The following is a 288,358-nucleotide window of genomic DNA, read 5'->3' as shown; positions in this document are numbered from 1 at the left end:
ACCCAGCTATAGGCCAGTCAGCTCTTTATTAACCAATGAGAATAATGCATATTTATAGTATACAAAGATTGTTCCACAGCATTTCCCCCTTCTTGTCTAATTAAAAGGGAAGACTTTAACTTGAACATAGTAAAATTATAAACAACAAAAACAGTTATCAAGTAAGAATTACAGTTACAATATCCATTCTATTTGTATTTGGCAAATTTAGAGAAAATATTTTATTATATCTATCTTTGTGAGTCTAAAGTCTTATACCTAATTTACCTTTTATCATAACTAATGAAAACTTTAATTATTTAGTCTTTAACTCCATCAAACATCCCAGAAGGGTGTAATGTTACCTAATGACAGGAATATTTGGCTGCTGCCTAGACAGTCTCCCAAAGTTCTGTAACATCGGGGCATTTGTCCTACAGGCCTAGTATATCTGACAGACATTTTTGAGAAGCAGGGAATTTTGAAGAACCATCCTACTTTGTCTTGGCAAAGTTTGGCAGTCACTTTCTTTTGTGTCCTGTTGGTCCAGTTTGGACAGTATACTGCCAGCAACTGAAGTAAGGGCAGTTTCTTTGCCCAAATGGCTAACTTTTGCCATAAAGGAAGCAAACTCCATACAGAGGTTCTTCGATGCCCACCATCCTTTTTTGAAGTAGATTGGTGCTGTCATGAGTAGATGTGTCTCACTGTCATGAAAAGCCTTAGGTTATTACACACCTTAAATGCCATATTCTATAGGTGTTTGAAGATCATCTATCTGTCTAAATATATCTGTTTAACCTTGAAAACATACCTAATATAACTATAAGTTTGATTATTATAGATGACTACAAACCTGTATTTTTAATTATATATTACATTTTTAATGAATTGCATAAGCACAATACCCCAAACAAGAGTAGAAACATATAGCATAGCAAAAATAACTTTAAATTTGTATCAATAAATCAAAATCCATACCAATGTAAAATATTTTGAGATTAGTAGTTGTTTTAGATTAAAGTAGATTTGATATTTTACCCTTTTCCCCTATCATTCCTATATCATATCCCCATTTTTCCTTTAGAAAGTGATCTTTGAATTTAACTCTTTTGTTTAGCTTTTAACTGTTCATTTGAAAATAATCCTTTGTAGTTACTGGTGAGTTTCAAAGTCATCACTGCTGGGGCAGCACTTTCCATGATAATAGTCTCCTTATCTTTGCTAACATAGGCTTTATAGAATTTTGGAAATACAACTATTTTGCAACTATAAGATTTGGAGTTAGAAAATGCTATACATGCCCGAAAAATTTAGATACGTAGTTTAAAAATCCATGGCCTTGGTTTATTGTAAGAGTCAACAAGTTGCACAAGCACTCCAGATCCATTTCTTCCACACACAAAATGAATCAAAGTATTCCTGAATTTCTTCCACCCGGGGCGGCAGTGTCACTGTGTATCTGAACACTTTCCTGCTGCCTATGCAGACATCTTGGCAACTTTGAACCCACACTGCTCCTGCCCTAGGCCTGAACTGGGTTGTAAGTGAGCACCTTGTTTTTGCAGCTTTGCTAAAAATATGTCCAGATCTGCTGCTGTTTAAAACAGCCCTGGTTGCTGATACACTGACCTTTGCTAAGTCATTTAGCCCTGAGATAAATGGGCTTGGAGTCAGTGCTACTCATCTTTATTCTGTTTCTGGTGAGATTAAGGTATGGGTTCACACTGCTCAGGACATTACATTTCCTCAGCCCTTCTCCTCAGCCCACAAGATTTTTGTCTTTCTCATCTGGCACATACGTCCTCTCAAGTTGGCAGGGTACAGTGGGTATGGTGCTGATCCACTCTGGAGTCTCTCTTTGCCTTGTGAGGATGCCTGTTGGGATCTGTGGGCGCTTCTTGTGTGACTTCAGCCTGTCCACCCAGTCAGCATATGCTCACATAGGACCTGAGGACTTGCATCATTTGAAAACAGGAACATCTCAGTTCTGCTGTGTGTGTTACAGCCTCTGCCACTTGTAACCTGGTCTTGTCAGCACAGGCTCCTTCACGTTCAGGATAGGAAGGACACACTGATTTGTATATGGAGGAAATGCTACATCAATAGAGTGACAGAAAGTGAGGATTCCGGTTAGGTTTGAATGACCCTGGTTTATATGTCCTTATGCCTCTCTTGCCCTCTGAACTGAATCTTCTCATCTGTAAAACTGTCAGGCCACTCGACTATGCAGGCCTTTTGAGGCAGGCTTTTATAAAGAATGGAGGAAACTTGTTGATTTTGCTACAAGTGTCATGAGATGTTGACAGGGACTTCAAGGGGCCATGAGGGGAGGGGATTCTATTGCCATGTGGCTGTGAGGCTCCTGAGAGGTAACACCATCATAGTGATCCTCACAGCCATCTGCAGAGGCCATGCAATCTCTCTTGCAAAAAAATGGATGTCAGCTCAAAGCTTTTCAATCACCCACCTCACACAGAGTAAGTGGAGAAGTTCAGCCCCAAACTAGCACCTCTAGTGCCAACCCTATTACCCTCTCTTTCCCCTTACTATTGAATTTTCTTTGTGTCTAGACAAGAAAATTCAATATTGTCTGGAAAGTATTTCACTCTCAGAGAGCAAAGACAGTTCTTGTTAGTCATGTAGTGGGAGAGTGTAATTCTGCTTTCTATATTTATCCAATGACTTAAAAAAAAACAAATGAACAAAGGGAGAAAATAAACTATAAATACTCTCTTAAAATGATATGAAGGTGGTAGTGTCCAGCAGGGATCTATATTCTGGCCCAAAATAACAAATTGCCATGGAACTCTCACCTCTGCCTAAGAGAAGGGAGAGATAGAGAGGGAGAAGTCTGTTCAAAACCTCACCATTTGTTTAAGAAATTATCAGTGGGTTCTTATGACTGATGCAGTCCATAATGGCTAAAACAGGAAGTAAAATAGCATGAAAACTAATTAAAAGTTGACAAGCTTTAAATATTACAGACACCTTGAAAGTTACATTCAAAACAGGACTTGAGCTGGGGCATGGGAGTGGTACCCCTGTGATCTTAGTACCCAGCGGCTGGGGCAGAGAACCTTGAGTTCATGAGCAGTATGAGATACACAGTGAGACCTTGCCTCAAAACAAACTGGCAGACAGACAGACAGAGTTTGTAGCCAGGCAAGTGGGCTTGAGTTTTAACTTGATCATGTAAAGCTACTGACCTTGGGAGAGTGAATGAATCAAACCCCGAGTTAGAGACAGATCCTGAAATGGAAGTTTCCAGTAACAATCTCCTAGAAAAGTGATAACTAGTGAGAGTGGCCATGAAACATTTGTTCAAGGTGATTTAAAATGCTGAGTCACATGGTTTTAGAGTCCCTGTTCTCAAGGAATGTAGAACAGATTGGATTTCATTCATTTAATAGTGGAAGGAAGGAAGGAAGGAAGGAAGGAAGGGAGGGAGGGAGGGAGGGAGGGAGAGAGAGAGAGAAAGAGAGAGAGAGAGAGAGAGAGAGAGAGAGAGAGAGAGAGAGAGAGAGAGAAAGAGAGAAAGGGAAATGGAAAAGAAAGGAAAAAGGAATAAAGGGAGATGGAGAAGAAAGGCAGAGGAGATGTGAGGGAAAGAGGGAGGGGGCCTTTTCCAACACCTCCTGGGAAGGGTATTAAGTAGGTGTTTGCTGTTTTTGACATCTAAAAGAGGGATTTCCATGACACTGAGTGTGTAGCCTCCCCCACACTTTGCAGAAGGCCTTTCTGAAGAATTGATTTGTTCATCTTTTGCTTTGTAATATGTGGTGCTGGAAATTGAACCCAGGGCCTTCCACATGCTAGGCAAATGCTCTACCACTGAGTGGCAGCTACAGCCCCAACTATTTGCTCAGCCTGGAATCAGATTATTGCCGGCTGGTACTGGGCAAACACGGTGGTGACTGGGAACACAGAGGACATGCAGATATAGAAAGAACTTTACAAATGTGCTTTACGTGTCATTGTTTTCCATAAACACTTGCATCCATTCTTAGAACACAGTACATGCCTTTCCCGCCTCTATTTTTCTTTTGAAAGTGGGGAGTGGAGTCTGTAAATACTGTGCTGAAATGGAGAACAACAGAAAGCTTTACAGCCACAAACTATGAGTCAAGTGAGATTAGCAGTGTGTGCATTAGACACTGAGAGCTGCTTTCTGTGTGGCTGTCAATGGTTCTCAGAGGCTGCCACAGCCCCAGGAGGAACTGTTGTTGGGAGGCCAGAGGGGCAGAGAGAGGGACTGATCAAACTCAACAAGAGACATGGACCTGTGAATGCAGTTCAGGTGTGAAGAGGTGCAGAAGTGTAAATTATAACCCTAACAAGCTAGAGAAAAAGCTATAACAGGTCTGTACAGCCTCTACACCCACACACCAGAGCCTTGTGTAAAAGGTTGATAGAAACCTTTAGTTGTCCTCTTTGAAGTATATGACATCAGTTTCCCTTTCAACTTCAGCCCCTATGTGAGTATATGGCTCTGACTTGGAACCTATCAGGCAGAAATCTGACATTTCAAGTTGTGAGATCAACTTGAGTTGAAAACTTAACTCTAAGAATTTCTAGAGCTTCCCATCTTCCCTGGCATGGAACACTCAGTTTAATTCTGTCATTTAAAATCTGGCACAAACAACATAAACATCTTTCTATCACATGTTTATGAAATGTGTATTACTTATTTTTTTAAAGAGTAATATTCCGAGTATTTTGGATTCAGATGTCTGATTACTTTTGAATTGTCTGTCTAAATTGCAACCAGGGATGATATAGATTGCTGGTTTTTATTCCACTCCTGCAATCATTATATTATGCATCCAATCTTGATGGCAAGGGCTATGAAACACAGTTGGCCCTTCAGTGATGAGCTTCATTCTCCTTTCTTGAGGCCTGATGAAGTTGTAAGTGCATATACAAGGATGAGGAAGGGAAGGCCTTGACCCAGTCTTGCTGAGGCTATGTAACAAGGGGACCTTTGAGCAGGGACACTGTGCGATGTGATACGTAAAGGCAGAGTGTGATGTACTTGTAAGCTAAGAACTTCACAGCACGTTTCCCAGGCTGGAACAGGCCACAGAACATATTCTTTCTCATGGCCCAGGGTAGGAGTCAACTATGCCAGAACCTTGGTCTTGGACTTTTGGTGTCCAATACTGTGATGCTATGTTGTCTTTGTCTAAACTATTCTGCCATCCTTTGTCCCAGCAGACACGAGAAGACTAAATATCTTTTCCTCTGAGGCTGGCAGAGACTTCTGCTTCATTGTGGGTCCCTTTCTATTCTGCTGTACTCTAAACCGGAATGTTTGCTGTGGGTGGCCTCAAGAGTCATCCTGAAAACTGAGGGCCATTTTACAACAGGACATTGTTTCTCCTGGCCTGGACCTTCCTAAGGTGAAGGAAGGAGGACAAGATAGCTTCTCCTCCCCGGAAACCCCTCAGAAGGATATTGTCACTCTGCCATGTATGTAATCCAACACTGAGACCCATGTGATGGAGGTGAGAGCCCGTGCCTTGAGCGACCAGAGCCAGTAGGTGCTCCAGTGCCATCACAGGATGTCAGCTGGAGAATTTGGGTAGGGAAGAAAGAGGTCTCTTTGATATGGAGGTGAGAGAGGCTGTTACAAGTGAATTAAAAGAGACACGCAGAAGTCAAGCCACTCCTTAGAAAACAGAAAGGCAGGCATTGAGGCCAGAGGCACCGTGCAGTACCTTGCCATGAGGCCTTTTCTGGGGGATCTGTGGCTGCTCTTAGCTGTTGTAGAATATTAGTTAAAGATGTGTTACATTTGTGTATGCTCTCATTTGTTTAATGATGCAAAGATGTGTTGAATTTTTTTATGTTGCATTTGTTTCACTCTGTGAAGCTGTGTTACTTTGCCTGCCCAAAGCACCTGGTGGTCTAATAAAGAGCTGAATGGCCAATAGCAAGGCAAGAGAAAGGATAGGTGGGGCTGGCAGGCACAGAGAGTAAATAGAAGGAGAAATCTGAGAGAAAAGGATCAAGGAACGAGGAAAGGAGGAGAGGAGATACAAGGGGCCAGCCACACAGTCAGACACAGAATGAGAAAGAAAAGATAGGCAGAAATGAGAAAGGTAAAAGCCCAGAGGCAAAAGATAGATGGGATAATTTAAGAAAAACTGGCTAGAAACAAGCCAAGCAAAGGCTGGGCATTTATAAGTAATACTAAGTCTCCATGTGTATTTATTTGGGAGCTGGGTGGTGGAACCTCCCAAAAGAGCAAAGAGCTAAAGAGTCAAAAAGCAACCAACAACACCTAGCTTTCTGCTCTCTGGGTTATATATGACAATGGAGTGGATTTGAGGAGGCTACCCCACCACCCTGATGGTCACCCAGAGCTTCTCACACACAGGTTGCTGACGACCACTGTGAGAGGCTCTTACTCAGTAGCTCTGAAGTGCGACCTTCCTGCCAGCACTGAGGTGCTGGCTAAATGATGATGATGAAGAACCTACTGTAGGCCAGGTGGTGGTTATGCATGCCTTTAATCCCAGCATTCCGGAGGCAGAGGCTGGTGGTTCTCTGTGTTTGAGGCCAGCCTGGTCAACAAGGCAAGTTCCAGGACAATTAGGGCTGTTACTCAGAGAAACCCTGTCTCGAAAAACAAAAACAAAAACCTACTGTAATTATTATGTCAAATCTGCCCAGTGGGAAAAACCACCTGGTGAAAATTCATTTGATAAAACATAAAATCTCAGATACCATACCAAACTGACTCACAACATCAAGAGAAGAAGCCAGGATACTCTTGTCTAACTAGCCCTGGGTGACTTGTGTGAGTGGTAGACATTTGGTGGTACCACACCTGATCCCTATGAGCTCCCTCTAACATCTATCTTTTGTTTTCTTGGTACCATTGTGGCTTGTGGTATGGTGGTGGTGTGGTCCAGAAACTGTGAGTGATCCTCTGTTGTACATGAATGGCAGAAGAATGGTTTGGTCCTCAAGACAGCTGGGATTATTATTTCTGTTCACATTTTCATATTTAATTGCTATACAACATTCTGCTCTTTTGTTTACTAGCAAGGGTTTGTGGAGTGATAGCTCTTTGTTATACACTGTGACAGACACATCTGACAGCTGGAAGAAGGTGATCTTCACTTTGGAGTGTAAAAATGATGGGCAGATCAATCAACAAATCAGAATACAGAGATATTTTCAAGGAAAGAAGCTGAGTAAGAGTATGCAGTGGTAGAGTGTTTGCCTAATTAGCAATCGGGAGGCCCTGGGTTCGATTTCAGTAAGTGGAAAAAAAAAAAAGAAAGAAAAAGGTGGACTGGAGAGATGGCTCAGCCATTAAAGGCTAGGCTCACAACAAAAAAAGAAAACGTTTCCTTGAGGGAGTGGTTCCTTAGCTGAAATGTGAGTTAGGGTTTTCACACAGAGATGAGGAGGGAGCTCCCAGTGTGTAGGGATAGTGGGTACAGGTTACCCTCACTAGAAAACAAGATGGAGATGGAAGACATAAGATGGTAGAAACCACCATGGACTACATTCCTGCTTTGAATTTTATCCTGAATCTCATGGGAGGACAATGCAAGCGTTAAAAAAGGAAATAACAAGCAGGTTTTCAATTTATGGGCAAATGTGACTCTGGTAGCAGACATATAAGATGATCTGAGGGTCCTCGATCAAAAGCTGGCCCTTGAAATTCAGGTGGGGAATGAACAAAGCTTAGATTGGATCCTGTGGTGAAGACAGAATTGAGATAAATGTGTAAAACAGAGTATTCGGCAAGCTTGAGAAAACACAAATGAGTTTGATCTTTTCTTCCTTTTTCTAAGACCTTCTACCTTTCCCCCCACATTTCCTTAGTATGACATTTATTAATATTGCTTAAAAATCTGTTTCACATCCTTCACTGACAGAGCCCCAGCACCCTCCCACCCACCTGAGATCACGGAGCGAGTTATTTATGGAGACATAGTGTCAGGCCACTTGTAAGTCTTCCACTTTTTATCATCCTCCTCGATTTAATCTTCACTGTTATTGGGAGCCTGTGCTTGGCTTCATGCTGAGATTTCAGTGATGTGGGTTTTAGGGCACATTTCATTTCCTCTCCCTGGGCTGCAGCAGTTCAGTGCTTGATTCTCAGCTCTTGCTTTTAATGTGTAGGTAGAATTTTATTTGTCTTCCCGAAGTATTGCTTCACACATATTTCATGGGTAACTCAAAGGCATTGAAATGGATTTGACATTTCAGCCCAAAGTTAAATCGATAAGCAGTCTGAGACCATTATTGTCAAAGAAATAAACCAAACAGTGACACTCATTGATGTGCTTATTTCTGAGAATAAACCACTACACGTTAGCCTAAACCCTTTTCAAATGTGCATTTTCTCTCATTAGATGCACATTATGCTCTGTTTATCCGCTACACCTTGTGTCCTCTGCCTTTTGTGGCCTGTAGATGTGGCTAAAATTCACCCATGCCAAGGGAAGACATAAACCTGGGTAAACATTCTCCTACATGTAGGCTTACTTTATTTCACTTTCTATTAGACTAGTCACCCTTTATTAAAACATATTTATAATTGCTTTCTATGAGAAGTCTAATGATAATGTCATCAGTTTGCTCAAACCTAAATAAAGCCTGCCCAAATGGCCCAAGGTCAAAGAGGGCATATGTAATGCACGCTATGTTGGTAAGTTGTCATGTGCTACATAGTCACTCCGAAGCAGGCTGCACAGCTGCTTGTTCTCTCCATGCAGACCCAAGCTTGTTTATGTCAAGGATCCTCCAACACTCCCTGTCCTGTGTCAAGCTGGTCCCTGGCTCTATGATAGGGAGAGGGAAAACCAGCCAGTGTTTTCAAGTATTAAAAACACTGTGCCCTTAAAAACTTCATTTCCAGCCAAGGTTAGTGTTGTCTATCCCATAATATAAAATTGTCTAGAGTGAGAATGGGAAGCTCATCCATGGAGGGAAAGCTCAATTAGGAACTCCAGCTGACTGCCTCAGTTTCCCAGTCGGTGCTTGATAACCATCCAGTTTAGTCACAGTATCTTTCTGCTGATGTTTGCTGTTCCACTTGAAGTCTCACCCGAGGGGACACTCTGCTCCTCCTAGAACTCACTTGGGAATTCCATCTGGCTGCCTCAGCAGGGCTTCCTCAGCTCCTTCTGCTGGGTGTTCTCAGCCCCAGTTTGAGGATGTCGCCTCCTGTTCTTGCTGTCTCAACTGTGATCCTCCAGTAATTTCTGCTGGGCGCTGTGAGCAGGGCATCTGATGTTCTTAGTCTGCTGCTTCTCTCTACATGCTACTCACTAGTTACTCTGTTACTTTTTCTTGCTATATGCTGAATAGGCTCATTCATTCAAAACCTCAAGCACAGGTCTTGTAGATCATTCTCTGAGCTGGGTAGACAGGAAGCACGTAGAACTTAGTGCCAATTACATGACACATGGTGACAGCCTAGGCGCTTCAGCCCCACTCACATGTGCCAAGTTGGATCCGAAGACACGGATGACTGTGTCTTCATCGGTTACTTCTGTGTCTTGGCCCCAGCAGTGCTGGTTCCACAGGATCACAAGTTTCATGAAGTGCAGGTCCTGGAAACTCACAGTGCAGCCAGTATTCAAAAGCAGCTATAAAGGATATTAGAATGAGTTTCACACTGATTACTTTGATATAAAGAATACTTCATATAATGAAAACCAAGCCTTAGGACATGGATGAAACAAGAACCACTTTCATTTACAGTCTGTGTGTAGACATTAAAAATCAACAAAATGTTTAGTAAACCCAAGATTTCTGAAACATAAGCACAAATCAAAACAAAAAGGAGATAGTTGCATCATTATAGTGAGTAAAGTATAGTGAACAGAGCCTTAAGATGCCCACACTGTGACAGCCACCTTAGCGTGCCTCAAATGTATTCCTAACTATTGAGGGTGTGGGAAGGCTGTGTTATTTTAAATATATTCTATAGCTTTTTGTAACTTTCATTTCATTTTTTTAAAAAATTTTAGGCTTTTCTTATAAATAATAAAATAGCAGGCCAATTAAAGTCTGAATTTTCTACATCTTATAGACTACTCTAAATAATTACAAGACACATAACTACATGTTCCTGTACAAGGCAATGGATCTACCTTTCTCTTCCCTCCTGGGGAGAGTGGAACAAACACAGCCTCCAAACACCAGCACAGCTGCTTTCTCAGGGCCTGGCTCTCACAGCAGTTTTGGTGGCCTTTCCCATCATCCTGGCCTCACATCCAAGAAGCAGCCTAGTGGACCTTTCTTCACCCGTTTTCATTCACACCGATTGGTGCTGCTGCCAGAGGACAGCCCTGGAGACTGGCCTTTGCAGGAGCTCATTTCCTCAAGTGCAAATGTCAGAGGACTCAAAGGACATGGACCATATTACATGCAATATACTACACAGGACATGTTAGATGTGACATGTGATATGTCACACAGAGTAGCTTATATATTTGTCATATATTATAAAGAACACACACAATACATGTAATATCTTACACAAACATCTTACATATAGCTAATATGTACTGTATTACAAAGACTCTATTGCATATATGTGAAAAAGAGCAAGAACTCATGCCTACACATCCATTTAGCACATTAATGATACACAGTTTTATGTGCTTAACCCATAAGCTTTATGGTTGGTCTTATAATTGGTTTAAAACTACTGATCAACTCCACTTATCTACATGCTGTGTGTTTGGGTAGCAACTCCATGGAACTTGTTTTATTTGGAGGATTAGCCTTTGTTTCAGCCTCATTATCTAATAACAAGAGTGTTTACTGATGATACTGATGATGGGAACCTCAAAAGTTAATTCACGTGTCAGAATCACAACACAAGTACACCTTGCAGCAGAAATTGGCATTTTGGATGAATTTGGTTGCTGTGGGATGTCTTTCTGTGTGCTGTGAATATGTGTTACTCCCATTGGCTAATAAATAAAGCTGCACTGGCCAGTGGCAGGGCAGGATGGAGCCAGGTGGGAAAATCCAAGAGAGACAGCGAAAGGAGAAAGAAGAGTAAGGGGAGACCCCAAACTACCATCCATGGAGCAACATGTAATGGGACACAGGTAAAGCTACGGAACACGTGGTGATACATAGATTAATAGTTATGGGTTGAGTTAAGTTATAAGAGCTAGGTAGCAAGAAGCCTGCCATAGGCCATATAGTTGTTAATTAATATAAGCCTCTGAATGATTATTTTATAAGCAGCTGAGGGACCTCAGGGCTGGGCAGGACACAAGAAAACTTCTAGCTACATCTGATCTTCAGTAGATGATTTCTCTGAACTAAAAGGCAAAGCAGTCTTTGAATTCCACTCAGTTTTGTTGAGAACCTAAAGCTAGCCTAAAAACTAAAGCCTGATTTTAAAAACAACACCAGAAGTATTTTACAGAAACACACACTTTCTCTATCAGAGTTTGGATGGATCACAAAAGGTCTGATCTGGTGTCTGGAAATCACCTTTGTCAAGCTTCTCCAGTTGCATTATTATTATTATTATTACAAAGGAGCCTTACACTCTTGTGTTGAACTGAGTATGATTAGATTCCTTGGAGACAGACACAAAAATCAAGAAGTTAACATGAAATTTCCTCAGCTGAATGGTAATGGTATGGGAGCAGCTTTCCACTGAATTCCTTCCAATTAAAGGCTGGTAGTCCTCTATATAGATGTCACCCCTGTTGATAATTTACTAAATCAGTGGCAACTTTCTAGGTGTCAGACAGGATAACACACTGTTGAGATAGATAAGAAAATATAACAAAAAGGGATCTAGCCATTGTTTTTCAAGGGAAAAAAGGACACAGAGTGTAAGTGTCCAAGGAACAGTATGGTATGATACTGTGGGGTCCATGTAATGTCAGAGTGAGAATACAGATGAGGACACACATAGGTATGAATTGTCCAAGGCCTAAGACAAGGAGAGAACACATAGGAAGTGGGAAGTTCTGCAATGGTTACATGGTACAGACACTAACACATGGGTTTGAAGTGGATTCTGCCCATGACATTCAACCCCCTGCAGTAAGGAAGTCAGTTTGTAGTTGAAACTGAGAGCTCATATCAAGTACTTGGAAATAATTCTGAACAAGGAGTTAAACACCATCAATGTTTACTGGTCTAGCACATTGCACACACTTCACAGAGATCCTCACAATAACTCTATGGGAAGTACTGTTTTCATCTTATAGGTAGGTAATTTGAGACCCAGTGGCATGTACTGAAGCTTTCTCAAGGGCATAGGGCCTGTGTGTGATGTATTGAGAGTCAAATCCAACTTTTCTTCAAAACCCATGCTCATGCTACATCACCTGGTCCTTTAAGTGGGTGTCACTGCAGCAAATCTTAAGTGATGGTACTAACGGAGAACCCTGTACAGAGCTCTGTCTTGTGAAAATAAATAGTAGATGACCACTCAATAGCCATGAAGGTGAGCGATGGACATTGCTCTGATGGTGATCTTTACCTGTACTCAGTAACGGTCACTGAACTTAAATCTGAGAACTGGGTAGTATGAGTGATCAGCTAAGGACTTGTTCAGGCCATTGTAAAAACAGTCAAAATAAAGCAATGGGATTTGACAGCTGATTCACGGACCACATCATTTAGTTATAGGTGGACAGAGTGACAATGGACTCCTGATACAGGCTCCCAGGGTGAAACAACAGATCCCAGATTCTCATCTCTTCTCAAGACACCCACAGAGGTGACAGTGTGAGATAGTGACTGCCTAGGCAGACACTGAACATCTGCTGAACTAGGTGAACTGGGGGGTGGGGAGAGGAAAGCAAAGGGCAGGCTGAAGAAGGAAAACAGGTTGTTGGATTTACAAGCATGCAAATATGTACCAGATGGAAGCTATTAAAGAACTCAAATATTTTTTAAACTTCACTATTTCAGCACAGACAAAATCATTTTATTTCATAAAAAGTCACAGACTTGATATCGAATGATTGTCACTTATTAATTTTGCCCTTTTTTGTGTGAGTGCTGCCTGAGCACAAATTATGAGAAGTCTTAAGTTGATAGTGATTCAGAAATAAGATTGAACTGGAACCATAATTAGCTGGCTGTATCTGGTTTTCCTTTTTATGGTTTTAACTGAACATTTAGTCATCTAGCCTTGGAATTGTTAGTGATTTGTGTGGGAGCTCAAATTACTCAGGGTCAGAGAATCTGAGCTTGCTTTACCCCACAGGGCTGTATAAGGAGATGATTTGACCACCAGCATGTTTACCAGGTGTTTGGAAAGGTCTATACTTAGTTGTATGGTGTGCTTTGATCTAGCAAGGGGGAGCTCTTTTGCCTCTCCCCTTGACTTGTTATAAAAAGTATTTTTCAATAAACCTTTGAGGCTGTTGCGTATTGATCCAGGCCCTCCTGAAGCTATCTGTGTTTCTGTCTTCTCGTCGGCTAGATCTCTCTTTTTATCTGATATTTTCTTATCCCTCTATCCTCTTCCTAAGAACCCTAGAAAAGGTGGGGGAGGTCTCACAGCCTCCCACACACTTGGAAGGCCCCCTTAGCTCAACTGCTCCCTTTAACAGCAGAGAAACAATAGGTGATTCCTGAATTACTGAGGGGCCTACTACACCAGAATTAAGTTAGAAACTTTATTTCCCAGCCTCGTTGAAAAGGACACAACTCTGTGGTATCTCATGCCTGCTTGGCACAAATACCCTTTCCTCAATGTCCTCTGCTTCCCACGCAGCTTTTTGTCTTGTTAAGCTCATACTCAACATATTGATGTTTCACTGTTTAAAAGCTTTGCTGCTTTTTCAAATCTATGTAGAAGAATCAAACTAAGAAAACATGTAAAGATGTTCTGTCAAGGCTGGCGCTGGAGACGGTGCTGTAACAAGTTAGTCTGCGCTTCTTACAAGCCTTGTCTATGCAGTTCTGCCCTACTTCCCAAGTGCAAAGTCCCAGTCCTTCACAGAAGTCAATCAGCATCCAGAAGTTCCGGTTATCATAAGAAAGCTTGTCTCAGTTGTTTAATGGCAAGAAAAAATTAAAACATGGAGCCAAAAGAAGATACAACCCAAAATATTCAGGTATCTTTCTCGGGGGCGGGGTGGGGGGGGGATTCACAGACCCAGGGAAGCAGGAACTGTAATGAAAATCCACTTCAGGGTGTTTGTCATCTGTTAAAATACAGAGAGAAAGACCTGTAAGTATAGTAGGAATAATTTTTACATGTTTGTGTTTAGAATAAAAGTAGCATGTAAATAAGAAATACACATGCCATCTATAGCCAAAGCACATGTGTGTAGAAATTAGGTGTGCTTTATAAATGAAGTCACTTACAGGTACATCAAAAACAGATTGTCTTGCATACAATAATTCCCAATAAGTATATAATTGTAATTTTAAAATAAGGAAGAGAGCCATTGAGCACCCTGTGAAATGCAGCCTTTCTCACATCAAACCAACTCACTCTTCTGCCAGATTTTAAGGTAATATGCCATGTTGGTTATAGTGAAGCAAGTCAGTTTCTCACTGACAGAATTTCAAATCTCTAATTCTTTTAGAAAGCATTTTGACTGCACAAAGTTTTCAAGAGCATTATAGAACACACATCACAAGCTCATTTAAAGTCTTCTTAAGCTAAAATAAAATACAAGTATAAGGAAAAGCAATCTTGTAGCTGGGTGTGATGACTCATGCCTGTAATTCCAGCACTCAGGAGTCTGAGAAAAGAGAATCCAGAGTTCAAAGCAACCCTTGGTTCCATAAGAGTTTGAGGCTATCCAGGAGTGCAAAAAAAAAAAAAAAAAAACCCTGTCAAACAAATAACAACAGCAACGACAAAACCCAACCCACCTGAACAAATAGTGACAACAACAGCAACAACAAATCCCCCCACGTTTGGTCTTCCAACTACAGTGCCAGTGCTTGCCATAGCACCCAGCGTGACTGCAAATCCTGGGTTGAGGGACCTGCAGTTTGCTCCTTCATAAACTCTTGAGTATGCAATATATTGATTTTCTAAAGTATTTGCAAACAGTCTAAGAAGTGCATATTCTACATTAAAGAAATAAGAACAAGATAAAAAAAAAAGGCACATGTAACAAACGCCTAAAAATCCATGCAATAAATGTACCAGACAATTTTTTAAGGTACAGAGAGAGACTAGAGAGTTGGCTCAGCCATTAAGAACATTTTCTGCTGTAGCAGAAGACCTGAATTCAGTTCCCAGCACTGATATTCGGTGGCTCACCACTGCCTGTCACTCCAGCTCCAGGGGATCTTATGCACTCTACTGGCCTTTGCAGGAATCTGTGCTCACATGCATGCACACACAGAGACACAGAGACACAGAGGAGACACAACACACACACGGTTTGAAAAATGCTTAAAGGGGAAAAGTAGAGTGGAAAGAATGAAAAGGTATTGTAAGTCAGTGATGGCTTTTTGGAGTTGAGGGAGGGACTAGATAGCAATAAGCACCCTCTCCTGGTCTATTGGCTTGTTTGTTGCTGCTGGAGAGGGATCCCACCCTTGAGCATGCTAGGCCAGCACTCCACCATTGTGGCACATCCCCAGAGCTTCTCACTTTCCCCCCACTTTTCAAAGTCTCTATGCAGAGCCTGTCTTAATTTTTTTCTATTTAATGAGGCAAAACTATAGTCAAATTTATTTTAAAAATGAAAGACAAGGTGCTGGAGAACTTATCTGGGGTTAAGATTTCTTGCTGTGCAAGCACATGACTGGAGTTTAGAACTCAGCATACACACAGAACAAGCCAGGCATACTATGCATACCTGTGTCCTTGCTAGGCTTTGCTGATTTCAGCCTAGCCAAGAGGACAAGAGCTGTAAGTTCAGGGAGAAATCCTGCCTCAAAGGAATAAATGGAGTGATAGAGAAGGACACTCAATACCTTTTTTGGTTTCCACATGCATATACAGACAGACAGGCACACAGACAGACAAACAGACACACATATATGCACACACAGACCCCTGTACTTATATTCACAGAGACACATGCACAGACATATAAACACGTTTATAAAATAAATGATGATTTTTTAAAAAGCCATAGGGTGAAACCAACAAAAAAGAGGTAGAAGTAAGTTACCCTCTGTCTTCCCTTCATGCTCTGTAACAAGGGAGAGCAGAGCCACAGTATGCCTAAGGTATACACATTTAATCTTACAGATGCTAAATGAGGGACATACATGCATAAGTGTGGTGCCCTTAGAGTCCAGAAGAGGGAGTCAGATCCCTGGAGGTGGAATTACAGGTAGTTGTGAGTTGCCTAACATGGGTGCTGAGAACTGAACCCAGGTCCACTGCCAGTGCTCTTCACCAAGCCTTCTCCCCAGCTCCAGCCTTATGATTTTTAAGCTTTTCCAGAGTCCACCAGCATATTCTTGATGGTCTAGTTTCCAACTTCATAGAAAAACATATTCACTTTCTTTGAAAGTCTGAATTGATTCTCCCTCAGTCACCACAACCAGGAGATGATAAATGGCAAAGATATTAAGCTCTTGAACATCCACATTCATAGGAATACTGTGTCCTGAGAAGAGGTACTTTTCACACCTGGAAAACTAGAGAATGAAATAAACCGAGCACACTGGCTTTCCACTTACTTGAGAAGCTGAGTGTGCTGTCTTAAAAACAGTGAAACCCTTTTCTTCACATCCTCCCTTTTGGATATAGGTTACAGAACACAAGCTGGCAGACTTCACTCAGTCCACCCATGGCTCTGGAGTCCCTAGCAGACACATTGAAGACAGTGTTAAGGATAAGAACTGGTGTTCTAAATTTAACAGAGTCAACCATGCATCTCACTCTTCATTGTGCTCTGTTTTCCAGAGTGTTTATTCACCAAAGGACACATTTCATACAAATTAAATCAAATCCAAAGGGGAACTGAGAGTGTGCCGGCCATGTGGCAAAGACATTGGGCTCTGGTGTCTGATTAAAATACTGACTCAGTTGTAAAACACTTATTATGCATCTTATTATAAGCACTCAGTGACATGGTTGAGGAGCTAATTTGTCACAAAATCAAGCTAGAATCAGTCTCTGTGGGAGAAAATGTCTGAAGGGTTTTACAAAAGAAAGCTACCCTGTCCTGTCCAGTTTGGCTTTCCTGGATTAAAATGAGTGTGGTGACTTACGTGTGTGTGTGTGTGTGTGTGTGTGTGTGTGTGTGTGTGTGTGTGTGTGTGTGTAGGTTAGTGGACAATCTTGAGTGCTGGTCCTCAAGTGACTTTCCCCTTTTTGATTGAGACAATGCCTCTCATTGGCTAACTGGCCAGTGAACTCCAGGGATTCTCCTGTCTCTTTCTCCTATCCCTTCATGACTGAGATTACAGGTGCCATCACACCTGGCCTTTGGTTCTGGGTGTTGAATGAAGGTCCTCATGCTTGAGGCAAGCACTTACTGACTGAGCCATCTCCTCAGCTCTTACATTTTGAGTCTCAGAAATATTTTTGCCTTGGTAGCAGTAGACAGACCTAAGCCAAGGACAAAGGCTTCTCTGTCAAGCAGGCAGACTTTCATCTCACCTTTCCAGCTGGTCATTCCACATCAGAGCTGAGGAGCCTGGGCAGGGCAGGGAGGTGGAGCTGGAAGCGTAGTTGGAGTGGGGCCTGATCTGTGAACAGACAGACAGCTATGTCAGAGGACAGAGCTACCGACTTTGGTTCTTTTCATCAGATGACGTTCCCTCAAACATGTTGAAAGAAACCAATGTCCACACATTGACTCACACTGGTCATGGCAAAAGAAGAAATGTACTTTAGATTATCTTCCCAAGACCAGCATACTCCTACTATCATGCTAAGAACTAGAGACCCACACTCTGCTCCCTTGGTGTCCACATTTGAAATGACTGTTTCTAGAGTGGTTACCTCACCACTTGTTCAACCCTGAATAAAAATGCAATACAATGTTCTAAGGCCTGTCTGCTCTTTCCACTCTACAATTTTCATGACTTCTCATCACGCTTAGGAAAAGGCCAGAATTCTTAACTAGACGTCAAAAACCCTGTTTGGCTTGGCCTCTAGCTGGAAGACTATTCTCACTTTAAACCTCCTCCTGTTCCTGCACCCTCAGTCCCCACTGGCCATCCTTGAGTGGGGTCATCCTTTCTCCTCCCTCAGCTTCCCTGCCCAGTTGGTTCGTCCACGCCCCCTTTACCTGGCCAACTCCTGCTCATCCTACATATCTCAACTTGAAGATTCCTTCCTCATGGCACCCTGCAGGACTTTTCTCATTATTTAATGCTTGCTTATTGTCTCTTTAGGAATTCGTTGTTGGACACCAATGGGCTTTATGAGTATGTGTTCAGTACTGTCTAAGGGAGAAGGTTCACACAGAAGGGACCTGTCTGCTTTTATTTGCTGCTGTGTCTCTGACCTGCAGGCCATGACAGTATGGGTTTGTGGCTCAAATGATGCTGCCAAATTGGTCACAAGTGCATTCCCTCAGTAGCAGTGCCCAAGTGCACCCTGATTCATTGGACACTGCTGGGGAACTAAGAAAAGACTCCTCACTCTGAAAACATATTTCTCCTTAATATATTTATCAGTAATTTTCTTACAAGGAAAAGCAGAATGAAATAAAATTGCTGCAAGAAAAAGTCCATATAGAAATGAAGTTGTTTTGCTGCCCAGAGCACTGGTTTAGTCTCAATAAAGTCAAGACCAGCTAGGGCAACACACGTGCAAAACACGTAACATCGCTTAGCTTGTCAGGTGAACTCTGAGCCTTTCCACTCTGGCTATGTTAAGGACATGGATGAGTTCATCAGGAAAGTGAGTCTGGATACCATGGCATAACATCTTTCTTACAATTCCAGAGAAAACAGAAGATTAGTGGCACTTTTCATTCAAACACAACCCTGGGTCAGGGGTCAGACTAGGGAACAAGCAGCATGTTTCCCCATTTCTTCTGCAAGGTCCTCAGATCCTCTTTTATTCTTGTAGCCAAAGAAAGCCCTTCTGGCTGGGGTAGGTTCTGGTCTTAGTTGACCTTGATCCTCCTGTTGCCAGTAGAATAATGGGAGCTTGATTAGAGACCTGTTTCATGGTGAACACATTGAGCCTACCACATTTGTTGACTACCATCCTAACAGTGGACAAAGTTTCAGAATTTGGTATCTAACAGCAGAATGGGAACACTGCTGTGTGAGGCTGTGAAGTATGTACCAGTCCCTGCCCATCCACCCCGCTCACAGCTCATGCACCAAGCATGAACCTAACACAAGCCACAGACTTGGAACAGTGAGGTATCAATGTGAACACATCAATTGTAACGTGCATCTCCTTGGTTAGGACAGCAATCATGGATACAATCATGAGTGAGGGAGGATGGCTAAAAAATTCCACTTCTTCTCAATTCTGCTATAAACTCCCACAAAAATAAGTCTGGCTTTCAAATGGTTCTATATTTGAATGATAGATGGTTTAACCTAATAAATGGTTTTTCTGGTAATGGTTTATTACCCACATTTTTCTCCTCTCAAACATATCCTCTATACCATTTCTAAGACAAATATCAGTAAGTCATAAAGATCTGTCAGCTTTTGTTGTAACCAGATAGGCTCTGGCTATCCCTGCTCCACTCCCCAACCTGTCATAAGATTGTGTATGAGCTAAGGATGAAGGATGTATCTTGGGAGAAACCAGGAAGGGAACAGCATGACAAAGACACCAGCAGGGTTTGAAACTCAGCTGAGTCTCCTCTCTGACCTTTAGGACAGCTCTGGACTGTGAATGATCCTCAAAGCTTGTCCCACATTGAGACAAAGGTTCTGGGCCTTTTTGCTCCCACACCCATCAGTATTTATGGTTTCCCTAGCTGTACCTGGCATTAAGCCTCTGAAAGTCCAACTGTAAGCAGTTAGCGGCGACACATGGGGAGGCTCTGCAGCAACAGGAAGAGCTCCAGAAAGGAAGTAAGCCATCAGCCAGCACCAGATGCACCCTGTGGCAAGTTATGCTTCACTGCCAGTGGGAAGGCTGCCTGTTTTATGGATGGGCACTCTGGGAAGGGTGTCTCGTGAAAAACAGCCTTCTTGGACCACTGTGATCCATTCCCCTTAGCTAGGAGTTAGGCTTTTAGATCATGTTGAGAAACAGTATTCAAAAGTTCATTAGCACTTGGCAGGCAGAGGCTGGAGATCAGAAGTGCATGGCCAGTCTGGGATTTACTTAGGGTAGGGGAGAATTATTGGTGGAAACATTTGCTTGAAGCATACCTTACCTCAGTGGTGCCAGACTCTTGCTTTTAATATGATTCCATGTTTAACTCCTCAAATGCACTGCCCCCGACAGCACCTCCAAAATGCTACAGTCCACTTCTAGTAGACTTCTTAGAGACCTCAACTCTCCACCATGGACCTCAGCCTTTGTGCTGACAGAGGACTTCTCAGAACTAAGTCCCTCACCCTGGCTTCCGGTAAGCTCATAGGATGACAAAGTGTTTCCCACATCATTAAATGTAATCTACCCATTTCTCTCTGAGTATGAGAGTGCAAAGGTTTCAGTAAAGTGCAACTCGCGAAGATATATCAAGGACATTTTTAGGAATCCAGGTGAGACACTGAATACTATCTACCCATGTGCATACAAGCAAGTGGCAGGGGTGTGGGGTGGGGGTGGGGTGGGGGTGGGGTGGGGGTGGGTTGGCTTCCCAGTGCAACTGTGGCAAGTTCGTCGACCACCAGTCCCTTGCAGACCCCTTGACACAGCTAGTGGACCCTGTGGCTGCTGGAGGTTTGGCTGGGGGTGATTGACACCTCTGTGGGCTGACCCCTGTGCTGGTCTGTCTGTGAGGTGCTGTATAGTTAGAGGTCCCTGTCTGCGCACACTCATCAGCTAACTGACTTATTCCATCCACTGCCTGGTCCGCAGCTCCGGCCCAGGCAGTCTACACCAAGGGCTCAGGACTCAGTCAGTATAAACGTTAACTTCATGTTTTGAAGAGCACTGAGAGGAAACTTGCAGAATTCTCTCCCATCCTCTCTAGTCACCTGTGTTCTTATTACAGACGTGCTTCTCCCATAGCTGTCTATCCCTCTTCTGCCTCCTATTCGCTGTTCCCTTTCAACCTGTTCTGAATATGAATTATGCTCTTTGATTCCTTCCCTAAAAAACAACCACAATTATAATGTACTTTTCCTCTGGCAAGTGTTGTTCTAAACATTTTACCAATCTTAATTCATTTAATTATCACCTTCTTCCCTTGAGATCGGAGGAAACCGAAACACAGATAAGTAGCCCAGTGTCAGCTACAGGATGTGATAGAGTTTGATTCAAACTGCACATGTGTACATTACCAGTGTATAGCTAATAAATCACGGCTACATTGCTTCCACTAACTCCCGTCACTGAATTTCACCCAATGTTAATAAAAAATCACTGTTAGTAACTTTAAGTATTTATTGCCATTTCTGGTACTGCAGTTGTCAAGCTAAGTATAACTGTTTTGTGGATTAAGCTCTAACATTTATAAACTTGGCTCTTCCTTTCTATATAGAAATAACAAAACTTTATTATCTGGAACTAACACATTGTTCCGATAAGGGAATAGGGTAAATTTTATTTAACATGACACTGAAAAGAGAAATTAACCATTTGATCAATTAATAATTAATAACTAAACATACATGATAGAGATGGAATTGAAAAGAAATGTAGATATTTTAGGATGTTGAAATGGGAATCCAAAACCCCCATGGCCAGTGGCTTTTCATAATGCAGACAATAATATGCAGACTATACTGCCTGATTGCTGCCTTGAAGAAAGTTGGGATAACAAGAAACAGTAGAAAGGGGATCTGATTGCAAGAGAAGACAGCACAATGGAGTCTGTAGTCACCCAGTGTTGGCACTCACAGCTCATCCTGAGGGTGGGTCCGCTCTTAGGCACAGGACCGTCTACTCGAAACAGGGTGGTGATCTTGTGAGTAAACAAACTTGTACATTTTAAAGCCAGAAGGAGCCTTGGGGATCATGGGACCCAACTCATTTACACATGGGGATGTGAAGCCAAGTTGTTTTTATGGTAACAAAGCTGGATTTTGGTAAAGTTTTGTCTGGAATCCAGTTTCCTCATTTTTGTCCCACATGAGGCCCAAGAATAGATTAGCAGATTTCATCTACTTATAAACAGCCCAGAGCATAAATTGTCCAGCAAAAAAGAGAAAGGAGAGAGCAGGGGAGGGGAGGGGAGAGAGGGGAGGAGAAGAAATGGGAGGGGAGGTAAGGGAGAAAGAATGTGAATTCATGACCAGAATGAAAGCTGACAGGGGACCTGGCCAATCTGCTTGTCATAAGCCCCAGATGTTCATCAGTTTTCGTTTGTTGATGCCCTCTGGCACAGTACAACCTAATTACTCCAGGGTCTTGTGTTTATACCTAGTATCTGTAAGTAGAGACTAGCTCCATCACAGACTAATGTTGATCACGATGCTTCACTGAAGTAAGTGACTTGCTCAAATCTAGATCAGAACCACAACCAGAAACCAGACTGGGCCCTCGTGTGCTATGTTGCTCTCTGAAGAGTTTAAGGCAATGGATTATTCCATAGTGAGAAGAAGGACAGCAAGTCACCCCAGCAAAGGAGCAGGCTCGTGGCAGGTTTGTTGACTCAGTCCTGGTCTTTCTGGATTGAGGTATCACTCTGGCCCACCCTTCAGTGAAACCACTTCCAACCCTAAGCTTCCCTGCTCCTTCCGGTTCTTCTCAGAACCCAAGTCACCCTGACAGGGAGGAAGAGGGCCTCCCAGGAAAGGGCCCTGGCTACCGTAAGCCTGAGTCCAGACAGATCAACATTTCTCTCCATCACACAGTGTCTGAGAGGTCGTAGCCTCTTCTCACTGTCTAAAACGCTTCCCTTGTGACTCCAATACTTCTGCTTGAATCTCGGTGTATTCAATGGTATTCTGGGCTTTTCCAAAGCACTAACGTGTATTCTAAACAGAATAAATCACCACTACACTGCTCATCTTGCATTAACATGGTTTCATGATGCTCTGAGAACTGAAGGGGATGTATAAAAGTGATTTAAGAGATCTGGGGTTTCCTGGGGTATGGAAAGAAGCATTGGGAGGAGGACTGCATAAGGAGGACTAAGTTCTTAAAGGCACAGTAACTAAGTTCTTAAAGGCCAACACTGCCTGCCACAGGAGGCATTTCATAGTGTGCTAAGACTGGGTGATGCGGATGGTGTCTGGTGAAGCACAACACCTCCCCTCTGTGTGTGCCCAAGACTTTCATGCACATTTTGAGGGTCACATGTAATAATTAGCTGTCAAAGCCTGAGAAGGAAGAAAGTCCAGGGTGAAGTCAATTCTCTTGTAGGAGGAGCCCCCTGCGAGAGGGAGGAAAGGCTGAGAAACAGGGTCCTCACCTCTCAGCCTCTGTGCCCACACCTGGACCATCTGCTTTCACACCAGGCTCCACAGAACCTGAGTGCTGAGCATGGCCTCATCCCAGAGTGGTCTTTACTCACATTATGAGTAAGAGACTCCTGTTTTCCTTTCAAACCACAGCACCATTGCAGAAAGCAAAGGAAGCTGCTTGTAAACGCCCTAAAGTGTAAGCAGCCCCGTGTGGGACTGCCCAGAGGTAGGGGGTTCTCTTTGAAGGAGTAAATAGTTCTTCCCAGAGAGCTGGATAAAAATCTTTAGACACCATACTTCCACATTGCCAGTCACCTCTGTAGGGTGATGAGTTTCATTTCCTCTTCAAGTGGTTATTTTCCAGGAGAATATGCATGCATTACTTGAACATTAAATAATTTAAAAATTCGTATTCCAAAATAGTGTAAGAAAAAAGTAAGAACAATAAAAATCCTTATTCAAAGTAGTTAGCTTGAAATTATATACATACAAGTGACTCTAAACAGACTGAACAGGTTGTATTTATATATTCAGGTGTATATATTCATACACATATATATTTAATAATAATAATTAAAGAAAAAGAGGTCATGATTTAAGAGCATGCAAGGAGGGGGAAATAGTTAAGGCTTAGAGGGAGAAAAAGAAAAATTATACTTTAATTTCAAAACCAATAACAAAAATTTAAGACAGAATCTAGAGCAAACTTGCTATAATGTAATAATGTAAATTTTAAAAAAATGAAGAAATCAATGTTCAAACATTATCCTAATTTTTAAAATGTCAACAGGTAAAATATAAAACAGAAAAAAATCTGTATTACAACTGACAAGTTGAAATGATTCTTATTTTTAAAGTATTTATTTGTGTATATGTGTATGAGAGAGAAAGAGAGAGAGAGAGAGAGAGAGGTCTGTGCATCCCATATTCACATATGTGCCTGGTGCCCATGGAGGCCAGAGAGGGTGTCAGATCCCCTAGAACTGGAGTTACAGTTGTGAGCCTCCATATGGGTCCTGAGAACAGAACTCGGGTCCTCTGCAAGAGCAGCCAGTGTTCTTAGATGACGAATTCTCTCTCCAGTATCAATTCTTTAAAACAAACAAACAAAAAAGCTGCTGGGGAATCTCTTCCTCCATAAACCATGGCACTTTTTCAGTTCCTCCTTTATCATTCCTGTGCCATCATGTGGACACAGGTTCCTTTAGAAAGTGGCTTTCTTGCCTCTGGTCTTTGTTATAACTGCCCACATCTGGCTCCTGTATAAAAAAGCCAGCAAGCAGTGTTTCCTCTGTGGATCCCACCTTGATTCCTCTCAGTGCTGGAGTGTGACCTGGAAGTGTGAGCCAAATAAACCTTCTCCTCCCGGAATTGCTGTTTGTCAGAGCGTTTCCTCACAATAGCAGGTGAGAATCTAAACCACCCTATATGACTGTGGGTAAGACTGGAAGGGTTAGTATGTCTGAACTGCTTGAACAAAACTGACAGTGTGGCCCAATGTAAGTGCTCAGGAGTGTTAGCAGATCCCTTTCAGTTGGATTGGATATGGTTTTTATTACCCTGTCCACAATTCTAGGATCCTGTCAGGGAATGTCCACAGCTATCACCTCAGCTGAAGGAATAACCATGGGCCTGTTTACATATATTTTGTATAAGGATTCTGTCCACTGCAGTCAAATCTGACTATACAGGTATGCACATCCAAGTCATAGGTTAGCCAGTGACCTATGACCTTGTCAATCAAGCAGCAAATTGTTGATTTGATGGTTCATATTGATTGTCAACTTGAACAAAGAAATAAAACTCTGGCAGGTCTATGGGGGAGTTTCTAGATCAGGTAAATTAAGGTGGGGGGACCCATTTTGGCTGTGAGTGGTGCCATCCATGGGCTGGGGTAAAGGAATGAATGACAAGAAAAAAGCAAGCTGACTGTGGATGCAATGTGACCTCAGATCCCCGCCACTGTGACTTTTTTGCCATAGTGGATTATACCCTTGGACTGTGAGCCAAAATCAACCCTGCATTGCTAACACTGTCCATGTCAGGCACTCTGACACAGCCAGGAGGCAAGAGACTAACACAGCTGACAAGGCCAAGATTTCCTGTCTTGAAGATCTGAGCCTGGAAGGGTACTGTCATGGTTTGGATGTGAAATGTCTACCTGGGGCTCAGATGTTAGAATCTTTGGTCCCAGCATCGGTTTGGGAGCCTGAGGAACCTTTGGGAGGAAGGCATGGCTGGCACGGGCAGGTCATGGAGGTAGGTGTCGAGTCCTCTCAAACCATGAACCCAAACTACTCCTTCCCATGAGCTGCTTCTATTAGGTTTTGGTCCTGGGATTCACAGCCTGGCTATCAACTTTATGAGTTACTTTTCTTGGCAAAAAAGGAAGTAAAGGGCTCAGGCTGGAAATGGGGATATGCCTTGTTGGCCCAACGCCCCAATCTGCAAGTAAGTACCTGGCCCAAAAGGTTATATAGCCTTCTATAACAGTGCCACAAACCAGGGACCACTTTTTCAAATACAGGAGCTGTTTGGGATACTTCCCATTCAATAACGTTCACTTAAATGGAAAACTATTTTTAAAAGGAAGTATTTTTTTTTTTGTAAAAGATAGCTAAAAAAAAAAAAGAAGTTGTACAGATTAAAAAAGTTGGAAAGGTTTTGTTGACAACACAAATACTCCCATATCTTTAAATAAATCTACAAATACATGAAATATATTAGGAAAAATTGCTTTCTGGGATCGGCAAAAAATACTGTCCCCCTAACACGGAATTCTCTTTTTCTGCTAAAGGGACAGGATAAGATGACTCCTAAGGACATTGTGCTATACTTATAGATCAGTGTCTTACTTAGACATCATCAGTCTCCTACAGCAGTTGGCAATTAATACAGAGACCCACAAAAGTGTGCAGAGAGGGAGAGACTTTGGAGCACCTGGCCTAAATGGGATGTCTTCAGCAAACTTCTCCCCTTACAGAAGAGGAGGGAGAAAGACTGTAAGAGCCAGCGACGATGGGTGACGCCAAGGACACAACAGGACGGACACATATGTGAACTGACAGAGAGACTGGCAGCACACACAGGGCCAGACGGGGTGCCAGTGCTGGAGGAGGAAGTGGACCTGACTGCTCGTGCTTAACCAAGAACCTATCTCTAACGGACAACGGCTTGCAAAGGAGAAAAATTAACTTTCTCCAATGGAGTCAAACGGGGTACATAAACCACACTTAAGAGTAGACCTCATGCCAGCAGTAGACGCCAACACAAAACAAACTGCATTTTTTTTTTGTAATTTTGTCTTATGGTGCTTTGTTTGGACATTTTTTTTTTCTTTTTGGTCTTACTGGTCTTTTGCTTTTATGTTTTCCAATTTTGTGTTTCTATGGGTTTTGTTTTTTTGTATGTTTCTTGTTTTTGCTTTTTAAATTCTGTTCTGTTTGTCTGCTTATTTGTTTTCTAAAGAGAGAGAAAGAAAAGACATGGAGTTGGGTGGGTGGGTAGCATCTGGGAGGAGCTGTGTGAGGAGAAATCATGATCAGAATATACTGTATGGAAAACTTTTTCAATAAAAAAAGAAGAAAATTACTGTTCCCTGCTCTCCCACATGTAAACACTTTTGGATTATAACCAGTGGGAAATGAGAAAGTGAGTGCAGTTGGTGTGGGAAGGGAGAGATTGCAGAAGACCTGCTCATGATTCAAGGAGATCATGCTGAGTGAGAAGCAGGGCAATGATGTCCTCCATTCAGTACGGGTGCCTCAACATCAACTACATGAGTGTGGCGGGGGAGGCAAGAACAGTGACCCCAAAGAAGAGGAAGGAAGGGGCTAAGCCACTGAGGACACACAGCAAGGTGTCTTGGTGCATGTGTGTGATGTAAAGGGGAAGCTGGTGAGGACGTTCTTATTTCTTCTGGCTTCCTTGGACTCCTTTGGGATTAAGGGGAGGGACAGAAAGCTGGTTGATAGAGAGACCAGCATAGAGATGCTGCAGTTAGGGTCAAGGTCTTGTCCCAGCAGAGGCTGTGGTTACTACAGGTGAAGAACCCAAAGCAGTATCTAGATTCTAGAAGGAAATGACCATGCCTGTATTGTCTTCTATGCTAAAAGGAAGATAGTAGTCAGGGCTGAATCCTCAGGACCACGGACTCCCGATGTGTGAGGAAGTGTCCCTCAGTTTACCAGCAACTCCCTTGTTTTCACAAACAGGAATCACCTGTGGGTAGGTTGTGCTGGTCTGACTAGCTGCACCCAGTCTTATACCAGGTAGTGTAGAGCATGTAATAGCCTGCTCCTTCACACTGGTACCATCTAGTAAGGGAAGGGAAGAATGGGAGAAACAAGGAGGAGAGAGGGAGACAGAACCTTCAGCTGTAAGTTTGGGGACCCACTGTGCTGCTTTCCTGCCTGCTACCACATCAACAGAGAACAAGGATTAGTGGTGATTAATGGTGGTGCTGTGTTCTACACAACAAACATTAAAACAGACATTTAAAAGGTCCTAAAATCACACAAATTTTATAATTAGTGTTGTTACAGTCCTAGTAAACTCTAAGTTGTGGAAGATTCACGCATCACCTTGCCTCCCTCAGTTAGCAAAAAGGGAGAAACAGATGCCATCAACTCTGAATAAATAAAGCAGCTGCCCTTACAAATATGTGAACATTGGCCTTTCCGCCCCAACCTAATACATCACAAAAATGATCAGAAAGAAATCCAAAACATAATGGAAATTTTCTGCTCTAAATGAAAAATAAAAAAAGGCCATCCTATTTCCAAATAAGCTAGGAATGTAGATATAAAAACAAATTAAGTCTGACAGAAGGTATACATTCTGCTTTTTTGAATCAATTGTCATCCAAGTATTGATTGAGGATCTCGTTGCAATTTCCTATGGCAAACAGATCACAGGAAATTCAGCTCAGACAAAAAGTAAACAGCAAGTAAGAGTTGAAGGCTCTTAGTTATCACCAAGTCAGTAACTGAGAGGCTCCAGGAAGATTAAAGGCTGTTGTGAATGTGGTAATGTGTGAGATCCATCGATTTCATGATAAATCAATCCTTATCTTTAGGTTGGAAAAGGTTTGATTAATACCTAGGCACTTCGGTATGCTGAAGGGTTTCCTAGTCCCTGATGTAGGCACTGCTGTCTACAAAATAATTCCACTGAAGAAGTGACTCCCTGTGCATCACAATTACCCACAGCCATTCAACAACCAGATTAAGTTGACACACTGGGACAATGTGTGGATCCCAGCAGATGCTCTCTTTTATGCACAAGATGAATTACTTCAGCCTCATGATGAACGTCAACTCAATCAGCTCTTGCTGATAATGTACTTTATTCAAAAGATGTTGTTCAAGCTGTAAAAACATCTTGACCCAATAACAAGAAAGTTGCTATAAACTGTACATGATTTAAAGTGATCATTATGCAATATACATCCTATGGGTTGAATGGTTATGATGAGTCTAAACTTGGTGCACCCCATTTCTCCAGGGTGACAGAGTCAGCCAAAGAATGACCAACACAGCATCAGCTCCAGCATGGATGTCTGGAATCTAGCCCAGAAGAGTAATTAATCAGATTTAAATACAAAACAATGCAGTAAATCATCATTGCCTGGCATATCTTAGTCTGAATGTCACAATAACTATAACCCTCAGGCAGAGTCTGAGCAGATTCCTTGACATTATATAACTCACACAGAGAACAGACATCACAAGGCCACTCCCAATCCCACACAGTATGTAGGGATTGTGGCTCCTGTAACTGCCCATTACTAGCTGGACACCAGTTGACACATTGCATTCCCAGATCTCGCTGTGTTAGGTGTGGCCATGTGAGGAAATTCTGGCCAATTATATGTAAGCAGAAGTGGTGAGACTTCTGTGAAATCCTAAAGAGAAGAGGCATGCTTTCCTTCACTTCCTCCTCCCCACAAGGAAGTAGATTGATGGCTGGCACTCAAGCAGCTGTTTAGACCTCGAGGCAGTGACTGAGAATGGTGCAGAAATCGCTGTCATCCTCGATGACCAGGGGAGGGCCAGATCAGTCCTGGGCTACGTATAGCCAGCATTAATCTGTGCATCAGGGAAACATAGTTCAGTCCTTTTTTTCCTTCCTCTCTCACTTTTATGAATTTGTAGAGAAGTTTCGTTTGAGGGATGTGTTTTTAAGAGTAGTGTGTGTGTGTGGAACTATCTAAACTGAGATATTATGGTTGGCAACAACTACTTGTCTCACACAATCATTTATTTAGACAAATGAAAAATTACTTAATTGAAATATGTGACTTAGTGATTGAAATCTAAATGCCAGACATAAAAAATTCCTTTCAACTCAGAATCAAACATCCAGGCATTTCAGAAAGAGAACAGAATTCATTTTGTAGCATTGAATAATTATCAACTGTTATTAAAAAGATCTAGACCTACGAAATATTGACGGACCTTCTGTTGCCAGTGAATGGATCTGAATTACTGAAACCATTGATAGGTACCACCCACAGTCAGTCAATAGGGAGCTGATGAGGACACACAGTCCTTTGTCCCTGAAGAGTTTGCCTCTTCAAGTCATGATGCAATTCCCCTCCACAGACAGTGAAGGTAAGAAGAAAATCTGACTCAATAGGAAGTAGAATATTGAAGTCTATGTTGGAGACCTCTGATTGATTTCAGGGGCTCCCTTCCATCAGGCACCTAGGTGGCCCAACTGCCTTGGAATTGACCTTAATTATGAAAGTCACCTAACTTAAACTCTACTTAATCCCTTCTATCTACTCACTCATACCCACTCAGACACACACACAGGCACACACACAGGCACACACACACACAGATATACACATGCACATACATAGGCACACACACACACATATATACAAAGACATAAAGATACATACACAAACACACACCGAGGCACATACACATAGATACACACAGACAAGTGCACACACACAGAGATACATAGAAACACATACATACATACACAGACACAGACACACACACACACACACACACACACACACACACACACACACACACACATACTCCCCTCTCCAATATGACTTAGGAAAACTCAACTCTAAAGAGCATGAACTTGCCGCAATCCTATAGATGGTCTGAGCACAGCATCCTTCACCTGGGAATTTTCAGTGCCCCATGCAGCTGCAGAAGTCTGTGTTTAACCCTGTGGACACATCCCACAGCAAGATCCCAAGGTCTGCCCTCCTCTCCACACTACACTGAAGTGAAAAGATCTCGAGTCCTCAGAAAAGAGACAACCTTTCAGTGAGTAAGGAAACTTGCTTCATTTTTTCACCAGTTTCCACCCTGCATGGTGGATCAGCCTTGTCTGTCTTTACTTAACTAAGGACACCAGAGGCCCCCAAATTGAATACTTTCCTCTTCTAACATTGAATGTGGATCTTAGCTCTAGATATACTTTTTCTTCCCCAAACCAAATATTCTTTAAGATCCCCACCCTTCCTTTCTCCATCGTGGCACACATCTTGAATTTACTTGGCTTCTGATATCTTTACTGTATCTTCGCCTTGCTTGTGTCAAGCTCACCTGTGTGTCGCTGACAGTCCTTCTTAAAGGGAAGCTCCAAGGGGCACGAGGGAAGTCTGTTGTATGAAGTGATACGTGGGCAGGAGACCCCTGTGCTACACCTCTTCTCTGAGGGATCTAATATGTGCTGGAGAGTGAACTGGTAACGTTTTGTGCAGCTAGGCTATGACATCAGCCATGTCTGACTCTTCATGGCTACAGCCCCTGTATAAGGTCAAGGCTGAGGAGTACAGGAAAGCCTGTGGCTGAGGACTGGGTGGGGGGGCTGTTCAGGTGGCTTCCAGGCTTTGCGATCTGGTGCATGTTACCTGTATGCTTTGTAGAGCAGTAAGTGATAGGCAGTGTGACGCCCAGTGTGAACTGGATCTGTGAATGAAGGACTAAGATCTGGGAACTGATGGGAGCCATTATCAACAGAATCAGGAAAACCCTCAGTGTCTGCCTATCACAGCCTCACCACATGGGTATTTTTATAAAGGGCTCTTGGTTCCTGGAAGGGAAATGACTTCTCAACCCTTATCAGACCCGTCTTCACACCTGAGCCACTGTGTGGGTGAGAAGCAAGGATACTGAGTTCAGAGCTCAGTGGGCAGAGACAGTGTAGCCAAGGTTCTGGCTCACCACCAGCATCCTTCTCTGCCTGCCTGGTCACTCTCCTGCTAGGTATCTACTTCCCATCTGAGGCTCTTTTATGGACACTGAGTCAGTCCTGACAGCATTCTCCCCTAACCCTACCTCAGAAATGTGATTTGAAGGTTTGAGCATAGCTGTGCTCAGTGAGCTGTGCTCATTCAATTTAAACTTCTGTCAATGGCAGTGCTTTGAGCAGGACTGGAAGATGTCCTGGGTGGCAGCCATACCATTGGGGGTCTGTTGTTACGACTCATAGCTGTTCTTCTTAGCAGTTACTTGTTGAATAGGCTAGGATTCTTCCCAGCACTAGTAACTGCTGAGAACTCTAATTTTTTCTGCTAAGCATCTCAAATATTCTTGTACTTATTGATGGGTAACACTATTGTGATCCTTCGATTCAGTGAAATTTTCTATATCTGCAACGGATTTCTACTTCAAAGTCATCACTGACATAGAGGCTGGGAGTGTGGGGAGGAGAGGAAGGAGGACAGGCCTGAACAGCAAACTTAAAGATGTGGTTTGTCATTTGAGAGGCTAGAGAGAGGTGGGTGAGAGGCAGGTACAGCTGTGGTATGCATGTGAGGGTAATAAGAAACCATCACAGACACAACTAAGGGACTGAGCACAGAGGGGAGAGCCATTGACTCTGAATCAGTCAGAAGGAAGAGAACTCTTAGCCTAAGCATTGATGACCTGCGTCTTCATGAAAAAGGAAAAAGTCTCCAGTCAAGGGGAACATGTAAATGAAGGAACATTGAGTTTGCCAAGATTCTAGAGAGGTTGGGACTCCTATTTCTGGACACCCCAGGAGTGGGAGGTTGAACCCAAGTCCTGGTAGCTTTGGATAAAATACAACATTCCAGTTTGGGGCATAGTGGAAACAACAAAGGCTTTTGAGGGAACTACTATCTCTTCTCTCCAGATGAGAAAAGAGGCTGAGAGGGGAAAGACACTCACTCCAGCAAATGGGGAGAGGGATTTGAGGAAAGTCTGACTCAAACACTTCACCCTCTGTTGGTGGGATTCTCCTTTATAACTGATTTATTTTAATGGTCAAGTAATAATGTTACATATGTATGGTATATTCAGTGGATTGATATATTAGTCTTTCTCTTAATTTATTTATCTCTAAAATTCAGAATAATTTTTTCTATTTACCTAAAACATCTGATGAAATGAAATTATAGATGTTTAAATGTCTTAAAACTATGAGTTCTATGACCAAAAATGATTAGTACCTTGTTATTTCACTATTATCATAGTTCATAATTCACTAACATTACTCCTGAAATTATCATGAGGGCATTTCAGCAAAGGTATTGGTGTTATTTAGTGTGAACGCTGGTCATAAGGAATTGGGGTCTTACCATGCTTCCCACATGTATTAGCTCATTCCTTTGACAACCTTGGGAAATAGATTATTATCTCTAACATATAGACACAAGCGGAGGCTGACACTTGCCCAGTCACACTGTATACATACATACATACATACATACATACACACACACACACACATATATATATATATATATGTATATCTTTCATAACCAATGGTACTATGAAGACTGCTAAGTGGAAAGTCATCAGCAGTCTTACCTGGATGTAGACCCTGTAGCTAAAACAATGACTGGTGTGGCAAGATGTGCCCATAGACACACAAATATCATGGGAGTAAACAAATACATCCTGATTAGATTTAAGGTCCTCTCAGTGGGTACTGCAAATCTGGTCAAGAACCCATGGCTCAGGGGCTCACAGGCTCCAGGGTTGAATCTACTATGATTATTCTGGTAAACAGGCGCAACATCAAACTGCCCTCTAAATTCTCACCTCTCTGCCCACAGATTAGTGCAGCCCACAGACATCATCAGTGACATCTCTGTGTAGTAGATGGTGGTTTGTGGAGGTCCATAAAGGTTTCCTAGTGAGATCTGAGCTTGCCTCATCCAGCAGGACTGCATTAGAGGATTGGTTGACCACATGTGTGGTTACCAGGTGACTGGAAAGGGTCTGCACTTGGCTGTACTAGGGGGAGGAGGTCTTTTGTTCCACCCCTGGGCATTGCTATAAATAGCCCTTTAGAAGAAACAGAGGGGCTGGTAGGTAAGGATCCAGGCCCTCTTGAGGCTATCCTGTGTTTCTATCTGTTTCTCTCCTCTCTATCCTCCTATTTAAATCTCTTATCCCTCTCTCCTCAAGAGTACCCTGGGGTAAAATGTGGAAGCTGGTCTCCCAGCTGGCCTCCCACAGTGGTTAACACAGAAACTCACAAATCAAAGTACAGAGAATCAGTGTCTATTGGATGCTTAGCCACAAATGGAACATCTATACACATACTCCTCTCAGGCTCAGGGGACCATCTGGGAAAAGAGGGCAGAAAGACTGAATCAGAACCATTGTTCTCATGAGCTCCCAGCAGCTGGGGTTGCCTGAACAAGATCTAAACAAGATTTACCCAGCTAATATTATAGCATGGACTGAGAAGTGGTTCATGAGTCCACACCCATGTTGGATAGTGTGTGTGTGTGTGTGTGTGTGTGTGTGTGTGTGTGTGTGTGTATGATGAAGTTTGGAAGGAATGAGAGTGTGAGTGCTTGATCTTGGAGGAGTTAGAGGGAATAGGGTGATTATAATGACAATATATTGTGTACATGAATGAAATACTGAAAGAATTAATAACAAATAGTACATTTATTTAAAAAAAATCCTTCATATGCATGTGCCAATATATATTGTATTGTGTTTGGAAGGGAAGTGTCTTGACCAGAGAGCCTTCATGGCTATGAGAACATGTGTTTAGGAGTAACCTAGGATCCAGCTTTGAGTTGATAACAGTGGGATTTGAAAGAAACTGTAAATGCTCATAAGATTTTTGTATGAAAAAGTGAGATACTTATGTTTACCTTATAGGACAACCATGATGGTTAAAGAAGGCATTATAAGTCTTTCAAAAGAGTGACGGGGCTCCTTTGCTTTCTTTGCTGATGTTAGGACCTCACAGAGTGCATGGCACACTGCATGGAGATGCTGTCTTCAGGGAATGCTTAGTGACACTACAGACATCAACACTTAATGTGGCCATCAGCACCAGATTCTGTGGTGTAATGAGATGTTGAATAGTGAAGTAGAATTGCTTCTGAGGCTTGACTAATCTGAAAATAAAGGCTTATTTCACCTCTCTAAGTATGAGGATCTCTGTTCGATCTCAGGGCTCCCATGAAAGAGCTGATGGCACCTTTAACCCCAGCACTTGGGGAGGTAGGCAGATCCTTGCCAAATCAGCAAGATCCATGCCAAGTGAAAGACCTTCTATCAAAACCAAAGTGGACAGCATCTGAAGACAACAGCTGAGGTTGCACGTGCAGATGTATGTGAATGCATGCCCCACACAGATGCAACAGGATATATGCACATGCACACCCACATATGCACAGAAAGAGAACAATCCTATTGCTGATTTGAAAAACAAAGACAAAAACCCACTCTGATTATGTAATGGTATCGGTTCCTTATATTATTTCAAACTTCCAGTGCTTCCCCAAAGATTTAAATCTAATGATTCATATCTTTCTATATTTAAAACCTATTTCTCTTTTTTCTTATTTTTCAAACTTAAAAACGCTTCACAGACTTGGTAACACTGTACAAAAATTTGGTGAGAAATGTTCCCAATGGGTTTATTCTATTAACTATATGAATAACATGTATAATAAAAATGATCAGAATAGATAATTAACTGGGTAGGACCAAGTCCATATTGTTATGGGCATTTTTTAGGGAAGAGAATTTATTCCTGAAATTGATGATCACTAGATGCTCTCATTAACTGCTGGAAAATAATCATGTGGCTCTTTAAAATTTTTTCTCTCCTGTTTGTATGAATAAAGTTTTCAAACAAAACTACAAACTGAAGAAACAATCATAGCCATGTGGCTAGACTAGCTTTAAGATTTGGCCCCAATACAATGAGTTTAGCATTACACAGAGCAGAAGTTGTGCCTTGGGTGAAGAAGTCTGGTGAAAAGCACTGCTAAGTTCAACAGTTAAACTCTGATAAATCTTTTTCATTCATACCAATTCAGATTTGGCAGCCACTCTATAACCGGTTTGTTTCCTAGGATCCCAGAGTTCTGAGTTGGAAGAAACCTTAGAGAAGTGCTTACATCCCATCCTGGATCCCCTCTATTTGCCCAGTGTTTGCAGGACACAGATGGGGCAGAGGCTCACTGTGTCTTCAGGTGTGTCCTCGGGCCCCATTGGTATGGCTTTTTCTTTTTCTTTTTTTTCTTTTAGCATCAAGTCAAACTCTCTGTAGCTTCTTTCCACCTTGGTGTTGAAATACACCTGATTCCATGTGACACTCCTCAAATACACAGAGACTCCATCCTGGCTCTTGGATACAGCCAGGCTTGAGGAGAGACTTTCAAAGACCAGCATTTCAAAGGGGTGATGGTGATGGCTTGCTCTGAATGGCGTCATTTAATTTCCCTCTGCTCTGTGCTTTTCTCCAGTGTTGGATTTTCACACATGAAAATATATTGTAAATGTAATTTTAAAAGTATATATAAAACTATTTATATGTTGGGAAAATATTTAAGCTCTAAGTATAATGAATACAAACTGAAACTGTTTTTGAAGAATCAGCCAATCTTAAATCTGGAATGTGTGATGGCAAAGTTGGTTCCCGGGGATGTAGTCCCACATTAACAATGTTCATTAAAGATATATGGAGAGTAAAGAAACCACACAATCATTTATTAAATTGGTAATCCAAACCTACACAAACCAGATATCCCCACATATTTCCCTTCCTTGTACAGAATCAAAACCAGGGCAGAAATGGGGTCTTCAAGACCAAAGGACTGTTTAGAATCCAAATACTAAGAGCAATGTGATTGTTTCTGTCCTAATCAAACCCATTTAATAACCTCTTACATTTTTTTCAAATGCAATATGGTCCAAAATTCTTTGATAGATCTATTTGTTAATTACTCCATACCTAGACACACACACACACACACACACACACACACACACACACACACACACACACTGATCTTTTGTGCATGTAAATATTACTTTGCCTTCATCTTGATAGGTCTGTTGGTGATTTTATACATGAAATAATGGTGACAATTAGAATGGATAAATACTTTATGAAGAAGCCAACATGTGTGCCAACAGATTTGCCTCTCCAAAATATTTACAGTCCTATAAACTAGAATTCATGAACCTAGTGGCCCTTGGCAGGAGAGGAGGTTGAAGTGTGTGTAGGGGGTGTCATGCCAGTCTACCCAGCTATTATTGAGAAAAAGTGAACCAACCGGACAGGAGAGATCAGTGTGTCTCAGACAGGAAAGGCCAACCTGAGTTCTGCAAAGGGAAGCTGATACAGGGACTTCTTAAATGACCACTTTTGAATTGCTACATAGTTTCTTATCTCACAAAGACAGATTGAAATTAATTATAGACCAAGCATGGTGGTTCATGTTCAGCACTTAGGAGGCTGAGTGGGAGGGTGACCAGTACCAGTCAGCCTGGTCTAGATAGCAATGGACTGTTAAGTAAAATAAAATAAAGATATCAGATATGCATGTTTTGCTGTTTTCTATAATTTCTCCTACTTCCTATAGAGCTGGCCTACATCCTTCCTCTCCTCTCTTATCCTGAGGTGGACTGTTAGGACAGATTTTATATAGTGGTGAACATACTTAGCTTCATCTGAAGACTGAACCACTTGTCTTCTAAGCTTTGCTTCAATATCAATAATTTACAAAAATGAAACAACTCTACTATGCATTTATGTTGTCATTATTTCATGAAATTCTTACAATAAATGTGTTCTTATATAAAATTGTTACATCCACTTATAGCCAAATTCAAGATTAGAAAAGATGATGTTCGATTAAGATCACTCAATGAGTAATCAATGAGTAAACTAACAGCGAATTTTATGCTCCAGGGTCTCAAATACATTACATGTTTAGGTGTTTGAAAACAATAGCAAGACATTAGCCCTGGAGTTAGGACATCGTTCTCCACACAGCTGTCTCCTCCCACTGCTGGTAACGCAGCAGCACTCCTTCCACGCTGGAGCCCCTCACTCTTTGGAAAGGTTTATAATGTTTTCTTTAACCATCATGGGTGTCCTATAAGGTAAATGTAAGTATCTCACTTTTTCATACAAAAATCTTATGAGCATTTACAGTTTCTTTTAAATCCCACTGTTATCAACTCAAAGTTGGATCCTAGGTTACTCCTAAACACATGTTCTCATAGCCATGAAGGTTCTCTGGTCAAGACACTTCCCTTCCAAACACAGTCCCTACCAATCAAGTTGGTATCCTGCTTGCCTCTTAGCTCTAGGATATTCTTCTCTTTCCAATGGTTGTGATGGGAAAATGTGAACAATGTCAACTCTGGGCCTTTCTTTAGTCGGAGAGATGGAAGACTGTACTTTCTGCAACGAAACCTTGAGATTCAGTCTTTCCTTGCCTCTTCAACCTTTTAACCATTGTCTTATTAAACCCTGCTCCCATAAGATGAAGTCCATCAATTATTATATAATTTTAAAATTATATAATTACTGATAACTATTATGAAGACTTCTAGACGCCATATCCAATGCAAACTGCATAGAAGCTGGCCAGCAGAGGGAAATCATCACTCATTTCCCCCTAAGCAATTCATTTAATTTGGTTTAATTAACTCTAGGCTAGTAAAAACAAACTTTTAAATAAAAATAAGAAATGTGTTCAAGCCATTCTGAATAAACTTCACTGGATTTCCAAGATGTCTGAGAACTACATTTATGTTGAAATAGCCAAAAGATATCACAAAAATTAGATCAAATATAGATTCCAATATGTACCAATTTTCAACTCCCTACACTCTGGATGGATTGCCTTCCGAATTCGATTAGCAATAACAGCAGAATTTGAGTTTGGAGATGTTAAAATTTTATTCCCTTGAGAAGAAAAAATGTTCGCCACTGGTCTAGTCAGTCTGACCAGGGACCAGAGAGCAGTGCTGGAGAATAAAAAGCTAAATGTACCAAGTAAATTTTCCCTGTTAAGCAACAGGAGAAGAAAACCCCAAAAAGAGAGTCAGGGGTTACTTTTCTTTCTCAAAGACTAAGTACAGTCTGCATCCAAAAGTGCATCTTGCAGGAAGAAGCTAGAGCAAGTTTCAAAATTAGGCAGAAGAGACAATTTTACTGCTTACAGGGACCTGCTCACCCATCTTCAGTCCTAAATGCTACAAGTTTTCCCCAGAGTCACCCTGCAAATGGGAGCCAAAGCCCTTTGCTTTTCAGCTCCTCAGCAAGCCTGCCCCCATGCTAAAAACTGGAGAAGCAAAGAACAAAGGGGTGATGTGATCCTGAATAAACCAATTGTGACAAACTTTTGCTTCCGCAAAACCCACAGGCCTAGGCAGGAAATGCCTGCCACTTCTGCCAACCACCCGACACCTCGGAGCAGGGCTCCCCTCCACTGCTCACTCGTCTAGCAAGAAAGGATCTGGCAGTTTGCAGCGCTATGCACAAGAACAGATTAGACATATTGGCATACCAATTTTTTATGAGAATCTTGTTAGTCTAATCAATCCTGTTGGAAAAGCTGGCTCCTTGTGGCTGCAGAAGATGGGTCTGACTTTTCAAAATGTCTCAGCCTCAAAAGAGCCAAAGCCTTCCTTCAGCAGAGCTTCTGAGGTGAATTCAGAGCTTCAGAAAATGCCTACACCTGCATTTTTTTGGTGAGGGATTATGTGATATTTAAGCTGAGAATAGATGTGGACCCCAGCATTGCTTACATTCTATCTGTGGTCATGGTTGGAGATTTACCTGTAGTGATCCTCAGACTCCCCATCAACAAATCCTGATAATAGACTTACCTTGTAGTATAGGCACAGGGTATGTAGGCCCATGAATAACAGGATCATGAAATGAAGTCTACACTACCATTATCACTGGTGATTGATTTGCTCACATTCATTTAAAGATTCCCAGGAGTCCTAAATTTTGCTCACTCATGTTTAGCTTTGTGACAGAAGCTCACAGTCCAGGCTGGTTTTAACTTCAAATCCACATACCTTAGCCTTCCAAATGCTGGGATGACATTCATATGCCACAACACCCAGCTGAGAGTTTGGCTCTTGACACATTTTCCTAATGAGAAGCCCATTTTGAAAGCAAATGTGATTAAAATAGCGAATAATTAAAAAATTAAGACATGTGGTCTAGAGAACAGGAAATTCAATAAAGGGAGATGAGAGGATGGATTAAAATTGTATTCTTAAAAAGAAAGATAAAAGGATGGATTAGGAGAGAGCCTAGGTCAGCATGTGGCACTCGATAATGTCAGAACAAGGCAAGCAACATACACATCAGTTAGAAATATGCCAGCACAGAGTTCAAAAAGGAAGCTGAGGGCAGCGGCCCCCAAGCGGTGTAGAGTAACATGGTTAGAGTGAGGACCTCGGGTCTTGTGGTGAGCCTTTGGCATTATTTGACTTTTGGAAACAATATTTTATTGACACATTTGTTGCACACAGTGAAGAGCTTTAGCAACATAATTTCAGGTACATCATGTACTTTGATCATATTTATCTCACAACATCCTCCTTTTTCTCTTTGTTTTTTTAAAGAATTTATACATTTACTAAAAACTTGTTTAAGAAAAATTTATCTAGAAAAGGTACTCAATTGAGTTATGATTGACAGATCCCAGAGAGAGAGATACACACAGACAAATGTGGTGCATGAAAATCTCCATGACCTAGTCTTTGAGACAGCATTTCTTCAGGCATAAACACACACACACACACACACACACACACACACACTAAGAGATTCCTAATTTTTTAGTGTGAATATGGTTCATACATGTATCAAGCCCCAATTTTACAGATAAATCCAAAAGAAATGAAGCATCTTTCCTAAACCGTGTGATTCATCTGGGTCAGGGCCAGCCACCGAAGAGCACTTGAGTGTTCAGATGACACTGTGAGTGCATAACACTGATAGGAGAAGCTGTCTGGCTAGCTTGAGATGGGAACAGCTGCAGTTAGTTCTCTGATGGTGCTCTACAGTGAGATGAGGATGACCCAGTAGCAGCAGCCACCAGAGTACCACTCTCACTGGTATCTGAGACTTCAGCATTTCACTTACCCTAATAATGCTGGGGTGGCTGGAAAACTCGGGTTCAGAAAGATTTGTTATCAATAAGTAAATAACGAGTCCAGTGATTAGACTTGACTCTAACTCCTGCCCAGTGTGGAAGACTTCCTCTTTTACTACTGTTCACAAAAACTTAGAAAGCATTTTTGTGAAATGGCTTTATTTGAAGAATAGTTTAGAGTACTTTAAATTATTAATCTTCTAAACAGATTGTATTAGGAATACCAAAACGGCCATGGTACAGGGAAACCTGCTGATGAACAAGCCCTAATTGAGGACGTACAGCACTTAAGTTAGTAATCACTCTTGGCCACATATTAACATTTCCACAATGATTTTCAGTAAGGATTACTTTTGTTACCATGTCGCTATAATTTGGAAAATTATCATGTTAGGGAATATTTTTAAATGGCCATGAAATGGAAAAAATGGGTCACAACAGGCAATCATTTTTCTCCAAAAATTACCTTTGGTGAATCTTTTGGAAACCACTGACCCTTGAGAATTCCCATGTGATGATGTACACATACTTCTACAGCTGTGCAAGTCTGCACACACATCCTGAATGCAGCCCACTTCCATATTAGAGAGCAATTTCTAATTGATGGATTTTTTAAAGTTCTAAGATTTCATTTCCATCTTCATTTATGAAACAAGAGCAATGCAGAGATAAATTTCACAAAGCACTCCATGCTTTTCCCCAGAGAAACTCAGACCATGAACTATGGTGCAACACTCTACTGAAGGAAACAGCTCAGTGTGAAAAGTCGGCTCAGAGCATGATCCATTTTACATTTGCAAGGAAATCTGTGGGTATGTGCCTATGCAAAGATTCAAGCAGCTAGGTCATCCCTGCTACCGGCATTTTAAACAGCAATGTACAGCCAGGGTTCACACAGAGCTATAAATAGCTTTGTGTCTACTTCTACATCTTAGTAACGTGAAGTTGCATTCTAATCATTAGCTTGTATGTAGACTGTACTCAGGATTAGAACTGGGCTTCTTGTTGAATTCTGAATATTGTTTTAAGTCATTCTTGCTGGATCAACACAAGGTGAAGCAAAATAATTATCTTTGTGTTAAGGCAAATTAGTCACTGGATAATTTTTATTTAAAAAAAATTGTTTCAAGGAATTACCAATTTAGTGCAATGCTTGCCAGGCAAGCCCAGGGCCCTGTGTTTGGTTCCCAGCACCAGAAACAAGAAAGAAAGGAAACGTGGTCCTGTTCATAGTGAGAAATGCATGTTACCACTCCCTTGGTTGGGTCACATTCTGTCTTGTCCTCACACAGTGGCAGTTTTTAAAGTGACAGTAGTGTGGTGAAGTCACTTTACCCCGTGTGCTCCTATCTGCTCCCATGGATATGGATGGAGATGTCAGGGTGTCTGTGTTAACCGGGAAGTAAACATGTTGACTTGATTACAGCTTTAGCTTTCATTTTCTTTATGAAACAGGGATGCTCACTCAGCCACTGATTCATGAAGTAACTCAGGGATACTCCTTAACCTGTACCCACTAACTCCCAAAGAAGTCCATGAGCAGACTTGGTTGTGGTGGTAGGGTGAGGGCTGCATTTTATATGACACATCTCAGAAATCCTCTTACTGTGCACAAGGAGGGCATCAAACTTGCAATCAAAGCATTTGGTAATAATTCTGTGTCTGAGGGACCCAGACTGGTTAACTCACTTACAGACATTTCCTCAATATCCACTGCCTGTGATGAAATCATCTTCTGAGGAAATGCATGTTCTGTAGTTCTGTCATGTGCACCAGCAGATGAAAGACCCCTTAAAGAATGGCTCTACAAGGACCTGTCAGGAAATGTGTCCTTAATTACAGAGACTCACATTAGCAATCCCTTGTAAGATGTCAGAATAGATGTTGGGGCGTCAACAGAAAGACAATACTCCTGAGAACGTGCACCTCTTCTTCTGTGAGCAGGCTTGAGAGCTTACGGAAGCCGGTCAGACCACTATGACCCAGGCATTGTTGCCATGGTGGTGCTGCATTTTTGTGCAGTCACACGCACATATTCCAGTGCTGCCTGGCTTCAGAAAACACTACCACCAGGGACACAGACCCACCTGCATCCACGGCCCCTTCCTCAAGGCACAGGTTTCTACTGAGGACCAACATGTCCTCATGGTCTAACTGGCATAGTCTGGGAATAATTTTTCTTGTCTTGTTAGGGACATTTTGCTGACATGGAGTGAGTAAAGGCCAGGGATGCTGTGTAATAATCTGCCCCAGTGTCTGCGGTGCCCAGGCTGGGTGGCCTGGTCACTTCTGTGTGAGAGTTGGAGAGAAGTGGGTGGGACTAGTTAAGAGCTGTAAGGTTCTGGGGAAAGTGAGGTGAAAAGTTCTCTAAATCTTCTCTCCAGGTTAGCAGTCTCCTTCTACAAACACAATGAAACATTGCCCATTGGTTCGCAGTGCTCACATGTCACTGATTTTTGTCGCTCTGGTCAAATTCACTCCCTTCCTCCCACCAGATTATAAGTGCAAAGTCTGAACTACATATTATTTGTTTAGTATATGTGTGTATGTGTGTGTGTGTGTCTGTCTGTCTCTCTGTGTGTATGTGTATGTGCATCTCTGTGTGTGAGTCTCCGTGTGTGTCTATGCATGAGTGTCTGTGTATGGGTGTCTGTGTCTTTGTATGTGTGCTTCTATGTGTGTGTGTGTCTGTGTGTGTGTGTGTATGTATGTCTCTGTGTATGTATAAACATGTCTCTGTGTCTATGCATGAGTGTCTGTGTGTGGATGTCTGTGTAGGTGTCTCTGTGTGTTTCTATGTATATGTGTCTGTGAGTCTATGTGTGTGTATCTGTGTATGTTCTTCTCTGTGTCTATGTCTGTGTGTGTGTGTGTGAGTCTATGTGTGTGTATCTGTGTATGTTCTCTGTGTCTATGTCTGTGTGTGTGAGTCTATGTGTGTGTATCTGTGTATGTTCTCTGTGTCTATGTCTGTGTGTGTGTGTCTGTGTGTGAGTCTATGTGTGTGTGTCTGTGTGTGAGTCTATGTGTGTGTATCTGTGTATGTTCTCTGTGTCTATGTCTGTGTGTGTGTGTGTGTGTGTGTGTGTGTGTGTGTGTGTGTGTGCCAGGGCTGCATGTGGAGATCTGAGGACAACCTCCTGGAGTTGGTTCCTCTATCTATCATGTGGATCTCCAGGACCCAACTCAGGTTATTAAGCTTAGCAGCAGGTGCCCCCACCTGCTCAGCCATCCCACTGCCCACCCCCAACTTGAGTTTTTAAAAAATTAATCCTGGTATTTTATTACCAACAGGCTTAATGTGAGACAGGTACACAAAGTTGCAGAGAGAAGAATGGACCTGAGGAACTGGCTCAGACCCTTTAAACTCTGTGCCAGCCACATTCACAAAAAGCATGAAATGGCTGACAGTTATTAACAAGCACCAGAGGACTAAGAACACGTGGTCCCTGCATGCCCAGGACACAAACACAGGGGCATCACATCCCATAGCCAGCATGTTCCCCATCACTGTGCCAGGGATTTCTAGCCAACCATACCCACTGTGGCCATATAGATGTTCCCTGAGGCTGTGCATAGTGAAGAGTAAGGGACCTGGCCCTACAACCTCTGTGTGGGAGAAACAGGGGACAGAGCATCTTAGAAGCCTCTTCTTAGGAGGAAGGCAGAGAATTCAGGGCACTAGTTGTAATATGTCTGAATTTCCAGAGCAGGGGAAAGGTGGGGCCTGGTCACGGTACCCTTGAGGAATCCAGTTCTGACCAACACTGGGTACTGTTGGTAAAAAGGCTGTGATATGCACAAGGACCATTCTCATGTCAGGGGCCAGTGTTTACACTGCAATCTACAAGATCAAGGAAGGACTTTAATTTATGAATGAGGTTTTGTGTTAAAAACAGCAATCTTGGGATTATAACAGGGAGAAGCAGCATGCTGAAAATGTGGACAGAGTACCTCTCCAACATGGAAAGAATTGGTGACATTCTGCACAGGGTTATGGAATCAGAACCCAAATAGTCCAGTTGTTCCATCAGGACATGGCTGTTTCAGGACACTGGGCTTTTATTTGATCAAGCAGAGCAAGTAGGAAATCAGCAAGATGCTACAGTCAAGAAGATATCCCTGACAAGAAAACATTGCTGAGATTAGGAAATAAAGACAGGGACATTTCAGATCATTTGCTTTATTTTCCATTGACAGACTACATAAATAACAGACATTTATTAAATACACAGACAAGCTATCCTTGAACGCAGTCAGAATTCTGATGTACATCTCATACATTCGTTTTCTATCTACACAGTCTCAAGTATCAGCTATAAAACACACGGTATGTAGATTTAAATACAATGCAGAGAAATACCCAAAAAGTTTTACATAAGGTGGTAGAACACATTTTCTTGCCTTGCCAAGCATGTGGGGAGGAGGCAGTGAGGAGAGGTGGGGAACCCCCTGTCTGAGCTCTTCAGTGGGGCTCAAAGTGCAATGTAGCCAGTACGCCATGCCAGATAGTGGGCATTGTGTCTGTTGGCTGTGAGCAGACCACAGTAATTATGTGGCAATAGGTTAAGTTCCCCCTCCTCTCATTTACTGATTATCTGAGTGAATGAGTTTATCATTTTCTTTTAAAAAAGCAAGCCCAGGCCACACCTCTCTGTCTTCAGAATGAGCAACGTGTAAAGTTAAATGAAGTCCCTCCCTGTCTCTGCTTCTGAATTCTGCCTTAAAAGACCAAGGATTTCAATGGGTTGCAGTGGACAAGTCTCCCTGCTGTTCCCAGTTCTCCAGCTCCCTCCCACTGACTATTCTTTCTAAAGCACCAAGAATCTTGAAGAGTATGTAAACTGCATACATCTCCCCTCCATTCTCAATAAATCTTGATTTTTTCCCCCAGAATCTGAAAACTATACAAGGAAACTATTTTTAAATGATTGCTCAATTCTTGTGACTGGCTACACGCTGTCCCAAGTCCTGATTACTTTAAAAGAGCAATATACTTTAAATCTAAAGCATTTCATACCAGAATCTAAAGCTTCACATTTAAAAAGGACATTAGATATGGAATTATCTCCAAGATACTAAAAAAAAAAAAAAAAAAAAAAAAAAAAAAAAAAAAAAACCACACACACACACACAAAGGCTAATTTTGTTCTGGGAGATTTTTTTCTTTCCTCTCTCTCTTTACTTCCATAGTAAAATTGATCCGTTGAAGCTGACTAGAAACAACCAAAGCCTCACTGACAGCAAATGTTTCTGTCCCTGCTCTATCGGAGAGGACAGACAAGCAGGATGAGGCAGGCGGTATTGGTAAATTAGTTCCAAAGATAGAGGAGCAGCCAGTGCACTTGCTGTTTATTTAATGTTTAGAACACATACCTGGCCAGTGAGAAACCCCTGAAAATAATGGTCTTTGACTCAGTGGAACTCAGACATGTAGGTGATTATGAGGTATGTGGCAGAGTTGTCTTTGCAGAGAATGTTCTCTGCTTATGGTGTCACAGTGTAATGGTGGGAGTTAAATGTTCATGGGTAGTCACATGATCTTTACCTTAGGGACCAAAAACACGATACATAAAGTAAAAAGTTTCCTTAATTCCCTGGTTCATGCTTCTTTTGCCATTGCCAACTGTTTCCTTACGTTGGCTTTTAAATTTTTAAATACTTTCATATACAATACTGTGAAAATGTCAGCTGAAACTTAACTCTTCATTGCAACAACAACAACAAAAATCTCTGGGTTTAACCAAAGATGCACATTTTTTTTACATTTATTTAGATTTTAATTTTGACATATTAGAACCAAAATAAAAATCAGAAAACAAATATTAAACAAGGACCTGTGAAAATCTGTCACAGCCTGTGACTGGGTAGATAAAACACTAACATTTTAATTACTCTAGTTAAGTTTTTTCCTATATTTACACAACAAATACTTTGCAAGGAGTCTTGACATATTTCCCTACAATGTGTGCAGCTTGAGGTACTTTTGGAGTAACTGGCAACAACACACCAACAAACAGAAGAGCAAAGTTTTTCTATTTCCAGCTCTGATATGTTCTCAACCCCAAAGAACTATTGAATAATTGGATAATTTTTATGCTGGGGAGCCTGAAAGGTAGTCACTAATTTTGGGCCCCAACCAATAACACTGTGAAAACCATTGATAAAATAAAGGATCAAATCCATCTAAAGTTCAAGCATCAGGATATAGCCAAGGTGCCACCACTTTGGGTCCTGCCTGTGAGATTTCAGTCTGGTGATGGGGGATATCTTTCTGTTCGCTGCAAATATGTGTTGTTCTGATTGGTTGATAAATAAAGCCGTTTGGCCTATGCCAAGCCAGCTTAGAGGCAGGCAGCAAACAAAGAGAGAGACAGGAAGAAGGCAGGGAGAGACGCCAGTGAGCAACATTTAATGGGAGGCAGGTAAAGTCACGGAACATGTGGTGATACATTGATTAATAGTTATGGGCTAATTTAAGATAGAAGAGCTAGCTAACAGAAAGCCTGCCAAGGCCACAGTTTAAAAATAATATAGGCCTCTGTGTATTTACTTGGGAGATTTGTCCTGACTGCGGGCCAGGCAGGACACAGGAAAACTTTCAGCTACAGTCTGGCCCTTCACATATGGGACATTTTATAATATTTTTCTGTAACTCTGTCAAGAGATCCTTTATAAGATAAAGACGAATTAAGCAGAAATATATGTATACCTTTCATTTCAGAATAGTTTAAACTGTTGTGATTAAACGTATTTATTTAAAATATCTTGGTATACAACATTAGGCAAATTTGATAAAGCTTACTGTTCTGTTGTTGTTACTGTTCTGTGTTACCTGGCTGTCGGAAAAACACTCTGTAAGTCGGAGTGGCCTCTACTTTGTAGTCTGGGAGCTACCGTGCCTGGCTCTGAAGTAAAAGTGACACATTTTGTTTCTCCAAATGAAAAATATTTTTAAGATATTCACTAAGTCTATTTTATTTGAAACATCAACTCTTTGTACTTGACAACTTATTATCTCTTCCATCTATGGCATAACATGAAGCCTAAATTCATTTGAAAACCATAGACACTTACTAATTTTACATGTATTTCTACATCTTTTTTACTTGTTCTTTCCATGTTACTTTCAAGTTCAGGAAAGGGCTATAATCTATGCATGCATTCTGCTTCTTGTCCATGTGTATGCATGGATAAATCAGCTGTCTGGGAGTGAAATTCAAGGCCAGTGAATCAAACTCAGAAATGGAGATGCCCCCTTCTGTCTGTGGTAGTCCACTTTCTCCACAGCACACAACTGAACTCCCACCATTCCCAAGCTGAGACTGTGGGGAACTTTTACTTCCTACCATGTTTTGCCTGACTAACCAATGGCTTCTGAGGTAACAAACTCACAGTTTCTTCCCTTTCTGGCTCCTTTTCAAGCTTGTTCAAAAACAGCCATTCATTCACTCCTACTACAGAACCCCTGGGCAGGAACTGGTTTTGTGGTCAAGGATACGTTTTAGCCTGTTCTGTTTTTGCATCTTGATGAAAAGTGATATCCTTTTGATAGTAACCTCTCTTACCAGCTGAAGATACATCCTCTAGACTATTAATACAGATTACACCATAATGTACAACAACATGGCAAACTTCTCTAAAGGCAGAGCTCTGTTTAATCAACTAAGTAAGAAGTCATTTGCCTTATGGGCTAGACAAACTGTAACAGATTTGTCAACTGCCCCAGGAGAGAACAGAAGTTTGGGCTGAATCTCATTTACTTGTCCAGGGTACAATGTTTATTGGAAAGTCCTATATTCCAGATGCTACAGTAAGTGTGGGAAGAAGTAACAAAATTATCCTTCGCCACTCAAATCCAGCAGTGTGTGTCTACCTGATCACAGAAGGGCTCAGGGAGCACCCCAAACTCAAAGCCTCTTTTTGATAACTTGTTTAAGTATGGGGGAGGACAATGTTGTCTTATACTCTATGAAACATATCAGTAGGAAATTTTTGTAACAGGGCTAGTATAATATAGCCCTATATTATTGTCTTTATTTTAACATCTGGATTATGAAGCCATCCTGGATGGTGTCAGCACCTGCACTAGACCTTATATTCTGACTCACTTTGATGTGATCATTTAAACTGATTATCCTAACTCACTTAGGCCAGTGAGCATAATTAACCTAACAGATACAGTGTAACAGTTACAATCAACTCTCACCCAAACTGATACTAAATCACAAAGAAAATGTCATTATGTAAGAAGCAGAAAGAAATCTCAAGCTTTGACGGAACTAGGGAGCCATAAAGTACAAATCAAAATCTTCACATTAAATATTAATGAACTGACAAAATGGGGTGCCAAAGAATAAGGGCATTATTTGGGATGGTCCTGAAGGAGCACAGTTTTTGTGGGGTAACTTTTAACCCCTCAAATCCCAAAGCTTCTGGTTGTAATTTATCTGTGCCACAAGAAGACATTAAACCAAAGCCTCAAGCCTTGTGCCCTTATAGGCTGTGAAAAGCCAATCAAGCAGCAGAGCTGTGTAAAAGTGCTCACCCAAAGGCAGGGCAAAGGCTGAAGAGAAGTCATCATTACTCTTCCTATCTTATAAGAAAGCCAAACATGGAAAATCTTTATTCAATTTCTAAATTTCTGTTTGTTCTAGAGTCAGAATTGGCATTTAAAGACCAGAGAACACTGGTGGGAACAGGACTGCCCCGCAGTTCTCAATCCAGTCTTTAGGTAGCATTCGGAAACACTGCTTCATGACTCCCATAGCTCAGTTATGCTTCTCCCCAAGGCTTCTAAGAAGGAAAAATGTATTCTAAGGAAAGAACATTTAGCAGCAGTGGGTAGACATAAACTGTCGTATTTGAAAAAAGTGGAATTGGATCTTATTTAGTTAAGGAGTAAACTTCCTTACCAACCCAACCAAAAGTTAAGTTTATGAGGTTATGAGTTAGCAATCTATTGAGCAATATTTAATATTTAAATAGCATCAAGACAACAAATATGTGGATAGCTTATACATTTTTAAAAACTCAAGTAGATTCTTTAAATATTGAGTGGAAAAAAAGGAGGAAGCAAAAGTAACAGAAACGATGAAAGAAAACACAACCAATGTCCTTGGACAAAACAAATCTCCATGGCCTGGTCCCTTGCCCGAGGGTTTAAACTCCAAACACCTCCCCCACACAGTGTGCTGGGACATCAACCATCCATACTCCAAGTGGCTCAAGGTCATTTATCATAAGTGTTTCATCACATAAATAACTCCATATACAGCTACAAATGGCAGAGACTCAAACTGCTAGACTGTTAGTAACTGATTTTCCTCTGTTTGTATTTCAGGATTTTGGCACAGAAGGGATTATCTATGCTTCTCAGACCCTCTAGCTTTATATCACAAAATTCCATTCCAATGCATAAACAGCAGCATTCCAGAGATGCCTCAGTCCGTAAGGGATATTGGCTGCAAAAGCTTGAGTATGCTCATTGGTTATGTTCACTTTCATGGCCCTGGCTGTACTATTTCGTTAGATAATGAGATGGGCTGCCCTTTCTGTCCACTACTAGAGCAGCTGGAGACAGCGTTTGCTACCTGACAGAACTTCCGAAGAAGGATCTTTCTTAGCAGCAGATAAACCCAGGGGTCCAAGATCTGGTTCAGCGAAGCCAGGCGAACTGCAATCAGGAAGGAGTTGCACTCCTTCTCCTTTCCCGTCTGTGTTTTGCATTGCTCAACAGATGTCTGATTGAAGATCATTTTCAACATCATTATCTAAGAAAGAAGGACAAATAGTTGTTGCAAAGCTTGACAAAGTCACAGGCATTTTTGCTGAGGACCAGGCTTAGACTGTCTTCATAACCACACTGCTAAACTGAGTGTCAATCCAGACACAGTAACATAACACTGAGTTCAGACTGTTCTGTGGATTCTCCCACATTTTGGGCAATTTGTCACAATGTAGTTTTGTAAAACATGTGGGATCTTGGGCTCTTGGCTTTTGAAATTTAAAAAATCTGGATATAACACATCTCAAAATCAGCCAAAATCACAGTAGGCTGGCAGCCAAATGAGACCGAATACTTCAGCAATAATGAAGACACATTAAGTATAAATTCCAATAATTCTAACTAAAATCTATCATTGAAAAAAAAGCAGAAGAAAGGGAAAAATGCAACCACATTATTGTGATTTCCATCATTGTTTTTGTTTCTCTAATATAGATACTGTGTGAAGTTATTCATATGCACTTAGTAAACTTATAAAGCTGTGATTATTACCACTTCCCTTTTACAATTACAAAAAACATGATTTAATGATGTGAAGTGGCTGAACCAAACTCAAATTTAAGTTCCAGAAAACTACTCGCTATGGGGTTGCAGAGATGGCTCAGAGGTTAAGAATGCTGGCTGCTCTTCCAGAAGACTTGGGTTTGATTCCCAGCACCCACATAGCAGCTCATAACCATCTGTAACTCCAGTTCTAGAGAATTCAATGTTCTTTTTTCTGGTCTCTGCAGGCACTACACACATGTGGAGACCCGTTCACATAAAGTAGATATAAAAAACTTCATGATACATGGTATCTGTTTTTTTTTTCTTTGCGGGGGGGGGGGGGGGGGGGGGGGATATGGGGAGTGGAGGTGGGGGATGGTCAGTCTACATGTTAAAACAAACTCCAGGATAGTGGGCATTTGGGGCTATTTCTTGACTAGTATAGTCCCAGTGACTAGAGTCTAGACAAATATTTAGCACATAGCAGACAGACATCTAGCAAATGTTTATATTTGAAGGGCTATATTATATGATACGTACATGAATACAACACTATGTGGCATATGCAAATATATTTATATTTGAATTAGGTATACATGGGTGAGTGTTATTTTCATATGAAGAAAAATATAAGGGTTCTTAGGCACATGAAAAGATGTTCAAAATCATTGATTATCAGAAAAAACACAAACAGAGGGGGAAAAACATTTCATATCCACAAGATGTAAATGAGGAACTGTGGCCACCAGAAGTGTTACTGAGAGGTGGGGCAAAGGGGAGCCCCACACAGGGGTATCAGGAATGAACTTTGGAGCAAGCACAGAGAATGCAATTTGCTTCATTTCTACATCCCAGCAATGCTAACCTCACCATTGGGTCTTTCTGAGCACAAGTGGTGTGTGTCACCATCCCTGACAGTGCTGTTTACATTCAAATGATAATGAGAGGCAGGAATGACCCAGACTCCAGTTTATTAACATAGGCAAAGACAAGGGCTGACTTCACCTACCTAGGCCTATATAACTACTGATCATGTCCTCACAAGGTGTCTTAGTTAGGGTTTCTATTGCTTTGATAAAACACCATGACCAAAAGCTGGAGAGGAAAGGGCTAATTTGGCCTACACTTCCACCTCATAGTACATCACTGAAGGAACTCAAACAGGGCAAGAACCTGGAGGCTGGAGCTGATGCAGAGGCCTCTGACATCCACATTTGAGTGGTAGCACACATAAGCCAACATTCATTGTTTTACAACACACACACACACACACACACACACACACACACACAGCCATGCTGCTTATCAGCTTTTTCCCCCATGGCTTGCTCAGCCTTCTTTCTTATAGAACTCAGAACCACCAGCCCAGGGATGACCCCACTAACAGTGGTCTGGGCCCTCCCACATCAATCACTAATGAAGAAAATGCTTTACAAGCTTGCTTGAGTACAGCTCAATCTTATGGAGGCATTTTCTCAATTGGGGTTCCCTCCTCCCAGATGACTCTAGTCTGTGTCAAGTTGACATAATATTAGCCAGCACACAAGGCATGCACCTGAAGAGGTTAGACTGAGCTATGCTGACTCTTTGATAGAGGATAGAACCATGGATAAACTGTGTTACATAAAACATTATTAAAATTGTCATTGTTCCCCATACTGGGTTGCCTTGCCCAGCCTTAATCCAAAGGGAGGAGCTTAGTCCTACCTCAACTTGATATGCCATGCTTTGTTGACACCCATGGGAGGCCTGCCCCTTTCTGGATAGAAACAGAGGAGGAGTGGATGGGGGCAGAAGAGAGGTGGGGGAAGGAGGGGAAACTATGGTCTGGATGTAAAATAAATGAAAAAAATAATAATTAATAAAATAAAGAAAAAATTGCCACTTTTTTTCTTATATTCTTTTAAGGAATTTTTATTAATTTTGTGGGTGAGGGATATGCTACAGCATATGTGCAGTGGTCAGAGGACCACATGGGTCCCAGGAATCAAACTCAGGTCATCAGGTTTCATGGCAAGCATCTTTACCCACTGAGCCATCTAGCTGGCCCTTCTTTTGGCATCATAAAATGTGGATGTAGACATATGGCAGCATGGGCGGGGGACCAACACCTAAGGCAGATTGGAGAGCTGGCCCTGCCCCCATCAGCTGCAGTACCCATGCCTGCACAACACAGTAGAGCTGATCGTGAAGGTATATGTGTGGGGGATCTGACCCTAAGGACACGAAAGAAGAACTGGACCCGCCCCTTGCTCATTGCTGCAAGGGGTGAACTAGCCAGGACAATGCGGGAGAGCCCACCCTGGTAGTGAGGACAAGGGAGCTGGTGAGCTGACTAACCCTGCAACTACCCAGGCCCAGAACCAGGCTGTGTGTTGGCCCACCCCAACATCCACCCCATCTGTGATCTGCTGGAGCATGTGAAGGGACCAGTCCTGTAGACCCAAAGCCACAGGATTTCTATAACACAGGGTAACATCAGGGTATCCAAGAGGAGTTCCAGTGAGGGACCAGCATCAACAGTGTAGCAGAAACTAGAGGCCTCGAACTAGACCAATGACTCTGCAATGAACACTTGCAAGTAAAGATGTGTGGACAGAACAGTTTATTGCATGACTTACTGTGTCACACTACAGCTTCTATGATGAGATTGATTTTTTTTTCCTTTTCTTTTTTTTTTTCTTTTTTCTCTTAAATTTCATTTTATTTGGCGGTGGGGAGAGAGGTTACAAGGAAAGAGGGTTATACAAAGGGATGAGGAAATGAATGGGATAGAAATGCATGATGTGAAAAATACAAAGAATAAAAAAATTTAAAATGTGGCTGTGGAAATCATAAACATGTGGCTTGTGTTTTCTGCTAACAGGACAATTCTGTGGAAACGACCTCTCTTGAGGTTCATCTTCCTGTGGGTGTTCTGCTGAAACATCCCAGATTTAATTCAACATTCCTTAAAAATCAAAAGACTCCTAACCATACATTCTCTTTCACAACACTTCAGAGTCACCATAAACTGTTGCCTCACCCTGTGCCGTGCCCTTCACTCTGGCCACAGTCTCACCCTAGTCCAGACCCTCCCACACTTTTGAGTCGGAGCAGTAACAGTCACCAAGTCTGGTCCCGCCATGCAGTGAATGTTTATGTTTTCTAGAGCTCATGTCTGAAGCCCTAACACCTGCTGTTATGGTGCTGGACCTGAGAGGTAACTCAGTTCTTAGATGAGATCAGAGGGTGGAGCCCCTGGGATGGGATTAGGGTCTTTATAAGGAGAGTGAGAGATACCAGGTCCTGTCCTAGCTGTGAGGATGCAGCCTGAAGACAGCCATCTGTAAGACAGAAAACTGGCTTTCATGAGGAACTAAGCCAGGCCGCCCCTGGACCTTGGAGTCCCCAGTCTCCAGAACTGTGGAAATACATGCCTGACATTTAAGGGGCAGCATCTTAAACTGTGGGGTTGTGACCCCATATGAGGTCGTGTCACTGAATGTGGAAATTGTAAAAAAAAAAAAAAAAAAAAGTATTAAAATAAAAATATGGCAATAGTAAAAGGCTGTTGCATGTGCAATGACCAAAAATGAGTGAGTTCCAGGTATTTCCAGATGTGCTGGCCCAGGCTGTTTCTAGTCCTGGGCTGCAGCCTCGGCTTGGAACGTGTAACACATGTGCTCTAGACTATGTACACTGTCACACTACGTGAGGCCTACACACAGTGTCTTAAAACACCTCAGCTCAGACTTGGAACTACTGTGTTAGGAACTACAGGGTTATGGTGATATTTTATTTGTACTGAAATGTGATTTTAATTTTATGTTAATAAATAAAGTTGCCCTGGGGTCAGAGCTGTTAGAGCCATAGCAAGAGCGTGGTGGTTAGAAGAGCAAGGTAGATTTCTGTGTGTTCAGTGATACAGCCAGTATTGGAGACATACGCCTTTAAGACCTGGAGGGCGGTACTTACAGGCAGTGATGAGGCAGTCATGTGGTTGGGTTTACTACCAATGAGAAGGCAGAATAGAAAGACTATTTAAACACAGACAAACAGGAAGTAGCTCTCTCTCTGGCGGGGAAGTTAGGAGCACTGCAGGAGGTAAGATTTTATCTCTGAGCTCTGACCTCTCGGCTTTCTCTTTTACATTGGCTCTGTGTTTCTTATTCTAATAAGACGATTGGTTACATCTACACAGGGTTTTTCCTGCACATACAGTTTTCTTACAGAAACAGACTTTTACTGTTTTCTGACTGCCTCCCCTGGCAGGTAGCTAATCAGTATATCTTTGGTTCTGAACTGTGTTATAATGTTTGGGATTAAAAATAAATCTCTGATTGAACCTAAAAGTATCCATATTGTGGAAGAAAGAGTCAAAGGAATGAGAGGAGATCTTTAGCAGCTATAGCTCCATGGCAGATCCCACAGCAGATCCCATGGTAGATCCCATGGCAGATTAATATCTAGAAAACACAGAGAACTCAAAAACCAAAGCATCAAGAAAACAAACAACTCAACAAAAATGTGGGCTTGGGAGTTAAACAGAGTTTACAAATAGGCCAAGAAAATGTTTTTTAAAGTGTTCTACATCCTATTAACCAGAGAAATGCAAATCAAAACTTTGAAATTTCATCTTAATGTAGTCAGCGTCAGTAAGAGTAAGAAAACAAATGGTAACAAATGCTAGTTCGGATACCAGAAAAGGGGACCCTCATTCTTCACTATTGGTGGGAATGAAAACTGGTGCAGACATTAGAAATTGTTGTGGGAATTCGATCCTGTGGATTTCTTGAATTAGGAAATAAGTGTGGAGATTCTTCAATAAGCCATTAATACATTTGCCTTATGGCCCAGCTGTACCAAGCCTAGGCATGCACCCAAAGGACTCAGTATCCTGCTATATAGACACCTGCAGACACCTACTTATTCATTACTGTCCTACTCACAATAGCAAGGGAATAAAAACAGCCTATGTGTCCATCAACTGACGAACATACAGTGAAAACGTGTTAAATACACATGATGGAATTTTATTTAGCTATAATGAGTAAGTTATTAAATTTGCAGGTAAATGGATTGAAATGGAAAACATATCAAGTGAGGTCACCCAGGCCCAGAAAGGCAAATGATGCATCTTCTATCTTACATGAGGGTCCCAGGTTCGAATCTTTATGTTTATGTGTTTAACATGGAGTGTCGGTAAGTACCAGTAACTGGAAAGGAGCCACGGAGGGAGCAGGGACTAAAACACAAGGGATATGAACAGGGAAAGGGAATAATGTGGAGGGAAGGCTTGCGGAGGGGATGGGAAGGCAGGGCACAGGAAGGGGAGGTACACAAACGAAGAATGTTTGGAAAAAACTGTAAGTTTTGTTGTTCAATTTCTGCTCTTTTGGGGGACCCACCACCCAGCTCCCAAATAAATCACACACAGAGGCTTATTCCTAATTATGATTGACCGGCCTTAGCTTTGTTTAGTTTCTTGCCAGCTTTCCTTAACTTTAATTACCCCGTCTACCTTTTGCCTCTGGGCTTTTCCCATTTTTTTACTTCTGTACAACTTACTCGTACTCCATGGCTTGCTGCGTGGCTGGCTGGCCCCTGGTTCCTCCTCCTCCTTTCACTTCTAGATCTCCTTTCTCCTTCTCCCAGATTTCTTCTTCTATTATATTTCTATGCCTGACAGTCCTGTCTGTCCTTTCTCCTGCCTTGCTATATTGGCTGTTCAGTTCTTTATTAGATGATCAGGTGTTTTAAATAAGCACAGTAACAGCTTCACAGAGTTTAACAAATGCAACATAAACAAAAGCAACACACCTTAAAATAATATTCTACAACAAAGTTTCCTAAAATATGTATGTATATAGGAAAGGGTGTAATCGGAGCTACCTACACGAGGGGCCAGGGTACAATACTGGTCCCAGAAGCCACAGTTATCAAACAAAGAGCCCTTCACCAAGTGCAGGATACTTCCCTTTGAGTTGCTGCTGGGGAAGGGGTGTCCCAGAAACCCCCCAAACAATCGCTATCCCCTGGTTATCCAGAAAAGCTTGAGGATAAGAGCTTATTGATGAGGACACCACTTGCTTTGGTCTCTGCACATGGAAAAATCAGGCAACAATGTGGCCTCCCGGACACACTGGCTGCAGTCCTGGGATGCCCATGTCAGATTAACCTGCAGAGCTCTGAGACAAAGTTCTGTGGCTTTTGAGCTACCGAGTGTCTAATAATTTGTTATAGTCACAGTAGAAAATTAATACCTCCACCAGACTGAGCTCCAATAACAGATAAGGAAACTGGTGAGTGAAAATGCCGTTCTCACTCAGGGATAAAGCTTGTTTACAGTCTTCACTTTCTTGGGACCATTTTTAAGAACTACAAAGGTAAAACATCACCAGCAACACCTGCCTGAGTGACCTCGGTTTCTGTGTTGACAACAGACATAGATGAATGTGTGCTATTCAATGGTGTGTGGGTACTCACTGTATTTGATTATGAGCTTTAAAACTGTTCTTTTAAGCTCAGGGTTTTTTGTGACAAACATGCTAATCAATCCTCTTTCCCTTTATTTTAAGCACTTGCAAAACTTTTACCTACTTCTTAAAGAATCTTCTAAAGTATAATCATCTAAAATCCAAATGTAGCCGGGCGGTGGTGGCGCACGCCTTTAATCCCAGCACTCGGGAGGCAGAGGCAGGCGGATCTCTGTGAGTTTGAGGCCAGCCTGGGCTACCAAGTGAGTTCCAGGAAAGGCGCAAAGCTACACAAGAGAAACCCTGTCTCGAAAAACCAAAAAAAAAAAAAATAAAATAAATAAAAAATAAAAAATAAAATCCAAATGTATTTGGCCACTATCTGTCTTTCAGGAATTGTTCTGGCCATGTTACTTAAAATTGCTAGCAATTATATTTTCATTTTCATTTATAAAATGAATATTGCATTTTTTTAATTCTTCATAGTCATGAATATTCAGAAGAAGACTTCTTAAAATGAGATTTTAGTCATTTTTGCAAAGTCCTTGATTATTTTTAAATTAATTTTATGAGACTAATAATTTTAAATTATTTTCATAAAGCTAACATAGGTTCCATGTGCCTTAAACTGGTTAGTGGTTGGTAATTTCCCACTGGCAGTGCAGTGATTATAAAATTATGAATAAGCTCTCTAAGTAATAGCTGGCACCCAGGCTGCCACACCAGCTCTTCCCAGAAATCATGAGCTGGAACACACACAGATAATTGGAGTTGGAGGCAGCACCCATAATGCTCCATTTCCACTGACTGCAGACAAGGAAGCAGGGCCTCAGCCTGCCATCTCATCTTGAGTAAGAATGCAAGTTGGCATCTGCCTGTGGATCTCAGATTGCCATCTTGTCCTGAATAAGAATGCAAGTTGGCATCTGCCTGTGGATTTCCTTATACTCAAGAAGCTAATCTGTGATGGTGATTTTTGTGTGAGTCTGCAAATATTTTTCTCAAGCTGTTCAGACTTTGAGAGAAAACTTTGAGCATGAATCTACAACTTCTGGTAGAATGAATTGATGCAGTTCTGCACTTTGTACAGGGGAGAAGGAACACAGAAAGCATATCCAGCTTGTATAGAAGGGATTTTCTCTTTGTTTTTAACCAAATGTGTATATATACCACGATTATTGATTATTGTTCCTTCTGAGCAGCTACATAAAACACGGGATCTAGTCAAGAGACTCATGAGACAGCATCCCGAGTGTTTTGCGTCTCCCAAATGTCAGCCGGAAGGAGAAATCACTACACTACAGGTAAGCAGGAACAGAATGGAATGAACCAGTGGCTTTTATGTTCTCCCTGTCCACAGCCAGGTGAGAGCCTTACAGCATTCTCAAGGGAAAGCAAATCCTCTTACCCCATGGCCCTGCTTTTCTATGTATGTGAACACAAGCCGGCAAGAGCAGTTTTCATATTCTGCACTTGGGTTTTCCTCTGTGGCAGCAAACTTGGACTTCACACACTTAGAAAATTTCAGAACTAACCTTTGTGGTTCAATAGTGCCTTGCCTTGAGTTGTTGGCCGATTGTACCACTGAAGATGACAGATGAGTATAGCCAGACAAACTAATATGTGTAGCAGAGATTAAAACTGACAAGCTGCTCTCAGGCGCCATGATGAGACATTTACACATCCTTACTTCATTCCTAATGTAATTCTTAAAGAGAAATTTCTTCATAAGCCAATTTTTATCTATGATGTTTTGCTCTGGATTCCGTTGGGCTGCAGCAGAGCAACCTGCTCCACTGGAAGTCCCTGTCCTTTGATGAACACATTGCACTATAATACACTGAAACCAGTTTGGGCCCTTTTGAGCACATAATTGCATGATGTGAGGGATTGCTAGAGGATTAGGGAAGGATGGCTGCCTCTCCAAACTGCTGCTCTGTTCTGTAGTTAGTTATCAGGTCACTGCTGGGTCCCACTCTGCTGTTTCTGAGGCTCCCCTTGCTTATCTGATATACACACAAGGTGACACACAGCTGACAAACACTGAAAACAAGGCTGGCCATGGCCCTCTCCTCCTGCCAGCTTTGGCATCACTCATGGCTTCAGGGGCATCCTCTATTCTCTGGGTTTTGCCAACCACTAGCTGGATTAGAGGCCCTGTGTACAGCCATATGGTTGAGCTTTCTCTGGTTAATTCTGGAATAAAGTTGGAAGACAGAGGAAAATAAAATAAGCACAAAGGAAGAAGCTATGAAGTGAAAGTCAATTCCTCACAAGGGAAACTTCATATCTTTGGTGTAAATAAAGAAAAAATACGAAGTTCGGAGATTCATGCATGAGGATTCATGAAGCTCGGGGAAAGGAGGTCTCATGAGCAAAAATGTAGGCTGTAGGCTGCCCAAGAGTTAAAGTCCTTTTATAAGTTGGACTCAGTTCTGATAGCAGTTCGAGACAGGCAATTAATTTGAATCTCACAATTCCCTTCTCTGAAGCAGGGCTGACATTGTCTCCTGGTAGTAAACTTGCAAAGGTGACAGCAGGGACGTGTACTGACCTTCAGTCTGCACAAGGCACCTGCTTCCAGCCCTGGATCTGTCCCTCAACAGCACAGGCTTCCACAGCAGAATCCTTGACATTCCCAGACAGGACAGTGCAGGAATGTGGAGGCCAACAAAGGTTTCCTAGTGGGATCTGAGCTGCATTAGAGGATTGCTTGCCCATGTGCATGGTTACTAGGTGATTGGAAGGGTCTACACCTGGCTGAGCTAGGGGGAGGTCTTTGCTCCACCCCTTGGCATTCCTATAAATAGCCCTATAGAAGAGATGAGAGGACCAGTGGATAAGGATCCAGGCCCTCCCGAGCTATCATGTTTCTGTCTTTCTCCCCTCTATATTTCTATCTAAAAGTTTCTCCCTCCTCCCTCCCCAAGAGTACCCTGGGGTAAAAGTGGGAGTGGGTCTTCCACACAGGAACAAACATGTTCTCATGTCCTAGTTCCTTTTTTATTGCTGTGACAAAACACTGACCAAAACTGGCTTGGGGAGGAAAGGGTTTATCTGGCTTACAGGTCCCAGCCCATCATCAAGGGAAACCAGAAGAGGAACTCAAGGCAGAAATCCATGCAATGCTCTTCTGTGGCCACCACTTCAGGTCCTGCCTCCAGGTTCTTGCTTTTTTATTTTTTTAAATATAATTTAAATAAAACCAAAAATTGTTCAACTCTACCACTGCCCACTGGAAGAACCTTAAGTTGAGCTTAAAGGAAAGAATTGAAATATGGGTTAATTTAATATTTGAAGTGTTCGTATCAATATGCAAATACATAATTTTAAAAGCCTAACTTTGTAAAAATGGACGTGTGTGTGTGTGTGTGTGTGTGTGTGTGTGTGTGTGTGTGTGTGTATGTGTGTGTGTGTGTAGGTTCAGATATGTCATGGTGTGCATGTGGAGGTCAGAGGACAACTCTGGGCATTGGTCCTTTCCTCCTATCTTTGTTGATAAACATGTAGCCCAGGCCAGCTTCTTGTGAGCTTCCAGAAATTCTCCATTCTCTGCCTCCCATCTCACCATGGGAGTGCTGGGGTTGAGCACACAGGCTACAGTGCTTGCCTTTACATGGATTCTGGGAAACTGAACTCAAGTCCCCATGCTTAGAAGGCCCATGAGCCATCTCTCCAGTCCTAAAAATGGCTTTCATTGACTACATAATGTATATGTATTCCAACACTGCCATTTAAAATCATACTTTTGAAGAACAAATAACATGAAGAAATATCCAGGGTGTGGAAACAAAAGAAATACTGCAACTGTAATTAATTAAAAATAATTTCTGTGGGCCTCTCTAGCACTTTGCTTCTTCCTATTCTCATGTGGTCTTCATTTACCATGGTTTCCTATTCCTTGTTCTCCCTCTCTGTTCTTGATCCAGCTGGGATCTCCCGCTCTCTTTCCCTCGACCCTCGCCCTTCATTATTCCCACTCATGTCCAGGCTGTTCATGTAGATCTCAGCCATTTCTCCGTCATTGGGCAATCCCTGTGTCTTTCTTGGAGTCCTGTTTTCCAGGTAGCCTCCCTGGTGATGTGAGTAGCAGCAGTCCAGTCATCCTTGTTCCACATCTAGTATCCTCCTATGAGTGAGTACATACCATATTTGTCTTTCTGAGTCTGGGTTACCTCACTCAGGATGATTTTTTCTAGATCCATCCATTTGCCTGCAAACCTCATGATGTCATTGTTTTTCTCTGCTGAGTAGTATTCCATTGTGTATATGTGCCACATTTTATTTATCCATTCTTCAGTTGAAGGGCATCTAGGTTGTTTCCAGGTTTTGGCTATTACAAACAATGCTGATATGAACATAGCTGAGCAAGTGCTCTTGTGGTATGATTGAGCATTCCTTGGGTATATGCCCAAGAGTGGTATAGCTGGATCTTGGGGGAGATTGATTCCCAATTTTCTAAGAAAGCGCCATATTGAGGCCCACAGAAATCCACAAAGATACCCCAACAAAAGACTGCTGGCAATGGTCGAGAGACAGCCGGGACTGACCTACTCTGGTGATGTGATGGCCAAACACCCTAATAGTTGGGCCAGAAACCCCATCCAAGGATTGAGGAATCTGGATGCAGACATCCATGGCTAGGCCCCGGGTGGAGCGCTGGGAGTCTAATTAGTGAGAAAGAGGAGGGTTTATATGAGCAAGAATTGTTGAAACCAAGGTTGGATAAAGCACAGGGACAAATAGCCAAACGAATGGAAACACATGAACTATGAACCAAAGGCTGGATCAGGCCCTCTGAACAGGTGAGACAGTTGATTGGCTTGATCTGTTTGGGAGGCATCTAGGCAGTGGTACTGGGTCCTGTGCTCAGTGCATGAGTTAGCTGTTTGAAACCTGGGGCTTATGCAGGGACGCTTGGCTCAGTCTGGAAGGAGGGGACTGGACCTGCCTGGACTGAGTCTATCAGGTTGATCTCAGTCCTGGGGAAGGCTTTGCCCTGGAGGAGGTGAAAATGGGGGGTGGACTGGGGGGAAGGGGAGGAGGGCAGGAGGGGGGGAGAACAAGGGAATCCGTGGCTGATATGTAGAACTGAATGGTATTATAAAATAAAAGGAAAACAAAATAAATAAAAATAAATTTCTGTGTATATATGCAGAATATTAGCAGCAGTTACCAGTGAGCAAGAATAAAGACAATTTCTATTATCTTTTCTGTGTTTCCCAAATTCTCCACCACAAACATATTAGTTTTATATTTAGAATAGAAGCACTCAATTTAGAATATTGTTGGATTACTTAGCTCTTCAAAACAGTCTAGTAACCTGGTGAAATATTAATGCTCGATCCAGCATAAAACCCTCATGTGATCATTAGGGTTTGAATTCTATTCAGCCAATGTCTGTATAATTTAACAATTAACAGGAAAACCGTTTTTATTTTATCAAAAAAAAACTGGCTTAACCAACATATTCATTAGGGTTCACTAAAGGCAAAGGACTTTTGTGGTAAATGTTGGCTTCTGTTACTGTCACAGCATACTAATACATCTTTTCCTGTACTGTAGTCAGCACACGGTATAGATTAATGATCAGATTTCTTTTACTTTATAAATTGTTTAGGCTAGGCTGGCTGGCCAGCAAGTTCCAGAGATCCTCCTGTCTCTCCCTCCTCAGCACTGGAGCTACATACAGGCCCAGGCTGCTGTGCCCAGCTGTTATGTAAGTGTTGGAGATCTGAACTCAGGTCCTCTTGCTGGGACAGCAAGCGTTTTACCAATTTGAGCTGTCTTCTCAGCCTTGGGTACTGCTTTTTAATTGACTTTTTTAAGTTAGCATACAAAACAATAAGTTTCCTTATGGCATTTTCCAAAACTGTTTTTTCTAACCTGATTCGACAATATCATTATTTAACTTTGCAGTGTGTCAAAAAGACAGCTCTGGGTCTGCACTGTGGAACACCTTCATCTTATAGGACGATGTAGACAGACACGGAGTCACCTCTATGTTCACAGTCCCACCTACACCCCATTCAGCTTCAGCTTCTCCATGCCCATTCTCCAGAGAATTTCATGTGCTGTTCACAGCATTAAATCCCCTCTCAGAAGACACAGCATCTGTGACCCTGTTTCCCCTGCAGGGCCAGTTTCCTGTCTTTGCCTCTGGAACAACTCCATCTGGAATTTCAGAACATTTCATCCAACTTTCTAAGTCTCTCAGTTACAAACAATCTCACTCTATTTTGGGGTTTTAGCTACCATTTCAACATGTCTAAATTTCTGCTGGCTTTTCTTTGTCTTTGGACCTTTACAAGCATGGGTCCCTAATTCTGGGAAGTCCATCCTCCTGATTTGCGTGACTAATTTTGCTTCATTTTTGTAAGGATGTGAAACACCAATTTATCTGGTAGGTCAAAAGCCAGCCTTGCTATGACCCAGGCATAGTCTGATATGAAGCCCTTTAACTCTATTTCCCTTTCCACTTTTAATATTTTCTGATGTTGCATGCTTTTTTTTTAAACTTGTCTATTTTAATTTTAAAAACATTTGTTCATCAACAATGTTTACAGATTCCTGGCATGTGAGTCTTTGAGATTCAGGAACAATGATTCAGTATTTTCAAGCGTTCTCAGAGTTTTCAAAATTATGGCACTTTACATATTCTCCTGACAGTCTTCACTCTCTATAATTTGAATAGCTAAATCCCTGCTTAAGGAATGAAATACACTATTTAGAAGCCTTAGCCAAGTGGTAGTGGTTCACGATGTTAATCCCAGGGAGGCAGAAGCAGTTGGATTTCTGTGAGTTTGAGGCCAACCTGATCTACAAAGCAAGTTCCAGGATAGCCTGTGCTACACAGAAAAACCCTGTCTTGAAAAACAAACAAACAAAAATCGAAAAGGAGGAGGGGGAAGGAGGAGGGGGAGAGGGGAGGAGGAGAGGTGGGAAGAGGAGGGAGGAGGAGGAAGAGGAAGAGGAGGAGAAGGAGGAGAAGAAGGAGAAGGAGAAACCGCCACCTTGTACATGTATCATGGCAAGGACCCACACAACAGCATACTATGTAAACAATAAATACCTTTAAATTTACAAATGAATGATAACCAAGGGCACAGTGTGTGTTCTCCATTTTGTGGTAAAGAGCCTGGAGTCTTTAGTCTAAGAACCAATCTCAAATTTAGCTTCCCTCTCTCTCTTTCCCTTCCTCCTTTCTTTCTGAGTGGCATTTAATCAAGATTCAGATGGACTATAAGCACCTCTTCCTATCACTCATAATTTTAAATAGAATTTTCTGAAATTCAAATCACAGCAACTGTGATTTGACTTGAACCTGATGGGTTCAGCTTGAAGAATAAGAAAAAAGTATATGCTTAAAATAAAATATCTTGAATCATTAGAAAAATTTCTATATTCTGCTTATTTATTAGCATTTTCTCCAAAAAACACCCCCCCAGGAAAAAGCAGAAGACACAGTGAGTATGATACTGTCCTTGCTATGGATACTTGCTGTCAAATCTTAGTACTCCATGTCAGCATCCTACTGCCACGAGCGTGCCACGCATGAGTCCAACACTCCCCACTTCAAACAAGACCAGTATTACAACAGAATCTGAGAAGTGCCACATTGCCTCTGTCTGTTTTCTGTTATTAAACAGAATTTCACAGCTTGGGTCATTGGGGTGGTCTGAATGTCAATGGACCCCAAAGGCTCATATGTTTGAATGTTCGGGTCTCAGTTGGTGGAATTGTTAAGGGAAGATTAGGAACTATGGCTGTGGAGGTGTTTCACTGGGGGTAGGCCTTAAGGTTTAAAACCCCACATCAAGAGTCCCAGTCTCTCTCTCAATCTCCACCCACCCCTGCCCCCTTGCTTGTGGATCAGATGTGAGCTCTCAGCTGCTGCTCCAGCATCATGCCTGCTTGTATGCTGCTATGCTCCTCACCATGATGACCATGGACTAGAACACTGAAACTGTAAGCAAGTCCCCAGTTAAATTCTTCCTTTTATAACTTGCCTTGCTCATGGTGTTTCATCACAGCAAAAGAAAAGTAACCAAAACGGCCACTCATAAGCACTAGCCTGCTGGCCTGTGGTTTGGGGCTAGGAAGTTCAAGAGCACTGGGCGAAAATCTAGGGAGGATGGCAGAAAGGCAAATGAAGTCATTACAGTCAGAGAGTCAGGAACCTGCTAATGACATGAGATCTTTAATCCATAGGAGGGTGGTCCCCTCAGACCTCATCCCCTGTAATCCCACCTGAATGCTGTTACAGTGGCAACACAGACTTTAGAGGGGCATTCATACCACAATATCCACCCTCACAATGCAACTGGCTTGCAAATCTTCCTGCCAGAGTTAGGCTTATAGTCATCAAAGGTATCAGAACTTCTAGACTCCATGTTAATTAATTTTCTTTTTCCCAACACCAAAAACCCTTGTGGAGTTCACCACTTTGCTCATATTAACCTCAGTCCTGTTGACTGTAAGCAAGGGCTGAGTTATCCTTCAAGGTCAAATCCACAGCTTAAGGGGCTGAAAGTGTCTCAGTGGCTGGATGACACGAGGGGACACTCACTTTCTAGTGCTGCCCTCACTCTGTTAATTGAATGGAGTTCTTACCCATACCATAGCTGCTGACAAATGTTTCTAGTGCCCTGTCTCCTTTTGGGGACATCAGAAATGAAGACAGTCCTTTGGGGATACAAGCCTCAAAGATGCCAATTCTTCAACCTGCTTTACTTATAGGTTGGAAGTATTTGGTAAATTGAGTCTCAGTCATAGACTTTGGGTAAGACCCACGTGCTGGTTGCTGTTTCATTGTGCTTGTATATTATGAGAAATGCACAAACATCTCTTCATTGTCATCATTTAGGTGTACAAACCCAAGTGAGGAGGAAGAGGGTCATGACACACAATGGATGAACATTGCTGTGTTCCTCATGGGTGCCCATGCTTTTCCAGTCATCCTCCTCTAAGTGGCCTTACGATCACTCTTTCCTTCTGTTCACTACACAGGTGGCAGGTGGAAGCCAAGTGTCATTTGGCACTTAAATTGTGGTCAGCACTTAGTGATTTTATACCAGTCTTGAGATACTCAAGAAAGATTAAAACATTAGAATATGGACATTTTCAATGATTCTTCATCTAAGTTTGCTGTCTTGGTGAGTCTCTCTCTGGTCCATTGGTTTTCAGGAATTAATATAATTTGTTCAGCAGCAACATAGCCACAGAAGGAGGCACAAGAGGGAGAAACCTATTCTCCCAAACTCTGACTTCCTAAGGTTTCCATGAAAGCAAAGATTCATCACTCGGATGCATTATCTCTGTCTCTCCTTAAAGGTGAACTGTGCAACCAATTCTCACCACAGCACTTAGCCTCCCAGGATAGAGCTTAAGTATGCAATTACAAAGTTATTCTCACTATTATCTCAAGGAAAAAGCTTTTGGTGAATTTGTTTTAAGTTGTAATGTCAGTATTTTCAGGAATTTGCAGGACTAGAAGATAAAGACTCGGACATATCTGAGCCTATTCAAGCAGAATTTTGTTTCTCTAAAGAGACTTATTAAAGAAGTTTTCTCTGTTAAAATAAAGTAAGTACAAAACCATCAGCCTAATGCAGTACTATGGAAATAGGAATAGAATTCAAGCAACAAATGTGAGCCATATTATGCATTTCAGCCTTCTAGTAGACTCATTTTCAAATGATAAAAAGAAACTCATAGATTTGATCTTGAAAAATATGTAATTTTATTCAATGTACCTAAATGTTGATTTTAAAATGTACCGAGATGTTTTACATTCTGCTTTTTTGTATCCTGGTCATGGGAATGTATTTAGGTCAGGAATGAACATTAACAACAAAATCCTCTTAAGTGGTGAGCTGTCATGGTTCATGCCTTGAATTGCAGCACTTGGCAGGCAGAGGCAGGAAGACTCCTGTGGATTAGAGGCCACTCTGATCTAATATGTAGCAAGCTCTAGGAAAGTCAGAATAGACCCTGTCTAAAAAGGGAGAGGAAAATGAAAGAAAGAACCCCTCACCTTTCAAAACTTTAAAAAAATAGTTTAATTCATTTTTGACAATTCATATATGTACTTAATGCATTTTTATTGTATTCACCCCATTGTCCTCTCTCACCTACAAACTCATTCCGAGCCTTCATTCCAACAAGTCTCTGTCCTGATTTCATGTCTTGTTATTTTATTTTAGTTTTTGATTTTTTGAGACAGAGTTTCTCTGTAGCCCTGGCTGCCCCAGAACTTGCTCTGTAGACCAAGCTGGCCTTGAACTCACAGAGATCTGCCTGCCTCTGCCTCCCAAGTGCTGAGATTAACAGTGTGTGCCACCACCACCTGGCTTCATGTCGTTTTTTAAATGGCCCTCCGAGTTTTATTAGGGCTGCTTGCATGATCATGGGTGTGTCTCCACCTTATCCATGGAGATAATGTCCTTCACCAAACCTGAAGTTTGCTAATTTCTGCTGGGCTGGTGTCCGGAGAGCCTCAGCCATCCTCCTGTCTCCCAACCCCTCCCCTAGCGTCACAGATACAGTCACATTGGGCCTTTCACAGAGTTCTGAGGAGCTGACAGCAGATCCCCAAGCTTGCACAGCAATGTTCTTGTGCCATGAACCATCTTTCCAGCACAGATTATTCAGTCGGGGAGGTTAACTGAGAAGCCTGTGCTAGCAACCTTCTGCCCACGGAAGGCCACGGATGAAACAGATTGTGAAGGGAGCAGCATACAGTGAATCTCGGCAGTGTCCTCGCAGCACTGTTCTCCATTTGCTATCTTCATTGTTTCTCTGTTACTGAGTCTCCCATTATTTGGTTATCCCCAGAGCACCTTCCCAGACCTCCTCTTCATTTTTCATTCTGTGGATTCCAGGCATTGGAACAGCTGCTTTCTATTGTTCTCACAGCTGCTTCTAATTAAGTGCTCTCTATTACAAAAGCAACGTTGTTTCTACCCTTCTTATCTATCCTAAAGGTATTTTTGTCTTTCTAAGAGTTTTTATTACATGCAACAAATTGGAAACACTATTAACCACTACAAAAAAGGTATAATATTGTTAAAGAGCTCATGAGCCTTGCTGTGGCAATTGGACAGTCATTCATTCATTAGTACAAGTCCAGTTATTGCTTTGGAATAAAAATTTTGGTTTGGTTCACTAAATACCATTTATTGGGTGTAGGCCTTAAGGCATGTTGTTTAGTCAGAAAATTAAAAAAAAAATCAAAGTATTGCTACCAATCATGTTTCAGGATTAATACCAATATTAAAAACCACCTAGTACATGTAAAACTTTGAATGGGGATTTGTGAATAATCTCTGATTCAAAACCCTTGCCTCCTTTCAATATGTTACAACCCCCTTCTTCATTTATTCCATGGTTGTTTATGGAGTGGCTGCTATGGCCACACAGATACATTATCAATTATGCATGATCTTCACTCTTAAGCAATTTATACTTTATAATGAGCCAGATAAACACAAGAATATTGACAAGAGGGAGACTATGTAGGTTGCTTGTTAATTGCACAGGCAATAAAGCCAGACAGATTTGGTATAGAGGCTGGATTTGCATTTTTTTTTTTAGCTTTGTAACATAAAAAAGTGACTTAGTATCAAAAAGCTGTATCTTCATCTGTATACAAGGTGTGGTTGGCAAGACAAGTGAAACAGTGCCCAACATGCATAGTTCTGGCCCTCTAAAGTGAGTGCTTTAGAGTCAGTGCAAGGCACTCTCCTCATTGTCAAAGTAAGTAAACCTGCATCTAAGGAGTAGAGGGGGAGGGCACGCCAATCATTCCCCAGGTTTAGGGAAGTGCCCTGCTTACCGAAGGGGGAAAACAGCTGATGGTTTGGAAAATTTTGGAAGAGGAAGAGTCCATATGTCTGTGTGTGAAGATGTGTGAGTCATTCTTGGAACTCCAAGTCTTATGAATGTAGTGGGTGTGCAAGAGAAGCAGTGGCCAAGGCTCTGGGATTAAAGAATCCAGAAGCTTCTTACTGTGGCTAAGAGGGTGCGAAAAACAACATGCCCAGATCCTCAGCTGCAGTCACTGGGATCACCCTAGGGTTCTCTGACAGTTTCTCTTCTCCACAACAAAAGAAAACAATGGAATGCCAGCTGCGCTGCATCATGCTCAAAGATCATACATATCAAAAAGCCATCCTAATTTTGACTATAGTCAAATATCTTCCCACTAACCAAAGGGTCCCCCCAGTAACCAGCTTTATACATATTTTAGTGAGAAGAATACTGGAGACTCCACCAGCTGAAAAGTACTGGCCTAGCAAGACTTTGTCACTCTGTGACTGTCCCAAGCCTAAAGCACACATGGAGAAGTCTCTCTACATTGTGAGGTATTATGGGGAAATGGAACCTTTTAACAGACTACTGGTAGATAGATAAAACTTCTATCACCCTCTACAGGGATTTTCAAAATATGTTCCTGAGAAACCTGTGTTGCTAAGAATACCAGTTGATTAATAAATTGCTGCATATCCCATGAGGTCTTTAATCACGGTGGTTTGCTGGGCTGCACAGAATTTGTGATTTTATTTCACTTTATTCTTCTTGATGAAGTGATTTGAAAGGGTTTAAGCAAGCTAATCAAAAATGGACTGATGAGACAGAGTGTGTAGAAGGGTCTGGTCTACTAACTATTAGAAGTTTGATCCAGAAAGGTTTGTAATCTGAAAGTTCATGAAGTCAGCTGAAAACCATGGGAATGGAAACTCTGAACTTGTCTTTGTGAAGGTTAAATCAGATACCATGAAGGGAAACTCTCTTAAGACTGACAGAGTCACTCAGCACACAGGAGTCTGTTTTTCCTGGCTGTGTGTCTTCACTGTCCTCTGCTACTTAATGTCCCCAGCAACACACAGCTAAAAGACAGCCATAGTACGTGCTAACGTTTCTGAACACAGATTTGATGGAAGAAATGAACTCTGTCTTTTATTTTAATAAACAACCTCTAGGAGATTTCCTTTTTCTCCATTCCAAAAACAGAGGCAGGGTGCCTGGTGCTTCTCCTGACCCTTTAACACAGGCATGTCTACCCCAAATCTTTAGGAACGCTTGTTCATCAGCAGTGTGCAGAAAACGTTTTCTGCCAAGGGAGCCTACATGGCCGACAGCAGTCAAGCCTCCAGCTTCTCACTGAGCCCCGAGTTCCACATTGTCCCAAGATTCTGCTGTTTGTTAGCTAAAGCCAAATCTAGGAAGGAGACTAGAGCTCTGAAGTCAGAACATTCTTCTGTTTCCTGACATTGATCAATAGCTTAATTTAATTAGAAGTGGATGCCAGAGGAAAGGGATTCAGAATTTCCCTCATGTCTTTTGTAAAACAAAAGCTAATGTTAAGAAATTTACTTTTGGATCCGGGTTAATCTTAGAGGAGGCCACTATCCTTAAATAATTTTAAATTATTGAATGTAGGCCTCAGCACAACCGCTAACTTAATAAGAGAATAAAGACTACAGGTTTCCTTTTGTGGAAAAATCAAGACCTTCTCTCTTTTAATGACCTCCTCCCTATGGCACTTAAGGATCAGTTTTGAGCATTTAGAGTCTTGCTGCAGACCTCTCGATATACTCTCCACTCACTTCTGGAAGATTCTCAAGCTGAACTCCTTCATCACAGCTTTGCAAAAACTCACATAAGTCTTTGAAGATGACGCAGGGTAGTGAGACTTTTTGTCATCTCTAGCTGTTCCTTGTAAAAGAGCAAAACAGAAGAGAGAGATCTATGGTGTTTAAATGGTGCCTAAAGATGACATCGTTACTGAAATATTGTATTGCTGTGAAAAAAAAGCCCCACTTGCAGACTGTAAATATAAACCTAGCGACTTGAAGCTGTAAGCAAAGCTGAGGTTGGCTCCTGAGAAGCAGGGCCTGAACTGGGGATTTGGACACTTGGCAGGACACCAAAGTCAGAGATACAAGAGGAAGGCTGTCTCCAGCCACTTCAGCAACTGACAACCCTGGCTGTTACCGGAGCCAAGCATGTGCCCTGGCCCCTAAGTTTGTCATTTTTGCCTAGCGTGGATTTAAATAAGCTTCTGTTGTGTGACAATCCTGATTTGAATGTATGGAATATGAACTTGTGAATTGCTTGCCATTTGGAAGAAACTGGATGATCCTGAGAGCTAGTTTAATCACAAACGCAATGAGCAGCTTCCACTGAGGTCTGGCTTGCAGATGAGCTCAGTCTGGACCTTATGTGGAGGAACAAGTGTCATAGGACAGGGTATGTTTTATAAGTAAACTTTGCTAGCCTGTGTGTCTCTGTGGGAGTGCTCTGAGTCAGGTCTCCGAAGGGGAACATCATCCCCCCACCAAATACCCAAAGACTTCGCACCCATGAGCTAGAACTGAGAGCAGCCACTTCCCTTTCAGGGAGTGGGGAAAGCCTTGTGGATAGCTTCCCCAGGAGGAATGGGAATTCTTATTCCTAACTCTACAGCCACCTGCCAAGGCACCTGCCTCTTTAGTCCAGTTTGACCACATTTCATAACTTGGTTTCCCCACTGCCAGCCTCCCTGTCATCAATATTGTGCTAACTGACTTGCTTCTCATCTTTTACAGAAACTCTTAAGGGGAGAGGGATTCCTCTAATTGGTGTGTCTACATCTCTCTGTCATCAGACTCAAGGGCTCTGATGTCAGCCTCTAATCCACCAGGGTCTTCTCAGTCCAGATCACATCACTGCCTACAAAGCTGGGTATGCAAGGTATGGGAATAAGTATACTGTCTACCAAAAGCTTCATGAAGGAAGATGATGTGCCTACTTAGCTTTACCATCATGGCTACGAAGAAGCTGGGCAGGTTGCACTTAAACACCATAGTGTCTTGGTGTGGAATACAAGATAATAATGTCCCCTAGAGCTGTGTGGCTGCCTCACCATTGCCTATATGAGGAGGCCTCCTGGCTGTGTATCACCAGAACCATCAGTGTGGGGGGATGGTAGTAAGTATTCATGAATACTTACAGAGAGACTAGATAAAAGAATGTGCACAGAGACACACAGGCTAGCAAAGTTTACTTATAAACATGTCCATTACATGTAGGCTTCAGTGCTTCTCCCTCAGAAATTTGCCAGATGCCTTCTCCTTTGTGCCCAACACTGTGTCCAAAGCAGGGACACATTTGTCTGTTTTATGCCACAGGAAGTCAGAACTGAAAAGGTTAGCATGGGCATCGATTTTGTCTTACTGAGAAGAGGGAAGAGCAGCAAGATAAATGACTTCCGACACATGACAAAGGAATCAGATGAGTGGCCCTGCATTGGACACTGGCCTGGGGGCCTGCAGGGGAAATGGGAACTCTGTGATCTGCCAGGAACCTAGCTCAGATAAAGTAGTAGGCAACAAGAGCTACCAGGGGATTCCATAGTCCAAGATAGTCTTTATTGTGATAATTCCCATCAAGGCATCTTGCCTTTCAAATCTCTCATTCTCAACTTGAACAATGTGCCTCTCCCGCCTGCCCCCGACAAAAAAAATAAAATAAAATAAAATAAAATAAAAATAAAAAAATAAAAAAAACACCTTTCTACTTGTTTCTATTTATTGATTTTGAGAGTTTTCTTGTCTTTGTTTTTTCTCCTTAGCTCAGGCTGGTTTGGAATTCACAGTACCATTCTTGCCTTCACCTCCCAAGAGTGAGCCAAGATATCTGCTTCAAGTTTTGATGCCTCACGCCAGTAACAGCAATATATCCTTAACTGTGAAATTTATTTAGTGTTCAGGAAGACACATAAAACATGACAATCATATGAAATCTACTTTTAAGAAACATTACAAAATAACAGAGGGTGTATTTTTAAAACTATACTTGTTTTTTTTTTTCATTAATAATTATTGAACACAATGGGCTTCCAACTCAAACATAACCTGTGTTTTATGACACGGCTTTTGCCTAAATTAATAACCACCTTTCTTTTTTTCTTGCAGAATTGGGTAGTGAACGGTCAAGTTTCCCTTTCTATGTCTGCTTCTATCTTTCATTCTTAGTCCTTCAGTTAACGGCCATGAAGTCTGCATTGCTGAAGCAATGTGTGAACTTTGAGTAAGTGCAGGGACCCATCCCTAAGAATCTCTCCTCCAGGCCATCATTCAGGGACTATCTGGGCACACCACAGAACATGCTATCTCCACTCTGCAAATAATACCCTGTGCTTCAAGAGCCTGGTCAGCACAAGAAACTGTAAAACTTGAGCTCCCCACACTTGGTTAGATTTAAGGCTCATGCAAACTCAGTTCTGGTTTGCGTCAGTGGTGGAGGCTCAGTGTGGCCCTGCTGTCTGTGACTACCTGTAGAGATAATTCTACAGGACCCACCTTGTGAAGTCTGCAGAAGAACCTGGCCTAGACAACAACTGCAAAAAGTGAAGTCCGCTCTGTGTGTGTAAAGAATCCCGGACTAGAAAAGAGCCCTACAAGGTGTGGGAGCAGAGGACACGGAAGCTCACCTCCAGCCCAGAGACGGACTGCTGAAGCAGGGGGCTGGCTGCAGATGATGAGTCCTCCTGCTGTCACAGGCGCTGGGCAGGTTCCAGAGCACAATGGTGTGGCTACCCCTGTCCCACAAGAGAGGGGAGTGGAATCTAGCAAGCTTTAAAGAAAGGCAGCCCCTGACAGCTGTCCAGGGATGAGAGAATTAAAGTGGCTAGCAGCCCTGGATGTGGTGAGAGGAAAGGGACGATGAATTATAAATGCAACGTGTGTACATATAATCTGGTGCTTTTCTTACTTTTGTCTCTTTTTGGAAATGGTAGGTTTTTCATTTTTTTCTGTTTTGTTTTGAGCTGTAAAACATTACTTCCATCTTTTCAGTTTTGTAATGATGATGATGATGATGTCCTAGAAGGCAGATTAAAGTGAATACTGCCATTCACAAGGCATTGTGGTGATATTCCTTTATGGAGGAAAGCCACCAGCTTGCCAAGCTCAGAAGTAAAGCATCAAGCACTGTATGCCTGTTACTTTCACATGCACCTGCCTAGCTTTTCATTATGACCCTGTGAGATGGGCTGGCATTTTTTAATCACTGTTTCATGGTAAAAAAAGAAAATAGTCTCACAGGCAGGTGTCAATCACTTGCCTGAAGGGGGCAGAGAATGGAGCATGAAACCAAGATAAGGGAGAGCTCTTTTGACAGTGGCCTCTCACTGGCAGGCTTAGCAGCCCAAGAGGGGCTGGGGAGTTGAGGGGTGAGTGACAAGTGCAAGAACAGAGAGGACAGGGTTCTGTGGGAAGACAACAGCAGGTCTGGGTCACAGTAAGTTTTCAAGCTGTCCCGCTACCCCTAGGTTCTCCTCACCAAAGAAGCCGCCGCATGCTGTCCATCTGCCACATCTTCAAAGAATGAATGACTGTATTTATCTGCATTATTGTGGTACACCTAGGCAGAGAACTCAGGAAAACCACTTCCCATCTTTATCTGTGGAAGTTGTCATCTCTGGGAGAAAGTGAGAGTTTAAGAGTTGTGGCTGGTGGGAGGTAAGTCTAATCTGCCCTCTTACCTCCATGATGAGGGAGGAGGAAGCTTCCAACACACTGCAGCTATCAGTGCCAAGGGCCTCAGGGCCAAGATGGAGACATAGCAGAACCCTACATAGTTAAAGGCACTGTATCTGCTGAGAGTCTGGGTGGCTTCCTACTGCCCTGGAGGACAGTGTAAGGGCAGAGAAGGGAAGCGCTGCCCTGGATGATTCCACAACACCCTGCAGTACTGAAGGGCAGCTACAGGCTGTTATAAATGTTTGTGATGCATGTTCCCAAGTATTAGTCTGGTGTGGGTGACTTTTGCTGCTTTTCAAAATGAGAAAGGCCAGTGGCTCACAGTTCTGTTATTCTGTAGACCAGCTGACTCCCCTCAAATGCTCAAGAAGTGCTGAATTATTTGCATTCTCACAGACCCCAAATTTAAATGTCTACATCTTTTAGTTATGATTTATCTCATTAATCTTTAGGTTATATTGGCTTTCAGCTGTATCAGTCAGCAACTCCACTCCCACCTACATACTCAGCTTCATCAGTACACAGCATGGACCAAACTGTCCCTTGTCCAAATTGCAGGCTTGGATGCACTGAATGGTGATGTCAGGTGATATCCAGTGACACTATCCCAGTAGAAGGACCACCTCTGTGCACTGCAGATCAGAAGGTACAAGGCTTCCCATGCTGTGATTAAGGCTAGAATTCCCAGCCTTTAGGCAAAGTAAGTAGCAAGCAAACCACAACCAAAACTGAAAGTAAAGTCAGACGTGGGTGTCCTGGGTCACAACTCTGGTTCTAATTCCATGGAAGATCGAGATTGAATTTTGGTGTTGTGGGTGCTGGTGACAGTCTTAGAGGACTCAGTTAAATGAGAGGCTGCTCGTAAAGCGCTGCAACAACACAGGATTCCACCCAGATAGCATACTCTTCCTTCCTTTTCGATAACCAGCATCCCTAACAACAAACTGACCTCAAAATAAAGTAGCAGCCAGCCTCACCATTTTCCAGACCGCATACACCAGAGTCCTCCTAATGATTGTTTTCTCAATCTCTATACAAAGGGTTCTGCTGCCTGCCACCCAAAGAGAAGTCTTCATTCTGCCATTTGGGGACAAATTAGTACGTTTGGCTCTATGGAGATTTCACATGCATCTCTGTGATTCACTGTGCACACTGTCCTCACTGGCTGTGCTTCTGGACACACTAAAGTCAGTCTCGAGGTTAAGCCATGCCATGGGACCTCTTTCAGGAGGGAATTCCTCTGAGAGTCAAAGGCATGAATTCCAGCCTATCTTGCATTGTGTGTGTGTTTTTTTTTAATTGTTTCACACATAAGTGTGGAAGTTCTACTGTTGTGGAAAAAAAACAAAAACCAAAAAAACAACTTCTTATGTGTATGGGTATTCTGTCTGCAAACACACACACACACACACACACACACACACACACACACACACACACACACACATGTCTGTGTAGCAGGTGCATGCCTGCTGTCCATGGATATCAGAAGAAGGGGGTGTTGGATCCCCTGGAACTTGAGTCACAGACAGCTGAACTGCCATGTGGGTACTAGGAACTAAACCCAGGTCCTCTGCAGGAGCAGCGAGTGCTCTTACCTGCTGATCCACCTCCCCAGCTCCTCTTTGACTCATTTTCTATAAGTCTATTTAGAGTTGAAATTATAGTGCATGGCCCTCAGTTCTACCACCAGTGCTCAGAATAAGAAAGAGGACGGAGGGAAAGGGAGAACCAATATATTATATTGAAGTAAACTCTAAAATATAATGAATTCTGAATACTCTCACTTCATAAAACAAGTTATAGCCAAATCTTCCTAAGGTGCATATCTGAATTTTAATTTCTCCTTGAGCACCATCCAAACATGGCAGGAGCTACAGTTAGAGATAATTAGGGGTTGGGGCAAAATAGTTTTACATGCTGTAGAATCACATTGCCCCCTAAAATAATCTACCAAGCCTATCTATCTCATGTGTCTTATTAAAGCAAATGCCACTTAAAATATATCTCCACTGAAGTATCCCTATGAGGATGTGTGGGCACCGAGCAGGGATGTGGCTATCTCAGGAATGAGGACAAATTCTTCCAGGCTCTTGTGTCGAGTCCCAAGACTGAGGATGAGCAGTGGCTTGCCCATCAGACCTCACCCTTCATAGTATCCATAGCTTCAGATTTATTGTTCTTTAGTGGCTATAGTATCAGTCACATCTCTTTGGGGGTACCAGGCTACACAAATACAAAGTGTCTTCCTGGCCTTGTCTGAACAGCATCCTAAGGGTTCCTGTGTCTAGGAATCTGATGATTATGTCAAATCACCGGACTATTTGGTGGGCCTAGAGAGATTTTTAAAAAAAATCATAATAAGTCAGTAGGTTGTGGAGTCAACTGGCTGATGTTAATGAAATGGCAATTTGATATCTAATAACACAGACTAAACACAGACCAGTTACCCAGCAGGCCACTTCTTACTGATCTCATCATCTTGACAGCTTCACATCTTGTAATCTGAAAAGCTTCTAGGAGAGAGAAGCTCTGTAACACACACACACACACACACACACACACACACACACACTACATGTGTGATGGTAAGGGACAGAAGCTGTAATTTATTTTATGGGGAGAAACAGGGTGTTCATTCTTTTTTTTTTTCACAGATGTTGGTTCTACTACATTTTGTCACAGTAATAATTATTATAAGAGAAACTTTGAAACAAGGTAAATTTACAGCCAAGCAGAATATGGGTAACTAGGTCAGTATCCTATGCCCAACTTCTCCAAAGACAGTAGGAAATCTCCACTGTACTCCTAGTTAGAAAATATGCAGACAATTTCTCATGTTGACATTTACAGGTGAAAACATAATTCATGGGGTTCTTGTAACCTTCTAACCTGCCCCCCCCCAAAAAAAATTCTGTTTGCACCATAGCTCTTTCTGACAATGGGCTGATATGTATTTTGATGGTACACCAAAGAAATTGAAACCATTTTTTAATGTGCCTATTCTGGGGCTGGGTAAAGTACTAGTCACAGTATGGGGACCAGAGTTTGGATCACCAGCATCCAGACAATGTGTTGGGCAGGTGTGGTGGCTGGCCATGGTAACCCAAGTGCATGGGAAGCAGAGAAGGGGATCCCTGGAGCAAGCCAGCAAGCTTAACTAATGGAATAAGAGAGCTCTGAGTTCCAGTAGGAGACCTTGCCTCATACATAAGGTGAAACAAGACCAAAGAAGACATCAGTCTCTAGTCTCCACATGCAAAGGCACCCAACTGTGCATGTGCACACCACCACATGTGTGCTCTCACTCACATACACGTGAATACATAGCACACATACACATGCAGAAATAAACAAAATTACGTATTTTGAAACTGAATTTCCCCTCTGGTATGATCTCATGTTGAATTCATTCTAATCATGTTGAGAAATGAACTTATAAAGTTTTAGTTAAATGCAGCAAATTAGAATCATCCAATGGTCAGTCATCCCATTCTTGTGTTTTAAGGGCATCTCTCTATGCTCTGGACCATAGGGCAGCGGGATTCCTGATTCCTGACCATTGTGATAGGTTGGGAAACTGTTTGCCTTTAAAGCCATGCTAGTTCAGTGAAGTGTTTATTCTGGGAGCTTCATTTCCCTCTTCTTGGCCACCTACACCTCATTCCTCAACCAAGGCAGTAAATGTCTAAAATTGGTGCTGGTTCTGGTAAACATAATGATGACATCAGCCTGTGTTCCAGCTCCTAGAGAACACTGACCACTCCGTCACTTGTGGCCAGTTAGGTCCCAGCAGCACTGCCTTGTCTGCACAGCCCCAGGACAGTCACCATGGGGTTCTCAAAGGCTTGCTTTGTCATGATCACGGATGAGGAGAGGGTGGAGGAAAAGAAGAACCACACAACTGTTTCAAGGGAAAGCTAACCTCAGGTCACACAGCAATATGATGTTCCTGACTTCACTGAACTGTACATATGAAATGGTTGAAATGCTAAATTTTGTTAAAAGCTGTGCGTATGTGTGTATAATGGGCGGCAACTGCCCACACCATAGGGCTGCTGCTCTGAACATCTATTAAGCCAAGCTGCCTGCATCCTAAGTAAGCATCCATTCTTTGCAAATTAGCAAACCGCATTTAACCACAGAAGTTTCTAGCTACAAGTGCCACAGAAGAAAACCTCAAAAACACCATGTGAGAGTAGGGGATAGGGATCATGCGGAAGCTCTGCTTCCTCTGGGTAGTTCTTTGATGGATGGTGTGGGGAGCCAGGGACTGGGGTAGCCTTACATCCTGCCTCTGGAATCGCATGGACTTGCCCTTATGGAGGGCAACAAGACCCCAATGATCGCTCGCCAAAGGGTGATGCTGTTACTGTGGAGGGTGTCACTGGGCTGAGACTTCCACTGCAGTGTGCACATTATCTACTAGCTTTCCAGGGGCTGAGGCAACTGTGCCTTCCTGCTCTTCCCTCAGACGGTAGCTAGCTGAGAACCTTTAGCCTCTGAGCAGGGCAACAAGGTGTCAAGGTTAGCTGTGGAGTGAAGCCGCTGCGGGGTGGCTGAAGCCTTAAGAGCTGGGATCTGTCAGGCTCTTGGGTACCGAACTTTCGAACTTTCGCAGACCTCTACCCTCAGGCTGTCCACACTTTCACCTGCACCTGGCAGGCCCTGTCGGGCTGGTACTTGCAAGATCCACAAGCGGCTGAGAGGTTCAGCTGGAGACTGCAACCCGAAGCTGCAGGAGCAGCGGCCTGCTGAGCACTCGGGTGCCAGGCACTTCCAGAAAGTTTCCATTTATCGCTAGCTACAAATGCCCCACGCTCACAATTACTTACCAATAGCGGAGACCAGCAGACAGACAGCACACACATGATCCCCATGAGTTGGATGGCTGTCTCGGTGGTGATCCGACCCCACTGGGCGCTAGACTGAGAGGCGGCGGCCTTGGCCCGGCAGCGGGACACTAGGGCTTTGATGGTAGCCAGGTTGCAGGCAAAGGTGACCACCAGAGCCAGCAGCCCCAGGCAGGCGAAGGCGGAGGCAAAAGCCACGCTGCCCGGCTCTCGCGCAGGGTCGGTCTCGTTGCCTGCGGGCCCGGTGCTGATGAAGCACCACGTGCCGGGCCACTGCACGCTGTAGCGGCCCACCCCCAGCACCGGCAGCAGTGCGAAGGCAAGCACTGCCAGCCACACGCCTAGCAGCACAGCGCGCGTGGCGCGAGTCTTCATGTGGCTAGCGTACCAGTGCGGCGCGCGAATGGCCAGCGCGCGCTCCACGGCCATGGCACTGGCCACCAGGAGCGAGGACAACCCGAACACCGTCATGGCCAGTCCGAAGAAGGTGCATAGGCGTCCCGATGGGTCGAGCTGCTCCCAGCGCCGCTGAGACAGGTACACGAGGATGACCACCGGGCTGGTCAAGAGCTGCCCCACCAAGTCAGTAAGGGCCAGCCAGCCAATGCACAGCAAGAAAGACTTCTTGCGCTTGCTCTCACGGCGCCGGTAGCTGCGCGATACAAGCAGCATGGCCAGCGCGTTGCCCACGAAGCCGGTAACCATCATGGTGATGGGGAAGGCCACGGACACCGAGCCACAGTCCTCCGCTGCGCTCGACAGGTTGCTGCGCGCTTCAGCGGAGCGCCCCGGCGCCCACATGCCGGCCAGAGTGGCAGTGCCGCGGAAAGGCGCGCGGGGCGGAGGCCTTCCGACTCAGGTGTTGGGCAGCTTCGTGCGCGGAAGGATGGCGCGGGCCTGGGTTCTGCTCTCCATCGCCCGCCGCCGCTGCCCGCGCCAGGCTGCGGGGTCCCGGCAGGCGCCGCCCGACGCCGCGCGAGGCTCCTCCCGCAGCTGGGAGCCTGAGGGGCGGTGCCGGGCGTGGGCAGGCTAAGGGCGGGGTCGGCTGGGATCACCTGGTGCAGCGCCCCCCTCGGCCCACACTCACTAACTCCGGGGCACTTCCCGCGTCGGACTCTGTAAAGTGCTCGACGGATTCCATGTGTGACAACTAGGAAAAGTAAAGGCGAAATTGCACATATTATTATCTGCGTGAATCACAATGCTGATTTCTGATCATGTTTGGCTGCCATTGAATTTTTTTGTATTTGTTTTATTTAGGAAAAAGATATAATACTTACAATGAGACCCACAGCTGGGAAAGAATAAGGATGAGCTTGTGTTTTAAATCTTCTTCAAATTATTGCCTTCTTTACTTTGAACTAATTCCAAATTCATATTGGGAAAGTGTATTTCTAGGATAATGTTAGTTTAAAAGTTTAACAACAGTTGACATTCATTCTTGGATGTAAAAGCAAGCAAGCACATGGATGAGAGTACATACTAAATCCACATTTTAGCAATGAGAGAAATTCTAGTATAAAAATTTTAAGAGCATTTCAGAATTCATTCATCAAAGAAAATAATGCCACCCTATAGTTGTATCAAAATTTTCTATTTATGGATAATTGATATATTATAAATTAAATTCTATTATTAATTTATATAATATTTATATCAACATCTCCCTCTCTATACCCCACCCCACTGTGTGTGTGTGTGTGTGTGTGTGTGTGTGCGCGCGCGCGCGCGCGCACGCGCGTGCGCCTGGAGGTCAGACGTCAGCATCAGGAGCCTTCCACTGACTCTCTGCTTGGTGACTCTCCACCCACACCCCAGCACTGGATTATAGCAAAACAGCTAGGCTTTTACTCAGATGTTGCGAATCCCAACTCAGGTCTTCATGTTTGCATGGTAGCCCTCAATTCACTGATCCATTTTCCCAGACCCTAAAGCTTACAGTGAGAATATGTGTTGGCCAAGGTGATTAGTCTCTTCCTCACCTTAACTGAGTTTCAGTAACCCTTTCCTGTTACAGCATTTTCCCATCCCTAGTTATCTACTTTTTAGCTGTTCACCTTGCAGATAAAGAAACTTTGAGGCTGGAATGGTTGGTTTCCTCTTGGCAGTTTTTGCTAGCTCCAAGAGTTGGTCTGAAACAACACTCCCCTCTAGTGACTAAAAGGCTAACATGCACTATCCTGTACTAAAGAGAATTTCTCTTTTAAAATTTTTAACCTTGTGTGGGTATGTGTGTGAATGTGTTCAAGTGTGTGTGGATGCCCATGATTGTGGAGGCTTAGGGACAAGCTGGGGTATCATCCCTAGGAATGCTTTTCACTTCCTTTGAAACTGGGTCTCCCATTGCCTGGAGCTCACCAATTGGGCTAGAATGACTAGTCAGTGAGGCTCAGGGATTCTTGTCTCCCATCCCGCAATGCTGGGATTATAACCCCATACCACTAGACAGAGCATTTCCACATGGGCTTTGGGGATTGAGTGCAGCCCTGTACTTGAAAGAAAACCATCCCCCTTCCTCATTAAAGACAGTTTCCCAATGGTCACTCTCTGCTTTGCTTAGGGAATCTGATTTCTTAGAAATATAGTTATTAGTAACAATAATCACTGCCCCCTACTTGAGTTCACAAACTTGCATCTCTGATTGGCTAATAAACCAGTAGAAACTGAAATTAAAGGGCCATGTCAAGTTTCAAAAAATTTAAAGCTTATATTCACCTACCTTCATATTTTAAATTCTGCTCTAAAATATTTTAATATACAACTAATTTATCTCACTTGTAACGTGGTTTTCAATTCACCACATTTCTTTCTTTTCTTTTTCTTTTTTTTTCTTTCTTTTTTTTCTTTTTTTCTTTTTTCTTTTTTTTTTTTTTTTTTTTTTTTTTTTTTTTGGTTTTTCGAGACAGGGTTTCTCTGTGTAGCTTTGGAGCCTGTCCTGGAACTCACTCTGTAGCCCAGGCTGGCTTTGAACTCACAGAGATCCACCTGCCTGCTTCTGCCTCCTGAGTGCTGGGATTAAAGGCATGCGCCACCGCTGCCCGGCTCAGTTCACCACATTTCAGTATTTAGCTAATGCATAGGAATTTATTTCGCTGTGTTGAACTTCCGTAGGGACTCTAGCCTCAGAACTAGACCCACTGTTGCCTTGTGAAGAGCCTGCAATTAGTTGTGAAGTGTATTTTTCATTCTTCACTCATTTGCTGAGCACTCACTGGGTACCTTGTATGTTAGACATTGTCTTAGCCTTGGAGACACCAATTAACACATTGAAGTCTCTACAGTTATCGAATTTAATATTAAACCTTTGATTTTCAAAAGCCCCACAGAGGGAAGGATACAGATCCCAGAGGCTTTGTCTTTGTAGAATGATTTGCTTTGGAGGTGGCATCCTATAACTTAGTGAAAATTATACACTGTAGTGACTCTGGATTGTACTCCCCCCCACCCGACACTTGACTGTCCCACTAGACAATTCCTGTCCCGAGGGTCACACCTGTTGCTATTTCTTTCCCTCTCTCAGGTCTGCTTTTATGGCTGTGTTCACTGTACATGGACTTCCTCTGTGCTTCTGTAATTTGCTGGTCAGTGATGGGGATCACACTCCCTGGTTCTGATTCTAAGGGTACTTCTTTCAAGCTCCTGCTGTGTCCTGAATTGCCCATGGTGGGTACTCCTTTAGAAGCGTTTATGCTATAGACATATTCAACAATTTAACCATTTTGGAACTGACTTCTGTCTGCCCAGTACTTGTGTTTCTTCTTCACGGGGTCTCTGCTCCTTGGGCAAAGTTCAGCTGTGAAACATGGATCAGGGTTGGTTCTTTTGCACCTCTACTGTGGGCCCAGTTGTGAGAGTCTCTTGTTGACCTGTGACTTTCCACACTTGACTTCAATCACTGGCACTTTTCACCTGTAACTCTATGCCTTCCTCATCCCTGCTTTCTAGTGTTTTTCTGAAGGTTGAATAGTAGCCTCATTCCAATAACAGCTCTCAGTTCCAGGTTTCCCTTTTTCTTTTAAAATTATCCCCTTTGGTTTCTTCATGCTTTTTAATGTTTTCTACTGAGATTAATACTTTAACAAAATTTAAATGTTTTTAGTATTTAAAGACTAACATTTATTGGCAGTGTGATATCAGCATACAGAGACATTGCTGTTTTTAAAGTGTCCTTTCAAAAATTCAAGCATCAAAACTTCTTGTGATGGTTTTAGAAGTAGAGCTTGTATGTATATCCTTCAACCTCTTCTATTCTATCACAGGTACATGGAAAGAACTAAGATTAATACAAAAGTCAATGAAAGAGAATGTTCTAGAATTATACATATGAAGTAGATATGTATGAACTATTTATTACATATACACACACCACAGTACAGATTTGCAAATTCAATTGTTTTTGTCACAGATGTTAAAAAGAAGAGTCTCCAACAAATGCTGTTATGAAGCTGATTATGGTGCTACATAATTGTAATCTTAGCACTTGTGAGGCTGAGATAGGAAAATTTCCTTGAGTTTGAGGACCCTTGTGAAGGCCACATGACAGATAATGTCTGAAATAACAACAACCCCCTGAATCAAAACAGGGTTATCTATCTGTATGGAAATAAAAAATAAACATGACCCTCACCACACATAGAATGAATAAAGATTTAAATGTATGTTTGAACTATAAATCTAGACTAAAATAGAACATTCTTCTCTGACTCTACTAGGAATATCACTGCAGCATATTTTGTTTAGTAACATGATCACCACTTTTGGTCAACACACATGGAAATCTTTCATCCTTCTTGAATGCTAGTAATCTAATCAATTATTTCTGAATGTTTGGATTGTTTGGTAGTTTATCTTTACTGCCAATTGACTGTATTTAGTTGCCTAGGAGATATACCTTTGGTCTGTAGGGTGTTTCCAGAGAATTAACTAGGGAAGGAACACAGACTCTGAGTGTGGGCAGCTCCACCTACTGGGCTTAGGACCCTGACAGAAAAGGGAAAGGAGGGAGCCAGGAGATCACCAGCATAGTCTGTTTCCTGACTGTGGATCCAAAGTGAACAACTGCCTTGCACATCTGCCATGATGACTGCATTGCACAATGGGCTGTTTCCTCACCCCACCCCAAACTGTAAAACAAAGTAAACACTTGAGTTGCTTTTGTCAAGTAATTTGTTATAACAATGAAAAGTAACTGATACAGAAAATTGGTACTGAGAAGTAGGGACATTACCATGACTATCTACAGGCCCAAAACTGTTGTGTGCTGGAGTGGCAGAACTGGAGAGTGGGTCTGCCCAATCCTGTTGGAGGCCAGATAAGACAAATCCCTCAGATTCTAGATGCTAAGATTTGCTGTTTGTCCTGCTGGGTTTTGGTCCCACTTTTTCCCAGTTTTCCCATGATATGTCCCATTCCTCCCCTTTAGAATATGAATGTTTATTCTGTGCTGAATATTGGAAATATTACACTTACATTTTGATTTTTGTAGGGTATGGTGATTTGAATAGGAATGGCTCTAATAGACTCATGTTTGAATGTTTGGCCCATAGGAAGTAGCCCTATTAGGAGGTGTGGCCTTGTTGGAGGAAATGTGTTACTGTGGGGCCAAGCTTTGAGGTCCGAGATACTCAAGCTAGGCCTAGTGTCACTTTCACCTCTGCTGCCTGTGGATCAAGATGTAAAACTCATAGTTCCTTCTCCAGAACCATGTCTGCCTACATGCTGTCATGATGATAATGGACTAGACCTCCGAAACTGTAGGCAAGCCCCAATTAAATGTTTTCCTTTATAAGTGTTGTAGACGAATTTCCAAAATGTCTTATTAAATAAATAAATAAATGAATAAATGAATAAATAAATAAAAACATGGAGCCAGAAATAGGGGTGAAAACCTGAGAGATCAGGGAATTAGGAATAGCCACAGCTAACCTCACCTCACCAACTCCACAGCTTTCAAAAGCAATCTACTTCCTGTCTACCCATGCCTATATGCCTTGTTGTTCTGCCATCTGATTTGCTCTCTCTGTCCAGCTACATCACTTCCTCTTGCTGCCCTGCTCTGCTGTGGGATGTTCTGTATGTCCTGTGGGAGCCCTTCTTGGGTTCTTTGTGACGTTACCCAGCAGGTCCGCATAGAGGATGATTAGGACCATGGGCCTGAGTGCAGGTGTCTGAGATGGTCTGCACTTGGCTGTGCTGGGGGAAGGTCTGTATGTCAAGTTGTTCTGATTGATCAATAAATAAAACCTGATCGGCTGTGGCTAGGCAGGAAGGATAGGCGGGACTAACAAAGAGGAGAAATAAAAGGACAGGAAGGCAGAAGGACTGCTGCAGCCGCCGCCATGACCAGCAGCATGTGAAGATGCCGGTAAGCCACCAGCCAGGTGGCAAGGTATAGATTTATGGAAATGGACTAATTTAAGCTAGAAGCACAGTTAGCAAGAAGCCTGCCACGGCCATACAGTTTGTAAGCAATATAAGTCTCTGTGTTTACTTGGTTGGGTCTGAGCGGCTGTGGGACTGGCGGGTGACAAAGATTTGTCCTGACTGTGGGCAAGGCGGAAAACTCTAGCCACACTGCTCTGTCACTTCTTGTCTGTACCGACCTACAGACCTCCATGGTTAACTAGTGTTGGAATTTAAGGTGTGTGCCACCACACCTGGCTCTGTTCCCAGTGTGGCCTTGAACTCACAGAGATCCAGGAAGATCCCTGCCTGCCAAGTGATAGGATTAAAGGTGTATGCTAACATTGCTTGACTTCTATATATTGGGTGGCTTTTTTCTCTGATCTCCAGGCAAGTTTTATTGGGAGACACACTATATAGGGGGACACAATACATCACCACAAAGAGTTGCTGTAGTCATGGTGTCTCTTTGCAGCAACAGAAATTCTAAGACATAGCAGCTCACAGTCAAGACATTGTATTGAATCTCAGAGTAGACAGAAAGAACATCGGAACAACCCAACAACAGTTGAGACTGGAGACTTTTAAAAACTAAATGCACTTTACATTATGAGATGAACATGAGGAGACAGGGGGGGTTATGTATTTGGATGTCAAGATGACAAGGGGTGGACTCGTTATGGTTAATCATGTCAACTTGACTTCATGTAGAATCACCTAGGAAAAGTACCTCTGGGTGTGTCTATGGGGGTGCTTCCAGAGAAATATGGGCAAAGAAACCCCATGATGAGTGTTGGCAGTATTGTTTCATGGGCCAGGGGTCTGGAGTAAGAGAAAAGAAAGCCAGCTGAGCATCAGCATTCATCTCTCTGGCTGCAATGTGACCAGATACCTCAAGCTCTCTGTTGCCTTAACTTCCATGATACTGCATCCCCTCAAACTGTCAGCTAAAACAAACCCTTCCTTACTTAAGTTCCTTTTGTTAATTATTTTGTAACAGCAATGAGAAAAACAATAAAGGTTATTTCTGCATTTTGCTAAGGGAAACAATGTTTCAGCAATACACACTGGTGTATTTGTGGGATTCTCTCATGTGGTCAACTTCCACTAGTGAGTAGGCTGCTCTGGGCTGATGTCTCCTAGATTAGTCTTTACAGCATCTGCTTTGCCTTTAACACTGACAGTGCTCAAATAGACCTTTAAGATTATTTTGCAGTCCTGTGTTTGAGATGTCCCTGTTTCAGTGAATGTTAATAACCATATATCCAGTGGTCATTCTTTACTCTTCCATCATCCAGTAATATTAATTCTAAGTTCAAAACAGATCTCACACACATTCACGTGTCTCAATCTCTTTAGCCACCACACTGGTTTAAATAATTTCAGAATCTTATTGTTTTAAAAATTGTCTTGATTTTATAAAACCATTTAAACAAATTAAGCAAACCTAAAGGGAATTTAAATTTTTCAACCTGTAGTTCACTTCCAAATTAACATGAAGAGATTGGGTCATTTCCTTTTCATTATGAAGATATTTCTCCTTTAAAAATTTATGCTTCTGCTTTTCTAGTGTTGAAAACACTGTTTAATCTGTGAAATATACTTTATGGTGACTTTGAGCTAAAAGAGGTTTTCCTCTGTTCCCTGAGGAATTCCTCATGGGACTGTCACTGTCCTTATCTGTAGAAACTCTGCAATAGAGAAATGCCTGTTTCTCATCTACCTTCCCTGCTCTTCACCTTTTCCTTTGTGATTTTGAGGATTCCTGTGTAAGGTGATGCCTGAATTCTTTTTTTTTTTTTTTAAAGATTTATTTATTTATTATGTATACAGTGTTCTGTCTGCATGTATCCCTGCAGGCCAGAAGAGGGCACCAGATCTCATTACAGATGGCTGTGAGCCACCATGTGGTTGCTGGGAATTGAACTCAGGACCTGTGGAAGAGCAAGCAGTGCTCTTAACCTCTGAGCCATCTCTCCAGCCCCCGCCTGAATTCTTATATGAAACTTACTTTTGATTTTCCCCCCAATATTCACGTCTTAATCCCCAAGTATTAGGAATGAACTTGGGGCCTCAAATCTCGAACATCAGGCAAGTGATCTGTTGCTGAGCTATCTGTATCCCTAAGCTCTTCAGGCAGGCTTTGAATTTCCAAGTGTCTTGCCTTAGTATCCTGTAGTGGTATTTGCTCTGCCTATGACTTTAGGCTATACGACCTAAAGGAGGCTGTGCTTCCTGCCGTTGCATGTGACCTCTTATAAGGATTGGAGAATGGTCACATGACACTTCTTCATGCTTCTTCCTGCTTCTTCCTACAAGGTGGATTCACTCACAGTCAGATCAGAGGTCTGTTGTCTACTGTGTTCTGTAATTGTGAGTGTATTTTTTCAATTTATATCTTAATGAATTCTGTCACCCATTTAATAGATTCATGTGGATTGATCAGAATAAGTAGTGCCCACATGACAAAAAGACCCCACACTCCCTGTAGCTCCTGCCCGCAGCCTCAGCAGCAGTGGCAGCAGGTTGGCTCAGAGGCTTGTGTGCTTGCTGCAGGTCAGCATTGCTAGGACCCCCAGCCACTCAGTCCCAACCACATGAATCTGAGCCCCACATACCCACTACTTTCGCGACCAAACCCTAACACACGCAAGAGGCTGCTGGTGAGTTTATCCATGCTGCAGAGCCCGGACAGCCCAAACCCCCCAGGAAGGGCCTGACCCTTGCACAGGTGACCAGCTGCATATAGCAGCCCAGTGGGGAGCCAGTAGATGAGGCAGCTCATGCAGCACAGGGGTTGATCATTCTGGCCATGTGAATTGTAAGGCAGCACTAGGTACCTTTTAGTTCCATGCTATTAGCAACAGGATCTAGTCACAGCTTTCCACCCGTTTAGAGATCACCAGCATACTGTTCCTTTACCTTTAAAATTGTTCAGTGTAACAGCTGCCAATTCCAGGAAAGACACCCTGGGATGCCATGCCATGCCTTTGAGAGTGCACCTGCCCACCCAACTGCCCACCAGCTTCCACCACTCCAGTTGAGGTCAGCACCATGCCCTTACCGGTCATCACCAACCCTATAGCACCAACCAGACAGGCAGCTTCTGCCAGGTGCATGCCTGAGCACTTCCAGCCTGTTGCTTTATTGCCTCATTGTTGTATACAATGTGCTGTGGTCCCAGCAACCCTACCTAGTGCCTGGGTAAGTGTCTAATTCATAGGAGCCATTCAGGAATCTCAGTCATCTTGCATCAGACCTGCTTGAGAGCTACACCAGGGACACCTACTGGCTAACAGCACTACTACACCCCCCCCCCAAAAAAAAATCACAAGGACTGAAACACAAGCAAGCAAGAATTTCATCCCAGGTAAGAGTACTTAATAATTTTACACCTTAATATTGATTAATAAATAAACAAATTAATAAAATTTTCCTGATAAATTTTGAATATTTCTCAAAACATGGTGGAAAATATTACTTCACATGGATTAAAAAACTTTTTGCTTTTACAGGACATATATGACCTTCCTGGGATGTATATATACACCATTTTGGCATTTGCCATAATAATTCACATAGCATTGAAAAACTAGTTTGATAGTAATAACAAAGATGAGTCATTATTGGGACTGATACAGGCTTTACAAGGTAGCAATGAAGACTTACATAAAGAGATTCTTTCTCTGGAATCTGCTAACCAGGATTTATAAGGTAGGAATAAAGACTTACATAACAGGCTCCTTAGTTTGGAATCTGCTAACTTACTATAAGAACTTCAGTCCAATAATAATAAATGTACAAACAGATTTGATTTTATTGATAATAAATATGAATACTTAATGAATAGAACAATAGCTCTCTCCAGGGTGAAGTTGTCGCTATTCAGACACTTTATAAGGAAGAAAGATTATCATTAACTAAAAAAAAAGTCTATGGAATCATGTGTTTCATAAGAACATAAAAGGTTGCATGATTCCATGAAATCTCTTACAAGTCCTGCAAGCCCTAGAAAAAACTCAGTAAAGATGACAAGGGACTTATAGGCAGAAGGTAAAGGCTATACAAGTCATAGCATCTCCAGATGGCTCTCATACAATGGCTTGTGGTGGTATTCTAATTGTACTGAAATGTGATTTTGATTGTATGTTAATAAATAAAGTTGCCTGGGGGTCAAGGCTATTAGAGCCATAGACAGAGTGTGGCGGTGGTGGCACACGCCTTTAATCCCATAGATCTCTGTGTGTTCAGGGATACAGCCAGCATTGGAGACATATGCCTTTAAGACCTAGGGGGCTGTACATTCAGACAGTGACGAGGCAGTCATGTGTTTGGGTTTACAACCAATGAGAAGGCAGAACAACATACTATAAAAAAAAAAAAACGAACAGACAGGAAGTAGCCCTCTTTCGGGAAGCTGAGACACCGCAGGCAGAAGGGTGAGAATTTAGCTCTGAGCTCTGACCTCTCGGCTTTCTCTTTTACATTGTTTCTGTGTTTCTTATTTAATAAGACGGTTGGATATATCAACATCTGGCGCCCAACGTGACAAGAATCCATTAAAAGCCGCTTGGCTTGGCGGCAGGTCCGCTTTCCCGCAAGGGCGGCAGGCACCGGTCGGCTTCTTAGTCCGAGCGGCGGCTTCTTAGCCTGGGTCTAGGTCTGCTTGACCTCAGGCTGGACTATCGGTGAGCTGCTTGCTTAAATCCTGCTTGCTTAAAGCCAGTGTTACAGGTGTTACAAACAACTCAGACCTGCCCTGCTGAACAGGGCCCTGCCTGTAACGTGGTCGGAGCTTAAGGAAGCCAGACCAAGCCTTGACTCGGCACAAGAGGCAACACGTGGCTGGATTTAAGCTTTAGCCGGCTACGCTTTCTTGTGCTTTCTCTCTCTCTCTCTCTCTCTCTCTCTCTCTCTCTCTCTCTCTCTCTCTCTCTGGATTTACACCTGGGACACTAGGTGGCTGTTTTGAAAATCCCCTCGGATTTCTACTGTTCTACGCAGATTTGGTAAGTCATAACATATCAGATATTTTAAAGGAAACTATCTAAAAGAGAATTTTTTTCCACATTAAAAAACAAATGGGTTTTATGTGTACATTGGAAGAAAATTGGTTTTTGTTCGAAATTTTAGGCAGTCTGGCAATGGAACAACTATATAATATTAGTATTGGTGGAATTATGCAGCTTATCACTATACTAATCCACATTTTAATATTTAAAAAGATAGTCAATTTAAGTGCCAGGATAACAGCTTTAGAAGAACTTGTTAAACCTGTAAAAATTCAGACAGAAGAAATTAACAGTGAAATTGTTTCAAGTCTGGATCATAAGGTTGCAGAAAGAAAGCCTGTTTTCACACAGTCACCCTTAATTTATCCTGTAACCATACAGCAGATGCCTGATCAAATGGCTACACAAAATATTTGGGCTCCAATTGAAATGTTGGATTTAAAAAGGTTTAAGGAGGCAATAGTATCTTATGGCATGCATTCCCCATATGTAAAGCAAATGTTAAACTCTTGGTCAACATATAATAGGATAGTACCACAGGACTGGTGGGAACTTGCACAAGGTATTCTGGAACCCAGCCAGAGACTTCAATTTCTAACGTGGTTTAAGGAGGAGGCTAAAAACATAGAAAAACAATGGAGGGATAAAGGAATACAAGTTTGCCAGGATCAGCTTATTGGAGAAGGCCAATATGCTTCAGTACAAACACAATGTTTATATGATGTCCAAACCCTAATTTTATGTCGAATGGCAGCCTTGAATGCATGGGACAGAGTTGAGGAACCAGGAAAAAAATCTGAGTCATTTACAAAGGTGATGCAAGGCCCAAAAGAGTCTTTTACAGATTTTTTACAAAGACTGGCTTCAGCAGTAAAGAGAATGGTCTCGGATTCAGAAGCTGGTAAGGCAATAATTGAATCTTTGGCCTTTGAGAATGTGAATGCAGCATGCAAAAGAATAATCAGGCCATTAAGGGCAAGATCTTCACCTATGGAAGATTGGATTAGAGAAACAATGTTGAGGCTGATGAGCATGATGACACGTGGGTAGGAAAAGTAATTTCAAAAGGTTTGAGGAGTGTTAGATGTTTTGGATGTGGAAAGCAAGGACATTTGAAAAGGGACTATAGACAGGTCATTCCTAGAAAAAATGTTTCTTCAAGGAACAATGGCAACAGAATGCCCCTTCCTTCTGGAGTATGCAGAAGGTGTGGTAAGGGAAAACACTGGACCAACGAATGTAGATCAACAAAGGACAGACAGGGTAATCCTTTGCCTCAGTCTTCAGGAAACTCCCACAGGGGCCTCACGCAGGCCCCGGTTGCAAATCCAGTTCAAACCTTTCCTGCAGCCATAGAGGAAATCCCTGCTCTGAGCGATTAAATAACCAAATGCCTATTGGAATAAATCATGCTGGTCAGGATGATGAGACAGAGAGAATAGCAAATTCAGGAGAAAACATAAAGAAAATTTTTGGCAAACTTCTATTAATGAACAAAGACCAAAATTAACGATAAAAATAAATGGTGTTTTGTTGTCTGGTCTGGTAGACACAGGTGCGGACGTTACCATAATTGCACCAGAATTTTGGCATCCAACTTGGCCTCTTCAGGAGGTAAATGTTCAACTGTTAGGAATTGGGACATTATCTCAGGTGAAACAGAGTGCAAGATGGCTCGAATGTATAGGTCCAGAAGGACAGAGAGGAAAATTAAAACCATATGTGGCTAACATAACTATGAACCTGTGGGGTCGAGACTTGTTGCAACAATGGAATACTCAGATTAACATCCCTCCAATCTCAGAAACCAATCATAAACTAGCACATGTTACTGAGAGAAATATTAGAAGATATTGTTCTAATGAGTGGTCACCAGCCATCCATATTATACAACAACAGGGCACAATAACTCATGATCTTCCAAAGACACCAACAGCTCTACCTTTAAAATGGTTAACAAACAAGCCTGTATGGGTCCAACAATGGCCTTTAACAACAGAGAAACTCCAGGCTTTAGAAGAGCTGGTAGAAGAACAGTTAAATGCTCAGCATATTGAAGAATCAACCAGCCCTTGGAATTCTCCTGTATTTGTTATTAAAAAGAAATCTGGTAGCCGGGCGTGGTGGCGCACGCCTTTAATCCCAGCACTCGGGAGGCAGAGGCAGGCGGATCTTTGTGAGTTCGAGGCCAGCCTGGGCTACCAAGTGAGCTCCAGGAAAGGCGCAAAGCTACACAGAGAAACCCTGTCTCGAAAAAACCAAAAAAAAAAAAAAAAAAAAAAAAAAAAAAAAAAAAAAAATCTGGTAAATGGAGAATGGTAACAGACCTTAGAGCAATTAACAAAGTAATTCAGCCAATGGGCTCTCTACAATCTGGAATTCCTTTAACTACTCTGTTACCAAAAGGATGGCCTCTCATAGTTATTGATTTAAAAGACTGTTTCTTTTCAATACCCTTACAAGAAAAAGACAAAGAAAGATTTGCTTTTACAATACCTACTTATAATAATTCTCAATCAGTTAAAAGATTTCAATGGAGGGTCCTCCCACAGGGAATGTTGAATAGCCCAACTCTGTGCCAATATTTTGTACAACAGCCATTGGAAGTGATACGTAAAAAATTTCCTAAATCTATAATTTATCATTATATGGATGATATCTTACTAGCTGACTCAAATGCAGATACTTTAGAAATAATGTTTGAAGAAGTAAAGAAAATTTTGCCTTGCTGGGGATTACAAATTGCTCCTGAAAAGATACAAAGAGGAGATTCTATTAATTATTTAGGATATAAAATAGAGCTACAAAAAATTAGACCCCAAAAGGTGCAAATTAGGAGATATAGACTACAGACTCTTAATGACTTTCAAAGATTATTATAGATATTTCTCATCTACGAACTATTGTTGGGGTAAAAAATGATGAACTGACTAATTTGTTCAAAACCTTAGAAGGTGACAAGGACTTAAATAGTCCAAGAGAATTAACACCTGAAGCTGAGAAAGAACTGGCCTTGGTAGAAAAGAAAGTGCATGAAGGACACGTGGATCGTATTGATCCAAAGCTGGATTGCATTTTGGTTATTTTACCTTCTAGGTGTTCTCCTACTGGAATATTAATGCAGAGGGAGGATATTATATTGGAATGGATATTTTTACCAAATAAACCAAATAAAAAATTAAAAACTTATGAGGAAAAAATCTCTGACTTGATTTGCAAAGGAAAATTGAGACTTCGTCAATTAGCAGGAATAGACCCAGCAGAAATTTTCGTACCATTAACTAAGGAGGACATTGAAAAATTATGGACAGAAAGTGAACCTTGGCAAAGAGCTTGCAGTAATTTTTTGGGAGAAATTAACAGCAAATATCCCAAAAGCCATAGAATTGATCTTATAAAGAGAATGATTGGATCTTGCCTCGAATTGTACGGCAAAAACCCATATCTGGAGTTCGTACATTTTATACAGATGCCAACAAACAAGGAAAGGCAGGTTATAAATCAGAAAATTTAAGTAAAGTGGTTCAAAGTCCGTATAATTCAGTTCAAAAATCAGAATTGTATGCTATTTTGTTGGTATTAATGGATTTTTCAGAACCTCTCAACATAGTAACTGACTCTCAATATGCTGAAAGAGTGGTGTTACATATTGAGACTGCAGAATTTATCCCTGATGCTTCAGAATTAACTTCACTATTTATTCAATTACAAGATACAATCAGGAAAAGGAATCATCCTTTATATATAACTCACATTCGATCCCATACTGGTCTGCCAGGCCCTCTAGCACAAGGCAATGATGAGATTGATAAGTTATTGATAGGAAATGTTCTGGAGGCCTCAGAATTTCATAAAAAAAAAAAACATCATGTCAATAGTAAAGGTTTAAAAAAGGATTTTTCCATAACCTGGCAACAAGCCAAAGAAATAGTAAAGAAATGTCCTACTTGTTCCTTCTACAATCAAACGCCATTACCAGCAGGATGTAACCCAAAGGGTACTCAGAGAAATGAAATCTGGCAGATGGACGTGTTTCACTTTGCAGAATTTGGAAAATTGAAATATGTACACCACACTATCGATACTTATTCAGGATTTCAATGGACAACTGCTTTGAGTTCTGAAAAAGCTGATTCTGTAATCACTCATTTGCTAGAAGTTATGGCCATCATGGGTATACCTGCACAAATCAAAACTGACAATGCTCCATCATATGTCTCTGTTAAAATGAAACAGTTTTTTGCTCATTACAATATAAAGCATATTACAGGCATACCACATAATCCTACAGGTCAAGCAGTTATATAAAGATCAAACAGAACTCTAAGGGATATGCTAAATAAACAGAAATGGGTAACAAAAACTCCCAGAAATAGACTGCATAATGCTCTTCTAACTTTGAATTTTCTGAATGCCAATGAGAAAGGAACAACAGATGCAGAGAGACATTGGATAATAGAAAAAACTACAGAATTAAATCAGCCTATATACTTTAAGGATGTGCTGACCTCAGAATGGAAACCAGGGTATGTATTACATTGGGGACGAGGTTTTGCTTTTGTTTCTACAGGAGAAGATAAGCTGTGGGTACCATCAAAATTGATAAAGGTTCGATTTGAACAAGAGAGACCTCTTAATTAGAGGAGGTGATAGTTCATCAACCAGCATGAACATCCAATTTAAACTAACTTGTATCAATAACATGCCTTTTCATTTAATCAGATAATAACTTGTCAAAAGGAAACATCCCCAAAATTAGTCTTGGGGAAAGGTTTTTGTTTTTGTCTTTTAGGAGAATGAAGGTTAAGGAATTTGAAGAACACTGGACAAATGAGACAACTGAAGAAAAGGGACAAATCATCTATCCCAAGAAACAGAATGAAACGATGTATGGGAATATATTATCTAAAAAATTTTATATCTTCCTAAATGTTTGTTTCTGCTTTTCTCTAAAGATAAAACACTATTGGTCTTCTAATAGTCCCAGTTCAATTAAAATTTAAAGCTGACTTTGGAGTTGGAGAATGGCTCTCTCCTTCTTTAAACTCAAGCATGTTGTTAAAAGGAAAATGCAAACTCCCTGTATCATGCCAGAATAAAAGAGCCATCTTCTGCTATGGTACAGGACAAAGGCAAAATTAATTAAGGGACTATTCTATTACTAATCTCAACTCTTTTGATTCTATTCTGATTCTTTAAACTTTTCTTAAAGTATAAATTTTATATCAAAATTTACAAAATTAATATACATATATACATTTTAAAATTTGTTAAGATATGGATGGTCATATAGAGTACTAACTAATTCTAGAAAAAAGGCTAGCTGCATATATATGTTTTTGTGTTCGAGTCTCTTATCAGTTTTCTGCAGGAAATCATGGCCAGACCTAACATCAACTGAAGTCTCCAGAAAGAAGATGGGGCCCCACAACAACAACAATTCCACGTGGACAATAATAATATCATTAAGCTGACAAACATCCACAGATCAGCTTTGAACTACAAGGTGCTCAGAGCAATTTTGAGATGACTAGCTGAGATGATCCAGTCTCAAAGACTACTTAAATAAGGACTTGAGATAAACCCTGAACTTTGGCATTATACACAGGCTGGATAATGAAAGATACAGTTACCTTTCCTAGAATTTGACAATTAACCTAAAATTTTTCTTTCAGGATAAAGAAAACTTCGCCCATACCCAGCAGGAAGCAATTTTAAGAATACGACACCCACATTCCCAAAGAGGTGGTGTGGGGCAGGTGGTTTTTTGGTCTTTTTAATGGGTTTTGGGTCTGGGATAATTTTCAGTATTTAGGGGGGTTGGTTACAAGTTATTGTCAAGGGTTAAGAATAAGGCTAAGCAAAGGAGATTAGATTTAAGGTTCTTGTTAAAAGAAAGAAAGAAAGAAAGAAAGAAAGAAAGAAAGAAAGAAAGAAAGAAAGAAAGAAAGAAAGAAAGAAAGAAAGAAAGAAAGGAAGAAAGGAAGAAAGAAAAGAAAAGAAAAAGACAATTACTAATTTTAAATACTTTACATTGGATTGAATTGTTTTATATTGTATACAAATTTGAAACTGATATTGTTAGAAAATATATATATATTTCTAATTGTATTTATACCATTCATTTAACAATGTAATGCAAATTTCTGATCCGTGAATGTTATTATTACCAACTATTAGGATATAAAGAAATGAAAGTTAGTAGTTAGACATTACAATAGAACTTGTAGTCATATTAGATATGTTTTAAAAATTGAGCAGAGATGTTTTAGACAGGTCATCTTCAAACCCTTCAGAGATCTACAGAATATGGCATTTAAAATGTTTTAATAACTTAGAAAATTTTTCTTTTTTGAGACATGTCGGCTCCTGGCAGTACCAATCTACTTCAGAGAAAATATGGGCATTGAAGAAACTGCATATGGAGTCAACTTTCATTGTGGCAAAAGTTAACCACTGGACAACAAAGTATCCTCGTATCAACAAAATGGACAGACAGAACACGAAACAAAGGACTACTGATTCTTGCCAAAACAAGTGTGGCTATGGCTTTATCAAAAGGCATCTTCTGAGGCCAGGACAATATGGCCCCATCCCTGAAGTGGCCTTCGCAATCCGGAAAAGGTACAGTGCCCTTTTCTTTGAAGGCAGCTTAACAGGCAGAGGGCCGATGGCTTCTGTTGTGCAATGGAACAGCAGCTGAAAGCTCATGCCTCTCGAAAGTAGACTGGCATTTAATAGAGGGATGTGGAGAAGAAGGGGATGCTGAGATGAAGCCATATATACACAGCCAAGAAGAATGAACAGCTGAATTAAAAAACTGTCAACAATTTCCAGAATTTAAAATCCTGAATCATGACAGGACACTAGTGGAATTCAGGTGTTTCTGGTACATGGACTGCTCTCACCCAATGTGAGGTTGAACTGTTGACCTTGTGTACATCCTACATCACAAATCAGTCTGTCAGATACACTAAGCCTATAGGCTGAAGATGATGCCCCAACACTGCGGAGAAATCTCAGGTGACTGCCCAGGCAGCTGGCTGTTTCTGTCAACTCACAAAATTTTTGGAAGTTGCTTTTGTGCACTTCCTGTTTTTATTTTTGTTAGCTAATATTATTCCCTTCTTGGGTCTCTGAGGGAGTTGAAGATTAGTTAGTTATGGTTGAAGATTAGTTAGTTATAGTTGAAAATTAATTAGGATAGAAAGTACATTAGATACATCTTGGATTTACGAAAATAGGATAGATAATGGAATTATTTTCTCTGATTTGTCAAATACCTGTTTAGGTATTTATTATTTGTATATATTGTATATAGTTATTGTACTTTTGTATATAGTTTTTCTTTTGTTAGTTATAACCCTTTGCTTTCTTTTTCTTTTTATTAAAATAGAAAAGGGGAAATGTGGTGGTATTCTAATTGTACTGAAATGTAATTTTGATTGTATGTTAATAAATAAAGTTGCCCAGGGGTCAGAGCTATTAGAGCCATAGCAAGAGTGTGGCGGTGGTGGCACACGCCTTTAATCCCATAGATCTCTGTGTGTTCAGGGATACAGCCAGCATTGGAGACATATGCCTTTAAGACCTAGGGGGCTGTACATTCAGACAGTGACGAGGCAGTCATGTGTTTGGGTTTACAACCAATGAGAAGGCAGAACAACATACTATAAAAAAAAACGAACAGACAGGATGTAGCCCTCTTTCGGGAAGCTGGGACACCGCAGGCGGAAGGGTGAGAATTTAGCTCTGAGCTCTGACCTCTTGGCTTTCTCTTTTACATTGTTTCTGTGTTTCTTATTTAATAAGATGGTTGGTTATATCAACAATGGCTTATCCTGTCATCATCTGTGAGAGGCCAGCAGATGATAGGCATCCTGAGCCCTATGTGGAATATATGTTGCAACCAATTCCTATGAGAGATTTTAAGAAAAATAAGGAATGGGTGGTCACCTGCGGTATACATTCAACATATGTAAAACAGATGTTAAATATGTGGTCTACTACAAATAGAATCATACCAGATCATTGAAATCAGTTAGTCTCAGCTGTTCTAGAATATAGCCAGCAGTTACAATGGAAAAGCTGGTTGAGATTCCGTAAGGGTCCTAGAACAACAGGGTAACACCAGAGGTTTTGAGATCTCCCAAGACCAGATTCTTGGTGAGGGATGTTTTGCTGATAGAAATATACAAGCCACTTATGATATACATACAGTATCCCTATGCCATATAGGAGCTCTAAATGCTTGGGAAAAATTCCAGAACCAGGAAAACCAACTGAGTTATACACAAAGATATTCCAAGGACCATAAGAACCTTTTACTGATTTTTTTTTACAAAGGCTGACCACAGCTACAAAAAAGCTGTGTCAGATAACAAATAAGTCAAGTATTAACTGAGTCCCTGGCGTCTAACAATACTAATACAGAATGCAAAAGAATACTTATGCCATTAAAAGTCAGATCAACTCCTTTGGAAGAATGAATTCAGTATACTAATGGTATTGAGTCTCTTAACTATAGTAATGAGGCTTGCATAGGAGAGATAATTTTCAGAGGTAGAAGAAGGTTTCAGGGTACCAAATGTTTTAACTGTGGTACACCAAGCCATATAAGTAGAAACTGTACATGGGTACTCCTAGAAGCAATATTCATTCTAGAAATAACCCAAACAGGAAACCCCAACCTTCTGGATTATGTAGAAGATTTGGCTAAGGCCGACATTGGACCAATGAGTGCAGATCAACAATTGATATATAAGGCAACCCTTTACCAGTGGGAAACACCTTAAGGGGCCTCTTGTAGGCCCCCAAATCAAACACGGTACAAACATTTCCAGCCACTGTGGAAGAAATTCCTCTCCAGGACAATTAGATAGCCTAGTGACTAATGTAAAGAATGATACTGCACTGGATGATAGAACAGCCCTGATAGATGAATCAAAAGTTTCAAAGAACACAATAAAACAAATAGTTTGGCAGACTTCCATAAATGAACAAAGACCAAAGCTCAGACTTCAAATTAATGGCATTGTTCTAGAGGGCCTGGTAGACACAGGTGTGGATGTGACTATAATTACACCAAAATCATGGCATTCAAATTGGCCTCTTCAAGAGGTAGATGTCCAGTTTCTAGGGATTGGAACCCTATCTCAGGTAAAACAGAGTTTGAAATGGATTGAATGCATAGGGCCAGGACAGAGAGGAAGGCTGAAGCCACATGTAGCAAAGGTAGCAAAGAATCTTTGGGGCTGTTACAGCAGTGGAATGCCCAGATCAAAATTCCCAAAATCTCAAAAAGAGAATGCAGACTAATGCATGATTCTAGGAATAATATCATAACACATAAAAAAAAACAGCCACTAACCATTCAAGCTGTAATGAACAAAGCACAACTGAGGTTGAGCTCTCAGAAGTACCAACAGCCTCACCTTTAAAATGGCTAACTGATAACCCTGTCTGGGTTGGACAATGGCCTTTGACAACAGGAAAGCTACAAGCTTTAGAAGAGCTGGTTCAAGAGTAGTTAAATGCTCAACATATTGAAGAATCTATCAGCCCTTGGAATTCTCATGTATTTGTTACTAGAAAAAAGTCCAGTAATTAGAGAATACTGACAGATCTGAGAGCTATTAATAAAGTAATTTGACCCATGGACTCCCTACAGAATGGGATGCCCTTGTCCTCTCTGTTACCCAAAGAATGGCCTATAATAGTTATTGACTTAAAAGATTGTTTCTTTACCATACCTTTACAAGAAAAGGATAGAAAAAAATTTGCCTTCACAGTACCTAATTATATCAATTCCCAGACAGTCAAGAGATATCAATGGAAGGTCCTCCCATAGGGAATGTTAAACAGCTCTACCCTGTGCCAATATTTTGTGCAAAAACCATTGGAGATAATTTGTGCAAAATTTCTACAATCCATAATTTATCATTATGTGGATGATATTTTATTAGCTGATCCAAATTTAGGTACCTTAGAAAACATGTTTGAAGAAGTTAAAAAAAAGTTTTGCCTCACTGGGGACTACAAACTGCTCCTGAAAAAATACAAAAAGGAGATTCTATTAATTACTTAGGATATAAGATAGAGATACAAAAAATTAGACTCCAAAAGGTACAATTCATGAGAGATCAATTGCAGACTCTTAATGATTTTCAAAAATTATTAGGAACCATTTCCAACTTACAGAGTATCATTGGAATACCTAAAGATGGACTAAAAATGGCTAGTACCCTAAAAGGGGACAGGGACTGAAATAGTCCAAGAGAATTATCAGTCAAAGATGAGAAGGAATTGGTTCGAGTAGAAAAGACAATACAAGAAGCACACATGGATCATGTAAATCCAGAACTTAACTGCATTCTGGTCATACTCATCTCCAGACACTTCCCCACAGGGATTTTGATGCAGAGGGAAGATATTATATTAGAATGGATATTTCTACCATGTAAAACAAGTAAGAAGTTAAAGAATTATGTAGAAAAGATCTCTGATTTGATTCAAAAAGGAAAATTAAGACTTCACAAGTTGACAGGAATGTGCCCAGTAGAAATTGTAGTAACTAATGAGGAAATTTCCACACTATGAAAAGATAATGAATACTGGCAGAGAGCCTGCAATGACTTTTTGGGAGAGATTAACAACTATTATCCCAAAAGCAAGAGAATAGCATTCTTAAAGAGGGGTGAATGGGTCCTTCTTCATATTGTATGACAAAAGCCAATTTCTGAAGTTCCCACATTTTGTACTGATGCAAATAAATCAGGGAAAGCAGGATAGAAATCCGGAGACTTAAGTAAAGTGGTTCAAAGTCCATACAGTTCTGCACAAAAAGCAGAACTGTATGCCATGCTTATGGTACTGATGCACTTCACAGAACCCCTCAATATAGTCACTCACTCTCAATATGCAGAGTTGTTTTGCATATTTAAAGTGCTGAATTAATTCCTGATAATACATAATTCACTTCATTGTTTATACAATTACAAGAAATCATCAGAAATAGGGAACATCCTATATATTTAACACACATTAGATCTCATATGGGTCTGCCAGGAAACATGCTACAAGCCTCAGAATTTCATTAGAAACATCATGTAAATAGCAGGGGTTTGAAGAAGGATTTCTCCATCACTTGGCAACAAGACAAGGAAATTGCAAGAAAATGTCCTACTTGTTCCTTCTAAAACCAAACTCCACTACCCACAGGAAGCAATCCAAAAAATATACAAAGAAATGAAATTAGGCAGATGGATGTATTTCATTTCACAGAATTTGAAAGATTAAAGTATGTATACCCTAACATTAACACCTATTCAGGATTTCAGTGGGCAATTCCTATGAGATCTGAAAAGGCTGATTCTGTGATAACACACCTATTAGAAGTTATGACCACAATGGGAATACCTGTACAAATTAAGACTGATAATGCCCCAACATATGTCTCAAATAAAATGAGACAATTTTTTGCTTATTACAATATAAAGCATGTTACAGGTATACCACACAATCCCACAGGCCAAGCAGTCATAGAAAGATCCAATTGAACTTTAAAGGATATGCTAAATAAATAGCAACAGGTAACAATGACTCCTAGAAATAGATTGTATAATGCTTTATTAACCTTGAAATTTCTCAATGCTGATTAGAAAAGAACAACAGCTGTGGAGAGACACTGGACAATAGAAAAAGTTCTGAGCTAAACCAATTGGTTTATTTTAAAGATGTGTTGACCTCAGAATGGAAACCAGGATACGCCCTATATTGGGGAATGTAGCATGAATCTTAAAACTTCTTATTAATAAAAACAAACCTGAGGCCAATTATTGGGGTGAATTCTGGAAGATCAGAGAAGCAGAACAAGCCACAGCTACCTCACCTCAACAATTCCTCAGCTGATCCTGTTTCCTCAGACAGGAAGCTTCTGAGTCCTCATCCAGAATAAATCTCAGCTGAACTGTGCTGCTTAAAACCTAAAAGCTTAACCATCCAAATGCTTCTAGTTTCTGGTACTCACGCCTTATATACCTTTCTGCTTTCTACCATCACTCCCTGGGATTAAAGGTGTGTGTCACCATGCTTGGCTGTATCCTTGAACACATGGATTTCTGCCTCTGGAATGCTAGGATTAAAGGCATGTGCTACCACTGCCTATCCTCTATGTTTAATATGGTTGCTGTTCTGTCTCTGACCCCAGATAAGTTTATTAGCATGCACAATATTTTGGGGAACATAATACCACCACAGGGGAAGGGGTTTTGTTTTGTTTCTGCAGGAGAAGAAAAGCTATGGATACCAATAAAATTAATAAAAATTCTATTTGAACAAGAGAAAACCCTTGATGAAGAGAAAAGCTCACCCACTGATGTAACATCTCTACAAGTTGTTAAGAAATATTTAACAAGCAAGGGTTGGGGCAGGGTTCTGCTTTCTTGTTTGTTTGTTTTTTGTTTTTTGTCTTTTCAGGATAATAGGAATACCCATCTTCAAGAAATCATAAGGCCTTGGACACCCATAAGTCTACAGCAGAAGAAAACTTATTGGTACCAATATACTCTACAAGGTAATATCTCACTGCCTAATATCAGTATCTATTTAACTCTAGAATAGTTGTGGTCTAAATTCAATTATAAATCAAGCTGGCTTTGGAGTTGAAATTTGGCTCCCTCCTTCTCTAAACCCAAGCATATTGCTAAAAGAAAAAGTTAAGAGATTCTGTCTCATATCAGAAGTGCTGCCTGGTGTGGTACAGAAGAAAACCAATAAAAAGAGATCATTGTCATCAAGATTCTATTTCTTTCCATGCTTGTCTTTGCTTTCAGAGGATCCTTTCTCTTTCCAGAATAAATCCAAACCTTCCATTTTGATATTAAAAATGTTTGAGTTTCCACAATAAAAAATAAGTTTTTCCAATAGCAATCTCTGAAGTCTCCAAAAGGAAGATGGGACCCCACAACAATTACTCTACTCAGTCTAGGAAGATGCCATGGTACCTAAGAACACTACTCAATGATCAGTTTTGGACTGAAAACACTTCCGAACAGTTCTAAGGTGAGATGGTTCATTATACTACACTTCTAGCCAGCATCTCAGACAATCTATCCATTTCTGAGACTTGCTGCAGATTCTATGGCTAGCCCTATTGAGACTAACAATCTAAGCTTTCTTACAAGACCCCACAGAGATACTGTTGTCCCTTAAACAGCAGGAAGTAATTATAAGAAAACAACACCCCTTTCCCAAATGTTTCATTTTTCTCAGGGTTATGGATGGATGGTTGTAGGGTTGGGGATAGAACAATAAAATTTGAACTCAGTATTCTTTTTTAGAAAAGAAAAAGAGGAATGGATAGGTATAGGATATTAAGGTAGATTATTGTATTTACTAGTAAACTTATTCAGTAAAATATCAGCCTTAGATAATTTGCACTGATATGGATTCTTGTATATTGATACAAATGTAAACTATTCTTATATTCCTATTCAAAATACAAAATACAAAATTCAAAACTATATTTGTTATATTGTACACACATTCCTACTCATTTGAAATATTTTGTATATTGATACAAATGTAATATTATATTTTTCATACTGTATGTATGTTCTACCTCTGTTTAGGATATTCTGTATATTGATACATATTTAGGATTATTGTCATATTGCATATTGCACTATACATGCCTACCTGTTTAAGCTATTTTGTATATTGTCACAATTTTGAGGCCATTGTCCTTATACAGTATATCTACTTACAAACTGTTTATCTTGTTATTATGAAGCCTTAGTCCTTAAGTTATTTTAGTAGAGAAGACTTACTGAGATATAGTCACTCATGCTTGTCATTTCTATAGTTATGTTAGTTAGGTTGTCTAGATTTACAGAAACATATGTTAGATGGATAGGTAATCTTCAAATATTTCATAGACCCAGTGAATATGGCATTTAAATGTTTTGATAACTTAGAATTCTGTTGATCTGCGACATGATTGCTCCTGACAGCACCAATCTTATCCTGAGAGAATGTTGGACTTCTGAGACATTTCTGTTTGGAAGTTTGTGTTCTTGGCACAAAATGGCCTACTGGGCAAAGAACTTCCCTTGCCTCAACTGCTGACAGTATGAATACTGCCCCTTCTGAATGAACAGGACACAAGGAAAAGTGACTACTTAACTCTGCCAAGATGGGGTAAGATAGTCTTTCAAAATACCTGCTTCTAAAAATGATCTGTCAGATACTCTAGGCCTGTAGCCAATTTGAATGCACCAATGATGCTGAGAAATTTTAGGTGACTGTCCAGGCTGCCAGCTGTCTCTGTCTACTCTTGCAAGACTCCCAAACGTTGCTTGTATCCTTCTCCTGTTTATCGGGTATTATTATATTTCTTCTCAGGTATTTTATGGGATTGAAGACTAACAGTTATAGTTACAATCTTCTTGTATCTCAGCTAGAACATATTAAGTATTAGATCCAGGTTCTTTAGGATAGAACACCTTTTTGAATGATCTCTGTAATGTGCCATTTACCTATGCTCCAGATTTCTCTGGATTTTAGTATGTGTGTTTTGTTTGATATTATTCTTAGTTGTAGTTCCATTTTGTTTATATTATTACCCTTTGTTTTTCCTGAACAATACTTGATAATCACTCTTATTGTACATAGTTTGAATTAAGATTAGAACCTTCTGGACTGGAGAGATGGCTCAGCAGTTAAGAGCACTGGCTGCTCTTCCAGGGAACTGGGTTCAATTCCCAGCACCCACATGGCAGTTCACAATGTCTGTTAACTCCAGGTCCAGAGGACCTGACACCCTCATGCAGATGATACACCCAGGCAGAACACCAATGCACATAAAATAAAGGTTTATAATCCCAGGCATCAGATTTGGGGAGAAAAAAAAGATTAGAACCTTCTAATTTGGGCAAAAAGGGGAAATGTAGTAGTATCTGCTCCACCCATGACCTTGGGCTATATGGCCCAAAGGAGGTGGTGCTTCTTGCCCTTGCACATGACCTCTTATAAGGATTGGAGAAGGGTCACATGACCCTTCTCCCTGCTCCCGGTCAGATCAGAGGACAACTTCTGCTGTGTATTCTGTTCTGTAATCATGAGTGTATTTCCTCAATTTATATCTCAATAAATTCTGTTACCCATTTAACAGACTCACATGGGTTGATCATAATAGTATCCCACATGGCTATAACCAAGGATTGGGCCACTAGGCCCAGCTCAAAATTGAAATAAAATTTTTTATTTCTTAGCAAATTGTAGTGATGTATTATTATTTCATTCTAATAGGCACAACTAGCATCATTACTAGTAAAACACAGTTCTTCTCTACACTGAAATCCACTAAATACATAAATACTGCCAAAGCTTGGTTGCAAGTAAATACTCTTCAATCAGAGCACTGGGGATCTTAGAGATGGATACACTATGGCTGTGGCAGAGGTGCACCAGTGTACAAGGATAGGATTGGGCATGTTGAAGGGACACAATAACCAACTTTAAGTGTCAATTGCCAATGCTCAGCAATTTTAATGAGAAAATATATGGTGCTATATATAACCCATTTATAAGGTAAATAGATATAAATTCATGTATTCCTAAATGATAAAATACACAAAAGATCACATATGAAGATACTGCCATCAGAAAAGTACCACTGTTCATCAGTGCATGCTATAAACCATTAATTCCAAATATAGTGAAAAATGACTTAATAGTAGAGAAAGCTAACATGATCACTCATGCAATGGCTAATTGGGCTGTCAGGTGAATATATTATGTACTTCATGAGATGAGAAAAAGCATATTCTTGTAGCAATTTTTCTTAAAACCTATAATTCTAGTCTAATCAGATAAGGGAAATGACAAACCCAGACCAGACTGAAGATTAATTTACAGATACTTGACAAGTATTCTACAAGATTAAGGTCCTGAAAAACAAGAAACTGTCTCAAACTAGAAGAGAACAAAATATTTAGTATGATATTCTTGGTTCAGTCCTAGAATAGAAAATGGACATAAATTAGTGAAACTCAAATAAAACTTGAAGTTTAATAATACTGGTTTCTTAGACATTACATATGTACTTATAAATGTAAAAAAACTGTATGAGGTCATAGGGAAATCTACGGTTGTGGGATATTTTTGTACACTGTCAAGATGTGTCTCTGCCAAGGTGCCTTCTGATTGGTTTAATAAAAAGCTGAATAGCCAATAGCTAGGTAGGAGAGAATAGGCAGGACTTCCGGGGAGAGAGTAGAACTCTGGGAAGAAGAGTGGTGGGAGACACCAGTGAGACACTTAGGAAGTCAGACATACAGAATGGAGAGGTAAAAAGCCACGTGGCAGAATTTAGATGAACAGAAACAGGATAATTTAAGTTATAAGAGCTAGTTAGGTATAAGCCTAAGCTGAAGGCCAAATTTTCACAATTAATACTATGTCTCTATGTCATTATTTAGGGGCTGGCGTGCAAGAAAGAAAAAAAAAATGACCTACAATTGGTGCCCAAAGCACAACATATAAATCCACATAGGGCCTTAGAAAGCTGCAAAAAGTTCTGAACAATGGAGCTGGACACGGTTTCCCAGTAACCATAGTTCCTCATGCAGTCTCACTGCTTGAGTCATACAGAGGCACTGCACAGCATTTTAAGAGGCCCTGCTCTTCAGCTGAGCATTTGGGCAGTCAGCTTTCTACTTGCTACTTGGATAGGTAGCACAGGCTCAGTAAATTCCCAGAGCTGGGACAGTTTGGCATGGCTGGGATGGTTAGGTCAAGTAGTGCAGAGCCAGCCACCAGCACCACATGCTAAGTGGAGCCACAAAGTGGGTGGTCTGGGTGTTTAAGATTTGTCTACCATGGTCAGAGAATGCTGTAGGTGTAAGGCTGCAGGAATGCAAAAAGTCAGGTCCAGACCAAAAAAAAAAAAAAAACCAAACCTCTGAAACGGTACAATATGTTTAAAAATGTGCTTAGGTACTGAAGCACATTTTTAAACATATTTGAAAAAATAGTTGGAAACATGTTTGAAAATATGTTTGAAAATAATAAAGTCTTTAAAGAGATTAAAGTAATATAAAAAGAATAAGCTCTGTAAGGATGGGAAATACACAGGGCTGGATTCTGTATGGTGCTTTGTTGACTTTGAATTTTTAAAATGCTAAGGAACAAAAAAAGCAGCTGCTGAGAGATACTGGAGTATGGGAAAAACTACTGAATTAAACCAGCCTATATATTTTAAGGATGACTTAACTTTAGAATGGAAGTCAGAAAATATGTTGCATTATGTTTTTGTTTCTACAGGAAACAAAAGCTATAGATTCCTTGACTGGGGAAGACCTCATGAAAGTCTTGGTTACAGACATGAAGAAGCCAAGAAAAACAACAAGACAAGTGACATATAAGCTGATCCCTCAACATGGGAACAGCTTACAGACTGGATGAAACAGGACATGATAAATCTTGTTGACTACAAAGTCCTCATGACTTATTATTATATGCCATCCTTTCGTATGGCATGGGTGGAGATTTACATTAGTTTGGTTATGCAGTCCAACTAGACTTATAAAGTTGACAGATGCCTTTTATCTGCTCATAGAGCAGAGAATCATCTTCAGCTGATTTGTGTACACTACAATTCCATACTTGTGTAAATACAGATATGTGTGTTGCTTTTAAAAGTTTTATTTCATTAAAAACAAAAAAACCAAAAAACCAGTCAGCAATGAGGACAAGTAGCCCAGGTGATCCAGCCTCTCAGAATGTCTCTGTTGCAGATTCCTCAAAAACCTGCATCCAGAACAACTTCAAAGCTGCTAGCTGATATGGTTCAGCCTCAGAGACTACTCCAGCCAGGACATAAGGTAAGCTCTACAGTTTCTCATTACACAGGCTGGACAACAAATGATACAGCTAGCTCTCTCAGGACTTGACCATTATCTCAATTTTCTCAGGGTCCTCTAAAGATGCCATCACCCTCAGACAGCAAGAAATAATTTTAAGAATGCAACACCCTCACTCCCAAAAAGTGGGATGAGTGGTTTTGGTTATTCAATGGGTTATGGATGTTTATCTTCATTTAGGGAGTTGGTTGCAAATTGTTCCTGGCCTTGGCAAGGGAGGAGACTAAACAAGGGAGGCTGAATTCAAGGATCTCTTTCTGAAGAGGGGGATATAGAAATTATAGGATAAAGGGTAGATTATTGAATGTATTTTTAAACTAAAAAGCAGCTAATTAATCTCAAATATTTTATACTGGTATGGATTTTTGTATATTAATACAAATTTAAAGTTATTTTTGTATTAAAATACTGTATGTTTCTACTCTTAAGGTATTGTACATGTGCAGCTCATTAAAAATGTAATGTATAATTAAGAAATGCAGGTTAGTAGTTAGCCATCTATAACAATCAAACTTGTAGTCAGGTTTGTTTTCATGGTTAAACAGATGTTTTAGATAGACAGGTGGCCTTCATATACTTGAAGGATCTGCAGAATACAGCATTTAAGATATTTTAATGACAAGGCTTTTCATGACAGTAAGATATGTCTGCTCCTGACAGTGCCAATTTACTTCAAAATAGGATGGTGGGCATTGAAGAACCTCTATATGGAGTTTGCTTTCATTGTGGCAAAGTTAGCCACAGGGCAAGAAACTGTCCTTTCCGCAACTGCTGACAGTATGCTGTCCAAACTGGACAAGCAGGACACAAAAGGGGTGATTGCCAAACTTTGCTGAGATAATTCTTCAAAATTCCTGGTTCACAGCAGTCTGTCAGATAGTCTAGGCATGTAGGTCAGAGTTGGATGCCCCAATGTTGCAGAGGAAACTTTGGTGATTGTCCAGTCAGTCAGATATCTGCTATTTCTATAGTTTGACAGTTGTTTGCTCTGCACTTCTTGTTTATTCAGGTAATATATCCATAAGTCTTTAATGGGGTTGAAGACTAGTTATAGTTTTTCAGTTTTCTTTGTTACCAACTCAGAAAACTCACAAAAGAGATGTAAAATATATAAAGCTGAGAAACTTAAAAGCTTATGTTAAGAAAATGTTTTAATGTTCAAAAAGATATTTCTAGGATAGTAATACAAGTTATGATAAAAAGTGGTTTAGGTATAAAACTTTGGACTCATCAAGATAGAACAGATAATTTCTCTAAATTTGCCAAATACAAATGGACTAAACATTGTAAATGTAACATTTTCCTGATATTTGTTCTTATTGTATACAGTTTTACTGTGTTAAGTGTTAAAAGCCTTTTTGTTTAGACAAAAGGAGGGAAATATTTTGGGATAATCCTTTTGTACAGTGTAACTATGTCTCTGACTAAGGTGCCTTCTGATTGGTTTATTAAAGAGCTGAATGGACAATAGCTATGGAGAGAATAGGAGGGATTTCCAGGGAGAGAACTCTGGGAAGAGAGGTGGGAGGTGCCATTGAGAAACTGAGGAAGTCAGATATACAGAATGGAAAAGCAAAAAGCCATATGGCAGAATTTAAGTTAATAGAAACAGGATAATTTAAGTCCTAACAGCTAGTTAGGAAAATCTAAAAGCCAAGCTTTAATAATTAATAATAAGTCTCTGTGTCATTATTCAGGAGCTGGCAGTCCCAGAAATTCTGACACAAAAAGACCTGCTACAGTCTATTGTCTTTACCACCTTTGTGTTGTATGCATTTGGAGTCTTTCTCACTATCATATATATTCAGTTCCAATGTTTGTATTTTTAAGATGGGTACGAACATTCAATACACAAGTCCAGAAATGTTAATTATATAGTTATTTTCACAAAAGCATGCACAATTGTCAATGATCTAGATTTGAAACATACAGTTCTGATAAACAAGGTTTGAACTTGATCACTCATCATTGCCTTGACTCGGAGTAATCATTGATTTCTGTTGGAATACTAGAATGTTCTTAAATTTCATGTACATTGATTCTTACAGTATGTATGATCTGGACACTGTCTGCTATGGTATGTATGTTGTCAGTTCTACAGAATATAGAAACACTTGGGTGAAGGGTCCTTCTGGACATTGGTCCTTCTGTTGGGGATTAACCTTACATTAACTGATGAGGAAAAACTCATCCTAATTATGGGTCAGATAGTTTTCTGAGCCAGAAATTCTTGACTTTGAGAAAGGAACTAAGTAGCAGCATACTCTGTAGCTTTCTGCCGATTCTGTGCTACCAGCTGCTTTGAGACCCTGCTGCATCGATTGGCTGCATATAGATATTCATGAGCCAAATTAACCCATCCTTTAAAGCTATTGTGAGGGTATTTTATCACAAAGAGAAAGTCTATATTCCTAAATATGTGTTCAAAATAATGTATAGATCTTTTAGCAGTGTTCTTTAGTAACTTATGCCAGATCAGTTGGTGGTAGTTTTTAAGTCTTCTGTTATTTTGTACTTAATCACATCAATTATATGACATCTGTATTTACTTCACCTTGGCAGCTAGTTTTTGCTTTATATTATGAAGACAAATAGGTACACTAATGAAATGCCCTTTAATCCATTGATCTTCATCATTATTCATAGCTTTCAAATACACTTCAGAAGCTAACTCATTTTTTCCTTCTGATTTTGTTTTCTCTTCCCTCTTGAAACCTGTTTTGATTCAGTTTAAGCAGAGGCACACCTTTTCACTAATTGGGGTGTTTGAATCATCACTAATGATACTGTTTGGCTTTACTTGGAATACTCTGTTGTGCTTCTTTTCAGAGTATGCAGGATTACCTTTCTCTTCCACAGGCTCATTACCTTTTGGTTCCATTTAAAGGCCACTTTGGGGCTCAGTATGTAAATTAGCTTACCTTCAAGATGAGGCAGATCACTGCACCCATACAGCCATTTTTCACGAGTACATGTCAGCTTCTCCCTTCCTCAATAGCATGTTAGCTGAATACTTACTAGCACACACAATACCCTCCACCAATTATGCTTGCTAAACATTAAGTATATTCATACAGATGTTGTCCTATGACATCAAAACTCAATGACAAAAGGGTGTTTCAGTCTTTGGTCAGAGACCCGGTAGTGAATTCCTTTAACTCTTTAATAGGTTAGTACCACATCTGTACTTCTGTATTTTATGTTACACACCTGGCTTACCTTGCATCTGGGAAGTCAGCTGTTACCCTCTGTACTGTCCTTCATAAAGGCCATCTTTCCCTATTGCTGGCTTTAAGCAGTTTAATTATGGGTAGCTTCACTGCACTTTATTCTTCCAGAACAACAGAAACATCTGAAGACTGCTCTGGTACCTGCGTGTACATTAGTGGCATTGGGCTCTATCTATTACCATTTGCTTAGGAGCTTGGGAACACTTATTCCAGTTACCTTTCATTGTGTTAAACTGACATATAGCAACTATTGCAAGCAGCAGGATCCAAACTCCTGACACTACACTTACCTACCTACCAAGGCTTCTTTGTAGCTGTCTCCTCACTACCTCTACTACTATAGATCCCACTCAAACCACTCAATAATCCTTCCATCTACTTTCCTTTCCATTGGAAAAGGGAGGCTAATCAGTGGACACATAAGCCAATCTGAAAGAATTCTCAATGATCAAATAAACAACCATCTAGGAAGCAAAAAGATGACAAGTGTAGGCATGTGAAGATATGAGCAAATGGAAAAACAAGTCTTTTTAGGAAGATTCCACATTCTGGAATAATACTTTCAAAAAGAGGTAGATTTTGCATTTCTCATTCCTTTCCTGGTGAAGAACCCTTAATATTACTTAAGAATAATGTTAAGGGAAAGGATCAAAATGCCCTAACTAAATGCTGAGGTTAACATCTCCAGGGAATGTAAGTTTCATAGATCAGAAGGGAGCTCCTCCCCTGTGGTGTTCTTTCAAACCTACAGCCATAGTCAACAGGGAGAAATACAAGTCTAACCTAGTGGAGTAGAAAATAGCTGCATGTGGTGGTTTGAATGAAAATGCCCCCCCCCCATAGACTTACAGGGAGTGGCATTATTGGACGAATTATGACACAGGCAGTGGGCTTTGAGGTTTCAGATGCTCAAGCCAGGTTCAGTGTCTCTTTTCCTGCTGTCTGAAGACCCAGATGTAGAATTCTTGGCTTCTCCAGCACCATATCTGCCTGTGCACTGCCATGCTTCCCACCATGAGGACAATGGCTTAAACCTCTGAACTGTAAGCTAGCCCCAATTAAATGTTTTCCTTTATAAGAGTTGCCATGGTCATGATGTTTACTCTCAGCCACAAAAACCCTAAGACAGTATGCTTGGGCAGAATACTTCAAGACTGTCATCAAAGACAAAAAATGAATGACAAACTATCATACTAGAGGAGATTAAGAAAGTAGTATACTTAGTGTATATAGACTGGATTCAGGAAAAGAAAAATTGAGAAAGATCAAATAAAACCTGGAATAAAACTCAGCTGCATCAGTGCACCAGAAACCTTAGCACTTGTGAAGCTGAGGCAGGAGCATCATGGAGCCTGTCTGATCACATTGCAATTATCTTCAAATACAAAGCCAGAATTTCATGGTAGCTGGGGTGTTCTGGCTAGTTTTTGTCAACTTGATACAATGTGGTATCACCTGGTAAGAGATAGCCTCAATTGAAGAACTGCCCAGATCTGTATTGCCTATGGTCATGTCTATAAGAGACTATTTTAATTGATGTGAGGTATCCCAGACCACTGGGGATGGCAGTATCTCTAAGAAGGTAGGCCTGGACTGCTATGGATATCGCTCTGTATAAATAAAATGCTGATTGGCCAGTAGCCAGGCAGGAAGTATAGGCGGGGCAAGGAGAGAAAATTCTGGGAAGTGGGAGGCTGAGGCAGGGAGACACTGCCAGCTGCCCCTATGACAAGCAACATGTAAAGTACCAGTAAACCATGAGCCACTTGGCAACTTATAGATTAATAGAAATGAGTTAATTTAAGATGTAAGAGCTAGTCAATAGTTAGCCTGAGCTAATGGCCAAGCAATTTTAATTAATATGAGCTTCTGAGTGATTATTTTATAAGAGGGCTGCAGAACTGTGGGGGTGGGGGTGGGGAGTAGGGTGGGAACAGGACTGTAGAAAACTCAAGCTACACTGGACTATATAAGAAAGCTAGCTGAACACAGGGCCAGTGAGCAAAGTTGGCTAGCAAGCAGTATCCTTCATGACTCCTGCTTTATTTCCTTGCCTGTAAGTTCCTTGGTAAGAGGTAATGCTGTACAGACTAGCAAGCAGTCCTGCCTTCAGATTCCTGCCCTCCTTCCTAAGTTGCTTTTGTAAAGAATGTTTTATCACAGCAACAGAGATCAAACTAGAATAGGGAGTCATTTTTTCTTCAGCAAGCTAGCCGATGGTTGGCCCATGCTCATGCAGGCAGCACTGACTGGACACTGGACTATGGGTTATTTAAAGAGAGGGTATGAAGGTGGGAGGGGCTCCTGTTAGCAGGATCGCAAGCAACTTGTGGGTGGATGTGATCAAAGTCCTTGCAAATATGTATGAAAACTGCTGAATAAAAAAATATTAAAAAACAAAAAGCAAACAAAAGATATATATTAGCCCTGATTTTTTAGTTTTAACAAACACATGATCCACAATATTAATAAATATTGGAAATGGGGAGGCAGTTTATGTACAATCTTTGCAACTTTTCTATAAACTCAGTTATCCCAAAAGTGTCCACTCACAGCTTCTTCACCAAGTTACTATCCTAAAAATATCTGAACAATTGGTTTACCAACTGTAGATGTTAATTTGGTATTTAATAAGACATAATATTGAAATTTGGCATTAGACTCGGCTCTTCTGGTTCTGACAAGCAAGACTTTAATTGCATTGTGCTTTAATCTTCCATGACTGTTTAGTCTGGCTGACGAGATGGTTCAACACATAAAAGTGCTGGCCACTCAACAATGTAAAATTGATGACCTAGAACAAAAATGAAGGTGGAGAGAAGACTCCACAAAGTTGATATCTGACCTCTACTTCCATACTGTGGCAAGTGTACCCCACCTCCTAACATCATACACAGTAATAAAAGAAATAACAAAAAGTGTTTTATATTTTCCAAAAATAATGCAACTTCCAGGTCAAGAAAATCATGATGGCACTCTTATTTTAAAACATTTAACACCTGGGTAAAAAAAAAAAAAAAAAAAAAAAAAAAAAACACCTCAGTCAGCAGAGCCCTCCTTAACCTCTATCAGAATTTGCAATAGTCGTCCTGAGCACCAAGCAGCAAGAAGACCAGATTGGCAGTATCAGCTTCCAACTGTTCCTAGTTGGCCTTGTATGGACAGCTTGAACTTAAAGACACTGCTAAATGACAGTAAGTATCAGCTACTGAGTAATTCTAGGAGCACACTGACATTCTAACTGACCACAGAAAGTGAGGTATGTAATGTCCTGGTACAGAGCATACAAAAAGGAAAATTCTGAGTACCCTAAGTTGTTGTCACCATGTTTGTTATGTTTGAAAGCAAGCACGATAAAGTGAATAGTAGAAAGCATAAACATTTAACAAAACAAAAACTATTATGAGCTTAGAAGTGAACATTCAATCAGAGCTTAAAATTTTCTAGTTTATTTCTAATAATCAACACTTGATGCTTGACTCACAGATTTTATTTACATTTGTCTACAGTATCATTTCCTGATGAAATGAACTAGAGTACAGCTCAATTAAACCAAATCAAATCATAATCATCTGACTTGTTTGTAAACTCCTATTAGCTAAATTTATAATCTTGTATTTGCCTAGTACAGCCCAAGTTTTAAATACAGAAAGCACAAGAACAAACCAAGGCTAACACGTTGGATCTAGAAGATCTGGGCAACTCAGAAAGTCGACTTTTGAGAAGTCTGAGGCACAATTACAAGAGAGTAAGAGTTCGTGTGCAACCTACAGTAAATGCAGCAAGGAAAATAAGACAAAAAGCACAGGAAAGCTTGTAAAAATATTACGAAAATATTTCTACATACGATATTTTGTTTTCATCTTTAGATCAGCTGAAGTGAAAAACACTCACTTTAAAATAAAAACACTTTGTTTGATCTGCCTACTAAACATCTTAGAATGCTTCACTTATTTAAACTGGAACAGACAAATACTAGAGGGAGAAACAGGAAAACAATTCCTGTAACAAGGAGGCCCAGCACAACTGCTGGCCCCTTGTATACTTACCTTGCTTTGCTGCTGGAGAGACTGTTAGAAGAAACCTTTTAACTTTTAAACCAGAGAACAAAATGGATCTCAAGTGACCAGATTTTAATTTTAGAAATAAAGCTTTGAAAGCATTTTAAGCCATATGTTTTTTCAGGTGAGAAAAAAAAATGATTTTGCTTAAATCATGCAGAAATAAGAATTCTTCTGTTACTTGGATATCTACAGTGTTGAAAAATCACACATCTCAAGGCAAATGTTCACTTAAATTCACGTCTCTGTCAGCCTGTCACCGAGAAATAGGCTTCAATAGCTTTCTTCAATTTGCTCATTAACTATGATTTACCCTTTTTTTAAAAAAAAACCTTTATCAATCAAGTACAGTATCTGGAAACTAGATTTAAAGGATATCCATATTGCTTAAACTTTTATTTCAGATAGACATTCTGAAATAAGATGGATAACTTACTCCTTCTGCAATTGCTAATATCCTCTTGCAATAAAAGTGGTATAAAGCTGATAGGAGAGAGAATGATTCTAAGGCACCCTCAGCAGAGAGAACTGAAAGTTTATGGTTGTCAGCTTTGTGATGTAGTTAACTTCTGGTAAGAAATTACTGGCACAGGTAAACAACATAACCTGATTGACTACTTTTCCCATATGAACATGAATTGGTTATATATTAACCTTGCCCATGTGTCTGAAGTCTAGGCAAGCCCAGGCAACCCTGTCTCGGTCAATAGGACATTTAGAAATGAAAAGGACAAGAAAACAAAGTATTTTACTACAGCTGTTTTTAAATGAAGCAAATGGTTGTAAATAATGAATAGAACATTTATCTGGGGAACAGTATGGCTTAAAATGCAATTGACTTTCAATTTCACAAATAAACACAGTTGTACTGTTTTGAAAAGCAATAAAGGCATGCACCTCTACTAGCAGATGTAGCACTTCTGACCAAATGAGACATCAACTTCCTAAAAAATATGCTTCATGCACTGTATTCAATGTTTTTTAAAGATGTAAATTTTAATACATTATTTCTTTTTTGAACTTGAACGGGAACCAGAATGGGTTGATCCGGAAGACGACCTGTGGTGCCTGTAAGACACAAGAAAGCAGCACAATCTGTAAACAGCACTGAACTGTGTGTCTGTTCCTAAGACTGCAAAACACCAGAAAAGAGCAAACACTAGGTACCTTGATGCTGGCAGGAATAGTTAAACCTAAGTAAGATGTTTATACATTTTTGGATGTGAGCCCAGAATTGGTGTGATTTTAACTCAAAACCCTCTACAAGTTAAGAATATTAACACTCATTTCAAATATAGCCACCTCTCAATTATTCAAGGTAATGAAGGGAAAGCCTTTAAAGAAGCCTGTAATCATATACATGTACAAAGAGGGCATATAATCCTGGTAAGGCGTGTGATAAAATCAATGTCAGCTGTACCACAGACAGCACACCAGGTCTCTATGTAACACAGCAAGGTTTCTGTGTGTATGAAATAGTACATTCAAAGCAATGAAGTTTTGGAAGTCTAGATCACATAACGTGACTGTATAGTTAGTTAAAGTGCTAGAGTCATGCAGCCAATATGAGTAAGTCAGTATCAACCTGGGCAAAGTGGTGGTGTTCCGTAGGGGTTGGCCCTGGACTCAGGGTTGTTTAATGTTTTCACCAATCACCTGGCTTATGGAATAGAGAACATGTGCATTAAGTTTAGATGACAACAAACTAGGGGGGGATTTTATGTAGCTAAGATAAAAATTTGCACAAGTAGTGATAAGGCAACAGAATGAATTTCACTCAAATACAGAGTAATTTTTTTATAAAGAAACAATGCACAGAAAGTAGACTGGGTATAATCTTGAACTTCAAGTGTCAAAGACATCTAATTCTGTGAGAGTAGGAAAAACACGATCCTACCCATTGAACCTAGATGTCACTAGACTCTAACGATCCTTCTTTTCTTTCACAAGCTAAGAGGATATGGAAAATTTTCGAAGATTACAAATAAGTTACAAATCATAATTAAGACATTGAGAACCAAGAGAAAATTAGTGAAACTGAATAATTAAGTCTGCTGCAGAAAAGGCTGACTATGCACATGACAAGTGCATTCTAGATACAGGGACCCAGTGAAGGTCCTTTTCAAAAGAGAAAAATGGATCTGGACTGCAAGATGAAAACAGTACTAACTACAAGGAGTAATTTCCATGTAAAGGGCATAAATGTCATTTGCTACGGAAATGCACATTTATTTAAATGAGGACAGAGCCCAATAATCTTGCAAGGTAATCCTGCTTAGGTACCCTAGAATCCCTACCATTTCAAGCATTTAATTTTAAAAAACAAACACATGTAAATTATTTCAACATATAGCTTTTGGGTTTCAATCTTTAAGAACACAAAAATAACCGAGAGTTGGCTATAATATACATGGAAATAAAAATTCAAACAATAAAATGGTCAGAGAACAGTCTGTCCTGTAACTTTTTCTAAAGTTAATAACAAGCTAAACAAAGTAATCTGATTTCTGAAGTTTAAAGATGAAAAAAATAATTTTAAAGAACAAAGGAGAAAGAAATCTAACCCTTGCCTAGAAAGTCCATCTACTCAATACAGGTAAGAACACCCATTCTTATGCTACAGAAACCCAAACCTTTCGGGTGACCGTGATCTCGTTCGTCTTTTTTTGCGAACAGCGGGTGAAGAAGGTCTAGAGCGACTCCTCTTCCTGTCTCTCTCAGGAGATGATGAAGAACTCGAGTAAGATCTTTTTCTTGGGGAAGAAGAGCCCCTGTGGGACCTGGAGCTGGATCTTCATTGATTGAGAGACAAAGCAGACGTTTCATTAAGGGCACAAGTGAAGACTGTCCAGTTCCCAAAAGCAAACAGGACTGTGACTAAAGAGTTTTTTAAGAGGGAATACTTACTGCTTACTCAGCAGAAGACTTCTGGTTCAACCTTGAACATGTTCTATATATGCACAACCATTTTATCTTTAAAAAATTCTAAATATTTATCCATGGTAATTAAAAAGCAGCTTACCGAATTAAGACAGAATATTTTTATAATTGTTTATAGCTTTGTAACTTAAAGTATATAATTAGTGAAATCAAGAGGTAACTTCTGTGACTTTATGGTCAGATATTAGATCCTTCCATTTGGGGAAAATCCATGTTAGGTAAAACCTGCTGAGGACAATGAACTTAACTTCTCACAGTAAGGTGCAACAGAGAACTGAGGGACACAGCCCAGAAGATAAAATACTATGCTGCTAAGTAGTCAAAGAAAATGGCAGCTTTAAAACTTGACTTGTGCTTAGGTCTGTGCTATGAAATATGAAGTGGAGACATTCACATGTTTTAGGTGGAAATAAATGTAAAAATTTTAAAATGCAAATTTATCTTCATTTACATATTTTGGTTGAAGGAATTTAGCTCAAACTTCCCAAAAAATTCACCTTTGGGCTTAAAATAAAATGAGAAAGCCCAAAAGGAGAATTCTTTGGAAAGTTGTAAGCAATTAAAATGTTTGGGAAGGATATGAAGGCTTTTCTGTAAACCTCAGTCCTACAGTTCCCAAAGGGACCACACCAAGACTCAACGGTTTGAAGTAAGCACCAACATGTTAATACACATAAGAAAGCACCTTTGCTCTACTGTGTACTGGCTCAGTGAGTGCACGCATCACTCTTCTCCTCAGTGGGACTCAGGTAGTTGCCCTCAAACGCTAGAATGGGCTCAAGTAAGTGAACCTTTCTCCAGAAGAGCTGTTAGAAAACTTCAATGTGAATTCCCACAAATGGGATTTTAGAGGCTTTCGTATTAATGCTGCGTGCCTGCAGTAGACAACAATACAGTGACTTAACATAAAGGCAGCATATTTTAATGAAGTACAGAAAATTTTTTCAAGAAAGCAAAAAACTGGCGTTTCAAGTGCTTCTTTACCAATCATTTTCCTTTGATATTTGACTAAAGACAACTGAAATGTTCACAGCATGGCTTATATCACATATTAGCTAAGCTAACATCCTACTTGACTTAGTTTTAAGAGGAATGTTTGCTATACAGATAATTTATAGTATTCTTTAAAGTCAGGGAAATTGAGTAAACACAAACAGCACTCACTAGAAACTGAGATAAAAATGGCAAAGCTGTTTCTATAAACAGTTGCCTGTAAAACAAAATCTAGCTAGGCGGTGGTGGTGCACGCCTTTAATCCCAGCACTCAGAGGCAGAAGCAGGGGGAATCTCTGTGAGTTCAAGGCCAGCCTGGTCTACAGAGTGAGTTCCAGGATAGCCAGGACTGTTTCACAGAGAAACCTTGTCTCAAAAACCAAAACCAAACCAAACCAAACCAAACCAAAAAACCAAAAAAATCTATTTTGAAGCTGCATGCTGGACTGGTTTTCCTTTTAGCAATAATGCTTCATTTGTGTGTCAAATTTAATTAACGACTGCAAACATAACACACTAGCTATCTGGTAGAGTAACGGCCTCATCTTCCTACATTACACATCTTAGCTTTGGATGTAAAGCCACCCCCCTTTCTCAACCATGGAAATGTCTTGGCACATACTGCGAAATGCAAACATTTTGTGATGGGGTTAAGCTGAGGCAAGTGCATTAGTTTCCTAGTGCTAAAATAAAATTGACAAATAGAGGCAGTGATGAGGGAAAGCAGTGGAGCCTTCTGAAGCCTTTAATTCTTTCCTCTCTGCCTTACAGAGAGGTGCTACCTCATTCACCTTGATTTCGAACCACGGGATCTGGAATGTTCTCTGGAACCGGAGTGAGACCTTGACTGCGAGCTGGAAGAGCTTCTTGAACGGGACCTGGAACAACATGGAAGCATTTTTTTTCCCTAGGACCACATTTTTGAGCTCTGTGATATGAACACTGAAAGAAAGACATATATTAAAAGTGCATTTTTCACATAAAAAGTTGTCTATGCAAGATACACATTTTCCAAGTAAAAATACTTAAAATGAGACTTCTTATTATAACAAAGATTAAGCTAAAAAAAAAAAAAGAAAAGAAAAGAAAGAAAGAAAAAAACAAAATTCGGTGATGACTTTCCAAACCCAATCAAACCACCATCAGGCCCCTACATTGTAAGCAAGTGAGCACTTCCAGTTCACAGACAACGTTACAGTTACATTTACATTCTTCAGTGCTCCTATGTCTTTCATTTGCAAAATTCCAGTGTCTAGTAGGCAGGAAACACTAACTGCTGCATCATATCTTTGATGTCTACTCTTTACTTGTTTGTCTTAAATAATTAAAGATACAACAACCCTAGCAATGCTCTACATTAAATACATTACTGACAAGAGTGTGGTGCTGGGAAAATATAACACTTACATTCTGAAAACTACAAATGACATCTTTGACACCATCTTTAGTTTGTCCCCACAAATAGGGACTGTCACACTTTTATCTCAGAATATTCTTTTTTGAGGAAAGGGAGGGACTAGGAATGGAGCCTAGGGCCCCATACATGCCGACAAGGCTCTATCACGGCTGTATATTCCCCAGCCCTCAAAATTAATCTAAAAAATAGCATTTTAAGACTTTACAGTACTAATTAAATAGCTGGCAACACACTTTTATTATTAAATATGATTAAAAATAATTGGCCATTAATTCTGAACTGTAAAATGCACTGTTTACTTTTTTATTATTAAATACATGTTTACAGCAACCAAACATCCTGCTTTAATTCCTGGACACCTGAGAAGCATTAAGTACCCAATGGTTGAATTTGTTCCTTTATTCAGAAGAGTAATATCAAAATAAATTATCAAAAATTGTGCAAGTGTCATTAATGCCCAGAAAATCTCTAGCTAAGCCTCTAACATGCTGAAATAAACATCCACCTGACAACGTCTGAACATATGCTATCTACTTAAATATATATCACTTACACAATGCTTTTAAACTTAAGTTACTCTAGTCAAGGTCAAGAGGGTGACACAGAACAAGCAACTTCTAAGATTTGAAATTTCTGAAAATACAAGGCAGTATCTGTAGGGTACAAAGATAAAGTCTAGCTAAGGTGACTTGATTGAAATACTTAAAATAGAAGGCTTATTTAAGTTAAATAGTAAAATAAAGTTTATAAGTAAAAAGTTAGATACTGACATTTTGACTGGTGTTACCCTTGGCCTGCACCCGTTTACCTGGACCTGGACCTTGAACTTGAGGGGGAGGATGAGCGTGATGAAGATCTCGAGTGAGATGATCGAGACTTTGAGCGACTCCGTCTATTTACTTTCTTTTTGTTACTATCTTCTTCTTCACTGGCATCAAGATTGTATTTTGAGAGATCAGCATCATCTTCATCCTCATCCTAATAAAATTTTAATTCTATTTAGGCATTTACATATTAACGACACCCACCAAAAAAGATGAATATTCATTATACTGGATTATTATCAGATGGATCTGTTACCAAATACTTCAATGCAAACTTATTTTCAATTCGGGAGTTCACCTACTAAACTCATTTGATAGAACAGACTTGTGAACTGGGCAGAAAATTCAGGCAAGTTCCTAGAAGCTATGCTACTAGCTCTCAGAACATACATCAAACTGTCAGCAATTTTTAATTTTTCTGGAGTCCTAGGTCCACCACCACCAGCCTTAGTTTGGGACACTATTTTCTTTTCTCTCTGCTACAATAACCGTTTGCTTGGTTCTGTGCCCCTAACACTTCAACGTGCTGACAACTCATCACACTGAAAAACAGGGACCCGCTCTCCCATGAGCTTGGTTTGGAAGATGAGAGCCAGACCATCAACTCATACTGTGGCCCACACTGAGTAAAAGCTGTCCTCCTTACCCCACTCTCCCTCCCCTCTGCAATGGTCCAGGTGTCAAAAGCATCTTGTGCTTCAGAACGGTTCCAGTAAGATAAAGGGGAGCGAGGATAGGGGGGAGGGGGCATTACCTCATCCAGCTTATATTTAGACAGATCTTCATCCTCATCCTCTTCTTCTCCCTCTGACTCTTTATCTTCGACTTCCTTTAATATAGATGCGGGACCAACTGCCTTCCCCCTGTATTTTTTCTTTTTACGTCCAAACTAGAGGAAAAAAAAATATTTCTTTAGGCTGAAACACATGAAAATCATTTTATTTTCTAAAACTATCTGTGCCCATGTGAAATTTGAGCCTGTAATCCCTTCACTTGCAGGTGGAGACGGAAGATCCCTTACTGGTTAGTCCATCTGGTCAACAGTTGAGTTCTAGGTTCAATGAGAGAACCTGTCTCTAAAAGCAAGGTAAAGATCAATAGAGGAGGATATGTGCATGTGTAGAGGCTGTATCAACCTACAGCCTCTACACATGCACACATAAGGGCACACACACAGAGCTCTTGTGAATTTCAGGTTATTATTATTATTTTTTTTATCATTTCTCTAACTTAAAACATAGTTTGTACACATCCACTGAAAGCTTACCTCATCATACTCCCCATCAGATTCTTCTCTTTCTATATATTCAACATTTTCTCTTTCATTAAAACCACCTCCATATCCTTTAAAAAAGAGGGCATAAATTGCTGTAATAACTCAAATAACAAAATTATTATACTTATACTATTCCCAACTAACAGAAAATGAAAATCTAATCAATGCTGGTTACTTATGTAACTGATAATTACTAATCTTTTACAAGTTAAAAATCATGATAGAAAAGAAGTCAGATCTATTTCAGTTGTAAAGTCATAGCAGTACTTACAGATCTTTTCAATTTAAAATTTCCCATGACAGGTCATTCATGGGAATATATATATGTAAAACATCTTTATTTTCTGCTATGACAAAGTTTTAGAAGAACTTTCCTCTCCATTATAATTCTTTTAGAACTGGGCTCATAAGAACCAGGATTAAACTTATATTTATCTGAAAATGCAGACTTTGAAGGTAGGGTTCAGATGAACAAAAGGCCAGAAGTATGCAACTGAGGAGCACATCCTGATGTGGGCAGTACTAATCTCAAGACACAAAACTCTTCAAGAGGCCAGGTCTTAGAAGGAAATCACAAATTCAGTTGGAATATAACAGATTTGACAAATACATAACAATGTAAAATAAGTAGCCTTATAGGTAAGTCAAAGAAATCAGATCTGGAGACCAAGTTTGGGTATTACAGTGCATCTATTGTTACTTAAGACTTTGGTTTTAAAAGAAAATATATAGAAAACAAAGGAAAGGGAGAGGGCCCAAGGAAGACCTTTTAAGAGTCCAAATACCAGTGGTAAGGTGGAATACAGAATACAGGGAGAAACAAGAGCACTGAGAGGAAGGAGGAGATAAACAAAGTGGCACTTATAGAAGGCAAAGCTGCCTCTGGGAGTTAAGAGCTGGAATCCCAGGAATGAAAGAAAAAGAAAAACAAAAACAAAACAAAAACTACCCAAAATACTATGTAATAAGGATCTCACATATTAAGAATTAAAAACAAACAAAGTAGGGGAAAGAAAAGTTGGAAGGACTGGATTCAAAAGATCTATCTACCACTAGGCCTCTGATCCCCAGAAATCAAACAGGGACAGTGGTGTGCAATTAGGGAGAAAAGGCAAACAGGAAACAAGTCTTTACCAACTTAAGAGCTCCTCATGCCGAGTAAGTGTACTGTGACATAATCACATTTCAAGGAGATAATAGTGTTAATTGCTAGCAATGGGAAAACTATATTCTGTTAGAGGTTCACTACTAACATACAGAAACAACAGTAGTCAACAGTTACTAAATACCATCCACACAATCACTAGGCTCTGGGACCCACTCCCAAAGAAGCTGACACAAGTATGAAGAGTCTACAGTTCTTTGACAATATGATATTCTCAGAAAGGCACCACATCCTTGAGTCATAGACATGGAGCTTTCAAGCTGGTACTGATCTGAAATTTTTATCCTTACTATCTAATTTCAGTGGTAGAAGGATCTATGCACACTACCAAGGGAAGAAAATAACAGTCTTGACTCAGCTGCAAACCCTGCAAGTCTTAATGAGGGGCCTTTCCAGATATGCCCATTAGAGCAACAGCAACATAATGTTATGGGGATAACCAACCATGTTCTGATTAGATTTAAAGCTCTCTCCACAAGACACACAAGCATGGTACCATTAGTAGGGCAAAAAACCCATAGCTCAGTAGGTCACAGGCCCTGGGGGGGACCTGATATAATGACTCTGCTATATGGACACAGTTAAGGGATACATGTCACCAGTAGATGGGAGATTAATACAGAAGCCAACAGGCAGTCAATGTGCAGAGAACATGTGGAGTACTCCCCTTTGAGTGGTACATCTATACTACATCCTTCCCCCTAAGGCTCAGTGATCATCAAAAGGGGATGGAAGTACTGTAAGCGCCAAGGGAGTGGAGTACACTATAGTAAAACAGTTAATTTGATGGACCCAACCACACAGCTGGAACGTGAACTCACATGGCTGTGACTGTATACAATACTTTCACAAGATCAAGCTGACAAAGTCCCAGCATGGATTGGGGAGGGTCTCATAAAATCTCATGCCAGCTGAGATGTTACTGATAACGATGGCTGCTAGGAGGCAACATAGGCTGCATGCCTATGAGTGCTACCCATGTTCCAGTAGAGGGATAGTGCGATATCCACACACATCTAGCCAGCACTAATGGTACTCAGTGGTTTAAAAAGGAAAGAGAGCACATGACGTTGAGGAGGGAACATGGTAGCAGGGTTAGGAGAGGAACTGGAGGTGAGGGAATGTCTGGCCTGTGAATTTAACCAAAACACATAGGTACATGTGAAATTCTCAAAGAGTAAAAAGAAAATGCAAAAAACCCTCAACAACAGAAAAGAATTTACAGTTTTATGCTTTGTAATTTGTAGTTTTAAAGTTTTCCTGATAATTCTAAAATGTGGCTAAGGTTAAGAATAATTTTTTTTTAAAGTTTTACAGGATGTCTTTAAAGGTGTTCTTTACCTCTCTAGCACACTAGAACATAAGATATTATTGTATAATTACCAACTATCATATATCTAAGTTAGGAGAAGGAGGCAGAAAAGCATTTCTGAAAATACCCTAGGATTCCAAATGCTACAGTAGGGCTGCCTAACACTACTTCATTAACTGAAATTATCAAACAAAAAATTATTTTTTTGAGTGCGAAGGGAATAAAAAATCCCAGTAAATAACATAAGGAGTGGTGGTACATGCTTGTGATACCAGCACACAGGAGGATGAGGCAGAAGGTGAGAGATGAAAGCCATTCTTGGTCATACATCAAGTTTGAGCCCAGCTAAGGCTACATAAACAGAACACACACAAAACAAAGAAACCAAAGGAGAAGATAGACAGATTCCTTGTTTTTTCCTGTACTCTCTTGAGAAGGTAGAAACTGCTTTTAGAAATGGTGATTAGAATGTGGCTCAATCTTACCCGTTCTTTCTTCTAACTTAGCATACTTTGGAGTATTACACATGTTACACTCTGATCTTCTGGCCCAATTCACATTACTGCAACTATAATTGCAAAACAAAAACAAAAACAAATAAAAACCATCAAATCAGAAAGCCCCTAAACACTGAAAAAGTATTACTAACATTTCAAAACTTTTTGGTGAAATAATTAATACAAAGCAATGATCATTTAAGTAATGTAAATTAAAAAACAAAACGTTGTTCTAGGGAACATGGATTCCCAGAATAGCCTGAACTATGTAGGTGGAGAACAAAAATCTATTCAATATAAATAATATTTTGAGAAGTGACATAACTAGAGATTCTGCTACCTAGGGGGAAAGCACTAATTACAGGTTCCATTTTTTATCATCTCTGAATCTACCTTGAAGAGTAAGGTCTTACCTTTAAAATATGGCTGCTGTTCTTATTCCCCTCTAAGGACTCCTTGAAGTACACTAAATCCTGTGACTTATGTTTGTTGCTGAACAATGTCTCTGTATAGATTCAAGGTCTATCTACAGGACCAGAGCTTTATCTAAGATGCTTTTCTGGTCTGGTTCTCTTTCATATATGTAGGATCTACCTATATACTACAAAATGTGGAGATTGGGAAAATCAATACAAAATGAAATCTAAATTTGAAAGACAAAAATATTAAGAAATCTAACAAGAAACATTTTTTTTATGGAAGGCAATTTACATGTCCCAAGTGACTTTCATATTATAAAAGAGGCAAAAAGAAAAAAAAAAAAAAAAAAACGAAAAAGAAAAAGAAAAAAAGGGCAATTATTCAGTAACAGGAAGTAGACCACATGGTGCCCATCTCTTTGGTTATCAACTCATAAACATTCTACCACAGCAACAATTGGTCACACTCCTGAAAGATACAACTTAAAATTTCCTTCTGCTATACTGAGATTAAGACCAACACACTTTTGGCTTAAAAGGATACAACGTCTTGTCATGTGATTAGCAAGAGTTCATCGTGTTAGTGAGTGGTGATTGGAAACACTTTTACTGCAGCAATGGACAGCAATCTGAAGCACATACGTTTTGCACTGCCAGTCATTTGCACTAAATAAGCCTCGGCTCTTCTCTGCCAGCGTCTTTCCGATTTCTGTGCCCCCAGCTTTCATCATCTTGGCTTCAGTTGTTTTCTCTGAAACAGACAAATAATGCAATATAAATCCTGGGAAGTAAAGAAATGATCTACACACACATTAGTAAGAGACTCAACCATAAGCACTCACCTCGACCACATCTATTACAGCTTGTTCTCCTAGCGAAGTTTACATTTCCACACCTGAAAATAAAATGAGACGCACTTAAAGAATTCCTATTATTTAAAATGTCTACATTTTAAACTGTCTTTACTACATCCTGAAACACAGAACAAGCTTACTCATCATGTTAACATCAGCATCAATGGAGAGAAACAAGAGCTGCGTAAAAATCTCAACCTTGTGTTTACAACCACAGCAACCATTTCAGGATTCAAACCTTTCTATCTTCAGACTAGCATGTTTCAATAGTTACATTAAATTCCCTTGTTCCAAAGTGTCATCTGACTCATCTTCAACAATTAAAGTTACCAGAGATTAAAAAAAGAACACCAAATTAACTCTCAGTGAAAGTTGTTTTGAGTTTTATAACAAGCAGAGAATCCCGGGGAGGGATCCACCAGGAAAGAACAGGAACAGAAAGGCTTCAGAGAACTGATGAAACGTCCTTTTGGAAGTAGGATGTTGGATGATAAAAGAAAAGATTGGCTATATTAACTAAGAACATTAAATAGTAAAGAAATTCGAGCATTATAGTGTTTATCAAACCTAAAACATAACAAAAAATAAAAACAACCCCCCCCCCCAAAAAAAAAACCAAGAAATTTTTTGGTTTTTTGAGACAGGGTTTCTCTGTGTAGCTTTGCGCCTTTCCTGGAGCTCACTCGCCTCCAGGCTGGCCTTGAACTCACAGAGATCCGCCTGGCTCTGCCTCCCAAGTGCTGGGATTAAAGGCGTGCGCCACCAACGCCCGGCCTATACTAAAGTTTTTATACACTTACATGACCTTAGTGTTTAAGTTAAAGCATGTTAGATGCTCCAAACAACATTTAATGTTTAAATTAAAAGAGAAAAACAAGCCATCACTCGATTTAAAAAAATGAATGAGATAAGTCAACGGAAGTGCAACACTAAACTGAACGACCCATACAGCTTTTAGGTTGCTTTTCTCTGTTAAAAAATACCAAAGATCGAAGTAACACTGAAAATAGGTTCTGAAAAAACGTCTCCTTGATTTATATAATCAGTAGAACTAACATTATGTTTCTGCCAATGAATTTAGGTGCACAGGACTACGAACGATGTGTTCTCCCGAAATATCTGGGTGTGTTTTCAGTAAGAACACAGAGAGCTCATTTTCTACAAGTCACAGATGGCACCAAGTCACAGGCTGGTGTCCTAATCTCTGAGGTTCCAAAGTGTCACACGGTTCTCCGTAATGACAGTCCAAGGGAACCTCGGTTCTACTGTTGGTCAGTGAGCTTAAGCCAAACGGTTATCAACCAAGTGAATGTGAGTGACATCATTTCCTTGCTCTCCACATACTACCCATGCTATTTCGGGGTTAACTGTAAGAGTGCAATGTACGTCCCAGCAAAGGTGCTTCAAGTCAGACGCTCGGCAGCAGACAGAATTGGCAGTACACCCGGGCTTCCTCCCGCGCTGGCTCTGGCTCTCTAAGAACACGAGCCGGTGCACCGCTGTTTGTTCGTTTTGAATACGGACATGTATTCGGTAAGATTTCCATCGCCGTCAGCCAGGCACACCGGCTCCGCAGCCACGGCCGCGCGCGCGCGGGCCTCTGCCTCCAGGGAGGAGGGTGCGAAAAGCCCAAGTCACCGGGAAGGCTCCGCAGGCCCGCAGGCCCGAAGGCCCGGCGGGCCCGGGGAGGGGCGGAGGGCGCCGCGCCGCGGCCGTGTCAGAGCTCGGAGCGGGGCGACCGGGCCGAGAGCCGAGCCCCGCGCGGGGGTCACGTGCGGGCCGCCCGCGACCGCTCAGGGCCGGTCGGCCCGCCGCCCCCACAAAGGCCGCAGCCCCGCCGCCGCCCTGCCCAGGGCCGCCCCCGGCCCCACACCGCCCCGCCGCGCTCACTTCTTGTCAGGGCAGATCCAGTCTCCGTCACTGACTCGGAAATTCTTGGTCGACATCTTGGACGCCAGCAGCACGGCCGCCCGCAGCGACGTCCCCACCGGAGCCGCGGGGCCTCGCGCCGGGCTGTCCGCGCGCCGCCGGACCCGCCCTCCGCTGTGGGGGAGGGCGGACGGCGAAGGCCACCCGGCCGCGAGCCTGGCGCCGCCGAGCGGAGACGACGCCCGAGAGCCCGCTGCGCGGCCCGAGGCTCGGCCCCGAGGCGGCCTCACCGCGTTCCCGAGCAGACGCCGCGGGGACAGCCCGGCCCGGTGGCCATCACAGCGCCGCGCGGGCCGTCACAGCGCCACAGGCGCGGCGGAGAGACCCGCAGACCGAAGGACCCCAGAGAAACGCACTTCCGCCTCCGGGGCGGGGCCAGGGTCGCAGGGGCGGAAGTGGCTCGCGGGGCTCGGAAGCATGGGCTTTGGCGTTGCCTAGGGTGCGCTGGGGAGAGCGAGAAGGTGGGCGGTTCGAGTCTTTGGAGAAGATATTCAGTTTGAGTTTTGGACAGAGTGTGAGATGTAGCCCACGTTGCCCTGGATCTCACTATGTCGTCCAGGCCGACTTCGAACCTCTGCCACGCCAACACGCCAGTCTTTTCTCTTGTGAGAACACAGGGTCTTACTGTTAGCTCCAGCTGAAATACTTTTGTAGCCAGATTGCTTAGTATTTGGATAGGAAAGTCATATTAATAAAGGAAGACAACTCTCTTCTTTGGGATGTTGTTTAAAAACTTAGCTTTTTAAATAGGTAGTATGTGTAAGAGATAAACCTTGCGCACCAGGGAGCGGAGCTATCCAAAGGTTTTAGAAATAGAACATTGTCAGTAGTGATACAATTACCAGTGTCTTCTGATTCCAGCTCGCTACCTTTCTCCAGATTTAATTTATTGAATTTATTCTCTTGCTTTTTAAAAGATTTAGTTCATGCAACATATGCTTATTTATTAAAGCGAGAATTTATTATATCACTATAATAAATTTGTTACAGAAAGTTGTTTTTAAGCTTAGCATGGTTTCTAAATTTGCGGGTAGTTGCATACAGCTTACCTTTATTTCAGTTACACATACTGCTACCAATCCTTTCTTGTGACACTTATCTCACATACCCCTCACTTTGCTGCTGTAATGGACACTCATGTGAACATTCTTACAGTTACCCTCCAAACCCCGTGTTTTGCCATTGATATCAACACACATGTGAAAATCCTTTTTTTTTTTTTTTTTTTTTTTTTTTGGTTTTTTGAGACAAGGTTTCTCTGTGTAACAGCCCTGGCTGTCATGGAACTCACTTTGTAGAGCAGACTGGCCTTGAACTCATAGAGATCCACCTGCCTTTGCCTCCCAAGTACTGAGTTTAGAGGGCATTCCACCACTGCCTGGCCATGTGAACATTCTTAATGCACGAGTTCTGCCATTTACATGGAAAGATTTTCCAGCATATAGCTCATATCTAGGAGAAAAATTGTTAAGCTACATTTTGGTTTTAATTTCTAACACCTTTGATAATTGTAATATCTTGGTCATTTCAGTTGGAAACTTTTATTTTGATAGTTGTTCACCTCTTGGCAGTTATTTTATATTGTATAATCACTGATTTTTTTCCCTGAATTTTTATCCTGGATAATGTGGAATTTTTATTTTCTTTTAGCAAGCAATCCTTGGGTTGGCACCACAGGCTCAGTCTTGCGTGTGAGTACTGGCTCTATATCAGTTGGCTCCTCTGAGTATTTGTTGTACTTTAAAAATGTTTTAATGTGTATGGGTGTTTTGTCTGCATGTATATTTATGCAGCACATGCGTGCTAGGTGCCCTCAGATCAGAAGTAGGTGTGGATCCCCTGGAACTGGAGTACAGATGGTTCTGAGCCACCGTGTGGGTGCTGGGAATCGAACCTGAGTCTTCTGGAAGAGCAGTCAGTGTTCTTAACCACTCAGCCATCTCTTCAGCCCCTGCTGTGCTGCTGTCTTGAGTCGGCCATATACGTAAACACTTGGATTGTTTTGGCACCTTAGAAGTAATTTAATTAGCAGTAACTACAATTTAATTGTAGTTCATTACATGAATCATTTCCATTCTGCTTTGATTTGTTCTGTACACATTCAGTTGAGATGTGAGCACAGAACTTGAGTGGGTTCATACTGGTTTGGAGGACACACTTCTCTATCCATTTTTCCCTTAGATTCCTCTCACGTACTCTGTCTTGCAGTGTTACTTTTCTGGTCCTTTTGTGAGAAATATGAGATTTCCCTTGAAGTTTTGGCAGCTTGTCATAGCTATAGCATTTGACTAGGACCCTAACATAGAGTGAAGTGGTGAGTGAAAGAGAAAGCTGTGGGATTTTTTTCCCTTACACTCTTTTTTTTTTTTTTTTTTTGGTTTTCCGAGACAGGGTTTCTCTGTGTAGCTTTGCGCCTTTCCTGGAGCTCACTTGGTAGCCCAGGCTGGCCTTGAACTCACAGAGATCCGCCTGGCTCTGCCTCCCGAGTGCTGGGATTAAAGGCGTGCGCCACCACTGCCTGGCTCTCACTTACACTCTTAAGACTACAGAGACTTCCTTTCCTTGCTGTTATATGCAAATATAATTTCTCCTATACTCTGGGTCTTCGGGTGGGAGGAGAGCTGTGAAACAGTTTAGTATTTCCTTACAGACTGGTAGAATGTCTTTCCCCAGTTCATGTGGCCAGAAAAGAATTTTTTAAATTAATTATTACTGATTGTGCTGTTACTACAGATTTACTAGCTGCCCAACCAGCTACGAGAGAAAATGGCAGAACGAAATGAGGCAACCATCAAACAAACCCATACCACCAAGTGTTGGCCCTCTGCTGCAGTTTGCTTGTTTTTATTCTCTTCTTGGTGCCCACAGACAAGGAGGGACTTTGTGTGTTTTCTTCAAGTTTTCCTTGTGATCAATTAGAGAATTAACGGTGAACCCGCCCCATCCTCTGTTGCTGCAAGTCAGGGAATTATCAATTGAAACCATAATGTGGTGCTAATGCTCATCCATCAGAGTGAACAAAAAAGCTCAGACAGTCCCAGGAATTAGAGGATGACTAGAGTCCTCATGGATTGCAGACAATGTGTTCCTTCATATGGTTTGACTCATGCTATTTTGGTTTCATCATGGTGCAGATAACCGATACCCAGGAGACTTCACAGACTAAACTGTGAACTTTTCTAAATCTAATGATATTTGGTATACTTGAGATTATGGGTAGTAATATAGTGAGATAACATGAAGACTTATATTCTACAGTGTACAGTGTTGCTAAGCTATGGTGCTCAGTCAGTTAGGTATATTCAATGTGTTTTCAGCGTACAATAGGCTTGTCATATGGTATTTTCAACCCAGTCATCCTTATGTAACCCCAGAACAAGACAAGTAGCATTTTTTCCCTCTGGAAAATACTTGTCAGACTCTACTAAATCTGAACAAATGTATACACTATGACCCTGAAACTCCTCCCTAAGCCCTGCAAATGTTTCTCCTGAAGATATGTACAACTTCATTACTTGTGATGCTCCCAGTGGGAAGTTCCCTGACTTTATCAGTGGTAGCCAGAGTAAAGAAATAATCACATAGTTGTTTAGTGGCATACAACATACCACTAAGAATGACATTGAAGCCACATTGAACACTGTGGACATCACCCACAAACACAATATTAATTTGAAAAATCCAGACACAAAATGGAAAAGTTTATATTATTCCATTTATGTTATGTCTAATAACTTCAGAATTAGTCTCCTACAATGGTTACCACTAATAATTGGAAGGAGATAGTGACTGGAACTAGTAAAATGGCATGTAGTTACTGCAGTAAAGGAGTAACTAGTTGGTAAAGCTTCTGGGAGAGTCAAATCAACAGAAAAGTGTAGGCGGATTTTTCTTTCTCCCCTGCCAGCTCCCTAATCACGACATGGAGACTTATTATTAATTATAAAAGCTCAGCTGATAGTTTAGACTTGTTATTAACTAGCTCTTACAAGTTAAATTAACCAATTTTAAAAAAAATCAATCTACATTTGTCTCCCGGCTTTATTATCTTTCCTCTGTACTGCCCATAGTGCTTCCTTTCCATCTGGCTGGTGACTCCCCCCTTTGTTTTCCCAGTGTCATGTGTGCCTGAAAATCCTGCCTAGCTATTGGCTGTTTGGCTTTTTATTAAACCAATCAGAACAACACATCTTCACAGTGTACAGAAAGATTATTCCACAACAGAAAAGTTCTTTACAGTGAGTCTGGGATAGAATAAGAACAATTTAAGAATATGTCTGCCAATAACTTCAACAGGTGAGTTCAAAGACCAAAGGTGGCTTTTCAGGGAGGGACGTGATTCCTAGAGTAGAGAGTGATTTCTTTCTGTTAGCATGAAAGAAAAACCCAACTACCCATTACTTTTATTCTTATCCTTTGATTAGTAATTTTGCCCCATCTCCTGGGTACACTTAATCTATCATGGTGAAACATTCAGAGTGAATTATCCATACAAGTTACTCTTGTACATGAAGCCATATTTAGTGATTGATAAATAACCATGCAGACAAGCATATATTGGTCCCTAAGAGGTTAATCAAGTATGGTGGACACAATTGAATTATGAACTTATGTATTAAAAAAAAATCTGTCTTTAGCTACTCTGTTAGGACTCTCTACTTGCTAAGAACCAACATCAGAATATATGCTTTAATCCTTGCCCTCAAAGCCAAACCCAGACAGACAAAAGAGGCGAGTGGGGAGGTGTGTTGTGAAGAGTAGTCTCATGGAATGCTGGGGCAAGAGCATAGTTCAGGTCTGGAAAAGGGCTAAATGAAGCTCCTATGCTTTACTAGTACATTTATCTAAGACCAACTGCTTCCATTCCTAGCTTGCAAGATACTGAGAGGCTATAATACCATGCTTAGACCTGAGTAAGCAGGCTCTTAGGTTGGCCTGACCCCAGCTGTTCTTTGGGAAATCTTTCCTTGTAGAGATCACAGTCTCTTGTGTCTTGGACCACTCTAAACCTGTTCCTGTGTGGGTCCTGTGTGATAGAAACCCTGGTGTCTATTATTACCCTCTGGTAGTAGTGATGGGGCACTTAGGTTTTGAGGTTCTCTGGATGCTCTCTTGTTGTGTATGGGTCCAGCAGATGTTCCATAAGAGCTCTGGGGATGGCTTTTATGAGCTGAACTAGGGGTGCATGGCCATACCAGTCCCCGGAGGGAGGCTTGGTTAAAGTTCACACTGACCAGGGCAGATTTTTTTTTTTTAATGGGATCATACAAGTTTGGACCACTGAAATGGTCTGATGGACTGACTAAAAAGTGATATATTAAAAAGTGAATAGTTGCCTGCCCACTATACACTGCTGATTTTTGGACCTAAAGTCACCTTTGTGAGGTTGTGTGTGGACTCCCCCCCTTCCCCAAGGGAGATCCTGGTAGTCATAGGTTCCTTTAATTTGCACCTACCCTCATTGTTTCTGCCATCCAGGGCTCCAGGTGGCATGTTGGGTAGCATTTGTTATGGTTATTTTTGTTTCTTCCCTGGGGCTTTTCCTGATTGTGGTAGTGCAAAATCAGCTTGCCCTTTTCAGCCATATCTTTTCTTGCTTTTAATTGACACAGCATCTCCTGCTCTCCTGGGTGGTTAAAAGTCTTGTTCAAATGATGGACATTGCTTACCTCAATAAGTGAGTGCTCCATGACCTGCATAGGGCCACTTACCTGTCCTTACTGCAGGTAACAGTGGGGAGAGGCAGGCTCCCTGTTGGCATTGCAGTGTTCACATTCCAGAGTTGCCATGAGTAAGGCACAGGAGGGTCAGGAGAAGATGTAGATGGAAGATGGGTTGCCTTGTAATTGTGAATGCTACACATTCTATAAATGCTACCACATGCCAACAATTATTTATGTTTTTGTGCATTTTCTGGATGACACTTGTGTTTGTGGTCCTCTTCCACAAATACATTGACAGTGTTTTGAAGGCCATTGGAAAGTGGCTCACAGACTGCACAGTGGATGTTGTGGGATATGAAAAGTGACACAATAGGCACTGAACAGATGGCATCAGAGAACCCAAGAGGCAAAGCACCTATACTGTTTAACTAAAAAAGACTGCAGAGAGTACGTCACTGTGAATAATGGCATCACCACCTTCTTCTTGCAGGGAGAACTATGAGATTAACCAGAAATGGTATTTTGTGAAACACAATATAGGTTCCTTCTGGGAATGGTGAAAATTTTCATGTGCATCAATTCAACAATAAATAAAATAGCCATGCAGCACATTTTCTTTACCTCAAATATTTATTAACAGGTTGCTACACCTCAGGTGGGCCCATAACTTGTAATTACTTTTATAATCAAATTGTTGTTAGAGAAAGCTTCTCCCTAGTCACCTCCAAATGTTTTGGATATCCTCATAGCCTTGCTGGGTAAGGTACTTCTGCTAAGCAGTCCACACTCCTCTTGCATTCAGACCCCAATGCAATATTTTTCCTATAACTATATTTCCAAGGTTCTAGTTGCTCTGGTTTGTCTTTGTGACCTACTTGGTTATGTCAGGTACTCAGGGCCACGATGACTGCTAGGCAGTGCCATTTGGGAAAAAAATCACAGAGAGGTAGCTTGTTTTATTTTACTTTATTTATTTCTTTAGTGTGTGTGTGTGTGTGTGTGTGTGTGTGTGTGTGTGTGTGTGTGTGTGTCTGTGTGTGTGCAATTTAACACAAAATTAGCAGCACAAAAACAATCTCACTGCTTCTGTGACTGAGAAGGCTGGGAGGGGCTTAGTTGGCTTTTCCGCTCAATGTCTCACCATGCAGATATTAAGCTGCAAAGCCATGGGCTGGTTAGTGTGCTTTCATGCCCCATATTGGGCACTAGATGGTGCATTTATCTAATTATTCTTTATCAGTAAAAAAATCAGAGTCAGCTATGGGGTAAGAACCTCAAAGATCAGAGAAGCAGTGGAGCAGCCACCAGTGACTTCCTACCTCTTCCATTCCTCCATCCATTCCTCTCTAAGCCCCACCTTCCTACTTCCTCAGTCCTCCAAAACCTCTGTGGTTAATTTTGGTCAGCTAGTGGCTAGCTCCCGCCCTGATTCAAAACAAACTTTATTATCAGAATGCAATGAAAATATCACACAACAGTGTAGATTTGTAGTTGCAATCCCAACTGAAGCTTGGAATTTTCTTCTGAGCTATTCTGGTTGTTGGTTTAATAGAACTCAGTCCTTGAGTATTGAGGTCATCGTTTTCTTTGCAGATATTGGCCAGGGCTTTCTCGCAGCTCCTAGATACGGACCTCAGACGTGCATCATGTGGCCCTCTGAAAGCATGGAGCTTATTGCTCCGAAGCCAACAGGAGAGCTTCTCCCAATTCTGCTGCTGCTGCTGTTACAGCTTCTTACAACAGCTATTATTGTTGCTAGAGTCATTTATTCCATGTGACACCATAGGCGAAATGATTCTACTACTTTTGCTATATTACATAACCTAATAAAAGGAGGGGCATCCCGTAATACACCCAAGTGCTTCAGGAATCTTAGGAGCCATTTTTAGATCTCACCAACTATGGTTCTTGAATGAGTAACTGCTGCCAGCACATGAAATCCTTCTTAAACAGATTGTCCACATTTTTCTTTGACATTCTCTTGAGAACAGCCACTAGTTTATTAGTGTGCTTAGAAAGTATGAATTTCTGGTGTGAATACACTCATGTCTCATAGACTTCAAATATACATCTCTGAGCATATTTTGTCACACAGTTTTCCTTACAATTTAAAATAAATGTGCTGTAAGAAATGATTAAACAGTGTGTATTTAGTATAATTTAACAATTGACATTTCAGAAAGTCAGTGAATAGGAGACTGAAATGCACACACATGCACACACACTTCATAACTGTTCAACTTAACTGCTCTTTCTCATTCTGTAGGAATCATTGGTGGAATTTATTTGCCAGCTGGTGTTTCAGAGTCCTTTATAAATTAATTATAGTATTTACTAGCCATGTGGAGGTGAAAAAAATCTAATTAGGTCAAGGAGGCTGGCCCTGCTGGAGACTGAAAAGCAAAGCTGGGTAAGGTGTCAGCTGCAGATCCCTGTTGTGCTTTCTTGAGTACATGTTAGGGGGTGGGTAGTGGAACAACAGAAAGGATACATAAAAATTTACAGTAAAAATCATAATTTTGATGAAAATGATTGAAGTTGTACATCAATAAATGAATGAACAAACAGACAAAATTAAAAAAAAACAAAACACCTTTTAGCTGACTAAGGCCTTCTCAGGTGTTCCATTACAGTGTAAGAACTGGATGTAGGATGCTAAAAGCATAGTCATTCATGCATTTACTCCCTCAGTCAGTAAACACAGTGGTTGTTGTGGATAAAGAGGATTGTATCACAGTCTCCTAAAGGAGCACAAAGGCGGCAAATACATCTGGGTAAGTGTGAGAGAACTGGGTCTTAGGCAGACGTAAAGCTAGGGAAGGTAAATGTATTGATGTTACTCCACCACAGGTGTCAGAACTTGACCATATAAACTATCTTGAAAGAGTTGGCAAAGGAGTGAGGTCACCAAGAACAGGAGTGAGCCTGGGCTCTGATCCTGGAGGCATTGTTTGAGACTGTGTTACCATGATTGCTGGGCCTTTTACCACACCTCCCATCCTATTAACACTTTCACTATTCCCCTTAAAATTTTTTTATTTTATGAAAGACCTTTGAGAAAACTCATTCAGGGATGTAAATAACATAGTTTAGCATTTACATTCTTATAAGGGGTTACCAATTTACCAGAAATAAAATCTTAAAATCAGAGTAAAAAAACCTCAGAATTTACTGGGGCCTGGTAGTAAATGTAAATGAATGTCTAAGGGCCCCAGTAAGACTAAGACATTAGGGAGTGAGGGTGGCTATGACGAACTATTTGAGGACACGAAAATCTGAAAATAAATGCTGTTTCAGCTGAAGAAAAAGTGCCAGCTGGATTATTACATCAGGCCAGTAGTTGCTCCTGATTCCTGCCTTTAAAGTTCAGTTGTGTTTAGAATTTTGTGGTAGAAAAAAGGATCCAAGAGCAGGAGACAGTGTGACAAACCCTGCACACAGTACTCTTCCTTCACCTGAATCTACTGGAGAGGCTTTGGCCAGCACCTCCTTGGCCCACTGCCTCACAGGCCCCAGGATCTGGCCTGCTTTCCCTTCTATTACTGGTATTCGTTTTTATTTGCTGTAACCTGAGAGCATCAGAAGAGAGATGGAGACTTTCTATAGACAGAAACTACAGGGAAATAGATGAACTGTATGTAGGGATTTACACCATTAGGACTCTCGAGCTTCTTGTCTGTATGGGAGCAGTGTGGTCAGCTAATGTTGAGACCATGCCTGTTGTAGCAGTCCTACTCCAGGTGGTTCACACTTTTTTAGCTTCAGGCACCGTTTTGGATTCGGGACCCATGAAGCAAAGTCAGAATATCTAGTCTCTTGATGAGGAAGAAGAAAATTAGCTACCCCATAGGCCCTTCACTTTTTCAGAAGGGTACCCTAGGGGAAAGAAAAGCAAGCTGATAGCCTGGTTGAATCCTTTGGTCAACAAAAACCCAGTTAAACGGAAGAATAGTTTAACAAAGGAGAGGGTTTGTTGTTGTTTTTCTCCCAACACCTTCCGGAAGAATTCCCCTGGGGCAAGGATTAGTGTTGTGGGATATTTGATTGCACTGTGAAACTCTTGCATTAGGGGGTGGAGCCAACAACTGCTTGACAGGAATTAGCCATAGAGAGGATGGAGGAGCCAGGAATACAGATAGAGAGTCCAGTAGGGAGAGACTTAGAGAGATGCGTGTGTTTTGTTTTGTTTTGTTTTTTGTTTTTGTTTGGGAATAATGGAGAGAAGCTTTTCTTGCTGGGTCTCCAGCCAAAAAGAAAAGGTCAGCTGGTTGCTTCTTGTCTTCTCTGATCTAGCAGATTTTCACCCCCACATCTAACTCCAGAGTCTTTATTGGTAAATAGAACCATAGAGGCTTAATTAAAACTTACATTTGATGGCCTCAACCAAACAGGGGGGACTGAAAATCCCACCAGGATGCTGACTGCAGGGCCTTGGGCACAGATTTTAGTTAAAATATCAGTAGATTTAGGTGTGACTGCTAAGATGACAGAAAAACAATAAGTTAGTTCTAGTTAGTAAGTTTGGAATTTGTTGTCTTATGCAACATGGCTTCCCTGGAGGATGTCATAGCACGTCACACTCTTTTTTTTTTTTTTTTTTTTTTTTCGAGACAGGGTTTCTCTGTGTAGCTCTGTGCCTTTCCTGGGACTCACTTGGTAGCCCAGGCTGGCCTCAAACTCACAGAGATCTGCCTGGCTCTGCCTCCCGAGTGCTGGGATTAAAGGCGTGCCCCACCACCGCCCGGCAGCATGTCACACTCTTAAGATGTAAAATGTACAACTCTTAAGATGTAAAATGGAGATGTTTCAGAAATCACATGCTCCCACTTTGTGAGATAGTATACAATACCTCTATAGAAAACTTGTACATTATCATAGATCATAGAAAGGTAGGATCTGGAAGACACTGGCAATATTCCAGAACTTTCGCTGCTCTGTTTTTGTCTCTTGACTGCTGGCACTCTTGAAATGATTAGTAAAGTTTGAGACTGTCTTTGATTTTGTAAGATTGACTTGAAGGCTGATCCAGGAAATACCAGTCAGAATGTAGTATTACCTAGAATTTATTTGGGCACATTGGGAGAGTTCTGTCTTCAGTGGAGTTGCTAGGCTGATGTATGTAAATATGAAGTCTACTTTCTAGAGTTTACCCAAAGAAGCAGTTATGCAGAAATGGTAAGAGCTGATAGATAAAATCAAGAGAGAGGAGCAGGAAGGGGAAGAAGAAAAGAGAGATTTGAATGAAGCACTTGAATTTCTGAATTTAGCTTTGTATAAGTCATGTCTGTTCGTTGGATGCTCTAGTCACATGAACTAAGTTAGAGAATTTTCTTTTGGTTTAAACTCAGTTGCACAGGATTCTGTATCTTGGGACCATGGGTTCTGATTAATATTACAGCAACATTTTGTATTGGCTGAACTGAGAGGGTCTGAGGACTTAGGACTCAGTAGCCTGATGGGCAGGAATGGCTCTCAGGTGACTCTGTGATCTGAGGAATATATGTATTGTAAATATTTCCTGAAACAGTGAATACATATCAGATCTAATTCACACATAACCATTATTGAATTTTAAACAAGATTGCAGACATTATAGTAATATTTTAAGCACCTTACTCTACTTACAAAGGAATATTTTGCCTTATTCTTTTGCTAGATTTACCTTATGTGTGAACTTGCTTGGGACTGTATGACCAGGTAACATGGGGTGTTTTATAAATTTGGCTTTGATTTAGGAAGCAAAACTGACAACTGCTTTTTAAAATATTTTAATTATCTATGTGTATATCTCCAGTTCCTCATAGACAGGGGAAAGGTTTTATGTCCATAATTGTGGCATCTGGAACATAGTTGGTGCTCAATACTTTTGAAACAAATAAAGAGAAAATTTTTATTTTTTTACCATCACTGACCTGTATAAATCTTTCTGTACAGCCAAGGTTTCTGAAAGGCTTTTTTGGACCCTGAAAAGTGTCTCCACTGACACAGCAATCCAAATCAGACCAAAGCAGACCTAATTAGAAAAAGCCCCAGTTTAATGGGTAAAGCGTTCCCAGGTGATTCTCTGGCCCCTCAGAGAGGAGACAGGGATGAGAGACCGGAAAACCACATGTCTGTTTTCTGGGATGCAGCTTAAATACCCTGTGGGAGTGGTCTTGAGCCTCTCTGGGGAGGAGCTGCCTTTGGCAGGCTTTGAAGGGAGAGTTTGGGGAAAGATATGGGGGAAGGGGTGTTGAAGTGGATATTCTACCAGAACATTCCAGACTCTTTGTGTATATGGATGCCAGGGTGCTAGAGGCTGAGGTAGAGCTTCCACCAGAACAGTTAGTTTCCTTCATTGTCTAACAAATGTGCATAATTATTTTACTTGGTTTGAGGTTAGTAGAAATATTTGCAGCAATGAGCTGGCTCACTCACACTGTCCCATAGGTTGGTGTGTGGTTAAAGTCCTGGCACTTTGGATCTAAAGAGCTCATTCTGCCTCCTGATAGCCTTGTAGCTTCAGTTCAGGCCCAGGCTCTGCCTCTTAGCCTCCTGGCCTGGCTACAGGAATGGATGGATCCTGTTCTCAGTAGTGAGCACTGTGTGTAGAACTGTTTGGCTGGAGAGCATCTGGACACAGTTAAGGTAAGTGCCTGCCACCACAGTCATTGTTATTCTCTAGACTTCATGTTCATCAGAGTGAAATGGGGACAATACTATATGAGTGTGTGAATTTTAAATGAGCAATTCTTGTAAAATGCCTGGCAACAACACACTATTACTAATTTTAAGAACCAAAACAAGAGTGTTGAATATTTATTATAACACACATACAGTAATAACCCCTGTAATGTGTGTTTACAGGTAGACATCTGTACCAATCTGCCTAGGTTCTAACCCAGTCTGTACTGCCCATTGTTTGAGTGATTGACCCTGAACAGGTTATGTAACATCTCAGGATCACCTGTAATAAAAAGAGAATAATGATAGCATCCGCTTCCTAATGTGGGTTTGAGGTTTAGTTGCTGAGGTCTCTCTAAAGTAATAAAGGCAACAGCAGGTGAACAGCACGTAGCCAATAAACCTGAGCTGTCAGTACCGCTCTCAGCCTCAACCACTGCCAGTGGTGAAAGTGATTATGTCTACTTGTCTAGGCTGGAGTGTGATAAGATGTGAGGGTACTCATGGAAATAGCTAGTAAGTGGTGGGCCCTTGATAAATGCCAGCTTTTTTTTTTTTTGCATTTTTTTTTGATTCAGGAGACAACTCAGAATTTTATGATGTTTTGGGATTACAGCATGAGTAATCAACCTCATCAACCTCACTTGTGTGTGGTTATAAAATTTTACCAGTGACACATATTAAACATTGTTCATTCAATGGACTAATTCATTGTCTAGTTTTCTTCTAAAAGTGGCTTCATCAAGAAATACCCAATACTTCTTAATTCTTTTGATTCTGGTCGCAGATGGGGTAATTTACTCTCTGCAAAGAAAGATGGAGAAATAGTTTATTCTTTCAAGTTTTTGTGGCAAACCCTAGCACACAGTCTACAGGAGTTGCAGGAAGGTGCTGTCAATCACAGGGTAGACAAGGAGCTTGGGATTCATTACTTCTGGTTTACTTCCAAGACTTACACCACAGCTTTCTGATGAGCGTGCCGTTTGGAGGCAGCTGGCACTCTGCAAGGTACAAGCCTTGCTGAGCTTCTTCTTGTCTCAAACTGGCTTGTCTTCATGGCTTTGTTGGTCAAAGTTTTAAACTATGTGAGAGGTTTTGGTAAGACTATAACTGGTTGAAACACTTTTAACTGGTCTACAGGAGCACACATTAATGGAACTGGTTTGCAGAAGTACACATTGCTGGAAAAACAGTGTCAGGAGTTGGGGCAATGTTAACAAAGAGCTTGGTGGGGGTGGGTGGGGTGAGTAAGCTTCAAGGCATTCATTGAAGAGAGAAGTTTATAGCAGATAATAAGATGTGCTAGACAAAAAATCCAGCAGGTGGCAGCTTAGTAACATATAATCACAGGTCACTGTGGGGACTTGGTGTTCAGGATCTTATTTTCTTAGAAAAAAATAGCAAACTATGTATCTTAAGCATTATATATTTATTGTCAGGTTTTTTTTTTTTGGATGTGGAAAAGTTAGCACATACTATCTCTGCCTGTGATCTATGCTAGCTTAGAAAAATCAGAATTGTTATACAAAGTTACCCAACTGAAGGGACATTGATTCTGGGGTTTTCTACTGTATTTTTACTAATACTCCATGTTTTGAAGCATACACAGACACACACATATGTATTTTTCATGTTCAAAGAGATGGCAGACTTGAAATTATTTCTCAAGTGAAATGACATTGCAATCAACAATTGATCACTTTGAGAACTTGGCTGTAATTTTAGTACTTCACACATATTTAAGGTATTCAGGAAACTAATGGATACAGGAAAAAAGCTGAGATGATTAGGGCAGCAGAATGAAAAGTCAGCATTCTGAACATGTTTTGAATATATAAAAAAGAAAGGCCAATTATTCCTAAGATACAAACTCCAGGATTTGGCTTCTTGTTATGTGCATTTCCCAAAATGTCTGGGTGTTAGGATCATCCTGATCCCAGAACAGAACCCCACAGTGCCTCCTGAGACAGCATCAGACCATTATGCACTGCGATTGTTTAACTGAGCATATATTCACCAATCAATCTGCACTGTACCCTATTTTATGGGACACCAGGGCCTGATAGATTTCTCACACAAGTAAGGAGTTGAAAGTGATACAGTTTTGACATGAAATGTGTTTATATTTTGAGAGCCATCAAACAAGGCTTGCTGTGGGATGGTCCTTATGTCAAATTGCTCTGATTGGTCAATAAATAAAACACTGATTGGCCAGTGGCTAGGCAGGAAGTATAGGCACGACTAACAGAGAGGAGAAAAGAAAGAACAGGAAGGCAGAAGGGGTCACTGCCAGCCGCCACCATGACAAGCTGCATGTGAAGATGCTGGTAAGCCACAAGCCACGTGGCAAGGTATAGATTTATGGAAATGGATTAATTTAAGCTATAAGAACAGTTAGCAAGAAGCCTGCCATGGCCATACAGTTTGTAAGCAATATAAGTCTCTGTGTTTACTTGGTTGAGTCTGAGCGGCTGTGGGACTGGCGGGTGACAAAGATTTGTCCTGACTGTGGGCAAGGCAGGAAAACTCTAGCTACAAAGACTTGTGTACTTATACTTTTCTAATAACATGAAAGTCCTTCTGTGGAAGGCCATTTAAAAAATACACCATAGAATTTTAAGTGTGTAGGTCTCATGACATTTGTTCCAATTTCCTTGTGACAGTTCTGGGTACTCACATGCCACTCAGGTGACAAAGGTTTGGAACTGACATTCTCCTCACTGTTGTTCTACTTTCAAGGGTCAGCTACTGCACATAATTCAGTTTTGTTTAATTGAAAAGGATAAAATTCACAAAGCTCAGTTTATTTAAGTTAATATGGTAGAAGAGGTTAGCATGACCTCTTGAACAGTTCACTAAGTGCTGTTCTCCCAATTTAAATCAGCCTGACCCACACCTCCTACAGAAGAGACTTCCATCAGTTTTCAGGAAGATCATAGAATTTGGGGTTTGGAAGTTGTGGTAGTTTTAATAAGAATGGCCCCAAAAGGCTCATATATTTGAATGCTTTGTCATTACTGGAGAGGAATTGAGAGGTGTGACCTTTTTGGAGTAGGTATGACCTTGTTAGAGGAAGTGTGTCACTGGGGGTGGGCTTTGGAGTTCCAAAATCCCAAGCCAGGCCCAGTGGCTTTCTCTTTTTGCTGCCAGTGGATTTAGATATAGAACTCTCAGCTACTTCTCCAACACCATGTCTGCCTATGTGCCACCATATTCCCACCATGATAATAATGGACTAAACCTCTGACACTGTAAGCAAGGTCCAGTTAAATTCTTCCTTTTATAACAGATGCCACAATCATGGTGTCTTGTCACAGCAATAGAACACTGATTAAGACATAAGTAAAATTTAAAGGTACTCTCTCCTGAGTTAATGCTTATTTGCAGGGCTTTTCTCTTATGTGTACCTGCATTTGGTTTTAAGAATATTTTTCTTTATTTAAAACACTTTTATTATTTGATAATTTCATACAATACACACAATGTATTTTAACCATATTCAACTGTTCTCCTCCCCCTAATTCCTCCCAGATTATACCCTGCACCTCCCAATCCCCTCCAAACTTGGTGTACACACACACACACACACACACACACACACACACACACACACACACGCCACACCTTTGAAGAAAACTGACTCTCCCTCTCCAGAAGTCATCAACTGTCAATAGTCCCTTAACTTGGGATGGAGGCTGGTGAGGCTGCTCCTCTATGGAATGTTGGCTGGTTTAAGCATGTAAAGATCTTGTGCAAGGAACCACAGCTGCTATGAATTCATAAGTATTGCAGTCCTGTTGTATCCAGAAGACATTGTTTTGCTCAGGTTCTCCCTGACCTTTTGATCTTACAATCTTTCTACTTCCTGTTCCAAGATTGTCCCTCAGCCTTTTTGGGTGGGTGCATGATGTACTTGTCACTTTGTGGCTAATCACTCCACAGATACTTATCCTCTGCACTTTGACCAGTTGTCAGTTTCTGAGTTAACTGCCATCTACTGTGCAAAGAAACTTCTTTGATGAGGTCTGAGAGCTGGACTAATCTATGGGCAGAGAGAGTTATGAATTTAATGGGTAGTATGATACTATGTCCACTGAGCAAATTAATAGAAGTGGGAGCCTACAATGTCCCAAACAATAAGTTATTGGCCAGATGTATAGTATCAGGTATCAAGCATGTATTTCTTCCTTGCACCAGGCCTCAAACCAATCAGAAAGCGAATTGTTGTCCCCATAACATTAGTTTCACTATATTGTACCTATGGCTGTGTCTTAACATGCTAGTTGTTATTGTAGATCATGAGTTCATACCTGGTTAAGACTGTTGATATATATTTGTCTTTGAGCAGCCTGCATAGCACCTTTCAGTTCTAGAAAAGCTAGTCAGTAGGGAGGAAGCTTCTTGGTCAGTACCAACTTGATTTCTTCTTGGCCTGTGACCAGTGTGTATGGTGTTTTCAGCAACTGGGTCTTACCATCAAGTTCTGGTAGGCAACCAAGAGCAATGACAACCATCTGTATTGTTTTGGGATTCTCTCAGACACCCGTGACTAATAACTTGAGGGAAGGTATACCACAGTGGGTATGGGCCTTTTTATTTATCAAACTAAGGTCACTTGGGAAAGCATTGTCAGCTGTGTAGGGTAACTCAAATTAAACAAACATATGCATGTTCTTTAATGTATATGCACACACATACACATGCACATACACAGTTTATATAATAGTAGACTTCCTTTGGCCTCAGTGTTAGTGATCCCTCTGCCCCATCCTCCCACCTCTCTGCACACTTAAACTTCTTTCCCCATTTTTTCTCCTTTACCCTTTGTATCATCCATCTTATATTCTCCTCACACCCTTAAGATCTTTCTTCCCTACCAATGGCCTATTTCTTCTTTCCTGTATTCTACAGTGCTCCAAGCTGCACACACAGATCTAAAGATTCCAATGGTAGGATCTACACATGAGTGATAATCATTGTTAATGTTTAATGATAACAGGCACCATTAAGTTACAGTTCCTTCATTTGTTTACTCATCTCAACAGACATTTATGAACCATCTCACATGCACAGCAGATTCTAGGAACCATGGCAGGGACTGTTAATGAACAATGAATACTTCAGTATGTGTATCTCTTAGGAGGAGCTGAGGCCTGAGTTGGGAAGACAGACAAGTAAATTAATAATTATCCATAGGTGATAAGGGCTATGACATATTTGTATATACTATGGAAAAACACACAAGGGAGCAATCTGTCACTTGGGGTTCTGTGGTGACAACAAATTAGAAATCACATTTGAGTTGGGCCTTGGATTTGAGCAGGAATTCTCACAAGATAAGAGACAACTCAGGATGTAAGAAAGGCAATACATGCAGAGGCAAAGCATGTGAAGTATGATAGTGTAAGACAGGGGAAGGCAAGAAAACAGAGACAGAGGCAAGAAAGCATGTGTAAGACGAGGGGGAAGGCAACTAGCTAAGACCATAGAAGACCATAGACATCAGACACTCAAGAGCTTGCAGGGTTTTTCTAGGAAATAGGGAGCTACTAACAAGCCCTGAAGGTGCTTCAAAGGATGTGGCCTGATACATACATTGAAGAAGTTATCCCTGGAGATGATGTGAAAGTTAAACTGTTCTAGGAATGGGCAGCATGTGGTATGTTCAAGTCCTGTAGCATCACATTGGAGTGATAGTGAAGACAGACAAATGTTAAGATGTATTTTTAGAAACTGAAATGACAAATCTTGATGGTCAGTTGCTAGGGAGAGGCAGAAATTTAGGAGAAGAGAGAAGTCAAGATTACTTAGCTAGATCTAGGTCACATGATTATTACTGAAGTTTAGATAGACATTTACTGGATCATCTTCAAAAGCTTCTGAGAATCATAGCATGAGGCTCTCCAAAGTCATTGCCAATGGGAATGCTGTGGACTGTTGTGTCCTCAGACCATATGCTTAGTTCTAATCCCAACACAACAATGTTTAGAGATGGACTGTTGAGGAGGTAATTAGGCTTAAATATTGTCATGGCTTCTCACGAGGGGATTAGCTCTTTATAAGAAGAGGCCAGACAGACAGCTCTTGCTCTAACATGTTAGGATCCAACAAGAAGATGGCTGCCAAAAGAAGGCCCTTGCCAGAACTAAAATGTGTTGGCACTGTAACCCTGCATTTCCAGCCTCCAGAAGTGAGGTGTGTGTCATTTTGTCACAGCAGCCTGAGCAGACTAGAATATCAAATTGTTAGTAATTTATGGAGGCCACACATTCTCTGACTGATTGTGAAATCTAACCTCTTCACTGTTCTGCATTTAGTTCTGTATCTTGTCCAGGAAATATAGGAGGAAAAGTACATTTTCTGGGGAGGATTATGTGTCCTTTTAACGTCTTGAGGTTGAAGGACCTTGTAGGTTAGGCAGTATATATATTCAGAAGAGAATGGGAAATAACCCGGTTTTGAATCTTGTGAAATTAACAGAGTCAGAAAGTTCAGGTTTAAGAGATAGTGAATAAAGTCGAATAGTAGAATAGTGACCCAGAAGGCCCAGGAGGTAGACTTATATAGAGAAGAGAAGGGAAGAGAATTGCACTGAAAATTCTTGAGGCTGTGGAGCAGGAGGGGTCAATGGAGGAGACCTAGAGAGAACACATGGATTGGAGGAAAACTCCTTGTAACTGTGACACACATTCACACAAGGTTGTGAAGATTTACTTTCTCTTCCTTGAGCACATGTTGAGCAGAAGCTTGGACCAGAATCTTAATTGTCTACTATTTCTGTAGGAGCCTTATTATAACTTAAAAACTCTCATTTACAGTCTCTCTTCCCATTGAGTTCACTCCACATAGATCTTACAGTCATTGGAGGCCACAAGCCGACACCTCTGTAGCGTGAATTCTGATTGGTCTTAATAATATAAACCTGGAGTCAGATATCAGGGTAAATGCTGAAAGATCAAAGAAGTAAAGGAACTAGCCAAAGTCACCTCATACCTCTCCAACTCCTTAGACTAAAAAAGGCTGAGCTCCTGTTTCCTGTGCTTTATATTCTACTCTCTGCCCAGCCATATCACTTCCTGTCTCTGCCTCCCTAGTTCTGGAATTAAAGGCATGTGTGCCTCCCAAGTACTGGGATCAAAGGCATGAGATCTCGAAGGCATGAGATCTCAAGTCCTGGGGTTAAAGGTGTGTGCCACCACTGCCTGTAGTTAACTCGTGGCTGGTCTGCACTCTGATTTCCATGCAAGCTTTATTTTTTAGAACACAAGAAAAATGTCACCACTCACTTCTTCAATGGTCCTCCAAGCCTCACAGGAATTACTTGGTTACATATGAGCTGGTTTCCTGGCCACCATTTTCACGTCTGTGTGAAAGCTCCATTTAGGAAATACTTGTGTTTGAAATTCCCGTGGCAGAGCATGGCATATCTCTTCCACTCCCCCACTGACTTCGCTCACAGTTAACATAGTTTGGATGAATTATTGATATCCTGTGACTGTAACCGTGCCCCTCATCAAACATCTCACAGAACAAGAAGGAAACATACGTCCATGTGTGATTAATGAAACAACAGTGGTGTATTATAGGTGCTATGCTGAACAAAGTTTGAGTACTTGTACCCGAGTTAAAATGGGAACTGTATCATTTATAAGTTTATAGCTTAAAGTTTACGTGAAAATTTAATGGCTTGTCTTATTCTTAACAGTTCTGGGCCGGGCGGTGGTGGTGCACGCCTTTAATCCCAGCACTCGGGAGGCAGAGGCGGGCGGATCTCTGTGAGTTCGAGGACAGCCTGGACTACCAAGTGAGTCCCAGGAAAGGCGCAAAGCTACACAGAGAAACCCTGTCTCGAAAAACCAAAAAAAAAAAAAAAAAAAAAAAAAACAAAACAAAACAAAACAGTTCTGTAGCTGATTGGGTTCCATCTTCAAGTGTTGGGTGTGGTTTTTGTGCTCTGTGTAGACTCCCTACATCTTCTTGATCGTATTTCTCCAGAAAGGCAAACATTCACATCTTCACTGAGTTAGGCTGGAACTGGAATTATGTCAATTTCATAATTATTATTGTGAAATTGTTTTTGTGAAACTGTTGGTTTGACCAGCATCATTTTTTTCTAGGATAAAGGTGTGTGTATATAGGAAGGAAGAATATTAGGAACTTTTCCTTCTCTCCTTTCTCTCTCCTTCCCTTCCTGTTGTACTGGATGGCAGTTAACCACAGGGGCCTTTAATAAGGGAGGTCTTAGGTGAGTCTTGAAGGCTGAGACAGGCAGTAGGGAGTGGGGTTAAGGAAGGAGAAGTTCTTTAGCAGGAGGTAGCAGAGCAGTGGATTCGCCAGGACGTAGGAGGCATGGAGAGGAAGGCTAAAGATGCCCTCAGAGAGGTGATGTTTGGGAAGGCATCTGCTTCTCACCCTCCTGATTCTCCTCATGAGAATCAATGAAAGTTCTTAATCAATGAAAGTCTGCTTTTGTTTCCTTTCTTTTTAAGCTACACAGGCGACTGGGGGTCATTGAGTTAAAACTGTCGCTGGTACCCTTAAGACCCAGCACCACCTAGACCTCCCTCTCATTCTGTTGTCCTGTTGTCTGTTGAACGGCCACTCCGCTTCTGTTCTGATCCTCAGAGCAGGCATTGAGTACTGATAGAGCAGGTCTTTCTGTTGATGGCTTGTGCTGTAGTTATTCTGTCCAGCCTCTCTTGTGCTCTTAGAAAATTTTAATCAGGTCTTTTCACCCATTTTATCAGTAGATGTACAATCTAATCATGTTTTAAGCTTTGTGCGTGTAGATCATTTTTCTACCTCACCAAAACAGTCAGCATTATACGCTTTCCTTTACATCTCTGCCTCAAGGTTGTTTACTCTCATGGTTCTGCCCTGTTCCCTTCTCTCCTTGCCGACCTCATCACAGTGCCAAGGTGTATCTGACCTCCTTGCCTCCTCTGAGATGACTTGCAGCTCTCATCATCATTATCTTCTGCCCTCCTGACACAGTCACTCTGCTTTTTTGACTTTTGCTCTCGTCCTCAAACTTCTACCTTTGGCTCGTTATTGCTCTGAAATTATGCCATTTATTATGTGCTCAGTTTCTGTCTTTTTACACCTTTCTTTTCACTCTAAAGCATGTAAAAGTATTCTCTATCCTAGAAACATCAATGTTCTCTCACACCCTTTGCCTCTTCCTCCTTAGTTCATATTTACTCCTTAGCAGCCTGGCATTTGACTTAAAGTCTTGACTGAACACTAACTAATCCAATTCTTACACACAATGTACATGCATATGTGTGTAGTAAGGAACATTTTACAGTTGTCCATACTGTGGTACAGCTTTCGTCTCCGTCTTACTTGTATTGGAGGGAGGAATACAAATTCAGTCATAAGGAACCTGCCCCCGGAGCAGTGGGAATTTGCTAAACGATACTTACACGAGGAGTGAGGCTGGCAAAATGGATGAGATTTTGAACTCCATGGGTTTCTTTCAAAACTCAATTGCATTTCATTGACATTTGATTTTCAAAGCCTGTGCTGCATCATGGGTCAGTGAGTTGAATATTCCCAACTCTCCCTTTGCTTACTGCTGCTTCTCTTGGCATAGGCACACTTTGGGAATTGTACCACTGTGTACAAATCATCATTATTTTATGCCCTGTGTGAAACATGGTGCTTAGTTGGTCCATGAGAATCAAAGACTTTTAGTAGACTTTCCTCTACAACAGACAGATTTCCAAAGCAGAAACTTGGCACAGAGGAGGTGATCAGAGACTTTTTATGGGCTGTAGAGATGAATATGTTTTATAGATAACACTGGGAATTTCTTGTACACTCATACAAAGTATATTTCTGATATTTTAAAAAGATATTTGTTATTATTTTAAAATTTTTATGTGTCTGAATGTTTGTCTGAATGTATGTCTGTGCACCACCTCTGTATCTGGTGCCTGAAGAGGCCAGAGGATGAGTTAGATCCCTAGCACTGGAGTTAAAAGTGGTCGTGAGCCACCATGTGGATGTTAGGAGCTGAACCCTTGTTGTTTGGAAGAGCAGCAGTGCTCCTTACTGCTGAGCTGTCTCTCCAAACCCCATCTCGGATATCTTAAATCAAATATGCAATCCATTGTTATAGCTGAGAATGGTCTAACATCCTGACTATTGTGCTGTTGTTATTGAAAGGAAAATATAATCAACAAATCAGGACAGCAATTCACAGGATTTGTTTTCTCTGCTAAATCTCATGTGAGAATGTCGTTTAAATGCAGTCTCCTCATAAAACACACATAAACTCATGAGGAGTTTGAACCACAGCAATAAAATTGACTGGCCCTCACTGTATGTAACGTTTATCTTGTAGCCTGTGAGCTTATTTAACAGTAGGGGGGCTGGGATCTCAATCCCCCCTTCCTGCATCCCTTTGGGAACTTGCTCTATAATGTTGCCATTCAATACAGCCAACCTGACACTAAAATGAGCCATTATCCAGCACCAGTGCCGTGTCTTCCATTCTTCTCACACTCCAGAGCCTGGTTGATGCTTCCTGTGGGTCGAGCATGCACACACAAAGCACTACATCAACAATTTTCTACATTTTCTGTTAAATTGGGTTTACTCTTCTTACAAGAATTTCCCCTAGGCACTTTTTTTCAAATAATACATAAAGTATTTGAGGTGAACTAAAACTTTTTAATAAGAAAGTTTATGATTATAAAGACCGAAGAAAAGAATATTGAAGCACTTAGGAAAAATTGTAAAGCAAAAAAAAAAAATTAGTCTAAATATTAAAATCAAAATTTCCAAGAGCCAATATTACTTAAATGTGACTTATACGTTGGTGCCTACTCCATAAAGTAGCTATCTTCCCATCAAAAGCATTAAGCAGAGGAGCTGGGGAGCTGGTTTGGCTAGTAAAGTGCTTGCCATGAAAGCAAGAAGATGTGAGTTTGAATCCCCTGCACCTCCATGAAGAGTTGGATGGAGCACTGCTCACCTGTCGTCCTAGAGTAGAGGGAGGCAGAAACCAGAGGTGCCTGGGGTTTGTTTGTCAGCAAGTATAGCCAGTCAGTGAGCTTCAGACTCAGGGAGAGACCTTGCCTCAAAAAATAATGTGCAGAAACAATTGAGGAAGCCAAACTGACCTCTGACTTTTAATGCATGCATACCCCAATACATGTTCATGGGCAAAACACACACACACACACACAGAGAGAGAGAGAGAGAGAGAGAGAGAGAGAGAGAGAGAGAGAGAGAGAGAGACGGAGGGAGGGAGAGGGAGGGGGAGAGGGAGAGAGAGAGGGAGAGACTAATGGTCTTTAGTCCTGGATATTTCAGTTTTTATAGAAATAATCTGTTATGCCTATTTACTTAGAATTCTCTGTCTCTGTCTCTGTCTCTCTCTGTCTCTCTGTCTCTCTCTCTCTCTCTCTGGTTTTTTGAGACAGGGTTTCTCTGTGTAGTTTTGGTGCCTGTCCTGGATTTCACTCGGTAGACCAGGCTGGCCTTGAACTCATAGAGATCTGCCTGCTTCTGTCTCCCGAGTGCTGGAATTAAAGGTGTGTGCCACCACTGCCCTGCTTGAATTCTCTATTTTTTTTTTAAGACAAGGTTTCTCTGTGTAGTTCTGGCTGCCCTGAAACTCACTCTGTAGACCAGGCTGAACTCAAAGTCAGAGGTTTGCCTGTCTCTGCCTCCCAAATGCTAGGATTAAATGTGTGTACCACCACTGCCTGGGGAGAATTCTCTATTTTTTCCTTTTTTTTTTTTTTTTAACTGAAAATGAGTGCTTTCTTTTCAAGTCTTATTCTGTTGCCATTGTAGAATTTTTGAGTTACCAGGAAGATTGAAGGGCAATTTCAAGCCAATGGAAAGCTTAGGATATTTTATTATTATAGATGATAACTTAATTAAAATTTTTCATGTTTGAACTTTAATGTAGTCCTTGCTTCTTTTTAAAAATTTATTGACAATTTCATATATATATATATATATATATATATATATAATGAATTTTAGCCATTTTCATCCCCATTACCCTCTCTCATACCCCCTTCTGCTTTCCCCAAGACGTCACCCTCCCTTCATGTCTTTTTGGTGTGTGTAACCCACTGAGTTTAATTATGTTTCATTCATTAATTAGTTTAATTAGGGTTGTCTGCGTGAGCATGGGTGGGGGCTATTTATTGGAGTGTGGGTAACTTACTGGAGTGTGGGTAACTTCTCACTCAGTAGCTTCACCACCAAGGAAAGTTACATTGTTTCCCTCAGAGAGCGCCAATTAATTGCCAATAGTCCCCTAGGGCAGGGCGGTGCCTCATGAACCTTCCCCTCTGTGGTGAAATGTTGAGGGGCTCAATCTTGTCTGGTAAATGTAGCTGCAGTAAGATCATGAGAGCAGAGGCCATGACACATCCAGAAGACTGGGTTTCACAGTATCCCCTCCCCCTGCAGCTCTCATGTTGGTTCTTCTGCAGTGTTCCTCAAGCCTTGCAGTGGGTGACATCAACAACCTGTTTAGGACCAAGCACTCCACGGTCCTGCTCTTCCTCTATGCAAGAGTCTCTATATTAACTGCCCCCAATAACAAGGTGCTTCTCTGATAAAGGATAATAACTTTGTTTTGAGGGGTATCTAAAGTGCTGTTTGCCTTAAAATATATTCAGTCTTTAAGAACCTGTGAACTCTGTCATCATTTTGTTTTAATGCTCCTGTTTTCTTGAGTGATCTGATTACAATAAAATTTGTATTCATAGGTTATGTGTGTGTGTGTGTGTGTGTGTGTGTGTGTGTGTGTGTGTGTGTGTGAGAGAGAGAGAGAGAGAGAGAGAGAGAGAGAGAGAGAGAGAGAGAGAGAGAACGCCAATAAGAAGTGGAATCTTAGCTAAGTAAATGAGACTAATCAGAAGGATTTTGGTATAAAATTGGAGTAAAAACATTGTCAGAAAAGCACATAATTCTCTGTGAAAATGGCTCAGCTATATATGTGAAGATTGAGCACTGCAGCTTTTCAGTTATGTATTCAGAAAGTCTAAATGAAATGTCTAAAAGTAAATGACAAATGCCTCTCCTAGTCGACACTCACAGTCTCCATGCCAGGCATCTGTTTCTTGCCTCTTGCTACTACCATCACCTATCCTTCTGTGTATTCCCTGATAGAGGATTCCTTTAGTGCTTTTGAGACACAGTCTCAGGAGAGGGTGCTACAAGATGTTGTAGGAGGGACATCAGGACATCTGCTGGAGCTCTGCCTGTGCTGTGCGCTCAGGTCTGGTCCTTCAACAAGCTTGCAGAGTTATGCTGGGGATGACCAGCCTTCTGTGCTCTTAATATGGGAACTGTCACTCCAAAGGTTTCCAGTCTTCATCAACACCATGCCTTTTTAGATCTCTGCAAACCACATGTGCCCTGGAGACTTCCAACCAAGCCCTCTCTGTAAGCCCTGTGTGCTATCTACAGCCAGAAAGTGCCACACACCCTCCCCATCCTGACTGTCTACTTCTGACCTGCACTGGAGCCTTGCTTTTAGATTGCACAGCAGCTCTGGCTTTGGAAAATCCATTCCTTTTAGGGCCACATCAATTTATTTGTTTATCTATCATCTATCTATCTATCTATCTATCTATCTATCTATCTATCTATCTATCTATCTATCTATCTATCTATCTATCGATCAAAAATCCATTCCTTTTAGGGCCACATCAATTTATCTATCTATCTATCTATCTATCTATCTATCTATCTATCTATCTATCTATCTATCTATCGAAAATCCATTCCTTTTAGGGCCACATCAATTTATTTGTTTATCTATCTATCTATCTATCTATCTATCTATCTATCTATCTATCTATCTATCTATCTACCTACCTACTTGCATGTGTCTGTGCTTCTGTGTCTGTCTGTCTGTCTGTCTGTATGTGTCTATCTATCTATCTATCTATCTATCTATTTATCTACCTATCTCTCTATCTCATACCTACCTACCTACCTACTTACCTACCTACCTGCATGTATCTGTGCTTCTGTGTCTGTCTGTCTGTATGTGTCTATCTATCTATCTATCTATCTATCTATCTATCTATCTATCTATCTATCATCTATCTATCTATCTATCTATCTATCTATCTATCTATCTATCTATCTATCTATCTATCTATCTATCTATCTACGTACCTCCCTACCTACTTACCTACCTACCTGCATGTATCTGTGCTTCTGTGTCTGTCTGTCTGTCTGTATCTGTCTATCTATCTATCTATCTATCTATCTATCTATCTATCTATCTATCTATCTATCTTTATCTCAACCACAGTTTCTTCTCCCTCTTCTCCTTCCAGTCCCTCCCCTACCCCAAACCCCCCATTCACTCCTGTTTCTTTTCAGAAAAGAGCAGTCGTCCCATTGATATCAAGCAGCTATGGCATATCACATTGCAGTAAGACTAAGCACCTCTTCTCCTATTGAGTCTGGACTCTGTTGGAGGAGCGGGTCCCAAAAGCAGGCAACAAAGTCAGAGATAGCCCCTGCTCCCACTGTTAGGAGCTCCACAAGAAGACAAAGCTACAAAACTGTAACATGTGCAGAGGGCCTAGGTCAGTCTTAGGGCCACATCTTAAAGGGTCTTAAACACAGCCTTGGAGATGGGAGCCTACCCCAATTTGTCCTTGCTTAGGCACTCTCCTTCAACCCAAGGACACCAATGAAGTCTTCTTACATTTCATAGTTATTCTCTTATCATAGTTGACAATTTGTTGTGTGAAGCTTTCCTTGTTTGTCTTTCAGTGTGGCTTGTTTCCAGATTGGATCTAGACTGACAGATTTGATGTCAGGCTTCCAAATGTATTACTGAGATCAGTGTCCTCCTGGCTTTGCCTCCCTTGGGTTGTGGCCAGCTTAACCAAATGTGGTTTCACATTTATTTTATGCCTTTGAGGGGGTCAATGTTCCTATTTCACAGAAGCTACAAATTCCAACAGTTTGCCTTGGGTTCCATGCATATCACACACCCACTCTGTGAGCCAAGGACTGGACTTCTCCCTCTCTGCTTATCTGGGCTCTGTGAGAACAGTTCAGGCATGTTACTTATAATATACTACTTCTAGCATCAAATTTTACATCAGTTTTGAGCTTTACTGTTTCAAGTGGCATTAACTCACCTTAAATCAAAGAGAATTTACTGGTTCATGACCCTGAGAAATCCACGGGTGAACCTGGATTTATATGCTGTTTGATTCTGAGCTCAGATGATATCTAGAGGCTCTTCTTGGCTGTCCCTCTTCTCATGCTGATTTTCCATATAAACACAAAGGACAGACAGATCCAAGCATCTGAGCTTCAAGCCCAAAGCAGCCAAGTCAGAGTTTCCCTTTTCTTGAAGTAGATGTCTTGAGGGTTGCCATTGTGGCTAAGATGTAGACTATTTGTGAATATTGCCCAAGTAGTATGTGGAAATTGCATATACCAGTGTGTCAGTCAGTGTGTGTCACCCATGACAACTTTTACCACATGAACTTTGGCTTCTTATCAGTTTGTGTGCCAAGTATTGTGGTCCAGGAGACAGAACATCCACACTATTTTAGAATTTTCTTTCTAATCTAAAGAGTACTGTGATAGCTAATTTTGTGTCAGCTTAACTCTACTGTAGGTATCTGGGTATCTGGTCATGTGCTAATTTTGGTGTGTCTGGTAGGATGTATACTAATAGCCTACCTTTGACCTGTGGTAATAATAAAGCAGATTGCCCTCATTGTGAGCATCCCCAATACAAGTAACTAGTCTCCAACGGGATAAAAGGCTAGCTCTATGCTGGTAGGGAGGAATTCTTTCAAGTTGATGGCTTTAGTAGGGACATCAGCTCCCACTGTCTTTGGACCATAATTGAAACCATAGTTTTTCATAACAAGCCTGATCCTAGGCCCAGACTCAGACTGGAGGTGCTCTCTGGCTTTCTGCTACAGTCATGTGGGCTTCTCAGCATCTATAATGTGATTTAATTCCTCATAGTACATTTCTTTATATGTAGATATATCACATGTGCATGTACATTGTATGAGTGTGAGTGTGTGTGTGTGTGTGTGTGTACTCTTGTTGGTTCTATTTCTTTCTAAAGAATTTTGAAAAATACAGAAAATCAATAAATGCCCTTAGTAATCCCCTGAAAGTAAAAAGAAGAAAGGAGGGAGATAGAACAGGAATGGCAGTAGAGAGAGGCACAGGAAAGTTGAAGGAAAAAAATGTACAAATTCATAATTTTGTCTTGTCCTGAGAGTGTGCTCACCAGGTCCAGGCTTCCTGTCTTTTCTTCTGTCATCAATAGATCAGCAAAATAAGAATTGTATAGCTTTTCACTACTTGTCTAATGGTTCATATGTCAGAACCAAGAAAACACTGGAGGGAACTTGTTTGTACCTTTGGCTGGGATGAAATTCAGTCAAGATCATAAGGAAGTGCTGCCTTAATTAGCACCACCCATTTTGGATTCTGTATGCTTGTCAGTAGGTAGTGTGTGTTATTAGAAGCTATGATCTACATCTGACTGAGGACATATGGCATTTGTCTTTCTGAGCCTGGGTCACCTCAGCTAATAAAGTGTTTTCAAATTCTACCTATTGTTTTCCTGAGAACTTTGTAATTTTACTTCCTTTTAGTTGAAACAATTCCATACTGTGCATATACCATATTTTTATTATCTATTCTCTGTTTATGGACATGCAGTCTGACCCCATTTCCTGGCTACTGTGAAAGAAGCAGCAATGAATATGGATGAGCCTTGGTGGTAGGATAGAGTCTTTGGGACATGGTATTTTGTGTCATTGATGGTTAACCTTGATTGTTAACTTGATTGGATTAAAAATGCAGATTAGTGTGGGTAAGAATGCATTTACACAGAGGATTAACTGAGAGCAGTAGATCTATCTTGAGTGAGCTTGCTACCATCCCATAGGCTGGAGTCCCAGTTAAACTGGAAAGAGGAGGAAGCTGGCCAAGCACAAGCATGCCTCTCTGCTTCCTGTTAGTCATGGTATGAACTTGTCAGTCATGGTGTGAACTGCTTGATCCAGGGTGTCCAATTCCAATAGTTTTAAAGCTTTGATCCAAAGCAAATCGTCCCTCTCCTAGGTTGTTTTGATGAAGTCTTAACTACTAACAATGTTGCTTCTTTCAGTGCTGATCAGGTTTCCACATACTCTTGAAAAATCTGTAAGTTCACTTCTTTCATTGTTTTAGAATATTGTGATATACAATTACACCACAGTTTATTTATTCAAGCATTTTGTGTGTGTGTGTGTGTGTGTGTGTGTGTGTGTGTGTGTTTGGAAATTATAGGATAAAGTGCATTATAGATACCGCAAATCAACTTTTCAAAAAGATCCTATCCATAAACCAGCACCAGCAGTCTGCATGAGTTCTTACTGCTCTACACATTCTCAGAATATGATGTTTTCAGGATTTTAATTTTAAGGGTAGGAATTTTGCACTAGATCTTGTATCCAACACCAGAGTTTGAGTTGGGAAGCCATGTGAACATGGCAGATGCTGCATTGGACTGAGGGGAAGATCTGAGGTAGGAAGTCATTTGGGATGCTGTTATGATAAGTTCATAAGAATAATATGGTAGTAGACTAGCATTAAAAAGAGGTACTAGAAATGGTGTTGAGATTAATTCTATAGCATGTATTTACAAAGATTGTCAGTGAGAAAAGTGTGAAGCTAATACAGTTTCATGCTTGTACTTAGACAGCAGTCGGGATAAAATTTTAGTTGACCCGAGAAGATGGAAGAAAGTTTACCGAGACTGTTTTGATTCTAAAAGTCACTACTTGGTTTATTAAACCACTTACCAGCTTAGTATTTGAATTTGTGACCCTCCTTTTTTCCAAGATTTATTTTCACTGTTGATGTTGGAAGATCATTCTTGGTACATGTGGGGTCTTTCTGGGAAGAAAGACCTAGGGCAGTGATGGGCAGTTAAAACTCCTCTGCCTCAGTGAACTCAGTCAGAAGAGAAGCCTTGCTGTTATCCAGACCTGATAGTCACAGTGTAAGGAGTGACTATGGCTTGGAATCACCTGGTCTGGGTGCTTTTTTCTTACACTGACATGAACTGTGGCTTCTCCTGTTTTTGCAGAGTACTCACTGTTTAGAGACAAATGTAGAGGGGAAACAGATCTACCCCAGAACCAGCACCCACCTCTTACCTGAATCACATCACAGCACAGGTGTGTTATTGCTCTAGCTGTTTTGTTTGTAGACACTCCTGGGTTGCTTGTCTAGAGGAGCCTATGAAATCATCCTGTGGGTCTTGTGTGCATTTCAGTACAGCCTTTTAAGATAGAGGCTTGGTTTAATATCTAGTGATATTTCATCTGCCACTGTATCTGGAAAAGTATGACTACTCATTAAACTGTTTATATTGCTTCTTCCAATGGGATGGCTTTGACAAATGCTTCATCTTAAATTTGTACTTTCCAGGACTGTGACTATGCTTTCATAGCTCACGGGTGACACTAACAAGAAATAGAATTAATAGTATCTTATATTTCTAGCTACTTTAAAATTTACAAAGCACTTTTTACATCTATTATCCTTCATTGCTTTATGAGTGAGGTGTTATTACTTTGTTTCACAGATCAAGAAATGCAGGATCAAGGACATACACAGTGTCACAGCTACTGATTTGTGGAGATCAAATCTGATTTCCTAGTGTGAGGCTCAGTGCCATTTGGCAGTGGCTCTGCCCGGATTGTCTTTTGTATCTGGCTGCTGATTTTCCCATTATCCCTCCACTGTTAATCAGAAATATATTCTTGCCAGGTAAGGATTATGTGTATATTGAGTATATAGCATTTGACAACAACAGCAATTTTCAGAATTAACAGGTTAATTTACTAACTGAAAGCAGCCACATGTTCACAAGTTCATCTTCCGGCATAAGCTGTGGCTGTTATTGTCTTCCCATTTGCTTCAGTCATCCTTGGACAGTATCAGCATAACTCTCTGGGCAGTTAGGGTTTGGGCACCTGTCACAGCTTCTACATGGCGCTGATAAGAGCTTTAACCACGGCCTGAATATGTAATTAAACAGTTGGTTTTCATCCTAGTCTAAGAATGGAGTCAACACAAATGTAATGGTTTTTTTTTTTATCTTTTTTTAAAAATTGAAAATAGATTCTTCTCTCATACAATACATCCTGATCACAGTTTCCCCTCCCTCCACTCCTCTTAGCCCATCCCATATCCCCTCAGTCCAGGATCCACTCCCTCTCCGTCTTCCTTCAGAAAAGAACAGACCTCCAAGAGACAACAATGAAACACGGCAAAACAAAATACAGTAAGTCAAGGCAAAAGCTTTCATACCAAGGCTCTACAAGGCAACCCAACAGGAGGAAAGAGTCCCAGAAGCAGGTAAAAGAGTCAGATACATGTATTCCCACTTATAACAGTTTTCTTGAGTGAACTAAAAATTATTCTTTTGGTTTTGTTTTGTAGATCATGATATTGTATGAGTTTTTGAAGATGATGTCCATTAGTAAATAAATTAAAGATAATAATCATTTAAAGACATAAAATGTCACAGAGGCAGGTGGATCTCTGTGAGTTCGAGGCCGGCCTGGGCTACAGAGCAAGTTCCAGGACAGGCTCCAAAGCTACACAGTGAAACCCTGTCTCAAAAAACAAACAAACAAACAAACAAAGACATAAATACTATTAAATGTCAGTAGACATTTAATTAAGAGGAAAGACTGAGGTAAAGTGAAAAGTGTGATGTCTATCACTTTATGAGCAACTTGTGCTGCTTTCACCCTTAGGAGGCTTCGGAATAAGAACAATGTAATGGAACGCTGACTCCCTCTTGAGTGTTGTTTGAGGCTCTCCTAGTGAAAGGATATTTTTAGGTGATACTTAGATTCAGAGAAAGGCAGTAATGAGATGTCCTTTTCCAAGCACTGCTGTGTCCATTTGAAAGAACAGTGACATGAAGAGGAAAGGGTAGACACACACACTCTGGTTCCTCAGTAGTGGTGTGGGCTTACAGGTCTCCACTTACTTGGATGTTTTGCTAAGGTTTACTTCTTGGCTAAGTGGGAGCCAATTTAACATTGATTCCTAAATTTATGAGTGAAAGTAAACTTCCCCATTTGGATGGTGTGGCTATTCTCCTCTTCCTCCTCTTCCTCCTCCTCCTTCTCCTTCTCCTCTTCTTCCTCCTCCTTCTTTTAATAGGTTTTTCGAGACAGGGTTTCTCTGTGTAGCTTTGGTGCCCTTCCTGGAACTCGCTCTGTAGACCAGGCTGGCATTGAACTCACAGAGATCTGCATCCTTCTGCCTCTCCAGTGCTGGGATTAAAGGCTTGTGCCACCACTGCCCAGCAGTTATGGCTATTCTTGGTGGTCAACTTGACTATATCTGGAATGAACTGCAATCAAGAAATGGAGGGCACACCTGTTATCAGTATCTTGAGGCTGGAAGAACAGGCTTTTGATCCAGATCTTGAGGCAGAAAGGCACACCTTCAATCTGGGCCATACCTTCTTCTGGAAACCTATATAAGAACAATGGGAGAAGGAAGGTTTGTTCATTCTTTGCCTGCCTGCCCCCACTTTGTCAGCAGTCCAGCCAACATTAACAAAGTGGAGACAGACATTTTTGTAAATGTCCAGCATTCCCCAGGACAGTTACAGAAATGCTATTCCTGCCCTGGACTGTGGGCAGCTGGGAGCCAAAGTCTGGATTGGCAACAGTAGACTTCAAACACCTAAGAGGAACTACAGGGCAGTAGGTTGGCTAAGCCAGGAATCGGGCAAGCCATTCCTGTGGTGAACAGTTGATCACTGTACCACCTCCTCCTTTGACAGTGCTAGGGAATATGAGTCAGAAAAGCCAAACAGGAGCTGCTGCCTGTGAGGTCCCAACCAGACAGGTAATTACTGATCTTTTCTTAACCAGATGTTACCTAGTGTGCTGTCATCTGACACAGTTAAAATGTTCAATAGCAAAAAAGTCACAAATGCATTCAGTTAATTTCTCTAGAAGATCCCACACAATATTTGACAGACCTTTAAGTAGCTAAACCAGTGATTTTGGGGATTAATTTGCTAATACAGTCACAGACTCAGAATAAGAAACATTTCAAAGTGGTCCTGCTACTCTTGGCTTGGGAATCCTCTCTGTCTTCCATGGTGTACTAGCCAGGTTCTCTGCTGTGTTTACTTAGAACAGTCCCTCATCCCACTTAGTAGCCCTCATTTATGATTTATTTATAGCAGCATTTGATCGTTTTCTCTACTGCCTGAAGCTCAGTGTCACAGCCAGTCAAGGTCCTGGCCCCACCACCAGCAAGGGTGTTGATGAGACCCATGTTAGATCTAGTATAGTATTCAGCATTTTTTCCCCCTGAGAGACTTTGCCCCTTTTTCCTGCTTTCATATTCTTTAAATGAATCACCCCAGCTTTTCTTATTACCAAACCAATTCTTCATCAATTCTGTGCATGTCAATCAACTGGGGAATGTTTTTAGGAATGAGGATTCCCACTCGCCCTTTTGAAGTATGTAGTTTAGCCGCTTAGGGTGGGCACATGAAGCTAAATCAGAGCACACTCTAGGTGGCACGGATGCAGCCACAGTCTGCACTGAACTGAAAACCACTGTTCAGATGCTAGAAATCAATCTACCTCAAGACCCAGCTATACCTCTCTTGGGCATATACCCAAGAAATAGTCAATCATATCACATGGACACATGCTCAACTATGTTATTAGCAGCATTGTTCATAATAGCCAGAGCCTGGAAACAACCTAGATGCCCCTCAACTGAAGAATGGATAAAGAAAATGTGGCACATATACACAATGGAGTACTACTCAGCGGTAAAAAAAACAATGATATAAAATTTGCAGGCAAATGGATGGAACTAGAAAATATCATCCTGAGTGAGGTAACCCAGACTCAGAAGGACAAACATGGTATGTATTCACTCATAAGTGGATACTAGATGTAAAGCAAAGGATAACCAGACTCAACCCACATCTCCAGAGAAGCCATCTAACAAGGAGGACCCTAAGAGGGATGCATAGATCACCCAGCAATGAAGAAATGGATGAGATCTACATGAGCAAACTGAGGTGAGGGGGTTAATGGAGGACAAGGAATGGGGGATGAGAACATAAGGGAAATGGAGTTTCGAGTTGGAACAGGGACAGAGTGGAAGAGCAAGGAAAGAGATACCATGATAAATGAAGACATCATGGGAATAGGGAGAAACAGAGTGCTAGGGAAGATTCCAGGAATCCTCAAGGATGACCCCACCTTAGACTACTAGCAATAGTGGAGAGGGTGACTGAACTGGCCTACTCCAGTAATCAGATTAGTGAATATCTAACTGTCATCATAGAGCCTTTATCCAGTAACTGATGGAAGCAGATGCAGAGGTTCACAGCAGGGTACCAGGCTGAGCTCCAAGAGTCCAATCGATGAGAGAGAGGAGGGATTCTATGAGCAAGGGACATTGAGATCATAATGGGGAAACATACAGAGATGGCCAGCCAAACTAGTGGAAACTCATGAACTGTGGACCAATAGCTGTGGAGCCCCATGGGACTGTACTAGGCCCTCTGGATAGGCAAGACAGTTGTTTGGCATTTTCAACAGCCTTCAAAGTAAGTGGACAAGTGTCTATTCTGTGTGTCTTTATGTTCCATATTCCTCCAAAGTTTACAATTTGGAAGTTTTTTATTATAGGCATGTTCCTTCCTATTGGTTAAAAGCAAAAGTAAAAGTAAAACTAGTAGTCTCAGCTCTCATTAGTTGTATTTAGGAAAATAATAATATTGAGTCATACTAATCTACTGGATTTGAAGAAAGATTTTCTTCCTGAGTTTTGCTTCTCACGTAGCTTACAGATACACATACAGTAGGGCACCTGAGGGCCTGAGTAGGATGTGATGACATTCAGAGGCATCATTTTAGAGAGTACAGTGAAAAAAAAGTTTATGTGAAATTAGGCCCAAACTTCATGCTTTTGGAAGGTTATTTTAATATAAATCAATGATCTTAAATTTAAAGATATCCCTTATATCTCTTATTGACCTCTACAATTTCTCTTTCTAAAGTTAAATAATTGTAAAGTATATGTTCTATAGATGGTTTTAAACCCTAACACAAAAACTTGATTATCTCTTAAAAAGAGTCTGTTTAGGTTTAATCAAAGTCCAGACTAAAACACTTGAACAGATTCATCTGCAACAGGCATTGTATATTCCCTGTGCCTAGAAGTCCTTTAGGGATTTTCACCTTCCTGCTGTAGAAAATGTATGTCCATGAAAAAGAAATTAAAATTTGTGACCATGAGAATGTGGATGCTAACATTTCTTCGGAATTAAAACTTCAGTATACTTAAATAATACACAATATAAACCACATAAGTACTTTTGAATTCATATAAACATAAAAGTTTATTTCAAACATAGATCCATTGTTCTGACAGTTGGGCTATTTTTGTTCAATAAACATATGCCTCTGAATATTACTTATTGCTAGAAGGAGACAATGACAGCATCAATCTACTCTGTTTCTTTTTATGTGGGTATAAGATCTGAGGAGATGCATTTCCATAAATAAGTAGCTAGGAGTGGAGCCTCGGTTTAGCAGAGCCACTCAAACAGTTGAACTCCTTCCAAGTCATATGCCCACAGTCACATCACTATCTATCATCAAAATTATTTTTAATGATCTACCAGCTGTCAGCTCAATTAGGACTTCTTTCAACTTTATTAAAGACAAAGAATTGAAACAATTTCAGAACTATTATTCAGTTATTAGAGTCGTTTTCTTTCTCAGCACAGTTCCAATATTTTGAGCTGTGCTACTGTTTGCAGCTAGAGATTTTTCCACTTGCTGTCAATATCCATTAGTAAAGTGGCCAAGTGTACAACAGATTCCACCCCCTCCCCCCTTTTTTAAGTGTGACAGAGACAGGAGCAGCCAGCATGAGTATTCTCAGGAATGCATTTTAAGTTCAGAATGTAGACGATTTTTTTTGAAATTACTCACACATCCATACTATACAGATCACAATTTGAAATACACTGGTCTGAGTACAGCCCCTTAGAAGATAGTTATTACTCATACATGAAAACAGAGATACCTGGGAGCCTGTACATGTTCCTGAGGAGTCAAGATCTCCTTTTCCAGGCTCCTCAGAATGAACTGTTGCAAGCCCTTGCTGTAGAGAGGTAGAATCCATCCTTCCATGCTTTGGATTTGGGTGTAGGTTGTCTGTGGAAGATGTGATACTGTTTGACTGGCTTATGAGGCTATCATTGAAGGAAAGTTCTGTCTAGCCTTGGAGTCATACTGCACGAAAGCCAGCCTGCACAGAAAGGATGCAAACAGGTCTGTTGAGTAAGTCTCCTTTGAGATGTGACACAATAGGGGCCTCAGGGACTCGTTATAGATCTCCACAGACTCAGAGGACCTGAGCAAGGACCTCAGAACTAAAAATATATGATCATAAAATGATTACATTGTAAGGCATTACATTTTAGGATACCTTATTATTTAATAATAACAAAGACTAGACTTAATAGAATATACAATAACCAAAATAATTTCAATGTTGAGTATATTAAAACTTATAAAAGTTTTATCTACTTTTGATTAAAATTTATTTGCACGTTATGTGAATTGTGAGGCACAGTTGTAAGGTATGGGAGCATATTGAGCAGTTGTTTTGTTTCTAAAGAAAAATACAGCTTGAACTTTACAAATTTCAGGGTATTATTGTCATTATTTTATTGATTCTGGGGATGGCCAACAGCAGCCCTAGTGCTGCCCCGGCCTTCCCGACATGCTGCTCACAGTGTTTTGAACCTCAAACCAACATGGATTTTTGGTTTTTGACATGGTTTGTTCTATTTGTTGTTGGTTTGTCCTGCTTGTAAATTTTAGACACTATTTTTTAGTTACATCAAAACTCTGCATGTTTGGGAGTCACTTGGACTACCCTAATCAACCACTGAAAGGGGATTTTTTTCATGCCTGGTACTGGGGTTTTCATTAGAAAACTGTTATCAACTGATAGTTCTTGGAAGGGAGCATTGTCAAGCCAAGTGACATAACATTATATATATATAAATAATGTGTGGTATATATACACACACAGAGAGATATACAGATATACATACATATACATACTTATCTATAGTATATGTAGTTTTAGATAAATAAAAACAATATTGCTGTGGGATGGTCTTTCTGTATGCTATGAATATGTGTTGCTCTCATTGGTTGATAAATAAAGATGATTTGGCCTATAGCCAGGCAAGAATAAGGCTGGGTGGGAAAGCCAAACAGAGATATAGGGAGAAGAAGGGCAGAATGGGGACAGACGCCAGCCAGCCACCCAAGGAACAAGATGCCAGAGAACTAGTAAGCCACGGACCATGTGGCAAGAAATAGATTATTAGGAATAGGTTAATTTAAATGTAAGAGCTAGCTAGTAGTAAACCTGAGCCATCGGCGAATCATTTACAATTTATGTAAGCTTCTGTGTGTTTATTTGTGATTGGGTGATCAGGACAGAAAGGCTGTACCTCTGGTTACACAATATGATTCCTTATGGCCTTTCCCAGACATCCTTAATGTTACTTTACCTCCCTTTCCTTTTGCATTGACTCTCCCTTCTCCCTCACTAATTAAAGGACCCCTTTCCCTCTTTGTCCTTCATATTACTTAAATCCTGTTATTCCTCTGTTTATTGTTCTCCCCATTTTACTTTCCTGGTTTCTGCTGTTCTTCCAGGTTATATACTCACAACTGAAGGGTTGGAGCTAAGAGCTACAGATGAGAGAAAACATGCTATACTTGTCTCTATGGTTCTAGGTGTTCTCACTCAATATGATGTTTTTTAGTTCCATTCACTTACCTGCAAAATTCATGATTTCATTTTTGCTGCTGAATAGTATTCCATAGTGGATATGTACCACATTTTCATTATCTGTTTCTTGGTTTTAGGACATTAAGGTTGTTTTTCCTTAATGTCCTAGCTATTGTGAATAGAGTACCAATGAACATGGTTGAGTAAGTATCTAAATCTTTGGGCATGTGCCATGGAGTGGTATAGCCAGGTCATATGATAGATTTATTTTTAGTTCTTTGAGAATTCTCTACACTGATTTCCATAGTGACTGCAATGCATCAGTTTGCAATCCCTTTAACAGCAAATGAGGGTTCCATTATCTCAACATCCTCTTCAATATTTGTTGTTGGTTGTTTTGTTGATTCTAGACATTCTGATTAACCTTAAAGTTATTTTGATTGCATTTTTCCAATTGCTAAGGACAGTGAACATTTTGTTGGATATTTATTAGCCATTTTTTGAGAATCTCTGTTCAGATCCCAGGACTTTTTTTTTCTTTTTTCTTTTTTTTTTTTTTTTTGTTTTTTAGTATGTAATTTTTGACATTTTGAGTTCTTTATATAGTCTGGATATTAATCTTTTGTCAGATGATATATAGCTGATGAAGATTGTCTCCTGTCCTATAGGCTTCCTCTTTACCCCATTGATTATTTCTCTAGCTGTGCCAAAGGTTTTTAGTTTTATGAAGACCCGTTTGTCAGTTTTTGGCCTTAATTCCTGAGCAAATGAAGTCCTGTTCAGAAGGTACATCTGTTTCTTGTAGGGTATTACCTAGGTTTTCTTTTAGAAGTTTCAGGTTTCACATTTAGGTCTTTGATCAATTTGGAGTTAGTTTTTGTGCAAAGTGATAGATAACTAGTCAACTTTAATTGATTCTATGTTCACAACTTAATTAAAATGCATCTGGAGATAGAATTTTATATTAGAAATAATTTTTCTTTAGAATTTAGAAAGCCTTTTCTCTTAGCTTTGTCAGCTTTATATACCTACCGTCTAGGGAGGCCTAGATTAAGGAACTGTGGTTGTATCTATGGGGCAGTGTCTTGGTTGCTAACTAATTTAAGTGGACCCAGCCCACTGTGGGTGGCAACATTTTTTAAGCAGGTGGTCCTGGGCTGTAGAAGAAAGCTAGCTGTGCATGAGGCTTTGAGGGAGCCAATAAGTAGCATTCCTTCATGGTTCCTGCTTGAGTTCCTGCCCAGACTTCCCTGGGTGGACTATGACCTGGAAGTACAAGCCAAATAAATCCTTCCCTCCTGTAAGCTGCTTTTATTCATGGTGTTTTCACAGCAAGAGAATGAAATCAGGGCAACCTGCTTTTCTGGGTTCTGCCTGTCTCTTCTTGCAGTTGTATAGTCTGATGCTAACTTGATATCTGATGATTGGTTTCCATTTATGAACTTTTTGTGTCTTATGTTTCATGTTTTGAAATTTTACAAGGAGCTTTGATGTTGGTCTTTTATATTTTTGGTTGTGAGCCTAGCCTTTAACGGCTGAGCCATCTCTCCAGCCCTGATGTTGGTCTTTTAATCAGGTACTGTGTTCAACTTAAGTGGTAAACTTTCAGTGTGAAAAGTTATATTCATTGTTTTTGAAATACGTTACTTTTGTTAAGTTTGATAACTTTCTTTTTTCTTTCTAGTAAACTTCTAGTTGGATGTTGGGCCTCCAGCAATTGCCTGACTTAAAAATATATATATTTATTTTTCTACTTTCCATCCCCTTTCCTTTACATTTTCAGAAGAACATCCTTAATTTATCACCCATCTTTTTATTGAATATTTTCAATTATTTAAAAATTCCCATAAATGCTTATTTTCTGCAAGCCTTTTCCTCCTCATCATCTACTTTAAAAATCATTCTGATGCTATGGACACCCTCATTCCTCTTATCCCCCTAGAGATATTTGAAATTTAGAGAGCATTCTTGTTTTCTCTGATTTTTTTCATTCTTTTTCTTTACTTTGATTTCTGTATTTATTTCTAGAAACTTCTTCCTGGTATCTCTTCATGCTTTGGCATTTAAACCTGTTTGAGGTAGAAAGATCTGAATAAAAAGTTCTCTGTGTGTAGGGAGCTTGTGGACGACTGCAGAGCCATCTGCTTGGGGGGCTCTAAAATGTCAGCTCAGTGGATATTTTCTCTTAGGCCGCTAAGTTTTCCTGTTGGAGCGTCTTCCACATCTCCCGGAGGGCAGAGCCCCACAGGGCTCATTCCGACAAATTGGTTTGTTGTCCACTGGGGGCTGGTGTGCCTGTGTGTAGTAGGAAACATGCATTTTATCACCACCTCCAAAACAGGCTTCGTTCCTAAGGCCAGTTACGCATTGTTCTCAGATGTGGAGTTGCAGGCTCGTCTCTAACAAATGACACAGGCCTTGCGGTATAGCAGCACATGCAGAGAAGCAGGTCTTCCGAGCATGAGCTCTGTCACCGTAGCACAGCAGCACCTGGTTTGGAACCTCCCGGGATGTTTGGGAGTTCTCCATTTGAATCTTTGACTTTAGATGTCAATACTTGGCTGTAGCTTTCCGCAGTGTTGTGTCTCTTGCCTACAACCTCCACTGCCTCATTCCCTCTCCTTTTCTTTGTTTTATTTTGTATATTTCTCATTCTTTATGCTTATCATAATGGTATTTCAGAATTAAATGTGTTTAATCGTATTTAACTCATATTCTGAAGCTTTTCAGTGTGTGCCATTCCATTAATTAGATCTCCGTAAGTTGCTTTTTAAATCATAAGATTTTGAAGTACTCAGGAGGCATGTGCCTCCCTATGTGAAAACCTAACAGAAACACACATCTTCATTCATGTGTCTTGATTCATTAGTCTTAAGAATGGCTGGAAAGATGGCTTAATATTCAAGAGCGTTTGCTGCTCTTGCAGAGGACTCGAGTTCAGTTCCCAGCACCCACATTGGGTGACTGACAACCTCCTCTAACTCCAGCTCCAGGAAATCAATCTGTAACAAAACAGAAAGTGATGGTGTCTTTTCAGGAAAGTGGGAAAACGTTTAAGGAACTGTAATGACACCACTGGAACTGAAGGGACAAAAGGGAGGCTGTGAGCTTCTTTGCTCCCCACCAGTCCAGCTGGGCCACTCTAGACTGGGTTCCAGAGCTAGAGGTGACTGAGATCCTGCTCCCCTGCAGCTGTCACATCCCTTCCCAGGCAGCCACAGAAGTGCAGGGTGTCCTGTGACTGGGATTAGGACTCTCTTTGCTTCTGCTAGAGTCAGAGCCCAGGGCTTTACCATGCCTCAGCAGAAGGAGGTACCAGCTGCCTGAGAAGGAACTTGAACCTGTGCTTGCCCTGAATCTCAATGGTGCTTCTCTGCACTACCCTAAGCAGAGCACATGTGCACATGCATGCACACACTAACACACATGAATACATACTTCTATACTCACATATACAAATTCATACAATTCACACTCATACATACATTTACACACACTTCCATATACATATACTTTCACACACATACACATACTCACACATAAAAACACACTTACCCCACTATGCACACATACTCACACACATACACATACTCATGCACACTTATATATGCTGTCTGGGAAGGACCTGCAGCCTGCATTCTTCATCATCTTTCACAGCATTCGGAAGACACACATGCATTTACACATTCGCACACACAAGTACACATTCATACCCATTTCTATGCACACTACCAAACACACACTGCTCTGCACTCCATGGCAGAGCTCCATGGGAAAGCAGTTGGCAAGGAAGCCTGTCAGATGCAGTACTGGGGCTCCTAGCCCATACTGTGGTACGGAGGAATTCCAGAAGGCTGGGAATACTTCAGGGAGCCAAATGAAAATTTTCTAGCCAAGGCAGAAAATTTAAAGGAAAAGGCAGCTACTGACTTGTGAATCTTACTTTCCATGGAGGCACGTCTACCTGGTGTTTCCTCCTAGTGAGACACATTTCTCAACACATTTTGTGTGTGTGTGTGTGTGTGTGTGTGTGTGTGTGTGTGTGTGTGTGTTTTCTCAAAGTCAGGGAGACTTTGAGAAGAAAGTCTTAACTGCTTGTGGCACATAGGTTTGGTACTTTTCCAATTGTGGAAAAAATGTTACTGATGATGATATTTCATTGATTATTTTAGCATTTTCAACACTTTTCTCATACAGGCTGTTTTTATTGACATTTACAGGATTTGGAGCAAGCATATCAATTTAATAGGTTGTTAAATGGGACTTTCCCATTGTCTCAGATTTTAAGTGAGGATTAAAAATTGAGTTTAAGAGTTGCTATATTCAAGCTGGGCAGTGGTGGTGCTCGCCTTTAATCCCAGCACTTGGGAGGCTGAGGCAGGCGGATCTCTATGAGTCTGAGGCCACCCTGCTCTACAGAGCAAATTCCAGGACAAACCAGGGCTACCCTGTCTCAAAAAACCAAAATAAGAAAAAGAGAAAAAAAGAGTTGCTGAGCTCCTCATATTCTAAGATCACTGCAAAGGCAGCCAAAATTAGTTTCAGAAGTGGGTGGGTTCAGAGAGAGGGCCAGGTGGGGCCAAGGCTGTCAGCAACCCTATGCCCCTCCTGTCCCAGAGCGTCCTCCTCTGGCCCTGAGCACACAGATAGTGGAAAGTTTTCCCTTGAGTTTTGTTTTTGTTTATTTGAGGCAGGGTCTCTGTCCAGGCTGGTCTGGTCTTGAATTCACAGATTCATTGGCCTCTACTTTCTGAGTTCTGGGATTATAAGTACCCAGCAGTCCATTTTTCTCTCTTAAACTTGTTTATTAAGGCAAATGTGTTTTTTTTTTAGATGAAATGTGTGTACTTTTATTACTTAAATAGATGGTGAATAAAATCCTGTTTAACCAGTGTGTAATCTTAGAAAATAAGAGTATCAGTGTGGGTTCCTTGCATTCTGCCCTCAGGGAATTCCGTCCACCACCTTCCTGGTGAGAGGCTAGTGTTTTGAAAAGGCAAAGGGGGCACTCAATTTTACATATATTTTTGATATTATAATTACAACATTTAACCTTCCCTTTCCTTCCTCCAGAGCCTTCCCTCTCATGTAGCTCTGTCTCCCTCTCTCTCTCCCTCTCTCCCTTTAAATTTCAAGACTTCTTTTACTAACTGTATTACTTCCATTTCTTATCCTCATGCTCTCAGCAAAGGAAGGAAGGCTGTTAAGAACTGATATCAATGTGATGAACAGGTGTGGTTTGGCCCAAGGCTCATGGTATCTATGTCTTACCTTGTAGTTACCACCCTTCCCTTCAGCATTCCCCCAAGTGTTTGTCATACACTGGCTAATAAGGACAGCTAAGCTACACTTACCAGCGGCTAGGGCCTTATTTTCAAGCTGTACATATGAACCAAAGGGAACTAACTGGGGCCCCACAGCACAGGCCCTGAACTATATAGAGACTTAATGTCTGGGAATAAGGCCCAGGCACTGGTTCTGATGCACATTTGGACTAAGTACTCACATGTGTTGATATTCTCTACTCACTAGACTACATATGTGAGGCAGGAGGATGGCTAGAGACAGAGTATGGTCAGCTGCCATGTGAAAGAGAGAATGTCTCCTTCATCCTTATTGCAGCCAGGGCATCTCACCGGGGGATGAGATCACATGTGTGTGGGCCTTCACCTCTTTCCATACTCTACTGTGATCCAGTTCAGAAACCAGAGTTTGACCATCAAGGCCAGAGGTGCACACTGTGCTCAGATTGGATATTAGAGGTATTTTCTAAGCAACCCTACTGTCTGCCAATGGAGCAGTTGAAAATTCCAGGCTCCCCTGTACAGGGGAGCGCAGGGGTCAGTGGAGTGCAATCCTTCCTTCTCCCCACCATGTAGAGAATATTCCCACCTTGAAATTGCTGTTCTTTTGATGCTGCTTTGTCTGTTCTGTGACTTTGAACTTCCCATGCTCCAGTGTCTGCTCATGTCTGGCTGAGTGTCCTCACTGTGCAATGTGTTCTGTATTTCTAGAAGCCACTGAGTCCCACTGGGTCAGGGCCCAGGAAAGCCTGGTGAGGATGTTGCCTGGTTTATGGTAGATACTTATGGGGTTCACTATGAGACTTTCCAATATCACTTAAAAAATGAAAACTGCCTTCAGATTCTTGTTTTGAAAAGGTTCCTCAATACTTTTCATTTTGGAAAAATTGATTTACTGTTTTTAATTGGATTAAGTACCTTCTTTGCCCTCACATTAGAACTGTAGACAGAAGCATCCCAGGTAATATCCTTTCTGGACTGACATGGTATCCAACCAAGAGGGACCACAAGCTTTTGTTTTGGGGAAATTCAGCCCAGGCCATTGAACCAGGATGACAGGCTGTGTCCTAGGAAGGGCTCTCTCTGATGATTAGGTCAGTCTCCTAAGCAGTTTTGCAGAACTAAGCCTCTCTGCAGCAAACTCCATAGTTTTTTGGGGCTCCAAAACCCACAGAAATTAGCCACTTTCACATATTCCCCCATGCAGATGACTGGATCTTTTGTTTCTTTCCTCTCCTGGTGAGTTTTGGCTTTCCCTGGGTCCCCTCCTTGGGCTGCTGCCACACCATCATCTGAATTGCCAGCAGATTTGGTGAGTCAACTAGGATTTCTTAAAGGGAGGAATTAGTTAAAAGAAAGTATTTTCCCACATTAAAAAATGGGAAACATTGTTGTGATGGAAGGCATTTGGTCTCTGTTTGACTATACATTAAACGATGTGAAAATGGAACAATTAAATGAGAGGATAATTAATGTTGATGAGATAGATGTAATGTCAATTATAAATATTATTTGTTTGATCATTTTTGTTTTATCATTAGAAAAGTTGGTTAATATGAGTGCCAAGATAAAAGTTTTAGAAAAAACTTGTTAAGACAGATCATAGAGATATTCAGACCCAGACAGAAGAATTTAAAGGTGAACCAATCTCAGCTTTGCATTATAAGGTTACAGAGAAACAGTCTAAGGCTTTCAAACAGCCAACCTTAATCTATCCAGTAACCTTATAGGAACTACCCAGTGATAGATATCCTCAATGCTGTGTAAGAGCTGACTGGACTCCTGTGCAATGTTAGATTTAAGAGATTCAAAGAAGCAATAGTCTTGTATGGCATTCACTCATCTTTCCTGAAGCATATGTTAAACTTGTGGTCAATTTGTAATAGAATTATCCCTCAAGATTGCAGAGATTTGGTTAAAGCAGTTTTAGATGCTGTTCCCCAATTACAATGGAGGTCTTGGTTAAAGGATGAGGCTAAGACCATGAACAAGGAAGTAGACCTGGTATGAAAATTTCCCAATATCAACTTCTTGGAGAGGGCAATTATACTGATATGCAAAGACAATCTTTATATGATGACCACACACTGGCTTTATGTCAAATGGCAGCCTTGAATGCTTGGGACAGAATTGAAGAAGTAGGAAAGAAAATTGAGTCATTTATAAAAGTTATACAGGGCCTAAAAGAAACCTTCACTGATTTCTCACAAAGATTGACTTCAGCAGTAATAAAATGATCCAGAAGCTAGACAGATAATAATTGAATCTATGGCTTTGGAAAAGCCATACACACAATGCAAAAAAGATAATTAGGCCATTAAAGGCAAGATCAGCACCCTTGGAGGAATGGATATGAGATACAATAAATATTGAATCTCATGATCATGATGATGCGTGGATAGAAGAGATAATTTCCAGAGGTTTGAAGGAAAATAGTAATGTCAGATGTTTCAATTGTGGTAAACAAGGTCACCTAAAAAGGGACTGTAAACAGGGCATTCCTAGAAATAATGTTTTCTCAAGGAATAATTCCAACAGAATGCCCCTCCCTTCTGGATTATGCAGAAGGTGTGGAAAAGGTAGACATTGCACTAATTACTGTAGATCATCAAGGGACAGACAAGGTAATCCCTTGACTTTGCCATTGGGAAACTCCCTGAGGGACCTCTCACAGGTCCCCATGTCAAATTCAGTTCAGTCCTTTCCTGTCACCATGGAAGAAACCAGAGCAATTAAAGAACCTAATGCTTATTATAAAAAAACATCCTGCTTTGGATGATAGAAGAGCTATAGAAGAGAGAACAAAAAATTCAGAGGAAATCATAGAGCGAATTTTTTGGCAAACTTCTATAAATGAACAAAGACTAAAATTAAGAATACAAATAAATGACGTCATTGAAGGTCTTGTAGACACAGATGTGAATGTAACAATAATTATACCAGAATTTTGGCATCAAAATTAGCCTCTTCAGGAAGTAAATGTTCAGCTTTTAGGGGTTGTAGCATTATCTCAAGTGAAACAGAGCATGAAATGGGTCAAATGTATAGGGCCAGAAGGACAGAAAGGAAAATTAAAGCCATATGTGGCTAATATAGCTGTGAATCTGTGGCGACATGATTTATTACAACAATGGAATACCCAGATTAACATTCCTCCAATCTCAGAAACAAACCATAAACTAACATATGTTTCTGAGAAAAATATTAGGAGATATTATAAAGAACATTCACTGACCATCTAGATTGTACAAGAACAGGGCACAACAGCTGCTGTATCTTTCAAAGACACCAACAGCCCTGCCTTTAAAATGGTTAACAGACAAGCCCTATGGGTTCAGCAATGGCCTTTTACAACAGAGTAGCTACAGGCCTTACAACAGCTGGTACAAGAGCAGTTAAATGCTCAGCATATTGAAGAATCAACCAGCCCTTGGAATTCTCCTATATTTGTTATTAAAAAGAAATCTGGTAAGTGGAGAATGGTAATAGATCTAAGAGCTATTGACAAGGTAATTCAGCCAATGGGCTCTCTACAATCTGAAATTCCCTTGCCTACTCATCTACCTAAAAGGGTGGCCTCTTAATAGTTATAAATTTAAAAGAATGTTTCTTCTTTTTTTTTTTTTTTTTTTTTTTTTTTTAGTTTTTTCAAGACAGGGTTTCTCTGTGTAGCTTTGCGCCTTTCCTGGGACTCACTTGGTAGCCCAGGCTGGCCTCGAACTCACAGAGATCCACCTGGCTCTGCCTCCCGAGTGCTGGGATTAAAGGCGTGCACCACCACTGCCTGGCCAAGAACATTTCTTCTTAATACCTTTACAAGAAAAAGACAGAGAAAAATTTCCCTTCAAAGTGCCTATTATAATAATTCTCAGCCTGTTAAGAGCTATCAATGGAAGGTTCTCCCACAGGGAATGTTAATTAGCCCAACCCTGTGCCAGTATTTTGTATGACGGCCATTAGAAGTAATACATAAACAGTTTCCCCAATCTATAGTTTACCATTTTATGGATGACATTTTACTAGCTGATTCAAATGTAGATACTTTAGAAAGAATGTTTGAAGAAGTAAAGAAAATTTTGCCTTGTTGGGGATTACAAATTGCTACTGAAAAGATACAAAGAGGAGATTCTATTAGTTATTTAGGATATAAAATAGGTCTGCAAAAAATTAGACCCCAAAAGGTATAAATTAGGAGAGATTGATTACAGACTTTTAATGACTTTGAAAGATTATTTGGAGACATTTTCCATCTATGACCTGTTGTTGAGGTAAAAAATGATGAATTGAGTAATTTGTTCAAAACCTTAGAGGGTGACAAGGACTTAAATAGTCCAAGAGAATTATCAGCTGAAGCTGAGAGAGAATTGGCTTTGGTGGAAAAGGAAATGCAGGATGTATGTGTGGATCATTTGGATTCAAAGCTTGATTGCATTTTGGTTAATTTACCCTCTAAGCATTCTCCTACAGGAATTTTAATGCAGAGGGAAGATATTATGTTGGAATGGATATTTCTACCAAATAAACAGAGTAAAAAATTAAAAAATTATGTGTAAAAGATCTCTGAGTTGATTTTAAAAGGAAAATTGAGACATGGTTGTAACATGAATCTTAAATAGTCTTATTAATAAAAAACTCAGTGCCAGCTATTGGGGTAAATTCTGAAAGATCAGAGAGACAGAACAAGCCACAGCTAACATCACCTCATCAACTTCTTAGCCAATCCTGTTTCCTCAAACTTGAACTCTGTGTCCTCATCCAAATGAATCTCAGCTGAACTGCTGCTAAAAGCCTAAGAGCTTAAAAGCCCCTAGTTTCTGATCCTTATGCCTTATATGCCTTTCTTCTTCCTTCTGCTTCCTGCCATCACTTCCTGGGATTAAAGGCATGTGTTTGTCCCAAGCAAGACATGAGATCTCAAGCGCTGGTATTAACAGTGTGTCACCATGTCTGGCTGTTTCCAGTGTGGCCTTGAAATCACAGAGATCTGGATGTATCTCTGCCTCTGGAATGCTAGAATTAAAGGTGTGTGCTACCACTGCCTAACCTCTATGTTTAATATATGGCTATTCTGTTCTCTGACCCCAAGATAAGTTTATTGAGGTGCACAATATATCAACCATACCAATTGTCAATTAGCAGGAATAGACCCAGCAGAAATTGTAGTACCTTTAACTAATGATGAAATTAGCAAATTATGGGCAGAAATTGAACCTTGGCAAAGAGCTTGCAATAACTTTTTGGGAGAAATTAACAACAAATATCCTAAAATTAATAGAATTAAACTTATAAAGAGAACTAACTGGATCCTACCTTGCATTGTATGGAAAACACCAATATCTGGAGCCCCTACATTTTATACAGATGCAAACAAACAAGGAAAGGCAGGTTACAAATCAGAAACATTAAGTAAAGTGGTTCAATGTCCTTATAATTCAGTGCAAAAATCATAATTATATGCTATTTTGATGGTATTAATGATTTTTCAGAACCTCTCAACAAAGTTACTGACTCTCAGTATGCTGAAAGAGTGGTCTTACACATTAAAACTGCTGAATTTATCCCTGATGAGTCAGAATTAACATTGTTACTTATTCAGTTACAAGAAATAATCAGGAATAGCAATCATCTCTTACTTATAACACACATCTGATCCCATATGGGTCTGCCAGGACCTCTAGCACAAGCTAATGATGAGATCAATTAACTATTGATAGGAAATGTGCTGGAGGCCTCAGAATTTCATAAAAAAAATCATGTCCAATAGTAAGGGTTTAAAAAAGGATTTTTCCATAACCTGGCAACAAGCCAGGGAAATTATAAGGAAATGTCCTACTTGTTCTTTATACAATCTAACTCCACTACCAGCAGGATGTAACCCAAAGGGTACTCAGAGGAATGAAATCTGGCAGATGGATGTGTTTCATATTGTAGAATTTGGAAAATTAAAATATCTACACCACACCATTGATACTTATTCAGGATTTTGATGGGCAACTGCTCTGAGTTCTGAAAAGGCTGATTCTGTAATCACGCATTTGCTAGAAGTTATGGCCATCATGGGCATACTTATACAAATTAAAACTGACAATGCTCCAGCACTCTGGTAAAATAAAACTGTTTTTTTTGCTTGTTACAATATAAAGCATATTGCAGGTGTACCACACAATCCTATAGGCCAAGCAGTCATAGAAAGATCAAATCGAACTCTAAAAGATATGCTAAATATAGAAAAAGGGGTAACAACCCCCAGAAATAGATTACATAATGCTCCATTAACTTTGATTTTTCTCAGTGATAATGAGAAAGGAACAACAGCTGCAGAGAGACATTAGATAATAGAAAAAGCTACAGAATTAAATCAGCCTGTATACTTTAAAGATGTGCTGACCTCTGAATGGAAACCACGATATGTATTACATTGGGGATGAGGTTTTGCTTTTGTTTCCACAGGAGAAGAAAACATATGGGTACCATCAAAATTGATAAAGGTTCGATTTGAACAAGAGAGACCTCTTAATTAGCAGAGGCAATAGTTCATCAACCAGCGTGACCATTCAATTTAAATTAACTTATATGACTAACAAAAGCTTTTCATTTGACCAGATATAACTTGCTGAAAGGGAACATCCCCAAAGTTAGGGTTAGGGCAGGGTTTTGTTTTTGTCTTTCAGGAGAATGAAGTCTAAGGAATCTGCCATCACATTGACTACTGCCAGTATGCTGTTCAAATGAACAAGCAGGACACAAAACAAAGGACTGCCAAACCTTGCCAAGACAAGGTAGGAAAGCTCTTTAGAAAATCCTGCTTCACAGATGAGTTTGTCAGATATGCTAAGCCTGTAGGCCAAAGGTGGATGCCCCAACATTGCAGAGGAACCTTGGATGACTGTCCAGTCAGTTGTTTCTGTCATTTCTCACATTTTTTTGGAAGTCACTTGTTTGTACTTCCTGCTTACTCAGTAAATATTATTTCCTTCTTGGGTCTCTGAGAGAGTTGAAGATTAGATAGTTATAATTTTCCTTATTAACAAATTCAGAAAAGAAACTCACTAAAGAGATGTAAAATGTGTAAGTTTGAAAGACATCAAAAGATGGTATTTGATTTGTAATACAAATAAGGATAGAAAGTGATTTAGGTACAATATTTTGGACTCACCAAAATATAATAGATAATGGAGTATTTTCTCTGAATTTGTCAAATGTTTATGGACTGGACATTGTTAATGTAATTCTTGACTGTATATATTGTATATAGTTATTGTACTTATTGTATACAGTTTTTCTTATATTTATAACCTTTAACAATTTTAGACAAAAAGGGGGAAATGTGGTGATATATTGTTTACCCTAATATACTTTGCCTGAAGATCAGAGAACAAAACAAACCACTAGATTAAACATAGAAGCCAGACAGTGGTGGCACACACCTTTAATCCTAGCACTCAAGAGGTAGAGATCTCTGGATCTCTGTGAGTTCAAGGTCACACTGGGCTACATGAGATTAACTCAATCTAGGAGAGAAACAGAACCAGGCAGTGGTGGCACACACCTTTAATCCCAGTACTTGGGAATCACATGCCTTTAATCCCAGCAAGAAAGGTATATAAGGCATAAGACAGGAACTAAAGGCTTTTCAGCCTGAGGAGTCCTAGAGGTAAGAGGTGATTTGTTCCTTTGTCTCTCTGATCTTTAAGCATTTACACCAATATCTGGTACTTTTTTTTTTATAAGACCACTGAGGAATTCATGTTAAACTAAGTGAAAAAAATAAAAGAAAGATTATATGTTCTCATGGTCAGTATGCTATGCTGTATCACCTCATTTCACCCATTCTATTTCTCTGTAAGTGACACAATGTTATTATCTGTAGTTCATAGGCCAGATGACTGAGGCTCAGAGGATTTAGGGGTCTGTCCACCTCCCCCCATGCCAGTTATGGCAGAGGTATGATGTAAGCACATTGCACTTGACTCTCTGGCTCATAACCCTGATTATCTCCACTGTCCTCTGAAAGCTGAGAAATGTCCTTGGCAAGGAGAAATAGTGTTTTTAAGAGGAAGCATGGCCTTAGTTTCAGAAGAATTTTGGGAAATCTGAATCTGTGCTTTGCAAGTGGGGCTCACAGCTTTTGGAAGTTTGCTTATCACTCTGCACTCCTTTGTAGAGGTTTAGAAGCCCCTAAGACGGTACAGGCTGTGTGGTGGAGATTGACATATGCTTACTATTGGGCCTGATTTTCATTTTCTGGTGAGAAGAATGACTCACTTGTGTGTATATACATATATACACACACACACTTGAGACCTATGATTGACTTATTGTTGGAAACAAATTTTAAACTGTTGTAATAAAGGCAGGCGTGGTGGTGTGCACCTTTAATCCCAGTACTCAGGAGGCTGAGGAAGGCAGAGGCCAGCATGGTCTACAAAATGAGTTCCAGGATAGCCAAAGCTGTTACAGAGAAAACCTTTCTCAGAAACCCTGTCACACACCCCACATATTGTAATAAATGGAGACAGTTTATTTTGAAGGGATTAAAAACCCTGGATCAAGTGCAATTCTACTAGGTTTTTTACTATATGTGTGATTTCATCAGGACTTTTTGTTTTGTTTTGCTTTGGAGTAATGAATGGAATTATTTTAACTGAATGCTAATGTGGTGAGTGCCAGGTGAAAAATCCAACTGAAATGCTGTCACGAGATTTTTTTGTTTTACTGACAGGAGGTGTCATGTTCTCTCAATTCCTGATGTATGGAGTGTGAACTGATAAATAGTTTAGAGATGAAGCCGTCAGTCACCATTATTACACTCAAGCAATTATCTTTTCTGATGGCTTGCAATGTTAGCCATGAAATTTAGGTTCTGAGTTGTGGAAGCAAAGAAAAAGTAAATAACAGTGATGATGGTGATGATATGGATGTGATCAGAAAATGAATAAGAAGGTAGGAAAATCAAGGGCTGCACAATAGGCAGAAGGACTTCCTGGTGTTTTAGAGGCCATTAAAGGAAACAAAGCAAGAAAAAGGTGGACTAGCTTCCTGACCTGGTGGAGACTGCAGGCGAGCCTGTAGGGAGACTAATGATGATGGGATCTCTTGTATGGCCACAAGCAACATCTCCCAGATTTTCCACTTTGGCTTCTCTCCCACTGTATTTCTCTTGCACTTTTTAGTCCTGTGGGAACCCCATGCATGTTTTTGAGGTGAAGCTAAGGATATGTAAGTAGAGTATATATCTTATTTGAGTTCAGTGGAGGTACATCTGTGTATTTCTCATCATCCCTGTCATATATTTAACTTACTACCTCCTCACCATGGCACAGCAATGCTTCCAGGCACATTCATATGGCCAACTTGATGAGTGCAATTACTCACTGGGATGTGGCCAAAGTGATATAAGTATGTGACATTAGTACATCTTCAGGCTCTGAGCGAGTGATGAAGGCACAGGTGTAAGCAGTAGAAACAAGGTTTGAAATGAGCAGAACTAGAAGCTAGTCTATGGAAAATCTCTCTTATACTTGGATATAAAAAACTGATTGGATTCATCAAATCCTATCAGTCAATACCCTCACCTGTCAGGCACATACTTAATAGTGAGCTATGAAAATTTATTATATTCTTGACTTTTGAAGGAGATAAGGATTTATATGAAATACAATCTGTCAGAATGGCTACAAGCCACCTTGACTCCAACCTGAGGCTGAAGACATCAGTTGGAACAGGAGTGGCAGAACTTTGGAGGTGCACAGTTGGGACCTGGCTTTCATCTGTGGAAGGCTGTCTGCACTTGAATTTGGAATGGGCCAGTGATGGAGTATTGTCAGCATGATGGCAGGAGGTGAGTTTATAGTTCTCAGAAAAATGAGCTGTGCATAAAAATACCTTCTCAAGGAAGTCAGGACAGGGGCAACAGCTTGGTGGAATGCAGAAATGGGAGACCATGGAAGAGAACAGGAAGAGTAGTTCATATTTCCATATACTTCTGCCCCCATTTACACATCTCACTACTGACAGCAGCCTTCCCAACTTACCTGACACTCCATCACCAAATCCTGACAAGCAATTCAGTGTTTGACCACAAAGTGATGAATGACACTAGCCAACTAACAGGATAAACCAACTTTAAAACATACACCTATACTTTACCTGACAAAATCTACAAAAATATCTTTTCAAGAAGCCTGGGGAGCTAGATAAGAACATTGACAACTAGGTGAAATCAGGTCAATAGTACACAAACATAGTGCGAAATTAAAAATGCTAAAATCATATGACAGGACCAAATGACTATTCTGGAGCTGAAGGTTATAGTGCATAGATTGAAACTATGCAGAAAGTTATTTGTTGCCTACTCAGTCGGCAGAAGAATCAATAACGTTGAAGACACATCACTTGAAATTGCCAGCCAGGAAGGAGGACAGAAAGAAAAAAGAATGAAAAAGTAAAGAAAACCCACAGAATATGTGTAAATATGGATTGAAAACAGACTTCACCATAACGGAACTCAGAAGTAAGGACAGAGAGTTTCAAAAGCCAGAGGAGAAAAAGTCATCACATATGAGGGAATGGTCAGCAAAAATCTTACCACCCACAGGCAGAGAGGGATGATATAAAGTACCTAAAGGAAGGGTTGCCAGGGAAGGCCACTGATAAAGTGGTCAATCCAAGACCCTGTCTTAGATAAACAAAAGCTAAGGCAATCTATGGCTACTAGACCTGCTGACAAGAAATGCTAAATGGATCTCTAGTCAAAATAAAAATATGTTGAAGATACTAAAAACCATGAAAATAAAGAACTCATTTCAAAGGCCAGAGTCAAATCAAATTCAGAGCATCCTGATACTGGAGGGGTGATGTCTTTATTTATTCAACTTTTAACCCTAATGCAAAAGTTGAAAGACAGACATATTAAAATAACCAAACCCACAATAACTTATAAATAGATATGCAGTATGTAAAAGATATAAATTGTTGGTTGGTGGGATGGCTCAGTGGGCAAAGCTGCTAGCTGCTGGCCTGACGACCTCAGATCCCTGGGAAGGAGAGAGCCAATTCCTACAGCTGTGTCTGGTGTGTCAGGGGCCATGTGCTAGTGAGGAGCTTGCGTTGTAGCTCTGGACAAACTGTTCCTTTTGTAGTGGAGTAACACAAACATGCCATACAGTTATGAGGAACTATGCAATCATGTGTGCTTCCTGCTTAGAAGTGTGTCTTGAATGATTGTGAGGAGTTCAAGGAGAGTCAATGCCTGGAGTTCATACACAACAAACTCTCCCAAACTGTAAATGGAGGCTGAATTATTTAGGAACTTGCCAATCCATTTAGTCAGGAAAATTGGATCTCTTCCTGTCACATTTAAAAGAAAGATCCTTACTGAAGGCATGGTGTCCTTTTTTTCCCCCCTTCTTTTAGTTGCCTAAGGAATTAAAAGAAGATCTAATTTAGGAAAGCTTTTTGACTTAAGAAAAATCAGACTCTCAGTATGTTGGAAAGCATCTTTGAAAAGTGATCTCTATCTGCATTACAATTTTATTGAAAATATCAAATATTGAGATTTTATGCATTTAATTTACAGTCTACCCACTCTATAGAAACAACATTACAATATATGTTAAATCTAGTGATTTGTTTTTCTTCTAGGGATGAATAAATTATCCTTGGGGAGTTGCCTGGTGGGGGGAAAACACCTCAACTTTGTATCAAAGCTATAGTTTAGAAGAAGAGTTCATTTTAAATCCTGTCTTTAAATTTGGTAGTTAGTTGAATGCTGTGATTTAATGGGATATTTCTAAAAATACTCAGAACACAGATCAGCTTCTCATTTTGTTTTGAGTGAGTTGCATGGTATACTAATGACTCAAGGCTTTGCTGTTTATATTCCCCTGAGATTTACAAGTAATAATGAGAAACTTCATATTCTCAAATAGCCTTTCCACTTGACAGTGGTGAGACTTTTGCCGATTTTACAGACTCCCCACTTGGTTGTCCACTGGAAGATATTTTGTTCTCTTTTTAATATTATTATTTTTCTTCCTCATCTGAAATGCAATGTAGTGTTTTTGTTGATCCATTTCCTAGATTACTCTTTTATTGACTCATCCTTTTCTTTATAATGTAGAGAATTTCCTTTACCTTTCTCTTCTTGCCTGACTAGATGAGATTCCTCCTGCTTTGGCTTTTATTTTGAAAGGTGGTTGAACCAAGATAAGCATATCTGTCTTCCTTTCCCAGGTTGGTCTTCAGACAGTAGCTTCTATTCTAGCACCCTTTACCTCCAGTCATATGATATAACTACAGTCAGTAGTGAGGCAGTCACATACTCTATCTTCTTACCGCTCTCCCCCAAGTGGTCCATCTAGTCACACAAACAGCTCACACTTCTGCATTTTTCCTCCAGTTTCACCTCAACTCATCCTGTTCATCCCGCATCATCGTCAGCTCATTCCTCTCTAAAGGTGATGTTTTACAGAACAAGCTATAAAATAAAATGGACAGAACAAGCTATAAAATAAAATGGATGAATTCCATTAAAATTCATAAGTACAATTGCTCTTTGAGAGACATCACTCATAAGATGAAAAGGTAGCCTATTTGACAAAGGACTTGTAGCTAGGACATATTAACAGTCTTTCAACTCAATAAAAGAAACACTATTGAACAAGAAAGTAGACAGACTATTTGATTATATACTTGACCAGAAAGATCTACAAATGACATCACTAATCATAAGGATAATGAGGATTAAGATCACAATGAGTTATTAGTGTGACTGGACATGTTTATATTATTATAAAAATGAAAATCATCAAAAGTCCTGAGTGTTCAGCAGTGGAATGACTGGAATGCTTGGACAGTGTTTGATGGGAACACATATTGCTTAGTTCAGATTTGGAAAGCAACTTGGCAGTGTTAATGAGTGCATGCCACCATACTGAGAAATTCCACTCCTAGTTTTCCACCCAAGAGGAAGATAAATGCATTCCAAAGTTCTTACCATTTTTGATGATAGCAGAAAAAGAAAAGAAGAGGATTGGAGAAAAGGAAGTAGAGGGAGATGGAGAAGGAAGACAATTAAAGAAAATGATTCATAGCCGGGCGATGGTGGCGCATGCCTTTAATCCCAGCACTCGGGAGGCAGAGCCAGGCGGATCTCTGTGAGTTCGAGGCCAGCCTGGGCTACCAAGTGAGCTCCAGGAAAGGCGCAAAACTAGACAGAGAAACCCTGTCTCGAAAAAAACCAAAAAAAAAAAAAAAAAAAAGAAAAGAAAATGATTCAAACAAATGTCCATTATTGCTGAGTAAAAGCACCGTGCTACCTCCATGCCACCCAGTCCTACTGAACAACAGCAAGGAAGGCCCCTGGCCCATCTTAGGACATCTTACTGGGTCAAGAAGCCAAACAGGAATCTGTGCTGTGCAATCTCATTTACATCACATTTTTAGAGAAGGTAAAACTGTAACAATGGGAAGCAGATTCATGAGCAGGGGAACTGTGGGGCCCAAGAGCACTAGAGAGCTCTGGGGAGATGGAATATTGTACAGTCTGAGTGTGATCATGATCACCCACTTTATACACTTGCCAGAATCTATTCAACTATATCTTTAAAACAAGTAAGTTTTTTTCTAAGTTGCTCTTTCCTGAAGCTGTTTTGATAAAGGAATACTTATCATGGATTATTTGGGAAACCTGGAAATACAGTGTATAAAAGAGAACTTCACTTTACTATTGTTTTTAGGATAGAATAATAATAGAATTCTACAAGAAGTACAAAATCAGTTTGTGCAGCCCAGTAGATGCCCACACACCTGTGAGGTGGTGACTCAGATGGAGGACCTGAGCATGAAAGTATCACTGCCTCACCTGCCTTCTACCAAACACCCCTGTGATGTGACAACACAACTTAGGTTTTGGCTTCTCAATTTTCATTCTTATCTGTGGAATCACATGGAAGCTTCATTCAGTACTTGGTTCCTTGAGTGCCATACCACTGGGCAGGATTTGTTCATTTATTGTCTGAAAGCCCTCTTGTGTATTGTTCATAGTATTGATTGTTGTTCAGTGCCCTTGGAATCAGTACAATGGTCTTGCTTTCATCTCTGTAACCTGTTCTATCTTTCTCTTTCCCTTGCTCAGTGTTATGACTAGGGGGTTGTTTTGACTTTACTGCCTTTAAAACTACATTTTGGTTTGTTGATTTATTTTTGCCATTGATCTCTCATTTATAAGTTGTGTTTTCATTTTCATTGACTATGTATTTAAACTTTTGTTGAGATTTATCATTTGAGTCTCCAAGTGAGGCAATGCCCTAGCAAAGACTTTCCCTGCATTAAAAAGGTTTCATGGTGGAAACACTCTCAATATATGATTAAAGTGATTGCCACAGTTTTTTGAATTTAAACCCATATTGTTGGTGTCTCCCAGGACTGTGGTCCAGGAGCTTTCCACTCTTGCTAGCCTGCACTTAATGGAGTTAGCAAAGTCATTTCTACCAGTGGACCAGCAAGGCTTCCAAGTTTATACTCCAGGCAAGGAGATCTCAGTTGAGGTTCTTCCTACCCACTTGACTCTTTATGATCCTGGGACCATAGTTCAATGATGGGACAACAAAAGCCCATTGCTTTTGGTTTGCGTAGCTTCTCTCTTGTAATAAGAATGGGATGAGAACTTTCAAGCTCAGCCTATCAGAACTGAGCTCACACACACACACACACACACACACACACACACACTAATCATGCCTGCTGTCCTCTGTAAAGTTTAGACCACAGCTTGCTTGTTTAGGTTTGAATTTATATGACTGTAGGTTTGCCATAGACCTTAGTTATGCAGAAACAAATGAAAATCTCTGGCTTGTGTAGCTAGAGTTTTCCTGCCTTGCCCACAGTCAGGACAAATCTTTGTCACCCACCAGTCCTACAGCCGCTCAGACCCAACCAAGTAAACACAGAGACTTATATTGCTTCAAACTGTATGGCTGTTGCAGGCTTCTTGCTAACTGTTCTTATAGCTTAAATTAATCCATTTCTACAAATCTATACCCTGCCACGTGGCTCATGGCTTACCGGCATCTTTTCATGCTGCTTGTCAGGGTGGCAGCTCCAGGCAGTTTCCTTCTGCCTTGCTGTTCTTTCATTTCTCCTCTCTGTTAGTCCCGCCTATACTTCCTGCCTAGCCACGGCCAATCAGGTTTTATTTCTTGACCAATCAGAGCAACTTGACATACAGACCATCCCCCAGCACAGCCAAGTGCAGACCATCTCAGACACCTGCCCGTGGTCCTAATCATCCTCTATGCGGACCTGCTGGGTAAAACCATGAGGTACCTGAGAACAGGCTCCCACAGGACATACAGAACATCCCACAGCAGGCTTGTTTCAGTATCTCAAATGTTTCTGAGTTTGATCGGAATTCATTGCTGACCCTTGAAGTAGCACCCTTGGGGATGAAACTCTACCCACCCATCTCTGATACTGATTTACCTTCCTCTCTCATTCCTCTCTCCCTCCATTCCTTCCTCCCTCCCTTTCTCCCTTCCCTTCCTCCCTCTCTTCCTTCTTCTCTCTCTCCTTTCCTTCCTCTCTCACCCTTTCCTCTGCCCTTCCTTCCTTTATTTTTTCTTTCCTCTCTCTCTTCCTTCCTTTCTTCCCTCCCTCCTTCCCCCATTTTCTCTTTCCTTCCTTCCTTCCTTCCTTCCTTCCTTCCTTCCTTCCTTCCTTCCTTCCTTCTTTCTCTCTTTCTTCTTTTTTCTCTCTCTTTCCTCCCCCCTCCCTCCGTCCCTCCCTTCTCTCTCTCTCTCTCTCTCTCTCTCTCTCTCTCTCTCTCTCTCCTGGAATTTGCTTCATAGATCAGGCTAACCTTGAACTTAGAGATCCACCTGCCTCTGCCTCCAGAGAACTGAGATTAAAGGTGTATACCACCACACCTGGTTCTTTCTTTCTCTATTTCTGCAGCATTGCCCCTCTTATTATTAAATTTCACTCCTGTTCTTTATTCCTACAGAGATTCCTAGAGGGTAACTGCAGTATGTCATGCTGTGTCTATTGAGACTCTGAGACCATCCAGCTAACCTATGGCATCACGACTCAGATCTGACAATGGGCCTGACTTAACTATTATTCCAGTAAATTCTTATCTGGAATATATAGCTTATAAATGAATAAACATCAGTGTTTTCTCTAGGAAATTATTGATTGGTTCAGAAAAATTGTTACCTCATATGGGTAAAGTGTTTGCTATCTAAAAAGCGATTTGTTGTTGTTGTTCGGTTGGTATTTTGGGGGCAGTCACTCTATATAGCCTTAGTTGGCCCTTGGAATTGCAGCAATTCTCCTGTTTCAGCCTCCAACATATGGGGATTGCAGGCATGTTTTACCATGCTAGGCTCCCAACAAGAGTTTTCATTTTATTTAAAAAATACATATTTTTAAGGATTTAATTTATTTTAATTATGTATATGTGCTTGAGTCTGCATGAGGACATGTGCATATAAGTGCAGATATTATCGGAGGTCCTTTGGAGCTGGAGTTACAGGAAGTTGTGAGCCACCTGACATGGTGTTGGAAATGGAACCCTGGAAGAGCAGCAAGCATGTTTAACTGTTGAGCCATCTCCTTTTAAAAGTGTTTTAAAAGCTTCTTTTAAGAGCCTTGCCTTATTGCTGAATTCATCAACAATTAGACTTGCCACTAACTAATTTGGCAAACCCTAATCATCTCCCTACCTGGAGAGACTGACTGAGGACCTCTGCTTTCTATGTGTATTTTCTTTTCTGTCCTCCATTCTGAGAGTCACTGATTTTTGTGCCTTGGGATGCAGGGTTAATGAATTTAGCAGCAATTGATGCATTGGACTTTTTTTTTGGCTTGAACTTCTTCTTCTTCTTCTTCTTCTTCTTCTTCTTCTTCTTCTTCTTCTTCTTCTTCTTCTTCTCCTCCTCCTCCTCCTCCTCCTCCTCCTCCTCCTCCTCCTCCTCCTCCTCCTCCTCCTCCTCCTCCTCCTCTTTTGGTTTTTCAAGACAGGTTTTTCTGTGTAGTTTTGCGCCTTTCCTGGAAATCGCTTTGGAGACCAGGCTGGCCTCAAACTCACAGAGATCTGCCTGCCTCTGCCTCCCCAGTGCTGGGATTAAAGGCGTGCACCACCACCACCGCCACCCAGCTGGCTTGAACTTCTAATACTATCAGAACTTCTACAGTAAATATATTGATTATATTCCACTGTAATCTGCAAAAACACTCAATTTGTCTGAAAAAAAATCAAATAGAACAGATGGGTGAGATTTTGTTGTTGTTGTTGTTGGATTTCACTACCTTCCTGTACCTGGCTCATATCCGTATTCTGAGTTCCATTATAACACATCACTAATTCTGGAACTTCTTATGAATAAGGACATTTCTTATCTAAACCCTACAGGTAAGGGAGCTAGGGACCGAGGCTGCCTGACTTAATCAAGGTCAGTAAGTGAACTGAAGGTCTGGTTGGCTGGGATACAGCCCAGGTCTCTTGATCATGGGTCCTTTGTGCTAGCCCCACTCTGCCGTCAGCAAGTTGTTGACCCCACTGTCATCATAGCTGGCAGAAGACTCCTGGGTCAGTGTCATTTCTGTGGCTTTTATATGAATTGTGTTGCCATTGGCCAACTTAGCAGCAGAGCAATATTTTCAGGATATGGAAAAATCTAGCATAAAATGCTAGTATAAAATAGATGGGATAAGAGAATCCATAAAACATATCAAGTCTTGCAAGGTGTAGCTTCACAATAACAAAATAACTCAAATGTGCTTCAAAATGGAGCTGAAAACATCTAAGATGTACACTCTACCACCCATTATAGATTTTGTGAGGCCAAACCAATTTTTCTTCCGAGTGTGTCAATTATAAATTCTACTGTAAATATTATGTCCTCACATAAACTCATTTGGTTTAATGAAAATATTTATTGTGGTCTCAATGTAAAATGTCTCTCTAGTGCTTGGCAAATTTGTTCAAAGTTGGTGGTGTTTGGGAAGTCTGTAGCACCTTCCTGATGAGGGGGGGTGTTTCTGGAAGGTGTGTCACAGGGTTGGGCCTTTGAGGAATGTATCAGGCTGTACTCCTGGTCTGAGCTAACTGCTGAAATGGGAGGAGCCTCAATGGACAGCTTCCTCTTAAGATCCAAATCACAGCTGTGTTATTCTCCCTCACCTTGCTTCTGCTGGGTATTTTGTCACTGGAATTGCAGCTTCTGCCCATCTCCACCCTGCAGTGTCCCCAACAGTGCCACCAGCAATGATTGTTTATTGTGGGTTCCACTCTGTTTTGCTTTGACTTCTCATTCTTTGTAACTTAGATTATTCACAACAATGCCAAGCCTGACTAAGCAGACTGCTGTTCAGGTCTACTGAGTATCTGACTGTCCCCACTCACCTCAAGTTAACAAGATGAAAACAGTCATTCTGAAGAAGTTTCTGAAGCTTCACAGGGGTGATGAGAAAGAGCTTTTAGTGAGCTACCAGCAAGGCTGTTAACCTTAAACAGAACTCCTGAGGGTCCTGGGTGGCATGGTTTAGCTCCCCTGTTAAACCAGATGTGGTGACAGCTTGATTCAGAGCTGAATGGAGACCCAATGACTGAAGACTTGTTACAAAATTTCTGGATTGTCAGAGTTTAGGCCATAATATTCTCTAATGGAGAAAACTGATTTGTCCTTAGTCTTTTACTTAGTACTTCATGAAAAGCTTTTCTAGCCCCTCCTCTTATCTATCTATATCTATCATCTATCTATCTATCTATCTATCTATCTATCTATCTATCTATCTATCTATCTATCTATCTATCATCATCATCATCATCATCTATTTATTTATCTGTTTATCTATTTATATAGCTCATGTATATGAAACACCACTTGCGTGGAGGTCAGGTGGTAAGTACTGTTACCTAATGAGCCATCTTGCCAGCTTTAAAAGCTTTTCATTTACAATGTTTTTGTTATTTCTTTACAGAAGATGGGTAACATCTTTATACAGTGTCCATATGAATCAAATAATCTCTGGATGAAGAATTTTAGAAAATGGCCTCAGGAATAGGGAACAGAAAAGAGCTGGCCCTGAAAATGAATTCATAGGATGGCAACAATAACATGAGCCAAGAAGGAAAATGTGAATGGAGTGTCAGAGTAAACTAGGCACTGTACCAATTACGGTTGGCTTGGATTGGATGCTCTCAGAACTGTAGCATGAATCTTAAAGGTACTTATTAATAAAATCAAACCTAAGGCCAGTTATTGTGGTGAATGCTGGAAGATCAGAGAGACAGGACAAGCCACAGCTTCCTCACCTTGCCAGTTCCTCAGCTGATCTCGTTTCCCCAGTCTGGAAGCCTCTGAGTTCTCATCTGAATGGGTCTCAGCTGAACTGCTGCTCAAAAGCCTGAAAGCTTAACCAGCCAAATGCTTCTAGTTTCTGGTCCTCACGCCTTATAAACCTTTCTGCCATCACTGCTTGGAATTAAAGGCTCACTTGTTGGGATTAAAGACATGTGTCACTGTGCCTGCCTGTTTCCAATGTGTCCTTGAACTCACAGAGATCCAGAAGGATTTCTGCCTCTGGAATGCTAAGATTAAAGGCATGTGCTATCACTGTCTATCCTCTGTTTAATATTGTGGCTGTCCTGTTCTCTGACCCCAGATAAGTTTATTAGCATGCACAATATTTTGGGGAACACAATACCTCCACACAGAACCAATAGACTTATTGGACCTGGCACACCACTGCAGTGGCTGAGCAGTACCAGGACCTGCCATCTACCAGCTGGAGACTTGGGAAAGCCAGTGATGTAATCAGCCTGGGCACCATGACCTGGAAACCAAAGAGCTAGTAATGTCACCCCAGTTCAAAGACAAGAAAAATCAGGAGAGTGAGATGTTATATCTCAGGCTGAGGGACAGGAGAATGTGGCAGGTGGTCAGTTTTCCACTTCTCCTTTTATTCCACTCAGTCTCTCAGTGACCTGGGTGGTGCTACTTTGGAGGGGATGACAGTTTGGTTCTTAGATGTGGTGAAGACTTCGATCCTGGTCTCGTGCTATTGGAGTGGGAGTGGAAGCTTTAAGAGGTGGGGCCTAGTGAGAGACATTCTAGTCATTAGGAACTTGCACTTGAAGAGAGTTTTAGAATTCTGGTATCTTCTTCATTCTGTTTTCTTCTTTTCTCTTCGTTCCTTCGTTCCTTCTTTCTTTCTTTCTTTCTTTCTTTCTTTCTTTCTTTCTTTCTTTCTTTCTTTCTTTCTTTCTTTCTTTCTTTCTTCCTTTCTCTCTCTCTCTCTCTCTCTCTCTCTCTCTCTCTCTCTCTCTCTTTCTTTTTGGCTTTCTGGGCATGAAGTAAGGGAGTGTTTGCTGTACACTTCTGCCATGATATGCTGCCTTTCAGAGACATGAAAACAATAGGACCAATCAGTCATGGACTGGAACTTCTAACAATCTGAATCAAAATAAACCTCTCTTTCTAAGTTACTTACCTCAGGCATTTTGTTATAGTAATAGAAAATTAACTAAGAGAAGCCACCAATTCAAATGCTTATCTCACCCAAGTATCTTCATAGATGTACATATGTGGTGATATTGTGTTCCCCAATATATTGTGCACCCTAATAAACTTATCTGGGGTCAGAGAACAGAACAGCCACTAGATATAGAGGCCAGAAAATGGTGGCACACACACCTATAATCCTAGCATTCCAAAGGCAGAGATCTATCCGGATCTCTGTGAATTCAAAGCCACACTGGAAACAGCTAGGCATGGTGACACACGCCTTTAGTCCCAGGAAGTGATGGCAGGAAGCAGAAAGGTATATAAGTTATGAAAACCAGGAACTCGAGCCTGGTTAAGCTTTTAGACTTTTGAGCAGCAGTTCGGCTGAGATCCATTTGGATGAGGGCACAGAAGCTTCCAGTTTGAGGAAATAGCATCAGCTGAGAAGTTGGCAAGATGAGGTTAGCTGTGGCTTGTGCTGCTTCTCTGATCTTTCTGCGTTCACCCCAATACCTGGCTCTGAGTTTATTTTTATTAATAAGACCTTCTAACAATTCATGCTACATACATACATAGAGATAATGTTTGATCTGGACACTCCACAGCCCACTCAAGTTGACATGTTACCTCACAAGCCCATCCTTTGTTAGCCTGGCTGGCACACACACACACACACACACACACACACACACACACACACACACACACACTTCTCTTTTAACCATACATAGCCCTCCAAGTTAGTACAGTAAACTCATGGCTTCACCCAGATGATACAACTATCCTGCATGAGTTAAACACATGGGACCCTTCTCCCAGAAGCAAAAGCAGAGTCCTCACATGGTGGTCACTTCTCTATTTGATGTCTGTTAGTTAGTTTTTTACAGTGTTGAATTAACAATACCCAGATGGTGTGGGCATAAGACGTTATACATGCATGTTACATGATGATAGGCCAAGAGAAGACAGAAAGTAAAGACACAAAGCTATACACACCATCAGGGCTTGATCTGAGCAACTGGCCAACAGAATACTGCTCTTACTTCAGGCTACCACAAGAAGAACTTAATATGATTGTGTTTGGAAGTGTAAGATGATGTGTGTAGAAAAGTTGGCTGACCTTCTCTCTCCAGAGGTCTCTTTCTTTGGCTTGTAGGTGACCACCCTTCTGCTCTTAGCTTTCCCTCTGTGCACACATCCCTGGTTTCTCTGTGTGTTCTGATGTGCTTGTCAGATTGGGTTAGGGTCAATCACCTCTCTAAATGGCCTGTCTCTGATAACAGCCATGTTTGAGGTATAGGGGTTATGCCTTCAATGTTTGGATTTGGCGGGCAGCATGATATCCTCTAACACAGTGTGGCAGGTCTCTGTAAGATAACACAGACGTATTCCCCACCAAGTGACTCTTTTCCTCTGTAGCTGAGAAGGAGTGACGCATGGCAGCTCAGGCTGGGGCTCTGAGACCAGCAGCATGGGTTGATGTTGGCTACACTGCTCACCAGCTTTACATCCAAAACAAAAACCTCAGCTTCCATGTACAGGAACTAGAAGTGCCAACAATAAATGTCTCCATGGGTTGCTGAGAAGTTTAAGTGGGCAAATACATGTAATGTGGTTGAGGAAAGCACATAATGTATTCTCTGTAAGCGTGAAGTTTAAAAAATAGCAAAAATTGGTCATAAAATTCTATAATTTGATACTCATACATGATAGTGCTCATAAATAAAGATTTGTATTCTGTAGAGTTGTCTCCATTTTTCATCAAATGAAGTAATCAAAAAGAAAGATGTATAGTTCAAGATGAATACCACAGCTACTGTTTGTGTCACTCGCTGTTCACACACTCCCACACAGCGTACATCTGCCTGACCATCTGTGTTTCTAAAATAAACCCAGTGGTATTTCAGACACCTAATATTATTAATAACGAGAGCTCTTTCTTTTGCTTCTGTGATGATGACTCTTCGGCCTGATATTTCAAATTCACCCTCCATGTAAGCTTTGGTTGCCTTGTCCAACCCCCTTACTAACACACAGCATTAACTGTGTGGTTGGCTGGCCTCTAGGCACTTTCCACATCTTAAGTCATTCAGCTCTTACCACAGTCCCTGACATTTTATAGATATGCAAACTGAGACACAAAGAGGTTAAGTTACCTGCTCTTCACATAGTGAGTCAACAGTGGGGCCATCAAACAAACCTATGTAATCCTGGTCCAATTTTAATTCTCGGTTCTCTATTTTCATTTGGCATATAGAATTCTACAGCCAAACACAACCTAAGGACATTTTGGTCAATGACAGATCACACACACTGGTTCCTTAAGATCACAATGGACTCCAAAATTTTTTGCCACCTGATGACATTGAAGTTGTGTAATAGCCTAACACTGGGTATCATTCAGGTAGGTAAGCCCAATGTATGGTCAGGCTTTAAAGAACAGCATACAATAGTGATGGTGAATAACTGTGCTTCCGTTTAAGAGTAATTACCATATGTTTATCATTTCCTTGTAAAAGCTTGCAGTACAAGAGCAAGCCTTTTTTATGTAGGCTGCATCCATCCACATCTGGTCACCATAATCATCAGGTACATTGAGGTTACACTGAGTAGCCTGTAACACCCAGGATATGTTGCTGTCTTAATTTTGGTTTCTATTGCTGTGAAGAGACACGGTGATCACAGCAACTCCTATAAAGGAAACATTTAATTGGGTTGGCTTACAGTTCAGAGGTTTAGTCCATTATCATCATGGCAGGACACATGGTGGCATGCAGGCAGATATGGTGCTGGAGAAGGAGCTTAGAGTTCTACATCTTGATCTGCAGGCAGCAGATAGAGACTGCTGTATCACACTCAGTGTAGCTTGAACATATGAGACTTCAAAGCCCACCTACACAGTGACACACTTCCTCCAACAAGGCCACACCTCCTAATAGTGCCTCTCCCTGTGGGCCAGGCATTCAAACACATGAGTCTATGGAGCCATCCTTATTCAACCACAAAGTTGTATATGCTATGATGCTTCCATGGTGAAGAAATGACCCAAAGATGGTGATCTCAGAGTGGTGTATCCCTGTTGCTAAGTGACAGGTGATGGTCCTCATTCATCCTTTCTCATCTCTCCTTAAACCTGGCTTATTCTTCCTTTTTAGCCAAGATAGTTCTAGAACATTGGAGTAGCCCAGTGCTCTACTCTTGAGAAACACATTTTCCTCCTCCAAGCCCTTTCCTACCAATTCTTGGGTGAGGCTCACTCTAAGTCCTAGTGGGTCTTTCATCTTTGTCTCTAGAGTTGACTTTTTCCTGAATTGAATATGGATTTAACCAGCTGTTCAGGCACCTCTTTGATGCAGAGCAAGCACAAAGCTGACCCCCCACATTGGTCTGCTTGTTCTCCATTGCTTCTTCTCTCTCCTCTACTTCTAAGCCTCAGATAGACTCAGGTGGATTCTGTTTTGCTCTTTTGTATGTACTCTCTGGCAAAAAGCACTAGTGATTCTTTCAGCAAGTAGCTCCCAATGCTGTGGTTAGCTCATCTGTCACCACCAATGCTATAGCCGAGCCCGTCTAGTCAGATACTTGAAGGTTTTTCTGTTACCTTATCCACTAGTGATTTTTACTTGCTAATTGCTGTCACTGGAATTAGTTCATGTTAGGGAGCATTCCCTGCAGCTTGAGGTATTCAGTCATTGCTGTGAGATGTCTTTCTGTATGCTGTGAATATGTGTGGCTCCCATTGGATAATAAACAAAGCTGCATTGGTCTACAACAGGGCAGGAGGATAAGGTTAGGTGGTACATTCAAACTGAAGATGAGACAAAGAAGGGTGCAGTTGGGCCCACTGCCGAAGAAGCAACAAGATGTCATACCATGGCCATATGGCAACATATAGACTTATAGAAATGGGTTAATTTAAGATGAAAAAGCTAGCTAGCAAGAACCTGAAGCCATAGGCCATACAGTTTATAATGAATAGAAGTCTCTGAGCGATTATTTTATAAGTGGCTGTGAGACGGTGGGGCCGGGCAGGACCAGGAAACGTGTGGCTACATGTTGTTCCTGCTGCTTCTCCAGTGTCCCATACCAGAGGGACTTTGTCTTGGGAGCTACCTCTACCTTCTTGCTAGGAGAGAGTTCTGTTTCCATCTCATCTCAGTGATGTTTTGCATGAGTGCAGTTCTTTGAGGATCAAGGTTTTGTGAGTTTTAACAATAGGTGGATGTGTCATTTCCTCACTGAACCATTGCCAGTGCACAAACAGAGGATGGATTTACAGGAAGGACTAGCACCTTTTCCTTTGGACTGGTTCCCTCATCTGTGAAATCTCTCCAAGGAGCGTGTTAACCATATTGTCTGTTATCTCCCACTGCAACTCTCGCAGCAACCCCTAAGAATCTGTTTCTACTCTTAGCTCACCTTCAATACTATCCTCCTATAAATGGGGATAAAGGTCTGCTGCCAACATAGTAATCAAACATTTGCTGACTCAGGGAGTTTGACAGGTCACTGGACAATGACCTCTCAGACTCTATCTCCTTCCTAGCCATGGTCCCCAAACTCAAGTTCTTACAGCACACACTTCCACACATGTGTTTTTCTCTTTCTCTGATACTGTATGTTTCTTTTATGTCTAACCCCCCCCCCCCCCACACATTTCCTGAATTCCTGGCCCTGATGACTTGTGGATAAAGACAAACTTAATGACATTAACCTTTGACCATTTGTGTTGGACTGGAACAACTTTGTCCTCCTGACCAGAAGCCTGGATGCTCCTCACAGTGGTGTGATCCCTCCCCCACTTAGGCTCCTTGCACACATGTTTTAATTATCATTTCCAATTCTCCAACTTCAGATTCTATGACCTGACTTTCTTTGCTAGTTTTTGGATAGAGTTTTAGTTCTGAGTATGTCCTTGGGGTTGTTGGGCAATCCCCACATAGGATAGAGCTTTGATTCCAGACTCAATCAGCTGTGCAGACATTTCTATCAGTCCAAAGACCACTCAAAGGAGGGTACCAAATAGCAGAACTATGGGTCACTGCTTCCTTAAGGAATCCCTGGGAATCCTCTACTCATGCCTTCACTGTGATGACTCTGTGTTTACATCCACTGAGTGCCTAAGGGCACAGAGCCAGAGTGAAGAACATGGTTTAACTTTTCTGAACTCCACTTTTCTGGGCAAAGTGAACATTCTTCCCAGTGCTTCCTGCATTTGTCTTAGCTCTGCTGCCCATTTGAGGTGTTGTGCTTCCCTCAGCCTGCCTGTACCTGACATTGTTTTCAAAGGATGCCATCAGAAGATTGGGATACTATGCCCAGAAGCCCATAGATCTAGAAATGCTTGGGAGTGGCTTTGATCTCAGGTGGCCCTCAGCCAATGACTGAACATCATTGAGCATCCCCAGGCATAGGTCACTGAGGTATCGGTTGATACTTTTTGTGGAACTTCACTTGAGGGTTTTCTTGTTTCTTTTCCATGCCTTGCTCCCCTTCCTTGGATATATCCTCTTAGAACCTTCCTAATAATTTAAATGCATTGGGAGCCTTGGCCAGGCTGGTCTTTGGAGATCTTGACCCAAGATATTGCTTACTCTCTATTTCAAGTATGTTTGTTCAATCACAGGAAGATTAAGTAAATTCTGAGTACATTTAGTCAGTTCAAATGTCATAGCAATCAATCCTGAGTTTTCTCCTTTAAGTCTGTCTCCAAGTTCTCTGTGGTAGTCTTGATGTTGGTGGTGTTCTCACATGTCTTGAGGAGTGTGCCTTGGTGATCCCAGCTGTCAGATGTGTCCTAATGGCTTACCATCCAGTTATGTATTTTCATGTTTGTTCTCATCATTATGAATGCTTTACAATGCTTAGGTCTCCTTTTCCTCCTCCCCACTTCCCTTCTCCTTTTCTCCCATGTCCATCATCCTTAATTATTCCAGCAAAGTACTAACAAAGGAATAATAACTGATGGTTCAAAGAAATAACAATACACCATGGTTGTGAACTAGCATGAGTGTGCTAGTTTCATAGACTCACAGATAGTAAACAACTGAGGCAGAGGAAATAATTGGTTTAAAATAGCAGAACTTAAATATTAGTCTCCAGTTCCCTGTGAATTTTCCCATATCACCCATCCTCACCATCCTAGATTTCATGGTTGCATCATTGTGCCTAGTATTCAGGGACTTCATGGTTTATGGAAATCTAAACCATGAAACCAATTACAGGCCTCATTTTCTATGCCTCTTAGGTCATCCACAACCTTCATTACTGCTGGAAATGAAAGCCAGCACCCTCCTCCTTAAATATGTTCATCATCCCATCTTTCTTTCACAGAGGAACTTGCCATGCTGAAGCTTTTACAGGAGGCCTTCCTAGGAGATGATTACACATCAGTTCTGATATCATTTTTATTTGTTGGTAATCTGCTGGGAGGGAGTGTTTCTGACACAGTGGAAGAAAGAATTTAGTCTTTAGAGAAGGTATGTGCTTGTAGCTTGAATCCACAAAAGCAATGGTGATTTATCCCACACTGGTGATGGAAGAGATGTATTCTGTGAAGGTTTGTATTATGGACAGTACTCCTAAATTATTGATATCACAATGAGCAAAGGTCTCAGCCTAGTACCTGTTCACTCTTAGGAGTTCAAGTCCTTTAGAACAGTATTGTCTTGAAGCATTTAAAGGGCATCTTAGACATCTTAGAGGAGTGGAGGAAGCATGACCTGTGTCCCTGCGTGTGTGCAGACTCTGGACCTTGGTTTTGAGTGCAGGAGCTATGTGAAGGACCTCCTCAGATATTTTGCCTGGCAGGAGGGAAGAGTGGTGAATGGCAGCATGGTTTAGGCAATATGCTGTTCTGTCTCTCAGGCACATTAGGGCAGGTCTTTTGTTATTCTGCTAATTTCCCCTGACAAGGGCGTGATGTGACAGTGTGGTAGGGAACAGCATGACTGTTTAGAAGAACACTTACCATTTTAAAACTTTTAACTTGAATTAATGTCATGAAGAGTATATTTGTTTTAACCTATTGACTCTTAGCACTTAAACACCGCTGGCAAGATTCATCTGCATATATAGAACCTGGAATCATTTGTAGCTTGTTAATGTGTCTCATTGAAGCATTTTGAATGCCATTGTGAATTAAACACGGTAGTACCATCTCATATTTCCACTTTGAGATCTTAAAGTTGACATTTGTTTTTTGCAAATAAATTTCATAAAAAAAACCTGGTCAAGTGAAGAGTGCTTCTCTGCCTTGCACACCTATGATTCTCCACCATGCACATCTATGTCACTTTAATCTTCTACTTAAAACCCCAAACAGTAACTTGGGGACAGTCCTTTCTTCATGTATATATGCCCAGGAAGAAGAGATGCCTGTGATAGGGAACTTTAAAAAGTAAATAGTAGTTGTCACTTTTAGGACAGCCTCCAGATAAAACTTTAGGCTTAATGACAATTGGTCCCAGCTGACTTATGTGGTGTTTCTGTGTTGCTGCTGTCCTCAAGATGGCTTGTTGCCTTGCCTCACAGCAATGTGGGTCTCCTCTGTGACAAGGAGAGGCATGCAGCCTCCTCTTTTAACTGTCTAAGGACTCCTACCTGTTGGAGCCTGTGCAGGAAGAACTGGGAGCATGTGCAGAGTGAAGTCCTCCCCTTCCAGTTCAGCACTTCACTCACGATAATCAGTCTAGATGGGTCTACTTTAAAATTTTTAATTGCATTTGACACAGTGTTGCTTGAAAATTTATTGTCTCATTAATGTGTCTCTGTCCTGCTTTTATTTTTTAAACCAATAGAGTAAATACACAAGTTTGGTTTACATGCTGAAGGTGGATAGTACTACTGGTCTGAAGGCCAGGAGACTTTTCTTACCTGATAGCAGAATATAGCTATATGTGTGCTCACTTGTACACAAGTGAGTGTGTGCATTTGGATATACATGCATGTGGAGGTCAGAGGATAACCCCTGGTGTTGATCCTCAGGGAATTCTACCATTTTTTGAGACAAATCCTTTCATTGGCCTGGAATCTCATTGGGAAGGCTGCTCTGGGCCTCTGTTTTCCATCTTGCCTACTAAGGATTACAAGTATTCATCATTATTCCTAGGTTGAGTGTGACTCATGAGGATCAGAACTGAGGTCCTCACAGTTGGGAGGCAAGAGTTTTACTAGGAGAGTCATAACCCAGCCTAAAGTTTAGCTTTTGTTCTTGAGAAATGGCCTTAGGGAGTCCTGATTCATAGATAATCTTGATTCATTCTGTAAATTTAGAAAAGTGCCTACTGTGTGATTTGAACTATTTAAGGCATTTAAGGGGTAATGGTAAGCAAAGCATATTGATGAAATTATTAAGGCCACTCCACGTAGTTAAAAGGGAGGTTTATTTTGTGGGGTAACTTAAAAGTGAAGGGATAGGTAACAGGGTCTGGGAAAGGTGTGGCACAGTCTGGTGGTGTTCTCTGGAGAACTCTGCTCGGTCTACCTCCAATGTCCAGGGTCCAGGAACCAAGAGAGACGGCCCATCTGGATTTTGGGTCTTCAGGGTCCTCTCTCAGCCCTGCCTTGTAGACGTGACAGTTACCGAAGCCTCAGTGGGGGTTGGAACTTGCAGGCCAAAGCTGGAATGGCTACCCACTACAAAAGCAGACGAGGTTCAAGCTCACACAATTTATGCTCTGGTGGGGTTGGGGACCAGGTTCAAATTCACATACAGTCATGTGCTGATGGAGTAGAGAACCAAGTTCAAACTTTCATACAATCGTGTGCTGATGGGGTGAGGGACTAAGCACAAAACTTTGTGAGCAAAGAAGGAGAATATTAAGGAATATTAAGCACAGGGTTCAAACAGAGGCTTTGAGTATGTTTAGAGTTGACATTGGTAGTCAATGTGACAGGATCTGGATTCACTTAGGGAACATGCTTCTGGGTACATCTGTGGCAGAGATTCTATCTAGATTGGGTTAAAGGTTTCTGACTGAATAAAGGGGAGAAAGTGAGCTGAGCACCAGCATCCATCTCTCCTGTCTCCTGATGGCAGACATGAGTGATCAGCTGCCTCACACTCTGCCTCCAGGACTTCCTTGCCATGGTGGATGTTGCCCTCAAACTGTGAGCCAGAATAAACTCTTTCTTCCTCCTTAGGTTGCTTCTGTCAGGTTTTGTCACAGCAATTCGAGTAACTGTGACACCCACTGACCAGAGATGACCATTGTTTACCTGAAACCTGCTTCTCACTAAGTCTCCACCATCACCAGAACTCTAGCAACTGTGATGGGAGCTTTGCTGAGAGATTGTGAGGGCACAGCTGCATGGCTGTGAAGCAGTCTCTAAACACTCTCACTCCACTCACTCCCCATGGCAAGTCGTTAGCACGCGCAGTACAGCTGTCTTCAGCTGTTAAGAATGTCACCATCTCTGCCTCATACAAGCTCCTTAGATTTTATTAGGAAAAATCAGCTCTATTATAAAAACCATTTCTGTGGTTTGATTTTCCCATCTCCTGTCAATGCAACTATAAAAGCTATTTCACAAAGCTCATCACTTAAATCCTCACTTCTGAAGCTCATTCACCCACTGTATCCTTAGGTAGCTCATCAAAAGATGCCATGAATTGACCTGTAAAACGATTAGTGATTTATCAGACCGTTGCCTCACACTTGGAAATCAAAGCCATTTAGAGTCAATTAATTATGATGCATATAAATACTGAAGTAATCTTACATTATGTGGAAGCTTCCTCGACCTTAGGAAAAAAAATATAATTTTATGGGCTTTAATTTTCAAGTTTATTTAAACAAGAAACAATAACAAAAAAGGATATTTCAGAAGCAAGTTTGTTGCTGCAGCTGTAACAGTAAAGCCCACAGATAGCCAGTTGAGGCAGTGAGGCTCACATAGATTAAGGAAAGACAGTATTTTGTGCTAAACGCCACCAAGCAGCCAGCAATATGTTGAATACTAAGAAGGGAGTGTGATCTAGTCCTCTGATCACAGGGTGAGAAGAGTCCAGGATAGCAATGCCTCCTAACTGCCTCAAAAGAAAAGCATTGAGTTCGAAAGCAGAGGACAGGTCAAGCTAAAATGATTTTCTAGGGTTATGGACTTGAGATATTTTAAAATGGAAATTTTCTTAGGGAATGGATCTCATAGCATCTCCTGTGCACACGTGTGTGTGTGTGTGTGTGTGTGTGTGTGTGTGTGTGTGTGTGTGTGTGTGTGTCTGTGTGTGTGTTTACAGCCAGAGGTGGGTGTCAGTTGTCTTCTTTGTTTCTGTTTCTTTTTGAGGCAAGGTCTCTCTGAACCTGGAGCTCACCGCTCAGATCCACATGCCCGCTTGACACTTTACTGAGTCATCTTCCCAGCCCCAGGAGTTCCTGTGAAGTGTGCAGAATGTTCATTCAAGAGTATGAGCTCCTATTTTTACAAGTATAGAATGAAAAAACAGTACTAGAACCAAAAGGAGAAACCCTCTTCTACCTCCTGCCTGAAACCACTTGAGGAAATCTTAACCAACGCTGTAGAGGAGTGAAGAGGGCGCTGTAAGCTTCACAACCTGGCACTTAAACTCAAGGGATGGGCAACTGTGTATAAAAGAGAAAAACAGGAAAATCATTGGAGCCACAAAATACCATTAGAAATTTCAATGGGAAGAGAAAGGGTGAGAATTCAGAAAAACAAGTGACACAGACTTCTGTAGTGCCGGAGCAGCAAGATGAGGTGAGCATGAAAAACAGTGTGAGGTCAAGGAAGGGGTAGCAGGAAGTAGTATTTAACCCCAGAAATGATTGTGAGGGTTTACATGTCCACATGTAGTGCTTAGAATAACTATAGCTGTCTCCAACAAGGACCACATCCTGTATGTTCCACACTGGTATCTTTGTTGTTCTGGAACCCAAGGGGATGGTGTCATCACTATGGAGAAGGTCAAAGAGAATGAGGTAAACATCAATTTCATGTTTCCGGTTGTGTCTTCTTCGAGGAAGTGACGCATGACTTCATTTTCATTCTGTTGACCAAAGGAAGTCACAGGGCTGTGCCATGGGCAGCAAGAGCAGTCCCTGGTGTCTGGAAACAATAATTTCCATGGGCATGTTTAGAACTAGGCTAACCAGTTAGTTGTCTAGTGCCAAAATGTTATCCCTGAAAATTTTACATATATGTAATGTTTTATGGACTGAGCAGGTTGTATTTGTGAATATACATGTATACACATACGTTTATGCATACTGTAACAATTAATGAAAGAATAGGCCATGAATTTGAAGGAGAGGAGGGAGGGATATATGGGAGAGTTTGGAGGGAGGAAAGAGAAGGGAGAAATGTTGTAATTGTGTTATACTCTCAAAAATTAAATAAATAAAAAAAGAACCAGGCTAACAGTTTGGGTGACTGAAGAAGGACTTAGCTTAGGTTCTGGATGTGTTTGGAATAGAAATTTAAAAGAAACATAATGATGCCAAGTGCCTCACATATCAGTGTGATGTTCATGGGCAGCCAGGAGTGTTTAAAGTGTTTCCTGGGATGTGTGAGACAGCAAAAGGAAAGTATCTACTCACCACAGCTTCTGATGCAGTGTTCCTGCCCTCACATCATTCTGATTTGGTACAGGAAGTAGGCTGACTAATTTTTGCAATATGGCTTCCTACATACCCAGGGGTATGCACTCTAAATGTTAAAACTGTATGAACAACTTAGAAAGGCTGCCTGGCACCTTGCTTAGATCTGGATGTTGAAACAGGAAGGTGTGGTGGTTTGAGGGAAAAGGGTCCCCACAGGCTAAAATGCTTAGTTACCAGGAAGTGGAACTGTTTGAGAGGGATTAACAGATGCAACCTTGTTGGAGAAGGTGTGTCACTGGGAGTGTTTTGAGGTTTTAAGAGCCTATTCCAGGCCCAGTCTCTGGCCTGAAGATTAGGATGTAAGCACTCAGTCCATGCTTGCCTGCCTGTTACCGCACATCTTGCCATGTTGATAATGGACTAAACCTCTGAACCTGTAAACAAGGCCCCAACTAAATGCTTTCTTTATAAGAGTTGCCTTGGCCATGGTGTCTTTCACATTAATAGGACAGTGACTAAGACAAAGGTTTTTAATGTATATCCAGGAACAAATGTCAATTCCCAGAGTGGTTCTCAACATTGGTGCACATCAGAGCTGTTTGAACTCAAAAAAGCATACAGGTACTTGAGCTCTACTACAATATATTCTAGTGTATTCTATCAGATTTGCAGTGGGTATGGCATATGCACAGTGCTTTGGGAGGTTTGTGGGGCACATTATAATCAGCATTACAGTTTGACAGACACCAGTCTTCAGAGCACAGCATGGCTTAAGGTAGACAGAAGCCAGACCACCCCAAGAGGACCTGTGTTCAAATCTTCCACCCCAATACCAAGAAAGTAGGTATTGGCATATGGCCAGTAGAGAGTTCACTTCAATATGAGTAAATAAGGAAAAGAACTTGGAGATGCTTGGAGTTCCAGTGAGTACTCTGGGTAAAAGGTTAGAATCAAAGAACAGTGTTTGGCATTATTATTTTGGTGATAAAGATACAATCCATGTTTCTTTGTACTCTAATTCATCCTGGTTAGTCCAGAGAATAATGAGAAGTTAGGTGGGTGAGACAAAAGGTGAATTTGTCTTCTGAGTATATGCTCCAAAATTGGTACGTTTTAGGTAACATTTTGAAGGTAGATGGAGACTTTTATATGTAAACTTTGATGAGGAAATGTTAAAGGAAGCTGTTTAGAAACAGAAAGTGATGGTGTACAGTGCTGGCTTTTAAATGGCTCACTTTTCTGCCAGTCAGTGTGAAGCACAGTGTTGCTTCCAACCTGGGGTAGAATGCAGCTCATCTCTGAAATAACCTTCTATTCCACTGCCATGAGCAACAGAGAATTCCTGACAGGACCAAATGCTGTGAGTTCACTTTGAAAAGTGGTATAGGTCGGGAGTGTGAGCAGGACCTGCCTGGGGCTGAGGGAGCATATGCATGTGCCTCCGGTGACCAAGAGCACCCTGTGCTTGATGTGAAAGAGCAAAGCAGCATGGAATGATCTAGAATGCTCAGCTTTGGATTTGCCAGGGGCTTTATATGCAGCTTCCCACTTAATCTTCATAATTACCCTACTGTGCCAGTGTTATTAACTCATTCTTCAAAAAAGAAAATCAAAGCAGAGTGATGAAATAAATGTCGCTGTTCTAGTAGCTTTAATTGTCAGCTAGACACAGCCTAGAGCCATCTGAGAGGTAAACCTCAGTTGAGGCATTGCCTAGGTCAGATTAGTCTGTGGGCATGTCTGTGGGGGATTGTCTTGATTATAAAAGAATACAAGAGGGCCAAGCCCATGGTGGACAGCACCAGGCAGGTGGTCCTGGGCTATAGAAGAAAGCCTAGGAGTGAGCGAGCAAGCAAGCAATTTCCTCCATGGCTCTTGCCTCCATGTTCCTGACTGAAGTTCTTGTCCTGACTTTCTTCAATGACATAGCCTGGATGTATAAGCCAAATAAAAACTTTCTTCCACAAGTTTCTTTTGGTCAGAGTGTTTTTAATCCCAGCAACAGAATGATACTAGGACAGTCATGAAATGAGAATTTGAACCCTGGTCTGAAAGCCTCAGGAGCCATGCCTTTGCCGCCATAATGCATTGTTTAGAAGAGAAAATGAGAATACACAGAATTTGACATCATGGTACTGTTGTCACTAGGATTTGCCCAACACTATATGGTTTTATTAGATGGCATCAGCAGCATCAATGTAATGCACAACAGTTCCAGCTTCAGAATTATGAAGGTCTCTGAAATAGAATGTGCAAGTTTTCACTAACCCAGTAAGAAAATATGGTAAGTTCTCAAGTCAGCTTTCATCTCCAGGCTGAAGTGAATGTGAGTAAGGGTGAGTAGATTCTGGAGTGGTAACCCAGGGAGAATGTTAGGACAATGGAGAGCACAGGTTTATTTGTAAACTTGGAGGTCCATCTGACAGTTAAAGTAGGTGGCAGAAAATACCCCTGCATGGTTGGTAAGTGGGCATGGCTACAGATACACCAACAGCTAGAATGTCCCTCTCGCCAGCTTTCCGTGAAGACAGAGTTTTCTCACTAGACTTCTCTTGATGATATTTCAGAGCCTTTTATCCTCAGATGTGATGTATCACAGCCAGTATCACCCACGCCCAGCAGAGACCTCTCACAGTTTAGGTTGCCTTCTGCACTAATCAGCTTTCTGTCATCATGAAAAATACCTGACACAATCAACTTTTAAGGAGGAAAGGCATTTCATGGCTTTAGAAATTTTGGTTCACAGTCATTCATCCCTATCAGTTTGGGCCTATGGTGCTAAAGTCATCTTGGTGGGATTGTCAATGAGAGGAGGTCTGTTTACTTCATGGTTGTGAGGAAGCAAAAGAGAGAATGAGGGAAGGCTGAGAGTCCCAAATATCTACTTCAATGGCATGTCCTAAGCACAGGACCTAAATCATGCTCTAAACATAGGACCTAAATACATGCCTCAAACGCAGGACAGTGACTACACTTACCTCTTATAGGTTCTGCCACCTCTCACTGGCATCATGAGCCAGTATTTGAGCCTTCAATATGTGTGTCCATCAAGAACAGTCCAGATCTAACCCATATCATCTTCTTTAAAACTTTCTTTTTCTTTCTTTCTTTCTTTCTTTTTTTTTTTTTGAGACATGTTTTCTCCGTGTAGTTTTGGTGCTTGTCCTGGCTCTCACTCTGTAGACCAGGCTGGCTTTGAACTCATAGAGATCCACCTGGCTCTGCCTCCTGAGTGCTGGGATTAAAGGTGTATGCCACCATCGCCCAGCTCCTTTAAAACTGTCCTTCCCATGACCTAGAGACCATGGCTGGTGGTGTCATTTAGGTAGGGTGCAACATGACTAGATGAGCCACGGTAACACAGTACCATTTTTACATTTGAGGTCATCCTCTCTGACCTATTCACTTGATAACTAGTTGCTCTGAGAAACTCTGGAAGCTATGACAGTGAGACCATCTCAGAGTTGTGGACTGTATTCAAGGCCAGAATGGAGGCATGGGGAAAAATGCTCCTACTGGCCAATATACTGTTTTCTATAGGATCACATGACAATATGTGCATGGTTCTTATAAGTGCCATGAGATAAGTCCAAGCTATGGCTGCCGACAGACTTGGGTCCAACTCAACTCCTAGTTTTACTGCATATCCAAGTTTGTGCATCAGATCTTATACAACTGTGGCTCAAGTCTTTGACCTTCAGCACTAGAAGACTATGGGGATGGGGTAGACATCTCTAATCCCGTGTACACTGTATTCTCCCCTGAAAACCAGGGCACCCACCCTGGATGTCTGAGTATTCTGCATCGAGTAACAGGCAGTCTTCCTGAGGCAACCTCCCTTACCTTTTCTGAGGGTTCTCTAATCAATGTCTGATTCTGGTCAGTGACACCACCATGTTCTCCCTAGGTAATCTTGGTTTGTACTTGCTCAGTGATGGCCATTCTTTTGATTAATGGTGTCATTCCTTTCACCTTGCCTGTAGGCTCTTCAGGTGATCTCCCTGTTGGTGGTATGTGGAAGGCAAAAGTGGCAAGCATCCAAGGAGACCACATTGGAAATACAGAAAAATGATGTAAGTTCATCAGGAGACATGGTTGAAGAAGTGTGTTCCTCCATTTATATTATAAAACTTTGAACAATGAATTTAATTATCAGACAATGAATTATGATACATATCTCTCTCAGAATTCTGGGTTAAAACCTCATCTGTGACCATCATCACTGAAACATGCTTTGAGAGAGTCACCGGAAGCCAATATTCACAGGTGGCGCGATGAACGATGGTGTTATTACATGACTAATGATATAACCAACATTAAATAAATGGCATTGGAGAGCTGTAGAGGCAAGAAGATCTATCATGTTTCACCTCAAAAGGCACCAAAGAGCCCAGCACTGTGAGAAATAACAGCATTGGTACATTTTTCTCCTACCTAGAGATGTGAAATTAACTTGGGTCAGAGCAATCAAAATAAGAAATACAGGAAGTATATTTCTGGACTTAAATAAGAAGACCTGATCCTGGACACTGTAAAGAATCTTCCAATGCTTCATTGAGACAGAAATATATTTCTTCCCTCTCTGATGTTATGAAGATAAGTAACTATAGACAACATGGGCTTGCGAATTTCTAAACATATTTGAAAGTTATGTTGTTTTATTGTATATAAAGAGTATTTCACAATGGCAATACACAACTCAGGGCCTTCTGGAAGTGACCAAATAGTCCCACATAAAGCTGGAGGCATCACAGGAACTGATACATGGCATCAGCAAAATACTGTGATGAATAGTACTTTATTGGGATAAAGGAGCCTAAATGTATCTATTTTGTTATAAAAACAAATGCTTTTGGAGAGAATCGGTGACACCTGATTGGTAAGCTTATGTGTGGTATGAAGAAAGTGCTGCCAATCATGCATCAGGGAAATTAAGTGGAAGCAGGACTCTTAGTGCCAGGAATAAAAGTATAGCATCACTGTGAGTGTCTGGTATCCACAAGCGCTCATCTACAGCAGAAGCAGAGACAAGGTGCAGTAATAACCCAGACCCTGCTTGCTTTTCCTAATGAGAGCATGGAAAACTGACAATGTGAGACAATTCACAGTGTCACATTAGCTTTGTTTTTCAATCTCTTTCACAACTGGTCTTCATAAACCCGCTAATGAGTAGTAAATTTGACAAGTTTTACTCCAATCTGCTTCTTGTGCTAATCTTTAGAGAAATGGCCTAGGCTATGGTTGTCATGGACAGCACATCAGGGCAGGACTCAAGTGGCTCAGGTTAGTCTGGGATGTGTAGTCCATCATCTGTGTGGCTCTAGACAAGGAGAACGGAGGGGTTAGCTATTCACAGACATCTACCAGGTGCACTCACTCCAGATCTAGGTAGGACAGGTTGACAAAGGTCTAAGGCCTCGAACTTCCCAAAGACTGACATGTAAAGAGATAACTGAAAGATGTTCTGAGAAAGTCATTATAAAGTCACAAGCAGAGGACTGTGGGAGTACAGGACATGGAGTGATTATCACGCAGTGGGAACAGTGACAAGATCATATGTCCTTATTGTTGTCCTCAGTGAACAGTACAAGCCACCCAAGTCAATTTCCACATTTTTAGGTAACACACCAAAAATGGAGAAAAGGCACAGATGAGATTAGCCTCAATGTGTTTTATTAAACCTTATAGGCAATGAATACAAATTGTATTTCAATGTTCAATAGATACCAAGTTCTTGATTGGTGAGATAGCTTACAGTCATTTTTTTCCATTTATAACACATCTCAGATTGGAGGAATCACAAGTACTGCCAATAGCATATGATCAGAGAGCCTCCTGAGCAACAGTGAATCTACACATCTTTCCCAAAGGCCTCCAGGTGTATGTGCGTGTTCAGCAAGGACCCCAATTTTAATGTGGGGAGTATACAGAGAAGGCCTGGAGACTTCAGTGTTTGGTAGTACTGGTTCCAGTTCATACCTTCACAGACTGGTACTGGACAGACTTCAAGATCCTGGGGGACTCTGTATTATATAAAATAACTCTGATTATTCCAGGTATATCCAAATTGGGGATTATCAGTCAATCACCTGAATAGGAGTTATCTGTTGAAATCAAACCAGCCATTGTGTATCATGCTTCTCTCCGGAAGGTCTCACAATGCTGTGTCCTGGCTGTGTATCACTGCCATCTGTGCAACTGGAAGAACATCTTTCGTGGATTATTCTCAGATTTACTAACCAGAAGTTTATTGAAAAGGGCCCAGATCTCTTGTTTACATACCCTAGGAAACACTGTGTGTGGACAGACATTTGGAACACGATCCCTTGCAGATCCCTGATTTGACATGTGGGGCTATGTTTTACCAAGTGTGTGAATTCATTATTTACTATGTCTGAGCCTGTTTCCTCATCAGAAAAATGGGAATTCAACACATATCTCTATCCACAGTACGCTGGAACCCATCTTTTGTTCTTCCTCATGGCCACCACTCTTCATGAGCTCAGCTAGTCTGTGGCTCTAAAAAGCCTCTACAGCAAATGACTCAAAATTAAGTCTCCAATTTTCCTTTCTTTCCTATCTTTGCTGATTGTGCCTACCTTTGTACATAGCATCTCACTGATGCCTGAAAGGGTCTCTCTCACCTGTCATGACTAACTAAACTCCAGTGTCAAAAGCCAGTTTATAATTCACTGCAGAAAACAGAAATGTTACACAAGCATCTGAACATTCAGGCCACAGGCTTGATCTTGTCTGTAGTCATAAGTTTCTCTGGTCCTGTCCAGCCCCACAGTCCCACAGCCACTTATAAAATAATCACTTGGAGGCTTATATTAATTACCAACTCTGTGGCCTATGGCAGGCTTCTTGCTAGCTAGTTCTTTCATCTTAAATTAACCCATTCCTATTAATCTATATATGTTGCCATGTGGCCATGGTGTTACTAGTCTGCTGGCATCTTGTTCCTTCTTCGGCAGCAGGTAGGTGTCTTCTCCACTCTCCTTTCTTTTCCTCTCTCTCCAGCTCAAATGTACTTCCTAACCTTATTCTGCCTCACCATTGGCCAAATAGCTTTATTTATCAGCCAATCAAAGCAACACATATTCACAGCATACAGGAAGACATCCCATAGCACTTGTCTTCAGTAGTGAGTCTGAGGGGAGTTATACCACACAAAAACAGATATTTTAAGAGAATATTTACCTGGAATGTTGAATTCTTATTCCTATGGGACTTGTGCTAACTCAAATTTATGCTTAAATTCCCATTTTTCCAATTCTTAATTCTAGTGGACATTGTTGAACTTAACACTTGGTCTTCCATCTATAGGAATTTCCCCCCTCATGACTCACATGGTTATAGAAGAAGCTATTGCATTAGTAAAGATATGATCTTAGCCCTGTAAATATGCTGGGATTGGGGGTGAATGTCTTCTCACAACCACTGTTTTCCTGTATAGTTTTGACTTGGAGCTAAGAGAGCTGAATCAGATATATGCAGGAACTTCTTGAGTATATACAGGGACTGAATTATATCTGTAGAAATCCCTAACCTCTGACACCTACCAATGTGACTTAAATGGGAACTTCTCAAGGACAATGAAATTAAACAGGAGGTCTACAGAATAGAGGAAACTCAACACAAGAAAATGATACTTCCAGGACAAGAGGAAGCAGAACAGACCTGGTGGAAACCAAGTTTATTTTTTCTTTAGCCATTACTCATAGTTCCTTGCCCTGACTTTTTCAAAAATCCCAAAGTAAGCTTACAGTAAGTCTCCAAATTAGTTTCAGTTGGATTTTGTTAGTTGCAATCAAAAGGATCTCAGTCAATGTATGCCTGTCTCAGAGAGACTTCATCTGTAGATAAACTTTTCCTTGAGGAATTTTCCATATTTAAAAATATAACCCTCTTGTACTGTCTGGATTAGCAATACTTAAGCCAAACAGCACTGTTTTATATACCAAGACCCAGGACAGACCATCTGTGTGAAACTTTAATGCCTTTCCATTTGTAATACCTCTGCAGAGAGAGTCTGTGCCATCTGTAAACATTTTTTATAAGTTGGTCATCATTAGAACTTCTCCAAGTAGCTCAGCTTCTTCAGAGGTGCTTGCACATAGATAAGGCACCATAGCTTTTTCAGGGATTTGGTGAGACATTCAAACAACACATTAAAAATTAGCATGAGACAGTCATGGGGCAGACATCTAAAACTCACACACAGGAGGCTGAGCAGAAGATGGTGGAGTCTGAGGAAAGACATGGTCTAAAAACAGCAAAAGCAAAACAAAATCATTTATAGCAAGAAAATAAAACAAGAGAGCAGGACTAAGTATGTGGACAATACTGCCTCCAGTGGCTCAAGGGAGTGAGATTATGGAGAGAGTGCACTGACTTTTGTTAGATGGAGAAAGCTGGTCTACCTAACTGCAGAAAGCCTAAGTGAGGCTTCCCTGTTGAGCACTCACCTGGCTTTCTTCTCTTATCTCCACTGGACTGTGGGGTCTGTGAGAGCAATAATCACTTTGAATCCTCAGAGCTTGCCGTTTGCTTTGTTTGGTGGAGAGAAGTCAATAAACGTGTTCTGCATGAATGGACATACTCAGTTATGTGAGTATGCACCACACAGGATGGAGCAGGAGGGCCAGTCTCTATTTTTGTGATGTTAAAGGCTGTCAATAGACATTATTCTTACAACTTTACTCTTACATCAGTGTAACTAGCTGGTCTCATGTTTCTTTTTGTCTGCTTTAACTAGCAAAGTATCTCTATTGCTCTCTTTACTCCAACAAAGAAAGAATGAAAGAAATAAACAAACAAAAAAGAATTTGGTTGATTGGCCCATCTTTTCCCTTTGGGCCACACAGTTCATTTAGTAGGTGGGTGTCAATCATGCAGAGCTACATGAATGTTCTGGAGTCCAAGCAGCATGATCTAGATTGAAATAGCTTGACTCAGAGAGACAATGAATGATCCTTCTAGACTATTCTTCCTCACAAGAGCCTATGTATAAGCAAAACAAAGCCAACCTATCACATTAGTTTTGGTCCATTAGAGTCTAGTAGAGAATCCTCAGTTAATCAGTGGATAAGATGGCTAACCAGGATAGAAATACTAGTTGAGAGATCAATGTATTCAACATAAAACCTGGCTTTAAACCCCGTTCACTCTTTCTCACACACGTAAGATATTTTCTTTTTGTTTAACCCATCTTCCATATATTCTACTTATTATTTTCTGAAAAGGGGATTTTTTCCCTCTGAAAAAGAACAGTTTCTTTCTAGATAAATATATTCTCATCATTTTGCATAATGATAAAAACATCAATGGCATTCTGAACTCATACATTAGTATATGTTCAGTCTTTTCCTTTCCTGGCTATATTTTGTGACATAAACACATGCAGTTTACACTCTGGTGTTTGTTTGTTTGTTTTTTTCCCCGGAGCTGAGGACCGAACCCAGGGCCTTGCGCTTGCTAGGCAAGCGCTCTACCACTGAGCTAAATCCCCAAACCCTACACTCTGGTGTTAATATGGTTCTGAGTATGAGGGAGTCCAGACATTCACATAAGTGACTGGAAGTCTTCTTCCAATACCACCACTGTGGGGAGAGACTCCAAGTGACCACTGACTGTGTGCAAATCCCTATGACTTTTAGTGATGCTTGTCTGATGCTATTGTTATGCCCAGATTGTGACCCCCCAAAGAGACCACTGAAGACCTTGGATGTCCAGAATGCAACAGCAAGGTTTATTCTGCAGATACAAGTCTAGACAGGGACTCATTCCTACACCCAATACAGTGAGGCAGGGAGGAGTACCTCTTTCTTGGGGAAGTTAGTTTTTATAGGCAAAACCCATAAAATTTCTTAGAGGGGAGGGGGTTAGTACAGGCCCATCCTTGATTGGTCCAGTTTTTCCTAGGCCTGGACTTTATCTTATTCTAGCTTGTCTGTTTGCCTTGTCAGGAGTTTTACAACTCCTCTCTTGGGTCAGGTCATGTTATCTCTGGAGAGGGGCATCTCTTGGTTAATTGGTTACCATCAGACATTCTGACTCTGTTCTTTTGTTGCTGGGGCTGGCACCATCATTTCTGGGGACTTGAAACTGGCTTGGGTCTATCTATATTGAGATATCTTTGTCTAAGGCCCCCTTTTTGAGACAATAGAGTGAGGGTCTTGTTGTGCCTAAATCACAGTCCCCAAAGCTGCCACTGGAGACTTTAGGTACAGAATGCAAAAGTAAGGTGTTGTCTAAGTTTACAAGCCTCCAGGGAGGCTCTTCCAAATCTCTCACTCACAGCAGGGAGGTTGGAAGGAGCACTCCCCTTTCTTTGTGAGGCTAGTTCTTAAAGGCACAGACCATATAATTTATTTTAACCCGCCTCCCTTTTTAGTCTTTTGGTTGAATATCCTGACTGTGTTTTCCAAAGTCCCTGTAGCAGATACAGCCACCTGAGGAAAAGGGGTCTAAGTTCTTATCTACACTTAGGAATCCTGGTTTAAGCTTCTCTTTGTCTGTAGGGGATAGAGTGGGGGGTTTTACTGAGGTATCACACTATCATGAGGTGAAGAGGAAGCTAGGTTGCTGATTGACACAATGAGAAGCACTTGAAGTCCATCAGGCATGCTATTTCTGCCCCAAGTTCTCGGGTGACCTTTCTTTTGTCAAAAGTCTCATGTATCCCAAACTGGCTTCAGACTTGCTATGCAGACAAAGATGACCTTGAACTTTTGACCCTCCCTTTTTACTTTCTGAGTTCTGCGATTATAGGTTAATATGATGTGAGAGATTGAACATGTGCTAGGTAGCCACTTGGACAACTGAGCATCCTCTGTCCCTTTGAGTGATTTTTATAAATCACCTTGTAGGCCTACTGCCAATAAGGAAGCAAAACCAATTTCCTTAACCTTGGCCTGAGGCAGCTTGGTCTGGAGTTGCAGTGTTTGTTTGGCTGACATTTCACAATTCTGTTTGACTGTTTGAAGACTGCTGCTTCCCAATTCTTGCTATGTAGACAGACTCAGGGTGAGATAATCATCTCTGTCACTTCTACTCACATAGACCATAACCACAAAGAAAAAACTGAGATGTAAAAGGTACAGAGTTAGGATTCTTCCCACTCCTACTGTAACTTGGGACAGTGGCACTGATAGGCTTAGGTTAAGCTTTTATCAGGATAATTTGAATTCCACTGACTGTGCTCTGTAACTATAGATGCCACACTGGAACAGTGCTGTGGAATTAATATATAGTTAATTTTTGTTTTCAGTTGTTTTCTTCTATTTGATTTTGAGAGAGTTACAAATGAGGACATCAATGCATTTCTCTTCTCTGAGTTCCCCATTTCCTCTTGTCTCTATCATCTCACTAGACATAAGCTGAGCTGGATGTTTCTCTTAGACAGATATTTTAGTTAGTATTTACCCTTCAAAAACAGGTAGGACAGAGGAAGTTTTCTATGAAAACAAGGTCTCAGGTGATTTGTAAAATTTAATCTCATTTTATCCTCACAGGATATTTTTGATGTAATAGTGCTGGCTTTATTTTTGTACTAAATAGATTGAAAAGGAGGTATAAAAAATAAACTGTTTATTGAGATTATATATATATAATATATATATGAAGTATATATCTGAAGTATATATATATCATAAAGATACAATCTGATGCATTTTCACAGTGGAATAATCTATATAAGCACTCCTACCTTGAACATAGAACATTAATTTGGTACATCAGAGGTCTGTTGACTTCTCTCTAGTCTCTGCTCTTCTCATCCCCAGTGACCACCCGCACATACCACAGAAACATTCCTGGCTGTTGTTCTTTCTCTATTGAACCTTAGAGCATATGCTGTTTGTATCATGGTTTTTTATCCAGTATTTTGTGAATTTTATCCATATTATTTCATGTGGTTTAAAATTTATTATTTTTGTTGTTCTATAGTATTTCACTGAATGACTATCACAATTTCTTATCAATTTCACCTCATGTTCTTTAAAAATGTGGCTTAAACTTCTGGGACTTTAGTAAAAGGACCTCTTCCACCAAGTACTGAAACATTCACACCCAGCCCTTTCTGAGGAGATACAATGCAAGGTGGGATGTTCATCCTATACCTCACTGATTTTAAAGTTTCACTATATTTTTCCTGGACTGTTTTTTTTTCTGACTAAAATCTAAGTAATCATCTCCATGTTTAGGAGACAAGACCTTCCTTAGATATTACTTAAAGCCCGTCTTTGTGGTTTTTTCCTCCCCAGTGCTTGACTGGTTCCAGCTGCACAATTTCAATTTTAAAACCCATGAAAAAGACCAGGAAAAACCTTGTAATACAGTGATGTCTTTGCTGTTCAGGAAAAGGAAGACATGGCCTTCTAATTCTCAGAGGAATGGGATAGACAGAGGAGGGGAGGCAAAGATAAGCTCTTACTGTTTTCTCTCCACATTCCCCAACTGTCTGATTCAGACCATTCTCAAAAGAGGGGACAGATAAGTAAGTATAGAACATAGACTCTGTGGATGGTGTTGACATAAGAGCAGCTGGGGACAATGTGGTGGTATTGTGTCCCCCAATATATTATACACATTAATAAACTTATCTGGGGTCAGAGAACAGAACAGCCTCTAGATAGACATAGAGGTCAGAAAATGGTGGCACACACACACACACACACACACACACACACACACACACACACAGGATACCTCAGTAAAACCCCCCACTCTATCCCCTACAGACAAAGAGAAGCTTAAACCAGGATTCCTAAGTGTAGATAAGAACTTAGACCCCTTTTCCCCAGGTGGCTGTATCTGCTACAGGGACTTTGGAAAACAAAGGATATTCGATCAAAAGACTAAAAAGGGAGGCGGGTTAAAATAAATTATATGGTCTGTGCCTTTAAGAACTAGCCTCACAAAGAAAGGGGAGTGCTCCTTCCAACCTCCCTGCTGTGAGTGAGAGATTTGGAAGAGCCTCCCTGGAGGCTTGTAAACTTAGACAACACCTTACTTTTGCATTCTGTACCTAAAGTCTCCAGTGGTGGCTTTGGGGATGTGATCTAGGCACAACAAGACCCTCACTCTATTGTCTCAAAAAGGGGGCCTTAGACAAAGATATCTCAATATAGATAGACCCAAGCCAGTTTCAAGTCCCCAGAAATGATGGCACCAGCCCCAGCAACAAAAGAACAGAGTCAGGATGTCTGATGGTAACCAATTAACCATGAGATGCCCCTCTCCAGAGATAACATGACCAGACCCCGGAGAGGAGTTGTAAAACTCCTGACAGGGCAAACAGATAAGCTAGAAAAAGATAAAGTCCAGGCCCGGGAAAAACTGGACCAATCAAGGATGGACCTGTACTAACCCCCTCCCCTCTAAGAAATTTTATGGGTTTTGCCTATAAAAACTAACTTCCCCAAGAAAGAGTAACTCTTCTCTGCCTCACTTGAGATGGCTTGAGTTGAGTTCTCTGTCATGACTTGTAACAGATAAACCTTGCTTTTGCATTCTGGTATGCTCGTCCTTGGTGGTGTCTCTGGGGGTTATGATCTGGGCACAACAACACACACCTTTAATCCTAGCATTCTGGAGGCAGAGATCCATTCAGATCTCTGTGAGTTCAAAGCCACACTGGAAACAGCCAGGCATGGTGACTCACGCTTTTAATCCCAGGAAGTGATGGCAGGAAGCAGAAAGGTATATAAGGCATGGGGGCCAGAAACTAGAAGCTTTTGGTCTGTTAAGCTTTTAGGCCTTTGAGCAGCAGTTCAGCTGAGATCCATTTGGATGAGGACACAGAGGCTTTCAGTTTGAGGAATTGGCGAGGTGAGGTTAGCTGTGGCTGGTTCTGTTTCTCTGATCTTCCAGAGTTCACCCCAATACCTGGCTCTGGGTTTGTTTTTTATTAATAAGACTATTTAAGATTCATGCTACAGGACAACTAAGCCCCACATCAACCTTGGTGTGTAAATGCTATGCAACATTATTTCTTGGGAGAAATGAATGTGTATCTCCTCTGCTCTCATAGCGAACTGGTGACAGACCAAAGTAAGGACACCATAAGTCTAACTTGGTACTACTGAGTTTGTTGGGATTACTTACAGGGGTATAGTTGAGGGGTGTGCTGGCTTCTTTTTATGTCAACTTGACACAGGCTAGAGTCATTTCAGAAGAGAGAACATTGGTTGAGAAAATGCCCCCACTAGATTTGTCTATATGGAAGGCTTTGAAACATTTTCTTAATTGATGATTGAAGGGGGAGGACCCAGTGTGGTGGTATTGTGTTCCCCAAAATATTGTGTACCTTAATAAACTTATCTGGGGTCAGAGAACAGAAAAGCCACTAGTTAGGCAGTGATAGCACACGCCTTTAATCCTAGCATTCCAGAGATAGAAATCCCTCTGGATCTCTGTGAGTTCAAGGTCACATTGGAAACAGCCAAGCATGGTGACACACGCCTTTAATCCCAGAAAGCCAGCCTTTAATCCCAGGGAGTGGTGGTAGAAAGCAGAAAGATATATAAGGCGTGAGGACCAGAAACTATAAGCATTTGGCTGGTTAAGCATTCAGGCTTTTTAGCAGCAATTCAGCTGAGAGCCATTGGGATGAGGACACAGAAGCTTCCAGTCTGAGGAAACAGGACCAGCTGAGGAATTGGCAAGGTGAGATAGCTGTGGCTTGTTCTCTCTCTCTGATCTACCAGCATTGACCCCAGTAGTTATTGGGTTTGATTTTATTAATAAGAACTTTTAAGATTCCTTCTACAACCCAGCCCATCATGGGTGGTGTTAAACTGTAAGATGAATTGCTAAATGGTCTTATTAATAAAAAACCCAGAGGCAGATATTGGGGTGAAAACTGAGAGACCAGAGAAGCAGAAAGAAGCCAGCCACACTATTACCCTCTAGGAAATCCTCAGCCCAAGAGAGACCTGCATATAGAGACCTGTATACCTATGCCTATATGCCTTTCTGTCCCTGCCCTGTTACATCCTCTCTCTGCCCAGCTACATCACTTTCTCTTTCTGCCCAGCTCTATCACTTCCTGCCTGCACAGACCTCCAGGCCTCCATGGTTACTGCTGGGATTAAAGGTGTGCACCACCACAACAGGCTCTGTTCCCAGTGTGGCCTTGAACTCACAGTGATCTGGATGGATCTCTGCCTCCCAAATGCTAGGATTAAAGGTGTGTGCTACCATTGCCTGAAGTCTATGTTTAATATAGTGGATAGCTTTTTCCTCTGATCTTCAAATAAGTTTTATTGGGATGCACAAATAAAATATCACCACATTAACCCTAGACTAGTGGTCTGGGATGTATAAGAAAGCAGACTGAGAAAGCCCTGGGGAACAAGCCAGAAAGCATCATTCCTCCATGCCTTCTGCTTTGATTCCTGTCCCAAGTTCCTACCCTGGCTTCCCTCAGTGGGGGGCTTATAAACTGTAATATGAAATCTCCTCCCCTAGTTTATTTTGTTCTTGATGTTTTATCATACAACAATAGAAAACTCTAAGACAAGGGGTTACTTTCAAGTAGCAGGAATGACTCAAAGAAAGATGCATCAGCAAAATTTCACCCCAACATGGTGACTGCTCATGAAAGCAGGAACCCTGGAATGCACTGTATAACTTTCAGGCAGCGTAACAGGCTGGAGAATGCCTCCTCCAGATAGTTAAGCTGGTCTCTGCCTCTTCCTGGAAACTTGGTTGGTCTATGAATGTCTCTGATGAGTCCTTCCTACTAATACAAGCATCTAGAGGGAGGGGCCTAGTGCATCTTGTTAGTTTCAGAAACTTCCAGGAGCTTTTGAGTTGTTTGCTTCCTGAGTTTTAAGGAGTTTCCCAGAAACATAAACTATTTCTCTTCCCTTTAGTAGAACATCCTGTGTCTTAACAAGCTTCCCTCTAAGATGCATTTAAAAAAAAAAACAACTAAGAATAAATTGCTATACACTAGGAAGTGAGTACTAGCTGAGAAAATGCTGGAGAAGTAGTATGTCTGTGTAGGGAGAGGCTGGAAAAGGGGCATTGATCTTGTTCCCAAATGGCATAAAAGGGCAAAGAAGAAGCTAAAAATAGAACAGTCAAAGAGAAATAGAAGCTATGGTGATATTTTAGTTGTACTGAAATGTGATTTTATTTGTATGTTAATAAATAAAGTTGCCTGGGGGTCAGAGCTAATAGCAAGCCATAGCAGAGCTGGGCGTTTTTGGCACATGCCTTTAATCCCAGCACTTGGTTGGCAGAGCTAGGTAGATCTCTGTGTGGTCAAGGATACAGCCAGCATTGGAGACACACGCCTTTAATCTCAATACCATAGAAGACCTGGAGGGCTGTACATACAGGCAGTGACGAGGCAGTCATGTGGTTGGGTTTACAACCAATGAGAAGGCAGAACAGAAAGTCTATATAAAGACAAACACACAGGAAGTAGGTCCTTTTCGGAGAGGTCTCTTGGCTGAAGAGGCTAGCTGCGGCAGGTGGGTAAGGCTCTTAGCTCTGATCTCTTGGCTTTCTTCTTTGCATTGGTTCTGTGTTTCTTATTTAATAAGATGGTTGGTTACATCTACAAGAAGCTTCAAGGAGAATGTGGCATGATTGGGAATTGGGATGTGGGTGGAGTTAAGCAGGAAGATTCCCAGCCATTTAGAGATACAGCCCAAGTTTCACAAGCCATGAACATAGGCAGCTGATCCCAGAGGGGTTTACACAACCAGAAGCAAGGAACATTGTTGTGTGGGCCCATACAGTTCAAGATACACAACCATCTGATTTCAGCTACTTTCTTCCCTCTAACCATGATGATGTACATGGATATTTAGCTATGTTGGTTTGGAGACTGGATGGGAGATTATCTTGACAGACAACAGCAGAGACAATGGGAATCTCACCATTTAAAGGAGACATGTCTGAGTCACCTCTTACAAAATTTACATGTTACCTTGCTGTCTAGTGATATGGTGGCTTCGGAACAAAAAAGATCAGCAGTAGAAAGTGAGCCCATAGTTTTGTTTTTGTTTTTGTTTTTTTTTGTTTTTTGTTTTTTAACTTCCATTCAATGCTACAGGGATGCCTAGTCCTCAATATGTATGCCTTGATTGTGTGGTTTCTAAGAAAAAAACCAGTTCTAGGAACACTAAACTTTGTCTCTAAAGTTTAATTTTATAGTTTTTGTCCAGTATGAGCTTTAGGAGTTTATCTAGGAGATTTGTTAGGGCAGACACAGAGCATCTGTGGTTAGTGGCAGGAAACAACCTTGAACAGGAACCTATGTAGGGCACAGCTCATGGAGCTCTGCAGATGTGCTGAGAGAACCTAGGGACAGATCTACGTGTGATCTGTTTCTCTCCTGTGGTACTGACGGGTGCTCTTTCCCTACACCAGTCCTCCTTCCAGGATGCTGGTGCAGTGGCTCCACAGCACATGGTAAGTTACAGTCTCCTTCTGCTGTGACAGGGCAGCCATCTACCTCTATCTCTGAAAACCTACTATGGGAAGCTATCTCCCCAGTTGTCACTTTTCTCTGTATGACGTTGTTAGTCAACAATATAGTTGTGTATCTTTGCCTTGTGTAAGGTGAATTCCTCATGCCTTCTCTCCTAGTAGCTATAATCATCAACTTGACACAACCTAGAGTCATCTGAGAGGAAAGCCTTGAAATTGAATAGTTTCAAGCTCAGATTGGCCTGTGGATATATCTGTGGGACAGTGTCTTGACTGTTAAGGCTCAATCTACTGTGGGTAGCACATCAATAGGCAAGTGGTCCAGGGATGTATAAGAAAGCTAGCTGAGCTTTTGCCTGTGAGCAAGCAGCAAGCAGTGTCCTCCATGGTTTCTGCTTCAAGTTCCCTCCTTGAGGTTCTGTCTTGACTTCCCTCAATGATGGACCATGACCCACATATATATATGCTAGATAATATATAATAACACACATATGTATCATATACATGCTAGATAAATCCTTTCCTTTCCTAAATTGCTTCTGGTCAGAATGTTTTATCACAGCAACAGAATGAAATGATAACACTCCTCATTTCAGAAATAGAATACACATTAACAAACATTACTGAATACTTACTTATGGTTGGTGTCTCCTTAGTCACAGAGGATACAAACAAGCAAGTGATGGCCGTATTTTGAGGACTTCACATTTCAGTTGAATCAGATCTTAGAACATTCTGCAGAGTAAATTGAGCATAAAGGTAATAACGAGGGTCCATAGCACTAGTTTTTAGACTGCTCTGCATTTTAAATGTTTTACTGCTTGCTCTTGTGATGATTCATTTTTGTCCACTTGACACAAATTAGAGTTACCTGGGAAGAGGGAACCTCAATTGAGAAACTGACTGTAACAGATTGACCTGTGTGTGTGTCTGTGGGGGGCATTTTCTTGGTTAATGGTTGATGTGAAAGGTCCCCGTGGGCAGGTGATATACAAAAGCAAGGAGTCATGAGGAGTACACCAACAGCGTTCCTCAACGGTCTTATCATCAGTTCTTTTTTTAGAGTATTATTTTATTTTATGTGTATGGGTGTTTTACCCGCGTATACAATGGTGCATCACATGCATGCCTGATTCCCACAGAGGTCCGAAGAGGGCATCAGGTCTCCTGAAATTGGAGTTACAGATGTTTGTGAGCCACTGTGTGAATGCTGGGAACTGAACCTGGGTCCTCTGGAGGAGCAGCCAGTGCTATTAACTGCTAAGCCATCTCTGAAGCCACCCCACTCTGCTTCAGTTCTTGCTTTCATAGTCCTGTCATGAATTCCTGCCTTGGTTTCCCTTGGTGAGGAGATGTGACCTGGGTAAACTGAAGTAAAACTTTTCTTTCCCAGGTTGGTTTTGATCTGTGTTTATTAAAGTGACAGAAAGTAACCAGGATGGCTCCTGTCAGGATCTTGCAATAACTTACTATTTGTTTGAATTTTAATTAAGAAGTTTACATTGTAGGCATATCTCACACTCCTTCATCCATTCCTCAGCTGAGGACACTTAGGCAGTTTTCATATCTTGACCATTATAAACAATACTGAGAAAAACCGATTACTCAAAGCTGTTCTCTGATCTTAAAATGTTTCATGTGCACCTCAACACACAGATAAATGGAAACGGTGCTGGGTTCAGTTATTTTGGATGTATTTTCAAATATGATTTATGGATTATGTGGGTTTTTGAAAATAGATTTTTCGTACAAGATATTTTGATTAGTTTCCCTTCTCTCAACTCCTTCCAGATCTTCCCTACTTCCCCACCCACCCAAGTCCACACCCTTTCTCTCTCTCTTTCATTAGAATACAAACAGACTTCTAGAAAATAAATAAAATAAGATAAAGTAAAAAAAAATTCAGAATAGCATAAAACAAACAAAAAGAAAAAAAAAGTGGAAAAAAAGCACAAGAAACACACGCCAATGCTAGGACCCATACATACAATCACTTGTCTGGGATGTTTTTATTTTATTTAACTTACAGATCTTTTGATTATATATTATGGTTTCTGATTTCATGTAATTTTAATTTATTTTGTGGAACTTCAAACCCTTTTCCTAGTGGATGCACCATTTATATCCACATCCCCAGTTTACAGGTGTCTTTTTTGCCTCATGTCCTCACCAACACTCATGCTTTGATGATGGCCATCCTAACAGGTGTGATGTGGCATCTTGCTGTGGCTTTGGTTTTCATCCTCCCAATAACTGTAGATGCTGAGCATCTGCCCTGTACCTTCCAGCCATTCGCATATTGTCTTCAGAGACAATTCAAGCCACTTGCTCATGTCTTCTTGGGGCTTCGCTATCATTTTGCTGTTGAGCTGTAGGCATTCCACATATGGTTTGGCCATCAATCCCTGACCATATACGTGGTTTTTAGAGTTTCCACATCTTCTCGTGCCCTACTGTGTGTGGTTGTTTCCGCTGCTGTGCTGGAGCCTTTGGATTTAAAGCCATCCTGCCCACATAATTTTGCCTTTTCTATAACATCTCCATATTGTTTGTCAGCCCCATGTATGAAGCTTTTCACTTGCATTTTCTTTGAGGAATTTCACAATTTCCATTCTTGTATTTAGAATTTTTAATATATTGTTGTGTGTGACATAAACATGGTGTTAAATTTCATTCTTTTATATAAACATTTAATCTTCCCAGAACACACACAGTTATAAAGCAAAACAAGGTAATCCTCCCATACTTAATATGGTGAATGAACCTGGAAGACATTATGGTAAGTTGTTGTAGCCCAATAGGTTTTCTAGTGGCTGTGACCCAGCACGACTGCATAAGAGGTTGACTGGACCACGGGCCTGGGTACCAGGTGTTTGTAAGGGTCTGCACTTGACTGTAACTAGCAAGGGGGAGGTCTTTTGCTCCACCCCTTGGCATTGTTATAAATAGACTTTTGAGATAAAGTTCTGGGCCGGTGGATAAGGATCCAGGCCCACCCGAGTCTGTCCTGTGTTTTCTCTCTGTTTCTCTCCCCTCTATTTCTAACTAAGTCTCTTATTTCTCATTCCTCAATGGTGGGGGCTGGTCCCCCATGGGAAGTGGAATAAGCCAACCCCAGAAGGATGAATACAGCTAGATTTACTGCATATGAAGTATCAGAACAGCCAAATCAAGAAACAAAGAGTGGAGACAGCTTGACTGGCAGTGGAAAGCAAGGAAGTGCTATCCATGGGGTGTGAGGTTCAGTTGGTGAGGTGAGTAACTTGTGCAGATCTGCTGGGTGGTGAGGTATTCTTTATCAGCAGTGAGCCACGGATTTAAAACTTTAGGAGTTGGGTGTCATTGCTAGTGAGCTCACACAAAACATGTATGTTGAATGAAATAATTAATAAGTTAATTAATTATCCTTACACTTAATGATATGCATGAGGGTCTGTGCCATAATCCAAACCCAAATATTATTGTTCTTACTGTAACTTATCCAACCTACCTTGAAAAACTAAAGCTATAACTCATAATGGAATGCATAGATCCATAGAACTCAAGGAAAACATATTAAAGAGACCTCACTGGGGTGGAGAACAGTTAGAATAAAAGTGAGTTTCCAAAGATCAGAAGAGGAGTTGGCCATGATGAAGCATTTGCTGCAGAGTTGATGTATCTTCACGGGGCTGAGAGACATCATTTCTGAGCTCAGCCTATTGAGAACTTCATGGTTTCTCTGTCTTTTCCTCTTAGATCTCTGAGTCCCATAGTGCCTACCCTCTAGACATTAGCACCGGTATAAGTGGTGAATTTATAGACAAATAGAAGCAATGCATACTAAGTAAACCAAACTTCTGTTTTGCTTTGTGCTTCCCAAGTACAGGGTAGAGTTGGATGCATACAATTATGTGTCCAGCAGGTGTCAGCATTGGGCTGCTTCTACTCATTCAGTTGACTCCATAGTATCTTCAAAGGACCATCAATATTCAGCATGGAACATACTGAGATGTGAAATAGCAGGTGCAGCGAATCTGTGGTGAGGATGCATTTAATGGGTGAAGGATTCAATATTCCATCCACTAAGCAAACAACTGTATATAAAACCCCATCTGTAGCTTTTTTTTTAACTATGTCCATTTTAAAAAAAATCAATTTATTTCAAAATACCAGTATCCTATTTAGTAGAAGATAGCTTTATACAATTAGGTGACAAAATGGATTAAAGCCATTGACAGAAATATAAATATTTGAGTAATTTTAGGTTGCATCTGCTACATCAGGAAGAAACGCAGAAGGATAAAAAAAAGTCTCTTTAAGATATAATTTCAATCATAAAGTTTTTGGCAAAATAGATTTTTTAAAGTCACTCTTCCCTCCTCAATACTAAGAATCTCTATCATTTTGAGCAGATTAAAACCACTTCTGGTAATATGCATCAACGAAGCTAAATGGATGGTTGACCAACTTCAGGTGAAATGTTACTGGATAATTCAAACCCATTGGACTGTTTTGCAGGTAGTCAGCACATAGAACACAGCTGTCCTGGAACACATTTCAGTCCATGGCTGTGCAAGAAGGTCAGGCCTTGCACCAGATGTAAATTGACTAATGTGTTCCTTAACTGGTGAGTCTGATGGGCCCAGCCTCTGTAGTATCACTGTATATAAGCCTATAGCTGTGCATACAGCACCTTCGTATGGACACCGAGAACCAAAGAGGCAGAGTGGCTGGTGTGAGGCTCAGAGTGGGTATGGGGTACCAGTCTGCTTTCCATGGTCCCTTATTTTGGAACAAAAGATAAGACATGAAGAAATTCTACTGTTGGTTACAGGAGGAACTAAAAATTATCCTTGCACCCAAGGACCTTAGATAGAAGGATACTTGAGAAGCAGAAGCAGTTATAGTTCCTCAAATGACATTTTCACAACTCCAGGAGCCATGGTATTCCTGAGGTATAGACCAGGGACACTTGGTTATCAAGCACCTTCATAGCTCTTATATACTGAGCTGTTTCTTGTTTGAAAACTCTTTCAGGAACCTTGTGAGCCAAACTCAGAAACAAAGCTTCATGACTAAAGTCAAACTGACAGGTATACATTTACATGTTTTGCTTTTCTTTTTCTTAAATTTGAGGATAAATCTATCTCAATATTTACCAAGTGCTAGTGGTGTTTGTATCACAATTGTCTAAGGGATTAGGATTCAGAAGATTGGGTGCCTAAAGAAAAGAAAAATAACAAAAACATCAATTTCAGGGCACAAAACCAAAGGGGCAGCTGATCTATCCTACAACTACAGTGTCTCACCATGAGACCAGTAAAATGCACTCTGTTACTATGATGAATGTGATTTCAGCCTTGTAAGAGAACCACATTAGATAGTTCATATAGAAATCAAACCTGTAACCACAACACCATTTACAGTCTTTCCTCATGCACAAAACCCTTAACAATGTGCAATGACTCCATTCAAAGTGAGTGAGTGACTTGAGGCATCAGCAGTGTGTATATACAGTCATATTACTATGTTAAAAATGACGTTCAAAGCATGATCCACTTCACATTTTGTTAGGTGCATTTCAATGATCATGTAATATACTGCTTTCTAGAAATGATGGCTTTGTCAATCTTTCCCTTGCTTTTATCTGAATGATGGCAAAGAAGACCGTTTTTATGGACACTATGTAATATTCCCCACCATCTTTTTTCATCTCCTTGGGGCACTGCCGAGAAACACATTAGGTCATAACTCAGTACTGGAGGAAAATTCTGATGATGAACCTTACTTTTGCAAAGATTCACTGACATTAATCTGCCACATGTGATCACTGTGTGTGAGATTGAAGATGGTATTTCAGGTCTGTGTACCAGAACAAGCCCATCATAGGACTCCCTCAAATCACAGGAGAGGCCTCTCAAGGCCTCAAGTAGGAGCAGACGTGTGGGAAGGTTCCAGGGATGAAAATTACCTGCTTTTCCAGTTCATTGTGCCAGGATCAGTGACAAAAATTATTTTGTATTTCCTGGATTTCTGTGGCCTGGATTTATCACATCTGTGGGAAGAAGAAAATGTGCTTTAAGATCCAAATATATTTGCATTTGGATTATCTGGGAAGCATTCAAAATGATACCTTTGGCACACATTCAACACTTTAGCATTTGCATGCTCAGGAAGAAGAGTGTGGGTGGAAAGATGGGAGATGGTTTTGTAGCAGTCACTACTCTTTGTGTGATGGGCTTTAGAAACAAACCAACTTCACGTTTGAATGAACTTGGGCAGATTTTTTTCAGACTTATTTTATAGACTTTAAACATTTAACAGCTAGGTTTTCTGTATTTGAGTCTCCACTTATCCTTTCCAACATGTGTCAGTGTATGTGTGTGTGTGTGTGTGTGTGTGTGTGTGTGTGTGTGCAGTCATGTGCCTGCAAATGTATATTTATGTATAGGTTTATGTGTGTGCTTGTGTGTTGCATGTGGTGTGTGTTTGTGTAGGCCAGAGGTCAATCTTTGATGGTGTCATCAAAATCTCTCACTGGGACCTAGGACTCACCCATTAGGCTAGGGTGGCTGGCTGACTGGCTGGCTGGTGAGCCCCATGGTTCCTCCTGTCTCCATCTCCCAGCACTGGGATTACAAAGCACAACTTTCATGTGTGTTCTGAGGAATGAACTGAGGTCCTCATGAAAACACTTTACCTACTGAGCCATCTCCCCAGCCACCAACACAAATTATTTCAAGAACTCCACCAGTCTTGTCTTGCTGCTCTTTATACAGGGCACTTTCTTTGGAGTCGGAAACCCACAAATTGTCAGAATAATTAGAGACTTGGGAGTTAAGACTTCTAGAAATCAAATATTTTCTTTCTAAGAGCATGAATTCCACTTTTTATATTAGATTTTGATCAGCTTCTCACATTCTTTCTCAATGGATATTGGATATTGATTATAAGGTTGACAGCAATGATGGGATGTAATAGATATAGTCTCATGAGAAGAATGTGGGTCAGAGCTCAGTGTCTCACTGTTATCTAGAGAATCATCTAGATACTGTTGTGCTGTTGGGATATATTCTCTAGGGTCAGTCTGTTGGGTTTTTACTGTTAATGGAAGTGGCCTCAGAAGATGTTTTTTGTTTTTGTTTTTGTTTTTGCTGCCATTCATTGAGGAATGTGTATGTGTGTATGTGTCTGTGTTTGTGCATGCATCTGTTTGTGTGCATATGTGTGGTGTGTGTTTGTATGTGCATGTGTGTAGGTATGTGTGGTAAGTGTGCATGTGTGTTTATGTGTGCATGCATTGGCCTTTGAGTGTGTGTGTGTGTGTGTGTGTGTGTGTGTGTGTGTGTGTGTGTGTGTATTTCTGTATTGAGGCTTGGTTTAGGACATCTTATGTGTAATATATTCATCATAAAAGCAAAAGGTACCTGCCTACATTTGTATTTGGTACTAATTTTTAAAAGCTTGATTTTCTTTGCAAACCTCTGGTCAGTACTTCATAATAAAGATCAAGTGGCTGACTTCTGCACAACTGTCCAGGTTGCTGTAGTGGGTTGGTGGGGTATGCCTTTATAATCCTGAAGACTTTACTTAGAATCATAAGGAAAATGAATAGATTTTAAATATATTTTTGCCATGTTCTTCAAATGTTGCTTTAAAAATGACAAATGATAAAATATCCACCTAGCTATGGCTGCTTTTGGTTCTGATAAGGTGCCCTTCTTTAATACCCTGCTTCTCTCCCTTCTCTCCCTCTGCTCCTCTGTTCCCCTCTACTCTCTCTCTGCAGAGCTCATTATGACAGCAGCCAGGAGACCTGGCTCTTGAAGACAGCACCATAATAAGCACCAAAGGGCTGTTCTAAGAACAGTCCTACACAGTGAATACTGGAGTGGAGGCCTGTTCTGGGATTTTCCTATGTATATTCTTTTACATTTTTTAACATGTGGAGATTATTTTCTGTGTTTGAATGAGACCAATCACATCTCCACCTATGATGAACACACGATGATGATCATTTTGGAATCATTTTAATGTGAACATGAAATAATTATTTACTAAAATGATAAACCAATATTGCATAATTGTTATTATTATTTATTTAAAATACAAAGAAAAGATGACTATATTTTTTAAATAAAAATTAACAATTTCTTACTAAGGGGTAAACAGTGATTAGAGGTTTACAGTCAAGTCTAAGGCACTGTGTGTGGACTGTTTTCAGTCCCAGTCAGGGGATAAGCCCAGATGTCATTGTTGGGAAATGAAATATATTCTAGAGTCAGTCATGTGGTTGCCAAGTCCTTAGGTTGCCAAGAACACTCCATGTCAACTGTCACACAGGCCTTCACAGCATGGAGGAGGTGAAGGAAGACCCCCCCCCCCAGCAGCAGGCAGTGGTGATTCTTAAATACAGGAAGCAGAATTCAGACAATGGTGTGTTTGGTTCTGGAAATCTTTCTTAATAAACAACAGTGAATAGCCATTAACACCCCTTCATTTTAAGTCAGTCTCCTCATCTGAGTAGTGTAAAATTCCATGGGAAACTTTACAAGAAGTGATAACTTTAGAGGAGATACACCATTAAGTACCACACATCCTTAATCATTTTGCAATAGTAATGCAATCTCTCAAGCAACATTCATCAACATCAAAGACCCCTAATAGAGTTCTGTTTGCCCTGGAATTGTAATGGTCTCCTGTATGTTTCTTAATCATCTACCCTCAACCTTTCTGCCAGGAAACTTCTCTACTTGAATAGCTTCCTGAGAGTGAAGCTTTATTGAGATATAGATTTTTCTCACTAAGAAATTAACAGTAATTAATTTTGCTCATTAAATACTTTGCTATTCTGTCTATTGGCTTAATCTGAATGTATACATCAAATTTAAACTTTCTTAGCCCCAAAGGAGGCTCTATGCTTATGACTTAAGTTAGTTCATGAGCTATTCACTATTCATGTTCCACCCATGGACCAACAAACTTAAAATGTAAATTTTTTTAATTTTTTGAATACAAGAAACAGAATAGACATCCATGACTCTGTAGGAAGACGTGTCTTCTATAGTACAAAAAGCAGCCAAGCAGCCTCCAGACCTTCTCTTCCCAGGAGAATGTGACACCAGGCATCGAATAGAGCTGATTTTATTTACTTAAGCTCACATTTTGTGACACTGCCATGTTTAAAGTTGTTTATAGTTAACAAGCTTGGGGACGTTACAGAGGTTGTGTATACCTCAGTACACATGTTCTCCCACACATGTGGTACTGTAAACACTGCACCTCATGCTCATTTTCATTATAGCTGTTTTTAGCTTGATGCTGTGGATGGTGATTCTTTGTGCTGTAGTTAGGATTCTTCTAAACGTAACTTTCTCTAGAGCCAAAGACTCAAGGGTAATTCACTCCTCAGTGGATTCCAGAAAACATTCTATGGACATGAAAAAAGCATTAGACAAAGCCAGTGTATAAAATCCAGCTTCATCAAGCAAGTTACCACTCTTTGTAGTTGGGTAACTGTAGGGACATGTGAAGCATGCACCCCAGAATTAGCCTCTTGTCTGTTCTGTCCTGTAGGTCCTTATTATCAGTGCCTCTGTGGTTCATTAATTCCCCTGTACATCTGGCCAGCCCCCATGCATAAACCTGGGGTTAGGGTAACAGATGCTGCTGGGAGTGGACAGTGAATGTAAACCACATATGGGAGGTCACAGACAGCATCTGCTTCCTTAGGTCAGAGAGGTAAGGTTCAAAGACCTTGGCTCCATTTGGAATCAGGATAAAATCATGGTTTATACCAAGGTGGAGTCTCACAGCCAGATTATAAGGTGAATGTTACATAGAGCAGACTTACCTTTGGAAATATATAAGGAAGATGTCTTTTTAGATATGGGAACACAGCTTTTCAACAGATCCAGCTTCTGGGTTCATGTTCAGGATGGGCACACAGTACTGTTTCTGTCCCCAAGTTTTGAGGGACTTGCCTTCCATATGGGAGCAATGTTATGTGAAGAAAACTATATTTGAACATTAAGATCACACTCATTTTTTTGAGATGCCCATGAGATTTGAGACTGAAGAAACACCATAACTCTGTTTTCACACTTAATTTAGGAGGTGCTTCTTGGGTGCACGGTGAGTGAAATCACCCTCACCGCTTAACTTCTTTCTCAAGGGGACTGAAGTAATTAGATGCAACTTAAATATGTGTATGATGTGACTATATATATAAACAGACTATATATATATACATATATATATTAAGTCTGTTCTCTCTCTCTATATATATATATAGAGATATATATATAGATATATATATAGATAGATATATATATAGAGAGAGAACAGACTTAATAGAATCATTAATGTTCACTCTTCGGATGTAATTGGAAATAGTTGTGTGCTTGGGAGTGGAATGAATTCTAATCACCTCTGCTATTAATAGCAATCAGTTAAAACTCTTTTTGACATCATAAGTTCAAGAACTAAACATGTATAATGGTTTAGCCATTAAGAGGTAAACTTTAGACTCTGCTCTTCACAATGTAGGAGAAGGATTAGGAATTCAAACAGTGTTCATTTCCAGTGAGATGTAGAAGCAACTGCAGGTTTTAAGAAAATCTTATTTCCATGAGTGGACATTACAGCAAGCTAACCAGACTGGAGTAGGAGTAAGAGAAAATGAAGAGAGACAATCAAAGAGAGAAAACACTTCAGATGCTCAACACCTCACAAGGGCATCTGTTGACCTGTTATTCAGAAGTGGAAACTAAATTGTTGTAAGGAGAACAAGAACTAATTGTTGTAAGATCCTCACATAACTGCCTAATAACTTTCACTGTCCTCAGCAGTAGACATCTACTCTGCTAGCTAATTCTATTCTGGATGGATTATTAGGATAACGGAGTGTGCTGGGACTCTGGGATGCACATCACAAAGAGTTTGAGATGGTTGCTCTGTCCCTTTCGGTGTTCCTAGGTACCAGAGCAGTGTTTCTCAAAATGTGCATTAAGACACTTTGGGGGTTGAATGGCCCTTTCACATGGGTTGACTAAGACCATTGGAAAACACAGATATTTACATTGTGATTCACAACAGTGGCAAAATTACAGTTATGAGGTAGGAACAAAAATAATTTTAAGGTTGGGGTCATCACAACATGAGAAACTAGGAAGGCTGAGAAGCACTGTACCAGAACAATGTCTGCTGCACAGGGGGAGTTAATAGTTAGGTTTTGGTTGGTGTGCTAAGGAGACACCTTGCTGAGTTCCTCAACTTCCAAGTTCTAGGGGCTGCTTTTGAAAGATGTCAGCACCTGGCCATAGAAAATGAGGTTCTGAGATCTTTAACCCAGTGAGTTAATGCAATGTGGAAAAGTGTAGTGGAAGCTACACTGGGTCATGGAGAAAAAAAATTCTGTGAGAGGAAATAAATGATTCAGTTTTCCAAATTCAGCACTGATCCTGAGTGAAGATGGTTCTGCAAGAACGTGAGACAGAACCTGAAGGCATTTTGTACCCCTGGGTGTGTCTCTGGGCCTCTATTCTGTGCCATTCAAAATGTGTCACCCAACTGTCATTTTTAAAAATTCTCTTTATTTTTTGAGATTATAATATAATTACACCATTTCTACCTTTCTTGCCACCCGTCCCAATCCTCCTACACACCCCTTCTTGCCCTCTTTCAAATTCACGACCTCTTTTTTTTTCATTAATTGTTGTTACATGTATATGTATATGCTTGTATATACGTATATATTCCTAGACATAACCTTCCAATTTATATAGTGTTACTTGTATGTATGTTTTCAGGGCTACTTTTTGGTACTGGAAAACCAGTTGGTGTGCTCTTCCATGGAAAAGAATATTTCTGGGGAATGCCATTATTTTCTTGTATTCTTACTTTTGACTCTTGAGATAACATTCCAGGACCCGGGCACAAGGGAGGTGAGTGAGAGAGTCCTCTAGCCACTTTCTAGATTGTATATAGATACTTTCTATGAGGAGGAAGTGATAAACTTCAAGCAGGTTCTGCCTGAGCAGGTGCCCTGCTGCTGTGCTTCAGCTCTGCCCTCTGCCTGGGGAATGCAATGGCTCCTCTGTGGCCTCTCTGCCTTAGGACCTCTTCTTGGGCTCTGGCTGTCCACTGCTTACTGTGCTGTCCTGTGACACCATGCTGGTGCTTGGTGTCTCCAAGGCTGGTGGCCACCACACACCTTTAGATCCTGACAATTGACTCCCAGGCTCACTAAAGAATCCCCCACAAAGTGCTTCAGCACTCAGGTTCTGTCTTATATGATATGCAAAATGGAGAAAGTGATCTAGAGCCTAGGACCTGGGTTCAGGTTTGAGTATACGTGCTATCCGGGCACATGCCTTCATCCCTTCTCAGAAACCTGTATCCATGGCATCCCCAATTCACAGCATAATCTTTGCATGTGGCTTTTCTGGTAACAGTCCTTCTGCTTCTGTCTCAGCAGTGATGATGAGGACTAATGCTTAGAAGTACCTCAGTGCCTTGAAGCATTCATCTATAGAAATAAGAGCTATGGTTTCCTAAGACTTAAAAAAGGAGAAGTTTTCTGATCTTGAGCAAATGGTTACCTTCCATGTGTTACCTGGTCAATGCTAGTGGCTTGTTAAAAAATAAAGGGCAAAGGAAGGTTAACAGTATAGGAAGGACAAGGAGATGCTCTGACTTTTCAGTCTTACTGCCAGTTGCTGACAGAGGCAGCATCGGCCCATGAGCTTAGTTTCCTTTAATAAATAGATAATTAATTTTAACAGTTAGAACCTTTCTTCATTTCTTAATGGGTGGCAGGTTCTGTTATGAGTAATGCTAATATCAGATATGGTGGAGGCCAAGAGACAGGCCCAGTCCAGTTCTTAATTCCCTCTAGTTCTCTACTACATCCTGGTGTAGCCTTCTTGTGGGAGGGGCTTGCTTCTCTACACTTGATTGTGTCTTTCCTTGGTCAGTGACTTGCAGGTGAAGAGGCCAGTGTACTGTCCCTAAACATAAACCAGAAAGGCTTTGAATGATTCTGTTTCCTTGGTGGTGCCCACCAGCACCACAGAAGATGCTCTTCAGGAGGAGTGACAGTCCATGAACCTGCATCCCCTCTGACAGCAGCCTTTAGGAGTATCCGCCACCGCAGCTGGAATCAGGAGCACTTCTGCAACCAGACCAAGGCAGCAGCCCTCACTACTCACGATTTTCACTGAAGCCAGTCACTCCAAGAGTTGGGATAGGCAGTACTGCAGTGGTAATAGCTTACAGGCACACATAGGTCATGCTATTTAATATTTCTAGTTTATGGATCAGGAGACTTTGAGGCATGGAGGCCAGGCCATCTGCAGTTGCACAGTAGTGGAAAGTAGGTTCTAGGATTTGAATTCAAGCATACTGTCTCCATGGGGAAGAGTTCTTCATTTGTCATTTATTAAAATTAATTCTAAGCTAAATTTAATTGTTAAGGAAGTCTTTTTGATAACAGAAATAGAAAGGCACAAAGGCACATGCTGTATAAAAAATCTGCAGGATTTTAAAGTTATGTGTTCCTGGATTTGAATCTCAACTCTCACACATTATGTGAATTTTCTGATGACTGCTAACTGCTCAGAAGAATGACAAGGACGTGGACTACTTTATGAGTATTAAATAAGTCCTACCCATTGGACATCTGATCAGTGAGATGTGGCTCTAGATGCTCAGCATGCTGATATGAGTAACACTCACTAAAATTTTACAGTCCAGAGCAAAAGCAGGTGGTGCCCAGCAAGATAAAGAAATGGAGAATGTGTGGCATCAGGGTCCTAATCCACATGTTAGTTAGAACCTTGCAGGCAGCACTTTGCTTGCTTGCTTACTGTAGAGATTGGCTCATGTAATTGCAGGGCCTGAGAAGTCTGTACTCAGCCAAACTGGAGATGTAGAAGAGAGGGTGGTGTGGTTTCACCGGAAGCCCAAAGTCCTGAGAACAGTGGGTCTCATGGTGTGAGCTCCAGTCTGTGTCTGAGCCCCATGTTCCAGCTTCAGACACTGTCCCAGAAATCCTGTCTTATCCCTCTCTCCTGATCACTCTGCATGGAGTCCCATTGCATGGAAGAGAGAAATCTACACTGGTGAGTTTACAATTCAAGTGTGAGTCTTGCTTGGGCCTGGGCAGATGGATCAGTCAGCAAAGTACTTGATGTACAAGCTTGTGGACCCAAGTTAAGCCTTCCAAAACACTGAAAAATGCTGGATTTGTTAGTACACATGTATAATCCCAGCTCTGGGGAGGCAGAGACAGGGAGATCCCTGGAGTTTGCTGGCTAGTAGGTCTTGCAGAATTGGTGAGTTCTGGGTTCAGTAAGCAACTCTGTCTCAAAAAATAAGAGGGAGCAATTGGGGAAAACACCTGATGATCAGCTCTGGCTTCCATACACAAGCATGGATACATATACACACCAAAACTCAAATACAAAAGTCAACCTTACAAAAAACCATTACAGCCACATGCAGAATGTTTACCCTGACCCCCTGGCTTCCCTGTGGCCCATGCAGATTGGCATGCAGAGTGACATATCACTCTTTGACTTGGGAAGTCGCCAGGAGAGGGTTTCCAGAGGGAGCTGAGAGTTATACTGAGTTTTAGAGAAGACAGCATGGATGATATTTTGGGTGGCATGTATTGAGTACTCAGTAAAGACTGGTTTCTCTCCTATCACCTTTACAGGTCATGAGAATAAATACTACTTACTGCCAAGCAAGAACTCTCTGGGACACAGAGCATGGATGATTCCCCTGCCTTCTATGTCAAAGGAAAGAATTGCTGATTCCTGTTGAGGGGGAGGTGACTTCTGTGGTTTGTTTATAATTGTTCAGCATAGTTCCACCCCAAAAAGAATGCTTTCTGGTGTTTTAAAACCTCAAATTGCTTTTTACTTATGAAGAGAATTTACAGTGAGTTATGCTATAATGTAATCTAACCTGCTGAGACATACCACATTGGACATTCCCAGACACATCTTTGCTCCCTTGAGGGGAAGCTGTGAAGGTAGACTGGTAATCGCTGTAACAGGATCAGCATGGGGGAGATTGATCACACCTAGGAAAGTGACCTCTTCTAGGAACTTTGCAAAAGGCACACCTTTCCTGTTGATTGATTACACATCAGGGTGACCAGCCCTGGCTGAGAGGCTCAGTGTGTTACTCACCTTCTGCTGGCACATGCACTTTTTTGTTGTTGTTGGTGTTCATGCAAGATTGATGTGGAGCAGCTGTAGTTGGAAGGGCCCAGAAATTCATACCATGAAAACGCAGCTAGCTTTGAAAGGAAAAAGGAAAAGAGATTTATTATCCACAAACACAATTACAATAAGCTCCATTTAAAATGATGATTAAAGTTTTATACATCTATAGAGAGTGGTCCTCTTGCTGAGAAAGGGAGCAAGAGTGCATTCACGAAAGAAAGTCTGCTTCCTTCTACATCCTGAGTACACAGCTCCAAATCTGTGTCAATGGCCAGTCTTGACTCACCAATTCTCATTCCAGATCACAGCTCCCATTTTACTATGGAAAGTCTGTTTACTAAGGCCGCCTCTATCTTGTACTCCACATTGTGTCTCCCTCTGTAACTATCCGCAGATCTGACCCTGAAGTCGTCACGTCTAATCCATTTCCTCGTCTCCTTCTCTCTGTCAGCCCCTTTCCTGCTCCCAAACAATTTGTTGTTCTTTTTCTCAGATCCTTTGTTTTGCTATCCAACACCTCATCCATGTGAAAACCTTCAACTTTAGATCAGTCTGACACCACTTTCTTTCCCTCCTCTCTGCTTAGGAGCTGAGCATTAAAACTAAAAATCAAACAAACATATACCAGATTTCCATTCTGGAAATTAGCGTGATTTGCCTGTCATCAGGAGCAATGAACTCCATGCTTCCCAAGCTTCAGGGAGTGGTGCCATCTAACTCCCCACCTATGGATTTCTCATCACCCGTGTTGGATAGTTTTATGTCAACTTGACACAGCTAGAATTATTTGTAAGAAGGAAACCTCAATTAAGAAAACGCCTCCATAAGATCCAGCTGTTAGATCAAGTTCAGGCTGCCATGATAAAGTACCATACATGGAGTGGCTTAAACAACAAAACCTTTGTTCAGTGTGTGAAGTTCAAGGTTATGGCAGAATGTGCTGGGGGAAGGCTTTCTCCAGGCTTGTAGATGGCTACTATGTACCCCTCCCCCACCCATGGTCTTTTTTCTAAACACATGCACTTTTCCTCCTCCTGGAACATCATCTCTAGGTAAAAGCGCTACCTTCATGATCTCACTTAATCTAATAACCTCCTAGTGATGGCGCCACCAAAGACAGTGGCACAGAGAGACTGGAACTTCAACATGTCCGCTAAGGGGCAGAGAGTCCAGTCCTCAGCAGATCCTAAGTTGAACCAAACAGTTGAGATTAAGTTCCAAATTCAATTAAAGCAAATACTTTACAAAGCAATATTACTTCTGAAATGAGAGAGAATAAGTTACATGTGAAGGTGGAGATGCCCCATGTGGTTGGTTCTTCAAGGAAGGCCCAGCTGCTGAGCGATGCTTGAAGATGGACTTAGTTTAGCATCAGTGCTTTTTCTGCTGAAAGCTTCTTGCTTAGGGATACTCAGTTCCTAGGGCGGTCAAAGTTCAGAAGCACAAGAGATGGCTATTTGGAGATGGCATATGATGGCTCCAGAGGATTCCCAGTGGGTTTATGACCTCATCTCAGCATCTGCTTTCTAAAGAATTTAGCCTGCAACTGGTTTAATCTAGTGTCACATGACTCATTGTCACATAATTATAAAGGGTGATCAAAAAACGAAAGAATACAACCAGTTTTGCATCTTCAAAAACACGAGTGCTGCAGCCTGACTCATTGGATTTATCATTGTTTCCAAGAATGTCTACATTTTTAGTGTAAAAACTCACAATCAAAATTTTATAAAATTTACATGTGTACATAGCCATTTGTTTACATGCTCTGATTAATATTAACTTGTTTCTTACTCACTAGTGCATAGTTGCATGGTATGTAGACAGTTTCCATATTCCTTTTATTCTCCTCACTACTTTTTCAGCTTTGTCAATGTTAACTTGACTGATACAAATTTGTGTATATTCAGTGTATACTACTTCATGTTCTGCTTCATGTATATGTGTGTAAGGATGATCATGTAGATTTATATCCCACCATTTCATGTCATAACTTGTTTATTTGTGAGTGATGAGGATATTTAAGATCAACTCCCCAGCCAAATTCAAGCACACAACATATTTCTACTAACTCTACACAGCAAATTGTCATAGGTCTGCATTAGTTATCCATCCTGCAACTGACAGCATGGGTCCTTTGATTACCACTTCTGTACTGTCCCCTAGTCCCAGATCCTGTACCTTCTGTTGTCTTTACTTTGGCTTCTTCAGATCTTTCACATAAGTGAGATCACACAGTGTATACCTTTCTGCTCATTTCCACTCATCATTAGCACCTTCTGGGTTCATCCACATTGTCACAAATAACAACCTTTCTTTTTCTTTTCTAAGGCTAAAAGATATTCTATTGCATACACACATATTTACTTGTGATAGTTCTTTTATCAATTTACTCATCGACTGACATTTTGTCTTTCTCTACTTTTGTGAACAATATTACAATGAGCATGGTGGTGGAACTACTTCTTTGAGGTAATAGTCTTATTCCTTTGGACAGACATACACAGGATTGAGATTGCAAGATAATGTGGTATTTCTGTTTTCCAGTATTTGAGGAATTTCTCTATTGAAAGCATATATTGGCATTCATCGCACACATCCTTAGTCTTTGGGGGCAGTTTAATATTGCCCTTTATACTCTTCCCTAGGTTCATTTGTCTTCTATGAAATTACCCATTCTTTAAAGTCTGAGACAAATTGTTTTGCAGAATGGAATTCAATTCAGATTTGTTTCTGGTTATTTCTTCATATTTAGTTAGTATTAATAGATAGCACTGTGTCTCTTTGACAATGGTAATGACTAGTAGGTCTTTCCACAATAAAGGTTCTTTTACATGAAGCAGGTTTTGATGAAGATTTACAAAGATGGAAGCTCTTTCTCTCCTATCTGAAGAAGTTCTTTGCTTTATCTCTGTTTACCATCATCTCCTGACATGTGATGGGGACCTTATCAGAAGATCTGGGGTCAATGAACTTATAAATGGGCATCCATCCCCAATGGAAATGCTTATTCTTAAAAGTAAAAGTTTGTCCTTATCTTTATATTGTGGCTGTTTTTCATCTGATGACATGCAGTCTGACTTAAAATACTTGGACCTTTTCACCCATGGATTTGAGCATGTCTGACCTCTTGCAAACTGTGATATTGCTTGCATCTGTACGTGTCCTCCACAGTATTTAGGAAGTCAAAGGTCAGATGGGCATCCACATCACATAGATCCTTTGTGTCCCTAGAGATCTGTGAAGCAAACCTTAGGAGATGAGAGGCAACACAATGCAGATCACACCTATGGCCTGCACTAAGCTGGGGCTATAAGGATACTGCAGATGGTTGGCACTGATAGAAGAGATGGAAAGAAAAGACACACATGGTATATGTGGACCTCGAGCTCCTGGCCATCCCATCCCAATGAGAGTAGACTATTTCCTTTTTAAAATTTTATTAAGTTTTTCATTTATTTTACATCCAAATCACAGTTTCTCCTTCCTCTTCTCCTCCTATTCCCACCCCTGCCTCTCCTCTGCCCCATCAATTCGCCCCTCTGTTTCTGTTCTGAAACAGGCAGGCCTCCAATGGATGTCAAAAAAGCATGGCATATTAAGCTGAGGTGGAACGAAGCTCCTTCCTTTGTATTAAGGCTGGGTGAAACAACCCAGTATGAGGAATAGGTTCCCAAATGCCAGTCAAAGCATTAGAGAAAGGCCCTGATCCCACAGCTATGAGTCTGGCAGACAGACCAAGCTACACAACTGTCACACATATGTAGAAGACCTAGGTCTGTCCCATGCAGCCTCCATAGCTGTTGGTCTAGAGTCTATGAGTTCCTATTAGTTCAGGTGAGTTGTTTCTGTGGGTTCCCCTGTCATGACCTTGACATCCCTGGCTCATACCGAAGCTCTAGTCAGTACTTGACTGTGGATCTCTGCATCTGTTTCTATCAGTTACTGGATGAAGGCTCTCTGATTGCAATTAGAGTAGTCACCAATCAGATTACCAGAGATGGCCATTTAAGTCACCTTCTCCATTTTTGCTAGGAGAGACTGAATTGGACTCAGTCATTTTGGGATTTAAAGTTCTGACTCCTTCCTTTTTATTGCTATTTAAAGCTGGACATAATACTTACTAATTCAGAGACTCCTTTCCTCATCCCCTAGACAAGGATAACAGCACCCACACTGTGTGGTTGGAGTACATGCTCTATTCCTTGTTCTAGTAAATATCAAACATGAACCAGTACTAAACTATGGTGTTTGCAATGTACAGATACTATTCACATCACATCACATTTAAATCTTGCAAAATCTATAGTGATGTAGTCATCACATTTAAGTCTTGCAAAAACTACAGTGGTAAGTGGATTAGTGATATTAGCAGATTGCCAAATCTTGTGTGTACAGAGGATCAGCTCTGACACTCATCCTGTTCATTAAACTCCCAAGAATTAACTGAGTCATGGCATAGTGTCATCTTCCTGCAGGAAGTTGTTTACTATCCCTGAAGTAGATAAATGATTACACACTTTATGCAAATGCTGACATCACTGAAAGGAAACCATCAACTCCAAATCAAAGAAAAACAAACCATTAAATGGAATTGTAAGAAACAATATTTCTTAGATGTAAACATATCAATACTGTATCATAGAGGACATGGTTTAAATAGGATAAGTAATGAAAAATTTTTTGTCTGAATCTGTCAAATGTTAATGGACTAGACATTGTTAATGTAATTCTTGACCATATATATATATATATTTTGGTTTTTCGAGACAGGGTTTCTCTGTGTAGCTTTGCGCCTTTCCTGGAACTTGCTTTGGAGACCAGGCTGGCCTCGAACTCACAGAGATCCGCCTGCCTCTGCCTCCTGAGTGCTGGGATTAAAGGTGTGCGCTGCCGCCGCCGCCGCCGCCACCCGGCCAACTGTGTATATTTTATATGCTTATTTGATATAGTTTTTCTTGTATTAATTATAAGCATTTTTTATTTTTAGACAAAAAGGGGAAATGTGGTGATATTGTATTCCCCAAAATATTGTGCACCCTAATAAACTTATCTGGGATCAGAGAACAGAACAACCACAATATTAAACATGGAGGTTAGGTAGTGGTAGCACATGCCTTTAATCCTAGCATTCCAGAGGCAGAAATCCCTCTGGATCTCTGTGAGTTCAAAGCCACACTGGAAACAGCCAAGCATGGTGACACACACCTTTAATCCCAGGAAGTGATGGCAGAAAGCAGAAAGGTATATAGGGCATGAGGACTAGGAACTAGAGCTGGTTAAGCTTTTAGGCTTTTGAGCAGCAGTTCAGCTGAGATTCATTCGGATGAGAACTCAGAAGCTTCCAGTCTGAGGAAACAGGATCAGCTGAGGAACTGGTGAGGTGAGGAGGCTGTGGCTTGTTCTGCTTCTCTGATCTTCCAGCATTCACCCCAATACCCAGCTCCAGGTTTGTTTTTATTAATAAGACCTTTAAGATTCATGCTACATTATGGTCCTCCAGTGTATTTTCAGATGGAACTGCCATTCCTTTGTCTTTTCTAAGAGCTACAAGATAGTATCAGGAATGAGTATTAGGTATCCTAGCTTTGTTTGGCAGTTTTTCATGCTTATTACAGAATCAACTGTTCTACTTGGCTCAGTGGGCATTTGTTTATACAAAGAAGAATTAATTAATTATTCAAGCAATTATACAAATATTTCAATACATATATGCTGGCCTGCACTTGTATCTATATGGCTTTTAAATCTATCAAAAGGCAAATAGATAAAAAATATAAATAAGTCAATTATTAACCAAGCCTCTGTGTTTTTGTGCTATGCTCAGCTGGAAGTGAAATGTAGCAAAAGTGATTGCAGTTCATCAAAGAAAATATGAATAGACAAAGGTGCTATGTAATGGACAAAGTACAGTGGCAGTTAACTCATGACATGTACCATAGAGTAAGATGCTCACATTGCCTCAGGACTTTAGAGCATTGGGTTGGGTAGAGAGCTACTTCTACAAGTAGCTGTGGGAGTCAGTAACAGAGAACAGCCACTGTGTGAGGTGTGCTCTTTGGGTGCTTCCCTGCCTGTAGTCTTTTCTCTGTTGCTAGGAGTGAGTTTCCTGTGGAGAAAGCAGAAATGACTCTAATCCAGGCTGAAGCTGCCTTGCTTTTTAGTCGGGAAACCTTTGGTTATGTAACTTCTAAAAGGTTCATCAAGTTACTCGCCTTTGCATTGGTACCAAATAAGATAATTGTTTCCATAGTAAGTTTTAGGTCTCTTGATTTGCTTTTCAAATAGGATAAGGATGGTATTGGATGAAGGTGCTCACTGCATATGAAGCGTGTTCTGATGGCTGGGGCTGCAGCTCAGTGGATGAACACTCAGCTTTTGTGTTCAAGGGAAGAAGGCATTCTGGTGTCTGGACAGAGTGATCCCCTTCTGTATGATTTTTGTCCCCAGTCATGCACTTTGATAATCTGTCAAAAAATTAGGATTTATATGTTGTAGGTCTTAAGAGTTTATTAAGTACATTTGTGGATTACCCAAGCTGTCTAGCAGGGAAAATAGTATGTAGAGCTGATAAGATAAAAGAGTAGATTATTGAATCTACTTTTAAAAGAACGACTTGTTTTAAATATTTTACATTGGATTGGATTTTTTATATTGTATACAAATTATGTACATTGCTGCAAATTTGAGATTGATTTATATAGGTATGGTAAGATAAAAAGATAAATTATTAAATCTACTTTTAGAAGGCAACTACTCGTTTTGAATATTTTACATTCAATTGGATTTTTGTGTATTGTATACAAATTATGTACATTGCTACAAATTTGAGATTGATTTTGTTAGAAAATACTGTATATATATTTCTAATCTTGTTCAAGGTATTGTATCTATATAGTTCATTTAACAATATAAATGTAATTTTCTAGTTCATGAAAATTATTACCAACTACTTAGGATAATAAAGAAATGCAGGTCAGTAGTTAGTCATTAAAATCAACTTGTAGTCATATTAGGTATACTTTCAAGGTCAAGCAGAGATATTTTAGATAGACAGGTCATCTTCAAACACTTCAGAGATCTACAGAATATGGCATTTAAGATGTTCTAATAACAGATTTTTTTTCTTTTTTATGACTATGAGACATATCTGCTCTTGGCAGCACCAATCTACTTCAAAGAAGATGATGGGCATTGAAGAAACTCCATATGGAGTTTACTCTCATTGTGGCAAAAGTTAGCCACTGGGCAAGAAAGTGCCATCACATTGACTGCTGACAGTATGATGCTCAAATGGACAAGCAGGACACAAAAGAAAGGACTGTTGAACCTTGCCAAGACAAGGTAGGACAGCTCTTTAGAAAATCCTCCTTCACAGATGAGTCTATCAGATATGCTAAGCCTGTAGGCCAAAGATGGGTTCCCCAATATTGCAGAGAAACCTTGGTTGACTGTCCAGGCAGGCAGCTGTTTCTGTCATTCCTCACATTTTTGGAAGTTGCTTGTTTGCACTTCCTGTTTAACTAGGTAATATTATTTCCTTCTTGGGTCTCTGAGGGAGTTGAAGATTAGATAGTTATAGTTATAATTTTCCTTGTTAACAATTTCAGAAAAGAAACTCACTAAAGAGTTATAAAGTATATAAGTTTGAAAGACATCAAAAGATATTTTGGTAATGCAAATAGGATAGAAGGTAAATTAGATACAATCATTTGGATTCACAAAAGTAGGATAGATAATGGAGTATTTTCTCTGAATTTGTCAAATGCATATGGACTAGACATTGTTAATGTATTTACTGCCTGTATATAGTTATTGTACTTATTGTACATAGTTTTTATTATATTAGTTATAACTTTTTTATTTTAGATAAAAGGGGAAATGTGGTGATATTTTATTTGTGCACCCCAATAAAGCTTATCTGGGGAGTCAGAGGACAAAGGCAGCCACTATATTAAATATAGAGGTCAGGCAGTGGTAGGACATACCTTTATTCCTAGCATTCGGGAGACAGAGATTTATTTGGATCTCTGTGAGTTCAAGGCCACATTGGGAACAGAGCCAGGCATGGTGACAAATGTCTTTAATCCCAGCACTAGTTAACCATAGAGCTCTGGAGCTCTGTACAGATGGACAGGAAGTGATAGAGCTAGGCAGAAAGAGGGAGTGATGTAGCTGGGTGGAAAGAGGAAGTAAGATGGCAGGGCACAGAAAGGTAGTTGTGATTATACAGGAAGTAGCTCTCTCTCTGGAGGCTGAGGAGTTGGTAAGGTAAGGTTGGCTGTGGCTTATTCTGTTCCTCTGATCTCTCAGTTTTCACCCTAATATCTGGCTCCAGGTTTTTTATTAATAAGACCATTTAGCAATTTGCCTTGCATAGAGCCTTTACTCTGATAGATGGGGAAATGGAGAAAAGTCTTATTAATTTCAATGACAACTACATAGAGGAAGGCTGAGCTGAGGACAAACCTCACTCAGGCTCCAAACCCTTGCTCTTTCACCCCTACTCCCCCAACTCACCCCTCCTTCCCTTACTCCCTTTCTCTCTGCTCTTCTTTGCCATCCACACTGGGTTCTCCATTGCCATTCCATGCTTGTCCTCTTTTCTTTATTCTCCTTCATGATCATCTGCTTGGGGTATTCGACTAGATTGCCACTTGACAGATAAGGGCAGGGGCCCCATCAAGCTGTCCCACCCCATGGTTTGAATCAGGTCTTTAACTTACAGAAGCATGTGGGGTGGGGGTGGGGTCATGCTGTAAATAATAAATTAGCATATGTGAAACATAAGGCACCTTCTATTTCCATATCCATATTCTCTATCACTTTAAAATAAGCACTTGTTGAGATTTGTGTTTGACACTATTTTTGGAAATAACTGGTGCAGGCAAGAGCTTGAATAACATGCAGCCCCATCTCTCCAGAGTTCTGGAATCATCTCCCCTGGAGCTAGCAGCTCATCTCCCCATCTGTGCATTTGGTCCCCAGATACCAGTGCACTGCCAGGAAAGGAAGATTCACCTCAGGTACCTCTGTCCTTTTGAACACTAAACTACTGGACACCGAGCTGGGAAAAGTATCTGGATTCTGAGTCCAAGGTTGTGCACCCTCAGGTCCTGGATGAACAATTGTTTCTCAAAGATAAGCTTACTTCTAGGTAAAGAGCCTGGACTAAGACATGGCACCTTCTGTATCTGGCCCTTGGGTAGATGTGAACTGTGTTCCTGCTTTTCTTTCACTGTCCTCTGCAATAACATTGTGAGAGAACAGATGTTTTCCCAGACTGAGGAATGACAGAACAAATTGCTGCAATAATATTGCTTTACCATTCTATCCCGGGCCATTAAGTGTCATTAAGCACACATGTGCCATGAGTTTTGCCCATGTTGTGATGCAACTGCCCAGGCATTGTTTCCTCCCCCTGACAAAGCTTCCTCAAGCCCATCATTTGAGTCAATGGAAGTGTGAAATTTATTTTCAGGTCACTTCTGGAGGAGACCACAAGGTCATTAGCTGTCATGGAGATGCAAGCTGAGGAAATTGAGGCACAGAGCAGAGAGAGGAGAGGGGATGAGTCCCACTACATTTACATTTAAACAGTTCCCCCGTGGTTCTACATTCAGTTTTGCTCTGCTTTTAATTTAAACACTCTCTAGCAGGCAACTGAGTTGTGCTTCTCTCTTGGGTGGTTTTCACCATCCTCTCCCCTTGTGTAGGCACTTAGCTCCCATTAGTGGTAATGGGCGCTGTGCATGTATAGCACCCATTAACAGTAATGGAAGCTCTGCCTGTGCATCCAGAGGCCGTGTGCCCTCAGTTCTGGAACATCTTCAGGAAGACAGCTCCTTCTCTGGCGTTTGCTGTCATCAGGTCTTTCTGTGGTGACAGTTTGTGCTGTCAAGAGTGACCATGGTGTAAGACACTACCAGCTTTTCCATGGGAAACCTGCACAACAGACTAAAGAATCTTGGTTTATTGTGTGTGTGTGTGTGTGTGTGTGTGTGTGTGTGTGTGTGTGTTTGTGTGTTTGTGTGTGCTTGCCTGCATGTGTGCATGTGGACTAAAACAACAGTCAAGCAAATAGTGTTAAGAAATATAAAACAGATCCAAATTCCTTAATTCAGGGCCAAGAGTGGGCTACATCGAAAACTTTAAGGCTGGGAATTAGGGCAGATAACATTGTCTCCTTCCAGGTAATAAATAGCACAGATTTGAACAGAGGAGAAAATAATCCATTAAAAAAAATAACAGAGTGCTGTTTATGCAGTGGTAATGACTTCTCTGCAGATACATGTGCCTCAACCCATAGAGACGATTTCTACCACAACACTTTGCTGAAAAATGGTGGGCAAAGGGTGATTTTACACGGGACATGAATCACCAGCTCATTACATTTAGAATGAGCTATGCAAAAAGAGGATGATTCATCACTGTTTGTAGGAGTGTCAGATGCACCAACATCAACACGTCTCAGTGGTCTGAGCATTCATCTCTGCTGCAGGCGTTTCCCCTGGTCTGGTGGAGATGGATCACGCATTGGGTTTTGGTGCTGGGAGACAGAGCTATGAAGAGCCTTGGAGTGATTAAGAATGCAAGCCCCGGGAGGCGCCCACCTGTGCCTAGATGTTGCCCCAGCCTCAGGGGATCTTATTCCACTTCTGAACCCATGTCATCTCGTTTGTGAAATGAGGATTTTAATTCTCATCTTTTGGGTGTTGTGAGGATTAAATGATATCGAAAATTGCATTCACAGAATTGTTATCAGCAATTACTTATCTGGAGAGATAAACTTCTACAGTATTAGAAAGCCAGATCACATGAACACCAGTTGTCCTAATCTGTTGTATATTTTAAACACAATTTTAATTTTTAATTGTTTAACCATAAACATGCCTGTCATAGCCCCTGCTGTAGCAGGAATCTTAAAAGTTCTTATTAATAAAATCAAACCCGAGGCCAGTTATTGGGGTCAATACTGGTAGATCAGAGAGACAGAACAAGCCACAGCTATCTCACCTTGCCAATTCCTCAGCTGGTCCTGTTTCCTCAGACTGGAGGCCTCTGAGTCCTCATCCGGAATGGGTCTCAGCTGAATTACTGCTCAAAAGCCTGAAGCTTAACCAGGCCAAATGCTTAACCAGCCAAATGCTTCTAGTTTCTGGTCCTCACGCCTTATATATCTTTCTGCTTTCTACCACCACTCCCTGGGATTAAAGGCTGGCTTTCTGGGATTAAAGGCATGTGTCACCATGCTTGGCTATTTCCAATGTGGCCTTGAACTCACAGATCCAGATGGATCTCTGCCTCTGGAATGCTAGGATTAAAGGTGTGAGTTCCACCATTTTTTAGCCTCTGTATCTCCTGGCTGTTCTGTTCTCTGACCCCAGATAAATTTATTAGAGTACACAGTATTTTGGGGAACACAATACCACCACACCCTGCTTCCATTTTCAGGGAAAGATCCTAGGTGAAGAATCCCAAAACTTAGGTTGATGCCTGTCCTCTACTCTACCCACTGTGTTATTTCCAAGTTAGCCAGAGCTTAACAATTTTGATAGATAAGTGTTTTGAACGTGGTGAGAGTTTGTCTCCGTACTGTCATTGTGATACTGAAAGTGCAAGAGATTTGTAAACAGTGAGGTTTTTGAAAATTTGTTCCATCATTGCTCCCTGTGGAGAATGGGTACCAAGATTCCTCTCCCTACCATGAAGATGCTCCCTTCCCTTATACAGAGCAAGACAGTATCTAAGTGCAACCCATACACAACCTCTGTGTGCTGTCCATCACCTTCGGTTTATTCATAATCCTGAATACAATGTCAGCACAGCGTGAATAGCTATCAAACTGCATTGTTTGAGGGAACAATGACAAGAAAATATCTGTGCTTACTTAGTACAGATGCTCCTCAAAATATATTTTCTATCATTGCTTAGTTGAACTCATGGATGTGGAACTTATGGGAACAGAGGGAGCTAACTCGTGTGTGTGTGTGTGTGTGTGTGTGTGTGTGTGTGTGTGTGTATGTCACACGACATGTGTTCTATATAATATATATAGCATATATATGTACATGTATGTACGTGTTTAGTTACTGCCTTAGAAATATTGAGCTGTCATTTAAAAATATAGATTGAAGTTGGGCATGGTGGCACACAACTCTAATCCCAGCACTCAGGAGGCAGAGGCAGTCCTGCCTGGGCTACAGAGCAAGTTTCAGGATAGCCAGGGTTACACAGGAAAACCTTATCTTGATAAACCAAAAAACTATACGTGTGTGTGTGTGTGTGTGTGTATGTGTGTGTGTATATATATATATATATATATATATATATATATATATACATATATATATATATATGAATATATATATTCATGGAGATCCTTGTTTCTCATCTTTTTGAAAGTTGTGACTACAGGTGTGAGACATCATGCCTGGCTTCTCAGACTGTTAGCAGTTGGCCACTGAGCATATGATAGTGGAAAGGTGGCTACAGGCATGACCTTTGGTCTCTGTAAGCCCAAGTCTCTCAGCCTGCGTTATGAAGACTGTATGTCAGAATTCCAAATAATACAACAGTGTCCTTAGCAGTTCTGATTCTCTAAAGAAGCTCTTGAAATTGAAGCAAGCAGCCTTGATAAGGTCCCAGTCTCAGCTGCTGTGGAGGGAAGGGTGAAGGGATAAAGGGTTGTGAGGATGAGGAAGGCTCTAGAAGGTGGCAAAGGGCATGCATTTGACTGGCTACTTTTTCTTTTCTTTAGGTCATCGTCATCAGCTGTAATCAGTGCAATCTAAATTTTAGATGATGCTGCCTGAGTTTCGAAGGGTGAGGCTTATCTTCAGAACTTCTCTGCTTGGTCCCATGATAGATGGGGAATAACTACTTTATCATGGCAATGCACATTAAACCCCTCAGTTTTGGAGAGACAGATTTTTTTCTACCAGGAAAATTGCATCTATTGGCAGTGATTGGGGTTTTTCCTTTTCTGACATGCCTATTTGTTGAGCAGGAGATCAAGTTCAAATATGACTTCTACATTTGATACAGTCTGTTTTAAGATGTTTGTAAAAGAATTAGATGTGGGAGCCCAGCTGGGATACTGGCTCCCACATTTTACAACAAGGTACTCTTGAGGCAAGAGGGATAAGAGATATTAGATAGAAAGATAGAGGGGGGAGAAACAGAAACATAGGATAGCTTCTAGAGGGCCTGGATCCTTATCCACCAGCCCCTTCTGTCTCGTCTAAAGGGCTATTTATAGAAATGCCAAGGGGTGGAGCAAAAGACCTGCCCCTAGCTAAGCCAAGTGTAGACCCTTCCAATCACCCAGAAACCATGCAAATGGTCAAGCAATCTTCTAATGCAGCTCGGCTGGGTAAAGGAAGATCAGCTCTTAGTAGGAAACCTTTGTGGATATCCATGGTTAGAATTTTCTTTTAGGAAATATTCAATTTATGCTTTTCTGTTTATTTATTCATTGAAAACACTGAATGTAACTTTTGCATCTGAGAGTCCAGGCTTCTGACTACAGCTCACAGGTTTCTGAGTGTCATTGCTGTGTGTGCTGACCTGCTCAGGAGGAAACAGCGTCCCCCCAAGACAAATAATTGCTACCCCATCTCCTTGTATCACCTTTTGACTTTTCAAAATTAAATTTTGTTCAGACAAGGTCTCACTGTGTAGCCCTTGCTGGCTTAGAACTTGCTGTGTAGATTAGGCTGATTTGCATCACTGACTAGCACACAGTAGGTGATTAGTTTTCTGTGGGGTTGTGTCTATATAATGGCACAAGAAACTGACTCAGTCCACTGGGCAGATGCAGGTATGAGACTTGCCTTTCCCATGAGTGTGTCGATATGTCAGTTAAGCCCCACAGCCTCCTTCCTCTCCACAGCACTGACTTCCCAGGTCTCTGCAGACTATGTTGCTAATCTCAGTCTGGTGAAGCCTACATTTAACAGCTGCATTTATCTTATTCCAGAAGCTTTGCCCGGTTATGGCTTTGCTCTAGTGAAATTCACTGAATTCCAGCACTTGCAAGTAGACAGCAAGTCCTGACGGCTTCATCTGATCTCATAAGTGTACACTGTTCCTTCTTTTGAACCATTTTAACTTTCACTTTTAGACTCTTCAGCACCAGAGCAAAGATTTTTTTCAACTTTTCATGACTCATAGTAAATGTTGGAAACCTAATAAGTTCATATACAGTTATCTATCTTTTGTTCTATATGCTATTTAACAACTGTTTTTGTTTCCTTTCTAATTTGTGAACATTGTATAGTTGTAGAATATTTTAACTATGTAAAGATGTGTTACATTTGTTTATGCCTTGGAATATTACTTTGTGTAAAGGAACGTTACATTTGTTTATGCTGCATTTGTTTAACTATTAAGGATGTGTGTTTCATTATGTAAAGATGTGTTGCATTTATTTCACCTTGCCTGCCTAAGGCACCTGATTCATCTAATGAAGACCTGAATGGCCAATAATAGCTAGGTAGACAGAGAATAGGCATGGCTGGCAGGCAGAGAGAATAAGTAGGAGGAGAAATCTAGACTCAAAAAGAATGGGAGAGAGAGAAGAGGAAGAGAACAAGGAGAAAAAGGAGGGCATACCCAAGGCAAGAAGACAGGCAGCCACTAGCAGGCCAGACATGAGAATCAGTGAAACAAAGAGGGAAAGAAAAAGGGAAAGAAAGGAAGAAAGAAAGAAAGAAAGAAAGATAGAAAGGAAGCAAAAAGCCCAAGGCAAAAGGCAGATAAAGAGAAACAGGTTAACTTAAGTTAAAAAAAAAAAACTAGCCAGAAATGAGCTAAGCATTCATAACTAATAAGAAATCTCCATGTCATGATTTAGGAGCTGGTTGGGGGCCCAAAAGTAAAACCCTGGTACATTTGGCACCCAACTTGGGGCCCAAATTTCCACATAGGGTCTGAGAAAGCTTAAAAAGATACGGCTTCTTTAAGAGTCTCTACCTTACAGCAGAGCATTTAAAGAGCCTTTTTCATGCAGAAACAGCAAGCTAAGTAAAAATGCCTGCTGCAGCACGTCACAGGTATTCCAGAACTGAGGGGTTGAATGCAGTTCCCAGCCACACACCTCTGGACAGGTCTGCAAGCTTAAGGCTGGGCTCTCACAAACCCCAAAGCTGCAGCAGAAAACCCAGCAGTAGCTTAGTAGTTTTATATTTTACCCATGCAGACAGAAAAGGCTAGAGATATGTATAAAAGTAGGTTCCATTGGACAAAACCTCTAAGCAGGTTACATCGTGTTTTAAAATGTGCATACGCTTAAGAAAGAAAAGAAAATAGATATAGACAATCATAGAAACAAGTATACAGTTTATAAATAATAATAAAGAACAAGCTACATAGACATAGGAAATACACAGCAATCCTAGATTGCTATGGAATGATCCTCTTGTACACTGTAATATTTGTCACTTGAGTTAGTTTAATAAAATGCTGATTGGCCAGTAGCCAGGCAGGGGGTATAGGTAGGGCAAACAAACTATGAATGCTCAGATGAAGGAAGGTGGAGTCAAGGAAGCAAGATGAGAATGTCATTTTGAGAAAAGTTACCAAGCCATGTGGCCAAACATAGATAAGAATTGTGGATTAATTTAAATGTAAGAGCTAGTTAGCAATAAGCCTGAGCTACCAACTGAGCATTTACAAGTAATATTAAACCTCTGAGTCAATTATTTGGGAACAGGTAGGTCAGAGAGAAACTTCTGCCTACACTGGATCCTGTATAGTGTTGTGCTGTCTTTGGATGTTTTGAATGCTGATGAGAAAATGGCAGTTGCCAATCAACATGGAATTGTAACAGGGACTGCTAAATTAAATCAGCCTAGATGCTTTAGGAATGCTTTAACTTTAAAATGGAATTCAAAAAATTTATTGTTTTGGGGAAGAAGTAATGCTTTTGTTTCCACAGGAAACAAAAGGCTATGGGTTCATTCAAGGTTGATAAAGATCAGGTTTGATTGGGGAAGATTCTCTGAAAATCCAGGCTACAGATATAAAGAAATAAACCTAGAAAAAGTACAATACAGCTGATGTATATTTTACCTGCTAAAACATAACACACACATACACACACACACACACACACACACACACACACACAAAAAAAAAAAAACCCATCATTTTTGGCTGGCTTGTGTACAACTCACAGCCCATACTTGTGATAATACAGATATGTATGTTACCTTTGAACGTTTGTGTGTTTTCATAGAAAGGAAACCAGACACCAATGAAAACAGATGGCCCAGGTGATCCAGCCTCTCAGAATTCTGCATCTAGGACAGCTTCAAGGATGCTGGCTGAGATGGCCCAGCCTCACAGACTATTGTAGCCATGACTGCAAAGCCTTGTGCTTTTGTATTGCACAGAGACTGGACAGCAAATGTTATAGCAAGTTTTCTAAGGAATTGACCATTATTCCAATATTCTTGGGTTCACTAAAAAGATACCTTTGCCCACAGACAACAAGAAGCAATCTAGACAACACAACACTCACATTCCCAAGAGGTGGGTGATTTTTGATTATTCAGTGGGTTTTGAATGTTTATCATCATTTAGGGGGAATATAGGAATATAGGCTAAAAAGACAACTATTAAACTAAAATATTTTGCATTGGTATGGACATTGGTATATTGACACAAATTTAAAGTCATTTTTGTTAAACTGTATATATATTTCTACACTTGTTTAAGGTATTATACATATGCATTTCATTTTAAAATGTAACATATAATACAGGTTAGTAGTTAGTCATCTATAATAAACTTATAGTCATATTAGATATGTTTTCAAGGTTAAACATATATATTTAGACAGATTAGATAGATCATCTTCAAACACTTCAAAGACCAACAGAATATGGTATTTAAGATGTTTAATAACCTAAGGTTTTCATGAGAGTGAGACATGTCTGCTCCTGACAACATCAGTTTACTTCAGAGAAGATGATGGGCATTGAAGAAACTCCATATGGACTTTGCCTTCATTGTGGCAAAGTTAGTCATTTGGGCAAGAAATTGTCCTTGTCTTAACTGCTAACAGTGTGTTGTATAAACTGGATAAGCAGGACACAAAGGAAAAAGACCATTGAACTTTGCCAAGATAAGGTGGGATAGTCCTTCAAAATTTCTGCTTCACAGAAAGATCTACCAGACACTCTGCAGGATATACAGGAACGTGACTGCTGAACTTTGCCAAGACTAGGCAGGAAAGTCTTTCAAAATTTCTGCTTCATAGAAGAGTTTGCCTGATATTCTAGGCTGTAGGCTGAAGATGGATGCACCAACATTGCAGAGAAACCTTGAGTGACTATGGTGATATATTGTGCACCCTAATAAAATTTGCCTGAAGATCAGAGAGACAAAGGAACAAGCCACCTCTTACCTCTAGGACTTCTCAGCCTAAAAAGCCTCTAGTTCCTGTCTCTTTATGCCTTATATACCTTTCTCTGCTCTGCCCATCCATCACTTCCTAGGATTAAAGGCGTGTGTGCTTCCCACTACTGGCATTAAAGGTGTGTACCACCACTGCCTGGCTCTATTTTCTGTCCTAGATTGAGTTAATCTTATGTAGTCCAGGGTGACTTTCTTTCTTTCTTTCTTTCTTTTTTATTTATTTTTAAATACTATTCAGTTCTACATAATAGCCACAGATTCCCTTGTTCTCTCCCTTCCTGCCCCCCTCCCCTTCCCCCCAGCACACCCCCCATTCCCACCTCCTCCTCCAGGGCAAGGCCTCCCCCGAGGACGGGGATCGACCTGGTAGACTCAGTCCAGGCAGGTCCAGTCCCCTCCTCCCAGATTGAGCCAAGCGTCCCTACATAAGTCCCAGGTTTCAAACAGCTAACTCATGCAACGAGCCCAGGACCTGGTACCACTGCCTAGATGCCTCCCAAACAGATCAAGCCAATCGACTGTCTCATCTATTCAGAGGGCCTGATCCAGTTGGGGGCCTCCAGGGTGACTTTCAACTCAGATGGATCTCTACCTCTCAAGTGCTAGGATTAAAGGTGTGTACCACCACTGCCTGGCCTCTATGTTTAATCTAGTGACTTTTTCTGTTCTCTGATCTTCAGGCAAATTTTATTAGGGTACACAATATATCACCACAGGTGACTGTCCAGATAGCCAGATATCTGAATTTTGGAAGTGGTTTGCACGGCACTTTCTGTTTACTCAGATAGTATTATATCCTTCTGAGGTCTTTGATGGAGTTAAAGACTAGGTAGTTATAGTTTTCTTTAGTTATAATAGAAGGTAAATTAGGTATAAAACTTTGGACTCACCAAGGTAGGATTAATAATGGAGTATTTTCTTTGAATTTGCCAAATACAAATAGACTGGATGTTGTAAATGTAATTCTTACTTGATAACTGCTCTTGTTGTATATAGTTTTACTATATTAAAATGAAAACATTTATTTTTATTTGGACAAAGGGAGGAAATGTTGTAGAATAGTATGTTACCTATGTAAAGATGTGTTACATTTGTTTATGCCATGGAATATTACTTTAACTGTGTAAAGGTGTGTTAGATTTGTTTATGCTGCATTTGTTTAATGATGTAAAGATGTGTGTTTCATTATGTAAAATGTTGCATTTGTTTCACCTTGCTTGCCTTAGGCACTTGACAAATTTAATAAAGAGCTGAACAGCCAATAGCTAGGCAGAAAAAGGATAGGCGGGGCTGCTGAGCAGAATGAATAAGTAGGAGAAATCTAGGCTTAAAAAGAATGAGAGGGAAAGAAAAAGGGAAGGAGAAAGAGGGGGACATTCCCAGGGCAGCCAGGCAGCCACCAGCAGGCCAAATGTGAGAATCAGTGAAAGTAAGATACACAGAAGGGCAGAAAAGTAAAAGCCCCAAGACAAAAGGTGGATAAAGAGAAACAGGTTAACTTAAAAGAGCTAACCAGAAATGAGCGTAAGCTAGGCTGAGCATTCATACCTGATAAGAAGTCTCCATCTCATGATTTGGGAGCTGGTTGGTGGCCCAAAAGAAAAAGCCTGGTACATTGTATTTTTTACATTAATTTATTGTGTGTTGTATGTGGCATGCGCACCACTACATGTCTGAGGATGGCATGGGAGAATCTGCTCTCTCCTTCCACCATGTGGATTCTAGGATGGCACTCATGTCAGACTTGGCAGCCAGGGCCCCACCCCTGTGTTCTTCTCCAAGATTTCCTAGATGGGGTACACAGCCCACATTGCAGAGTGGTGTGTGTGTGTGTGTGTGTGTGTGTGTGTGTGTGTGTGTGTGTGTGTTGTGTGTGTGTGGGTCACCATCTTTCTTTGCTTACCACCATTTAACTCTTTTTCTGATAATTTTCGACATATTCTGTTCATTTTGTCTTTAACAAGGTAACCTCTTCCTCCAGGAAAGTGTCCTTAGTTCTTGATTTATTTAGATATAGCCACATCATTAGAGATTTTAAAAAATGAAACAATTATGAATGGCAATAATTTATGCTTTTTGTGGATTCCTTCCCAAGGTGGTGTTTCAAATATTTTACAGAATACATTTAAAGTCATTTCCTTAGATGTTTCCTTGAGTGCTTCCTAATCAATCTTGGTTAATTTTAGACATGAGTAGGATGAGACAAACTTTCATTTAAAGACTTTTTTTACAGAAAAGTAGATTGTACAACAGCTGGTAGAAAAGAACCCAACATAAAGAATTAAAATATCACAAATAGAAAGATTGCTTGTTTTCTAATAACTTGTTTTGGTTTCAAAATGAGCTTGCACTTCTTCTAAATTCAATCACTGGACGAAAAGACACCAGCTGCTTCAAGGGCTTCTGTATGCTGAAATCAGACTCATCTCTGATTGTACTTATGTCGGTCCTTAAGTGGGCCACCTATTTAATATCCCTGACCTGAGATTTCTCATTTGTGGAATGGGCTATCATAGCTGCATCTACTTTCTTGTGGGATTTCTGTGTTTTAAACAGTGTTTGGGGACAACAGTACCCGGCACAGGATGAGCATATGCTACACCTGTAGAGAGATCCTACCAGCCAGCTCCAAACCCAATCCACTTTTTTTTTAAATGTTGAATAATGCCATATCAGCTGTGGCTCCTTCTGAGTAAGGAGCATGAGTCTCATTAACTGCACTGTTTCCTGGTGTCTGCAGGGCTCTCTGTAAACTAGGGGAAAATGTGGGAGGTTTAGCCATAATCAACATCATAAGGAGGTCATGAACTTGTGCTCTCTAAAGCCTTAGTGTTAATTGCAGCCTTGTGCCTGAGTGTGGGGCAGCAGGTGGGTCTGCCTTAGCTCATAGTCAAAGACTCAAGCACAATATGGTAACCAGATGCCATGGCTACAAGTGGCAGGGTTAAGTTCCAGAAGGAGACAGAAGTCTAGTACTCTTTATTTGTAGCTTATTTATTCATTTATCTAATGTTTGTTGGGGACCTTCTGTGTTCTAAGTGCTGTAGGTGCCTAGATATACAACTTAACAAAAAGGGGCAGAATTACCTGCTGTGGGAACTAAGATGTGTAAAGATAGGTAATCAGAAAGAGATGGGGGGGCAGGGAGGTGGGTGAAAAGCAGAGCAAGAGCAAGAGGGAGCACCTTAGCTACAGCCATGTGGAGTCTCTTTATTTTAAATAACATGAGTGTTATTTAAAATAAGTAGGGAGGAAGGAGGTAGAGCTGCTGTCTGTGGAGGCTGGCACAAGCACACTGGAGACAGGGCCCTGGAGGCATGCTAATATTCTGCCACCCCTTGGAATGGACATTTAAAAAAATGACTTGCTCAATATTTATTTCTGTGGGCCAGGGGGAAATTGACTTTTCTATTAAGAAAAATTATATGCAAAATGCATTCAGTTAGTAATTCGCCTCAGCTGGGTCAAAGCAGGGGCGAGTGTAGAGCTATTCAACAAAATATTCCTAGTTTTCTTCTCATTCTTCAGTGTGCATGCATTTTCAACTAGGGAACTTTTTGGCAGCTGCATTAAAAAATGAACAATTTGATAATGAAACATATTACTGGCCACTGATGAACACCACCATGCCACAGGTTATTTGGTTTTAAAATCCAGCTTAATGTCAGTTTTCAACAGTCATTCTAGGTTTGTTTTGCTGAAATACTAAATGAATATGTTTTGGGGGACTAGTGGGATAGTTTTATTGACTTTTATGGGTGCTGGTTCCTTTCCCAGAAGCAACGCCAAAGTAAATTTTGCCAGTTAAATGCAAGTATAGATTCAAGTTAGCACTCCAGCTTGTCTTGACCCTCAATCAAGTTCTTAAATAAGGTTGCTGGGCCATGGTGGGAGCTGGGTAAATGGAGCCTGGCTACCAAGTGCCTTGTATGATGTATGTGGCTTTTACCATAAAAAACATGAGACCACTGAAGGGTGTGAAACAGAAATACTGAAACAAATCCTGTAGAAAGATCTTGCTTGCCTCAGAGTGGCCCAATCTCTGAAGGGAAGCTAGACTTTTAAAGGGAAGGTTCTTGAGAGGAACCTAGGAATAAAAGAGGGAAGAAAGGACAGTAGGTGATATGTGGAATCCAGATGTGTTGATGCATAGAGCATAGGGCCAGAAGAGGGCCTCATCAAGTGAAACCACAGGCTGGTAGCAAAGCTTCAACTCTCACATGGGAGTTCAAAGCAAGACCCCAGTCTCTGTTTAGATATTCACACTGAGAAGATAAACCTCCAGCTGGTTCTTATAGGAGCCCTGTAGTGGACTGGACACACCAGGTGAAGATTTGGTGAGATCTGGAATCACCTGGGTGTCAGGTTCCGAACATGCTGTGGGTGTCATTAGGTTAATTGGGGTGGGAAGAACCATGCACTCTAGGTGGCACCGTTATGTGGGTAGGCTGTATGAACAGCAGGAAATGAGCTGAGTTTAGCATTTGTTTGTTTCTAATAAAAGAGTGCGGTGACCAGTGGCCTAGGCTCTAGCTGTTGTAACTTTCCTGCAGTGATAGACCAGAATCTCACACTGTGAGTCTAAGCAACTCTCCCTTCCCTAGCTGCTTTTTTCAAGATCCTTTGTCATAGGGACAGAGACATAATCAAGACAGACTTTCAGGAGAAAGCGAGGAGGAAGCTCTAGGTTTGGAGAGGATACTCAGGGGAATCTCTGTCTGAGGACTTCATGGGTCACATTCTTGTATCAACAGTTTGAAAGAACCCGAGAGACTGGAACATTAAGAGCAGATGATGGTCAAGCATTGTACACACTCAGTCTTTGCTTTCCTCCACAGAGCAGCGAGAATTGCTCAACAGCACCTGATTTTTCCCTTCCTCTGATCTAAATGACTGGGGGTCTCTGCTCCATCCATTGGGCTCAGTCCACAGTATGTTCAATGGCATCTTTACAGTTGGTGCCACTGTAAGATATTCTGCATTTTAAAGTGTTCAGATGTGGTATTGCTTTGCATGTATCAGAACCCTACTCTACCTTCTAAATGTCAGTCAAAATCCTGCCTCCTCAGGATATTCTCTACCCACAGCCCTCTCCACTCTCATTTATAACTCTTGGAGTTGTAATTAATCATTTTAGAAATGAGTCCTTCACATCTGTCTTCATGAACAGACTGTAACCCTCTCTCTTGGTCTGTTTTCTAATCCTGTGATAAATACAATGACTGTGGTGGTTTGAATGAGAATGGCTCCACAGGCTCATCTGTTTGTGTGCTTAGTCCCCAGTTGATGAACTGTTTGGGAAGGATTAGCAGGTGTGGCCTTGTTGGAGGAGGTGTGTCACTGAGAGTGTGCTTTGAGGTTTCAAAAGCTCACACTAGTCTCAGTCTCATTCTTTGCCTGTTGCCTGTGCATCAGGATGTTAAGCTCTCAGCTGCTGCTCCAGCTCAATGCTTCCTGCCATGATAGTCAAGGGCTAATGTTCTGAACCTGAACTAAATGCTTTCTTTTAAAGAATTGCCATGGTTATAGTGTCTCTTCACAATAGAACAATAACTAAGACAATGACCAAAAGCAGCTTGAGGAGGAAAGAATTTTTTGCATCTTGCAGTTCATCTTGAAGGGAAGTAAGGAAGAGAACTGAAGGCAGGAACCTGGAGGCATGAACTGAAGCAGAGACCATGGAAGATGCCACTTACAGGCTTGTTCCCCATGGCTTGCTCAGTTTTCTTCTTCTTCTTCTTCTTCTTCTTCTTCTTCTTCTTCTTCTTCTTCTTCTTCTTCTTCTTCTTCTTCTTCTTCTTCTTCTTCTTCCTCTTCCTCTTCCTCTTCCTCTTCCTCCTCCTCCTCTTCCTCCCCTCTTTTTCTTCTATTAAAATATATATGTATGAGTGTTCTGTCTGCATATATGTCTGTATGCCATATGTGTGCCTGGTTCCTGGGAAGGCCAGAAGAGGGTGTATGATCTTCTGGAACTATAGTTACAGATAATTGTGATATGTCATGTGGCTGCTAGGAATTGAACCCATATCCTCTGGAGGAGTAGCTGGTCTTTTCAGTAGTGAGCTACCACTCCACTCCCCCAGTTTGCTTTCTTATATACCCCAAGACCATAGGCCCAGGAGTGGGACCACCCTCATAGTGTGCGGGGCCCTTCCACATCAATCATTAGTCAAGAAATACCTCACAGACTTCCTAGAGGCCAATTGACCAGACTCATTTTCTCAACTGAGGTTTCCTTGTCCAGATGTCGCTATTTTATGTCAAGCTGACAGAAAAACAACCAGTACAGTCACCATGAAGGACCTGTGTTTGCTTATTGTCAGCCTTTCACCAGGGTAGTGTATGGCTTGTGTCTGTCTCCAATAAATAATTCTTAAAGGAATAGCCGAATCCTTGTATATTTTTGTATACATTATAGCCATGCTTTTCCCTAGATATTCCTTTTCTTTGACAAGGCCTAGGGCATCATCATCAAAAGCAAGCACTCTGGGTATGGGCTTTTCCCTGCAGACATTATTTTGGATCAGTGTCCAGCTGCTTATTTCACCTGAGCAGAATGTCTTCTCTGTTGCACAAAGAACAAGCAGATGGCTAAGATAGAAATGTACCTAAATCTAAAGTTACACGCTGAGAAGAGAGTGGGCAAGAAACTATATTTCTTGTTTTAAAGTAATGATATCTCTAAATGCAGATATTCCTGAGCTGAAGAAAGGCTTTGGTCAGAGAGCTTGCTAGTATGGGTAATTTTTCCTGAGGTATTGATTTTTCCTTTTTAAACTCCATGACTCTGTCCCTGACTCCAGTGGATGACAACTTCAGCAACTCCTTGGCAGACTTTGGGCAATGGTTTCTGGCTTCAGCTTCCCAGAGCTTCCAGCTTGATCCACATAATAGAGTTTGAATAGAGGGCATTGATGTTCCTGTGTGAGGCCAAGAGAGACAGATGACTCCCCATAGGGTAAAATCGGAGCTTTCTCATGGTCTAGGTTCTGTGAGCAGAGGGGCCTCTTCCATGCCTACAGTCAGCCGACAGTCATGTGAGGAACATTGGGTAGTGAAGAGGAAGCCTTTGAAGGAGGAGGACTTTGTTTTGCACACGAGCTACTTCCAATCTTTGTCATAGATTTGTTTAGAATGAGACTGTTGCTGCACCTGATTAACTTGTCTGTCTCACATTAAAATGAGAAATGAATGGATGAAAATTCTGTAATTATTGTAAAAGTGATAGTAGAATACTTAAATAAAATTTAAACATAATATTGCACTAGCAATTGACCACAATCTAGTTTCCTATTATCTATTTTGAATCATGTCTCATGGAAAGGAACATTGTAGATTGTAGACATTGTTCTGCCTGATCTTTGTGGATTATAAAGCATTGTGGCTTATTGGAAAATCATATGATGCAGCAATACTGAGCCAACAAGTTTTTATATATTCTCATCACAATTTATTGCCTATCCTACCAGAGACAAAAGACAAATACTGACAAATACTCAGAGAAATGGGAAGTGAAAGGTTGGTTTTATCCAAAAATCCCATAGGCTTCTAATTACACAGAAGGTCACATGTTCTAACTCATTAGCAAAGAGGTAGGATTTCATTTGCTCTCCAGAAAATTTGTGTTCTGGAGTGCTTGTCAAGGGAACTACCAAGTAGAGAACTAGGTAGAGGGTTCTTGAAGCAAGAGATAAATTGAGCTCCAATGGATTTTTATATTCAGAATATGGTTTTGGCCCAAATCCTATCTAGTTAATTTTGATGCTGATTAGAAATTTGTTCTGGTAATTCTGTGTTTTATTTGAGTGCTCTCTACTAAAGAGATTCCCCAAAATGCTTCAGGTTTCCTGTCTGCCACAGACCCCATTGAGCTTCAACCTTTCATGTTTAGAGCCTGATTAGCATGAAGACTCACTTAGGAAGACTCTGGCCTCCCAGAGTAGGACATACAGATCCCTCAGGCATTGCTTCCATAAAAGATTGTTCCCTAGGTTTCTGGGGTCCTGGTCTGCTGCCCATTCAGACCCCACTGTCTCCTTCCTGAAATTTCACTGACTTGACAGTTTTCAACTCTATGTATTTCCTTTTGTTCAACAATACCAGTTTTAAGTGCCTTCCCCATTAAGTCTGAGAAGGAAGATGTTTAGACAGAAAGAGCCTGAGAAAGTGATACCTGTAAATTTATTTATAGAATGAAGCAGGTTCCTGACAACATTGGATTGTAATGTCAACATAATTCATGCACTGGGGATAAATATCATTCCCACAGGTATAATGTTTCCAGGGTTGACTCTCTTGGACTAGGCTCAGCTGAGAGAAGGAGGCTGGCAATGTTATTTCTACCCACAGTCTACAAATCTTGGGAGAATAATTTTGTTTTATTATTTTATTCATTTTTATGTGTTATTTTAAGATTTCAGTGCTGAAGATGCCACTTTTTAATAGGAAGAGAATGGATGTTTGTTCCCTTATAACTTGACAAAGTACAGGTAGTGGGTTAGCTGGTCTGAGCCTGTTTGGTATGTGGGAGGTGGGGGGACCTGTGAGCTGAGGGTGATGTGTTCTCAGTTTTAAAGAAATCATACTTAGCATAGAAAAAAAAGTCTACTATCTAGTATTGTGCAGTTTGCTAACTTTTGCCTTAAAACAACTGTTGTAGGGATGGGGACTTTGTTCAAGGATGACATTTTGCACAGCACATTCAAGGCTCTGGGTTAAATCCCCAGACCACCAAACAAATAATCAAAAGCCAACAATATAAAAATTTAACAATTTTCTGCACTATATGGGATCTCACATATATTTACTCAGTGAAACTTTATAAAAGCCAGTAAAATAATTAAAAGAGCCCCATTTTATGTATGAGAAAACCAGGATAGAAGGGGTTAAAATCATGGGTGTTCTGCCTGTCAGAGTCTAGGCACTGATTAGTCAGAAATTTGTTTGTTTTTAGTCAGTGCCACCTTGGACATTGATCTTCACAGTCAAACTAGATAATAGTAAAATATTGCTCATGTGTGATGTGAGCGACACATAGTCTTATAATCATGGGAAAGACACCATTACCACATACAAATGGGCAAAGTTATTCTGTGAGCACAGCAAGGTTATATGCTGGGTAAAGAACCCCCACTCTGTTTCCTCACTCCTAGAAAGTCATCTGACTAGGTGGTGGCTCTTTGAGCCACTGGCCTTTACTCTCCCCAAAGCTTCATATCTTATGGTCCTTTATGAGTCTTTGCTATAGAAATTCATGCCTGGATGCCCAACATTTGAAATGACTATAATTGAAACTGCCCATTCCCAGAGCTGTTGGAAGACTTGGGGGGATTCAAGGTCAACTGTAGATCTGTCTTTCTTTTGGCAAGTTAAGGACTCAGTTCAGTCTTAGGCATATTCCTGCTGTAGAACTATCTTTGTATATTGTAAATATGTATTACTCTCATTGGCTAATAAAAGGGCTGACTGGCCAGTAGCTGGATGGGTAGAGGTTAGGCAGGACTTGCAGACAAAAAGAGAGCCTGAAGAAGAAGAGGAAGAGGAGGAGGAGTAGGAGTAGGAGTAGGAGGAGGATGAGTTGTCGTCGTCTCAGGAATCATGAGGAGACATGGAGAGAAGCAAGATGAACGTACGCTGTTGAAAAAAGGTACCACCATGTGGCAGAGTGTAGATAAGAAACATGGGTTAATTTAAAATGTAAGAGCTAGTTAGTAACAAGCCTGAGCTATCAGCTAAGCATTTCTAAGTAATAATAAGTCTCTATGTGGTTATTTGGGAGCTAGCTGGCAGGACTGAGCTGATCAGTGGTCCAGATGGAAAAACTTTCCCTACATATTACTGGATAGCCAGAGGGCTGATCTTCTCTGATAGCATTTCTTCTCTTATTGTCTGTATTAGTTCCCTTCCTGTTGCTGTGATTGACAACACCCTGATAACAGCAACTTAAGGGAGAAAGGGTACATTTTGGATCATAGCTCCAGGGTAGAGTCCATCATGGCAGAGGAGTCCTGGATTAGGATCCCAAGGCAGCTGGTCACTTGGTACCTGATGTCATGGAGCAGGAGATGAAAGTGCTAAACTCCATTTCTCCATTCTCAGTTGTGGTCCCAGCCCATGGGATGGAGCTGCCCCCAGTTAGAATAGAGTCTTCCCTCCTCAGTTTATTAAATGTAGAAAACCCCTCATAAATGTGTTCAGAGGCGAATTTCTCAGTGATTCTAAAAGCAATCAAGTTGACAAGCTTAACCATCACATGATTGATCTCTGCCTGGCCATTCAGTAAGAAATTGAGGTTTCTCATACAGAGCTTGCACCCTGCTACCATCTTCTCTGATGTCCCCAGTATATTTCTTTGTGAGATTGATTGATTTACCTGCCTTTGGTTTTTAGTTTTGTAAAAGCCTTTATAAATTCACTTTTTCATAGAGTTATTTCAAGGGCACTTTGGAAAGAAAACAGAAATAAACACATGTATACTATTGTTAATCTCAAAGGTGAGAATAAGACCACTACTGCAATTTGGATCAAACTTGAAGCGAGCTTGATTTTTATTGAAGTGCACCCAAGGGCTGGCCAGCAATTGCCTTCTAAGTCAGGTTAAAGAGCACACCCCTGAATCCATTTCTTGGGCCTCTTTTAAGAAGTAAAATCATAAGTAGTTTACAGAAAAGAGACAATGGGGCAATAAAGAAATACAGAAAAAACAATCTAAAAAAAACAACCAAAAAACCTAAACCCATCATGTAGTCACCATGTGATTAGGGAGGGTTTAGGGAGGATCAGGGAGGGTAAGGGTATTCTCAAAAACAAACTAAGGTCATGGGTTGGGGAAGGTCAGGTTCCAGGAAACAGAGAGCAACTCAGCTCTTATAGCAAATAGAAACTTGTTTTTAACAATACAGCATAATGGCTCCTGCCTTCAAAAATGGAGTCAGGCAGGTTCCACACTATATCCAGCATTGGTGTTGCTAGAGTTTTCCTGCCTTGCCCACAGTCAGGACAAATCTTTGTCACCTGCCAGTCCCACAGCCACTCAGACCCAACCAAGTAAACACAGAAACTTATATTGCTTCCAAACTGTATGGCCATGGCAGGCTTCTTGCTAACTGTTCTTATAGCTTAAATTAATCCATTTCTATAAATCTATACCATGCCACATGGCTTGTGACTTACCGGCATCTTCACATGTGGCTTGTCATGGCAGCGGCTGGCAGTGACTCTTTCTGCCTTCCTGTTCTTTCTTTTCTCCTCTCTGTTAGTCCTACCTATACTTCCTGCCTAGCCACTGGCCAATCAGTGTTTTATTTATTGGCCAATCAGAGCAACACATTTGCCATACAGAACATCCCACAGCACATTGGTATATAGAACTCATTGAAATTTTTGTTGCCAGAAGATAGATATTGGATTATACCAGCAGGTTACTACCAGTCGTACTTTATTTTATTTCTTTTCTAACACTTCAGGAGATTTTCCATCATCTCCAAAATTATGAAAATTAGAGTATGCAAGAAAGGGGCCATATGTAAAGCAGAAAACTTTTGGGAAGATACTGTTAGAATTCTTAGCCACTTCTCCAGCCACATGACTGAGCATGTGCTGTCCAGTAGCCAGGTAAGATGCTTAGTCATCCTAGGGCCTTATGTCCTACATAATTCATGTGCTGTGTGATCATGTAATCTGCATGCAGCATGATCATGTGTGATCATGCACATATGTGGCATAGCTACATAAGCCTATATGTGCATGTGCAGGGGGGAACCTATAAAAGTGGGTTCCACCTATTCCATCTCTCTCTCCCTGCTGGGTCATTCCATAGACCTATGCACATCTTTTCTATTCCCTTCCCTTAATAAACTCTTATAGTGGTTTCATTTTTTTGTGACTTGTGGCTTCTCTCACATGATAAACAGCACCACTTAATAAATAACAGATACTTTATTTTTTTAATCAAAAATAGATAGAAGTCCATGCAGTGGAAAGGGGAGAAGAGGCATAAAGGGTATACCATGATGTCACCATCAGGCCAGTCTAGCATCTCCAGTGGCTAATTCCCTGGGGTTATAGGGACTTGTGGCTGAAGCTTGGCATCTTCAATCTCTACTCTAATGAGTTGAACAGCTCTTCATAGTTTTTTGTTTCATACCCATGAAGATTGCCCACTGGTAGCAGTCAGTAGGTGCTTGTGGATCTCTCAGAAAGGTTGGAGCCCTGAGATTTTGTTTCCTTTTTAACAGATCCAGCCAGAGGAAGTCTGTAGTGGGTAGCTGTTCCAGCTTTGACCTTGAAGCACTGCCCCTAGTCAGGCAGCAGGTAACTGCTACACCTATCTATGACCTGCTCCTGGGGCATGGCCTCTTTGGACCTTTAAGACCTGAAAGGTGTACATGCTTGCTCTCTTGACTACCTTGTGATCCTAGATGCTGGATCGCAGACCAAGTCAGAGTTCTCCAGAGAACTGCAATGGACTGCACCTCACCTCTCCTGGATCCTGTAACCAATCCCTTTGCTGGTTGTAAGTTTACCCAAAATAAACCTCTTTGACTATCAGATCAACTATGTGGAACTGCCTTGTTAATTGCCACTTTAGGAGTCTCCTTGTTTTCATGGCCCAGCGTGGGCTTTGTACTCACTAGAGAGCTAACGTAAGTATTACCGTAGATCAGTGGCTTAGCAGAAAACAAGTGGTCCACTTAGGAGGTGAACATTTAAAGAGTTTTACACATTTTTGAAGGCTTGGACAAGCTTAGGAGAAAAAGTTCACAGAAGATAGCAGCAGCAGGCTTTACTATTGAAGAGCTGAGGGGTCAAGGGAAGGGGGGTTCCTGGGAACCTCAGGAGGGAGTCAGGGATCACATGACAACAGCTAGTTTCAGTAATCTGCCCACACTTTCCCTAACCCTCTGAACTTCCTAAAGTCAATTCCTGCCAGGAATGTTTGTTTTAGGAAAGAAACATCACACAGCTTTAAACTCTCTCTCATAAGATTTGACCTAGAGAAGTCCTTCTTGTTGTTCAGTTTCCAACCCACTGAGGATGAAAGCCATTGTAAAATTAAATAAGAGAAGAAACAGGCACACGAACAAAGGCTTTGAGTGTTTTTCCAGTTTGCATGATTGGATTCATAGAGACAGAATCACTCTGAAAATATTACAAAACACACTCATGCAGCTTGTAAAGTCTGCTCTCGGGAACATTTGACAGATCATACAGCAGGGCCCAGCAGTGGCATTTAGACAGGAGACCATAGCAGGATAAAACAAAATCACCAAAGAGGGTCAGGAGCAGTGTCACCAAAGGCTGATGTTCACTTTCTTTATCAGTATTCTTAGAAACACAACAAATTCCTGGTTTGATATAAATACCACAGGTAAGTCCTTTTAAAGTCTACAGCAGTCACCTGTACAGCAAAGGCTCTGAGAAGTCTAGCGTTGAAGAATTTTTGTTTAAAACCAGCATTTCTCAAACTTAAGTAACTAATGCCTTTACTTATTTGTTTATTTTATGGAATTAAAACCCATTATGAGCTTTAAGAAATACCAGGATACACATACTCCTACATAAGGGAAACTAGGTGATTTCTCTTGGCAGTATTCCTAGTTTTATGCATCTATGAAATGTTCAGAATTAGATCTGTCATCAACGATCGCCTATTTTTTAAAAGCAAACTTGTTTAAACTGAATTTTCCATTTCTTATTCTACACTTTGTATGCTTGCTGTACTGGGGAGGAATTGAGTCAGATATTTGTCAATGCAGCAATTTTCTAATTCCTCATTATCGTTTCTTTGCATAGGAAACCTGTGATTTAAATGACAGCTTCAGATATATTAGAAAAGGCTTGTCTACTGGTGTGCTTCACATATGTGTCCAATTCTGAAAATTTATCTTTTCATAAATATCTTGGCAAAACAGAACTGTCAAAATAGCAGTGAAGGGTAACTCATTCTCATCCAGCTAGACATACACCAGCATGTGGCTTACCTGCACAGAGTAAAAGCTCTCAGGTTAGGTGGGAGCTCTCAAGTCAGATAGGAATGCTCAGGTCAGGTGGGAGCACTCAGGTCAGGGGGGAGCACTCAGGTCAGGTGGGAGCACTCAGGTCAGGTGGAAGTACTCAGGTCAGGTGGGAGCACTCAGGTCAGGTGGGAGCACTCAGGTCAGGTTGAAGCACTCAGGTCAGGTGGAAGCACTCAGGTCAGGTGGGAGCACTCAGGTCAGGTGGGAGCACTTGGGTCAGGTGGGAACACTCGGGTCAGGTAGGAGCACTCAGGTCAGGTGGGAGCACTCAGGTCAGGTGGGAGCACTTGGGTCAGGTGGGAACACTCAGGTCAGGTGGGAGCAGAGGATAAACCTTTGCAACCAAGTTCAGTCCGCTAATGCAGAGATGCAATCAGAGGATGTTTGCCTCTGATTCTGCCAGTTACATCTTAATATCCAACTCCTCTGGGAATAGTCTTGGTTTAAAACCTTCAACACATTTCATGTTAAGTCTCTTTTGGGCTGCTATAACTATTACTTCAGACTGAGTAATTTATGAGGATCATAAATTATTTTCTTACAGTTTTGGAATCTAGGTGTGGGCAGACTCTGTATATAGTAAGGATCTCACTCTGCTCACAGCTTGGCATGTGGAACACTGTACCCCTTGGGGGTTGTCACTGTTCCCCAACATAGCAGAAAGTAAAGAAAAGGAATACATTCTCAAAATTCTCCTCCCTTAAGACAGAGCGGGCATTAAAATGTTTTTAAATATATTTCCTCCCTCCAACCCATGTAATTCATCCTGCTCTCTCAAATTCATGGCCTCTGTTCTTTAATTGTTACACACACACAGACACACAGACACACAAAGACACACACAGACACACACACATACACACACACACACACACACACACACACACACACACACACACACACACACACACACACACTACCAAAGCATGTTTTAAAGTCAAGAAATTACCTGAAATAGGTGGAGGCTTTATATTCTGTTCACCTAGATTTCTCTTACCTACTCAATGCATTTATTCTGGTGGCTGAATTTCAACATGAATTGTAGAGGGATAGATGGCAAACCATGGCAGTCTCTTTTGCTGTCTCTATCCTAAACTAGAAATTCTATTAAGATTTTTTAAATTTTGATTTGTTGTAGCTTGAATCCAAAATGTTCTTTACAGGCTCATATTTCAAATTCTCAGTCCCTAGTAGGTAGTGCTATTTTGGGAGACTGTGGAACCTTTTGGATTCGGGGGTGTCTAACAGGAAGAAAATGGATCTCTAATCTGCTTTCCATTTTCTGTCCCCCATGACATGAAAAGCTTTTACTACATGGTCCCACTGCCATGAGCTCCACAGTGTCTCCCTGCCATGACAGACAGAGCTTTCTGAAACCAGGAGACAAAATGAATGGTTCCCCCTAAGCTTTCCATGTCAGGTGCTATGGTCACAGCAACACAAAAGAAACTGGCATCGTTTTCAAAAATATCACATTGAAATGTCAGTTTCCCCCTTGCTCAGAAAGGCCATCTTAGGGGCACTGCAGCCACTTTACTGACCCCTATTAAGCCGTGCTTTTAGTTTATTTAGGCACCTGTAAGTCTGCAGGAAGACCATGGAAAATGTGTTTATTTACTTTAGTATGTGACTTATAAGGACGTGTGAATCCTTAGACCAAAGGGGTGAAAGATTATATGGAAGTTATTATTGTGGGAGAATTGTGCACACTGCAACCCTGCTGTACCAATAAAGTCACTTTGAATCAAGGATGGAATCAGCGGTAGTCTGACCAGGATCAACTATAGAGTTGTTGGAAGACGGAGGAAGTCAAAGAGAGGGACAGGAAGAGAGAAGGGGCTGAGGGGAGATTTCCAGGGCTTTGGGATGGGAAAAACACGGAGAGTTGGCTTAAGGTCCTTATGATTCAGTTAAAAAATCAGAAGTATATGCTATTCTCATGGTATTATTAGGTTTTCCAGAACCTCTTAATATTGTCACTGTCTCTCAATATGCAAAAAGAGTTATTTTATATATTGAAACCATTGAACTTATTCCAGATTATTCACAATTAACTTTGCTATTTCAATTATAAAAATAATTAGAAATATAAACCATCCCTTATATGTAACACATATCAGATCCCTCCCATATGGTTCTACCAGGCCCTCTAGCACAAGGTAATAAGGAACTTGATCAGCTGTTGGTAGGAAATGTCCTAGAATATAACACGAATTGCTAAATGGTCTTTTTAATAAACAAAACCCAGAGCCAGATGTTGGGGTGAAAGCTGAGAGATCAGAGAAGCAGAACAAGCCAGCTACAAGTTCTTACCTCTAGGAAATCCTTAGTCTCCAGAGTGTGAATTCCTGTTTCCTCATGTCTTATGTACCTTTCTCTGCCCAGACATCACTTCCTGGGATTAAAGGCGTGTGTCCTTCCCAAGCAAAGACATGAGATCTCAAGTGCTGGGATTAAAGGTGTGTGCCACCACTGCTTGACCTCTACATCTAATTTAGTGGCTGGATTTATCCTTTGATCCCCAGATAAACTTTATTGGGGTATAAAATACATCACCACACTAGACTCCTCAAAATTTCATACCTCAAAATTTCATAAGAAACACCATGGTATAATGAAGGTTTGAAGAAAGATTTCTCCATCACTTGACAATAAGCCAAGAAAATTATAAGGAAACATCCTACTTATTCTTTGTATAACCAAACTCTACTACCTACAGGAAGTAGTCCAAAGGGTACTCAAAGAAATAAAATTAGACAAATGGATGTGTTCCATTTTGCATAGTTTGGAAAATTAAAGTATGTGCACCATACTATAGATACTTATTTAGGATTTCAATTGACAACTGCTTTGAATTCTGAAAATGCTGATTCTGTAATTTCACATTTATTAGAAGTTATGGCCATAATGGGGATAACTGTACAAATTAATATTGACAATGCTCAAGCATATGTCTCTAGAATGAAACACTTTTTTTCATATTACAATATAAAACATATTTTATATATATATATATATATATATATATATATATATATATATATATATATATATGTGTGTGTGTGTGTGTGTATATATATATCACACAATCCTACAGGACATATCGTTATAGAAAGATATAATCTCTCTTAAAAAGAAATGCTTAATAAACATAAAGGGGTAATAAAGACCCCTAGAGATAGATTATACAATGTCTTATTAACTTTAAATTTTTAAATGCTAGTGAGAAAGGAACAACAACTGTGGAGAGATATTAGATAGTGGGAAAAACTGTTGAATTAAATCAGCCTGTGTACTTCAAAGATGTGTTGACTGCAGCCAGAAGTTTTTCTCTGATCCTGCCAGGCCCCTGCAGTCCCATGGTCTGCTTATAAAATAATCACTCAGAAGCTTATATTAACTATAACTGCTTGGCCATTAGCTCAGACTTATTATTGACTAGCTCTTAAACTTAAACTCAGCCCAACTGTTAATATGTAGCCACATGTTCCATGGCTTCACCTGTGTGCCATTATATGCTGCTCCCTAGATGGTGGGCTGGTGTCTCCTGACTCTGTCCTTCCTCTTCCCAGAATTCTCCTAGTTGCTCACCCCACCTAAACTTCCTGCATGGCTACTGGCCAATCAGCATTTTATTAAATCAATTTACAAGAGCATTATCTCACAGCATTTCCCCTTTTCTGTCTAATCAAAAAGGAAAGTTTTAACTCTAACATAGTAAAATTACATATAATTGAACAGTTATTAAGCAAGAATTACAGTTACAATATTTGTATTTTGTAAAATTAAAGAAAATATTCTACGTATCCTATATTTGTGAGTCTAAGGTTTCATATCTAATTCATCTTTTATCATAACCAAAGAAAATTATAACTATCTAGTCTTCAACTACATCAAAGACCTCAGAAGGATAATTACCTAAGTAAACAGGAAGTTATTGTAAGCACCTTTCAAAAATCTAGAAAGACAGAGACAGCTGGATACCTGGACAGTCATCCAAAGTTCTTCTTCAACATTGGGGCATCTGTCTTCAGCCTATAGGTATAGAGTCTCTCAGTCGCTTCTCACTGTGTCCTGTAGAATGTCTGGCAGTCTTCTCTGTGAAGCAGGAACCTGAAGGAACATCTTGCTTTGTAAAGTTAAGTGGTCACTTTTCTATGGGTCCTGCATGTCCAGTCAATATAACACTTTTTCAAGCAGTCCAGGCAAGAACAGTTTTTGGCCCAAATGCCCAAATGGCTATTTTTGCCAAGAAGAAAATATACTCCATATGGAGTGTCTTTGGTGCTCATCATCTTCCTTGAAGTAATTGGTGCTACCAGGAGCAGACATCTCTCATTGTCCAGAAAGTCTAAGTTTTTAAAACATTTTAAGTGCCATATTCTGTTGGTCTTTGAAGTTTGGGTTTGAAGATTACCTACCTAATTGAATTATATCTATGTATACCTAGAAAACTTAACATGACTATAAGTTTGACTATCATAGAAGACTAATTGTTAATCTGTATTTCTTAATTATCCATTACAATTTCAAATGAGCTGCACAAACATCTTAAACACGAGTAGAAATATACATACAGTGTAACAAAATTAACTTTAAATTTATAATAAACTAAAATCTATAGCAATGTAAAACATTTTAAACAAGTTGCTCTTTAAAAGTAGATTCAATAATCTACCCTTTCATCCTATCATATCTATATTCTATCCACCTTTTTTCTTTAGAAAGAAATTTCCTATGACTAATAACCATTTGTAACCAACAACCTAAACAAAGACAAATATCTATAATCCATTTTTTGGGGGAATGTGGGTATAATTTTCTAGGCTACTTCCTGCTGATAAAGTGTGCTGTATTCTAATGGGGATCCTGAGAAAATTCGAGATAATGGTCCAGTCCTGGGAATACCAGCTATAACCATTGTTGATAGGTACCATCTGTTAAGGTTCAGGAGGTCTGGCTTGATCAAATCTGATCCATCTTAACCAGGAACAAATCCATAGCTTCTTGCTTCCTGTGGAAACAAAACAGAGCCTCCTTTCCAAAGCAACATATCCTTAGATCCAAATTTTGAAGTCAAGATATCTTTAAAATATACATGTTGGTTTAACTGAGCAGCCTTTACAATGAAATCTCTCTCTCTGTAGTTAAAAATCCCAAAAACAATATAATCCAGAGTTTCTGTGTGATTTCCATCTTTAAATGGCTTATTTTTTATATTTACTTTTACTTTCTCTTTAAAGACTTTATTTTTTTTAATTTTCTATTTCTTTATTTAACTGTCTATATTCCTTTTCCTCTCTCTTCCAAGCCTACATACATTTTTATAATATTGTAAACCATTTAGCAGTTTATTTCATCTGAACCTATTTTATTGTGAATCTATTGCTTTAAACTGCAGTATTACTAGGATTGAATTGGCAGCGTTGGCCCATCTCAGCTTTCCAACATGGCAGAACTACATGCTCATTGCTGACTCTGTGAAGCAGTGGGTCTATGCTTCCATCCAGTAGTGTATAGCCCAAAACCCTTTTCTTTCTTCCTTTTTTTTTGTCTGTACTAGCAAAGGCTAAATTCACCACGCACTACGCTGTACAACTTGGAGACACCTCTGTGTACTGTGGCAGAATCTGCAGCCATGTGACTTAGCTCATGGCGGCTGGCAGCCAGCTCCATCTCACATGCTGCTGTCAGGAGACGAGTCTGCACTGCTGCTGGCATGAGACTGTGAGACTAGGAAGCCCAGTGTGGCTCCATTTCTGTGCATTCAGAATCTTTAAACTTTCTTAGGTCTATATGGCTCAGTGCCTGATTGTGAGCACCAAATGTGGCCAGAAGTTTTTCTCTGGCCCCTGCAGTCCCATGGCCTGCTTATAAAATAATCACTCAGAAGCTTATATTAATTATAACTACTTGGCCACTAGCTCAGACTTATATTGACTAGCTCTTAAACTTCCCCAGCCCATCTGTTAATATGTAGCCATGTGTTCCATGCCTTTACCTCTGTGCCATTATGTGCTGCTCCCTGGACAGCAGGCTGGTGTCTCCTGACTCTGTCCTTCCTCTTCCCAGAATTCTCTAGTTGCTCACCCCACCCATACTTCCTGCCTGGCTACTAGCCAACCAGCATTTTATTAAATCAAATTACAAGAGCATTATCCCACAGTAGTTGACCTCAGAATGGACACCAGGATATGCATTATGTTGGAGAAGAGGTTTTGCTTTTGTTTCCATAGGAGAAGAAAAACTATGGATACAATCAAGATTGATAAAGTTTAGATTTGAACAAAAGACACCACTTGATTAGAAAAAGTGATAGTTCCATGGGCCATGGCATAGGATAGCAGACAGCAATTAATATTCAAGGTGTCCAGAAGATTAATTCTCTGATGGGAAACCTCATTAGGCATGGCGACAGGGCCACAGCCTCCAGAATTTCATTTGCTTCTGTCTTTAATATTCACGTGTGCTATTGCAATTTTTCCCTAAATGGCTATGAGAATTCCCCCATAGCCTGTACCATAGTGTGTTTCTCTCATGAATGCAGCCCAATCTATTGGGATCCTTATCTGTGAAAATTACTCCTCCTTAACTGTATTGTCCATTTGATAGCAATAATGTTAGCTTACACAGAGTTTTGATGAACAATTGAATACAAAGTAATGCTATACAAGTCAGGAATTGTAAGTCCCTGAAAGCTGTTTTATATCATAGCTCAGGTTGACATAGGAAAATAGTTGTATTTCCCCAGCTACCAAGACAGCTGTATACTACTGGCTGATTTAAAGCTTCAAAGTAGCTTTAGATTAGACCAGGTACCTTGCTAGTGGTTCCTAAGATGAAAATTTCCCAGGAAAAGCAGTTCATTTCACAAGGACAGAATATCCAGCTGTCTGATTTGTTGAATCAAAGTTATAGTTGCAAAGCAGCCTAATTACTGTGCCAGCTTCTCTAAGTCTTGCTGACATCTAGGACAGTAATTAACTCTACACAAATCCTAACCTATGTTTTATGATACAGGCATGCAATCTAAAGACTCAAAGTTCAGGCAAATAACTGTTTTTATTCTTTATGTTGGATCCTGAAACTGTGAATGACAGGGAATGATTTATAGAGGTCTGGGGACAAACAGTTTTCATTCAGAGACGTCTTGGAAATTTTTTTCTAACTGGCCTATACTACAGAGTATAATCTGGTTTTTTAGCCCTGAGTAAGAGTTGCAAGTTTCCTTTTTTATGGTCTAAAGTTACATGCAGGACAGAAAAATACATTTTAAGATTTAAGGACTTTTAGTGTCACTGTGCCTTTCGAGTGAGCTTAGCTGTGATCATGTCCCCCCACCCCCAACACCTTACAGCTTGTACACTGGGGGCCTCACAGCCGTGCTGTGGCTGCAGTCTCCCTCTCTCACTGTAAACACTTCTAATTTGAGTAGTGCAAGAAAGCCTGGCATTTTTACAATTGTTAATCACAAAATGTTAATTTAAAATGTTACTATACTTAGGAAAATGGAATATAATGCATGATTTCTTTATTTTTCTTAGACTCCTCAATAGTTGAGCTTTATAACTCTTATAACCCTTTATAAGATTATCTCTTTAGTTAGATAACATAATGACTTGTTTTTACTTTGCAGCTACAGCTGCACTTTACAGCCCCATCAGTTAAGAAGTTCAGATTTTCTCATTCATTTTTATGTCTTAATAATATTCTATTGTATGAATATGCCACATTTTATTTCTCTCCAGTATTTGATAGCTATTTGAGTTGTTTTAACTTTTTTACTATTAGCAACACACTGCTGTAAACCTTCATGTACATGTTTCATAGGTGCACATTTTCAGTAGTTTGAGGATATATTCCTAAGGGTGGAATTGTCGAGTAACAGTAACAATGTTTTGCATTTTGACCAACCACCAAACTGTTTTGCCAAAGTGGCACACCATTTTACAATCTCACCAAATCCTTGTTTTTAAGGCTCTGATTTTTGTACAAAAGCATTCAATCATTCTGTCAGACCAAACCAGGAAAAGTAAGCTATAGTTCAGAGCTGTTCTATTCCATTTACTATGCAAAGCCATTCTTGGCGTTTGCAACTCTCAGCCCTTTTGAGTATTCTTGCAGTGTTCACCTTTTCCTCCACCACTTTTTTTTTCTTCTTTTTTTTCTGGTTTATTTCTATCTATTACAAATGTTTAAAAAATCCTCCATCAACGCTGCTGATAGAAGCATTAACTGACAGATTAAATGACTTTGGTGAACCTTCATAATTTCATTTGTAGATCTTTCCATTTCTAATTTATAAATACATTTGGGGTTATAAATTATAAATGTACTGTCTCCTGTCAACATTGTATACTTCTATTTGATGATTTCTGTGTCAAACATTATATGGAAATATTTCCAAGTATTTTCTGTATTAACTGTGAATGAATAGAACAAAATAAATTGCCTGTGATGGAAAAAAAAATAAATAAAAATAAAAAAAAAAAAAAAAAAAAAAGAAGTTCAGATTTATTGCAAGTGTGTTGTGGTGATATATTGTGCAACCCAATAAAACTTATCTGGGGATCAGAGGACAGAGCCAGCCACTAGATTAGACATAGAGACCAGACTGTGATGGCACACACCTTTAATCCTATCACTCTGGAGACAGAGATCTGTCTGGATCTCTGTGAGTTCAAGGCCACACTGGAAACAGAGCCAGGCATGGTGACACACACCTTTAATCCCAGTACTGGGAAGCACACATGCCTTTAATCCCAGGAAGTAATACGACAGGACACAGAAAGGTATATAAGGTGCAAGGAAACAGGAACTTGCTCTTTTTAGACTGAAGATTTCCTGGCAGTGGCATTTCAACTGAGACTCTCAGGGGTGAGGACTCAGAGGCTTTCAGTCTGAGGATTTGTGGAAACAGGATCAGCTGAGGAGTTGGTGAGGTGAGGTTGGCTGGCTTGTTCTCCTTATCTGATCTTTCAGCTTTCACCCCAATACCTGGCTCCAGGTTGTTTCTTCTTCTTCTTCTTCTTCTTCTTCTTCTTCTTCTTCTTCTTCTTCTTCTTCTTCTTCTTCTTCTTCTTCTTCTTCTTCTTCTTCTTTTTCTTTTATTAATAAAACCGTATAGCAATTCGTGTTATAGTGGGGATGATTCTGTTTCTTATTAAATGAAATGTGACCTGTAAATGGAACACCTGTATTTAACATGAAAGTTTCTGTTGGGTATATATAGCTGTGTAGAACAAAGAAAGAATATATTCAAAATGAGAGAATAAAGAAAGTAAACACCAGAATACATGTGAATTCATTCAGTCGCGCCCCCCCCCCCAAATCCCTCAGATACAAGTCCTAAATTTAGATACACTGTGGCTTTTTCTTTGAGCCCTTCTGCAGTCTGGAGCTGGTCTCCACGGGCTGCAATACAATAGTTTGTAACACAATTTGCTAAATGGTCTTATTAATTAAAAAACCCAGAGCCAGATATTGGAGTGAAAACTGAGAGATTAGAGAAGCAGAAAGAAGCCAGCCACATTCTTATCTCTAGGAAATCCTCAGCCAAGGAGAGAGCTACTTCCTGTACACTCACACCTATATACCTTTCTGTGCCCTGCCATCTTACTTCCTCTCTCTGCCCAGCTACATCACTTCCTGTCTGTCTGTACAGACCTCCAGACCTCTATGGTTAACTAGCACTGGGATTAAAGGTATGTGCCACTACGCCTGGTTCTGTTCCCAGTGTGGACTTGATCTCACAGAGATTTGAATGAATCTCTGCCTCCTGAATGCTAGAATTAAAGGGGTGTGTTACCACTGCCTGGCCTCTATGTTTAATATAGTGGCTGGATTTTTCCTCTGACCTCCATGCAAGCTTTATTTCTTAGAACACAAATAAAATATCACCACAGTAGTTCATCAATCACATGGCCATTCCATCTAAATTAACTTAAAAGGCTGACAGATGTCTTCCATTTGATCAGACATATCCTCCCACAAAAGGGAAACTTCCCAAAGTTAGGGTTGGGGCAGGGTTTTGTTTTTGTCTCTCCAGGAGAATAATAGCATCTAATTAAAGAATCTGAAGACCACTGCACAAATAAGGCATCTGAAGAAGGACAAATCATCCAGAGGAAATGTCCCAAGAAAAAGGGTAAATTGGCTTACTGTTATAACACCTTCCCAATAGGAAAAAATATCATAAGTCTTCCCAAATATTTGTTTCTACTGTTTTCTACAGACATTTATGGCAAATGATCTTTTTGTAGTCCCAAACTTAATTAAAATTTAAAGCTGACTTTGGAGCTCAAGCATGGCTCTTCTAAACCCAAGTGTGTTTGTTAGAAGAAAATCCAAGGTCTCTGTCTCATGTCAGAAGAGCCACCTGGTATGGGATAGAAGAAAACCAAAATTAAGGGACTATTCTATTGCCACTAATCTCATAATCCTTTGGTTTTATTTTGACTCTTTGAAACTTTTTGTAAGGTAATCTACAATTTTGTAAGGTAATATCTCAAAATTTGTAACACACATATGTATAAACCTTCTGTCATAATATTAATGGTCATATAGAGTACTAATTCTATAAATAGGCTTCATCTAGCTTCCTGTACATGATTTCAAGCTTGAGTCTGAAGCAGGTAACTAGGAACTAAGTTTTTGTACCCCAGATATATTTAATAGAGTGTGGGCCTTTAACCTCTCTGAGGTCTGCTGCCTATGGCATTTAAAATGTCTACATTTTCAACAGTGAACTGTGACCACTCTTAACAGTGACCTTTCAAGTCTTCAAAAGGATAATGGGGCCCCACAATGATGATTCCACCTGGATTGTGGTAATGCTACTAAGCTGACAATCAATACCCAAAGATCAGCTTTGGACTACAAACTGCTGAGAACAACTTCAAGGCAGTTAGCTCAGTTAGTCTATCATCATAGACTACTCCAGCCAGATTTTAAGATAAACCTTGTACTTTCCCATCACATCAAGACTGGAAAACAGCCAGCTCTCACAGGACTTAATCTTTATCTCATTTTTTTCAGGGTTCCCTAAAGATGTTGTTGCCCCAGCCAACAGGAATTAATTTTAAGAACATGATACCCACATTCCCAAGAGGTGGCGTGGGTAGTCATCACTTAGGGTTATTGGTTACAAGCTGTTATTGATCATGGTAAAGTAGGAAACTAAACAAAGAAAACTAGATTCAAGAATCTCATTCTGAAAAGAAAAAGGAGGGATATAGAAATGATAGGATACAAAGGTAGATTATTGAATCTACTTTCAAACCAAAAAAAGCAATTACTGGTCTCAAATATTTTACATTGGTATGGATTTTTATATATTGATACAAATTTAAGGTTATTTTTGCTATACTAATTATATGTTTCTATTTCTTGTTTAAGGTGTTGTACCTATGCAGCTCATTTAAAAATATAATGTAAAAATATAATGTAAAATATTTAAAAATATAATGTTCTAGTCCTTGAAAGTGATTAAGGATAATTAAGAAGTGCAGGTTAGTTGTTAGTCATCTTATACATCTTATACAATCAAACTAATAGTCATGTTAGGTATGTTTTCAAGGCCAAACAGAGACATATTTTAAGTAGATAGCCTTCCAACATTTCCGAGGCCTACAGAATATGGCATTTAAAATGTTTTAATAACATTAGCTTTTCATGACAGTGAGACACATCTACTCCTGGCAGCACCAATTTACTTCAAAAGAGGATGACAGGCATTGAAGAACCTCCATATGGAGTTTTCTTTCTTGTGTGATAAAGTTAGCCACTGGATAAAGAAACTGCCCTTGCCTCAACTGCTATCCAAATTGGACGAGCAGGACACAAAAGAAGGCAACCACCAAACTTTGCCAAGGCAAGATAGGACAGTCCTTCAAAATTCCTGATTCACAGAGAAGTCTGTCAGATATTCTAGGCCCATGGGCTGAAGATGAATGCCCCAACATTGCAGAGGAACTTTGGGGTGACTGTCCAGACAACCAGATGTCTCTTTCCTTTCTGAATTTTGGAAGTTGCTTGCTCTGCACTTCCTGTTTAATCAGGTAATATTACATCCTTCTCCAGTCTTTGATGGAGTTGAAGCTTAGATAGTTAAGAGTTTTCTGTAGTTTTGATGGAATGTAAGAAAGGTATACAACACTTTGGACACAACAACATAGGATAGATAATGGAGTCTTCACTCTCATGGTCCTCTCTGGCTGTAAAGAAGAAACAGACTCAGAAGCTCTGACAGCAATATAGTATAACTAGATACCTGGATAGTGATGTGCTTTTAGTATTTATTACCAACCTTTAAATTTTCAAAGTTAGCTCTGAATGTCAGACTCAGGTCTTATAGCTAGCTACCTTGGCAAGCACTTCTACCAGCTGAGCCAACCTCTAGCCCTTCTTACATTTTTAATATGGCATTTAATTGTAGGCTTATATAATTTTTACTAACAGCTATGTCTGACATACACCCTGGAACATTCCTGAAAACAGTTTTCTCCAAAGGGGTCTTCATACATCATTGGGTAGGAATACAAGGCTGAGGTTGGACATGATTGAGATTCTCTGCCACTTGGTCCTGTGCAGCCAGGGGGAAGTCTCCATTTCTTCTTTACAACTTAGTTTTCTTGTGTGTGAGATGAGAGCAGAAAGTGAGCCTTTGGGTTGTCCTGAGCATTAAAGTGCATTGATCAAACCTGCTCTTCCTAGAAAGTGCAGCTCCAATGCTAAATATTTCACATAGCCTGTGCTGGAACAGTGCTCATGATGCATCTTTTTCTTTTTTATTAATGAAGGAAGGAAGTCTTTATGGGCCTGTGCTCTGCTCTACATAATGATGTGATTTGCATAATTCAAGGGAAGAGAGGCTTTCTTAAAGGCTGGAGACTGTGTTATCTCTGAGAACAAATATTTTTCCTCAGGATGTGTTCATTTTGGTTCCAACAAGGTTTTCTTTTTCTTTTAGAGTTAGAATTGTAAAGGTCCTAATTATTGGAGAATTTATTGTTTGCTAAGACTGGAGACCCACAAGTTCCTGGGCCTGCCTCCTTCATGAATTTATAGAAAATAATTAAGATCTGAGAAGGAACAATGATCACCTTAGAAAAGGAAAGGGACAGCTTGAAGTCAGGGAACAAGATGAGGCACATACAGTCAACACAAGAGGAACCCACTGGAGGTTTCTGTTCCTGGGTGTTGGGTTATTTCCACAGTTACAGAGTGTGGTTTTCATAGGTGTTGGACTTGACTTGTAAAATCAGTAAATGAATATTCCTCATATGCTGGTGAGTTTGTGTATTGAATGATTCCCCCTGTCCCTCAGGTTTCCATCCCAAGACATAGCTAATGTGTCACTATTTGAAGGTACTGTGGATATCAAGGGGCATAATGGGAAGTCCTTGTGATTGTGAATGTTCCTGGAAGGGGACTGGGTGACTCTGGCCCCTTCCTCTTGCTCTTTCTTCCTGGCCATGAGTTGAAGTTTGTCCTGCTGCACACTTGCCATCATTGCCACCTGGTTCACCCACCACAGAAAAAACCTTAGCAGTTGCCTGACTCACTAAGTTGAACTGAAGCCTCTATACAATGAACTAATATAAACCTTTCATCTTTATAAAGTAATTTTTACAGCTATATAATTATAATGACAGAAATTTGACTAATATGAACCTACTGTGTTTTATACATGGTGAATAGTAGGAAGGACACTTGATTCTAGTGAATAATGAATGAGCCTCACTCATCTGCACTGAGCTTGAATATATTGGAAAAGTGGATTATCAGCAATTAATTTGAAAAAATAGTAATCGCAAGCAGTATCAGGTGCTATGAAGAAGAAAGATTTTGTAAGATTGTGAATAATTTTTTTTCTAAGAGCAATGAAAGTCTCTGAACAGTTTTAAAGATGCCCAGGACATTGATATAGATGTTGTGTGAAGAACTGATCAGAGGGAGCATTGTTGGATATACAGAGGCAGTAAGAAAACTCTTACTGGTTAATAAAGAATTGGCTGGCTGGTAGCCATGCAGGATATGTAGGTGGGACAGTGAAACTGAGCATGATGGGAAGAAGAAGAGTGGAGTCAGGGGAGTTTCCAGGAGGCACAGAGGGAGCAAGACATGTTGGAGCACAGGTAAAGCCACGAGCCACACGACAATACATAGATTAAAAGAAATGGATTAATTTAAATTGTAAGAGCTAGTTAGTAGTAAGCCTGAGCTATTGGCCAAGCATTTACAATTAACATTAAGTCTCTGGGTGGTTATTTGACAGTGGCTTTGGGACAGAAATTTCTGCCTACACTTCAGGCATGAGCAATGGTTCTGGTGAAAAAATTTCATGAATATTTACCAATAATGAAACATCCCCATTATAAGGAATATTAGTCTACATAATTTATCTTTAGCTCAATGCAATAGTGTCTGTTCCATAGAGATATGATTTTACTCAACTCTGTATAAAAGTATAAAAATATATTTCAAAATTATTTCCAATAACTTACTAGAAAATCAAAGTCTAAACAGAACAGAGTGCTGCTCAGATATTTTGCAAACAATAGCTGAGATGATTATGGGCCCAGATTGGCTCTTCCCACAAGAAGAGGTTGCATTATTGTTGTGTTAAGGTTTCTTTAAAAAAATATTTTTTAAGTTTATATGCATGTGTGTAGGTGCCTGTGGAGGCCAGAATTAAGCAAAGATTCCCAGGAGCTGGAAACACAGGCTTTTGTGAGCTGCCTGATGCAAGTGTTAGGATCTGAACCTCATGATTGAGCAGTGAGGGCTCTTACCTGCTGATCCCCCTTGCCAACTCCTGGTTAAGCTGCTTGTAAGGACACAGGCCAGAGGGGCTTCCTTAGAGAGAAGAGCTTCCAGGCTAGATGTGTAGAATCAGAACCCTTGAGAGTCCCAGAGACTCTGCAGAACATATGAAATCCTTATTTACCTGGATCACAGGTAAATCAATCACAATGCCTCTCACCTCTTGCCTGTTTTGAATAATAGATAAGCAAGGATGAGTATCCTGTACAAGGATTAATACATACTAAGATGGTACACACCCTGCCAGAAGAAACAGAGGACTGGATTTCTTCAATTTAATAAATTTGATTCTGTTTTTAAAGTCACAGTTGGAAAAATACCAAAATGGAAAAAGTAAATGTTACACACTCAACACAATTCAAGAATTATTAGTAATTATAAAAATATATATGAAATGAGCTAGTAAACAAACACACAAAATGTCAGGTCAGTGTTTCAGAACTGAACGCAAAACTTAATTGTAAACTCCAACTGAAAAACTCTTGCACATGGAAAATGCCCGTAAAACAGGTGTTGCAGCTTAGAAGCAGAGCTCACACCAGCAAGTGTAAAGCCTGGGTCATCCCTGCCCCACCGAGAAAAAAAACAGAGGAAGAGGAGGAGAGGAAGGGGGATGGAAAAGAGGGGGGTGTTCTGTGATTTTAAGTTCAAAACAATGGACAAGTTAGAAGCCAGCTACCAGCTGTTCGAGGCTGAGGGTGTAGTGGGCATCTAGGAAGCTGTTCAGAAAGGCGAGGGGTGGAGGGTCAGGAAGGGCTGGTTCCTGAGCAACCTGCAAGCACACTGGCATCCTGCTGCTCAATACCTTCATCATCAGAGGTGAAAAGATAAAGAGAAGACCTTGTGATTTGGTCTGGAATTGCTGATGGCTTCAGTTTTAAGAGTCTTTCTTTCTTTAAAGATTTACTTCAAAGATGCAGTATTTCAAGCAAGGAAATGTTTAAAATTTTATATATGTGTTTTTTCTCCCAGTAAGTCTCAACAAGGATTTCTGTCATTACAAAGAGGCTTGAGCTTTACATGGTAGTTTTTAAAATCAACCCTTTTTTCCCTAAAAGTTTTATGTAACAAACTTATCTAAACAGCTGATGAAGCTTGATATGCCATTTTTACCATGCTGTTGAAAGCATTCTTGAATGTTTCAATAAAATAAGCAAGAAAATATAGCCTCTTGATTGGGGAGTATGTAAGATGCACCATATTTTATCATCTAAATTTTCTTTAACATATTGAAAGAAAATTCTGAAAAAGCTTCAAGGGATTTGACAATAGGCTGAAGGATGCCATTCACAGGTGATGCTCACACTGAGAGTAAAGATGGAGTTCCCACCATCATTCCAAGCCCTTTTGGTTCCTCTGCCATGCTCTGCCTTTGAGCTATTTCCTCTCCCCAGCTCATCTCAAATGCTGGGGAAAATGAACCTAAGAGGTAATTACCCCATGATGGAAACTAACGTCACCTCTTTCCTTCCAAATGGTGACTGCCACAGTGCCAGCAGGACCCCCAGACACAGACTGAGGTCATCGCCAGCCTGGCCAATTACTAACTGCAACTTTTTAGTCACAGACTGTTGAACTGTGGTCTGTAAGGGAGGCAGAGCTTACATGTCTCCGTGGGTATATGTTACCAAGCCTAATGCCCTGAGTTTGATTTCTAGGATCCATTTGGTGGAAAGGGAACCAACTCCTGAAAGCTGTCCTCTTACACAGGGAATAAATAAAATATAATCAACTGAAAAGAATTTAAGAAGTAGGTCAGTATTGGGGGACTTTTCTACCATATTATAACCCAGTCACACAGGTGTGTCACAGTATAGAACGACACCAGTGTGTTCTACATGGCACTCAGCCACTTGAAAATGGGCTGTGGCTCTGAATGTAACCATTTGTCTAATACTCTTTCTCTTGTTACTGCCCAACCCTTGCAGGTTAGTTAGCCTCTAGCCAAACTTAGGAAACATGTTTTATACCTTGCTCCAGGCTCATACCAGAGAAATGGGGGAGAAACTGAAATGTCCTTCATCAAATTGAATACATAGTCTATAAGCAGAAATAGCTATGGCTAATTATAACTTACTTTGCAGTTAAAAATCAGTTTCTTCAATATTATAGAAACCAGGGTGCGTAGCTGAGGGGGGGGGGAACGGGCTGCCATGAAATTCACGAAATGAAGATAATTCTGCAACTGAGGTGATCCCACTGAGTTCCCTGCTGTGATGCTGTCCTCAGGTATAGGAAATAATCAGGATTTCATATGCAAAAGCATTTGCAGACTCCTGGGATGCACCTGGCAGACTGAGGAAGTGTGAACTGAGTGCTTTGTTTCCTGAGTGCAGGAAAGAGCTTGATAAAGAGCCTGTGTAGTGTGGTCACGAAGTGTGAGAGGATGAGGTGTGGGAGAGTCTTCACCACGTCATTCAGTCCATCTGACACACAGATGCTCAGTAAATGCAGGTCTGTATGTTGAACTGAGCTGTACTGATTGTGCCCGTATATGAGGCCTCAGTGACAGAGAGAATGCTGTGTCTGGAGGGAACTCTCTGGGGCCAACTCGTCATGTCACTGAACATACCTCCACTCAGTTTACCAGTCCTCCCTAAGACTGAAATACGTGCTCCACCTCACTCTTTACACATCACTGGGTACTTTAATTTCACTAATTTGGTGAAAAAATTAGTCACTTGGTACTTCCTGGGGAAAGGTGAACGAATGTCCACTTACCCAAGACGGGGTACCAAGGACAGAACAGAGAAATGCTTCCACTCCAATCTAGCTTGCTGGACCAAGGAGTTTACCGTGGTTACTTACAGGGGCATTGATGATTGGGCCAGCTTCATTACCCAATCACAGAGGCTGCATCCCAGCTTGCAGGCAGCTGTATGGCAGACTCCACCCTCCCAAGTACTGTTTGTATAACCTCTGGAGAGGCCCTCTTGCATCTAGTCTTGATTTTAGTTTCCTGGATGAACCTCATGAGCTTCCCTCTTCCAGGAGGGAATGTTTCAATTCAGAGGAAAAAAGCTACAAAATATACTTAAAAAAGTTAATATAACCTTACCTTTTCAATTAACATTTTGGATAATTAAAAAAAAACTTTAGCATTGTATATAATCACATTTAATATTTCTGTATCCATCACTTTATAGTTATGCAAACCAAGACACACTTCTTAGTATGTATATATCAAATTTTCTTTGTTACGTGACAATTTGCCACAAAATTAGAGGCTTAAAGAACACAGATGCCTATGGTACAAGTTCCTGTGGACAGAGTGGAAGATGAGGATTGCCAGGTAGGGTGTCTGGCAGGCTGTATGGAAAGTTTCAACCAGTGTTGGGTTCTCATCAACCCTTCCTAGGTAGAGATCTAGTTACAGAACTTATCAGGTTTTAAGGAAGTAGTGAACAACTTGTTTGTAAAAATGAAATTAGGAAGAAGGCCCAGATAACCATGGAAAGGAGCTTTGCCATGTGCAGAAGTCTGAGGGGCTCAGGTCAATTGTTTTGTGTGGAGATTATGTTAAACACTGGTCAGGTCAGTGTTTCCTTTTTATTGTGATAAACAAGCACAACTTTCAGAAATCCTTAGGGACCTTTATGGGTGCTTCTGTTCTTGACATGCATGACACGAGGGCCTTAGATTGTCATCCCTAGTAAGTGCATGTGGATTCTTTCACCCATTCATTCATCAGGTTCTTAATCTTTCCCTGGTGATGTCTCATCA

General features: G+C 40.8%; 2 protein-coding genes and 3 long non-coding RNA genes across 8 annotated transcripts; 3 read left to right on the top strand and 2 right to left on the bottom strand.

The window, feature by feature from the left end:
- Positions 1 to 9,633: 9,633 nt before the first annotated feature.
- Positions 9,634 to 80,852, bottom strand: Ptger3 (prostaglandin E receptor 3). Of its 2 annotated transcripts, XM_042280200.2 has the most exons (5): positions 79,863 to 80,852; positions 50,362 to 50,541; positions 17,531 to 17,619; positions 16,606 to 16,730; positions 9,634 to 14,150 (listed from the first exon to the last, which is right to left on the bottom strand). In XM_042280200.2, the coding sequence occupies exons 1-4, from the start codon at positions 80,679 to 80,681 to the stop codon at positions 16,652 to 16,654; spliced, it is 1,167 nt and encodes a 388-aa protein (XP_042136134.1). In that variant the 5' UTR covers positions 80,682 to 80,852; the 3' UTR covers positions 9,634 to 14,150; positions 16,606 to 16,651. The 2 variants fall into 2 exon arrangements, with proteins under 2 accessions (XP_042136134.1, XP_015849289.1); XM_015993803.3 differs by lacking the exon at positions 16,606 to 16,730.
- On the top strand, positions 70,745 to 72,389 carry LOC143274024 (uncharacterized). Its single transcript, XR_013052456.1, has 2 exons — positions 70,745 to 71,752; positions 72,091 to 72,389. It is a non-coding gene; the product is annotated as an uncharacterized LOC143274024 (long non-coding RNA).
- Positions 80,853 to 97,191: 16,339 nt separating the features above from the next.
- Positions 97,192 to 109,226, top strand: LOC143274023 (uncharacterized). Its single transcript, XR_013052455.1, has 4 exons — positions 97,192 to 103,868; positions 104,222 to 104,356; positions 105,307 to 105,493; positions 109,093 to 109,226. It is a non-coding gene; the product is annotated as an uncharacterized LOC143274023 (long non-coding RNA).
- A 6,655-nt stretch (positions 109,227 to 115,881) lies between these two features.
- On the bottom strand, positions 115,882 to 130,463 carry Zranb2 (zinc finger RANBP2-type containing 2). Its single transcript, XM_076575289.1, is given in 12 exon segments — positions 115,882 to 117,559; positions 117,561 to 117,577; positions 119,143 to 119,284; positions 119,286 to 119,301; positions 121,234 to 121,320; positions 122,668 to 122,837; positions 123,438 to 123,572; positions 123,951 to 124,027; positions 126,922 to 127,004; positions 127,995 to 128,103; positions 128,195 to 128,247; positions 130,097 to 130,463. Coding segments are annotated over 12 exon segments (999 nt in total). The 5' UTR covers positions 130,153 to 130,463; the 3' UTR covers positions 115,882 to 117,505.
- Positions 129,383 to 269,960, top strand: LOC121830381 (uncharacterized). 3 transcript variants are annotated; one of them, XR_013052453.1, is made up of 15 exons: positions 129,383 to 129,739; positions 161,078 to 161,262; positions 161,675 to 161,779; positions 164,345 to 180,403; positions 183,260 to 183,465; positions 209,679 to 209,768; positions 209,882 to 210,727; positions 223,806 to 226,403; positions 227,650 to 227,758; positions 228,169 to 228,224; positions 234,942 to 235,076; positions 236,109 to 237,254; positions 237,851 to 245,711; positions 268,028 to 268,103; positions 268,211 to 269,960. It is a non-coding gene; the product is annotated as an uncharacterized LOC121830381 (long non-coding RNA). The 3 variants fall into 3 exon arrangements; XR_013052452.1 differs by lacking the exons at positions 234,942 to 235,076; positions 236,109 to 237,254; positions 237,851 to 245,711; positions 268,028 to 268,103; positions 268,211 to 269,960 and adding exons at positions 227,018 to 227,170; positions 230,921 to 233,381; XR_013052451.1 differs by lacking the exons at positions 234,942 to 235,076; positions 236,109 to 237,254; positions 237,851 to 245,711; positions 268,028 to 268,103; positions 268,211 to 269,960 and adding an exon at positions 230,921 to 233,381.
- The last annotated feature ends 18,398 nt before the right edge of the window (positions 269,961 to 288,358 follow it).

The sequence above is a fragment of the Peromyscus maniculatus genome, chromosome 6, assembly GCF_049852395.1.
Source record: "Peromyscus maniculatus bairdii isolate BWxNUB_F1_BW_parent chromosome 6, HU_Pman_BW_mat_3.1, whole genome shotgun sequence".
Lineage (NCBI taxonomy): Eukaryota > Metazoa > Chordata > Mammalia > Rodentia > Cricetidae > Peromyscus > Peromyscus maniculatus.
The sequence above is the reverse complement of the archived record's forward strand: the minus strand, read 5'-3'. Positions and strand labels throughout refer to the sequence as shown.

Coding starts and splice junctions, on each gene's coding strand:
- Ptger3 (XM_042280200.2), bottom strand. CDS start 80,681: ATGTGGGCGCCGGGGCGCTCCGCTGAAGCGCGCAGCAACCTGTCGAGC. Junction 17,620..50,361: donor TTCTTCGGAAGTTCTGTCAG/GTAGCAAACGCT, acceptor GTCTGTTCACAG/ATCAGGCCCCACTCCAACTA. Junction 16,731..17,530: donor TGGAATGACCAGCTGGAAAG/GTGAGATGAAAG, acceptor TGTGTCTGCTAG/GGACTCCAGAGCCATGGGTG.